Below are 288,358 nucleotides of genomic sequence, written 5' to 3'. Positions count from 1 at the left end.
ATGTTAGTATCATCATCATAATCAGTTGAAAAACGGAAAAACAGATTTCACTTATTGCTGTGTCTATTTAATGTCAAATAAGTAATTGCAATTCAGCAAGTTCCTAGGATGCATTCGTTATGAGTGAAGCTGTCTGCTAAATGCTGGGAAGAATGCAAAGAGAAGTAAAACACCATCTATGCAAGAAACCTATACTATTATTAGGAAGACAGATATCTCTACAAAAAATTGTTTTTGGTATTAGGTAGAATATTTTTAGTTTACACAAGAAAGAAAAACCATGCTGTGGGAGGTAAGGGGAAAAGAGTGAGCAGAAGCACAGATGGTGGAAAGTGAGACTGTGTTTGGGGGATGAGGTAGGTATCCAGGATGCTTGCAGCAGAAGGCAGGTGTCTGAGGAGGAGAAGGCTGTGGTGGTTGTGCCTGGGAAGGCTCGTGGTTTGGGACCAGATGTGGGAAGATCTACCTGCTAACCAATGTGGAATTTATTATGCAGGTAATGGGTAAGCCATGTCAGGTTTTTTGTTTTTTTTTTTAATTAGTGGTTGACATAGGGAGAATTGTGCTTAAGGAGGTTGGTTTTTTTTTGTTTGTTTGTTTTTGTTTTTTTAATGTTGGTTTGTTTTTTGTCATCTTTCTCCTTCTCCTTTTTCTTTTTTCTCCTTCTCCTCCTCCTCCTCCTCCTCCTCCTCCTCCTTCTTCCTCTCTCTTGCAAAAGAAAAGACATTTTTACTCATGTACTTAGGTGGTTGTTCACACGAAAGATGTCACCCAAGGAGGCAGTTAGAATTTGGGTTTTTTATACTATCTTAATAGAGGGGAGGGGAGGAAGGGCACTTAAGGGAAAACAAATGACTTTTAGGAAAGATAAATGGGCCCTTCGGAGAAGAGATGGGAGATAGGATAGTTCTGTGACAATGTCTGTTAAGGTAATTCCTTATCCCGGTGCCAGCTTCTTGTCTGCAGTGATAGAAGTTCCTGATTTTGAAACTGCTGGGGAGGCGGTTTGTGACAGATGAGTTCTTTTGATGGCTCTGCTTTTAGGCAGATAAGGAGAATTCAGAAAACCCGAAATATCCAGTGGTATATTCTGGATCCTTTCATTTCCAAAGAACACTGCTCTCTAGAAGGGAAGTTAATGTGGATAAGCCTTCTGATGAAGTTTGATTGTGGATTAGAATGGAAAGAGCTTGTTCTTGAGGGGAACATCATATTTACGGGACATCTGTATTGCTTCAAATATTCTCGCATGATAGATAATTAAATTAATCAAACAATTACATAAGTTATAATAACATTTATGATACATAATTAAATAATTAATAAAATTCTCACAGTATCCCAAGAGGTAAATCCTAATATCTCTGTTTTACAGGTGAGCAAACCAGGGATGATATTGGTTACTTGCATAATATGCCCAAGATAACACAGCCCGTAGGTATTAAAGGCTAGATTCAAGCCAAGATCTGTTTGCGATTTTTCTAAAATACCTTGTTGAGAGTATATCAAGTTAACAGGGAGGAAAAACCCAAATGTACATGCCTTAATCCTGTGGATGGAAAACAGAGGGCATGTGCAGAGAAAGATTTTAAAATATTTATTGGATTTATGTGAGAAAGTTAAGACATGAGTGACTTTTTTTCTCTTTATGTGATTTCAGTTAATTTAAACAATTATCTCAGTAAGTCATATTAAATACCTATTCATTTCAGACGAAAAGTGCTTTGGGGCTGAAGATTTAAACATTTTAAAATCTTCACTATGAACTCATAGACTGCCTCTAAACTTAAAGAAAGTCTACATGTGAGGCCATTGTAAAGGTTTTATTGTCCTAGTCAGAGAATGTTATTAAAAACTGAATGTTTTTTTTTTCTTTCAGATGAAATGAATGTGATAGATGCTCTCAAAAACTGTTATTTATTCACAGGTTTGGTTTAACAGTTATTTGCATCTTGCTAAGCTTCTGATTGTGTCACTTCTAGCACCTTATACTATTATTTAAGGGGGAAAAACAAGATGGGTAGTTAGGGTATGACTACAGAATCTCTTGAAATAAGATGCTATTGTCTTATTACAGTTGCTATTATTTAACAAGCATTGAGACAATTCTCAGCACAAGAAAAGAAGAGAGGAGGGAAATAATTTTTTTCTTTCTGAGTTCCAGGAGCCACTCAATAGAGAAGCCTGTATCTTATTTATCTTCGTAACCCCGATGTGAACCGTAGACCACAGCACATGCTAAGTGATCAAAATCACTGGCTACCGGCTACAGATGGAGAAATCAAGCCCTCACATAGCTGGAGAACTTCCCATGTCACAGCTAGCAAGTGACAGAGGCACAGTTCAAACCCTAGTCTTTGGTTTCCGGTCCCATTATGCTTTCCACCCCACTATACCACATGTTTAAATCCATCTGTCCATTTATCTACTCAGTAAATCCCAATTGGTTGTCTTCAGTGGACCAAACGCTGTACTGTTCACTAGGAAGAGAGAGATGAAAGTCATGGTTCCGTCTGCCTGGAATTTATAAAGCCAATGAGGAAAACAGATAATAACTGTGACACAATATGACTTGGGATGTAATTGAGTTATATATTAATAACAATAATTGGTAGCACTTAAAAAATATGGTTCAAAATGCCTTTTTTAAAAAAGATTTTATTTATTTATTTGACAGAGAGAGAGAGAGAGATCACAAGTAGACAGAGAAGGGGAAGCAGGCTCCCTGCTGAGCAGACAGCCCAATGTGGGGCTCGATCCCAGGACTCTGGGATCATGACCTAAGCCGAAGGCAGAGGCTTAACCCACTGAGCCACCCAGATGCCCCCAAAATGCTTTTTTTATTAAAAAAATATTTTATTTATTTATTTGACAGAGGGAGAGAGATCACAAGGCTGCAGAGAGGCAGGCAGAGAGAGAGGGTGAAGCAGGCTCCCCGCTGAGCAGAGATGCCCCCCAAGGCAGGGCTCGATCCCAGGACCCCGAGATCATGACCTGAGCTGAAGGCAGAGGCTTAACCCACTGAACCACCCAGAAGCCCCTCAAAATGCTTTTTAAGCCAGATTTTATTTAAGCTTCCAAACACTTTCAACAATAAAGGTACTGTTATTATCCCCATTTTACAGACCAGAAACCTTGCCAAGGTTTATAAGTCCAGCAAGTGCAGATTGACTATATGCATTTTTTCTGGCTTTTGCAAATGTAAGACAGAGTCACATCTGCTTGCATTCACAGCTCTCAGTCACTGAGGTGAACATAGTATAAGCCACTAGTTCCCAAATTGCTACATGTTAGAATAACCTGGAAAGCTTTTAAAAATCCCAATGCTTAGGTGACAAATCACAATTCTGGGGGTAGGAGCCAGACATCAGTACGTTTAAGATTTCCAGGTGATTCCAATACACAATAAAGTTGAGAGGCATGGTTATAAACTATAAAGTGTAATACTAATATAAGGTTTTTTTCCTTGTTCCAATCTTTTCAAAAAGCTCAATTTCTAAAAGATCAAAATCAGAAGACACATTAGACACTCAATTTCAGTTAACCCAACTGTCCCTTTTGCATCATCCATGGGCTTGGTACAGCATTCGTGGAGTAAGTCTCTGATCAAGCGGACGGTTATTATCACACAGGGTGGGCATTCAAGTTTAGCTTAGGGGTTGGTTATAGAAAAAATGGTCAGTTTTTGTCAGAATGCCAAAGGCATAAGGGAAAGGGAAACTCATTCCAGGATGTGGACCCTGGGAGTCGGTTCAGGAGAACCTGCTGGAGGGAATGAATTGAGTGTTTATGGCGACCTCTGCCACCAGCAGCTGGTGTCAACAAGGCTTGAAGAGGTGGATTTGATTGTTTTTAAGAGAGGAGGTAAGACAAAAGAAATCAATTATGTGTAGGGCAAAAAAGCAAGGAATTTGGAATTAGATCTTGATTAGTATTTCAGGACTGCCATGTCCTAACTTTATGACTTTAAGCGTTCTTTTTTTTTTTTTTTTCAGCCTCTCTTATTTTAGAATAAGATTAGTATGGGGATAATACTTTCCTAATAAGATAGTTGTGAACACTAAATGACACGTGAAGTGGCTTATACATATTAACACTTAAAAATAGTTGTTCTTACTACTATTTGTTACAGTTCTTGCCTTAAAACAACGCCATGATTTTCTCTGATCTTTACTCACATATTCAGGTCATGAACTCCATACCCAGCACAAAGAGGCAGGAGACTAATGATCTTGCCAGATTCTAATTTTTTTCAAATGTAATCTCTATGCCCAACATAGGGCTTGCCTTCATGGCCCCAAGATCAAGAGTCATATGCTTTACCGGTTGAGCCAGCCAGGCACACCTCTCCTCCTGCCAATTCTAATTTTTAGACAGAGATAGCTGTGTTTCTTTTTGTACAACATCTGAATAGATACTTCCAGGTAAATTCTGAATGGGTGCTTAGTTCTTATGACCATCTCCTTTTATTTTTTAAAGTTTTCTTGAAAAGATTCAGTGCATGGAAAGAGTAGGTATGGGATTGATCCAGAAAGGCTAGATGTTTCGTGTTGGTTGAAGATAAATTATGAACATAAAAGCGAAGCCAGAGAATCTGTGTTTGATGGTAACCTCAGAAGAAAATGAGCCTGCAAGAATTCCAAAGAGAATAAAAGGGAGGAGACTTTTGGGAAGAAACAATGTGAGACCACCAGCTAACCATCCACACTGGGTTGAAGAACTGGGAACACTATCTAAGATCTGCCTGTTCTGGTTAGCCTGGTTTGATGTTATAAGTAGCATAAACCCCTCCCCTGACAAAGGCTGGTGGAGAAGATGGAACCATATCTAACTGCTTGCAAAGGATATTATCCAAACTCTCCCAGATTGTTGTAACCTAAAGAGTTTACATTATGAGGTACATAGTCATCAAAAGGCTCATTTAGGCACCTGGTTTTGAGTGCCATCAACCCTCCAAGAAAACTCAGCTAAGTGGGGTGACTGTTGGGATATATATGGAGTAAAAATAAAAATCTTGGAAGAGCCAAGAAGACAAGACTCAAAAGATTCTGTGTCATGAAGATGGACCCAGGGCATCATACTAGATGTCTAAGGATGTCAGAGGCATGGAACAATAGCTAGCACTTTGTCACTAACATGATACAATCACCTTTTGTCTCCTTGTTTCTTATCATGTGTACCTGATGCTTCCTTTTAAAATCATGATTTCAGGGGACCTGGGTGGCTCAGTCATTGAGCATCTGCTTTCGGCTCGGGTCATGATCCCCAGGTCCTGGGAAGGACTCCCTGCTCAGCGGGAAGCCTGCTTCCCCCTCTCCCACTCCCTCTGCTTGTGTTCTCTCTCTCACTCCCTGTCAAATAAATAAAATCTTAAAAAAAAAAATCAAGATTTCATATATTTTAGGTCATCACATCTTTTTCAGCTCTAGTTATACATTGTGACTTCTAGTAATGTCACCCAGAACTGACGGGCAGATTATGAAGAGGACGAGGAAGAGAGAAAGAGAAAGTCTTACTAGCTCATCTCATTGCATTGAGTCGAGCTCACAGTTACTGGATTTCCCAGACATTGGTTGCCATGGGATCAGGTATGCACTTCTGGTCCAATCAGCTGCATTCAGGAAGACAGTATTTTATAAAGTCCAATATTGCTGCTTAACCACCAGAGTCTTTGGTTAGGGGAAGCTTCCCTTTGAGAAAAATGTGAGTAGGCAAGGAAATACGACAACACATTCAGCACTTTCCCAAGGCCTCATAATTAGATAGAAATGGAATTTGAATCCTGATGCCTGAGATTTAAGCATAGGACACTTCATTATGCCACAGCTTCCTCTGAGGTAAAAAACTAATGAGCAACCCTTTGGTCATGTAAGTCATTTCCCTCCCCTTCCACCCATATACATGTGTATACACTCATACACATTCGCACAAACCTCTTCTCTCTCTCTCTCTTTCTCTCTCTCTCTCTCTGTCTCACACACACACACACACACACACTCAAGGCCACGTGTTAAACCATTCATGCCTGGACTCCCACTATCTCTGGCATGGTATAACCATGTAGATTTGTGACTTGGAGATTCTATAACTGTCCTGTTAGTGCCAAGGGACAAGCAGTAGGTCCGAAAAACTCATCTGCCCTGTTAACCAGTGGATAAGATGAGGGCCCATTAAAATTGTCATAGGAGTAATTTCTCTATAGAATATCTCAGGGCATAAGTGGTTGTCCTCATACAAGTTTCAAACCCTATAGAAAGAGATCAAAAGCTTAACTGTGACCATTATGGAGATTTCTGACAATAGGCAGCATTTAGGTCTGTCGCTAACCCATGATCAACTAAATTATAAGAATGGTCATCCAATTTTTCTACATGTAGCCCTAATACTCACCCCAAAATTCCTAGGGTCATCAATGTTTTCTTCTTCAACAATGAAAAGATAGAAAAGTGAAATGTCTTTACTTCTTTCCCCAAAGCCATAATTATGAATATTTAATTTTTGACCCCAAATAAACTTGCAGGTGTGAAAAAAAGATAGTAATGGTCCAAAACAATGGAAGATAGGATTTTGAGTTAGTAATGAGCAGTTACTCCCTGACATTCCTCAAAAGAAAGACATCTTTTAGGGGTTATGAGAAATCCAATGGCTTTTGGAAAATCCTTGGCAAATGTCTAAAAATATGTTTCAAATGTTTTCGACTCAAACAAATTAAAAACATATTTTTTTCCTGGCACTTTCTTCCTTCATTTTAAAGGATATGTGTATTTTTTCAGGGAAATTTTAGGCATGTGGTTCTAATTTTCACTTAACTCATCATGATATTGTTTCATAAGAGCTATTCAATGACTTAAAAATCCTTATGAGTCTTTTTTTTTTTTTTTTAAATAAGCCCTTAAAAACCTTCATTCCTTAGAAATAGGAAGTCAGAGAAATCAGAGCTGGAAAAGGACAAGTAAGTCCTGCAAGGGTTTTTCCTGACAGGACAGGATCAAGTCTACTTCATTTTGTTTAAGTGAGATGTAATTCCCTGAAGTCAAGTACTTTTCTGGAAAGACTGTCCCAGCTGGTAGGGGACTTCTTTCATTATGTATCTTGGATTGGCCCTCTTTTCACACCTGAAGCTATTAGGACCCTCACTGGCCTTTTAGATGATCTCCCATCAAGTCCTTGCCAATGGTGCCCCATTATTAAAGCACACTCTTGGCCTGTTCTACAGTTTCCACGTTGCTTGCTCTTGACTCCTATACAAAGAGTCTGTTATGTATATGAGAGGTGGGATGTGCTGTCAGTACCCATCTCCCATGACACTGATTTCTGTAAGAGATTCATACCCCTTGGCACTCACATTCGATGACATTTACTTGGTTCTAGTTCTCTGTTTTTCTTATTGTTGCTTCTGAGTTTTAGATTTTGATATGAATTCTGTTTCTAATAATATTTAGAATAAAATAACACTAGTTTGTACCAGTATTGACATACTTATATTATGGTTACATCTCCTAAAACCATGATCATTATTTTCACCCTTCTCCTTTATAAAGAATTTGTTTTTGGCAATCCAGGACAACTCCAGCATCCTCCAGTGCATTGTCTCCAAATGCTTCCACCCAGAGCGCTGCCTTATATACACAAAATGCAAAATGCTTACTGTCTCCATCACTTTTTTGGCAATGAACTTAATCCTGCCATATGAAATGCATCGCACATTATTTCATTGTTGTCTTACACATGGGTGTACCTCCCATGGTGGGGGGTATAAAAATACCTGCTTTGATCACCCAAAGTACCCAGTTTGTTAATAGACGTAAAGCTAAGGACTCAGTCATTATTAATCAAATGAATGGATAAATATTATTCTCTGCAGGATTTTGGAAGCTGCAGTAATATGGATATTTGAGTCAGGTAGATCTGGATTCAAATTCCCTCTCAACTGTTGAGCTCATCTATGTTATTTCCCAAAGCTTCAGTTTCTCCACCTAGAAGTGGAGCTATTATAAATGGGAACAGTAATAGACAAGAATGACACACTTAATGTGCCCTTGTCTAGAAACTCAAGATGTACTAATTCATCTAATCTTCAGGAAAATCTTATAAGTTAGATACTGTTCTTATCCTCATTTTTCAGATAAATAAATTAAGTCACAGAGCAAGTAAGTGACTTGAGCAAAGTTCCTTCACAGACTTTATACAAGGATTTAATAAGGCAACATATCACCAAAGCACCTGACACACTGTAGTTGTCAGTGGATGTCAGTTCTTTTTCTTCATCTTGCCCATCCAATCCATTTACGAAGGTCAGGGGGCTTGTTGTAGAGATCAAATAAAACAAATAAAACAGGATTTTGAAAAGAAAGGAAATTTGTGTTTAAATTAACTAAAATTATTAACACTACTACTCATCAATCTAACATCAGACCTATGATCGAGAAACTCTAGTTTCATAATAGGATGAAGACTGCAAAATGCATTTTTTGGTAAAGATTTTATTTATTTTTTTGACAGAGAGAGATCACAAGTAGGCAGAGAGGCAGGCAGAGAAGGGTGGGGAGAGCAGGTTAAGATGCAGGGCTCAGTCCCAGGACCCTGAGATCATGACCTGAGCCAAAGGCAGAGGCTTAACCCACTGAGTCACCCAGGTGCCCCTGCAAAATGCATTCTTAAAATGAGATTCAAATTTATGACCTTACAGTTTCTACTCATAATGCTTAGGAGCCACTTTTTTTTTTTTTTAAATAAAAAAATCACTTATCTAGTGCCTTCTGAATGGACTTGGCATTGTGGGATCTAGAATGGATTAATTTTTCTTGTCCTAGTGGCATTGAAAATTTGAAGGGAAAAGTCAAACAAAGTTCTTAGGTTCACCATGAAATCAACATGCGCAATCATTCTTTTCCAAGTGTTTGTACTTGAGGTTTGAAGGAGACAGATCCAAGAGATGGGGAGATAAAGGCCTTTACTTGACACAAGGCTAATCTTAGCACTGTTTTAGCATATTTTTGTCTTATAAGCAAATTCATAATTACTTTTTGTTTCAGCTCTTTTTAAGTCAAGTCATCTGTATGTCGTAAAGTAACTTTGAACTAAATTCACATTTTATCTCTCCCTGTCTTTCCATGTGTATTTCATTTCCTTTAACCACTGGTTTTGAAATCCCTTTGCCTAAAGCTTTCACGTTTGTTTGGGGAGAGCTTCCCACACACACCCTCTAACTTGTCTTCTAGGCAGGGCTCTGTCCCCAGTGACTTGAACAGTGACTGGTGATTAGTACAAGCTAAAAGATTCATCTCCAAAATATTCTATTCTTTGCAACAGTGCATCCATTGTCCTTCTGGTGGTACAGGCTTCATGAGCCCTGCGTCTTACTCTGTGTGCCTTTACTACTCCTTTTTTCCCCTCTCTTTGCAGAAGACAGGAGGTAAGTTTAATGGCCCCAGGAGAGGACAGAAGGAAAAGCATTAAGACAGAAAGGAAGCAGAAAGAAAGGAACACAGAAACATGCAGAGAGGGCCTTGTCTCCTTCCCAGGATGCTGAAAGCTTCTGGTGTGTTACCAGCATATCTGTGGAGATAGCAATAAACAAACAACAACAGCCAGAAAAATTGCCCCTCCAAACCAAAACCAAACAAAACAAATCCCAAAGTTTGACCAACACAAATATCAAACAAGTTGGGAGATTTTTAGAAAACTCAAAAGTTTTGCACCGTTCAGTGGCCCCTGGGATTTGATTACTGGTTAGTTGACATTTTTTATTTTCGTTTAAAACAATCTTTTCTTAAGAGACGAAATCATGGCTTGCATTTCTTTCTTTGTAATGTTGGGGCCTGGTACACAGTTGGCTTTCATTAAATGCTTATTTGCTAAATGATCAAGTAAACTTTCTGCACAAGAAAAGTTATTGACAATTATGGGAAGAACTGAAACCAATATCTAGAAAAAAAACTCTTTTTCCATTGGTTCTAAGCACAGAATCCTTATACTATCTCCATGGTACTAAAGAACATGTATAAATAATCAAATATTGACTTTTATTTTATTTATATCAAAAGCAAAAATACATATTTGATCCCTGAAATAAAATTGGAAATAAAGAAACTTCTCAAAATCAAGAGGAAGAGAAAGAGAAATGAAACAGTGGAAGGCCCAAGAGAAAAAGCTGTTGTTTATAGAGAAATATTAACTTTACACTATACATCTTTCATACCAATTATTTGGCAAATAGGTATAAATCACCTTGTGGTCCTTTTCATATCAGTATCTTGTTATCTAGCTTTTCATATATTTGTTATTTTCTTTCCAACTTTATTGTAAGCTCCTGAGAGCAGAGTCTATTAAATGTTTTACCACACACATAGCACTTTTTGTATACATTGTGTGTGTCATGCTGTATGTGTCTGTGTATATGTGTACAGAGATATTTTTTTAAAGTCACATTTTAGGAAAGGTGGACACCAGAAGGAAAAACCAAGCACCAATGATGCAGGTGGTATAATCTTCAGGTGGCATAATCATGTATACAAATTGAGGGTATTTACTTGCATGTTCATACATATTCATGGTGCTTTACATCTTAACCGCCCCTATATAACTGGCCTTCTGTGGAAACTTGTCCATTTGCTGATGGGTACATCATTCTACAAATGATTGGTCCTGTGTCCAACTTTAGAGATAGATTTAGTGCATTCAAAATCAACTATAGTGCTAGTATACTTTTTTTTAAATAAAGATTTTCATTTATTAGAGAGGGAGCTCAAGTCGGGGAGCAGCAGGCAGAGGGAGAGGGAGAGAAGCAGACGCCTCCATGAGCAGAGAGCCCGATGTGAAGCTTGATCCCAGGACCCTGGCATCATGACCTGAGCCAAAGGAAGACGCTTAACCCACTGAGCCACTCAGGAGCCCTGTGTCAGTATACTTTGAAAGACAATTTCAATGTCTTTGGAGGCACTTATTATCTGAGTCTTTCCTACTGGCAACGGTATGTAGATGATCTTTTGTATCGGGGCACTAGCTTTTGACTCAGAGTTGAGGCTATTGAAATCAAAATTTGCTTAACATCCAGTGTTTACTCTCAATTGATCATTATTGTGTTTCACATCACCCAAGATAACCATTTATCTTTGAATGTTTTTTAGTTATGTTAGTTTTTAGTTCTTGTCCCCTTTTCTTGTGCATTTAATGTTGGAAGGACGGGAAGGCATGGTCCATCTCAGGAAAAAAAAAAAATCTTACTAATAGAAGATGAATAGAAGATGAAGCACATACCAAGAACACGGAGAATGAATTTGAAACACGTTACTTTTCTCCTGAGTCACCTATAAGTTCAAACAGGCCTCCTGGGATTGGCACAGAGAGTATCTGCTAAGTGGTGCCCCCCCACGATTTGCCTTTTCCTTTTACCCAGGCCCGAAGGGTTCCATTTCTTTTCTGCTCAGCCTCAAGCCAGAACATCACTTCTTTGGTTTCAGTTAGTTTTCCTCAAGCAGAGAAGAGTGTCCTCCTGCCTCTGAGAGTGGAGGGTAAAGAACAGCAGGCTTTCAAGACCCAGTCTCAAACTGAAGCCTCTAAAAGACCTTTTTATTGATGAAATGACCTCTGAGCACAGCTGCGGGTGGTCATTTTGCTTTAAAGCATCCCAGGGTCTTTTATGTTCTACAAAACTCTCCCTTCTATTAGCCTAGCTGTTTCAGCCCAGGAAGGAGGTGGTGGTGGAAGGAACCTACATCTGTTTATAGAACATCGGATGATATCGTCACTTTTTCTGCCTCTTAGGCTCTATTGGCCATCTTTCCTTTCATTTTCTGTCTGTTAGGTTGTTTTATCTCAATGTAACTTTTCCGTGATCATTCAATGCAGTAACTCATTGGTTGGACTTTGCAATTCACTTCCCACCTTACATTATATCAACTCACATTCTTGAACGGAAAGCAAAAATTAGTGATTGCTTCGACAACTGATTATAGAAAAGCTAAGAGCCTTCATAGGCAAAAGAGTGATAATGATGATAACTGAAATGATAACAACCACGAGGAGAAATCCTTTAGGCACTGTGGTAAGTAAGGGCTTTACACATTGTAAGTCATTTAATCCTCACAGCAACCTTGAGTTGTGAGCGTTCTTATCCTCCTTTTATAGATGAGAAAATTGAGGCAGGACAAGATCCAATAAATTGCCCAGTGTCACATAGGTGGCAAGTGGTGGAGTTGAGACTCAAACAGTCTGGCTGTAGAGTCTAAATTTATAACCATCACTTTTATAATAAAGATATTGTGGGCCCCGCATCTATCATGCTTATCAACATATAATCAATTGGTTTATGAAAGGCATGCTTTAATAGGGCAATGGATTATGGCATGCTTGGTGGAGAATCAGTTTGCTGATTCCACAGATGTAAGCTCTAGTCTCATCTCAGCTGCTCACCAGTATAAGGTCTATACTTAGGAATGCCCTTGGACCTCCTTTGGTTTCTGGAATAACCCAGTGAGGGAAAAGACCAGTCAGTCTTGCAAAATCTTAAGCTTTGTTGGTTCGATCATGGCCACTGGCTTCAAGAAATCAGGCACTATGGACGTGGAAAAGTGTAATTTCTATTTCTACAGTGCTCTGTCATGCCCTACTTCAAATACTTCTTAGCTCAATGCACGGAAAGCCAGTTGCCATCCAAAATTTTAATTATTAATGTAAAAGTGTTTAAGATATGTCCATTAAGGCTGATAAAGTGGCGTCTGATTAACGGGCTTTTCATAAATGCACTGACACAAACTTTTTTTTAAAAAATTAATTCAGCCTGCAAATGAACATCATCCATTTTGCTATCATATTTTATCAGTCTGTAAAGTGCATTCTCACTTCAGTTTTCAGCTCTGAATGCAGAACACTGTGAAAAATGACAGAATTTTAATGAGAAAGTGAACAACATGCCATCAACACCCTTTTGCCAGTAAAAATGGCACAACATCAAAGCTTTAAATCATGTTCCCTCCACACCTTTGGACATCTGTGATTCTGTCTGAGTCCTCAAAATCTGCTACATCCATCACCAGGTGCAGCCTTTAAACACGGAGGCGCTGTCTACTTCACTGGTTGGCATGGCAACAGTTGTCAAATCATCCCTTGATAATGCTCTTTAATTGATTGTATAAATTATTCTGAGATATGTGATTGCAAAATGATGTACTGAGGCTCTTAAGTGCGTAGATCAGCCTGGCTGCATTTAAAGATGCATCACATTCCCTGCCTTTACCCAGGAAACTGACCCCCGCAGACTGCTGGAACACTCGAGATGAAGCATAAATATTAAACATTAAGGAAAAGTTTAAAGCAATGGCACAGTTAATTGCTACTCCAAGTGCATGTTAACTCACTAAAAACCAACAGGCTGCATGTTGCATGCAGATGTAAAGATATTTTTTAAAATCACATCTAGAAGTCAGTCTATTTGAAGACGGCATTATTAGGAGAATTGAGTTTATGATTGCATGGATAGAGAAGTTATAGGCTCTTTGGAGACACATGGCATCGTCTTTCTTCATTAGGATGCCTTGGGCCTTTTCTTCTCATGATTCTTTATATACAATTAGTGCAGTGTATGTTGCCAACGTATTGGCTGTCCTGGTGCCTCCATTCCTCAGCTGAATGGCATTCTGTGACTTCTGGCATCTCTACTCAATTGTGAACAACATTGAAGTGATGAGTGTGGAAACTATGCCGAAAACATCCTGTTATTTTCATTTCAAGCCTTTTTGTTTCCCTAGGAGTTAAGCCCAATGCAATCTACCTGAAAGTTTAAACTCGTGGTTCCCAGACCCGCAGCATCAGCATCACCTGAGAATCCATTAGAAATGCACACTCATTAGAAACCCTGGGAGTGTGTGTGGGGGAAACTCTATGTTTTATTTATTTACTTAAATTTTATTTTGTTTTATTTATTTATTTATTATTTTTTATGCTATTTTTTTATATTTTAACAAGCTCTCCAGGATTCCAATGCAGTTCATGTTTGAGAACTACTGGAATAAGCTAGAGTAAGTTGCACATTAGAATTACCTACAGAACTTTTAAAACTACCAAAACATGGTATGCATCTCCCAGAGATTCAGATTTAATTGCTTTGAGATGAAGCCTATGCACCTGGTACTTAAAAAAAAAAAAAAAAAAAAAAAAAAAAAAAAAAATTCCCCATGTGATTCTAATAAGCTGAGAAGCTTGAGGAACTCTGGTAGGGGACAATGAATTTAAATATAAGATCTTCAAATACTTAGGAAATGGTTATTATCAGACATATTGTTTTGTCGTTCTCTCTGTTTTCCCCTTTTTAGTTCCTATTTCACATTTGTCTATTCAGTTGTACCTTAAACATTCCTTTACCAAGTGTCTATTACATGCCGTTTGCCATACGTGGAGGTAGAATGAGAAATAGGCATAGCCTTTTAAGCTAAGGGGAGGGGCAGATAATAAGTAAACAAAGGAAATATATGTTTTTTTGTTTAACTTTGTTTAAGTGCCTATATAATTATAAATTATGAGAAACATTGTAAGGAAAACTAGTTAAATGCTGTGATAATGAATTCAGGGGACCTACTTTTATAGGGTGGCTAGGGAAAGTCCAGGGGGTGATCCCTTAGCTTAAAATTAAAGAACAATTATAAAAAAGTCTACAAATAGGTGGGGTCTGGGGGTGGCGTGCAGGTGTATGTATGGGAATGGGCAGGGAAATATTCCATGTAGAGGCAAGAGCATGTACAAGAGCTGCCCTGAAGGAAAGCACTCCACGTATTCAGGGAACTAAAAGAAGGCCACCATTAAAGAGCTGGAAGAGAAAGACCCAGAGGAGTTTGAAGAGGGAAGTATGAGGACTAGGCTTGCTATTCAGTGGCACAAAGAACCATGTGGGAACCACTGGGTGGTCTGAGAAAGAGCCAGGCACTAAGGTGAGTCGATGGGATTTCAACTCAGTCATGTCGAAGAATCTTTGCACCTCAGTAGTTTTCAGCAAGGTTTCTAGTTGCTAAAATAGATTGCAGTGGCTTCCCCCCAGTGTTTTGACTCCTACCTTCTCAGGAATTGTTGGCCTTGTTGACTGGAGCAGTTGTGGATGGAAACATTACCTCACTGGCAGAATTTAGTATAGACGTTAAGGTCTAGAGTGAAAATCTCAAGGTACTGGTAGGTTTTCCTGGAGTGGCCTGGGGTCTTGGCTTTATCTTCAATTATTAGCAGTGGTAGAAAAGAGTTTTTGTTTTGTTTATTTTTTGTTTGTTTGTTTGTTTGTTTTTTACAATCTATGTAGTGGAAAAAGCTATTTATGTAAGGTATAAGTTATGTAAGGTAGGGAGGAGCTGTAGATTTTTAAGAACATGTGTGAATTTGTTTTGCCAGACTTTTTTGTATCTCCTGCGTTCTTCAAATTCACGCGCTAATGTGACTGTTTAACGTCTTTTACAAAGTCCTTCTGCAAACTGATTTCCAAAGTATATGTATTCTGGTTTATTATTGTCACAAATTATTTCTGTCTTTGAACTTAAGTGTCGGACAAACATCAAAACTTCCTTTGGAACTAGTCCCAGTAGAGAAGAGAGTCTTCTAGCTAAGTTGCCCACCAAAAGACACAATAAACAACCTAGTAACTAAGTGTCCATCTGCCCTACAAGAGGTCCAAAAGTTCAAAATAATTAAATGAGATCATGACAAGATTAAGGTTTATATTGACTTTGTAAAGAGAGAGAGCATGACAGAAATAATGCCATTTTAAAGAAGAACCTTGCCAATACTACCTGTAAAAACTTTTTTTCAAGAGCAATACTTAGTTGACTAGTAGGAAGAAGGCTTCTTAAAAAAACATTTTCACCACAAAGTTTAGGATTCTTATAGGTAGAAATGGTAAGGACAACGATCCAGTTGAAATGGAGACTGAAAGCTTTATTGGTTTCTGCAGGGGAAGTCATTGCAGGGAATGATCTGGACTCTTATGAAACACCTTGCTCTCCAGTGCTTGTCTGAGATCCAGAAAGAGGTCAAGTCCATTGACACAGCAGCAGAATTTAGGCGGATTACTCATCTCGTTCCTCCCCCAGAGGAAATGGACAGGTGAGTAACCGAACCATGGAAAGGACATTGAGTCGACGGAGAGAAACAGGAAATGATGAGGACCAGAAAAAGGGAGTCTCTCTTAGAGCTTGTCCCACTTTAGAGACTGGGTTTAAAAGTAACATTAAGTTGGTGAATTTAATTGTTCTCAACTTTTACAAAAAGCTCTAGACCTAGTATCTCACATAATTTCCCCTAGGGCAATATCACTCCTCTTTGAAAACATTTAAATATATACACAGAAAAAAATAGCATTTTCCCCTAAAATTACATTTATTGACAAGCAGATCATAAAAAAAAAAAAAAAAATAAAGAACTTCACTTTGTGTAGACATCTGGAATGGAATGCAGGAATTATCTTTTATATTCTACAAAATAATATAGCCAATTATCTCCATTCACTCTCCATTTTCAGACTGCACTCAACAGGCACATGGTACAGGAAACCCACGCGGCTAGAGAGAAACTGTGGAGAAAGCAAGCCTGGAGTTCACGTACGTGCAGGCGCAGAGTGTGCTATGTGATTAGTGATGGTGTGATGCGTCCTGGGGACAGCTGTTGTGTCATGTTTCTAAGGGTGTAATTAAGAGCGCTGTTGTGGGCTCAGAGGGTGCTGAGCATTTTCTGAATGTTTCATGTGTGCCAAACATGAGGGCTACGAGGCTCTTACTGTATATTGGGGGATAGGTATAAGTAAAGATTTAATCGCAAAGGAATGTGATAGCAATGATAAAAAAATGCTAAGTTTATTGAGTACCTATTACCACTTGAATGCTTTTCTGTCTTATTTAATTTATACTTTACAAAAACCTATGATGTTTTGGCATTTGACTATTTCTATTACTATTATCTTTTATAGTTATTATTGTTGCCCCATTTTACAGCTGAGGAACACTGAGGCCCAGACAGTCTAAATATATCCTTAAGCTTACTCAGCTGATAGGTGGGATAGTGGAGATGCAAACCCAGCTTTGTGTGGCTTCTGAGGCCAGGATTTGAGTTCTCTGTTACACTGTCTTGTGGGAGAAGAGGGTACTCAAGGGACATAGGGATGGGGCCCAGATCTGGCCTTGCTGAGGAAAGAGGGGCTGGGGAAAAATTCCTTAAGAAAGCACCTTGCTGGTGGCTCCCTATTCTTTTCACTCCTGCTAGGACTCATCTGTAATTTTCCCACCAAGGGATGTCCACAGGAGAGTTGCTGCCCGGCTACCCGTGAGAGGCTACCCGGCCTCAAAGCAAACAGCACTGACACAGAGCCCGACGGCCTGGGCTGAAGCCTCCCCTCACCGCTTCAGAGCTATCGACCCTAGGCAAGATCCTGTTAAATGGAGATAAAGGTTCCTACATCATAGGTTTATTATGGGAATTGAATTAAATGAGCTTATCTCTGTAAAACATTTCCACCAAGCACACACTACATAAGTATTTAAATAAATAGATTTGCAAAGGCTGCATTACCAAAAATATCTGTAGATTCTTCTTTGGGAGAGTTGATCACAAACTCTTTGCTCAAGAACGCCTCCTGGTTCATAAACTTTTCTCATCTCAACAGGAATAGCAAGGCTCTTTGCAGTTAGGAGGGAGGAGGGCCCTGGGATGAGGCCGGCTGGTGCCTTGTTCTGGGCTTTATGAAGAGTCTGAAGTTTGAGTTCACGCATTCCTGGAATCAAATCTCGCCTTTGCCTCTTGGACGTTGGACAAATCATTTAATAACTTTATTTGCAATTCCTTTATTAATGAAATGAGAAAAATAACAACTCCTGTAATCAAATAAAATATTTTTTATGACAAAACTTGACAGAGAGGAGGGACTAAAATGTTGCGTGTTATATATATATTACCACTTACCAGTGGAGCAATTTAGGAAAAACCTATTTGTTTCTGAGTTTCACTTTCCTACCTTATATATCAAGACCTATAGAAGTTATAGTTTGTTTCTTTTTTTAAAGATTTTATTTATTTATTTGTCAGTGGGGAGGGAGGGAGCACACAAGCAAAGGGAGCAGCAGGCAGAGGGAGAAGCAGGCTTCCCGTGGAGCACGGAGTCCGATGTAGAACTCGATCCCAGGACCCTGGGATCATGACCTGAGCTGAACGCAGATGCTTAACCAACGGAGCCATGCAGGCATCCTGGAAATTATAGTTTTTATATACATAGTAATTAGAGTAGCTAAGGGAGTAATTTTGATTCAGGGAAAGACAAACAAATGAATGGGACAAAAAGGAAAGTCCATCAAATTGCCTTTTCTTGGATTGTTTATCAGATATAGTAGCTGACTTTTATTTAGAGGTTATGTATACTGCTGAGAGACAAACCTGAATGCCTCTAGAGACTAATTTTATCCTTGCTTCTGGTAGCTTCACCGAAAGCTGGTGTTTGTGAAGATACAGCAAGGCTGTTAGCCGGTGTCAGCCTGACGTACAGGCGGGCAAGGATCTTCCTCAGGCTCTCATGTATAGACTTTGGCCTTAAATAGATGTAACTATTACCACCGTTTCTGAGCCTGCGCATCCCTTGAAATACTTTTTGGCCTCCCCCCTCCCCCACCTCTCCCTTTTCTTGGTGCTAAGTAATTTCAGTCGATTCATGATTCACATAAGTTAGACGCAAACATGACCCAATTTATTGTCTAAGGGGCTTTATGATTTCAGGGAAAGGACCCATCCCACACTTGGGAAGAAATGGGTAGGAGGGAATAGTGTCTTCTGTTCAGAGACTGGGAGGATGGTGGTGGTGGTGGTAGTGGGCACTGATGAAGACCAGGGAAGACCACAATGGACACCGTAGCAATGGCTTCATATGTCTCCAAGTCAAAGACACTTTTCCGAGAAGCCCTGCACTGGACAGAAATGGGCCTCTGTTTGTACTCCTCCTAGGTTCGGGCATTGAATGGGGGGGAGGGGCAACCTAGAGGTCATGTGACCTTGGCACAAATGTGGGAGTGACTACGGTGGGGCGGCAGGCAGCTGGATTTGTCAGGCAACCAGGCTCCAGACAGCAGATCCAAGGAGAGTATTTTATGACTGCTGCAGATATAGGATGACCTTATAGGTTCTAGTCTCGGATTCCTTCTGGGTTCTGTCACCAGCCACTTTCCTGCTGACTTACCTGCTCCTGTCCTGCTGGCCTTCTTGTCACTTCCTGAATGCACTGAATATTCTCCTGCCTTTGCATTGACTATGTCATCTTCATGGAAAATTCTCATCAGATATATCTGCCTGATTTGCTCCCTCAATTTAATCTTCCATTCAAGAGAGGACTTCTCAGAGTCGTCCCTGGCCATCTGTCCAAAATTGCACATATCCCCTTACTCCTTCTTACTCTCATTTATTTTTCTGCATCGTGTTTGTTTGTTTTCTGGTTAACCCCATTAGAATGTAAGCTGTACGAGAGCAGAACTTACTTTTGTTCACTAATAAATTACATACACCTAGGTAAGGATTTATCACATGGGAAATGCTTAGTAAATATTTGCTGAACGAATGAATATTAACTTACTTGTCAGTCAACCCACACAATCTTTCTTATCGTACTTTATTATATATCCGGAAGGAGATCTATTATTTTAACATGTATGGCAGTGAGAATTACTTTTATAATCTGCTGAGGAATCTCTACCAGGGAGATGAGAAAGGTCCTCACTGATATTTCATTTCATGACACAAATTACTGGGGAAAACTACTTCCTTATTTTTTAGTTGACTTCATTTATTCACAGTCTCAGACCCAAGTGAGCTTTTTTATCCATGCAGCCCATGCCAGTTTCTAAATCAATGTGAAGTCTTTTGTTTAGGCTTTAACACTGTTGTGTTATGTTTTACTCTTATTGTGTAGTCAGTCTCTGGATGCTATAATTCAGCATCACCAACCCTACCCTCTAGGCCTTCATCATTCTCTCTCTTTCTCTCTCTTTCTAAGGCAAACTTCATTTTACACCTGGCCTCCATTTTCGGGCTGTGTTAACCCCATTGGACAACTAGTCTCCATGGGGTTCAAGGACTCTATTAGTCAGTATCCTGTACTATTTTAATGACCACATGGGATGGTCTATTTTAATGACCACATGGGACTTTTCTAGATTATTACAGTTGATGTTAAATGGAACTCCGCCTAAGCCTGATTCTTTTGCCTCACCACTGGATGCCTCTTTCATACACTCAGTCTGTTGCTGTTTATCATTATTCCTTGTTTTATTATTCCTCTCACCCGTTTCCATTTGTGTGAATGTGTTTGTGTGTAGGCCAATTTTACTTCAATTTTAAAGCAGGATTTCATGAGATCCAATTAAGTATTTTTCTAATGCTCAAATATACAGTGTCTACTACAGGATTCCCTTTGTGCTCTAATTTTGTAATGAAACTGAAAGGAAATCAATCAAGTTCCTCTGGCATGGGTTGGTTGTTACAAACTCATGCTGTTTATTGCTTATTCTGAGTTCCTCTGGATCTTACAGAAATATTTTTCAGTATGTTTCCACTACTTTGGTAGATTATTACTAAACCTAAATCACACCATTTGTTTGTTTGTTTGTTTTCAGGAAATCAATATGAGGTTTATATTTTCATATTTCTTTCTTGTATCTCAGTTCTTACTGATTTGAAAATGGCATTTAACACAACCTGATTAAACAGTTCTCCTGATGCATGTATAGCCACACTACTAGTTATTTATAATACATGAAGTTCTCCAAATAGTTTTACTCATAAAAATACTATATTCGATAGCATTCCTTTTTAAAAAAAAAAAAAGATTTTATTTATTTATTTGACAGACAGAAATCACAAGTAGGCAGAGAGGCAGGCAGAGAGAGAGGAAGGGAAGCAGTCTCCCTGCTGAGCAGAGAGCCCAATGCGGGCCTTGATCCCAGGACCCTGTGATCATGACCTGAGCTGAAGGCAGAGGCTTTAGCACAGTGAGCCACCCAGGCACCCCTAAGCATTCCTTTAGAACATAATGTTCTGTTGTATAGAATATAGGGAGGGCATAGTTATAAACCATGGTTTAAGATTTGGTAATCTATTAGTTTCCTCATGAAGAAGAGATATAGGGATGTCAATGTATGAGCTTCCTACTTTGCTATAGTAATGTACCACAGATTTGATAGCTTTAAACAACAGAAATTTATTCTTTCATGGTTATGGAAGCCTGAAGTCCAAAATCAAGGTGTAAGAGGGCCAGGCTCCCTCTGATGTCCCTAAGAAAAAGTCTTATCTTGCCTTTTCCTAATTTCCAGTAGCTGCCCGGCAACACTGGGCTGATAGCTGCCTCCATACACTCTCTGTCCTCTACATCACATGGCCTGCCTCTATGTGTCTCCTTTGTATCTCTCTATTTAAGTATCCCTCTCCTTTCTTTTCTTTTCTTTTTTTTTTTTTTTAAAAGATTTTATTTATTTATTTGCCAGAGAGAGAGAGAGAGGAAGAGAGAGAGAGTGCGCAAGTGAGCACAGGCAGGCAGAGTGGCCGCAGAGGCAGAGGGAGAAGCAGGCTCCCTGCCGAGCAAGGAGCCCGATGTGGGTCTCGATCCCAGGACGCTGGGATCATGACCTGAGCCGAAGGCAGCTGCTTAACCAACTGAGCCACCCAGGGGTCCCATCCCTCTCCTTTCTTTTATAAAGAAACCAGTCATTGGATTTAGGGTCCTCCCTAACTCAGTATGACCTCATCTAAACTTGGATTATGTCTGCAAGTCCCTACTGCTCCAACAAAAATTATATTCACAGGTACTAGAGGGTGGAACTTATTTTTCCGGTGGACACAATTCCACTCTCTACAGCCAAGTTCCCCAAGCTCTGAATCACTGGCCAGTCGCCACACTGAAAATACACCAAAGAGAATTATCTGAGTCCATTTGGGGTGCTATGATAACAAAATCCCACGGACTGGATGGCTTAAAGATCCAATATTTATTTCTCACAGTTTTAGAGGCCAAAAAGTCCAAGATCAAGGTCGTCAAGATTGAATGTCTGGTGAGGGTCCACTTCTTGGTTCATGGGTGGCCACCTTTACACTGTGTCCTCACATGGCAGAAGGGGCTAGGAGCCATGTAGAAACCTTTCCATAAAGACACTAATTCCATTCATGAAGGCTCCAACCTCACGACCTAATCACCTCCCAAAGCCTCACATCCTAATACCATCACATTGGTTAGGATTTCAACACATGAACGTGGGGAAATACAAACATTCTGTCCATAGCAAGGAAAATGTGGGCAGTGGTCCTCAGTCTTTGTTTGCTCTATTACTCAGAACCACTCCGTTGCACCTAGATCAAAGGCAGGCCCACTGTCTTGCTCACTTTCCCTTCCTACCTTCCTACCTTTTCCTTTCTTTCTTTCTTTCTTTCTTTCTTTCTTTCTTTCTTTCTTTCTTTCTTTCTTTCTTTCTTTTTCTTTCCCTCTCTCTTTCTCTCTTTCTTTCTTTCTTTCTCTCCTTCTTTCTTTCCTTCTTCTGCTTAGAACCAGGTTCTAAGAGATACCGAGAGACAAAATCCAAAAGGCAACATTATCTCCCAAATGGCAATGGCAGAAAGAGAGAGAAAGAGAGAGAGAGAAAATTTCTCAAAACACAGCTACATACTGAACCAGGTTCTTTTAACCTCTTTACCTCTTTGCTTCCCCTGTGGAAAATCCTACTTCTACCATGGCTAATTATGGGCTGGATCCCTTTCAGGGGATTAGAGGGAAGCATTGAGGTCTTGGTAGAGGTTTGGATGTCTCAAATAATTCCCAGAGGCAATAATTTTGTTTTAATTATTTTGTAACTTAAGAGATTGCTTAAACCAGTGTTGTGCTGGTAAGCTGGTTCTACTAAAAAAAAAAAAAAAAAAAAAAAAAAGGCCTTGATTTGTAGCACTTGTCAATTTACATGGTGTGAATACTTCCACCATGGTCAATTTCATGCTACCACTTGTTTAACAATTGGCTTGCAAAACTCCTGAAAATTTCACAATTGGTTCTTGTGAGTCAGGATGACTTGGACCGAGCACATTACTGAATCGGTTCATCAGTTCACTGTCTGACAGTGCCAGAGAGCAAGGCTTCAGGAAGAATAGACACGAATATGGCCCCATTATGGTTTGGGATCTGGGAAATATGCAAAAGAGAGCATTGAATATCACAAAAATTTAACTATTTTTAGTCTCAAAGTGCAAATTACAACAATGAAGGTAGCACATGGGAAATGATCAGCTATTTCAAAAGTTATAATCCTTCATGCTGGTGAGAATGCACTTCATAGGAATACTTACACATTGCAGGTGCACATTCAAATTGCTATCGATGTCATAGAAAACAATCTGACAGCTTTTACTAGGACCCTTGACAAATTTCATGTCCTTTTGTAATGTAATATTTTTTGTTATACTTTTTCTAAATATACTTTTTGGTTAAAAATGATGTCAAACCCTATAAATTCAATTTAAATCTTTGACTTCTTCCTCTACTTTTCTCCTCTCTTACCTGCCTTGAGCATACTGTCCTGTCTGCTATTTCTCAATAGCAGGTACCACCCCTGCTTCTGGTCTTTGAACCTACTGTTCTCCTTCCTGCACTGTTTTCCCATAAATATTTACATGCCCTACCTCCTTATTTCTCTCCAGCCCCTTATATTTTCAGAGAGGACTTGCGATCCAAATGATGCAATCCAAAATCGTACTGTCTCCACCACTCTCTATTCCCTTGTTTGGTATTGTTTTTTTTCCTTCTAACCCAATTACTGTATAGCATTATATTATTTATTAGTTTGTTTATTTTCTGTTTCTCGCTGCTGTAAACTCCATGGGGCAGGGATCACATTTATCTATCTTATTCCTTGTGGAATTGCCATACCTAGAATAGTGTCTATCATTCAAGTAGGTACTTGGTAAGTATTTGCTGAAATAACAAAAGGATGAATAAATGAAGTGTGAATGAATCTTATAAATCTTATCTGATTTGCACATTGCTGGAACCTGTTCTTCTTAAGGTCTGTTTAATATTCTCTCATAGGTATGTACCATAGTTTGCTTAATCTCCTATTGAAGGACAATTAGATTATTTGAGTGTTTCTTCTTATATTGAATATCCTTAAGTGTACACTTTTATGCACTTGCATATCTGTAAGATATGCCAGCATCAGGATTCATGAAGAAACACTAGAAGAATTTCCATTCCTATTAAGAATATGACAAAGATGTTCACTGAAGACAAAAGGGTTGGATGGAGCAGGATTTTGGAGAAGCTGAGAGGCATGAAATTATGGTTGGGTGACGAGGTCAGTGGGGCATGGCACGGACAGATGTGCACATGCACACTGCATAAGGGGCTCGTATAAGACATTGCCATTCACATGATAGACAGCACAGATTTGTGTATTCGATATGACAATTTTCTGGAGATAGCAGAAGACCATCTTGTTCCAACAAAATCAGGATATTATGACAATTTTCTGACAGATGAAAAGAAACTGTCTTGAGGAAGAGAGCCTTATTCTAATTTGTTCAGAGGTACAAAATGGCCTAGTGTTGGCTCTGAAAGAGAGTATCAGAGGATGGTCCAGCTCAGCCCATCCACTGCATCAAGAGCTGAGGGGAGCCAAGTTGCCAACGGAACATTGATGCCATTAGAGTGAACTCTGTATGTGGTCTGGACTGATGAGCCATGACCTCAGTTTTTTCACTGCAGTCTAGAGAGGACCATCCAATGTCACCTGCCTGTCCATTGACAGGTAAAGATCATCTGGAAGAAGAGAGACCTGTCCAAGCTCTGGGATTTGTTGAAAACTATTGCTTTATCTGCCCAGAGCATACACAAGTCTCTTTAAACAGAGGGTGGTTTCTTTGACACCAGAGAGATGGTGGTGTGGGAAGGAAGCCTTCCTGTACCTGTTATCAAGTGAGAGAGGACGGACATATGTGTATATATGGATGGCACTGTATTGTTTGATAAATTCAAGCAATTGTAAATCTATGGTATCTTTATACATGTATTACTCTAGATGAGTGTGTGGAAATAAAATCCAAGTATAGAATTCTCCAGAAAAAAATCAGTCTTTTTAAAAGAAAAAGACTTCATAGGTGTACCCAGGTGTCTCAGTCAGTTAATCATCTGTCTTTAGCTCAGGTCATGATCCTGGGGTCCTGGGATGGAGCCCTACATTGGGGTCCTTGCTCCATGGGGTGCTTACTTCTCTGTCTCCCTCTGCCTCTTCTCCCCACTCATGCTTTCTTTCCCACTCTCAAATAAATACATAGAATTTTTAAAAACAGAAAAAGACTGCTGGGATAGGAGAAGCAGAATAATTATGTAATAAGTAGGGGTGGGGAGTTGAGTCAGATTGGAATAAAGATTACCAGAAAACACATATTCCCATTTTTTAGATCAAAATGGGCTTTATTGTCCAGATCTTCAAGCCCCCATAGCTTGTACTTTCTATACAAACAAATTCCTGATTGATGCTATAGTAGGGTGAGGAGACTCTTCTCATTATTATAGGGGAGGGAAAGTGTTCTGGTAACTCTGAACTTCCAAATACTTGGAGCCAATCCTACAGGAACAAACTTTCTCAACTTTTGGTTATTTCCAGAACAGACTGATTCCCTCATTAATATAAATTTTGGGGTTTCTTTGCCTAAAAATGTTGTTAATGATACTACTATAATCTATAAGAATCTTTCAAAACCATACCACAGTTTTATCCTTTATTTGTTATTCTTATTTAATGCTCTTATCTGACATTATAAAACACAATTGTGTTGTTAAGTAATACTTAGGAAAATATGCAAGAGGATTATAAAATGATTTAAAGACATAGTCTGAATTTAAGACTCAAGAGAATATGGATCAAATACAGGAAAAGTTCTTAGATCTTTGTACTCATTCATTCAAGAGCGATTTATTAAGCACCACCTATGTGAAACATTTTGCAAGCTACTGTAAAAAGTTGAAAAGAAACAGGAAATATGGCCCCAAGTTGACTGGAAACTTACAGTGTGAAATAAGTCAATCAGAGAAAGACAATTATCATATGGTTTCACTCATATGTGGAATATAAGAAACAGGGCAGAGGACCATGGAGGAAGGGAGGGAAAACTGAAGAGCAAATTTTCAGAGAGGGAGAAAACCCATGAGAGACTCTTAACTATAGGAAACAAACTGAGGGTTGCTGGAGGGGAGGTGTGGGGGGAAATGGGGTGATTGGACAATGGGCATGTGACGTGATGAGCACTGGGTGTTATACGCAACTGAAAATTATTGAACATTGCATCTGAAACTAATGATGAATGACATGTTGCCTAATTGAATTTAAATTAAAAAAAAAAAAACTTACAGTGCCATAGGAAAGATGTGGCATGTTTATGTGGAAGCAGCAAGAAAGTGAAAGTGAGGAGTCAAATAAGAAAGCACCAGGGCATTGCTTGGGCCACAGTGAGGAGGACTGTCTACAAGCAGTATAGAAGAAACAAATGTATAATTGAAGTGTAGAGAAGATCTCTCGGAAGAAGTAGAATTTGAGCTATGCTTGAGACTAGGTTGGATTTCTCAGTTTCTTAAACAATATAAGCAATGATTTTTAGGCTGAAAGAAGCATGGAGTGCATTTCTATAACAAGCAACTCAAATGGAGCAGAGGATTCATGTGTTGTGAAGTCGAGATAGCTGGGAGGGAGGGTGGCGAGGGAGCATTGGAGGTGCCAGACTAAGGAATCCCTTAAAATCTGGCCATGGACATTGATTTTAACTTTGCAGATGAGAAACTTTTGTCAGTTGTTGTCTTAGTTAGTGTTCTCCAAAGAAATGGAACCAGTTTTTATATATGTATAACTATCTCTATTATATAAATAATATTATATTTATATATAAATAAAATATATAAATATAAATAATAATATATATAATAAATACTACTATATATAATATATATATATATATATAAAATAAATACTATGTATCTATAGCTAATGAATTTCTTTTAAGAAATTGGCTCACATGACTATGGAAGCTGAGGGGTCCCATGATTTGCTCTTGGAAAGCTGGAGAACCGGGAAGCTGGTGGGGTAAGTCCCAGTCATCGGAGGGCAGACGACTGATGTCTCAACTCAAGGTCAGACAGAGAAAGCCTATTCTCTTTCCCTTCCTCCATCTTTTTGTTCTGATCATCAGATTGAGTGATACCTACCCACATTCAGGAGGACCATTTGTTTTACTCAGTTTACTACTCAGATGGTAATCTATTATAAAAACATCTTCACAGACACACTCAGAAATAATGTTTAACCAGATATCTGGGCCTCCTAGGGTCCAGTCAAGTTAACATATAAAACTAACTATCACAGTTTTTGAAGAGGGGAGTAACATAATTCAAAACAAAAACAAAAAAAAACTTCCCTTCAGGAAAGTTGACTTGTGGTAATGGGTTAGGTGGTGAGAGACAAGACAGATGAGAAGCCATCAGACATAAACAGGCTCTTGCAGGAATATAGAAATGAAGTTTAAAAAGGCTCGGTAGGATTAAGGGCAGAGGGAAGAAAAGACCAAGGTTTATTTTATAGACAGAATTTTATAGTATTTGGTGATTGACCTGAAGGTGAATACGTGAGTCAAACATTTTATGTCTGGATGTAGCTTTAGCAAAAGTAGAAATTTTGAGGGAAGAATTTGGCTTCAAGAAGGATGATTAGGGCTAATTTAGCATACAGATTTCCATATATACAGGTGCAAATTTAGGAAACTGGAGGTACAGATCTAGAACCTGGGTATGAGACCATGATTGAGTGTTATGCTTTGGTGAGGGTAAAAGACAAGGGACCTTTGCTTTTCCAGATAACCAAAGATTATTATAGAGGCTGATCAGTGGATAGAGAGATGTTATGTATGTAATAGTCACATAGCATAGTTTTAATAAACCTTAGAACTTACGGGGCTCAGAGTTCCTAATGGCACTGAAGAGAGGGGGTTGTAATAGAGTTGAAGAAGTGGAGAAACAGAAGAAGATATTTAGAGTCAAAGGAAGATGAGTCCCTGAGACAAGTCCTGTGAGAGGCAGTGCTGGCGGCAGGTGAGGGAGCCTTTGGCATGTGCTTTGGTGTAGAGGAAGCCAGAGCAACAGGGAAGGTGGGAAGCAGCACAAACAGACCGCAGGTGGAAGATGGGGCTACACGTGTTTTCTCAAGGTTGCTGTCACTTGTATAATAAAAGAAACTATGGAAAGAACCAAGATGCTCTTCAACGGACGAATGAATAAGGAAGATGTGGTCCATATACACTATGGAGTATTATGCCTCCATCAGAAAGGATGAATACCCAACTTTTGTAGCAACATGGACGGGACTGGAAGAGATTATGCTGAGTGAAATAAGTCAAGCAGAGAGAGTCAATTATCATATGGTTTCACTTATTTGTGGAGCATAACAAATAGCATGAAGGACATGGGGAGATAGAGAGGAGAAGGGAGTTGGGGGAAATTGGAAGGGGAGGTGAATCATGAGAGACTATGGACTCTGAAAATCAATCTGAGGGGTTTGAAGTGGCAGGGGGTGGGTGGGAGGTCGGGGTACCAGGTGGTGGGTATTATAGAGGGCACAGATTGTATGGAGCACTGGGTGTGGTGCAAAAACAATGAATACTGTTATGCTGAAAATAAATACATTTAATTAAAAAAATAAATAAAAGAAACTGAGTAGCATCAAGCAGTGTCCGACATTAAATGTTTACAATTCTTTGCTATTATTATTAGTAGTAGATTAAAAAAAAAAGTAATTGTTTCCTTCTTTTCTTCTTATACGGCGCAGTTACATTTTATATTCTGGATTCTTCCCTGAAGTAGGTTTCTTGAGGGCTAGGAAGGCTCTTTCTCCCTAGTCCTTAGATACGAAAAAATTAATAAGTGCCTGGTTATACTAGGTCCTCAATGACATTTACAGAATAAATCCATGAGTGAAAAAATAAAATGTGAATGAATGGAAGAAGGGAGGAAGGAAAAGAATATAGATTTATATAACTTAGGCCAGGATACTCCATCTATTCAACCAGATGATATAATCTAACTAGAAATGTAACATAAAGTACTTTTAGTCAGTAAACCTACTAGATTTGAATTGGGAAAATTCTGCATGTGTGTCTTACCTTCCAGGACTTGACATGGTATAATGAGGTAAAACCCCAACATGAATTTTCTATATCACAGAGTCAGTCATACTTTGGGTAAGATCATGTTTCCCAATCGTAATACACAAAATATCTATCTTAAAAAAATAGAAAAGCAAATTTGGAATGTGGGCTCCCCTGGCATCAAGTTATCATATAGCATCTTTTAGAATGAGGGATTGATTATACAAAAAACATTAAGTTTAAACTCTAAGTATACTCTCCTTTCTTAATCACTGGAATGAATACAAATAGTTCCTGTAGTAGACATGAGTGCTCACCACGATACCTGGATCTCCTTCTTGGAACATGCTCCCCCTGGAATTAGGTGTGATCATGTGACTTTTTGGGTCCATGAAATTGAATGGAAGTGACGAAGATCACTTCCAGGTCAAAGTTTGCTAGGGATGGTGGGTATTCGCGTTCCTCAAGCTCTCCTTCCTGTTGGTAGATTCTGAAGCATCATCGTACTGAAAAGCTGGCACCATAAGATGATGGACCCTTTGTCATTCTGTGTCCTGGAACATCTTTGATGACAGCGCACCCTGCTGATCCCCCTTGGATACAGTGGGAATGAAAAATAAATGTTTCAAACCACTGAGATTTTTGTGGTTGGTTGTGACCACAACATAATCTAGCATATCCTGACTAACAAAGTCCTTCTATAACAGAGGAAAGAAAAAGATATTTCTCCCCATAAATCTGAGATTGTTAGAGGAAGGATACTGTATGACTATGTTATTGCCTTTATGTAGATAAAGTTAACATGTACTAAAAACTAAAAGGTCTATAGATCTTTTTCTTCAAAACTAAAGGATTAAAGTTGCATTTTCTAATTTGTTTTGGTTTTCCTACTCCATCAACACCAAGTGTCTCTATATTTTTAGTATGCCTGAGGGAAATTATTGACAGTTCTGCTTTTACTATTTTATGTCTTCGTGAGAAAGGTGATTGGTTTTTATTTTATATTTATTTGCTCTAGGTTCAATATTAAGAAAAGGATATAAAGATCTATGGTATGAAAATAAAAGGTTTGCTTTATTCCAACGCAAAAGTGAAAAGCCAATTTGAAAGATTTGTTTCTAAAGGTTGAAGTCAAGGAAAAATGATAGAAAGACCAACCTGTTTAGCAGCCCATATTATTCTTTATTTCCATAAACTCTTCTTTTTAAATGTTCATCGTATATGCAAATGAATAATTTTTTTTTCTTTTTTTTTCTTTTTCCACTCTGTCTCACACACATCCTGGAATCCCATGTGAGCTATCAGCCTGGGAGAACAGCCCTTTAAGATTTTGCTGTCTCTATTCATTGCATATACTGTAGCTTTGTACGTGTTTATTTTGCTAGTTATATGTGTTCAGGCAGGAATTCAAATATGTGATTCTCATTCTTGCTTTCCAAGAGAATTCTCCTGAGGGGAGAAAAACAATGTACATGTTTCTCTTCTTATTTGACAAAACCAAAAACAATCCTGGATTTAGACCCTTACAAGGAAATACGTTCCACACAAAGTAATAGCAAAGGACTATCTTTGTTTCTCTTCCAGCTTTTGATCCGACCCACTTTTATTAAGAGACAACGTAGACAGCCCAGCATTAGCTCTAAAACCAGAAGGTCTTTCCTGCTCTATTCCAGGCAGGAGGGACTGAGTATTTACAGAGAAGTACAATTTTTTCAGCGGAGGAATGATGGGGCTATGGTCACACTCTGTGTCTGAGAATCACTGAAAGACTCTTTTCATGTTGGGGCTCAGTGAAGAAGTATGCATGTCACTGAGGGCAGGAAATGCTTAAAATGTTTAAAGGGAAAAAAAAATAAACAGTTTAAAAACTAGTTTAGGGGAAAATGGTGTGACTCATGGAAAAATATCCAAGTTCAAGTCAGAGCTCTCACAAGGTTTCATGGGTCCATGAGTGCATGAAGTTCATAAAAATGTCCCCACTAACCAATTATGATTACTCTCTGCCTTTAATTACTTTTCAACTGATGTGGAACTCAAGATATTATTAGCCTCTGCTTTGCTGAGGTAGACCATTGAACAATACAGTATAGGGCCAAAAAGGAACAAAAAAAATCAGAGTGATGAATAGAGAATGCTGCTTGAAAAAAAACCTACAAAAATTTTTTTTGATATGGTCTTTGTTGGACATTTCCTCCCCTTATCTGCTTGTATTTTCACTTTCGCGTCGATAACGCCCAGACTAAGTTGAAACACGGTGATGGTTCTGCCATTCTCTTCGGAGTTCATTGTGACTTTTTTTTCCTTTTTTTCTTTTTCTTTTTTTTTTTCTTTTTTATCATCAGCAGAAATAGAGGGAGACGGAATTAAACGGGAGCCGCAGAACTTGCGAGTGTGATAACAATACAAATGGATTTTCTCTAACAGAGAAAAACAGCTGTCTCCATTATTTGAATGCTTCACCTTTCTCCATTCCATTAATTGGGTCTTTGATCACAAGCTGAGGTGGAGAGGCCCTGATAAGGAATAGGTTATTAGTAAAGTAGCCTAAAGGAATGAATCGGGCCTGGCACTTGCTGCAGAAGATGAGATAAACTCATAATGCCTGTGTATGTGAGTGGTGGAGACTGATAGGGCCCTCCGACCGCCCTGAGCTGCTTGCAAAGGGAGAAGACTAATACTCCAGTGCTATGATAGCTAAGGCAGGATATAAATTGAGCTCCCGGGAATGGCATAGGATACAAATTCCATAAAGAGTTTTCTGTAAATGGCTTACTCTTTTATATCAAACTGGGACAGAGTAGCCGCTAAAAATAAAATAAAATAAAATAAAATAAAACAGTTTCTTGATCTCACTATATGTTGAACACAACTGGAGGCTTTCATCTAAGAAGGAGGAAAAATGACTGTTAAATTTGTTCACCAAGACATTAATAAGAGCACCCTTTGAAGTGCGGTAAAGCTAAATTGGAGGAATTAAATTTGATTGAATCTAAGCCTGTTTATTTTTCATTTCTGCAGAGCGGGTGTTGAGTGATTTGTAATACTTCATTGGAAATCTTCAGAAACTTGCTATCATGTAATCCATTTTTTTGCTGAAGAATACGACCGCAGGGGACAAGGCCATATTGGTTTGTTGTTAATGTACTGGAAAGAGGTACTATGGAGAAAACAGTTAATATTAAATTACGAACACAAGGTTATCTTTCTGGCGCACATGCTCCACTGCCCTAGGCAGGGGTAATCTGTTAATAGCATTCAGCCAAAATGACACCATTAAGGAACTGAAGCTACACATCTTTTGCAAGCTGAATGATGTATAAAGCTGGTTTTCTATCATCCTAGATGCAATAAATTATCCATGCTGCTAAAAATTGATACAAGACAGAAGTTTGATAGAACCAGCACCCAGACATAAATGGAAGGCCAGGCTGGCAGGAAACGACACGACGATGGGAATGCTGCCACCAGGGTCTTTCTCTCCCCCAGCTCTGCTTTCTCAGGCACTGGGGGCCTCGGTGGCAAATGTGTTTTCGTGGCATTTTCCCGGTGGAGAGTGAGGAGTGACTGAGCAAGGCAGAAAATGAATAACACATACAATTATGCAGATGAGCACCTCGGAAAGGTTTGGATGTCAGGTCTACTTTGAATGAATCATTGCATTTCGGCGTCGGTTTCTGATTGTCGGTTCCTGAGTACCAAGCGAAGGACGTTACAGATGGCTTGCGCGGAGCCGTCGGATTGGTGTGTGGCGCATTAGGAAACCATAACCTACTCCTACTCGTTGCCCTTCGTGTTATTGGTTCCATCATCATGCAGAATAAATAGCTGGGAAAAGAGCTTAGGATTATTTCCCATGATAGTTTCTCTCATTTTCAATTAATACAAATGCTTGAAAGACTTAAGAGATGCAGAGCCCTTATTCGTTCTAGCCAGGTCCTTGAGGCTGTCGGGGCGGGGGGGCGGGTTGTGTGGGGAAAGATTTGCTGACCTACAATGGCAGTTTCGGTAAACGAAGTAATATGCTGAATCCACACGTACTGAATTCGCACCATGCTCTCCAGCGTTCTTCTGGGCACTGGAGTTGCAGAGAGAACGAGACACCGTTCTTTAAATCCTTGCAGTCCAGTGGGAACTGGTACAGTGACGATGAAATGTCATGACGGAGGGAAGCCTGGGACCTTCAGAGCTGCGGGAGGTGCGTCCTACATCTTCGGGGACGCTCAGGGCTGCTTGCACAGAGGAAGCGCCCAGCGCAAAGAGAACTTCTGAAACATCCCAGCACAGAGGAAATAACCATAACCGGCAAGCCCAACCACAGTCCTCGTCATATTCATAGGATATCAAGGATGGAACTAGCCGTGTGCACACAGGCGGGTCACTGTAGTTATGGCGCACAATTCAGGGCACACACCAAGTGAGAACAGCGTTCCAGTGTTTATAGAAGCCCAGAAGCGAGAAGACTCCTGTTGGACTAGGTTCACCAGGCAGGAGGGACTTTACTGGGGCGCAGGGCATCATCTCCAGCCTCTGTCTTTTTACTGCAAATTATTTCCCAATTCCAGTGTGTTCCGTGTGTTCAATATCTGCCGTTTGATCTTCAGCCCATCTTTATGAAGATAACTGCAGAAAACCAAAAATTTTTTTAAAGATTTTATTTATTTATTTGACAGAGAGAGATCACAAGTAGGCAGAAAGGCAGGCAGAGAGAGAGGAGTAAGCAGGCTCCCCGCCAAGCAGAGAGCCCGAGGAGGACTCGACTCAAGGACCAGGAGATCATGACCCCAGCCAAAGGCAGAGGCCCAACCCACTGAGCCAACCAAAACCCAAAAATTTTTGACTGGTATCACCACCCCAGCCTCTTCATTACTGTCTCTGCCTCAGCTTTGTCCTTCTCCAATCTTTTATCTGGAAGGAGACAAGAGTGATCTTTCTAAATAAAAACTGACCTGTCACTCCAGTTTAAATCCTGTCTATGGTGGCCCTAGGGCAAAAACCAGTCCCCTCAGGCTGATGTATAAGCCTCAGCGTGTTCTGGTCACTCTGACCACATTCTCTGCGTCTGGGCTCTAATTACTCAAACTACCCTCAGTTTCTTAGTTTCTCTAGCCACCTTGGGAACTTAAGTATGTGTTGTCTGTACTTAAAAGTTTTCTCCAAAACCCATCATCTCATCCTTACCCTTTTTCCTAGCTAAACCAAATTTATTATTTGGATGCCAGAACTTCCCCTGATAACCAAATACGGGGTGAAGTGCCTTTATCTCTGACCTTGTAGCCCCTGTATTTCTCCTGTCTTATATTTTTTTCTTCCCTTGGGGAGTGTACATTCTGTACGGGTCAGGCCTGTGGCTCTCTTGTCCACTTCGCATCTTCAGCGGGGCGACGCTTCTCACTGATGAGCTAAGGAGAACTGTGTGGCAGACTCAGTTGGAGGCTGAGTGAAGAAGGGAGAGTGGTGGTGTTTTGCAACTGCAATGTGTTGACAGGAAGTACGCCTTTATTGGAGAAGAAGGAAGGAAACATTGGGCAGGAAACCTTAGATGGCTAGGCCATTTTCCTTTGTGCTAGATTGTTGAAACTGAATATGGTTGTTCCATGCATTTGTTTGCCATATAGTTGCTTACCTTTACAAATGTGTAGACATTTGGATACCACAAGTAGTGGTCTTGAGGTAGCTATAATGTGGGGGAAGTTATTTTCAATGTCTTATACCACAACTGTATAGAAATGCCATAGGGAAGCAATTGCAAATTAGCAAGTAAATGAACAGTTGGTCAATATCCAGATTAACAATCTGTGGCTTGAACAGCATTTACTTCTTATCATGTTTCTAAAACTGGTCAACAAGAGAAGGAAGGGGAGACTGGCTGCAAAGTGTCCACAGCCTGGGAAAAAGGACTAAAAAAAGCAGGTGATTACAACAAAATGTTGTGTTATGACAGTGTTGTGTAAGACAGGTACTGGGGAAGAGGAGTGAGAAAATTTTGTAAAAGAAATGATATTTAAGCTGCATTTCAAAGACCTAGGACTAATGAGTAAAGAAAAGTAGGAAGAGAAGGGAAGCAAAAAAGAAAAAAAAAATAGCAAAGCAGGAAGTAAAGGAAGGATTTTAAAGAGTTTCATGGACAGCTATGTGGACATAGCCAGAATTTTTCAGAACATCCCAAGCCATATAAAGCTCTGTGTGATAGGATCCTTGTTTAGTTCTTTAGCCGCAACCTTCTCCTCATCCTCTTCAACACCACCAAATTCCTCGTCACTTTTCCCCTACCATGGTGTGGTGTCTTTGCTCCATGCTTTTATTTATGGCTCTCCCATTTGACTGACATAGTCTTTCTTTTGGGTAGCATCCTCAGTCTTTCTCCTCCCACACCTGGATCCCATGCCCTTCCCCTTTGTAATCAATGTACTGCATTCATTTATTCAATAAGCATCTGTCAAACGTCTCCAAGTACTTAAGGGTATGAGTTCAGGGCTTGAGTTTCAATATGTTTTGCCTGATCTATGAACTTGGTTGTATGAAATTGGGTGATGTGCTTAACTTCTATATATGTTTCAGCTTCCTCATCAATATCCTCATCAGAAATCAAGATAATATCTATCTTACAGGGCTTGAGGGCAGAGTACATGAAATGATACTTTTAAAAGTATCTGTAAATATTAATAATTCAAAATATTTGGCCATGGGATAATAATAATAAATAATACTATTAGTGTGAATCAACCTTTAAGTTTAGATTGTGAAGACATAAAAATGCATAAAACACAGCTCCTGCTATCAAAGATTTTATAATCTGCTGCAGACACATAACTAGATAGTATGAAAAGAGTATGAATTGTTTATGATAATGAGATGCTAGACTTTTTGAAAAAAATAGTCATCTCCTACATTTTGTAGAACCATTGAGATAGATGTTTTAATCTGAAATCACCTGAAAGGACTACCATTTCCCACACAGTCTGAATAAATTTGGCATTAAGTGTTGACATAAGTCAGAGGAACTTAGTAAAAAAATTATATAGCTGAGCATTCAATTTAGCTGAGAACAAGCCCCCTTAGAAGTGAGAAGGAACCCCTCAAATCCATTTAGCTCTATGCCTTTATGTGACTGAGGAGGAAACTTTGACCCTTGCCCCCACTACGGGGCTTAAGTCCTTGGGCTGGGGTCGCAGAGTGAATTAGTGACTGCATGAAGGGTAGGACCCACATTTCTCAATCTTGGTTCTGCACCCTCTCCATAACTGCACATAACATCCCTTTGCTTTTGTCCCCTTGTTACCGTGAATTGTTTCAAAACCTGTACAAACCTGTTTCCCCAAGAAAAGCTAAACATGGCTTTCCAGTATCATGCTCTTTATCTGATATTCTGGTGTTCTCTACTTCTGGGCTTGGACCAGCCCCGATACATCCCCCAGAGCCAGGAAGACACCTCCTATCCTCTTCATAGCCAGCCCTGACGGTACCAGTATGAAATGACTCCTTCCTTTTCCTTTCTCTCCCCCCTTCCCTCCCTCCCTTCATTCCTTATTTCCTTTCTTTATTTATTCATTAAATCCTTAATTTTTCTTTCTTTTTTTTTTTTTTTTATTTTTTAAAAATTTATTTGAGAGAGAGAGAGGAGAGGAGAGGGCAGAGGGAGTGGGAGAAACAGTCTTAAATGGACTCTGCGCTCACTGAGGAGCCCAAAGTGGGATTCTCATGACCCCGAGATCACAACCCCGAGATCAGGACCAAGGGCCAAAACTAAGAGTCTGACGCTTAACTGACTGCACCATTCAGATGCCCAAACTCCTTCCTTTTCTAATGTCACTGCACAGAGTTTTCTAAACCTCTAACTTCGGCACTTCATTGTAGTTCGTATTGTTCCATGTTTCAGGTATCTCTCTTGGAATGTTTCACATACAGGGTTGTTGTTGTTGTTTTTTTTAATTTAAATTCAATTAGCCAACATAGAGTGCATCATTTGTTTCTGATGTAGTGTAGAGCTCACTAATTCATCAGTTGTGTATAACATCCAGGGCTCGTTACATCACATGCCTTCCTTAATGCCCATCACCCAGTTACTGCATCCCTCTACCGTCCTCCTCTCGAGCAACCCTCAGATTGTTTTCTGTAGTTAAGGGTCTCTCACAATTTGTTTCCTTCTCTGATTTCTTCCCATTGAGTTTTCCTTCCCTTCCCCTATGATCTTCTGCTCTATTTCTTATTATCCCACACATGAGTGAAACCATATGATAATTGTCTTCCTCTGAATGATTCATTTCACTTCATAATACCCTCCAGTTTCATCCACGTCAATGTAAATGGTAAGATTTCATCCTTTCTGAGGGCTGAGTAATATTCCTTGCATATGTCTGTGTTTATGATGTGATACATATATATATATAGACATGTGTATAAATATCACATCTCCTTTAGTGGAAAGCACTGATCACAAGGCATTTCCGAGTTGCCTACCACTATGCTGCTTCATATATGGAGATACTCAAATATTTTTGAATGGAATGAACTGAAATTTAAGTACTCCTCCTCCAAACTCCATGTCGTTTGGGAGAAAAGTGCATCCTTGGTATTGTCCTATGTTTGGGGGGATATATTTGAATGTCTTAATTTGCTGGCTTCATTAGAAGTCTACACTCCATACATTCATTAGAAGTCTACACTCCATACATTCTACTACATTCTACTTTTTCCTCAGGTCTGCACAAGCTATTTGTTGTCCCCAAAACACTCTGCCTCCTAACTCATATGGATAACATCTCTTCATCTTTAAAGTCTCTACTAAGAATGTTACTTTTAGGGGCCTCTCCTACAAACTCTGAGCATCAACTACACTTTTCTTCACAGCACCAGTGATATGGAACTAGAACGTACGCTCGGGGAACTAGTAGAAGCTAGTCTGTAAGTTCTTCAAAGGCAGGTGCTGCTTCTTACTCACTCTTATGTCCCTTGTATCCCATATGGAGCTGGACACATTCTATCTGTTCAGTAAATGTTTGATAAGAGTGTGAATCAAATTGCTAATTTATGGCATGTAGATAGAGACTGTGGAAGAGTGTGACCAGCCTACACACAATCTTGCTGTAGGAAATTGGAATTCCTCTCACCATATTTCTGCTTCCTAGAATGTCACATTAGAAGACAGGTGGCTATAAAGTTGTGGTTTGTTAAAAGGTAGCTTTGACTATCAATCAAATAGCAGTCAATTTGATTGCTTTATTAGTAGGCTGCAAATATTGCTGTTCTTTGAAACACTAGAATATGTATTTTAATAAAAATATTTGGAAACATAAAGTTCTTGGGGTCTAAATCAACGTTCAAATAAGGAGTAGCTTGGCAAAGCTGTGATTGGTAGAAGTGTGAATATCATATAAATGCTGTGTGCACCTTGGATACTCTTCTAAGATTTATGAAAGACAGATCATAGGTTGAAGGCAGGTCATAGAGAGCAGGTAGTATACAGAGTAAATTGTAGACCTACTGCAGTCATCATTCTATGCATCCTTAGAGGCTCCTGCTAATCCAAACTGGCATCTAGCTTTCAGTGTTTTATCAAGCAATAAGGTCTAAATGTATATGACAAACAAGACGCTTATATATTCATTTGCTATGTTTAATTAAAAAATATTTTCTTCAAATTATTTTCTTCAAAGTTGGCACTAGGATAAACTGATGAATAAAGAAGGACTTCTGGAAATCTCCAACTTATTTTTTCTTCACTTCTGCTACCCGACCGTATACTCTATTTCCTAATCCACTTCACTTGCCCCTCTATCAAAACTATCTACAGCCCTTCACATTCTTAATTAAAATCAAAACTCAGGAGAGGGTTTTATTGAATCATTCATAATAAAAATACAAAGTGTAAGATCAATGTTTTGTTATTCTCAAGAACACTTATCTTATAATCAAGCACAGGAAATCTTATGGCAATTTGTAATGATTCTGATTATGGCTTTCTAAGAATCAAGGAATGGATATATTGGTATTTGGAGAGTCGGAATAATCTTTTCAATCCTTCTTATATTACACCTCAATGAAATCAACTAATGACGTTAAATATAATAACTTCTGATGTATTTTCCAAGCTTAGCATTGTCTTCAGGGAATTTTTAGACTCTCATGATAGTCACCTATTTAACAGCTGGACCAACAATGACTGGGTAGGGCAGGTTCGGATACAGACTCTGAAGGTGCACTTGCTGCATTTGATTTCCAGCTCTGCTACTTAATAGCTGTGCTAATTTGGCCTATAACTCTAAGCCATTTAACTTCTTGGAAAAACTGATAATAACACACATGTCCCTATAAATTTCAATTAGGTCTAGTAGTTGTTAGTGCTGTTCAAGTTTTCTATGTATTTTTTAAAATTTTGTTTAATTGTTTCAATTCTGGAGATGAGTGTTAAAATCTCCTACTATCATGTTGGTATTGTCTATTGTCCCCTTTAATTCTGTCAATGTATGCTTTATCTATTTTGAGGCACCACTTTTAATTGCATGTACATTGATTTTTATTCTGATGAATTGTCCTTTTTTGCGTTAAAATTTATCTTTCTTTATATGTGATAATATTTTCTGTTTCAAAGTCTCTTTTTACTGATATCAAAATAGCCACCCCAGCTTTGTTATGCTTACTGATCGCATGGTATTTTACTCTGTCCATTTACTCTCAACCTCTCTGTGTCTTTACAGTTCATGTGTTTTACCCATAGGTAGCATTTAATAGTATCTTGCTTCTGAAAAATCTACTGTCCATCTCTGCATTTTAATTAGAGTTTTTAGATTATTTAATGTCTCTATTGTCACATGGCAATCTTTTCTTCTTGTTTCTGTGTCTGCACATGGCATTCTCCCCTCTGCATGTGTCTTTCTTGATGTCCCTTCTTCTCTTCTTGTAAGGACACGATTACTACAGATTAAGCACTCCCTCAACTCCAGCATGACCCTATATTAACATATCTGCAAAGACTTGATTTCCAACACTCATAGGTACCAGGGATTAGGACTTTACGTATTTTTTTGAGGGAACGTAAATCAACCCACAACACCTCACCATTTACCACTTCTATTGTTCTTCATTCCTAAAGATCCAGGTTTTTTCTGGTATTATTTTCCTTCAGCTCGAAGAACTTCTTTTGTAGAACAAGTCATAGGCAAGAAGTACCTTTAATTTTACTTTATCTGAAAACGTCTTTATTTTACTTTCCTTCTTGAAAAGTAATTTCATTGGATATGCAAATGTAAATTGGTAGTTTCTTTATCTCTTCACTTTAAAGATATTCTATCTTATGACCTCTATTTTTAATGAGAAATCCAGGGTCATTTGAATTGTTTTTCCCCTGTGGGCACCTCACAATTTTTCTCTAGCTACTTTTAAGATTTGTTTCATTTTCTTTGTTTTCTAACAGTTTATTTATGACATGTTGAGGTGTGATTTTCTTTGAACTTATCCCATTTAGGGTTTGTTGAATGTCTTGAATCTATACATTTATGTCTTTTAATAAATTTTAGATGACTTCAGTCATTATCTTTTCAAATGCTTTTTCTGTCTCTTTCTCTTCTTCATATGAACCTCTAATTACATTCATATTAGAACTTGCAATATTGTCCCACAGATGATTTAAGTTCTGTCCAGTTTTTTATCTTTTTTTTTCACCTCTGTTTTTCAAATGGGATCATTTCTATTTGAGAATCTTTCACATCAAAAAAAAAATGTTGGTATGTTAATGATAGCATATATAGCATTGTGACTCTTAGATTTTGTAGTCTCTGGGACTCGTTATCTTCTGGAGAATGTTGTTGTTGTTGTTGTTAATCAGGTACTCTATGTGGGAGGGCAGACAGATGTCCTGTAAAGGACTGAGAACATAATGGTACATGGTGATGGACCATGGTGCAATGCTCTTCCACAAAGAACTTTGGTGCTATCCAGACTCTAAATGCCTCCAGTGAGACAATAACTCCAAAGAGAATCAACCTAGAGATAGCTGTTGGGATGCCTGTTGAAATAGGAACAATGCCTAGAAGGAAACACTTCTTGATGAAAGGACATATATGATACTCTGGGAACTCATATTGGGGTGGTGGGGACTTCCCAGGAAACCTAAGGTCCTATAAAGTGTACTTAGTGACAGACCTATGATATATGGTTTGTTACTGTTACCATGGCTCATTAGAATATATAAGCTGATAACACTTGCTAAATTAGGTTTATAGTAAGGTGATATCAAATAGTTCCACTATTTTAGTGTGTGTTAATCCCCCCCCTTTTAAATAATTCCTGATCTCACACTGGGATTCTAATTTCAAATTCTTTTTTTTTTTTTTTAAGATTTATCTTTTTTTTTATTTTAGAAAGAGAGAAAGAAAGACATAAAGAGCATGAGCCGGGGGAGGGACAGAGAGAGAGGGAGAGAGAATCCTCAAGCAAACTCCACTGAGTGCAGAGCCCCACAAAGAGCCCCATCCTAGAACCCCAAGATCATGACTTGAGCTGAAACCAAGAGTTGGATGCCCAACTCTCCGAGCAATCCAGATGCCACTTCAAATTCTCCTAACAAATTCTTACTACAAGTGGCTGATACAGAGAATACTTATTTGACAAAGACAGACTCATGTCCTTTGTTTATTATTTCTTGATCTGCACCATATTTGTCCTAGAGCCAAATAATTGTATAATTCTGGAAAGTAATGAATCTAAAAATCAGAGAGGTCCATTGAAATCACCCTGTTTAACTTCTGACCTATCTAGGGAGAGAATTCTATTGGATGGAGCATTTTTGGCATGTAGATTATGATTGCTGTTTCTTCTAAAAGAGCTTCTGGGAAGAGCAAGTGAAGTCAGTGAACTACTTCACTAAACAAGAGTTGGGTTTATTCTAGAACGTACTGTGTCTTTCCATTTAGGACTGAGTTTATGCTCTCCTGGCTCCTTTGATTCTAGTTCTTGAATAATCTAAAAGGGGCTTCTTCCTAACAGACTCTTAACTAGAGAACACACTGATGTTTACCAGAGGGGAGGTGGATGGGAGATGGGTGAAATAGGTGATAGGAATTAAGAAGTCACTTATGATAAGCACAGAATGATATATGAAACTGTTGAATCATTTAATTGTACACCTGAAACTAATATCACACTGTATGTTGAACAACTGGAATTTAAATAAAAACTTAAAAAGGGCTTCTTCTGTAGGGAATGGGAGTACATTGATTCTTATTTGTATATTTGCCACACACAAGCTTACTCTCTGCCCTTTAGTCCTTTATCTTTAGTTTTCTTCACCCTGCTCAACTAGATCATCACATTATTCGAGTTCTTACTACTGCCTGACTTAATGAGATACATTGCATTGTACTCATAGTGTTAAAAAAATGTGATTAAAACATACTGTAGCAGATGTGTCAGGGAGAATACTATTTCTAAGGCTGTGGGAAGCCATTGGAAGTTTCCCAAAGAATTATTTAATAAATTCTGCTGCTCATAAAACTAAGAATGAGATTATTATTGATATATTCATTCAAGACAAAAACTAACAGAGAAAAGAGAAGATTGTTTTAGAGAAAGAAAATGAAAGCAAAAGAGAAAAAGATTTTAAGGCATAATTCTAAAATGAGCTTATAGATAGTCTAAAGAACATCTGGGTAGCCTTTAGTGAACAGTTAAACTCTTAAAAAATTGCAAAATGAAAAAGGAAAAAAGAAAATAAATGACTTTTCAAATAGCTTCCATGCTGTTGGTGACTGGATCAGTGTAACTGCTGGAGGAAACTGCAAAGATGTTTTTGTGTAAATAATACAGGTACTTGAAGTTTTTAAGGCATTTTGTTCTAAAGTTCCCAAGGGAAAATCTTACCCGATAAATAATAATAAAATAAACAGAACCTCTAGGTTTTTAATAGCAATTCTACTTTTGACCAATTTGTCTCAGGGTTCTTCTAGCCCAGTGACATGAGAGCATTTGACACTCAGGTTTTATTCTATAGAGTTCTGCATGTTTCCATACCTGGCCTCTCCATTGATTCATTTACTCCTACATGGGAAAGGGAAAGAATACAGTTCTTTGGTTCTTTGTGATAACAAATGTTTGAATGGGCAGCTTTTGGCTCAAATGCTATTTCAGCATGTATTTGTGATTTCCAAAAGTGGGAAGCAATGCTACTGTCTCTATCACACTGATTTTCCTGAATTTAACATTCAAGAGTAATTTTTCTGAGTCACAAAAATAGCTTACGTGAGATCTACAATTTTTAAAAAATTTTTTTTAAAGATTTTATTTATTTATTTGACAGAGATAGAGAGAGATCACAAGTAGGCAGAGAGGCAGGCAGAGAGAGGGGGAAGCAGACTCCTTGCTGAGCAGAGAGCCCAATGCGGGGCTTGATTCCAGGACCCTGAGATTATTACCTGAACCAAAGGCAGAGGCTTAATGCACTGAGCTACCAAGGTGCCCTGTCCTCTCTGGTTTTGTCTTGTTTCATTTTTTCCTCTCTTCCCCTATGATCCTCTCTTTTGTTTCTTAAATTCCACATATCAGTGAGATCATTTGATAATTCTTTTTCTCTGATTGTCTTATTTTGCTTAACATAATACTCTCTAGTTCCATCCACATCATTGCAAATGGCAAGATTTCATTTTTTTGGCTGCATAATATTCCATTGTGTGTATATACCACATCTTCTTTATCCATTCATCTGTCAATGGACATTGGGGATCTTTCTGTAGTTTGGCTATTGTGGATATTGCTGCTGTAAACATTGGGATACAGGTGGCCCTTTGGATCACTACATTTTTATCTTTGGTATAAATACCTAGTAGTGCAATTTCTGGGTTGTCTATTTTCAACTTTTTAAGGAACCTCTATACTGTTATCTAGAGTGGGTGCACCAGTTTGCATTCCCATCAAGAGTGTAAGAGGGTTTCCCTTTCTCTGCACCCTTGTCAACATCTGTCATTTCATGACTTGTTAATTTAAGCCATTCTGAATGGTGTGAGGTGGTATCATGTTGTGGTTTTGATTTGTATTTCTCTGATGCCAAGTGATATTAAGCATTTTTTCATGTGTCTGTTGACCATTTGGATGTCTTCTTTGCAGAAATGTCTGTTTTTGTCTTCTGCCCACTTCTTGATTGGATTATTTGTTCTTTGGGTGTTGAGTTTGATTAGTTCTTTATAGATTTTAGATATTAGCCCTTTATCTGATGTGTTATTTGTAAATATTTTCTTCTGTTGGTGGTCTTTTGGTTTTGTCGACTATTTCCTTTGCTGTGAAAAAGTTTTTAACTTGATAAAATCCCAACATTTCATTTTTTATTTCGTTCCCCTTGCCTTTGAAGATGTTTCTAGCAAGAAGTTGCTGTGGCTGAGGTCAAAGAGGTTGATGCCTGTGTTCTTCTCAAGGATTTTGATGTATTCCTGTCTCACATTGAGGTCTTTCATCCATTTTTAGCCTATTTTTGTGTATGGTGTAAGGAAATGGTCCAGTTTCATTCTTCTGCCTGTGGCTGTCCAATTTTCTTAACAATGTTTGTTGAAGAGACTGTCTTTTTTCCATTGGATATTCTTTTCCGCTTTGTCAAAGATTGGTTGACCATAGAGTTGAGGGTCCATTTCTGGGCTCTCTATTCTGTTCCATTGACCTATGTGTCTGTTTTTGTGCCAGTACCATACTGTCTTGATGATTATAGCTTTGTAATAGAACTTGAAATCTGGAATTGTGATGCCATCAGCTCTGGTTTTCTTTTTCAATATTCCTTTGGCTATTCAGGGTCTTTTCTGGTTCCATACAAATTTTAGGATTATTTGTTCCAGTTCTGTGAAAAAAGTTGATGATATTTTTATAGGGATTGATTTGAATGTGTATGTTACTCTAGGTAGCATAAACATTTTAACAATATTTGTTCTTCTAATCCGTGAGCATGGAATGTCTTTCTATTTCTTTGTGTCTTCTTCAATTTCTTTCATGAGTGTTCTGGAGTTTTCTGAGTATAGATCTTTTGCCTCTTTGGTTAGGATCATTCCTAGATATATTACGGATTTGGTTACAATTGTAAATGGAATTGACTCTTTAATTTCTCTTTCTTCTATCTCATTGTTAGTGTATAGGAATCCAACTGAATTCTGTGTATTGATTTTATATCCTGCCACTTTGCTGAATTCCTTATGACTTCTAGCAATTGTAGGGTGGAGTCTTTTGAGTTCTCCACAGAATATCATGTCATCTGCAAAAAATGAGAGTTTGACTTTTTCTTTGCCAATTTGGATGCCTTTTATTTCTTTTTGTTGTCTGATTGCTAAGGCTAGGACTTCTAGTACTATGTTGAACAGCAGTGGTGAAAATGGACAATCCCTGCCACGTTCCTGATTGTAGGGGAAAAGTTCTCAGTTTCTTCCCACTGAGAATGATATTCATTGTGGGCTTTTCATGCATGGATTTTATGATATTGAGGTATGTTCCCTCCATCCCTACATTGTGAAGGTTTTAATCCAGAAAGGGTGCTGTACTTTGTGAAATGTTTTCTCTGCATCTATTGAGAGGATCATATGGTTCTTATCCTATCTTTTATTTATGTTCAAGTGACACTGAATGCAACATAATCATGAGAAAAATAACTCAATAAAATCCCAGGATCCAGATATTAGAATGTGGAATATTGGGGATGATTTTTAGAATCCTTGCTACCATGAAAATATCACCATAAGAAATTCCTCCAAAATAAAGGAAGAATTAAATCTGTAGTTGCAGAGGGCATGCTGTCCTTAAAAATAAATGCGGATACCATATGATAGATCCATATCATTATACATTTGTCCAAACCCACAGAAGGCACAATACCAAGAGTAAACAGTAATTGAATTGTGGACTTGAGATGATAATGTGTCAGTGTGGGTTTATCAGGTCTAACAAATGTACCACTCCATGGAGAATGTGGATAATGGGGAAGATTATACATGTATGGGGACAGGAGTATGTATGAAATCTCTATACCTTGTCCTCAATTTTGCTGTGAACCTAAAACTGTTCTAAAAAAGAAAGTGTTAATAAAATGTGAGTGAATAAATAAATAAATGCAGAATGATAAAAACTGACAAAATGGACCTTAAATAAAGCAGCACTATTCACAATACCTAAGATATGGAAACAACTTAAGTGTTCATTGGTGGGCAAATGGATAAAGAAAATGTGATATATATGGATATATATTATATATGTGATACATATAGATATATAAGATAGGTAAAGTATTCAGCCTTATGAAAGAAGTAATTTCTGCCATTTACAGCAACATAAATGAACTTTGAGGAAATTGTGCTAACTGAAGCAAATCAGACAGAGAAATACAAATGCCGTATAATCTCACTTATATGTGGACTCTAAAACAGTCAAACTCATGGAAGTAAGGAATAGAATGATGATTGCTATGGGCCTGGGGAAGGGAGAAATGGGGATGATATTGGTCAAATGATACAAGGTGTCATTATTCCAAATGAAATAAGTTCTTGGGATCTAATGCACAGCATAATGACTGTAGTTAATAATACCATATTGTATATTTGAAACTTGCTTAGATGATAGTTTTAAATAAGTCTTCTCAGAAAATGAAAAAATGATAACCATTTGGAAGTAGTTAGCACATTTATTAGTTTGATGTGGTGGTCATTTCACAATGTATACATATTAAAACATCATGTTGTATACATTAAACATATACAATGTTTCTATGTCAATCATATTATAATTAAGCTGTTAAAAAAAATTCTCAGGTACCTGGGTGGCTCATTTGGTTAAGCATCTGCCTTCAGCTTAGGTCATAATGTCAGGGTCCTGGGATAGAGCCCCATGTCAGGCTTCTTGCTCAGTGGGGAGCCTGTTTTCCCTCTGCCACTCTCTCTGCTTGTGCTCTTTTGCTCTCTCTCTCTCAAATAAATAAATAAAATACTCAAAAAAGAATTTTCTTTGCCTATAGTATTAAAGAAAGATCAATTCATGAAAAAAAATATAAAAATTCAAACTGGTCTCAGATTTCTCCTTGGTGATTAAATGTCAGAACAGAATTTAATATTGCCTATGAAGTTCTCAAGGTAAGGAAATATAAACAAAGACTTTTATACCAAATAAAACTATGATTTAAGCATGAAATCCACAGATAAATATTTTTAAGTAGGACAGAGAACAAGTAATATAGTTTCAGTTAAACTTCTTTGAATAAAGTAGTAGACAGAGGACTTCAACCAGCCAGATAATGAATAGAAAGACTCAAAAAAAGGGTTTGTGTTCACATAACACAAACCCTTTTTTATTATTTTTTACAATAAATATCCTCCCCAAAATTTTTTACAATAAATATCCTCCCCAAAATTTCAATGGCTTAACACAGTAAAAGTTTATTTCCTGCTTATATCACTTTTCACATTGTCGCGACAGGGACTCCAGCTCCTTCCACATTGCAGCACTGGAACCGCCAAAAACCTCCTCAGAGAACTTCCTGGATAGTCTGCGTTCTGCTGGTTAACAAGCACAGTGAGAGAGGGGAGGGTCATGTGATACAGTTAGTGCCTAGGCCTGACAGTGTATATTTTATCAGTGTACATTTTACCTGATCTGGTGGCCCTAAGCCCACTCCAAAGGTTTGCTGAGGGTGTACTCTTGTTTGTGTTCAGGAAGACCAAATGGAATTGAATACCATCTAGTACTTGGACTAGATTCCATGATCTTTCCTACTTGTCACAATGTATCTATTTCATTTTTCCTCCCCTATAAAGAACATATCCATTTTCCAAGGGACACATTCCCAAATGCCCTCAAACCACTGTGTCTAGTTCAAAGTCAAGGTGATGTACAGTCTTCTCATTAGGTTCAGATATGTCTCTGTAGCCGGCTTTCCCGTTCCAGTACCCGCAAGCTCTATCCCTGTTGTATAAATAAAAGCACGTGAAATTGGGCACCAGGGTGTCTCAGTCGTCATGCGTCTGCCTTCGGCTCGGGTCATGATCCCAGGGTCTTGGGATTAAGCCCCACATCGGGATGCCTGCTTCTCCCACTCTTATTTCCTCTGCTTGTATTGCCTCTCTCGCTGTGTTTCTCTCTGTCAAATAAATAAAATCTTTTTTTTTAAGTCACATAAAATAAATAGTAAAGAAATTAAAATAAAAAGCAATTAAAACTGTCAAAATGTCTAAATAAATAAAAATAAATTTAAAATAATACTCCCTTCCCCCACTCATTGAATATATAGCAGTAAATTGTTTCCATCATGGCTCCTTGTTAAGATGTGACATGTTGAAATCTTGGCCCAAGTATACTTTACAGTTGGCCCGATGATCATTTTCGCAGTTCCTTATAAGCATAATTGGGAGGGATACACTTGGCAGTAAGCAGTTCTCTCACATTGGTTCTCAGGCTAGTAGAATAAGAACTGTAATATCAGGGGGAAAAAAAGTGGAAGAACCTGAAACTTCCCCTTCCACAATGACCAATAAATATGTTAAATGACTCAGGAGAAGTCCATGCCATATTCAGTGGCCTCATAAACGCTCATCTAATGCACTAACTTGGAGAGAATATCCTACATTTTGGGGTAACTCCTTTAAGAATGTGGTGTATGAATTGAAAAAATAGCCATTACATGTTGTTTTTCTGCATACAGAATACTGAATGCCTGACATTGGAACATTAAACGATGTGCTCAGAAATGCGTATCTTGTTCTGAGTATTGTCAGACTGACAGTTGGTCATAAGGTAAAGTGGGTACAGCAATAGTCTACTGCACAAAAAGAAATGGTACACTGTGGACCAAGCCCAAACAGGCCTGGAGTACAAAGAAGTCACAGACATGGGTGTCCCAGAGCTCCAACTTATCTACGTTAGCTGCACCTGGGCAACTCACATTTATGGTCTTCCCTTGAAGTATTATCCCATTAGGACATTAAATCCAGTGATGACAGTTGATTATATAAGACCCTCTTTGCTGTGAAGTTGTGATATAATCCCTCAAGAAAATCAGCCAGCCCCTTGGCAGATTCATGCCATTGTCCTCTGGACCGTCCTGGAGGTGGAGTGATCCAACTTCATGGTTTGCTTTGCTAACCACAGTGCTTTGGCCAGCACCGCTATTCAAGTGTGCACAGAGTGTCTGATTTATTGTCATGAGGTCCTGTTGTCTCAGACCAATGAAGCCACTTTATGGTGAAGAAGACACAACCATGGGCACATGATCACAGAATCCACTATGTCTATGATATAGACATATACCATTTGTGTCAGACTGTCAGCCTGAAAGAACATTGAACTGGCCTTGTGAAGGCTCAGCTAAGGCACCAACTTGGCAAGGAAGACAGAAGTCCATCCAGTTTCATTTTTTGCATGTGGTTATCCAGTCTTCCTGACACCATTTATCCTGGGCACTATTCTTCCTGGCTCAGTAATCTTGATTTTCTTGTCAAATACTAGTTGATCATGTACACTTAGGTTTATTTCTGGGCCCTCAATTCTGTTCCTTTGGTCTGTGTGTTTATTTTTGATGCCTGTACCATCCTGTATTGATTACCATATCCTTGAAGTACAGTTTAAAATCAGGAATTGTGATGCCTCAAGTCTTGTTGTTCTTTTTCAAAATTACTTTGGCTATTAGATGTCTTTTATGGTTCCATACAGATTTTAAAATAGTTTTTTTTTTCTATTTCTGTGAGAAGTGCCTTCAACGTTTTGATAGGGATTGAATTGAATATATAGATGGCTTTTGGTAGTATGGACCTTTTAATAATATTATATCTCCTGATCCATGAATATTTGTTTGTGTCTTCTTCAATTTCTTTCATCAGTGTTTTTTAGTTTTCAGTGTACAGGTCTTTTACCCCCTTGATTAAACATATTCCTATTTTATTGTTTCTGATGTTATTTTGAATGAGATTGCTTTCCTTATTTCTTTTTCATGTGTTTTGTTGTTAATGAATATAAACCCAAGTGATTTCTATAGGTTGATCTTGTATCCTGAAATTTTATTGAATTTGTTGATCAGTTTTAATCATTTTTTGGTAGAGTCTGTAGGATTTTCTATATGTAAGATCACATCATCTATAAACAAAGAAAGCGAAGATTTTTAGTAAACCTAAACTTATAGCTTCTGTGTAGTCTTTTGGGACCTTCATACCAGTAGATCTGCAAACAGAGAAAGGACCCTGATTCTAAGAGATAGCGTTTTCTCTAATAATGGTGTCGGGGGGAAGTATGTCTGAAACTCAGGGGATTTAGTGGGGCATCTCTCACTGCTTCCATATTCAGTAAAAACTACAAGTGGGTGACTGAAGCAGCTATGACCTGACAAGTGCCTGGTAACTAGGCGTACAGATATGGTAGTCTGGGCTTCCTCACCAGGCAAGCAACCAAGACTAGCAGAAGTACAGGGTGAGAGAGAAAGATGAGAGGAGAGATACTGGGAGGAGACCCACTGCAACAGCATGGCCTGGAATTTAACCACTAAACTTTCTGGATATATCTTACGTTTTGTTGTTGTTGTTGTTTTAGAACTTGTGATGAGCTCTAAGTTTGAGGTAGCAGGTACAAGGGTGGATGGAACAAGTGGGTCCATGCTTCTTGTATATCCTTTGGATCCCATCACTTGGGTGTGCTCCAGCCCGCTTCCAGTCATCGGTGTCATCATTTCTGTGCCTGAAGATTTTTCAGGCTCTTTCCAGAGCTATAGTGTACGCGTGAAAGTTGTCAAGAGAGTAGAGTCGTAATGTTCTCATCATAACAACAACAATAACTATACAGTAATTATGTGAGGTAAAGGAAGTGTTAATTAATCTTATTGTAGTAACTTTTATAATAATATATGTGTATCAAATCATCACAAGGTACACTTTAGACTTATACAATGTTATATGTCAGTTATATTTCAATAAAGCTAAAAGAAGTGTATATGTACAGAAGAAAAAGGATGTTCTGCTATGTATGTAACAGGCCAGAAGTACCAGGGCTTTACCATCTCTGGGTATAGCTCTCAATCACTAATTGGAGAGATAAGGTGTATCATTAACTCATCATTTTTAACCTTTGTATGACACATGTTGAGAATGAGAGAGAGAGGGAGATTGAGATATTTTTAAAAAGAATTGGCTCATGTAGGGGCTAGTGGGTATGTAATTTACAAGACAGGCTATACATTTGGGTGAGTTGATGTTTCAGTCTTGAGTCCAAAATTGGCAGGGCAGGCCGGCAGGCTAGGAAACACAGGCAGGTTTCTATCTTGAGGCAGAACACTATGATCATCAGGAAACCTCAGTTCTTGCTTTTAAAGCTTTCAACTGATTGGATGAAGTCCTGCACATAACCAAGGGTAACCTGTTTACTGAAAGTCTAGTGATTCCAAATGATAATCACATCTAACATATGCTTACACAGCAACATCTAGACTAGCTCTTGCCCAAACAACTGGATGCCATAGCCTAGGCAAGGTGACGCATAAAATACAAACCATCATATATAGCTTATATTTTATACTGTTTCACAATATTCCCCTCCCCGTTAGGATTTAGACTTCGTTATGCACTGCGGGGACTTAGCATGCTGTTTATTGGCTTCCTTCTCTTCCCTTTGTTGCTATATCACTTCTGTATGCTGTTCTCTTTCACTCCCAAACAAATTGTGTGCATTTGAATCCTCGGAGCAGTATTTATTATTAAATGTTGAAATATTTATGGGAGTCAAATTCTGCATAATAGATCGAATAAACACATTAGATAATCCATTGGATGTTTCTTAAAACCTATCACAGCTTTCAAATATGATTACGAATGTCATTGTAAGGCACCTGAAACATCCTGTGGGCACAGAGAGTAAAAGGGGCTCATCAAGGTTTGCAGTTGGGGAGGTGGAGACGAGAAAGTGGAGAACCACATACCTGATTCCATGCAGAGGTCCTGGAAGCTCTCTTTCAGGAGACTGGGGAAGAAGTTTAGAAACTGGCAAATACTTTGATGTGGCTTTTGAAGGAGCCCAGGCAGCAAATTGGCACGAGCACAGTGGCACTCCCAGCGATTCCCTGGCATCGCAGGGCTGGTGCTGACAGTGCTGCTGCAGGCTGTGTTGATGCTATCTTGAGACAAACAACACAACCTTTATTTGTCTTGTTAGCCGCTACCCGGGGAGGGAAGGCAGGCTGCCAAGGCACCGACTCATTCCAACTTCTCTTTTGTCCTGGAACTAGGGAGTGGGATGCAGAAAAGGGAGGCAATGCAATATGGGGTATAAACCAGTTGACTTATATTAAAACCATTTTTAAGACTTCATATGCCTAAATGTATGGATAAGCATAAGAGAACTCAGACCTTACAAAAATCAAGATAAACAAATAAAAGTGTTAGTGAGGTTAAAATCTTCCTTTTGTCATATTTCAATTTGGTAACCCTAGTTCAGAGACTCTAAATTATATAGATTATATATATAGATATCCCTTACATGCCTGTGTGTTGAAAATTAACCAACATTTATTTAACAATAATTAAATACTGCACATGATGCTAAGGATATTATAACTTGATTCCATTAAGCTTCTTCTCAATAGTCCCATTAGGCATGTGCTATTTTTATACCCATTTTCTTTTTTATACCCATTTTATAGATGAGAAAACTGAGAAAGAGAGATCAAGTAAGCCTGCACACAGTTTACACAGCCTGTAATTAGAACAAAGAGTTCTGGAACATAGATTGTTCTCCTCCAAATTTCTTAATTCATGAAGATACTATGCACATATGAATGAGAATATTATATAGCTACTAATACTCCACTGGCCAAAAGAAATAATAAATCATCCTCTAGGGATGGTTTCTTAGGAGGGTATAACTCAGGCATTGGAAACAGTTCAGCTCTCATAGTCAAGGGTTTTTCTCTGAGGGTAAACTTAATTTTAACTTTATGAAAGACTATATTGTCCTCTGACAGTTACCGGCAGTAAATCTACTCTTACGTTGAACATTTTAGACTAAACTGCTTCACATGCACAACAGCACAAATTTATGGTGACATTATTTTAGTTGATATTTTGCCTCTGTCTCTAGGGTTTCCTTATCTTAAATAGTTACCCTGGTGCAAGAACAATGCAGATAGGGAAGTTGAACAAATTTATCCAGACAATCTGTAGTGAGCCCTTTATAATCAGACACTACTATTTGGTGTCAACCACAATGAGACCACGTTAAATATTTTTAATTTTGCATTATCTGTGATTCATACTCTCCTGTTATCTGTGTAGCTATAAATTATCATAAGCATGAGCCATCTGATTGTTACTGAAATGTATACTTCTACTTTTAGACACGGTTCACCTCTACCCAGCAACTAAGAGATTCTCAATTTTTTCCACTTTTTTACTACAGAGATATAATTAACATTCAATGTTGTATTAGCTTGAGATTCTTGGTTTTCCAAAAAGGAACCCAAAAGAATGAACATGAGATTAAGCAAAAAATACTGACATGCAAAAATACCTATTCTACTCCTTCTCTGAAACGGTTTGTATGTCTATGACTGAGATTCGTCTTGAGCTCGCTGGAGAGAACCTGGAGTCTCATGGCCCCTAGCTCTGTCCCTTGCTTCCCAACATTCCAGAAAGGGCAGGCCAGTTGTTTGGCTTCATTGCTCTGCGTGTCCCATATTTGTTTTGGTATCTCCAAGACAGTAACTACAGTGGATGCGGGAGTGAATGTCAAGTTGTTAATGCTTTTGTTTGAGCCTATATCAAAAGATATCTTCCAAGTGTTAATAGCTGCCAACCATTTACTTGGGCTATAATTAGAATAAGAGCATTTTTTCCCTATGAAAATAATTAAGACAAACACCATTTCATTGTGGTGTATGCTTACTAGACACAGTGTCATTGTGTTGACCAACAGCAAACAGACAAGAAACTATCAAACCTCCAACAAAATAATCACTGGCTGCGGCAAAACATTGTTTTCCTCTGATCCCATCCTACATCCGTACAATATGTATCATAAGAAATGCAAATGAGCTAGCAAAACTTTCAAGAATTAATAACATCTCTACACTTTACATATATAATGTTTTTAAAACTTCCCTATGACCCTGTCATTGCACTCTTGGGTATTTACCCCAAAGATACAGATGTAGTGAAAAGAAGGGCCATCTGTACCCCGATGTTTATAGCAGCAATGACCACGGTCGCCAAACTATGGAAAGAACCAAGATGCCCTTCAACGGACGAATGGATAAGGAAGATGTGGTCCATATACACTATGGAGTACTATGCCTCCATCAGAAAGGATGAATACCCAACTTTTGTAGCAACATGGACGGGACTGGAAGAGATTATGCTGAGTGAAATAAGTCAATAAGAGAGAGTCAATTATCATATGGTTTCACTTATTTGTGGAGCATAACAAATAGCATGGAGGACATGGGGAGATAGAGAGGAGAAGGGAGTTGGGGGAAATTGGAAGGGGAGGTGAACCATGAGAGACTATGGACTCTGGAAAACAATCTGAGGGTTTTGAAGGGGCGGGGGGGAGGTCAGGGTACCAGGTGGTGGGTATTATAGAGGGCATGGATTGCATGGAGCACTGGGTGTGGTACAAAAACAATGAATAGTTATGCTGAAAAGAAATTAAAAAAACTTCTTATTTTGACATAATTTGAAATGTATAGAAAAGTTGGAAGAGGAGAATGAAGAACTCATATATACTTTTTTTGCAGATTCACCAGTTAACATTTGGGCACATGTGCTCTATCTCATCTTTGCCTTCCCTCTTCCCGTGTGTGTGCACATGTGCTTGCGTGTGTTTCTTTTCTAAGTCATTTGAGAATAAGTTGCAGGTCATGTTCTTTTTTACTCCTAAATATTTCACAGTATATTCCTTAAGATCACAAATACTCACTTACATAACCCCAATACATAGATCAAAACCAGGAAACGGCATTGATATAATTATCTAAAGAACTTATTTGAAATTTTCCTGTTGTTATAAATTCTTTGGTGTTTTCTTTTCATTTTGTTTTGTTTTGGTTCAGCATCCAATCCTGGGATGTACCCTGCATTTAGTTTTTGTGTCTCTGTCTTTAACGACATTGGATTATGAATATTATATGCTACTGATTTTGCAGACTGTCCTTCAATTTGTATTTGTCTGATGTTTCTCCACGAGTGGATTCAGGTTGTGCATTTTGGGCAGGAATGCCACAAGTTATGTGTGTCTTCCCTAGAGTATCACACCAGGAGGTGCATGATGGCACTTTGTCCATCGACAGATCTCTCCACTGCAATGTGACTACTTTTCCTCTTTGAAAACAACAAATATGACGCTTTAATCACTACTGCATTTCCTTTCAGAGGGTGCTTCTATAATAGGCCAGATGTACAAATATGAAATAAGGCTCTTTGAGCTGAGGACTGAGGAGAGCAACTGGGCTTCTCATTTTGGGTTTGAGGCTGCATAACATGGAATACTGTTGTTGTTGTTGTTATTTTCCACTAGTAGGTGATGAAGTATCTCAACATGAGTTTTCTTCACTAGGAAGAAGAACCTCATGGACCTTAAGTTGCCCCAGGAGAGTTTGCTTTGCTTCCCATTTAGCTAAATCAGGGCATGCATTAACTTTACTACAGTTGGGGTGTTAGCCAGGACCAATTGATGTGGTAATCAAGGAACAGCATAGGAAAACTTCCAACTTGTCATTTATTTTGGTTCATTGGAATGGATATACTAAAATCTCATGAGGTTTTTACATTTATCTATCATTTTATCTTCTGAAACCATGATGAGAACATCTTCAACATAGGATTACCCCTAGAATCCTTGGAGAACCCATCCCTAGGAAACAGAAGACTCAAGTATTGGAGATTGGGACTTAGGTTCCAAAATTCAAAGAATTAGCAATCAGAACATTTTGGAGTCTTCAAAAACATCATAATTATAAACATTTCCTTATAAACTTGAATAACATCAAATATTGCATATTGTTCATCCCAGAAAAACAACAATAACAACAAAGTCTTTCATACAAGTACCTCAGCCATCAGAATTTCTAGACTTTGTGAAGCCTCTTTGTCATTAGACTTTGGTACTGACTTATTGCTGGACCCCACTGGTTGGATTACATGTGCTAAGGTTATATTTTAAGATTAAAATTCCTCTTCTGTTTTGTCTTCCATCTTTGATTAAAAACCCACTATTTGAAGTAAGTTTGGGCATATTTATCTCCAAAAGGAATGAGATTTGTACTTTCCTATTTTCTCAGAGAGTAATTAATAGTCTTCCTATAATTATGGTGTTCTAATGGTGGCACTACATAAAAGGCTGTTTTAGTGGTATAAAGTGTTCTTATCCAAAAGGTTTTTACCTTATGTTGCTTAATTTTAAAGAAAAAGTTTTATAAATATGTAAGGAAAGGTAACATAAATATCCCCCCTGAAAGAGAAATAGTGTTTTTTGTTTGTTTTTAGTTATAAGAGAGGAACAAGAATGCTTTGTGCCAATTCAAGCCTAAAGTAAAATAATTTTCAGTAGGTGTTTTACTCTGTGTGTGTGTGTGTGTGTGTGTGTGTGTGTGTGTGTGTGAAAGAGAGGGGGAAGGAGGGAGAAAAGAGGAGAGAGAGAGAGAGAGAGAGAGAAATAGATTTTGGACAATGTTTTACTTTTATGCTTTGAAGTTTTCCAGCTAAAAGTTTCATATTGGGTTTTTCCTCCTGCACTAGGACATGAGCATGCTTAAGATTAATAAATTTTAATGAGTGCTTTAATGGTCTTAAAGAAAATTGTTTCAGGTATAAGGCATTATTACATACTAAACTAAAGTAAATAAGGTCATGATCTACTCCTAGTCATGTGGCATTTTTATGGGGACGATGGAAACATACAAAGCAAGGAGAATATCGTCTTGGGAACATGCAACTGTTCACTGAACTCCATTCAAACTTTAAGCACAAATCGACATTATCAGAGTTCAGTGCCTGGATTGATGCAGTATAACATCCCAGTGACAGCAATAATTGCTAAGCACTTGCTGCTGATGTGAAAGGAATGCAGAATCCATTTTATTTAGCATAAGCAATTTTAGAATATTCACATTTAAGCTTAGTTGCTTTGTAAAATGAACAAAAATTGAAGAGCAGAAATACTATTTGGTTTGCATAAAACATCAAAATTCCATACTGTATTCTAAATAATTTGTGAATTTCATTTATTTTACCCTAATGCTATTTTCAAATTGTATTACCTTCCTATTACTGATAACATGCTCTTGATGGATTGATTAAAAAAAATTGCTATCACTTCCAAATAGAATCTCTTAATGCTTTGTAGGCATTTCAGTGAATCTTTGGTCTTGATAAAAATCTATTTCAAATGAAATTACATTATATCCTATGTTTACTCAAATCTTAAGAAAGGTTTTATCATAAAACTCTAAATTAAAGAGAAATAATCTCTCTCTTGAGGGGCAGATTAGTATCATGACCAGTGATAGGTATCCAGAGACACTCTATTTCCTCTTATTCTTTTGGCCTTGCTCAGTGAGTCAACTTCTTTTTGGCTTAAAAAACATTGGTGGCTCGGTGGGTTGAGCCGCTGCCTTCGGCTCGGGTCATGATCTCAGGGTCCTGGGATCGAGTCCCACATCAGGTTCTCTGCTCCGCGGGGAGCCTGCTTCCTCCTCTCTCTCTCTCTGCCTGCCTCTCTGCCTACTTGTGATCTCTCTGTGTCAAATGAATAAATAAAATCTTTAAAAAAATATTCGTATGTGAAATATACTCTATACGTAGCATCTTTCAGGAAAAGTAATAATTCTTTAGTGCTTTTGAAATAATTACTTTTCCTACCCTCACCTCAAAGGAGAACATATAAATTTCCAGGGACATTGGTGTGAAAATGAAATCCTAGAAAGTCTAGTATAAAAATCTCATTAGTTGTCTCTGAAGAGTTAAATCATTCAGTGATTAGCTTTGTTGTTTGTACATTATTGGAGGAATACCTGTAGAAATGAGGACTAGCCCATCTTAACCTCCAGTCACAGTTGAGCTGTCAACATTGTTATCAGTTCTGACTTTTGTGCTTTGTCAGTTCTCTCTTTCCATTCCTTTGAAGGAGTTAAATTGGCAGCCATTTGTAATTGATTGATTGGATATGGTTGATGCCCTGGTTCATATCTTAGGTGACTGAATGACACCTAAAAATAGAAAGAAATACAGGAAAGTATATTTAAGATAAATGATGATATGCTTCCTTCGGACTTTGTTGAGTTTGAAGTTCCTACAGGACATTCAGGAGGATATGTCCACAGGCAGTAGTACATGTTCACTCTTGTTGATTTAGTTTAGGTTCTCTATTACTGTTTTTATCACATAGTATTCCCTTTTCTGCTTACGTTTCTTCCTCTTGCTGCTATCTGCAAGATAGACAGAGTTCCTTAAAGACAGAGATTGTGTCCTATTCATTTTTGAAATCTATAAACCAAACATAGTGTCTGACATGCAGTAAGCATAGAATACATTTGACAAATGAATCAATAGAGGAAAGTTTCTCTTTAACTTTGAAGGTTTGCTTTTATATTCTGTAGATACAAAGGCTAGCGCCATGACTACTCCAGGGTCAATTGAGAGATTCAAAGCAACTGACAGAGATAAGAATTGTTGAAAATTTCTGTACCATAAATCATGTTTTTCACCTAAAACACATTAGTCTCAAGTGACAAAGCCACATTCATATTAGCACTCTTCGCATATAGCACTACTTGTGTTATCAAGGCCACTTGCAACTAGCAAAAGTCATTTATGCCATTTGCAGTTTATGTTCACAGAGAATTTTGAGTCTTTGTAATTCCTTTGGCTGTATCAGCCTTTTATATTCAGAAAACTCAACCTCGATTACAGCAAGAGCAGGAATAATATGATTCAATGCTAACATTAAGCAATGGATAAAAAGAGAGGTGACAATAGCCTTTTGGAAAGTGGAAAAATGTTAAAGACAGAAAGGTAAAGGTTAGTAGGTTTAACCTGAGAATTAAACAAATAAACAATAAACAAACAGAAGCTCTTCTAAAAAAAGGATGGTGGAGAAGGCAGACATGGAATAAATCTAGGGGTGTTATATGTCTGGTGGGGGGGGTTAAGGTTCTTTCAGTCAGTGTTCTAAGAGAAAACAAATGGTGCATTCAAGAGCGGTAATTCAGTGAGGGTTTCTTTACAGTGGGTTGTTTTCAAGTGTCTGAATGTAGGTTACCACAGGGGAAAATGTTGGAGCTTGGAGGTGACTGTTACCATTCCTGGGCCTGAAGGAATGAGTGAGAAGAGTCAGTTGCCTAACCTGGAAGGAAAAATATCTTCAGTCAAGGGACATAGGCAGCCCAAGACAATCTTTCATGGAGAGAACCAAATACATATATACCCCACCCTCCTACTTCTCCCTCCTCTGGTCCCCTAATGGTGGTCCCCATTGGCCTTCTTCAGAAGCTGGAAGTCACAGGAACTCTGGTGATATGAGAAATAATCTCTTTCATTTCTGATAAATTGTCATCTTCATAAAAACTCATAGTTGGCTTTCTATTCCAACACATCTACAAAATATATCTTTCTTGGCAGAAGTTCAGCTCTCCAAATTGTGAAAAGAAATCCAGTTCACCAAATCATGAGAGAGTAATTTTATTAAGTTTTGTCATAGATACCCCAGCTTTCCAGATCTGAGAATTGAGGGGTCTTCATTTTTTCAGCCCTGATGTTAATGGATAGTTTAAGATCTTTTATGATGTATGCTAATCCTCTTGACAGGATGTTCCAACAGTCTGCCTGAACTTATCCTAGGTGAGCCTCAATTTAAAGCATTATGGGAGACATAAGCTAAACAATTTATAGTCACTCTCCTCCAGGAGTCACAATTGTGCAGAACTGGCAGTTATTCCTCAATTCTGTGGACTTGTGAGGACTGTCTCAGTGTAGCAGTTGGCTCCGATAAAGACATCATCAAGGAAATGTGTAAACCATTCCCCTGTGAACACACATTAGGTTGGTTGACATGGAAAAGATTTACTAATTTGCTGATTTGCTCTTGGACATTAGCCAGTTGCCAAACATAACTCATCTGTTAAGTTTTTCTTTCAATTCTAACCTGAAGGTTTTTCCAAAATCTCTGCTTGTCTCATCTACCTATCCAACCACCCTATCTCAAATATAGAACCACCTATAAATTTGGGATAGCATATCTCCTCATAAGATTGTCCCAAGATGAAATACTGTGTTTACCATTAAACACAGTGCCTAAGAGGTAGGAATTCTTTATCTTATTAATTTTATTATCACTATTATTATGCTGTTATTAGTTAAATGCTAGTCTCCTTGTTTTATTGTTTGTACCTCTGTATCTTTACCTTTCTGACTTTTTTTTTTTGTAAAAGGAGCCCTTCATCTGAGAACTTTCAGTCCACATGTACAGTGTACAGTTTTTAACTGAGAAATGAAAGTCAGGCAGCTCGTACACTGGTGCTTGGTACTTGTGGTTGAGGAGCAGGGTAGTCAGAGGCCTGAATCAAATTCTCAGGTATTCAAAGTCTCAACACTGATTATTTCAAATTCAGAGAGGGAGCCCAAGTAGTTAAGGAAAACTAATGCTACATCAACAAGACATGGCTAAACCTTAAATGCAAAGGAAGCCAGGCACTTCATGAGTAACTGTGCTATCTAGTGTGTACCTGGCTGAAGTTCACAGGTACAGGGGGATAGGTTGAGGGAAGGTATAGAATCTTTCAGCTACTTTTGCACAAGAGCTGGAAATAAGACTGGAGTAATTTGGTTCCCCTGAGAAATGTGAGATGCTGAAACTTGCTAGTAAGTGGCAAGCACCAGGCAAAATCAAGGACCAGAAGAAGGCTCTGAAGTTCAGTGTAAAAGTTATCCATGGTTATCCCTAAATGATCTCAATCATAGTGGATACCACTGATAGAATCCTATTCTAGAGGTTGTCAGAAGGACACTACTTTGCTCAAGAATACAGTATTGTCTTTTTTTTTTTAAGTGTGCAAGAGAAACAGCAGGAGCAAGGAGGCAGAAGAAGAGGGAAAAACTGAAGCAGATTCCCCATTGAGCACAGAGCCCGATGCTGGACTCGATCCCAAGACCCTGGGATCATGACATGAGCTGAAGGCAGATGCTTAACCAACTGAGCCATCTAGGAACACATACATACAGTCATGTTGTTCTTATAGGAGACCTGCATATGAGAAACTGCTGCACATTACGGACACTCTCTCCCATGTGCTACTCACTGGGGCTGGACCTACATGCATGACCCACTGGTGGCTTGGAGACCTTATGCAATGCTTTGGGGTTGTTTTGGTCATTGTTGTCTACTGTTTCCAAAAACTTAGAGAATTCATATAAAAAGCTTCTCAGCAAAAAAATCAATTGTTCCTCTTCACACCCTCTCCGTATCTTAGGATTAATGGATTCTTGGTGGAACTTGAGTTCCTGAAAGAATATTAAAAGGAATAGTTTCTATCTTATAGTTATTTCCTCATTTCTTAGAATTTATTTTTATTTAGATCTAGAGGTAGACAAGGTAGTGAAAATTGATTTAAAATGTAGAATTAAATTAATCTAATACAGTGGAAGATGAAATTTTTACTACTCGGTGATCCAAATAATCAACTTGATCCAAATAATCAAGTTGTTCATGGAGAAAAATTTTACTAACTCTTCATCAAGACCTTTAAAGATTGCCTATATTTATATTCCCCAGGACAATAGCTTATAATATTTATAGGGGCTCTTTCTCTACACTAAATGTATAGAAAGCTTTTAAGCATGACGCATTTATGTTTTCACTTAAGCATATTTATCATATATTTATGTTTTTTTTTAATTTCCCAAACATAGAAAGTGTCTAATGATAAAGATAGGAAATGTGCAAGTCTATTGAATCATTCTACCTACTATCTGCTTAAGTTTTAAAAATAACTCATGATTTTCACAACTTAGACAAGAAATTTCCAAGTGAAATTATGATTGTGATTATCCTTCTAAGGATATTTTTAAGACATGTGTTATTGAGGAATCAAGAGCATTGGGACCACATTAATATAGTGGAGATAAATTTCTAAAAACACAATTCCATCCTGGGCAGCAAAGCTGCTGTAGTCTGTTATAGCTGTCAGAGAGCTCTGTGATGTTTTTTGGCTTCCTGGTTTTAAAAATAGGAACTGAGGTTCAGAAAAGTGAAATATGTTACTCATAATCACAGAACTGGGTAATGATTCTGGCAAAAATTAATTCAAGATATGCCATGTTTCAGCCCACTATTTCCTCCATGATCAGGAACTAAGAAGTTCTAGAGCTTGAGTGCTGTTTAGTAGGGGGAAATACTTCATGGTTTTTGAAATCAGAATTACTGGATGAAAGTTTTCAGGATTTGGGAGCTTTGATTAAATTATTTGGTGACGATTGACCATAATGTCATTATTATAATTGAGGACTTCAGAGAAAGAAAGCAATTGGTTTATAAATAATTACTTTTTCTTGAGTGATGTGGTAGCTCTGTGGCTAGGCTGTAACTTCTTGAAAGAAATGAACTATTTTATACCACTTTGCATCTTTCTAAGCACTCAAAAGAGTTCTGTACACATTGTAGGGAGTCAACAAATATTTGATTGATGAGTCAGGAAGAACTGAAAAGTAAAGATCTAATGTCAGTGTGCTTTGCCCAGTAAACAATTCACAGCCTTCTAAAATCCCTTTGGGAAAGCCTTGTCTATCTGAAGCCAAATAGCATTACCATATTTCTCTCTCTCTCTCTGTGTGTGTGTGTGTTTGTGTGTGTGTATTAAACTAGCATTTATTGAGAGTTTGCATTCTGTCAGGAATTTTGCTAAGCATTAGATATGGATCATTTTACTTAATTTTTATTATGGTCCTTTGAAGTAAGTTCTAGAAACAAAAACACAAACACAGACTGTGTGTGGCTGATATCGTCTGCACTGGGGAAGACACAGATACCAACTGAGCCAACACAGAGTCTGGTAGTACTAGAAAATCCAAGAGAAATTCTCCACTAATAAGTTTGAAATGAATTGTCCAATTTACAATGATCTAAAATGTTATAAATGATCGGAATGCCTCTAAACTTTCCTTAAACATAAAGCCAAGGAAGCTGTACTTTTTAGTTAAGAAGTAACAAGCTTCAGAAATAAGTGAATATACTAGTTCATGCAAATTTGGAAGTGATGGTCGTCGAGAAGAAATAGAAAGCACGATTTCTTAAGATGCTGGCAAGAGTCAACATGAGAAGAAATTTGTGGCCCATAATTGGTGCCAGTAAAACTGTTACCCTATGCATTTCAGCAATTATAACAATAACGAAAGCCATGGGTAAATAAAAAGGTGAGCTAGTTGGTTTTTAAAAATATGAGCACCACAAATGAAAAATTCAATTACACTGAAAATATTTATGCTGAAACGCTTCCACAGAAAATGTTTATTTAGTAAATGTGCTTTTCCCTAAACGATCTCTCATATTGTACTGAGCAAAATACATGCAATTTTCCTTTAATGATATAAAAAATGGGATCTAACCATCTGTCTTATGGTATCTCCTATCACTCATTTTTGTAATGAAAGAAAAAATTTAAATGTCCTGTATGATACTATAGGATTTAAAATATGGCAAGTAGAACTTTATATACCACACATTTTTTATAGGATGGCTCCATGTCCATAATATCCACATTCACAAAGGTCTTTGGTCTAATGAGTGTGAGGGGCAGGGGGGAAATGCTGTTGGTGGTCTTTTCCTCTGCTGCGTCCATGTCCATGTCCTGTTTTGGTAAGCATGACCACAAAAGTTTTTACTGAGTACTGAGAGAACAGCTCTTTCTTTCACAAAAGAATCCCAGCACTCTTTCTATTTTGCCTGAAACTCATTCATTGCCGTATGGACTAGAGCCCTAGGGACTTAGCAGGCCTACTGTTAAACAGCCTTTATGCAGACAGTGTTACACAGCGAGCTGGCATCTGCTCTGGGAACACGTAAGAGGAGCCAGGAGTTGGAGGCAGATTGGCTTCTCAGTTACTTGAACAGTAGAACAAGTGCCTACAAGAAGAAATTATCTGCCTAGATACAGTGTCAAACAGCCAGCACCATACTGGCCATAGCACACAGTAGGTCCTCAGCAAATGCATGGAGCTTAAGTATTTGCTGCCTGAACTAAGAGAAGTGTTGGGAAATGCAAAGGCTAATTAAGCAAGCTCGCTTGTGAAACCTAACCTCTAATAATCTTTATACCATTTCATAATGCACTTAGCAGAAACCAAAATGACTATTTAAAAAAATAAAATTGTGTTCATTTCTTTATATAAATAGCTTTTCAAACATAGGCATGTGTCCATCAGCAGCAATATTAATGTGGATTTTTTAACTTAATGTCATGATTTCATTGTAACTCTAACTGCACAACCAGTAATTAAGTACTTGGTGCTTTTCTCTGTCTCTCTAGGCACTTGGATTTCCTTCAGTGCTGTAATGCCCCTGTGAACTCTATAATGACTCATCGCCAATAGGGTCCATACAGCGACTTCTTTAATTGCCTCCACATCTCCCTCTCTCTCCAAAAATGGAATTCATAAATGCAGGTGTGGGAACATAATTAAGGACATAATGTTTTCCATCTCTTCTTAACAACTGCTTTACTTCATTCACATTTCAGCTTGTAAAACCTTACTCTCAATGGAGTAACCCACAGGAGAACTTCACAGATGCTAAAAACACATACACACTATAAATTAATTGTTGCCAATTGAAGGTACTGGAGGGGAAAAAAAAGAACTTGCACAATGCAATGTAATGTGTTAGGTATCTAGTGACATAGCTGTACATTTAATTTCATCTTAATTTCAAACTTAGACACCAATTACCTGTGAACCCACAACTGGTCCTTTTTGACAAATAGAGTCAAGTGGTTAGTAGGCTACTGTGTTTTCTTGGAAAATGGCCACCGTGTGTTAAATAAATAGGATTGTCTAACCAGCCTATCTGAGAAAGGATACATTGTGAACTTCTATCTACTGTGATTGAAATATCATCCTCTAATTTGGGTATGAAAACAAACGTTCATACAAGATACCATATTTATATGGTTCAATCAATTGCACTACACTTGTCCCATTTGAGTGGGAAAACACAGCAATGAAAGAAAATGTGGTAGGAAAACCGTGAGGCAAATTTGATCAGTGCAGGTTTACTCACATTTTCATAAAGCAAAAGTTGTATTTTCACTAGGGCACCTCCTTTGTTCAACAGGTGGCACAAAACCCAACAGTAAAGGGCCACCATGAAAGCTATCTGCATGTATTTCATCTTATGGACACCAAGCCAAAAAGGCTAAAGGTGCCCCTAAGAGAAGTACACTATTTTTTTTTCCCTTCCAACAATGTAACCACCATTGTGCCACATGTGAGCAATCCCATGAGACGTCTGTGCATGCCTGAAATAACTCTTTTCAGTGCTGGTTCCTTTTTTTCCCCCCAGGAAATAGAGTTTCATTTATTATTTTTTCTATATAGATAAAACTACTTAGAATCTTGCAACTCTGTATTATTTTGTTTTATTTGTTTATTTTTGCATTCATTACATTGATTGCACTGTAATGGGATCCAGGGATTCTAATAATGAAAGCGAAATTTGGATGGGTGCATGTGAGAGAAAACTCATAGGCCATTTGTCCTGCGTTCTAAACTGTCATTGTGATTTTTTTGTGTGTGCTTTGTAACTCATTTAATTTAGGACCATGATAAGCAACATAGATCATGCTTTTCCAGATGTAATTTGGAAGAAAATTTTTTCTTTTGACACATTTTTGCTAATAAGATAAAATATGCTAAAAAATTCACTTACTTTCATACGGAAAACTTTAGTTCACTGATCAAGGAAACTGTTCATCATGAATCACACATAATTGAGTCATCCAATAGCCTAGGCACTCAAAAAACTGGTTCCCAGCTTCAACTTTTATATTTTCATAATGTGTCTGTGCCTTGATTTCTTCTTCTGAAAACAAATCCACATCTTGTTTATTTTATGGACAGATGGAAGCTTCGATGAGGTCGGATATAGAAGTCACTTTGTAGGTTGGGATTCCTGTGCCAGTGTAAAATCATAGTGTTTTTCTTACTTTTCTTATTGCTTAATGGGATTATTCAATGTTTTATCAGCTTTATACCTTCTCTGAATATTGATGGTTTTGGATAACATTCACCTTCTGTGGTTGTTTTTAGCTAATGCATTATTTCCTGGAGTACAAGGTGAGTCACTGCTGGGCTTGAACTGCAGCACTGACAACTGCTCCACATCCCAACATTTATTTCGATTATGTTTTCCTTTTTATCTTCATTTTTCTCTTGTTACTAAAATAATTAATGTTGCTATTTATATTTTTTCTATGTTTTGTGATGATAAACAAGGCAATAATACATATTTCACTGCACACGACTTTAAATATTTGTGTGATTTAATCCCATATCTTCTGGTTGAAATATGAAGTCTTTTGCCCACAAGTTGTCTGAGTTAAAATGGAAGACTGTTTCTTTGGCTTCTGCCAAATTCTTCCAAAATTGTAATAATTTCAAATCTATAAAACAATATCTGAACTTCACTTTCTACAATATGTGCAAATATACATGATTGATTTATATATCAAAAAAGGAAAAGAAGAAAAAAGGAAGAAGAAAAAATAGCTTTCTGTTATTGACTTATACATTAATTCTTTTTTTTTAAAGATTTTATTTATTTATTTGACAGACAGAGATCACAAGTAGGCAGAGAGGCAGGCAGAGAGAGAGGAGGAAGCAGGCTCCCTGCTGAGCAGAGAGCCCGATGCGGGGCCCGATCCCAGGACCCTGGGATCATGACCTGAGCTGAAGGCAGAGGCTTTAACCCACTGAGCCACCCAGGCGCCCCACTTCTACTTTAATTCTATAGTGGTCAAAGAACAGACTTTGTATGACTTGTGTCCTTGGTTTTGTGGCCCAGAATATGGTTTATCCTAGTCTTTTGATTGCAATAAAAAAGTATGTATTCTGTTATTTTTGGGTAAAATGTTCTATAAATGTCAATTAGATGAAGTTGGTTGATAGTGTTGTTTATGTTTATATATCTGCATTTGTTTGCTGGAGCTTCAGTAACACAGAACTATAAATGGCCTTTTTTTTTTTTTTAATAATGTGCTTTTTAAAAATTGTGTTAAGAACACTTAACCTGAGATTTACCCTCCTAATAAATTTTTAAGTGTACGACACCAACACCGTATTGTTGATTATAGGCACAATGTTGTACAGCAGATTTCTAGAATTACTCATCTTGCATAAATGAAACTTTATACCTGTTGAGTAGCAATTCTGTTCCCCCTCTCTCCAGCCCTTGGCAACCCCTATTCTACTTTATGTTTCTTGGAAATCAACTATATTATATACTTCATGTAAATAGAATCAGGCAGTATTTATCCTTCTGTGGTTGCATTATGTAACTCAATGTAACATAAAGTCCTTCAGGTTCATGTATATTGCAACACATGGCAGGATTTCCTTTTTTAAGACTGAATAATATTACACTGTATATATATATACCACATTTTTATCCATTCATCTGTCAATGAACAGTTAAGATGTATCCATATCTATCTCTTCAAAATCCCAATTTCCTTATTTTTCTATATACCCAGAAGTGGGATTGCTGAATCATAGGATAGTTCTATTTTTAATTTTTTGGAGAACTGCTGTACTGTTTTCCGTAGTAGCTATATCATTTTACATGCCCACCAACAATGGGCAATAGTTCAAATCTCTCCAATTTCTTGCCAACATTTGTTATCTTTTCTATTTTTAGTAATAGTAACCCTAACAGCTATCAGGTGATATCTCGATGTAATTCTGATTTACTTTTCCCTGATGGTTAGTAACATTGATATTTTTATATAATTTTTGGCCATTTATATGTCTTATTTGAAAAAATATATATTCAAGTCCTTTGCCCATTTTTAAAAAATTAGTTTTTTTTCTATTGAGTTGTATGTATTCTTTATCTATATTGGATATTAATCTCTTATTAGATATACAGGGTTTTTAAAAAATTTAATTTTATTTTATTTTTCTTTCAGTGTTCCAAAATTCATTGTTTATGCACAACACCCAGTGCTCCATGCAATACGTGTCCTCCATAATACCCACCACCAGGCTCACTACACCTCCCACACCCCCATCCAAAACCCTCAGTTTGTTTCTCAGAGTCCACAGTCTCTCAAGGTTGGTCTCCCCCTCTAATTTCCCCCAACTCACTTCTCTTCTCCATCTCCCAATGTCTTCCATGTTATTTCTTTTGCTCCACAAGTAAGTGAACCCATATGATAATTGGTTATCTTTGCTTGACTTATTTCACTCAGCACAATCTCTTCCAGTCCCTTCCATGTTGATACAAGAGTTGGGTATTCATCCTTTCTGATGGAGGCATAATATTACATTGTATATATGGACCATATCTTCTTTGTCCATTTGTCAGTTGAAGGGCATCTTGGTTCTTTCCACAGTTTGGCGACTGTGGCCATTGCTGCTATGAACGTTGGGGTAACAGGTGGCCCTTCTTTAATTACATCAGTATCTTTGGGGTAAACACCTAGTAATGCAATTGCAGGGTCATAGGGTAGCTCTATTTTTAATTTCTTAAGGAATCTCCACACTGTTTTCCAAAGTGGCTGCACGAAGTTGCATTCCCACCAACAGTGTAAGAGGGTTCTCCTTTCTCCACATCCTCTCCAACACTTGTTGTTTTTGCAAATAATTTCTTCCAGTCTGTAGGTTTCCTTTTCATTCTATTGTTTCTTTAGCTGTATAAAAGTGGATTTTTTTAGCTTGATATAGTCCTCTTTGTTGAGTTTTTTGTTGTTGTTGTTGTTGTTTTTTGTTTTTTTGTTTTTTGTTTTTGCTTTTGTTGCCTGTTTGAGTCTTTTTGGTGCTTTTATGAACGGGATTGTTTTCTTAATTTCCCTTTTGGTCAGTTCACTGTTAGTCTATAGATATGAGACAAATTTTTATATGATGATTTTGTATCCTGTAACTGTACTGACCCTATTAATTCTAACAATTTATGAAATCTTTAGGATTTCTACTGATAAGATTCTGTCATCTTGGGATAGTCAATTTCACATCTTCCTTTTCAATTTGTAGGCCTTTTATTTTCTTGCCTTGCTGTTTTATCTAGGACTTCCAGTTCTAAAGTAAGCATATATTTATAGTATATTTATGTATTAATATAAGTCCAGTACTATAGTTGAATAGAAGGGGTGAGGGTAAGAATCTGTACCTTATCATTGATTTTAGAGGAAATTTTTCAATTTTTCCACCATTAACTATAATGTTAGCTGTGATATTTTTCATATATAGATTTTATCCTGTTGAGGTAAATTTCTTCTATACCTAGATTTTCACAACTTTTATCATGAAAAGGTGTTGAATTTTTCAAATGCTTTTTCTGGAACTACTGAGATGATTATGTGATTTTATTCTTCCTTCTGTTGATCTGGTGAATCACATTCATTGATATTTATTTATTATTTATTTATAGATTTTATTTATTGATTAGACAGAGAGAGAAAGCACAAGCAGGGCAAGTGGCAGGGAGAGGGAGAAGCAGGATCCCTGCTCAGCAGGGAGTCCCACATGGAGCTCAATCCCAGGTTCCTGAGATAATGACCAAAACTGAAGATAGACATTTAACTGGCTGAGCCACCGAGGCACTCCCTAATTTTTATATGTTGGATCATTCTTGCATCTCAGGAATAAATCCCACTTGGTCATAGTATATAATCCTTTTAACATGTGGTTGAAATCAATTTGGTAATACTTTGTTGAGGACTTCTGTACATAGATTCATCAGGGATATTGGTCTGAAGTTTTCTTTTCTTGCAGTGTCTTTATCTGGGTTGATATTAGACTAATGCTGGTTCATAAAGTAAGTTTGACCTAATATACCAAAATACCATAGACTAGTGATTTATAAACAATAGAAATTTATTTCTCACAGTTCTAGAGACTGGGAATTGTAAGGTCAAAGTGTCTGCAGATTTGTTGTCTGGTGAGAACCCACTTCCTCATTCACAGATAGCCTTCTTGTCACTGTGTCCTCCCATGGTGGAAGGACTTAGGGAGCTCCCTGAAGTGTTTTTTACAAAGGTACGAATCCTATTGAGACAGATCTGTCCTCATTATCTAATCACTTCCCATAGGCCCCCAGTTCCTAATACCATCACATAGGGGATTAGGATCACAACATATGAATGAGGGGGTGCCAGATTCAAATGCTTAGTCTATAGTACCAACTCCTAGGAGAGGGTACTGACAGGCTGGGGACATTGAAACCATGCTCCACTTCTCCCATCATCCTGCAGGAGAGGCCTCAGTTCTGTACTTTCTGTAAGACTTGTAGAGCCTGGCTGGCTTCAGAAAGGTGCTCATTTCCCCAACTGTTGTCCTGGCCATGGCAGCTCTTTGCACTCTATGTGAGTTGAGATAGAAACCAGCTCCTCAGAGAGTACACTGAAAGGCCAGGAGCTGTCTGATCCCCACCCTTCCCCTCCCCTGAGAGAAGTAATAATTCCTCTTGGCACTGAACCATGTCAACTCAGGGGAGGGGCTGACATGGGTAAAGAGAAATTGTGCTTCTTACCATTTCAGTATGATCTCAGATCTGTGTCAACTGATGTATTGCAAATTCTTAAGTGGAATTTGGACTTCTCTAAAGATATTGTGCTACTTATATCGTTGTTAAATCTGTGTTTCTGTGGGGGAATGAGGGCTGGGACTTTTTATCCACCATCTTGCTGCCCTCATTCCTTCTTCACCCCCCTGACAATCTCAGTAATATTTCTAAGCTAAGGATAAATAAATAGATTCAATCGTTAGAACTGTCAATCCAGCATATACATGCTCCAATTAACCAGGCAACCAAGAAGATATTTAAAAATAGTCTTGAAGAGTTCAGTGTTTATTCTCTGAGCAGGTTTTTCAAATTAGAAATTAACATTTAAGAGAAAACAAACAGAGGGTTGTGGCAAACCAGGGCTAAAAAAACTCACATTAGCACATGGTCATGTGGGTTCTTTTTTCAGGAAAAACATTCCAGATTCCACAGATTGTCAGTGGAAAAACAAAAACAGAATTCCCATCCATTTTCAAGTATGGCAAAGTCTGCATAAAACTTGTGTGTTTCTGCCTTGTTCTCTCAGAAGCACAAGTTGTTACCCTAGTAAAGCACTCCTAGTGAGCAGGGGTTAAGGCTATGGTAACACGGGAAAGATATCGGACAAAGCCACAGAAACACTTGATCTTAGCCTCAACACTGCCATTACCAATATCCGGCACCTCAGGTTATCTATAAAATAAGTTAATAACTAATATCTTCTCCACTGCTTCCATAGGTTTTTTTGTAAAGATTAAATGATAATATTTGAGGACCTCTAAGATATAAAATATGTAAGGAACATTTATTATTCTTAATTTCATTGTTTTTGTTTAATCGCTCTTGCCACATCACTTATAAAAAATCATCTCTAGTAATAAATGTGGTTAACATCTACTGGTATGCTCGTAAACATGCTCTGAGATGAAAAAGTACTGGCTTGAGGTGTTTGCCTTTAGTTGTGGTGGAAATACCCTCATCATGGACCATTTTTAAGCTAGCAATTCACAAAAGTTGTGAATATTTAACAACTGGCTTTTGTGAGCTGGTGCTGACTGGCTCCAACAGAGCCCTGAAACATCAAAGAATATTTAACTAGAATAGAGGGAGTTCCCAGGAAGGAAAAACAAGTGTGTGTGTGTGTGTGTGTGTGTACCTTTGCTTACCGTTCTTTGCAGTTGTTCTAGATTCTTGCTCTCCTCTCTAAACTTCTTTATCTTCCTTATCTGCTAACTCAGCTATCACTGCCTCTGGCTGTTATGAAACTTGAAAACTGGCTGAGTATTTATTTGTTTTGTGACAAATACTCAAATACTATAATATGAATATCAAATACTGTGACAGTTACCCTAACAATATGAAAAATCTCATGTCATAAACTGCACTAGAGATTAAATAATAAAACAACTTTTAAAAATCTGCTGAAAATATGCACTGGAGAAGAAAGAAAAATTACACATAATGTTCTTTCTCCAATGGGTTGAAGGTAGTAGCGTGCAAAGATAATGGAATTTGTTCAGAAACTCCATGTCCAAGTCTTAGGCAGCCACTGCTCAACTTTTGGCCATAGGCAAGTCTCCTCCTCGGTTTGAAGCTCAGCTTTATCTTCTATTCAGTGGAAGGGATAGCATTCATTCATATATCACAAGGGTTGGTTTTGAGGTTCATATGAGATAAAAATATGTGATAATCCTTTGTAAACAGTAAAATACTAAATAAAAGTTAGTCACTACTATGAAGTAACTGCTACATATTACAAGGAGAAAAGGAAATTTGCAAAACTGTAATTAAGGGAGATCAAGAATATTGGTTGGTGGGAATCTGATCTAGCTTGGCGGTTATAGATAGCTTCTCTACTGTAGTGATAACTGAGATAAAATCTGCAGGAGAAATGTGAGTTGGCTGGGGAAAAACATGGGGGAGAACATCCAGGGTAGTAGGAGAGGTACGTACAAGGATACTGTAAAGAAAAGACACAGGGCGAGTATAAAGAACTGAAAAGTTTTGCATGAAGAAAACTGGCACCTGTCTTGCCACCATTTTCAGGAAGCATGTACATTTCCTACACAGAGGGGAAAACAAAAGCAACTTTGCATCCTGAGATAACCACAAAACCCAGAAACATCCTGTCTACTTCAAGTCCCCAAGACAAATAAAGCCTTGAATCCCTTCCAGAAATTTAATAACTTTATCCTTGACTTTGTATAACCTTGATATCTAAAGATACAGAATGATCCTTGAAGTTATGATAATCAAGTGGGGAACTTCTGTTTTTTAAGCAATGAAAATAATAAACAGATTATTAAAAAAAGAATAAGGGCTAGGACATGTAGAAGTTATAAATTAGTTCTTTAATAGGGCTCCTTCATTCTGGTTAAATAGCTCTTAATATATTTATGTGGTAAGTAAAAAAAAAATACTTCAAGAACTTTTGGAACTTGGTAAATTATATATAAACAATATATATTTGAAAAAGTTATATGGGGCCAATGAAGAATCACACTCCAAAATATCCGGAGGAGTTTTTGAGACTCCCAACAGGGATAGAGAATATCACGCCCAACACCTCTTTTGAAATAAAGGAAGATTTGGGATACTGGGAAGCAGATGGTTGTTCCCACTCATCTTTGAAACATTTGGGTATCCAGTGTTTAAGTATAACCGAGGTTCTGCAGATAGGCATGAAGGCAAAGAGCTCTATTCCCCGCATTTATACCCCACTTTGAAACATGGAAGATTTCATTTTGTCTTTTTCTCTTGAGGTATGGAGTCATGAGGATGGGGAAAAAATAGAGAAGAGGGGAGGAGTCTTGTATTTCTCCCAGAGTGGATGACCAGCAATCATGGCTCATTACCAGTTTATTTGACATAAAGATGAAAAGAAATACAAGTTGGCCATAATCCTCTTTTCCTGGACAGTGAACAATATAGAACGAATACGTGCAGTATTTTTATGTTAACAAAAGTCATGACATATATTTGAACTTGAATTTAATGCTAGAAGAAGTTTCCTGAGAAACTAAAACTTAAGACTTGGTTTTATGTCTTTTGAAAAATTATTGATTATTATATTGATTATATTGATTATAAATTATTCAAGAGGAGACCCATGAAATCAGCAGACACTTCGTCATTCAAGTAAAGATAGATAGGGGGCGCCTGCGTGGCTCAGTCAGTTAAGCATCGGCCTTTAGCTCAGGTCATGATCCTAGAATCCTGGAATAGAGCCCTTCATCTGATTCCCTACTCAGGAAGAGTCTGCTTCTTCCTCTCCCTCAGCCCCTCCCCCACTTGTGCTCTCTCTCACTGGCTTGCTCACTCTGTCTCAAATAAATAAATAAAATCTTAAAAAAATACGACAAAGATAGATATGTACCAGGGGATGAATATTCAGATGTTAATATTGCATGGTTTATAAGACTGTCGTGAGAAAGAACTAGTTAAGCAAAAAAGAAAAAAAGAGATCAAGCATTTGAATGAAAGACTTCTATATTTCTATATTATAGAAATATATGCCATAGACATGTACACAAAATAGAGATGATTTTTTCACTCCAATAAACATGTACATTCAGCAAAGAATTTAACAATACCTTATGAATTACAGAGATATTGAGATATAGAGATGATACGCTGTAGTAACTAGTGGAGTAACAGAAGAATCACGAAACTTCGACAATGCCCAGTTGTGCCCAAAGAGAAAGAAAATGCCTTGCTCTGGAAGCCCTATCCACCTTAGTAAGGCGATGGGAGAGAATATTAAACTTCATAAACTCAACAGTCTCTTCTTTCAGGTTAACTCACTTTCCTGGGTTAATATTCAACTAATTCAAACTTCAAGCTCAATATGAGAAGTTTTGTGGCTCTCTGTAAAGTTTTTCTGTTCTTCTCTTTCTTTTTTTTTAATTTTTTTTAAATTTTTTATTTTTTATAAACATATATTTTTATCCCCAGGGGTACAGGTCTGTGAATCGCCAGGTTTACACACTTCACAGCACTCATCATAGCACATACCCTCCCCAATGTCCATAACCCCACCCTCCTTCTCCCAATCCTCCTCCCCCCAGCAACCCTCAGTTTGTTTTGTGAGTCACTTATGGTTTGTCTCCCTCCCAATCCCATCTTGTTTCATTGATTCTTCTCCTATCCACCTAAGCCCCCATGTTGCATCACCACTTCCTCATATCAGGGAGATCATATGATAGTTGTCTTTCTCTGCTTGACTTATTTCGCTAAGCATGATACGCTCTAGTTCCATCCATGTTGTCGCAAATGGCAAGATTTCATTTCTTTTGATGGCTGCATAGTATTCCATTGTGTATATATACCACTTCTTCTTTATCCATTCATCTGTTGATGGACATCTAGGTTCTTTCCATAGTTTGGCTATTGTGGACATTGCTGCTATAAATATTCGGGTGCACGTGCCCCTTTGGATCACTACGTTTGTATCTTTAGGGTAAATAGCCAGTAGTGCAATTGCTGGGTCATAGGGCAGTTCTTTTTTCAACATTTTGAGGAACCTCCATGCTGTTTTCCAGAGTGGTTGCCCCAGCTTGCATTCCCACCAACAGTGTAGGAGGGTTCCCCTTTCTCCACATCCTCGCCAGCATCTGTCATTTCCCGACTTGTTCATTTTAGCCATTCTGACTGGTGTGAGGTGATATCTCATTGTGGTTTTTATTTGTATTTCCCTGATGCCGAGTGATATGGAGCACTTTTTCATGTGTCTGTTGGCCATCTGGATGTCTTCTTTGCAGAAATGTCTGTTCATGTCCTCTGCCCATTTCTTGAATGACTTTCATATGCGAATGACTGTAGGAGAGGTCCCTGGTGCAAGGGTTCTCCTTCGCGTCTGGACAGTTTCCCATGCGATGCGGTGTGCTTGCTTGGGTTTGGCCTCTGAGCGAGCCCGGTGCTCCTTAAGCAGAGCTGGTCCTTCCTATTCATGCCAAGGGCTGTGTGGGAGTGCCTGTGTCCCTGCCAATGCCTGATAGGCATTTTCTTGAAAGGCATTTGCTTCCCATGGCCATCATTTCCAATCCCAGGCCTCTTCTTGTCCACTCATGCTCTTAGCATCCACAGAGCATGGCCATTACAACTTATGCAAAGAATATTGTTAGCAGAATATTGTGGAGGCTAAACGGACGGCCTGTGGGTTCTTATGTGAATCTGGGTTCCGTCACTTGCCAGCTGCATGAACTTGAGCGTGTTACTTAAACTCCCCCAGTTCCACGGTCTTTTCTCTAAGAAGGGCTAATTGGTTTATTCAGCAAGTGCTCATATAGTCCTGCTACACGCCGGGTGCCTTGTCAAGGGTTGGGGATACTGAGGTGAACAAGAGACATACGTATCTGTCCTCACAGAGCTGACAGTGTGGTAAAGACAGCCAGTGTTATCTGTGCTGAGAAAACATAGAAACGTCAATGGTAAGAGAGCTGTTCGTGGGGTGAAGATTCTGCTACTTTGGGGCACCTGAGTGGCTCGGTGGGTTAAAGCCTCTGCCTTCAGCTCAGGTCATGATCCCAGGGTCCTGGGGTCGAGCCCCACGTAGGGCTCTCTGTTCGGCAGGGAGCCTGCTTCCTCCTCTCTCTCTCTGCCTGCCTCTCTGCCTACTTGTGATCTTTCTCTCTGTTGAATAAATAAATAAAATCTTTTAAAAAAAAAAAGATTCTGCTACTTTGTTACTCGAGAGGTGAGTAGTGACCAGTAAGTGGAATCACAATGAAGCTGTTTTGAGTTTAGTAAGAGGCAGCACTAAATATAAGTGATTTCTAATTACAGGGGGGGAACTTCTGAAATCATAAGGTCATCACTGGATGCAACAGGTTTAATGCCTGCACCGATGGGAAGATGGGCTAGGTGGCCTGTGGCGTCAAGCGTCCTCACCCTGTGACGGTTGGATGCCTCAGCAGGACTGCAGCATCATTAACAGCTGAGAACGGAAGGGTTAATGTCACAATTGACCCACTGGCTTGTCACGTCTGTCTTTGCCTCTACGTGGAGCCAGTTCTGGAAGATGTGTACATTTCTCCTCTTCTCTGTTGTCAAGCAAGAGTTAATGTGGATTTTCCCTACTGCCTTTGCCAATTTACTGTGCAGAGCCAAGGCTTGGGATGGAAGGGATGTTAGAAAAAGAAGAAGAAGGAAAAAAAAAAAAAAAAAGAGCAGCTGCCTTTGTGCTCCTAGGCACAGAGAAAAAGCAGGCCAGACCAGTCAAAGGCAGGGGAAGAGGTGAACCCGGGGACAAAGAACAGATGGAATGTGATGAGGGCACAGAGAAACAGATTTGTGAGAAATACAAACGGGTTGAAGGAAATGCGAAGTCATACGAGACTGGAAGGGAAGACAAGGGAAAAAACAATCGAACCCAAGGAAGCGAGATAAAATCAGAGGGAGAACATGGGAAACAAAAAACAAAAATATAAAGCAAGGAGGAACAAACAGAGCTTATGAGGTAACAGTTTGGTGTCCATTGAGGGTCTTCGTTCCGGAGTAGGGGACAGAGACTGGGGAGCATGTGTGTTGCTGCGGGGGCCTCCCCTCCAAAATGTCACAGCACAGGCTGTTCCAGGCAGGCTCGACCTCTGGCGGACCCACCAGTTCACCATGGGGCCTGTCTCCCTCTCAACGCTTCCTCAGCGAGAGGCTGAGGGAGAACGTCCTACAAGTCAGGCAAAAATCTTCTTCATAAAAGCATAACTCTTTATGAGTCACTATTTCTTAGCCTCTAGTCATCCTTCCAGCCCAAAGTACAGATTGTCTCCTCACGAATGGTCACCGGGTTGCACACACTTTCTGGTCAGTCAAAAGCAAAATTAGAGTATAGTACTGAGGGTTAGTAGTTCTACTTCGCGGGGATGAATTAATTGTAAAGAAGCCCATAACTGCGATGTCCTGTCCTGCATCCGTTCTCACTCACCCTTCTTCTGAGCACCGGGTCCCAGCGCAGGCCTCCTGCCTGGGTGTCGCTGGGCTCCAGACCCGGGAGGCCCTCGCTGAGAAAAATCAGAAAGAGCAGCTGTGGCCGTCAGCAGGAAGGGAAAAGCAAATCTGATGGGATATTACCCTACCCCGAGCGGTAACTTTTTTAAACACGCAGATTACCCTGTTGTCTTTCTTGTCTTCGAAACTCACTAATGCTGGGTCATAGGGCAGTTCTATTTTCAACATTTTGAGGAACCTCCATGCTGTTGGGGGGAGGGGGTTTGGGAGAAGGGGGTGGGATTATGGACATTGGGGAGGGTATGTGCTTTGGTGAGTGCTGTGAAGTGTGTAAACCTGGTGATTCACAGACCTGTACCCCTGGGGATAAAAATATTTGTTTATAAAAAATAAAAAATTAATTAAAAAAAAAAAAAAGAAACTCACTAATGGCAATTTGTTCAGCATCTTGTCTTGAGCCCTTTTGTTCTTCTCTAATCCTCATTTTTCATCTACGTCAGACTCTCTGACACACAGACCTGTGATAAAAACTCATCGAAGTCCTTGCTGCGCTGTGTCTGGATCACGGAGCTGTTGTCATCTGTTACTCTGTGAGCGATTTCTCTCCGTATCTCACTTCAACAGCCCCCTTCAATTATCATTTATTTCTGGCTCGGTATCTACTACTTTTTGTGTTTTTATTTTGAGGAAACGATCTTATCAGCTTATTAGCAAAATCCGTTAGCAGTTGTTTAGGAATTTTAGGATGCGTTTAGAATAGTTGTTTGAAAGTTATATTCGATCACAAATATCCCTGACAATTTTCATATGTTCAGATGAGATGGATAAAAGCATCTCTAGGTTTTCTGAGTCTGGGGCTTAAAAAAAAATCAAACAGCTTTATGCTAGGAGGCAAGAGAACTCATTTTTGCAAGGAACTCACAAAGCGTCCTGGCCGTCAGTTTTGGACCAAATGTGAACCTTTGGGGGTTGAAATTCATTTATTCCTGGCAAAATGTGACTTCCTGCTTCTAAGAATAAAGGCTTGAAAAGACTTATTAAAGGAAGGCTCCAGAAAGACTTCTTAAACTTCAAACAGGTCTTACAAAACAACATTCTGATGAGTTAAGTGCACATGAATTAGAAGCATATGTATTAAATTTCCCTTAAAATACACATGGGTTTAAAAATTAAGGGAGGGAAAGACTCTTGGCAAAAATCTATTTTAGGTTTGGCTAAATCCAAACCATTTGAAAGTAATTCTAAGGAATGGGACAAAAGGCAGATTAAAATTCTTAAACACATTTGGGTATTGAATATGTTTAATTTTTTAAAAAAATGATTTAAGCTTCCTTGAATAAGAAATGTTGTATTTGTTTAAATTTCTCCTAAAATGAAGGAAAACTGCCTGGGAGCAATATCTATCTTTTGGAAATGCCAAATGCCTGGGGAAGGGTTGGAAGATCTTGACGATCTTAAATCAAGGCCAGAATTGCTTGGAAGAAAAATAAAACTTTACTCAAGGGAGTTGTGACTTTTGTCCCGTTTTGCCACTCATGCCCTCCTTTCAGACCCTGTTCCTTCATCTCTCAGGTTAGTGATGTCATGGATTCTTTCTCTTCCAAATATACACACATACATACATACACAAAGGACACAGTGAAAATTAACTAAAGCTTGTCTGCAGTGTGAGTGGAGAGAAAAAAAAAAAACAAAACAGAAATGAGTCTTAAATATCCTATAATTAAGTCAGGCATAGTGCCATTGTCCTCCATTAAATGGAATGACAACAAAACATGAATGGTTCTAAGTGATTGATTTGGTTGTTATGAACCTAGGAAGACTGGACCAGGATTAGTAACTTAATAAATCCTATGTAAGGGAGAGACTGTATTTATAGTTTCTACCTGTATCTTGTTCTTAAAATATTCTTTTAAAATAAATATCAAGGTCTTATATCTAAGTGAGTCATAGAAATATCTCGTCATTCAAAATGCATTACAGTGTGAGTATTATAGGAAGGGTGCAAAACCAACATAAAAGATCTAAAAGTGGAATGGACCAGTGGAAGCTATTTGAGAGGATACTAGGGACTATAAAAATGTCATTTTCTGGGGCGCCTGGGTGGCTCAGTGGGTTAAGCCGCTGCCTTCGGCTCGGGTCATGATCTCAGAGTCCTGGGATCGAGTCCCACATCTGGCTCTCTGATCAGCAGGGGGCCTGCTTCCCTTCCTCTCTCTGTGATCTCTTCCCTTCCTCTCTCCTACTGTGATCTCTCTCTGTCAAATAAATAAATAAAATCTTTGAAAAAAAAATGTCATTTTCAAAATTCTTTTTTGTTTATTTGTTTAGTTGGTTGATTAGGTTTTTGTTATTTGTTCATTTGTTTTGATGAGGAGGTAAGTAAAAATTGAACAAAGACAAACCAGGGCTTAGGAAGGTAGGCATAATATTAAAGGTCAGTTCATCTAAACAAGTACTTTTTAAGCAGCTATATTATTCCTGGAATTATGCCCACTTTTTGGTTGGAAAGACAAATGGAAATTCTCCTGAATCTCAAGGTATCCAGAATCTACAGTGGATTCAAATGCTGCATCTACCATGAGTACTACCTGTGTGACCTTGAGCAATTCATATAACCTCTTTAAGGCTCAGTATTCATGTATATAAAATAGGATACTGTTATATTTTCCACAGATATGTTGAGTATTAGTGCTGTTCTGGACTTAGTACACAGCTCAAATAATGATATCTCTTGTTAGTACTGTGAGTGTACTAATCTGGAAGAATCAAGAGAGGATGGGTATGCTCTGGTGTGGAAATAAGTGAAGAAATAATTTTTGAGCTAACCTTTTGGATTAGTTTGGTTTTACTTTGAAACAAACCACCTCAAAACACAGTGGCTTAAAATTATGAATATCTATTATACTTTACAAACCTGTGGTTTGGCTTTATGGCTCTTCTAGACTGGGTATACTCCTCTGGGAATGGATGATCTAAAATGGGGTCACTACTGTGTCTGGGGCCATAGTTTCCTTGGTTGGGGTCTGCAATGTCTAGGGGTTTGGGACAGCTGGAGAATGACTAGAATCTCACTAAGGCAGTCTCTCATCATCCAATGGCTAGCTTGGGCTGATTCATTTGGGGAAAGGGCTTCCAGAAGCAAGAGAGGATGAGTTCCAATATACAAGGCCTCCATTTGCACCATTTATTGTTATCTATTGGTCAAAACAGGTCACATGGCTCACACCAAAGTCAAGAAGTGGAGAAATAGATCCCATTCTTGATGGGAGAAACAGCAAAGTCACAGAGCAAAGGGACATGCTTACAGGGAGGTATGAATACATGGGTGCCCATTTTTGCAACAACCTACAGACACCTAAAAAATTCTTGACCTTTTGTGTGCATAAGGATCACCAGAGGTGCTGATATGACAGACTTATCTGGTTCAAGTATTGCCAAAAATGATAACCAGATCCTGGATAAAGTCATTTTCATTCTGTTTGAATATAGAACCAGTACTGAAGAATGCAAGGATAAACTCTAAATTAAGAACCCACCTGAGTGGAGAGCTCCCTGGTGCTTCTTCTCAGTGCTTTTAAAGGCCCATGGAGGTAGCGGCAACATTCAGCTATCTATGTGGAGCAAGGAGCCACCAGGTCTGGGGAAACCCAAACAATTCAAAGGCATGTGTGTCCCCCACCTTTGTTTTGAGATAATTAACTACAAAAGCACAAAATCTGTCTTCGCATACCTAACGGTATGTATGTAGCAATTATTGAACATCCCATGTGTGTGGTTAAACTACAGGTATGTATGTATCTGAGACCAGCCAAGCCAATGGCATGAGTAATTGCTTATCTGTTGCAACATAGTGATGGGGGGAACTGGTCATCCCATGTCCAGAAAGATTTTGTATAAGTGTTTGTTAAAAATAAAAATTCTTGGGTAAAAACTGACATTTTTCCAAATTATTTAATTCAAATATTTTAGTTAATTCTGACCACACTTGAAGAAACTCTGCTTCCAAGTATGGGTAAGTGTTCTCTGGGTGAAAAGGAAGGAGGAGCTGCCACATGGAGAGACTAGGATATGCATGAATGAATGAAATGATAAAGATAGTGAAGAGAAATGGACCTGGGGACATGGAGGGAAGGGGCAAGGTAGATGAAAAAAAAGAAAAAAAGAAAAAAAGGTAAGGAAGAAAAGGGCAGAGCAAGGAAGTGGAGGAAAGAAGCCAGATGGTAGACTGGAAACCAGACGAACTGTAATCCTGGAGATTTGTGGATGGAATAAGACTTGAGGTTATAAAATTGGCACTGCAAATAGCGACAGTTGTAAATATACAGTCTACTATAGAAAAGCCTTTCCATATTAATTCGATAAAAAGAGCTAGTTGTGATCTTTAGGCAGTCAGGAGTTCAGTTGCCTGGTCTCTACTGGAAGTCATACACTGAAGACCTTCTACTTATTCATGTGTATAAACCCCAGGGTCTAATCAATGCTCTCAATCACTAAGAAACCATTTGTTTTTGTTGTGACTTGGACTGGAATAGATCGATAGCTCCCTAACATGTTCATTATGTTTAATATTTTATGCATACATAAGATGATTGATCATCTAAACTGTTTGGATGTGATTACTCATCTTAAGTTCTGCTCACGGCCTGCTTGTTTGCAAAAGGGCTTTGTTATTAAGAAGCAATAATGAAGTACTCTAAGTTTATTTTCAGCCATAAAGATAAGATCCATTCAATTCTCAAGAGTTTTGAAGATGCTGAAGGTAGTAAATATCCTTGCTGGTCTATAATACATGAATTTCTATGCTTGAAATATTCTAACATATTAGTTTCAGTAATGTTCTAATACTAAGTGTTCACTTGTGGGTCTCTAAAAGACATATATCAGAGAAATAAATTGGACGTGGATTAAAACTATTTGGTTTACCAATTCCTTTTTTGTTCCACAAAGAGTTAGAAAATTTATCTCATTGGCATAAACCTGTGATATTCCTGTTTAATTTACACATTTCCTCCACAACACTCCTCTGCTTTAACTTCAGTGTTTTATCCTTAGGACTACAGTGTTCTCGGACTGATTGGTTTACCCAGGTGATTTTGGAAGACGTTCAAATGCCTTGTCCCAAATCTCTTCCTAAATAGATTCTGGACATCCCTAACTCATTTGCTTCACAATTTCTTCCATACTCATGGTTTTGAAGATGAATATTTCATTTGTATCTTCTTCATCATGTGGTTGGTTCCTCCATGGGTACCTATCCCCATGGTTTCTACTTCTTATTAATTCACGCATGTACCATTTTCTTACAATTCCTATTGTCACTAGTCTATCTGAAGTTTTCTTTTCTTTCCTTGAGCTGATTGCAGTTTAATAGATTCTGTGAGCTGTCCTCATTGTGTCCTGTTTACCCATCTAATACATTCTGCCTCCAGATTCATGTGTTTATTCAGTAAGCATCTACTACATGCTGCACTGCAGGTAAAGATAATCCCAGCAGAAAAAGCCATGAACTAGTGGGGGCATAAATCTTTGCCTTCTTGGAGCTTACATTCTACTAAGGGAGACAGAAAATTAAGATGATAAGCATGTCAAATATATGGACTGCTATAGTAGTAAACGCTAAGGGGATAATAAAACAGTAAAGGGGGATATAAAATGTTAGGTGGGGGTTCTGAAATTATATGTAGGGTGAATGGAGAAACACTTACTAGGAGAGAAATTTTGAGAGGAAAAACCTGACGGAAAGAGGGAGCTAAGTATAATGGAGTTGAGACAGCTATAGACACCGTAACATATAAATCCCCCAAACTCATTGGCTTAATTTTTAAAAAAATGTGTGTCTCTTATTCTATGTAACAGTTCAATGTGGGGAGGTACCTAGGCTTCCATGGGGTGATTTAGGACATAGGTTTGATGTCTACTACCTGGAGTCAAGCTGAATTTCATAGATTAAGGGGATAATCCTTCACATGACTACTTTGATTTCAGATACCACCTATAAGTGTGGGGGTCCCTAGGTCACACTTACTTCTGACTAGCTGGTTACAAATTCAGGGGTTCTCCCTAGAACAACTCAAAGTACACAGGAAGGTGTTGTACTTAAACAATTACAGTTTTATTTTTGCCAAAGGATATATAAATTTGAACCAGCCAAAGGAAGAGGTCCATAGGACAAGATTTGGAAGGGTCCTGGCTGAACGATGAGTGACATTCCACAGAGTACTGCCAAGCAGGGATGCTCCCCCAATTGTTGTGGCCCGTAGTTTTGATGATTGGGGTTTCATGTGTCGACATGATATATTGCACCATTGGCCATGTTATTCAACCTCCAACACTCTTTCCCTCCATGGAGATTAGACTGATATCACATGGCTCAAAGGCCAGACACTTTATTCCTATGGTTGGTATTTCTGGCATGACCAGCCCCCATCCTGAGTCGTCTCATTAGTATAAACAGGGGCTCTATCATGAATCACAAAGATACTCCTATCACTCTGGAAATTCCAAGGATTTGAATCCTACCTCCTAGGAATGAAGAACAAAAGCAAATCAAAATTCTTCTTACAAGTTCCTTCCATAGTGTGCCTGCCATCATCAACATGTGGCCAAGGTGGCCACAGAAGAAAGAGAAGGAGGAAGTTGGACCATTAATAGACCTAATGTGACCCACATCATGGCTAGCCAGCAGTCACAGCTAGATGCAAAAGGGGTGGGAAAATGCAGTCCTTGGCTAAGGGCAGTTTCCCAGCAATTATCCTCACTACAGAAGGGGAGGAAGAATGTTTGGTGCCAGTTAATCATCTCTATCATGCTTGTCATGTGTTACTGCAGGAAAGAGCACAGAGTTCCATGCCCTGTGCTCTTCACCACTTTTATAGAACAGCTTTCCAGGTGCTATTTTTCTGCCTGCCTTTTTTCTCTTTTTTTCAAAATATTTTTTGTAGTGCAGGTCTACTGGTGATGAATTCATTCAGCTCTTGTGTGTTCTTTATTTCAGATTCACTTTGAGGTATAGAATTCCAACTTGACAGGTTTTTTTTTTCCTTTAAGTATTTAAAGATAATGTGTATTATCTTTTCACTTGGGTTATTTCCAGTGATAAATCTGTCTTAATCCTTATCTTGTTCCTCTGTTCATAATGTGCTTCTTTTTGTCTAACTGTATTTAAGACTTTCCCTTTTTACTGTTTCATATTTGGTGAAGATGATATACCTTAATATAATTTTCTTCATGTTTTTCATGCTTGCAACTGCAGGTTTATGGTTTTTACCCAGTTTTGAAAAAAAAAACACCCATTTTTATTTTATTCAAATTATTTTTTTCCTGTTCCCCCTCCCCCAAATCAGGAACTCCTATTACACATATTTTAAGCTCTGTGATCCCACAGCTCACTGACGCTATGATTTTAGTTATTATTTGTTTTTGACATTTTTTTTCTCTCTGTTTAATACTGCCATGTTTTTAAGTTTACTATTTTTTTTTCTAAAATATCTAATCTGCTTTTAATCCCATCTAGCATATTTTATTTTACCTTATATATGATAGTTTTTATTTTTAGAAGTTCAATTTGGATCTTTAAAAATACCTTCTACACTCTTACTTGGCTTACTCAACCTTTGCTCTAGCTTATTGAACATATGCAATATAGTTTTGAAAAAACTTTTTAAGTCCTACTTTTCCAATCTACCATCTGTGTCAGTTCTAGATCAGTTTGAGTTAGTTGTTTTTTTTTTTTCATCATCATGGGTCATATTCTCTTGCTTCTTTGCCTGTCTGGTAATCTTCGACTGGATGCCAAGCATGGTCCATTTTACTTTGTTATGTTCTGGATATTATGTTCTCTTACAAACATTCCTGATCTTTGTTGTAAGATGTAGTAAACTTCTTGGAATCAAATTGATCTTTATAAGTCTTTCTTTTAAGATTCATGCCATGTTCGATCCAGGGCTAATTATTACCCTCCTTCTGAATTCTCTACTTAATACACCATGAATTTTCCACCCTGATTTTTGGGCAGAGGCACTATTCCCAGCCATATGAATTCAAGGAACTGCTCTATTTAATTCTTTCAGGTGGTCCTTTTGAACACCTTGCATATTTTTCCAATGCACATGCTGATCAATATTCTGCTGAATACCCAAAGGAGACTTCTACAGATCTACAGGGTTCTCTGTGCACAGATCTCTACTCTTTAGTACTGTGCTCTGTGGATATGAGACTCCACGGTTTGCCTGAATTCTTCACTCTGTCCCGTCAACTCAAGGTATGTGCCAGGCTCCATACAGGTTCTCATTCTCTTTCCCATGTCCTGGAACTTCTCTCAAGATGCAGTGTGTTTTTGTTATCATCTGGGATAAATATAAGATTCAACCCTTTGTCTCCTGTCTCTCATGAATTATTCTCCTTTGTTGCCTGATGTTCCATAGCTTAAAAATGGTTACATCACATTTTCGTCTGTTTTTTTTTTCTCTTTGTTTCAAGTGGGAGGATAAATCCATTACCTATTGCTCCATCTTGACCAGAAGTGGAAGTGCTGTGTGATTTTGATTTGTGTTTTGCTCTGCATTTGTGTTTATTTTTTAAAAATATTATATTAAGGCCATAATTATAATGAATATTTTCTTTAAAAAAAGATTTTTATTTATTTATTTGACAGACAGAGGTTACAAGTTGGCAGAGAGGCAGGCATGGGGGCCATGAACAGGATCCTGTTGAGCAAAGAGCCTGATGCGGGGCTCGATTCCAGGACATTGAGTTCATGACCTGAGCTGAAGGCAGAAGCTTTAACCCACTGAGCCACCCAGGCACCCCTATAATGAATATTTTCTAGAGGGAAAGGAGTCTTACATTTAAGAGGAACAGACAATTCTGAAGTTTACAAGGATGGTTAAGAGTTGTCTGTCCTTCAAAGGAATTAATTATTTGGAGACCTCTAATCTCATTTCAATCTATTTTCTGAGTCTGTTTCAAATTTTACATGTTTGATACATAAAATTGATTTTTTATTCACCATAATCACAGCTACTCCATTATGTATAAGCTACCCAATATTTTCTTTCTTCTGTACACTTTTTTGGGTAGATTTTGGCACTTCCTTAGTTTAAAAAACTATAAAATGTGGCTTTAATATTTTTTCTTTGTAAAATGCTTTCAGATGTTCATAAATAACACTCTTTTACTGGGCAAGAATCAAACAAACAACCAAACAAAAGCCATCAAATTTTTGTCTTGAAGAAACTATCCCTCCTACCCCTCTCTGAAGAGACAGAACTTGTGGAAGCACTTTGGAAGAGGCTGACCTACAAGAGTGTTTGTGTAAGCATCTTGTTGCTTTGACAAAGGCCATGGGAAACTGACTGCCCAGCACTTCTGCATTCAGAGACTAAGAGGGTTAGGAATGAGACAACATAGAAATTCTGGGTCTCACCAAACTTCAAGGTGCTTTTTAGCCATAGTCTGGGAGTTGTCACTTCCACAACTTTATTAAAAGAAAGGCATTGTTTTTTGCTTCATTCGCCATCTGGAGTAAAGCTCTATAGGCATTCTGACCAAATAGGTCATCATCAGGAAGAAATAGGAATAGAAATAGAAATTACGGTAAAAGCTAATTAACATACAAAAAAGCAAAGCAGCAATAAGATAGGCTGGGACAAACTTTACTGAGAATAGAAAGAAAGAGGGGGGAAGGAGGGAAAGGGAGAAAGAGAGGGAGAGGGGAAGGAAGGAAGACAGACAGAAGGAGAGGAGAAAAGGCGGGAGGGAGGAAGGGAGGAAGAGAAGAAGAACAAGCGTAGCCCAGGGCTGTGGAGACTGGATAAGAAGAAAAAAAAAAGTTGGCATGCTGCCCAGAGAAACAGTTTAGAAATTGAAGTGGAGCTTCATCTCTAATCCCCAATCTTCAGGCTCCCTCAAGCCCACTCTAAGAGAAAAAGAGGGGGAACACAGATGACTGGAGAGCATCCTCTTTCCAGTGGGGAGAAGAAAAAACCCACAATTTCTTTTTTCAAGGCACCATGGCCTTTTAGATTCTATTAAGCCATGGACCTTAGGGTTGGTAAAGAGGTTTTCTTCACCTCACCAAGGGGTTCATTTCTCACATTTTTGTTTTTGAGTATTTACTACCACACCACAGAAGTGTTTGAGATCTTTTCCTTCTCAATCTCTGCCTCATTTCCATTCGAGACTCTACAGTTTGCCTTCCCCCAGCGCATACAATTATCACCTCTCCATTCTAATTAGCTTCCAAGCTGCCTATATTGTCGCCCCCACTTTTATGATATTGGCTCCATATATTTTGATCTCTTAATTGGCTTTTGATTCATCCCATTTTGCAAACAGTTGCCAAGTGCTTTTTTTTTTTTTTTTGCTTGCTTGCTTTTTTTTTTTTTTTTTTTTTTTTGCTTTTATATACTTTCAGGGCTGCTTTACAGTATACTTTTTTTTAGTATGTCCTTTTTCAAATCTGGTTTCCTACACAACATAGCTCAAATCTGCTGTTGCTGGCAACATGTTAAATCTATGGGGGAAAAAAAAAACTTTATTGAGTTCTTTATTTATTTATTTATTTTTGTAATGGTGCATGACTCAATGACAGATCAGCTTTTTAAAGGACTTATTATTTTCCACTTGATATTCCTGGACTTTGTCAGTGATGACAATCACTTTTTATTGAGGCTAGGAAACTTCTCCCTTGCAAATCACATTTGTGATAGTTTGTAATGTCTTGAAGACTGTAGGAGGCAGACATCTGAAAAGTGTGATTTCTTGACAGACTGTTTATGTACTAATGTGTAAAATTTCCCAAAAATCTGCTCTGCCATTTCTGTTGCCCGTGGGGTTGAGAAATCCAACAGCTCCGTATGTCTAATCACGTTGCATTGCTTGTCTGCTCCCATTGACTGTCACTCAGTAAAATCGTCCATCAAAGTTTCTAAAAATGTAAAAATAGTTCTTTTCCTTATGATTTTTATAATGTTTTAAAGTTAGATTACTCCTGCCAGTGCATTGCACATAGCAAGGATTTATATTGACACATTTCAGTGTTTAAATAAAAAGTAAATATAGTAGTTAACAGTGAGAGGAATAAATATGAAAATATAAAACACTTAAAGCTTTACCGTTGTGATAATAGCCATTTCAGTCTTTAGTTTGTTATAGTTTTCATGTTACTTCTAACTACCCAAATTCTGAGTTTAAGGGCCCTGATGAAAATGAAATGGGTGATTCTGTGGTAAGGTGTCATTAGAAAAAAAGTTGCTTTTAATTTGCAAGTGCATGGACAGCCTTAGGAGCCAAAGAAATCTATGGAAGTCATTTGAAATTGGAAAGTTTGGGTAAACAATAAGTAGGTGGCTTTTCTGTATAAATCACTAACTTAGTCAAACAGCTTAAATATTTTATCCCTCAGTTGTTTCACAGGAAATATTAGTTTTAATTATTATTTGACTGAATGGATTGAGTCAGATTATACTTAAATCTTAAGCAAGTACATGTTGTCTAGTACCCTATAGAAAGTGTTCTATTCAGCTTGCACTGTGCATTATAAGCTTGAGGTCTTGAATACATGTGCTTTTCTAAGTATAGGGTGGTCATCTTGGGTGAGAGAAATAAGGTGTGATCTAAGTACCTCCCTGAGTTTCCTTCATCCGACAGCTGTAATCACATTAACATCATGGCCAGGTAAATTGATCACAAGAAGGGAGGAAGCCCAAGAAGAATCTTAGGAGGGGACATGAGTTGGTCCCACGAGACTTAGGGCTTCTTAATTTTATCTGGCCAAGGATGGAAGAAAAAGGAGACAGATGATTGCCAAGGGTGATAGAGGATTAGGAAAAATTACAGGACCCTGATGGCAAATCTAACCTACCTCTTCTGCCATATATGACAAATAATCCACATTAGTGAGAATTTTTCTCATGAATAGTTTTATAGTTTAGGAAAAACTGACCGATAACACTCATTCTAGGAGCATCAAGGACTTATTTTTTGAATGCTGAACATTTGCCAGCCATAGTGATGAATATGTTATAACTATGACAGAGATCTTCTCATCTTTGTTTTACAGGTAAGAAAACTGAGCTGCTGAGAATTTCAAAGTTTCCCAGAGTTACACAGCTGGTAAATGGCAGAAATATGTTTGAAGATAGTCATACCTGACCTTTGTGTGCCCATGACTAATTGTCTGTGCTCTTCCCATTAGGTTGTACTAGCTCTCTTTGGTAATATTTCAATCCTCGAGCTACTAGCAATTGACTTAAGGCCTGAGTTGGTAAGCATCTCATGATGCTTTGGTTTCATGGGTAACCGAACAGTTACCAGTGTATAATTTGCATACCTACCCCACGGAAATGTAGCCATCTCAGACATTCTGGGGTCAGACTTGCACCTCTGGTCCCAGTGTCCTATGGATACACATTTTGGAGTTATTTGTGGCATTGCCATGATTTTTAGGTACCTAAATGGTGAGTCTTGCCCCTGACTTTAGAAACTTCCCATAGACATTAGAGCTCTAACCTTAAGCCAACAGAGAATCAGCACGTCCTTGTTCACTTCACAAAAAAATAGGATAAGACAGAAGGAGACAGTGGGAGAAGCTGCTATGTGGAGTTCTGTGTAGGGCTTTACAGTGTTGCTTCCTCATATAACAGAAGATTAAACACAACATGAACTTCGTGGGCTGTTGACACCAAAGGCCATTCTGTGTGAGCCACCTTCCGGGAAGAAGTATTCCTGATCTACTGGGTCACTAGACTGTGACTGCTGTTCAAGAACTTTGGGAGAACAAGGAGCCTAAAGGAGTCACTAAGAGGAGCTGCATTAGGAACCATAAAGACTGGAAGCCTCTGGCCCTGTGAGGCTACAGGAAATAGCAGAGAGAATATCTGATAGTATTAGCCACAGCAGTTGCTGCTAGCCCCCAAAGTTGCAAGTACCCCAACCTGGCCTAAAGGAAGTGCCCAGCAGGGACAGTTGCTGGAAGCCTACAAGCAGCATGCTTTATTATTACGATTAGCCATGGCACGAGAAGACAGAGCATATAGCAGAGGAGGCCATGTCCAGCCCTTTTAACCATCTCAAAATAACACCCCTAGTAAGATAATGTGTACAACTATCCAGGTATATACTTCCATTCAAGAGAGATAAAGATTACTGGTTGTTATCTTATTTTGTGACTGCTATTACAAATTACCACAAGCTTGGTGGTACCACAAACAACACACATTTTTTTTTTTTTTTTTAAGATTTTGTTTATTTGACAGAGAGAAAGAAATTACAAGTAGGCAGAGAGGCAGGCAGAGAGAGAGAAAGGGGGGAGGAAGCAGGCTCCCTGCAGAGCAGAGAGCCTGATGCAGGGCTCGATCCCAGGACCCTGGGATCATGACCTGAACCGAAGGCAGAGGCTTTAACCCACCGAGCCACCCAGGCACCCCGCAACACACATTTTTTTATCTTACAGTTCTGTGGGTTAGGAGCCTGACTTGGATCTCATTGGCTAAAATCAAGAGGTTGGCAGAGCTATCTTTCCTGCAGGCTCTAGGGGAGAATCCATGTCCTTGCTTTTCCCAGCGTCTAGTGGTAGCTTGCATTCCTTAGTCTTTGGCCCCCTTCATCCATATTCAAAGCCAGAAGTGTCAGGTCAGTTTTTTCTCAGAGCACGTCACCCTGACCTTCTTCATTAGCGACACCTTGCTCTCACTCTGACATTCTGGATCCCCTTTTTCACTTATAAGGATCCTTGTGATTATATCAAGCCACTCGGATTATTCAGGATAATCTCATTTTAAGGTCTGATGATTAGCAACCTTAATTCTATCTGAAACCTTAATTCCCCTTTGTCATGTAACCTAAGATGTTACAGATTCTGGGAAGCAGGATGTGGGTATCTTTGGGGGAGCCATTATTCTGCACATCACAACACTTTCCAATACACATCTCATTGAAGAGACAGAAGAAATTTCCACCCAGAAAACTGATGAAAGGACCAGAAATTCTGTACGCTCCAGCTAATTGAAGAGCCTTCCAAACAAGAGCATATACTAGACATGTTTTGGGTAGTATAAAGAAGAATGAATCTGCCCTCAACAAGTCTGAAGGAAGTGGGTAGGAATAGATTCTAATCACAGAATCCCACAAAAGATGTAAAATTTCAATTTGATAAATGTTGCAGTGATGAGGTATAGGGTGTCTGAAAAAGGAGACAGGGACTCAGAAAGGCTTTTTTGAAGAAGTGTTCATCAAGCTTAGATATCACAAGAGTTAAACTAGGGGAAAAAAAAAAAAAAGGAGGGGGCTAGAGGATGATAATCGCTTTAGCCAAGGCAGGGAGAGCATTGAACAGAAGGGAGGATGAAGAGTGTGAGGGGTGTTGTACATGATAAAGTTGGAGAAGAAGGCAGGGCCAGACCATGTGGGACCTGGCAACCACATTCACTACTTTAACTTCTATTCTAAAGTCAGGGGAGTGTCACAGAAGCGTATTAAACAGAAGTCTGAAATGGACTGTGTACACATGATAATATTTGTCTTTTGAAAGGTCACTCTGGCTACACTTTGATGAATGGATTGCGAAGGGTGTGCCAGCAGGAAAGAGCTGCGTGCCTGCAGAGACACCCATTGGGAGCCCGTGACATGTTCCTGTGAGAGACGGTGGTTGACTGAAACCTTGGTTGTGGCTGTGTAAGTTTGGGGAAGAGACACAGTAAGGGTTACATCAGAGGTAAAATCATCAGCACCAAAGGAAAGATTTGATGTGGGGAAATGATGGAGAGGAACATGCTATGATTTCCAGTGGCCTGCTTGTGGGATTTCACCAGGTATTTCCTCATTTGGGATTTTCCATTGTTGCTTTTATCTCCAGAACCTTGGTTCATCCCAGCCTGCCTCTGCCCACCTTCCCAGCCAGTCACCTGCATCTGTCTCTACTGCCTGGGAAACTATTTCTTGTTTGTCCTAAGATTGGGCTACCTCTTGACCTTCAAAGTTGTCCTCTGCCTGCATTGGTATAAATGACCACATCTTATCTTTCTTTGACAGGCTCTTGGGACTCCTGCTAATATTTGTTCTTTCTGCTGACTCAACCCAGTGGATCTTTAATGAAGAAAGCACTTGTGTGGTAGTGACAGGAGATAGTATTTTGAGGTCTTGCTATTACAGATCTTGCTTTGTTTCCAATTTGACTTTTTGAACACTGCCCTTGAAACTTTAAAGACTGATGCTCATCACTGTTTCTGCTGTCCAGATAGGAGTCTTGGAGTTGAGGTCCATCACACCCAAATGGCCTTGATTTTCACTGTGTTCCATGTTACACTCTCTTTCCTTCTTCTTCTCCAAGGACATGCTGGCCCAGGTGACTCAGTTTTCCAATTGCCATGTAACTGTTACATCACTGCTCATGGTGCCACTGTGATGTTATCTAGTCTGATGATGACAATCCCTGGAGTAAGTTTGTGCACATGTGGGTTCTAAGAATTAAAATATTAACCCATAATATTCTCAAAATAACCAATCAAGGACTTCCAATTGCCCTTGTGACTTCAAAGATTCAGAGAATAGCAAACAATGAAATTCACAGTGAAATCATTCATACTGATTATGCTAATCACTTTCTAACATTATTTTTTATCCTCTAACAACTCTGAAAGACAGGTATTATTATGCCTAAATTATAAGCGAAAAAAAAAATGGAGGGACAAAGCAGTTAAATATATTATAGAGCTAAACAACTTAGAGCAGAGTAAATTATTTTTCCAAGCTTGTACACTCATAACTGATGCAGCTGACACCCGAGGTCTGTGTTTCTTACCATTATGCTGGTCTTCTGTCCCCTGTGCTATATTTTTACCTTTGAGTAAGATCAAAACTATCTTACAACCCCAACCCACCTTCTGAAATCCTCAGTTCCTTTGAGATCAGAAGAAGTGGGTCTGGATCATGCACCTGAATGGGCCTGTTCTGTGGGTAGCATTTTTGTCGCCCCTCCCTTAACACTGTAGCATGTTGACGGACCAATGGCTGTTCAATCCAGAATTTGGAAATGGTTGTTGGTAATGCCATGGAACCAGGAAACTGTTCTTACACCTTAACTTCCAAATTAATAGTCTTGGTCTTTGGAGCCTCTTCCCTCAGATCTACTCAGCTCGTGGGCAGTTCCACAAAAGAAAGCTCGCAGGTGGCATTGCTGAGCGATCTTGGAGCAATACTGCTTCTTGGATCCCAGCAGTCATATTATTGTGCTTTGCATTTTGTTTAAATTGATTACTTCCCAGGTTTGTCTTCAGACCTGCTGAGTGAACATGTTTCTGATTACCTCCCCCCAGATTGATTAGTTACACTTTTCTAAATGGAATCTAATTGTCCTCTTTTCTCTGTGTATTTGTAATCTCATTAGATCCATTTGTATTAATTCTTAGTCTCCTGGTGTGTGCAACAGCTTCCAAATTTGTAACATCTGCAAATTTTATTAACATGCTGTGTGCTCTGTCTTTCACATCATTAATGCTTCCCATCAATAATCCAGATGTTGGTGAGGACGAGAGCTTCACGCTGACCCCTGTGACCCTCACAAGAGATCTCTCCCTGCCCTGAACGTTGCTGCTTGTCATCACCTTTTATTTATGACCATTCTGTCAAACTGACACCTATGTGGTCACATTGTCTTCAAATTTAATGGTCATTTAAAAGTAAATCTGCAAAGTTTTATCCACCAGTGAAAGGTCAACAATGTTGTTTTGGGCATACCCTTGCCTTTTTGTAGAACTTATAATTAAGAACGTTCTAACCTTGTGAAAGGCTTCAAAAAAAAAAAAAAAATCCATGATAAGAAAATGTATATAAGGGCACCTGGGTGGCTTAGTCATTAAACATCTGCCTTCAGCTCAGGTCATGATCCTGAGGTCCTGGGATCGAGCCCCGCATCGGGCTCTTTGCTCAGTGGAAAGCCTGCTTCTCCCTCTCCCACTCCCCCTGCTTGTATTCCTTCTCTCGCTGACAAATAAACAAATAAAGTATTTTAAAAACCCATTTATATAGCATTTTCTTATTCTTAATTTTTCTTCTTGCCACTGAAAGTCATTTTATAATTACCCACTGATTTGGATCAAGTGTATTATTCTTTAATTAAGAAAAGAAAATGAATATTTATTGAGCATCAGTGTGCAAAATATGTGGCTCCCTAAATTCAGATGAATAAGAGCTGGGATTTGATTTCTAGTTGAATTCATTGGCAAGTTACACCTTTGTTTTCATACTCACTGTCTTGTTTCAATTTCTTTTTGTGAAAGATATTTAATGGCTTTTAAAAACTTTATTAGAACAATTATTCAATTGTTGGCATCATAGTTATGATAACACTATTCTTTTCACTTTAATGAGATCCACTTTTAAAGATCAGTTCAGTGATTCTCCCAAGGAAACTCTCTTCTTTTCCAAAAATCTAATGTTTCCCTGTGTTTTTTTTCCGTTCCTCTTTCCTTTTCATATGGTCTTTGTGTTTTATCTCACTTCTAGAATTGATCCTTTTGGGGGCCTAATTCTGCTTAATTCTAGAGCCCACAGAAACCTACTGATTGCATTCATATTCATAAAAAAAGCAATACTGTGTTCTGAGGGAGTTTTACTCATAATTCATTAAAATTTTTCATAACATATTTGAAGAACGTTTAACAAATTTAAAATAGCAGGCACTAATCAGAGCAAACTATTAATATATTACTAATGATTATATTTTATATGCAAAGGGTTCAATTCTTCCAGTATAACCATACATATTTTAGCTTTTTTCACATGAGGACTTGAGGTAGATTACTTGTAAGAATGACTAATTCCAGGGCACCCAGCTGGCTTAGCTGGTTAAGGGTCCAACTCTTGGTTTTGGCTCAGGTCATGATCTCAGGGTCATGTGACCTGTCCCACATCGGGCTGTGCACTCAACTTGGAGTCTGTTTGAGATTCTCTCTCTCCCTCTTCCTCTGCCCCCCTCCCCACTCTCTCTCATGTACAATCTCTCTCAAATAAATAAATAAAACCTTTTTAAAAAGAATGACTAAGTCCATTTTAATTGGTAAGAGAATTAAATAAAATAGAATTCTGCTTATTTATCCACAGTTTGGCTATGTGATATGGAAGAGAAAACTAAAGATACATTTTCTGTGTGCTCACGAGTAAAAGCTATAGCTAAGATTTATACTATTAGAAGTTATTTTAACTGATTTTTTTCTCTACCTGAGGAATGACAATAAAGATATTAGTAGACAATAAAGGCAATAAAGATAAGAGTAGGATCAAGGTCTCTATAATATGGAGATGCATGTAATACAAATTAAACATTACATCCTGCCTAATTAAATAAAGGTTCACTCTTCTGCTGTGGAAACAGGCAATTCAGGGCTGGTGCATCTGCTCAAGTAGTTAAATAAGAACCCAAGTTTCTTCTAACTTCCTACTCTGTCATCTTTCCTGTGAGGTTTGGTGCTCAGAGTCATAAGATGGCTACTTTTCCTCTAGAAGGTGTATATTCCAGACAGAAAGAAAAAAAAGCAAAAGGGTAAAAGAAGCTGGAGCAGTCATCTTTCATCAGAAAAACAACAGCTTTTCCCAAACCTCCACGCAGTAAACTTCTGTTTGCACCTCTGTAGCCGTCCATGACATGAATGGCTTAAAACCCTGAACAAAACCCAGCTTTAGTTAAGGAAGTAAACACAGAGAGAGGACTTGGTATACAACAAGCAAGGTCCACCACCAGGCCTATGGGGTGGCAGTCATGTGTATCCTGTGTGACTTCTGCCCCTGACGCACGTAAAAACCATGCCACATTGCTACTTCCTCCATGAGTGCTCCAAGCACTCACCTGTCCTAGTGAGGCATTATTATGTCCTATACCACACCCTGAGTATGCACATAAGCAGGTCATCACTCTGAACTAACATTCTAAGATACAAAGGGCTCTGTCCTAGGCAGTGCAAACCTCTTACTGCAGAGAATTTGAACCAGTTTTCTTGACCTTCTTAAGTAAACCCTCGAGGGAAGGAACTTTACAGCTACCTGTGCCAAAGTGAGGGGGGCTTGAGTTGTCTAGAAAAAAGTACAAAAGTTTATTTATCCAGAAAGCATCTAGAAATGGAATGAGCTTCATCCTAACCTCTCACAGGTTTAGGAAGCAGCATTACCCAAGCTTTAGTAGCATGTAGAACTTGGGATAAAAGAACATGGAGAGCTCTGTCATTTACTAACTCTGAGTGTAGTAAGTTAAGTAACCTCTCTGGGCCTCTATTTCATGATCTCTAAAGTGAAATAAAGATAACAACTCTCTTGCCTTAAAGGGCACTTTGGGGGTGAACCGAAATAATGTATGTCAAGAGTTTGAGGCAAAGGAACTGCTCAATTAATGGCAGCAACTGGTAGTGGTGGGCTAGTGCGTCTGCCATCCCAGAGGTTGGGGGAAGAGGTATCCCGTGGCCCTTCCTCGCATCTGCACTTCTAGTGAAGCAGAGAAGTAAATTCTGAGTGAGACTTTCAGGACTTAATAACGTCGAACTTAAACTGAAGTTTGGCCTTGGGCCAGGTGTTTTACATTCATTATCTCCAATTTATAGTAAACTTAGTCAAAGAGAAAACAGAGGAAACAGATCTTTATGTCTATTTTCTTTAGACTTTAAGGAAGTTTAAGAGCATGGAAAAGCAGCAGTGTAACGCTTAAATGCTCTTGAAAAGTTAGAGTCTTCTGTGATCATCGTAATTTAACAGCCTTGCCTCATCAAAGCTCTTTGATCTGAGTGAGATGAGAGGTTGAGAACTTCACGCTGACCCCTGTTGATCTGGGGGTGTCTGGAGTGCCAAACAGTGGAAGATGATGGAGAGTTTGTTAAAAGAGACGAGTCTAGGGATGATGACCTTTGATACCCATTTTTCTGTGTCTCGAATATACTAGTCTACAGAATTAATAGCACAGTATAGATGCAAATCCAGAAAAGAAGAAAAATGTAAAATTTTATTAACTGCGTAAAATCTTCTCTTTAATGAAATAAGGTGCACATCAGCTCACAGAGAAGTAGATCTCATAAAGGAAATAAGAGCTCCTTGGACTTTATGGGGAGTGAAAACAGGTGCCCTCGAAGCATTTTGAAAGTGTTTATAACACTGTGTAATGTTCTCTTCTCTTGTCAGTCATCCCCACAAGACTGTGAACCCTTAAGGGACAGGGACAGGGTTTAATATGAATCTCTGGCATTAACACAGAGGATCCTATATTGTAGGTGTTTAAGGAATGTTTCATCGAATGAATTCATAAACAAAGTGTAATGAGAAATAACAGTAATCAGAATTTCGATGAGAACAAAGTGAGCATTCTTAAATTAAGGCTTCTTATAGAATTTTTGCCATGACAGTAGTTGAGTTTTATCAGACTTTTATGAAACTCACTAAATCCAGTAAGCATAAGTGCAGTGTGTTCCCTGGAGCCACTCGCCTCAAACGCCTCCCACTTCGTTCTGCTTCATCAGTCCTGCTAGCCAATCATAGTCCATTGCAGATCATGCTGACTTCAGGAAGTCTTTCCTTTTAACTCCAGCCAATGCTGACATTCTCTCTCCTGTATATGTGTGTATATATATGTGTGTGCATTAACTCTTAGACTATATTTAGTCCAGAAATATTTTAAACTGATTCTTCTTAATTCCTCATTGTTTTAGAAGTTTTGTCTCATTCATTCATTAACTCATTCATTCACTCATTCCCTCTCTCAGTAATCAGTTATTGAACAATTTTATGTTCCAGGCGGTATTGCAGGTGCCTGAAATATATTGATGAAGAAAGCAACCAAGAAGATGGCAAATGCAAAATCAATGCCTCTTGAATACACTATGGCACAACCCCCAAGTATGTTGCAATCACTTTTGTGGGGCTGAATCTCATAATTAATTGAGAGACCATACACCAAAGAACAAGCACAAGGACTCTCAAGAGGACTGTTCCTTGTCACACTCATTGCCCATTTATAGGCCTATAGTTGGCAACAAACTCTGAAAGTCAAAGCCTTGGGACTCATTCTCTGTCTGAGAATCATTAGCATGCATGCCTCAGATGATTGTGATTGGTTCCAGGTCTTTCAAAAGGGTGGGATTTATCCTAATTGGACTTTTGAGAAAGAGGCCAAACCTAATGATAGTTATGCAGCCAGTGCTGGGAATGGAAAACCCAGATTACTATCCTTTATCCCCCCTCTTCTGACCAATATACATAGCTGGCATTTATTTGTAGAGTGGTTTCAAGGGACTCTGCAATTTAAATTTTTATGCAACTTCCAGCAAATCAGGAAAACTGGAATTGACATAGTTGAAAACACATGCTTCATCACAGAGTTTAAGTATATATACCAGACGAATCCCCTCAAAATTAGAGTTTTCTTTTTTTTTGTATGTGCCCGGTATGAAATATATAAATTGCTATTTGGGGCCTTCCTAACAAACTGACATATAGTAAAAGATAGTAAACCATGGTGATTTAATTGCTTGAGTTGTTTAAGCTCTAAATTCCAACGCAGGAGGTAATGGAAAATAACACATCAAGAAAACCATAAAGTACACAAGGATGCTGGTACTATTTGAATATAATCCTCTTGAGGGTAAATCATGTCTTTGAGTTTGGCCCTGAGTATAATGCATAACCAGAGGTGTGAGAGAGTGTATCAAGACTCTTACGCAAAGGTAAAACAATTTGCAAGTCCAAGTTCAAGTATGGAGAAAAGCTTCATTTGGAGCTCACAATAAACAGCCCAGGAGAAGGCTGAAAAATAGTTATTTTTATAAAGTCTTTAGAGATCTACAACAATGCAACTCCTAAGGATACTTTCATTAGATTAAAAAGTGAAACTTCCTATTTACTGTCTGTGGATTCCTCTTGAAAGGTCAATCAGATCCTTTAAAAATTAATTTCATTGTGATTTAAACATTGACATTAGGTTATCTCTGGAGCTTATCAGGCTTAGATTATTGAGTTCATTTTTACAGGAATCTATATGAAATGTACTGATAAAGATGGCTATGAGTAATCAATGTACTAATTGATAATTCTGAATAAACTGAATTTGGTAAGTTGAATCACAGCTTAACATGTTTTAGGGAAGTTTGTTATACAAAGAAGTTCTTAATGAACATAATCACCACACCATTCACGTTCTTTGTAATGTTCTAATCTGTGTAGTAAGAAGTACATATGTAAATGGATATTGCCTGACCATATGAATACAATTGCCCCAAATTTTGGATTTGAGCTCCTTTTAGCAACTGTGTCAGGGCTAATTTTGTTTCAGTAACTGAAAATTGCCAGACATTGTTATGGTTGCTGTATCCTAAACAACCTTCCCAAATTACTGTTACATGCTATATGCTTCAAGCCTTATTCCTAGATTCTCCAAACTAAAATCAGGCAATTCTGTGTGTCTTTGAGGCTGGATTATATAGAAATTAGTTATGTGACTCTGAGTAATGTTCGTTTGTGCTAACTTGGTCTTATTTAAAACCAAAATAGAAAAACATTTCTAACAGATTTGACACTCTGCAGCTAATAGTTAATCAATTTCTCATCTCTCCCTCATAAATAAAACTAGAATCAAACCTGTCTGACTAAAAATTTCACTATGTAACTAATGTTAATAATAAAGAAGTTTAATATTCTCAGTAGGTATATTATTCATTTCTCATGATAATTTATTATACCATTTCAAAGTTGTTAATGACCACAAGTACCTAAATTTTGATAGATTCTGCTTTATAAAATAAGGATCCAGTCTTAGTCTATGTATTTATATACATATAACTTAAAATCAACACATAAATCCTTATCTAAACTAAACTGTGATTATTATGTGAAATGTTCAAGATTTTTTTCTGGTTTTGAAAGTTGAGAAGAACTTTCATTTATAAGCAAAATGTGATGTATATTTGCTACTCATGAAGTTGATTTGATTTCTAAACAAACTGCTTAGCAACAGTTTTGCATTTTTAAGAAAACGATGGCTGAGAATTTTAGGGAAAATGGATATTTTGCATGAACAGAACATCATTTAATATTTCACACTGATAGCAGTTATTGCTCCGTTGTTAGGAAAAATGTGTGGTTAAAATGCACATGGGTTTTGTTTTTTAAAGAAATCATGCATGTAATATAGTGATAGTGGTGTCAGAAAAATTATTCAAAACTCGGAAATAGGCAAATGAGATTATTGGGTGTTCTTTCATTGCAGTGCTTAGTTTACTTTCTATACTGGCTAAGCAATTACAACACTGTAAAGACAGAGATTAACTTCTAGATTTTTTTTTTTCAAAAGACATGCAAAAAATATCTCTCCTGTGATATAAGTAAACTCAAATGTTTTTGTTTGGGCTTCTGTTGGACACTATCCAGTTTTATATCTAATGTAGCAACCTTATCAAACATTTCTTTGTTAAGTGGCCTATATATATTAGCTTCTCAAAGTATTATTATTATTATTATTAGACAAGCTTTAACATCTTACTCGTACCTTCATTATTTACTAACTTAAATAAAATCTTTGACACGTGTTCATTTTATATTTGTCTGTGTCATGGTTTCACCTTTTTAAAAATGATACTTGAACAACTAGCAAACAAAATGAACAAAAGCAGATAAGGGAAACCTCTTATTTCCTTTTCGGAGAGGTTTCCCTTTTTTGTACAAGGTCCTATTATGCCCATAACTCTTCACTGTTCTTCTGTCCTTTCTAACTTGCATGTGATGCATGAAAGGATTTACTATTCCAAAAGCATTTATAAATATTTCTTTCTTCTGTAAAGAATGAAGCTTGACCAAATAACTTACGACCACTGAGAACTAGCAGGGGCACCTGAGCATGTAGGAGCACAGTATTGGTGGTTCAGGACTCCCAAGTGAGCAGTGCCTCTGCTTCTGGGAAAATGCTTGAATTCCTGACTCTTTCTCCTCCTTCTCCTCCTCTTCTTCTTTTTATTAAGACTTTATTTCTTTAGAGCAGTTTAAAGTTCACAGCAAGACTGAAGGGAAGGTACAATGATTTCTCACATACCCCTATCCCTCTCACATACACCCTCCCTCATTATCAACAACCCCCACCAGAGTGGTACAGTTATTACAACTGATGAACCTATATTGATGTATCATTATCACCCAAAATCCATAGTTTGCAATAGGGTTCCGTCTTGATGTTGCACATGCTGTGGATTCAGACAAGTGTACAATAACATAGATTCATTATTATGGTATCATACAGAGAAATTTCCCCCTGTCTCCTCCAACCCCTGGCAACCTCTAGTCTTTTTAGTGTCTCCATAGTTTTGCCTTTTTCAGAAGTAATATACCTGGACTCATACAATATGTAGACTTTCCAAATTGTTCAAATAATTTTAGTAATTTAGTAATATGCATTTAAGTTTCCTCCATGTCTTTTCATGGCTTGACAGCTCATTTCCTTTTAGTGCTGAATACTATTATTCTATGTCTGGATGGCCCACAATTTATTTATCCATTCACCTACAGAAGGATATCTTGGTTGCTTCCAAGTATTGGTAAGTATGAATAAACTTATAAATATCCATGGGCAGGTTTTTGCTTAGATATAGATTTTCAGCTCCTTTGAGAATTAGCAAAGAGTGTGATTGCTGGGTCATATGGTAAGTGTAAGTTTAGTCTTACAAGAAAACTCCAAGATGCATCCAAAGTGGGTATACCATTTTGCATTCCCACTGGTAATGAATGAGTGTTTCTATTGTCCTACATCTTCGCCAGCATTTGGTGTTATCAGTGTTCTGGATGTTGGCATTCTAATAGGGGTATGGTGGTATCTTATTGTTGTTTTAATTTTCATTTTCCTGATGACATATGACTTCCTTTTCATTTTAAACATTCCTTCAGCTCTAGATATAGGGTAATTACATATTGAGTAGATCTGATTTCATGTGATCCACAGCATTTACATGAAAAACATATATTAAGCTCGAAAAGAACCATCGTTCCACGTCAAGAACCAAAAAGTCAAAGAAATAAAGAAAGCAGCTAAAGTAAGTCTGCTGGATTACCTGGGGAATGGAGACCTCTGTTGGCCCTCTATCCTTGATGTTAACAATTGGGATCATGTAATTATCTAAGAGATTCTTTCTTATCTAAGATTCTGAAACCAGTTTTATTTCCAATCTAGAGCACAGAGAGAAGGACCTCTGGATAGGTAGGCCAGTGACTCACGACTGAAACCAGTTTTATTTCCAATCTAGAGCACAGAGAGAAGGACCTCTGGATAGGTAGGCCAGTGACTCACGACTGAGTAGGATTTGCTGCTGCTCCTAATATGACGTTGATTCCTTGTTCTCCAGAAATCAAGTTGTTGATTCATCTTCCAATTCCTCTGTGGCTGCCTTATATCTTAAATCCCACTGTCTCATGTTCCAGTTCTGTGGCCGCAGGTTCCTACTCTATCCTTGGATTCTCCAATGATCTGGGTCTTCCATTATTTTTCTCTGTCATTTTAGTTGGTGGATTATTTGAAGAGTATCTGAAATCTCTCACTTTTAGTGACTGCCTCCCTCAATTTCAGGCTTCATATCATTCTTTGACACCTGACACTGGCCAGGACAAATGACAAATGACAATGGATGTCTACAGACTGGGAGTGCACTGTCCAGCACTCCCAGTTTGTAGACATCCGTTGTTATTTGTGTCGGTCTAGCCCTCTATACTCCTTACCCAGTTGGATTTCCCACTAGGTTTGAAACACGTTTATGGTGATGTGCTTTCTTTGTTTCTTTTTGTGGCCTATCCTTGAACTCATATCCATGCATACCTCTCCTATCCTAAAAGCTGAACTTATTTGTACTTTCAGTGTTCTCATTTTGGAAGAATGGCCTCTTCTCCACCATTCTTTAGTATTGATTATGGCACTTTCTCAAGAAATAGGAGCAAGCAAAGGGTTTTTTTCCCTCTATTTATTCCTTCTACTTTTGTGATGGATGAGTATATGCTTGGTGAAAGATTCTTCACTTTTAAGTCAAAATTTGTTGCCCAGAGAATGTCATGGTTTATTGGTAAACTATTTAAGCATTTAAGTTTATACTACAGCAATTTTTTTTTAAATTCTGGTACCATCATAATTTACTTGTAACATCCTTTATCAGAGATTTATTAGACGTATTCCTTTCTTCCATTTTGAGAATGCATCAAACAACCAGAAAGTCAGGGTGGGTAGTTCATATGGTCCATGGCTTTAATTAACTCATCCATCTATATTAAAACATCATAAACCATGGATATAAGGAAAGTCCTTCTTTATTTCTTTATCAAATAAACAATTGGAATTACTTCTACGTATATTGTAGCTAAGTGAGAGTTGGTCAAGGTGTTCCTGAATTTTATTTCTGAATCTTGCCTCTGGGCTCTTTGCTTAATCTATTGTTAGTATCTATGAAGAAAATGAACTAATACCTAACATTTAAAGAATCAGACATTGAACTAGGAAATTGAAGACTTCTCTGTATGTATTAATCGCTTTTTCCTGAAAAGGTCTTTATCATATTGCACTTGAGAAATTCTAAGACTTGAAACTTTAATGACAACAACAATACATGTATAATGCTTACCATATACCAGGTCTTCTTTTAAGCACTTTACAAAAATGGAATCACGTAACCCTCATAACAACTCAGAGAGGTTGACACTATTATCTTTGTTTCTATTATCTATTATCTTTGTTTTATACATGAAAAAACTGAAGCAGAGATTAAGTAAGGTGTCTGAAATCACACTAATGAATAAAATTTGGCTTTTTCTCTTTCCTAGGTTTCATTTAAAATAAGAATGAGCAACATCTCTATTTTGTGCTTTAGAAATGCACTACCTCTGGTCTGGAGTAATATGACAGCTCCTTGCCATTTTACTGTGAACATAGTTACTATGTGAAATCCTTTTTATCTTGTTCGTTTTTAAACTCATGACTCTATGAACCTGAGGATCCTCGCCTATCTAACTGAATGAAAAGTGGTGTAATGCATGATTTAGTTTGAAAAACAGAAGATACAAACCAAACACTCTGCATCTCTCTGTCTGCATCTCTCTCCATGGCACTGACCCCATCCCCTCTCCCCATCCTGTTCATTTGCCTTTTATTCCCATTTCCTGACTGTGTCCCCCCACCCCCCACCCTAAGGACCATCCCTGGTGTCCAAAAGGCCTTATGAATTATCTTCAACTGGACAGATTTAGTTCTAAGGTCCATTAATACTCAGAGTATTGGCTAATATGTTTGTCTGATCTTGCATTTGAATGCATTTTCCTAATATTGAATTCCCAAATTGTTTTAAATTCTCCATTAGAATCATTGGGGTATTTAAAAATGTATGAAGGTTTGATGTCTCTTGATGTGAGCCTGTCAGTCACTGCCGATGACTGCGGTCAGAGACTGGTGAGGAGGATGTGAGCTACCACTGGCCTTAAGTAGGGCTCTGTAGAGCCTTCAGTGGCCTGAGTGATATCTTAACATGTCTCTAATTTAATGCTTTTATCAGCTAATTCAGTTTCCTATCCAGACTCTATTGTTTTCTTCAGTGAATTGCTAGGATAAAATAGAGAAGTATGATAAGAAAAAAAATTTTTTTTCTACACCTATCTCCACCCACTAGCTTCTGAAATGTGCACTTAGAAAAGAGCTTAAACCCTGGCAAAAGGCATCTGAAAAAAATATATTAAAGACGAATTATTTAGACAAAATTTTTTAAAAAGTTATTTTTCTTCACGATAAATCCGAAATACAGTTTGTTTTTAGAAAACATCCAGAACAACTCAACAAGAAGAGAGGTGGCAGTGGTTCAGAAGAGTTCAGAAGTCTATTTTGAAACTCAAATGATGAGCCATGCTGGGCTGCCAGCTACTTCACTTTTATTCTGAATTATAACCATGGAGAACCAGACCGGACCAATTCAACAAACTGCGACATTTGTAAAAATTTTCTTTAAAGGGAAAAGAAAAAAAAAAAATCTAGGTCTTTCTTTCCACTGCAGTATGAGACCCAAATCTTTCAAGGCCATTTGCTACTCCCAAAATAAAGCAATCCTGTTGGTAGCAATTCCGTGCTCATGCTTGCTGAGATAAGTTTACTGATGTAGGGTGTTTGGATTATACTGAAGTTTGAGGTATTTGTTGGGGAAAAATGGTTTCAATTCATGGCCTGAGTCAAGGACTTCAACATACGTGGAACAAGTGAATATGGTTTGTAATCGTTATATTCGGGTACATGTACACTTCTGTGTGTCTAAATTAAACGTATCGCATGCTAAAATATGTCAGTTATCATTTAGCCTTCATCTCCCTCATTAGAATTGTTGGTATCACCTCAGGATGGTTTCAGGGGTTGCTATCCTTATGGCACTTTTAGATCTCTTTCTGTGAGTCAATATTATTTGGAAGCTTTGAAATTATTAGGCTATTGTACATTTCTCATGTGAACACAGTGATTTTGAATTACTTTTAAATCAGATGTAAAGCTGGAATAATGAAACAAAGGCATTAAAATGTGCATGAAAAATGCCTTTTTTTTGCATTATTAATTTCTTTATCCTCCAGAAATAATTTGTGAGATTGTCTTTTTCTGATGGGAAAACCGAGGTTAGGTTGGTTGAGAGCTCAGAGGAATTTCGGGAGGTTAGGCAGGAGGGGGTTTTCAGGATTCCTGATGCTATACTGACACTGACCAGGGAAGGACACCCCCTCCCTATTTCTCTCATTTTGAAGAGAGACACTTCAGTGGGCACAATACAGCTCTCAGCCATGGGTTCAGGGTATTATACTCCACAGCAGGACTCCTTTTCATCCTACAGGGAAATAGGCTTCCATTATAACCCTCAACTCTCGGCAAGAACACAGTTAAGGACTGAATTAAGCTATTGCCCACAATTGCAAAAAATTGGATACAACGTCTTTTCGCTCCTTTTGAAGATATAATGACAATACATAAGGCTTACTTGAAGTGGAACAAATGTACTCAGCAGGCTGATGGGAGCATAAATCTGTTTGTGACAACTGTAATAGAGTTACGCAGGCTACTGCTTGTTAATCAAGAGTTTAAGTCTTAAGCTGAATAACCAAATTCTGTTGATTTCTTGTTTTTTGAAGATCAAATCAAACTTTAGTTTTCTCCCACAGATTTGACACTGCTCATCTCCTGTTTCTTTTTTATCTCTCCTCATGTTTGCTCATCTTTAATGTAAATGTACCTTATGGATTGTTGAACTTTCTAGAGACTCCTGCTGCGTTGATTAATTGCTAATGAATGCTAATGAAGGAGTGAGGTGAATCTACACTATGATGTATTTAAGGGATGATTGATTAGATTTAGCACTGGCTGTCAGGAGAGTACTTACTACAAGAACAACAAGTCCATAAATATGCACGGAGTGGTTGGTAGTCTCCCTCTGTGACTCTGGCCTTTCAAATCAAGTTCCTGGGTTCATTGAATCAGAGAAAGGACTAACCTTTTAGCTTTTGTAACTGAAATAAATTTTCTTGTTGAAAAAATATGGTAATTTTGCTAATGGGTTCTAATGAAAAATTGATAATCAGTGGATATTTAACTGCTTAAATAATATTGGACAGATTTTCTTAAAGGATAAAATCAATTTCTAGTAAAAATAGGCTCTACCAAATATGTTTGGAATCCATCTAGTTAAATGGCAAATTAACTGACTTTGCAAACAAGATCGTGCGCAGTTGTTGTTTGACAAATATTTGTATGTTGATTCATTTAGGAATGGTGCTGAAGTCCTAAAATCAGATTCTGTGACCCTAATGATTTTGACATATGAAGTGAGTTTTTATTCTTTTCCCACTTTTAATGACACTTGCAGTTCCAAAGCTTTCTTTATTTCACTGGTGAGAAAAAAAATGCTTTAAGTCCTTCTCTCCTGCTGAAGCAACTGTGACAAACAAAAATGTTTGGGGGGATTAGAAATGCTGGAATTTTGAGGAAGTTAGATAAATTATAATGCCTTTCTTTCCTGCCAACTGTCTGAATCCGTTGAGAGATAAAACAAAAGCATATCAGATAGAGAGCCACTGTTGTTCAGGAAGATGACGTCAGAGAATGTGATTTACATTTGTGGCTACTGTAAGCTTCGTAGTATAAATGATCAGATATAGTCTCCCAAGTGCAAGAGGCCCTGAGGACTCTGATTTCCTCTGAAGGAGACCTACCCTGTGTTCCTTACCTGATAGAGAAGTAAAGGAGAAAACGGACATCCTGTAGGCAGCTATTACCTGAGTAAGAGGGCAAGGACTGAGTCACACATGCCTAATTTATCTCCTAAACTTACTAAATAAGTCAGATCTCTGATCCAAGGGAAATAAAAGGAAGGCATCAAAAGAAACAAGAGAGTGAAACACCCTCTATATGGAAGGGTATTTTAGGAGATTATTTGGGCGGATGATCATTACCCTCAATTAAGAAAAAAAATCAATTTGATCTACCTAAGGTCAACTAAAACCCATTAAAAAAATTAATACCGCAGAGCATAGCTTATCATGAGTAATGATACTGGGGATCATACAAATATGAGAAGTACAATCTTAGGCATATACAAGAGTTCAGAAATATATAAAGTTAAGAATTATTCTTTGGGATGTATGCCAAGTTAAAAATGAAAAAAAAAAAAAAAAAAGGAAAGAGGAGGTGATACCGAAACATTCAGATAGGTGTTATCTACATGAGATTAAGATATATACATTCCTTTTCTTTCTTTCTTTCTTTTTTTTTTTTTTGGTGGGGAGCGAGTAAATAGTTTCAATGTGCAGCAGTAGACCAACTAGGGAAGATAAAATCTGTTCCTTCCACCCACCGCTGAGACCCAGCCCTTCTCATGATGCCCTGGGACCACTGTGCCTGAACCAGTCCCATGCCTGCCCTGGCCCTGAGGTCCCCAACTCCCAGGGAAGGGTAAGAAAAGAAGGTTGATGGCCTAAGTTACATACATTTCTAACAGACTAGATATTAACATGTGGACTCATACATATAGAGGATTCCTTGTTTTTTCTTTTTTCTTTAAGATTTTATTTGTTTGAGAGAGAGAGAGAGAGCATGAGAGGGGAGAAGGTCAGGGAGAGAAACAGACTCCCCATGGAGCTGGGAGCCTGATGTGGGATTCAATGCTGGGACTCCAGGATCATGACCTGAGCTGAAGGGAGTCACCCAACCAACTAAGCCACCCAGAAACCCTTGTTTTTTCTTTTTATCTAGCTATTTTGTCCTTGTGTTATAATATGAAATATTATATAAGATATTAATATTTCTTATTAATATCTAAATGGATATTAATATTTCTTATTAATAACTAAATAGAGATAGGTAGATTAAGGCTCTGTTCTATTCTGATGATCAGAATGAGCGACTTATACAACAAATGTTGTTCCTAAAAGTTTTACCTAAGGAGCATTTGTAAATTTTGTGTCCTATAGGGAATAATTACATATTCTGCACTTAGTTGCTTGATTGAATTTACAACATCACTGCATTTGTTTATAAAGTGGATAGAGTTGGGTAATAGAACTGAGCCATCATTTGACATAAGGAAGATTTGCAAAATACTGATCATTTTACATTAAAGCCTACTTAAAAATCCATATTCAATGAAATATCTATTTCTGTTATTTTCTTTCTCGGGAAGGTCTTGCTTATGGCATGTTTTATTTTTTCATCTGCTATCTAATATTTTTAGTCACAGAATCACAGTGCTGCTACTCCTCTTCAGCACCACAGAGACGTAGAAATGTAGTTGCCCTAATATCAGCATTATGTTGTCAACAATCACTTGGATGATGACTAGGTCTTTTTTTTTTTTTTTTAACTATTGACTGAACTTTTTTTCTTAATATTTTAAAAACCAGATAGGCTCTGCCTTAAGCTAAGGCTTTATATTCTAAAAGTTTTCATATTTTATAAAACCAATCAACTTTTTATTGTGTGTGTATATTCATGTGTATATGATAGATTTTGCCACCTAAGCACGTGTCTATTTTTTAGAGTGGTAATATACCATTTTACTCTTTTTCTAGAGTACTTCCAGAGTAGTGCAACCCTGGACCATAGCTATCTGGATCTTTATCCAGTTCTTATAGTACAGAGTCCTGGTTCTGGAATAATGTATTCAAAAGGATCACAGAAAGTCAGTGTCTCTGCTTTCATTCTTCCTTTTTAGACACACATTTTGAAAAAGATTACATGCTCTATAACACCACAAATTTAGGACAGCCATACTTAAAAGAAAAGTGAATAAGAATAACTTTGATTTTCTTTTACTGAGTGAACTACTTTTCTTAACTAGAGGAAATGTATTAGTACATCATGTAAGCTTTTTTTTTTTTTTTTTCTGTCTTCTTGATAGAATGGTTCTGCCAATATTCTCCTAGTGCAACCCAGTGAACAACTTTCTTTGCCTTCAATCTCTTCCTAGACATTAAAAAAAAAACTATTAAATCTGATGTTACTGCCATAGAAACTAGTGAAAACTGTTTTTGTCCCTTTGTCTCAAATAGCTTTAAATATTTTCTTTTGTCTTGACCTTAGAATCCTACTTGTCATTGCACTGTTCCCCCTTTGTGATATTCCTAAATCCATGAAGCATGAGCATGGACAGTACTCCAAAGAGACAAATAAAACTTTGTTCTTAAGTTAGGTTCTTCTGATGTGTGACAATCTAAATTTAATTATTGGCCTAAGCCTGTGCTATATCCCTAATAACATCGGAGTTAAATACATTTGCCAAGTTAAATATTAAAAAATTGCATGGGGAGAGAGAGAACAATGAACAAGTGTAGGCAATACAGAGCTTCTCGAAGGTGAGAGCTGAAGCACAGAGAGTCTGTGGGGCAAACAGACTCTTGATCAGAGGAATTACTTTGAAAGTTCTAGGAAGAACAGAAAGATGATACTTAGTTTTGTATTCCAGAGCATGACCAGAAGGAATTCAGGGGAGTGTTTTATGCAAGGATTTACTCTGGTTAGAGAAGGTGAGAGAGAAAGAAGAAAGCAAACTGCTACTTGATAACTGTTTTCTCAAACAGGCACCTCCTATGCACTTGAATCCTTACCATGGCTTCATTGTACAAATATGGAACTGAAGTTTAAAGATGTGATTTGGCCTGGTTTGCAAGACCAGTGTTATAAGCAGGTAGAATATACACAACTGAAAACCCGTTTTAGGAGATAGTTAATGGATCTTCTTCTCAAAGGTCTTGTAATTGACGGGAAAAGATGATGGGAAAAAATTGATGGGAAAAAATTTAAAAGAAGCAAAGATAACAGAAGAAGGACTAGGTGTGTCTAATAAAAGTTTATCCACCCCCCCCACCCTAATTCCAAATAAGTACTTGAATAACTACTGGAAAGGATCAGGAGTTCTGCTAATCCTATGTGCCAACTCCCTCAATAAACAAGGACAAACATAGTTCTCTTAAAAAATTCAGAATGAATTCAGCTCATGTGTTATTTCCAAAAACAACTTTCCTCAAAGTTGTTGTTACTGTTTTTTTTATCTTGTCAAAGATATAACCAAATGTAGTTGATCAAGCATCCTCCTAAATTTATTTTCTATGCAAACTGGAACCAGAGTAACTCAGTAAGAATTCCAATTCTGTTAAGATTTTTATGACCAATTTGAGAAAGTTCTTTTAAATATTTATTTGATCTCCCCATTAAAAAAAAAAGATTTAATTTATTTATTTGACAGAGAGAGAGATCACAAGTAGGCAGAGAGGCAGGCTAGAAGAAGGACGAGATGTGTCTAATAAAAATTTATAGAAAAGTATATAAAAGAGGGAGAGGAGGAAACAGACTCCTCGCTGAGCAGAGAGCCCTTTGTGAGACTTGATCTTAGGACCCTGAGATCATGACCTGAGCCCAAGGCAGAGGCTTAACTCATTGAGCCACCCAGGTGCCCTGATCTCCCCATTTTTATTGTGGCAAAATATCCATAGCATGAAATTTGACATTTTGACATTTTTTTAAGTGTGTAGTTCTGTGGTATTAGATATATCCACATTGTCATGCCACCATCACCACTGTTAGTTTCCAAAACTTTTTTTATCATCCCAAACCAGAACTCTGTTCCCATGAAATGCTAACCTTCCTCCACCCCCAGTCCGTGGTAACCACTATTCTTCTCTCTGTCTCTATACATTTGACATATAATTTTTTTTTTAAGATTTATTTATTTAGTTAGTTGAGAGACAGAGATGACAAGTAGGCAGAGAGGCAGGCAGAGAGAGAGGGGGAAGCAGGCTCCCTGCTGAGCAGAGAGCCCGATGTGGGGCTCGATCCCAGGACCTGGGATCATGACCTGAGCCGAAGACAGAGGCTTTAACCCACTGAGCCACCCAGGCGTCCCTGTTTGACATATAATTTAAAGTACCTCATATAAATGGTAACATATAATATATGCCTTTTTTTTTTTTTTTTTTGGTCTTTCTTCTTTCACTTGACAGAATAGTTTCAAGGTTCATCCCTCTGGTAGTATGCATTAGAATTTTATTCCTTTTTAAGGCTGAATAATATTCCACTATATGCCTTTACAAAATTGTGTTTAGCAATTCATCTGTTGATGGACATTTGGGTTGTTTCCACCTTTTGGCTGTTGTGAATAACACTGCAGTGAGTGGGGGTATACAGATCTGATCCCCTTTAAAATGATTTTTTGTTCTACTGAATGCTCACCTTTCCAGCTAAGACATTTCTCACTGTATGTTTGTTTTCAATTTTTGTCCCAGCAACCACTGAATAAATATTTCCCTTTAGGTCCATCTCTACACTCTTCTCCTATCTCCCCTATTTTCATTTCCCCCACCAAACAAACAAACAAACAAACAAACAAAAAACCTCCTAGTATCTGCTGAATTGAAAAGCATTCAAGGGTATATCACAGAGAGACAGGACACGAAAATTTGTTAGTAGTGAAACTTGGTGAACAAGTTTATTTGCTCATTATGCCACATGTCACATTCTAGCTATTGTCCCAGACTTCTCATTAGCACCTCATTATTATGCTCCTCCATATATCGTATTTGTTTTAAAATTTCTCTGAAAAGCCCTGCTAACAAAATGTCACCATGTGAATTCCCAAGAACCTCTAGTGCCATAGCATTGGAAATGTGTCTAAGATCTCTTAGAAAATGAATTGTTTAGCAATTAAGGGCCAAAACTGCCAGGTGGAACAAATAAACTGTAGTCAAGGAAAAATGACCAATGAATCCACATTAAATTTATTTTCTTCCTTAGCCTCTTGTTAATCCCTAATTGCTAGCAGACAGGTAGGAGGATAAATTCCACAGCTATTGTCCTGGCAGAATGCAGTTTGAATGCCCAATTAATTATTAGTCTGTCATGATGTTTAATTTAGATTAAATGGCTCTTTAGTAAATTGTTGCTTTCCTGACATAGTCAAAAATTACCTGCCCAAAAAAGAGACACAATTCTGTGGACCCATCAATACCCTTGATCTTTACTGTTCCTATACTCACCCCCTCTCCCCCCACCAAAAGGTAGGGCTAAAGATACATCTGAGGGTCTCTGAATGGCTGTAATAAGAACATCCCAGAGACTAGAAAGGAGGGTATGAATAGTGAACCAGACTTCCCAGCATTTTCTTGCTGAGTATCTATGACTCTCTCCTCTTTTTTACTTGTGACATAACCTGGAAAAGGCAATATTGAATCCGACCCTGATCGATTTTTCTAGAGGTGGCAATGGCGGATTTAAAAAGAAGGGCCATCCACAATTTCTGGACATCTGTATTTTCTGGGAAGTGGCTGCAATGTTCTTCTATTAATACTGTCAAAGGCCTGCATTCGATCAGAAAGAGCCATGTGCCACAGATGGCATTTTTCACATGCCTTTTCCTGGAGCTTATGGAGAGTAAAGATCAAGTTCGCAGCAACACTTCCTCCTCTGCAGCCATGCGGGCTCTCTGGTAGAAGTGCATTTTAGCACTTGAGGAAGCAGCCAGTTGAGAAAGATTCTTGCCAGAGCATTATCAAGAGTAGATTGACAGGAGATCTCCTAAGCAATTCTCACACTCCAATCTGCCACCTTTGTCTCATGTAGAGGCATGATAATTGCAGCTTGGAAGCCATTTGGCAGGATTTTATCCCCCACGAGACACGAATCATTGTTAAAGACCCTCAGGATTTAAAAGAAATATACCATATAGGTGGTAATCTGGTCTAACCCCTCCAAATCAGGTAGGTCAGTCTACTATAGTTACGACTGCTCTCCTGTATTCTACTTTTTAGGTTATCTCTGTCCCATTCTCACTAGAGATTGGGTAACCTATGAAACTAATTCTGCCCTTTAAAAATAAGAAAATAGGGGCGCCTGGGTGGCTCAGTGGGGTAGAGTCTCTGCCTTTAACTCAGGTCATGGTCCCAGGATCTTGGGATGGAGCCCCGCATCGGACTCTCTGCTCAGCGGGGAGCCTGCTTCCCCTTCTCTCTCTGCCTGCCTCTCTGCCTACTTGCGCTCTCTGTCTGTCAAATAAATAAATAAATCTTAAAAAAAAAAAAAGAAAAGAAAGTTATTCTTTATGCCATTATTTAATATAGCTTATAAACCTATAGTTTAGATTGTTTACTAGAAGAGAAAACCTGGTATCCTTTTCATTTACCTTTCCTAGAGGAATTGTGAGAAGAATGATTCTGATTCTTTTCAATTTCTTCTATCCCTTTGCCAATTTAGAAATTGCCCATTATTCCTTATAATCAAGATAGCAATTAATAATAATATATCTAGCACTAATGATAGCTTATAATTATCAAACTCTTACTATTTCAAGTTTTATGGTAATTTTTTTACATGTATTTTCTCATTTTTAAGCTGTAGAGAACCCTAGGAAGTTTCTGAAGATCAGAGAGTTAAAATCTACCCAAGGTCATAAGCATTAAGTAGCCAAGCAGGATTTAGATGTACGTGGTTTGAATTGAACCCTCTTAACCACTATGATATACTGCTGATTAATAGCATAATATTTTCCATAAACTGAACACCTTACAGCTATTACAACAGTTTATGACTCTTTTCTTTATTAAAAGTGCTCCATGTTCTTGTGGTGTATTTCTATCCACATGTCTTTCCTTCCATTGAACCTATGTGCTCTGTATTTTTAAAAATTTTTCTTCTCTATGCTATATTTGTCACCTAGGCCACTCTCCAGAGAAATAAAAGATTTTGTATTTTACCACTTTATAACCATAATGACTTCTATACAATGTGTAGAATGCATAGAGTTTCTCTTTATAGAATGGAAAGCGTGATAGAAGGATAAACTCAGGAATTTATAAGTACTACTTTAATTATTCTACTCAAAATCAAACCATGTTGTGAAATCTTTTTCTGTTTTGTTAAGTAAGCTTGAATTAGTGTACTGTTTCCACAAAAAAAAAAAAAAAAAATTGGCAGGGTCTTAATTCCTTTATTATGTTACTGCGAGAGAATTTAAATAATTCTTATTCTAGGGTGTTAGAAGATATATTTCCAGTCAATATGGACACAGACCTCTAGACATTTAAATATACTTACAGCAATATAATCATGCATTTTTTTCCTCTACACTTCTCCATCACAAATAGAAACATGAACAAATCTATCATATGAGGAGCTTATTTGTGTCTGATTTGGAATTCTCTTAAATACCTATGTTTATTATTCATTGGTACAAGTCTAAGGCCCTAAAATTATTTTGGGGGACGCCTGGGTGGCTCATTCGGTTAAGCTACTGCCTTCAGCTCAGGTCATGATCCCAGCGTCCCGGAACTGGCTCCTGCACTGGGCTTCCTGCTCCACAGAGAGTCCACTTCTTTCTCTGACCTTTACCCTTTCGTGCTCTCCCTTACTGACGTCTCACTCTCTCAAATAAATAAATAGAATCTTTAAAATATATATTTTTTTGTATCGATCTCCCTTAAAAAAACCTTATTCTACCCTATACGTACATGTGTTTATGGGAATCCTTGGTCAGAACTTAACTTGATTTTAAGAGCAAAGAGCAGAAATGGGAGAGAACCCAGGAATGTGAGAATCCAGAGCACGGAGGCTAGGAATATCCCAGTCAAAGCCAAAATCTGTCAGTGGCGTCGATATATTAAGTTCTTTCTAAAAGAGGAGAACTTTATAGGGGCACCTGGGTGGCTCAGTGGGTTAAAAGAGGAGAACTATAATAGTATTTTGCAAGGTTTGGGATAAACCTTTGTCCTCTGTCAATTTTCACAGAGAATGACTGGTTCATTTGTGAAAGAAAGCTTTGGATCCTCAGATATTACATCAACAACACTTTCCAGGCACGTTAAAAAATTCTTGCTGATTCTAATACAGGAATTTTGCCCCACTAAGTATAAAATGAAACATCTCCTGGCCTTCTAGGTATTGCAACACATGTTCGAACTGGGATTTCATCCTCCCACTTCCTAACCTATTTTTTTTGAAATAAAAATATTAAGATTAAGAGTCACTTATGGGAGGGGGTTTGGGAGAAGGGGGTGGGATTATGGACATTGGGAGGGTATGTGCTTTGGTGAGTGCTGTGAAGTGTGTAAACCTGGTGATTCACAGACCTGTACCCCTGGGGATAAAAATATATGTTTATAAAAAATAAAAAATTAAAAAAAAAGTGTTAAGAAAAACTAACGTGAAAAAACAGGATACCAGAAAGTTCAGACCATATGATAATTTTTACAATATATGATTACATTATTATGATTATGCTTCTTCTAATTCTTGGGCATTACATTAGCCACTTGAAGATTTTCCTTTTTCTTTAAAATTTTATTTTAATAAATAATTATTTCTATATAATTGGCATTCAATCAAATGTGCCCATCTTAAACGTATATAATTCAATGAGATTTGACAATTGCATGTACTTGTGTAATCTCTAGCATGAAGTATGGCAACATCACTCAACGATATTTCTTTATGGCTTTTTGCAGTTAGTCCCCTCCCCCCACCTTGGTCTCTGGAAACCACTGATATGCTTTCTGTCATCATGGATTAGATTTCCCTTTTACAGAATTTTATATGAATGGGATAAACAGAAGGCACTTTTTTTTTTGATCTCTGGCTCTTGTTCTTCATAATGTTTTGATTTTTATTTTTATTACATGTTATAGGTAGCTCATTTCTTTGAATAGTTAGCTGAGTAGTACTATGTTTTATGGATATACCACAGTTTGCTTACCCATCCATCTCTTGATGGATGTTTATTTCCAATTTTGGGCCAATACAAATGATGCACCTGTGAATATTTAAATACAGCTTATAAATATGCACATTAGATGCTGTACTACTTTCCTTTTTTTTTTTTCATTAATATATAATGTATTATTTGCCCCAGGGGTACAGGTCTGTGTATCGTCAGACTTACACATTTCACAATACTTACCATTGCACATACCCTCTCCAGTGTCCATAACCCAGCTACCCTATCCCTACCCCTTGCTAGCAACCCTCAGTTTGTTTGTGAGATTAAGAGCTCTTATGGTCTGTCTCCCTCTTGATCCCATCTTGTTTCATTTTTTCCTTCCCTACCCCCCACAACCCTCTGGCGTGCTTCTCAAATTCCACATATCAGGGAGATCATATGATTATTGTCTTTCTCTGATTGACTTATTTTGCTCAGCATAGTAACCTCTAGTTCCACCCATGTCATTGCAAATGGCAAGATTTCATTTCTTTTGATGGCTGCATAGTATTCATATATATATATGGGTTCTATATAGATTCTATCTATAAAATAGATAGGTATATATAAATATATAAATATATATGGATATATATATCTCATATATAAGATATATATTATATACATATATCTTCTTTATACATTCATCTGTTGATGGACATTTAGGTTCTTTCCATAGTTTGGCTATTGTGGACATTGCTGCTATAAACGTTTGGGTGCATGTGTCCCTTTGGATCACTACATTTGTATCTTTAGGATAAATACCCAGTAGTCCTGTGCTACTTTCTTACAATCCTGATCTGGTTTGATCCAGATTCCTGGAAGAAAATCTGAATCCTTTGTATGAACATATATTTTTCATTTACTTTGGGTAAAGACCTAGAAGTGAGTTGCTGAGTTACTTATAAGTATATGCCTAATTTGATAAGACAGAGACAAATTGCTTCCCAAATTTGTTTTAATATCTTGTATTCTTATCAGCAATGCATGAAAGTTCCAGTTGCTCTATATCCTCTACAAAACTTTGTACTGCCAATCTTTTTGAATTTAGTTATTCCAATGGAGGGTGGTATCTCAATTTTAATTTGCTTTTCCATGATGAATAATGATATTGAGTATCTTTTGATGTGCTTATTGGTCATTTATATATCTTTTTCATGAAATGTCTATTCAAATATTTTGCCTTTTTTTATTATTTTGTCTTGTTTTAAGTTGTAAGTGTTCCTTATTTTAAAAATCTTTGACATTCTAGAGACTTTGCATTTTTACATAAATTTTAAAATCAGTTTCTTAAATTTATACCAAAAAAATCTGATAAAATTTGTGATTAAATTCTATCTCTATATCTATATAACAAAAATTAAAATCTTAAGAATATTTGAGTCATTATACCCATGAACAAACTTTCTCTATTTTACTTGTGTTTCCTCTAATTTTTCTCTTCTAATTTGTAGTTATCGGTATACAATGCTTACATATATTTGTTAGATTTATCCTTAAATATTGCACATATTTGACACTATTGCAAATAGTATTTTCAAAAAATTCAACATCTGATTGCTTATTATTAATATAGAGACATGTGTTTGATTTTTGTATGATGTCTGTGTATTCTGCAACCTTGATAAGTCATTTAATAATGCTAGTAGAAATTTTGGATATTTTTTAGGTTTTCTAACACAGTCATGTCATCTGTGAAAATAAAAGGACAGTTTCACCATTTCCTTTTCAATTTGTGTGCCTTTAACTTCTTTTTCTTCCTCCTCATGAGAAGGTTTAGACCTCCAGTACAATACTGAATAGAAATGCTGAAGGCAAACATCTTTGCTTCATTCTCTAACTTAAGAGGAAAATATTCAGTGTTCTTCATTAACTGTAATGTTAACAATAGTGTTTGGCCATCCTTATTTAGGTGGGAAGTTTGTTTGTCTTACTATTCCTAGTTGGATGATAATTGTTATCAGAAATAGTTATTCAATTTTGTCAACTGTTTTATCTCTACCTATGGGATATACATTTTTATTTTTCAGTCTGTTGATACGGTGAATTACATTGTATGGTTTTTCAATATCGAGCTAAATTTGGAATTTAATTGGAATTGGAATTTCATTGGAATGAAATTTCTGGAATAACCCTTAGTTGGTCATGGTGCATTGCTGGATTTAACTTTCATTATATTTTGTGAAATATCTTTGCATTAACATTTTTGGGGAGTATTGGTATGCAGTTTCATTTTCTTGTATTGTCTACAATTTTTGTATTGAGGTAATCCTGATCTTACAAAACTCAGAAATATAAACAGAACCAAAATGACAGGTGGGATAATATCAAGCAGTGTATTATATGTATTACCAAAGTTCCAGGAGGGAGGCAGGCAGGAAACAATTCAAACAAATAAGTGAACAAAATTCTTCCAAATTTGATGTTAAGTTTAAACTCACAAATCCAAGAAGCTCAGCAAATTCCAACAGGAGAAACATGAAGAAAATCATACCCAAATCATATCATATGAAATTTGGTGAAAAGGTAAAAGATTTAAAAAGTAAAAGGTAAAAGATTTAAAGCAGTTTCATGACAAACATGAAAACAGAGATTAAAAAACAGCCCTGTCAACATAAATTTATTATACAAAAATCTTTGACAAAGCAGGAAAAAATATCCAGTGGTAAAAAGACAGTCTCTTCAATAAATGGTGCTGGGAAAATTGTACAGTATGTGTAGGAGAATGAAACTTGACCATTCTCTCACACCAAACACAAAGAGAAACTCAAAATGGATAAAACACCTCAATGTGAGTCAGGAATCTATCAAAATCCTAGAGGATAACATAGGCAATAACCTCTTTGACATCGGCCACAGCAACTTCTTTCAAGACATGTCTCTAAAGGCAAAGGAAACAAAAGAGAAAATGAACTTTTGGTACTTCACCAAGATCAAAAGCTTCTGCACAGCAAAGGAAACAGTCAACAAAACAAAGAAACAACCCACGGAATGGGAGAAGATATTTGCAAAGGACACTACAGACTGATAAGGCTGATATCCAAGATCTATAATGAACTCCTCAAACTGAACACTCAAAAAACAGATAATCATGCCAAAAAATGGGCAGAAGATATGAACAGACACTTCTCCAAAGAAGACATTCAAATGGCTAACAGATACATGAAAAAATGTTCATCATCATTAGTCATCAGGGAGATTCAAATCAAAACCACACTGAGATACCACCTTACTCTGGTTAGAATGGCCAAAATTAACAAAAGAGTAAACAACAAATGGAGTGGGTGTGGAGAAAGGGGAACACTTACACTGTTGGTGGGAATGCTAGTTGGTACAGCCACTTTGGCAAAGAATGGCCATCTGTATCTCAATGTTCACAGCAGCAATAGTTACAATTGCCAAACTGTGGAAAGAGCCAAGATGTCCTTCAACAGATGAATGGGTAAAGAAGGTATGGTCCATATATGCAATGGAATATTATGCCTCCATAATATCCAACTGAATACCTAACTTTTGTATCAAACATAGATAGGGCTGGAGGAAATTATGCTGAGTGAAATAAGTCAAGCAGAGAGAGCCAATTTTCATTTGTGGAGCATAAGGAATAACACAGAGGACATTAAGAGAAGGAAAGGAAAAGTGAATTGGGGGAAAATCGGAGGGGGAGATAAACCATGAAAGGCTGTGGACTCTGAGGAACAAACTGAGGGTTTTGGAGGGTAGGAGCATGTGGGATTAGGGCATGCAATACATGCCCTCCTTAATACCCAGTGGTGGGTATTAAGGAGGGCATGTATTGCATGGAGCACTGGGTATGGAGCACTGGGTATGGTGCATAAACAATGAATCTTGGAACACTGAAAAAATACAATAAAATTTTGTAAAAAGTTTTATTCATTGAAAGTATTTTTCAAAATTAAAATACGTCATCAGATAAACAAATTATGAGAGAATTCACTGCCAATACATCTGCATTAAAAGAATGGAGTTTTACTGGTAGAAGAAAAATGACAGCAGGTAGAAAATTAGAGTTAAACAAAGGAATAAAGAGAACGAGTAAGTGGCAAATATATAAATAAATATAAAAGATCTTTTCTTATTTTTTAAATGAATTTCAAAATATGCCCATATGAGAAACTCCTTTAAGCACACAACAGACAAATTGAAGAAAAAGGTAAAAAAATATTACCACCATGTGAATATCAAACAAAACAAAACCAGAGGGCAGTATTAATTTTTAACAAAAAAATTACCAAAAAGTCTACAGAGAAAGCTACAACAGCAACAGAAATGACAGAGATAATAGAATTAGCAAAAAGTTGAGGACAATACGCTAAAAGAGTTAAAGTAAAACATGAACATAATGAGGGAAGTGGAAGATACAAAAAGGACCCAAATGGAAATTATAGAAATAACTATCAATTTACAATTGATGGAATTTACAGCAAATAAATATTGTAGAATAAAAAACTTTCTTCTTAGGGTGCCTATGTGGCTCAGCCTTTAAGAGGCTGCCTTTGGCTCAGGTCATGATCCCAGGGTCCTGGGATCGAGGCCCACATTGGGCTCCCTGCCCAGCAGGAAGCCTGCTTCTTTCTCTCCCGCTCCCCCTGCTTGTGTTCCCTCTCTCTCTGTGTCTCGGTCAAATAAATAAATAAAACCTTTAAAAAATAAAAAAACACTTTCTTCTTACCTAGTAGAAGCATTAGTTATAAATTTCTCTCTAAGCACTGACTTAGTTGCATCCTTCAAATTTGCTCTATAGTATTGCCACTCATTCAATTCAAAATATTTTCTACTTTCATTGGCATTTATTCTTTAGCCTATTGATTATTTTAAAATGAGTTTTTAATTTCAAACTACATGACATTTGCTAAACATTTTCTTTTAATTGATTTCTAATTTACTTCAATTTTGATTAGAGGACAAATTATGGATTATTTCAATATTTTCAAATGTATTGAGATCTGTTTTATAGCTCAACATATCTTCTGTCTTGATGAATGTGTTGTGTTTATTCAAAAAGAATCTTAGTTTTATGGTTGTTGGAGGTACTTTTCTAAACATATCATTTAACTCAATATGGTTGATAGTGCTGCAAACACTTTTTGTGTCTATCATTTTGTGTATGTGTATGGTTGTTCCATCAATTGTTGAAAGAAGTTTATTAAATCTCCAATTATGTTTATAAAATTTTCTATCTTCGCCTTAAATTCTGTTAATAGCATGTGTTTTGAGACTTTATTATAAAGTACATATACATTTATGATTATTATCTCTTCTAGGTACGTTATCCTTTTATCTTTATAAATATTCTTTGTTTTCTTAGGTATACTATTATATTTTCTTAGGTTTACTATTATTACTATTATAGTTTACTATTCTACTATTCTATATTTTTGTCCATTTACTTATTTTCAACTTGTTTGCTTTTTTGTATTTGACGGGGTGTCTTTTACGAAGCAATCAGTTGGGTTTTGTTTTTTAATCCATTCTTACATCTACTTTTTAATTGGTGTGTTTAGTCCACTAATATTTAAATAACTTAGGTTGTGCTTAAATTTTGACCTACCATTCTACTGGCTGTTTTGTGTCTTATGTCTCCTTTGTTTTTTATTTCTTTGGTTTAGTCCTTCAATCTTGTATTTCTTTTTTTACTTTTTAAAATTATATTCAATTAATTAGCATATTGTATATTATTAGTTTCACAGGTAGAGTTCAATAACTCCTCAGTCTTATATAATACCCAGTGCTCATTATGTCATGTGCCCTCATTAATGTCCATCACCCAGTTACTGTATCCCTTTACCCCCTCTCCTCTAGCAACCCTCAGTTTGTTTCCTATGATTTAGAGTCTTTTATGGTTTGTCTCCCTCTCTGATTTTGTCTTATTTTTCCCTCCCTTCCCCTATGATCCTCTGTTTTGTTTCCTAAATCCCATATATCTGTGATATCATATGAGAATTTTCTTTCTCTATTTGATTTATTTCACTTAGTATAATACCATCTAGTTCCATCCATGTTGTTGCAAATGGCAAGATTTCATTCTTGTTGATGGCTGAGTAGTATTCCATTGTATATATACACCACATCTTCTTTATCCATTCATCTGTCAATGGACATCTGGACTCTTTCTATAGTTTGGCTATTGTGGACATTGTTGCTATAAACATTGGGGTACAGATACCCCTTAGGATCACTACTTTTGTATCTTTGGGGTAAATACCTAGTGGTACAATTGCTGGGTTGTATTTTCAACTTTTTGAGGAGCCTCCATACCATTTTCCAGAGTGGCTATACCAATTTGGATTGCCACCAATAGTGTAAGAGAGTTTCTAGTTAAACTCTCTTTGCCTTATCTTTTACTGGTTTCTTTAAGGATTAAAATATGTATTCTTACCTTTCCTCAGTTTAATTAGAGTTTAGATTTTAACTCTTCAGTTAAAAGATTTAAAATGTATAACCACTTATGCCTATTCTTTATGTCCCATCTTTTAGCTAGTTTTCATATGTGGTACAACTACCTGCATTATAGTCTTCATCTAATGATATAATTTTTGCTGTAGATGGGTATATTTATAAAGCAAACAAATTTTATATTACTGTTCTATTATTTAATTTTTCCTCTCTTCAGTCCTAGCCAAAGTACCTCAGTTTATCAATAATATCAACTAGCTCAGACCTTTGGTATTTGTTTTTCTAAGACTTTTATTGGAGTAATTTTGAGCTAATTTTGCCACAAGATATAATCTTGTGTGATTCAAGCTTATTACATTTCCTCCAATACTATTTAAGTATTCAGTGGTAAGAAGATACACTGGCCAAAAGTTGTTTTTTCATTGTTATGTTCTTCTCTGCTTTTCTCCAACAAGGCACTTCTGTAAATGGATCAACAAACATTTTTCTGCCGTAGGAAGGTTTTCTGAAGAGTGAGAAATTAAGCTGGGATTAACACTACCATGTGTATGGGGGAAAAAAAAAACTAATGGAAATAAAACCCCGTATGGCATGTATCATTGAGAGATTACTGTAACAGATTTTGAGAAAGCTAAAAAACAAACAAACAAACAAAACCATTTTTTTTTCCTTTTCATGCTGTGGAAGCTCAGTAAGAACAAATCCTGCTCCATTGATTTAATGGACTAGTTGCAGCTGCTGCATTTCACAAAACTATGAGTCCCTGAGTACAAATCTTAAGGCAACCTAAACAGAGAACTTGAGATAGGTAATGGGTGAAAGAAGTTCACAAATTCCCCAGCTACTATTCTTATAATTCAAAGATACCTGAACTTTCAGATATCTGGCATAAAACATAACCCTCATATCTGTGAATGGCCCAAAGTAAATTTCATCATTCAATAAGTGTTAGGTCTAATAAACCCATTTTAGAGCTAAGTAAATACTATATTATCTTTACTACAACCTCATTATCATATCTGTCTAAATTTTTCCACAGGTACAAAATTTATTAGTAGGTAGGTAGGTATACGTGTGTGTGAGCATTCATGCATACACACAAGCATGTACACACACACACACACACACACACACACACACACACACACACACACACTTGATCTTGTAGGTTTGGTTAAGCCTCCACTTGTTCCCTCTCTTCAAGCACTTGGACAAAGTACTTTGAAAAGATTTCCTCCAAGGCTGATGATGTGCTGATGTCTGGTCACCCAGTCTTCTGTTTAGTTAGGCTTTGGAGACCTCCTTTGTTGTGTATGTGTGTATGGACCAGTGAAGTTGTAGATCTGATGCTCTGCCTTGAAGATCCATTCAAGGAGAATGGTTTTTGTAAATCTGGTCAGTCCTATATCTTTAAAAAGGAACACTTATTTCATCAATGAAAAATGATGTCTAACATCCCCTATGCTAATTAACAAAACTACAGATTTAGATAAAAGCATCTCCTGTCGTCACCTCTGGATTTCTGATGATTTATAACTAACGACCCTTAGGGTACATATTACAGTTAAATCAAGTGCATATATATGCTTTGCAGGTTTTTTTGTTTTGTTTTGTTTTTGTTTTTGTTTTTTTTAAGATTTTATTTATTTGACAGAGAGAAAGATCGCAAGTAGGCAGAGAGGCAGGCAGTGAGAGGGGGGAAGCAGGCTCCCTGCTGAGCAGAGAGCCTGATGTGGGGCTCAATCCCAGGACTCTGAGATCATGACCTGACCCGAAAGCAGAGGCTGAACCCACTGAGCCACCCAGGTGCCCCAATATATGCTTTGCGGTTTTAAGTATTTTAAAGTAAGTAAATGTGTTCACAAAGTAGCACATATTCTACTATTTTCCTTTTTTGAGAGAAGAAATACAAATATCCAGATGAATATTAGATTCCTAAATAGTGGGAAGAAAACACAAAATCTAGCCAGCTTAGACTTTGTAAAAACAACAACGACAACAACAACCCCCAACCCACACACAAAAAAAACCCCAAACCAAAAACAAACAACAACAAAAACACCATTTCTCAACACCAAACCCAGTTCAGGAGTCATCAGTTAGGGGTTTATATCAGCTGAGGATTTTTTTTTAAAGTAATTAAATAACATCTATTTACTTTTATGCAAAGAAATCCCGAACATATAGATAGATCCAGTAACTTTTTCCTGAGTATGATAGAGGGAGAAGGAATAGGAAAAAGTAGGGGAAGTCTTCAGAGCATGATGTGATGTCTGCAAAAGAAGTGAGAGCGGGAGGGAAGATTGGAGAAGAAAGTGTTTTGGACAGCAGCACAGTTTTAAGAAGGGGTCAGCCAGGAGAACAGTGAGTTCTCAAGCCATTGACGCCCATTAAAAGAATATCCCATCTTGCAAGGATCTTAGATTCTCTGCCACATGCCATCTTTGGCTAAGAGCAACCCCTGAGAAGCAGAGGCTTGGTATATTCACAGTGGTGGAGTTAGCATCCAGCAGCTGGGGCTATCAGGAAAGTACACCCCTGCAGCAGAAAGAGTGGTGCATTCTCTTGACTGGTTCACCTTCTTTGAATGCTTGGAAATTATGTTCCTAAAACCAAGCTTGTTGCCTGAGTCAAGTACTTTTTATTAGGAAATCCATAATACCTCTTTTATTTAATGTAATAATGTTAGTTATCTATGTCATCTGAGAAAAATAATCTCATGTGTAGCAAAAATCCTTAATTTTGGCTTAGAAATTTTCATTACAAGAAAATTGTAATGAAGGACTGGAGGGTTTTGAAGGGAAGCAGAATGGGTACTGAACTGGATGTCACGTGACCTGACCCTGCCTCTTGCTAGTAGTATGACTTCAGGCAGATGTCTTGATACTTCTGGTTCTCAATATTTCATAGGGAAAAAGAGTTGTTTCTCCTAACTGTAAAATTTCATGACTTTCTAAATGAAAAATGTTAGATTATCAAAGAGGTCCATATAAAAAGTAACGGGCTACAATGTAAGATACATTTTTATGCTCTATGTATATATGTCTCTGTGTGTGTTTAGTAAATATATCCAGACCCTCCTGCTGGTTAAAAGTGTATTATTTAAAAGCTTCCCGAAGATTCTAACAGAGATTCATCTACAAGGAAGCTTCAACACAGTACTATTTCAAATAATGCAGAATTAAAAATAACTTGAGTGTCTACCCTAGTAGAATTGTTTTTAAAAAGCCTTAATATGTCCATTACATAGACTACTTCAGAGCCATATTGAAGTATGTTTTTGAAGAAATCAATAATATATAGTAATGTTATATGAGAAAAGAAAGATGAAAAGCTATATTAATTATTATCCATGATTTGTTAGAAAAAATATGTGTAGACAGACATTGGGGGAAAACTTCAAATGCCTGTTAATCATCCCTGCTAGGGATTATGCTGCATTTTATTTTCTTCTTTTATCTGCTTTTATTTCCCAAATTCTTGCAATAAGCAATGATTATTGCTTGACTATTTTCAATAGGCAGTTATTTGAATGAATAATAAATATGACCAATAAATATACTTTGAAATGACATAATTTGTAGAAAAAAAAGGAGCTGAAACAAAAAGAGAAGATGATTCAGGAAAGAGATGACACATTTGAATTCTATCTTAAAGGATAATTCAAATACTTCAGAAATAATGAAATAAATGTTATGGACCATTTATGCACTATGAATCTCACATTGTTTTTGCTAGGCACAGTAACAAAAATCTGTTTTCTTTGCCTGGAGTTTGCATTGGAGATTGTTCAAGAGCAGCACATCAAAGTCAAGACTATTTAACTTGACATTTTAAAAATTTTGTCTCCCCAAGCCAATCTTCCCTTCTGATCAATCCAGTTACTATGTGTAAGGGATATAATTTCATCCGCACAGCACCATCCTCTGAATTCTTTGAATTTTACTTTCATTATTATTTTATTGCAAAATAATTAACATATAATATTGTATTAGTTTAGGTGTACAACATAGTGATTCAATATGTATGTACCTTATGAAAAGGTCACCACAATGAGTCTAATGACCATCTATAACCAATGAAAGTTGTTACAATATTATTGACTATATTCCCTATAGTGTACATTACACCCCTGTGTCTTATTTATTTTACAACTGGAAGATTGACCTCTTAATCCCCTCCACCTATTTTGTCCATTCCTCAACTCCTCTCCCCTCTGGCAACCATCAGTTTGTTCTCTGTATCTATGTGTCTCTTTCTGTTTTATTTTGTTGTTCCTTTGTTTTTGTTTGGATTTCACATAAAAGTGAAACCATAGAGTGTTTGTTTTTCTGTCTGACTTATTTCACCAAACGTAATACCCTCTAGGTCTATGTAGGTGCAAATGGCAAGATTTCATTTTTTATGGCTGAGTAATATTCCATCATGTATATATGTGTGTTTCACAACATACGATTATATATTTATAATATATAATATATTATATATCACTATAACACAAACACACACACATATATATACACACATATATATGTGTGTATATATATATATATATATATCTCACCTTCTTTATCTATCCATCAATGAATATGCAGGATATTTTTAAAACCATAATGCCTTATTCTGCATTAATCTGTTAGCATCTGATTTCAGATAGAACATTTTCTAATTTCTACTATTCTGGACATGTCCACTGAGAAAAAGGTTGAGGAGTGTCATATTCGCACACAATAATTTATTTTAAAAATGTAATGTCTCAGCTTATTGAAATTTTTAAGATCCTTTTCTCTGCCATCAAAAATCCAACTTGGAAAACAAATATTTCTTTAAATAATAAAGGTCAGGATTTTGTTATGATGGGTAGTAGAAGTTTAGAGAATGAAGCACAGGATTCTCAGGTTTATGACATCAAAATCCATTGTGGCTGGTGTCACAAATGGTGTTTTGGTTCCAGAAGTAGGTTGATGATCGCTTTCCTGGTATTAGGTCTTTCTTAAGGCTGTACTGTGGGACAGCACCATGGGACTATTATTGTCAATGATTTTTCCACAGCACAAGGAACGAGGAATAATCAATGTGATCAACATCTTGACCTTCAGCCTGCTTCCTTCATTTGTTCCAAATTGGGTAGAGGAACATATGTTCTCAGCCAAATAACAACCAAATGCTAAATGTCTCAAAATTAAAAAGTGAAAGAGTTTTTCTAGCTTCACCCTGTCTCACCTAACCACTAAGGATGTAAAGCTAAAGTGGCCCAGGATTCTCCCTGTGTCAACCATAAGACTTTAATGGTCAATGATGACTTGTGTATATATAAAGATGAATCATTATTTCCTAAGCATGTGCTCAAAAAAATCTAAGAATTTTTATCTCCATGGTATTCAGCTGATCTAAGACAAGAAGTATGAGGAAACTAATATGTACTAAATATTCACCTTCTGCAAAGCCTCTGCTATGAGTTTTATATATACTTTCTCATTTACATCTCCAAACAGCCCTATGTGATAATTATTAATGTTTTGACTTTTAACAGTAAGGAAACTGTGACTCAGGTAGGTTATTTGTTTATAACCATACATAATTAACAGCAAAGATGAGATTTGAACCCATGTTTTTCTTTCTGCAAACCCACATCACTTTTAATGATGATTTTTTAAAAAATTTTATTTATTTAAGAGAGAGAGAGTGCATGTGAGAGAGAGAGAGAAGAGAGAGTAGAGCAGGGGGAGGGCCAGAGAGAGAAGCAGACTTCCATTGAGCAAGGAGCCCAATGCAGGACTCAATCCCAGGACCCCGTGATTATGACACTTAAGGCAGACACTTAACCAACCCACCCAGGCACCCTCAGTGCTGACTTTTGTTGTTCATAGCTTTATATCAAAACTAGATAATTTGAAATTTCTATTTTATGAAGTCATTTGCACCACAAAAGCAAGTGTTTCCCCTTCTGTTTGAAAAATAATTGCAAATGTAAAAGGCAGTGAAGGATAAGGAGCACAGCTTTCTGCATCTTGTTCCTGTCACTTAACTATTTTTCATGATGTACATCAACTAATTCAACTTCTCTGAGCCCCAGTTCTCCATCTGTAAAATATACATATTACCAAAGATTTCCTCATTACCTACTCATATTAACTATGATAATATGAGTACATTGTAAACTGTAAATTAATACTTATTTATATTTATTTGAAATATTTAATATACATTTAATATATATTAATATGATTCAATATTTAATATTTGAATTTAATAACTTTAATTTTATTAAATAAAATTAAATAGTTTTTTAAAACTTAGTAATAGTTTTTTAAAATTTAGTAATATAAGTGACAGTATTTAATATATTTAAATACTAAATAGTTATATCTTCACTGATTTAGCTTATAATAAGTGTATTAGTTTCCTGAGGCTGCCATTCCCAGAGAACCAAAAACTGGGTGCATTAAAATAACAGAAATGTATTGTCTTAAGGCTCTGTAGGTTGAAAGTATGAAATAAAAGTGTCCACAGAGCCATATTCTCTCTGATATCTCTAGGGCAGAATCCCTCCTTGACTCTTCCACTCTGGTATTTGTTGGCTATCCTTTACAGTCCTTGGCTTGTATGTATGTCACTCCAGTCACATGGCTGTCTTCTTGTGTTTCTTCTCATCATCCTCTCTCACTGTATATCCATCTATGTGTCCATTTTCTCCCTTTTTATATAGATTAGTCATTATAGTGAAATCACTTTACCCTGTTTCTGTCAAGAGGCTATGTCCAAATATAGCCACATTCTACCTTACTGGGAGTTAAGACTGCAACATTATTTTTTGGAGGGACACAAGTCAATCCATAGCAATGTAGTCATTCTAAAAGAAGTGGTTAGCAAACAGAATGGAGAAGAAGTAAAAAGGCAGTGAAGACTAGGTGAGATTCTACCCATATCTTTTTATCGGGATAATAAAGGAAAATACCCGTATGACAAACTTCACTGATTATCAGGATTCCCACTGCAAGAATATCTGTCCTGGAAACTGGCACAATCATCAGGCTGAGTGATCCAATGGTAAAGGTGTGAGACCCCTGGAGAACCTAGGGTTCTTCCAAATACATCACAAAGTTACTCAAACAATATGATTTCACTTTTTGGACCCTTAACAAAGATGTCCTTAGTAAATAAGGCATATTATTTAGTTGGAGGTGGGGTTGCAGTAACTTATCATAATTTAAGTCAGTGATTTTCAATGTGCTTCTCCAACCAGTAGCATCAGAATCACCTGGGAACTTATTAAAAATGCATCTACTCAGGTCACCCTAGATTCTCTGAATCAAAACTCTGGCATAGAACCCAGAAATTTAAGTTTAACAAGTTATCCAGGTGATTCTGATAAATCACAGACATAAGTGCTTCGGATACATCTGTAAAGATTTAGATAACGTGCATTTGTCCTATATCTGCCCCAGAGCTTCTGAATTATAGCATCTGAAGTAGGACATGTGAATTGATTTTAGAAGCTCCACCCATAATAAAAACTTCTGGATTAGAACCATCCAAAGCCTGTGGAATTGTATGGAAGTCAAGCCTGAATCAAGTATGTTTGGTCTTGTTTGTTTACTTGGTTGCTTTTGAATCAGTAATTTTTAAAAAAAAATTTTTAACAATGTTTTATTTAACCCCACTATCACCATTTAAACATAGTCAATTTTAAAAATATAAATGAGATATTTTGCCTGTTTTGTACTACGTCTTTGAAATCTGGTTGTACATTAGAACACATTTCAAGTTCTCAAAAACCAGGTATGGCTAATGACTACTGTTGACAGTGTATCCTTAAAGGATGCCTGTCCTTTTGACCGGAAGAAGATGGAAAGGGAGAAGAAGATTCCTGATGACCTTTTTTCCCCCTCAGGTAATGTAAATAAAGCTAAAAGGTAGCTTTGGTTAAAGAGGACCTGAAACAAATCCATCAGCCCTTATGTGCTTTCTAAACTGACTTAGACTAATGCCTTGCTTAGGGTCAGATTTGTTGTGGTCCAAAGGTGGGGAAAACGTGCATCCATCTAAATGGATCATCTACTCCATGTGGAAATCCTGGGGAATACAGAGGAAGTTTTCTCTTTGCAAAGTGCATCTCTTAGAATGTGAGGCTTATAAGCAAACTTTTGACTAATAGTTTTGAATCAGTAATTTTGAATGGATTAGGATGAAAAATCAAAGCAGGCCTTTGGAAGCCAAGGTTCACTGGTTCCTGTGATGCTGTCCTTGGTGCTGATTTATCTCTACCTGATGTATCCTACATAGTCTCCCTGCTTAAGGATTCTGTTAAGTTCTGTGCCCTGACATTGAGCCTTCGGTTGGCATTTATTATGACAGATTTTCTTGACCCTGAGCTTTCATTTCAAACATCTTTGCTGGCTCATCCTTGTTTGGGTTAAGTCTATATGGCATTTACCACAGAAGAGAATTCAAAATAATTTAAGTGTAATGGCAAGACATTAAGATGAATATATTGCTAAAAATTACAACCCCTATACACAGAACTTTAGTTTTAACAAATGAAGAGTGAAGCACATAACAATAATATGTGGGTATGTAAAGAACAATTAGACACCAGGGCCACAACTTCAGGGGGGCTAAAGGAGATAAGGTTCTAAAAATCCAATGAACAATTTTGATGTACACCACCTGTTAAGAAGTACTGCCTTAATATTACTAACTGATGAGTATAGATCAACCTTTACTGCAATGTGATATTTGTCTCTTCAGTGGCAGATTCCAACTCCTAGGTAGATGTGAGGTTTACTTGGGAGTTTTTGTTTTGTTTTGTTTTTAACAGAGATGGATAAACAATGTTCATTTTCTTCTTTTTTCTGGTCATGTATGTCTGTTTGTTTTTCTGGTAAACAATTTGACAGATAGATTTGATTCATGTCATTGGGTTGTTAGAAATAAGGAAGACAGAAAATGGCTGAAAGATATCTGCTAATTCAAAGCAGGACAATTATCACTACACAGCTCTCAGCTCCCTTAGGTCTCAAGCAAGGACCCACCTGTCATGTTATTTTTGGAAGCAAAATGTCAAAAGTATGATATCATTGTATATCGATTAAGTATGATATCATTGTATATTAAATCACATAGCTTTGTTATTAATAGTATAACAAACATCAGTGCATTGTAAACCCAGGCCTTAAATTTCAAATCCCAAATCTCTCTCTCTCTCTCTTTTTTTTTTTTTTTTTTTTTTTTTTTTTGGTTACTGAGTGATGGAACTGGGATGTGTCCTTGGCTGCCATGGAGAAAGGAAATGGCTTGGATATTTTAAAATGTATTCACTGGAACTCCTATTAAACTGATTAAACAGTTGCAGACATAGTAGGAAGCTAAACTTTTTTCAAAGTATCTCAGATTATCACCATACAACCTTAGCAGACCTATCTGCAGTTTTACGAAGAGTTACAGCTGCAGCTACACTGAATTTAACAAGGCGTCTCTTTCTAGGAACATCAGTCCCAGTAACTCGTGCTAATTTAAACCAGAATAGAGGGAGTGCTATTAACAATATGACTGAATGCTTCAGAAGTCAGACTGAAAAAGATACCAGAGCTTTGTACAGTGTCCAGATTCTGAAATTCCATTACCTCTCAGTTTCAGGAATACAAGAATATGGTATTACCCCTGCTCTGAAAAACCATCTAAAAATAATCTCCTTACATTCCAAACACAATGAGCTCTAACTATGGTATTGCCTCAAGACATCTGAAGGTGTAGAGGGATTGAATCTTGTCGGTTGTTATAAATTCTTCCAGGCTGTTAGAGCAGATGTTTTTACCTTACCACCTTTCACCTTCTCCACTCTTGCCTGGGTTTTAAACTTATGCAAACATAGTTTAAACTACTAGCTGTGTTTGCAGGATGGTAGTTCCGGTCATTTGCTGCATAAAGGGTGCCAAAGTGGGACTTAGGAAAAGCCTGTTATTTTGTGCAACACTTTCCCAGATGGATTCAATATGTAATAAATAAATGAGGACTACCTAGGCACAAAATTGGTATTTTGGCATAATCTTATCAAATTACTTGTTTTGTATGCCTTTTCTATACAGATCACGATTTCAGAATGGTTGGAGAAGAGAATGTGCAGCTTTATCACTCAGTAGGGTCTTGTAAATCTGTCACATATTATTGGACTAAAAACCTGTAATTCAATAGCTAAAGCAACCTAAGTAATATTTTTCCTATCCCCTTTCCTCCAGAAAAGTAAAAGGGGAAGAAATAAAGGGACACAGTGAAATGCATTTCTTTTTCCTCTCTTTTACCTGAATCTGGTAAGGTGCTCAAAACATTTCTATTTAGTAATATTTGAAATCTGTTTCTTTTAATCCAAACCAGCTGTTTTCTCTAAAGAGCAGCCTGGAAAAGAAATATTGTTTGGATAATCCTTTCCCAAGCCTGTACATTCTTGAGGTTAGAGCTGACTAAACCCATGAATGATTTACACTCCTGTTTATTCCAAGAGCTTTATAGTTTCCCACTAGTCTCCTCACCAGACCCCAAAGGGTTTCCTGAGCAGCAGCACACTCACTGAGCACACAGCTAATTTAATCACATTTGGAATAATGGACATTTTTTAGGACAGGAAAGTTTTTGATAGAACCTTCTTGGTTTTAGATAAAATTGGGGAGAGAAGCCCACAGTAGAACTTCCTATGCATTGCTTATTTCTCTATTACATTTAAATGCTCTGTACTTCAGAGGGGATCAAATCCCATAATTATAAATAATTAATGTTTCTTTAGAGCTAGAGCAATAGTAAATTGAGCCATAATTTGGGGATACAAACATACAGTAGCACCTAATAAAACATATGCATTAATATTATCACTAAATCAAAGCCAAAGTGAAATCTCCAGAGAATTCAGGCCTCAGCAAAATACATGATGTGAGTAGATGGATTAGAAGGGAGGGGAGATGGAATTTTTCTTGTATGGATGTCTCCATGAGACTCACTAATGCGAATCCCTCCAATTGCACAGCAAAATCAACATCTGTATGAGACTCCAAAATTTATTTAAATAAGTAGCATATTCCATATGAATTCTGTAGCTTATGATAATTTTGTAAATGGAAAGTTGCAATATACTTCATATTCAACATGGATATGTTTCCCAGGGCAAGCTATTAAAATTAATCAAGCAGTCCATATTCTTGCTTGACAGAGGCCTTTTCTCAATATCTTGTGCCTGACCTGCACTTTTCATTCTGAGGTACTGATTCATGTAAGGAAAGAAGAACAACAAAGCCATGACCATAACTTCTAGATCTCAAAAATATGTATGTACTGAAGAGCAAATGACTAGCATCTTTTCTGGTTAAATCAAACGCTGGACAGCTAGAGTTATAAAAAAGGTAATAAAGTTTTTATAACAAGCAATAAATACAGATCTCTGTTAGGACTGATTGAAGAAGACAGTTCTTCCTCGTCTATATTTAGTTTATTTCTGGCTCCCCTGTCTCCTCCCTGCAATTACATGCAGGAGATGGTTTGTGTTATATTCAGTATTGTTGAGGGCAATTCTGTCAGAGGCTCACTGCTATGGGAGAAATCATTGGGTGAAGCTTTATATTGTAGAGTGGGTTGGAGGGAGATTTTAAAGCTTTTATGAGTAGTTGTTAAACCTTCCACTTATTTAATAAACTGCAGTATGTATATAACTGTAGGTAAAGTGTCTAACAGATGCTTTTCCAGAGCCTAAGGGTTCATTCAGTCATCTATCTATCCTTTTATCCATCAACTATCCATCCACCCATCTATCCATCCATCCATTCATCCATCTTTCCATCCATGCATACAAAATTCTTAGTTTGTATGATGCATACTTAGGCCTAGGAAATTCCATTAAAGGCAATAGGAATTGAGGAAGATAGGATTTTTTTTCTGGTTATCCCTGCACTTTAAGTGTATATTAACTTTATTTCTCACTATTGGCAGCAGCAAAATGGTCCATCTGCATGTCCACTTTCCATCTTTGTTCCCATCCTAAAAGATATTATCTCCTGAAAGTCTGGGCACAGATCTGCATAGATTCCATCCTGAAGCAAGGGAATCAGGGTAAACTACAGTCAGATGTCCTTTCTGCTCTAGAAAAGCAAGCCCTGTTTAGATCCACACACTCAATGATTTTTCTCACTCAGAGTAGAGCATGTTTTGACACTAGGCTGAGGCTCTAGGAGATGCTTGCAGAAAACTCCTCTAGAGTTCTATTAAATAACATAAAAACATAAAATATCCTTTTGAAAAAATTGAGATGCTATTTCATGTAATAAATAAATTGAGAAATTACCTTAAAATTCATAAATTTTAGTATAACACTAGAAGGATGAGGTCACGTATTTTTAATATGCTGATATATTTAATCTTAAAAATAGTTTCTTGCCCAAAGAGACCCAATTTCTTTTCCAATTTTGTTGTTTTGATACAGGAATCATGTATGTCTTATTTGGGGATTCCTTGATTTCAAAGATAAATACACTGAAACAATGTTGAAAAAAAAATTGAAAGTATACTGTAAATGATACGATGGAATTATATAGACTCCAAAAGATGGATTTTTTTTCTAAGATTTTATTTACTTTTATTGGACAGAGAGAGAGAGACCACAAGTAGGCAGAGAGGTAGGCAGAGAGAGAGGGGGAAGCAGGCTCCCCGCTGAACAGAGAGCCAGATGCGGGGCTCGATCCCAGGACCCTGAGATTATGACCTGGGCTGAAGGCAGAGGCTTAACCCACTGAGCCACCCAGGAGCCCCCAGAAGATGGATTTTGACTCAGTCTGTAGAAAGTAATCAGCAACTAGGCTAGTCCTCTTACTCCATTTTTTCCCTTCTAGTGTCCACAGTGTCTTATATCTTTTTGAATGTGTGCTTTTACTTTCTCTTTCTACCTAGACTGAATGTCTCTCCTTTGCCATGTGCTTAGAACACAAAGGACAATACTGTCCTGTTTCTTGTCCTCTTAGCTCTAACACATCTCATCAACTGACTAGTGTCTCCCTATGCCAGTTTCAAATTCCTAGTCAAGACATTCTGATTGACCTAGTTTAGCCTGTTGATACTCCTGAATCAGATACTACCCCCATCTCTCATATTTACAGACAGTATTTTTCCATTATTACACACAGATTCATTTCTCACTAAAACACTCTCCAAAAAATAACTTTACAATACTACTTCTTTCTTTGAACTTATTTTCTTTATAGACAATAATTTTATTTGTATGCAAATATTTCTCCTATCTGAGTTTATGCAAAGTAGTATGTTCTGAATGAAAAAGAAAGATTAAGTTTTTAAAATAACTAAAGTCTGCTGGATCAATGATAATACATTACTTTGAGCAAGTTTTTTTTTCATTGCTGAAATGTAGCATTTTGTTATTATCTACCACCTCATCATTTATCCCGTGAATATCTTTGGTGATGAATTATAACTTAACACATTCAAGTAAATGTGTTTTTATGTGAAGATTTTCTCTTCTGTTTTTATTAGCTTTAATAATTGACTAATTAATTAATTTTAAACTTTAGATCAAATAATTTTAAGCTTTCATATCATATCTGGTTCATTGAAACCACTCAAGCGGTCAAGGAGTTTGAAGAAATAATTATTCCACTGCATACAGATTAGGTTCATAAATTATCTGATATCTCTCCTTTTATCCTATTACTGGGTTTAATAATTTTCTCTTTCCTTTTTTTCTCTTTTTTAACTCCAATTCTGTCTCCACACTCCAGCCAGAGTCATTTTAAAAAAATATTTGCTTATGGCGTTCTCTCTCTCTCTCAAAAAAAAAAAAAAATCAGCTTTTTTGCTTATATGAGGAAACCCAATATCATTTTTAGCCCAGCACTAAGACTCATAAAGACTATTCCCAAACTAATCTTCTAAACTTCTCTTTCATTGTTTTTATTTCTCAGCTTTATAATACAGCCAGATTATTTTTTCTTGACATTTTGTGTTGACTTTATATTTTGTCTGATTATTTTTTCTTCTAACCTGACCCACCCAGTGAACACTCTGCCTGCCCACTTCCTTTCTCTCTTGCCACCCCTTTATCTGTCAGAGCCTAGCTAAGACGTCAATTCTTTGAGAAGCTTTCCTGATTGCCTCAGGTAGAATTATTCATCTCCCAATTAAAGCAATAGTAAAATTGTGTATCATAATTACTTGGTTATATGCCATAATTATTTGGTAATAGACCCCCCAAAAATTGCAATCTACCTTGAGGGCAGTGACTTGGTTGGAAGCATTTCATCTTACCACCTAGTACAGGGTGCACATGTGCTCAGTAAGTGTTAATACAAATGTGTGCATAAATGGATAAATGAAGAATGAATGAATGAATGACTCTATTACAAATCACTTAGTGTGTTTCATTGAATTACCTGGATTTTTTGAAGCATTATGCTTTCTAATGGGTAAAACAGTTACTATTTTATTCTTACTGCTATTCCTATAATATGGCCCTTGATGTATTGATATTTTACTCATAAAATTATTAGACTAAGCTTTAGGATAAGCTTTCCAATTCCTTTGTCAGCTTCCCATTTAATTGTTTGGTTTGTTGTTCTACTTTCTTTGCCATAATTGAAAGGAAATTGAGTTCCTTTAGTCTAGCCATGTTCTAAAAGTAGTATTTGTATTAATAGTAGAGCCTTATTTTATAATTTCTTAAACATTTCTGATTCTAAACAATTCAGAAGTAGTTTCCTTTTTTAAATGGGTATATGATTTCAAAAACTAAGAACCCTCAGATTTATTTTAATGTTTAATCCTTAGGTGATTTCTTAGTTATTTAAATGATAGAATCCAATGTACCACATTATCAAAATTATCATAAAAAATTTGTCCACGAAAATTTGTTTCACGTGTCTTTATTTTAGTCCATTCTTAAATAACTTTGGGTGATGCAAACTGGTGGCCTTTGCAAAGCTTTGAGTCACAACATAGCTCAGTAATAGTGTCAGTCATGAAGTCAATTAGATAGCTATGTGATGCGTACAGGTCATCATGATGACCCAGTGACCTAATTAGTTCGTTTGTTTCAGCAAGTGACTATTGTTTCAGATGGTGTTATTTCAAAATATCATTGTTAACAGATCCACAATATTTCTGCTTAGAGTCAAAAATAATTATGGAACATTTCTAATTCTATATATATTTCACCAATTTTCAGCTCCTTTTTATTCAGCTTTAGTTTTCATAGGAATCTGCTAATCCTGACTAATTGAACTTTTAAAATATTCAAGGAATTGTTCACATCACCTCTTCCTGCCATTACTGAATTTCTGTGCCAGAATTTTAATGACAAAAATTATGCACCATTTCCCATTCTGGAGAGTGTAAGCAAAGATGGCTGGTTATAGGAGGTCAATCCTGATATCAGATACTTCACAAGTTACTTGAGAAAATGGAACAGCACCAAGTAACCATGATATCCTTATAAGGGAGAATTTTAAAATGGCCCATGAAGCCACAGAGAAAGAAAAAAGTTTTAGTTCTGAGAAATAAGGTAGTCTTCATGGTACCAAAAAGAGCTATTTTTATTAAATATCTACCAAGTGGCTGTCATGAAGAGAACATTCTAAATAAATCAGTGTATTTATTCCTCAAATCCTATGAAGTAAGAGTTAATCAGAAAAGTTATGCAATCCATTCCAGATCACAAAATGTATAAGACAGAACTGGATTTGAATTCATACCCATAGGATTTGCAAACCTCCAGTGTCACGGAGGACAGACCTCAGAGAAGGGGCACTATTTCATTTGGCAGAGGTAGCAGTTGGGGAAGTGTAATTCTGACACATTCATATGTATTCCTAATTATCTGGAGGCTTTACTCTTTGACTTCTTGGAGGCAGAATGGCATAGAAACTGGGAGCATGAAGTTTGGGGTTATATCGTGTGAGCTCAAACTGTGGTTTTAATATAATAAATATTCAAATATATTTGAATTCAAGGCACCTTACATGTTTGGAGTCTCAGGTTCTACTTAGATAAAATAGCAATAGAGTTGTGTTGAGGATGAAATGAAATGTTTGTAAAATGGTATTTGCTCAACAAGTAGTTATTATTAGTAGTATTGTTATTAATTTCAGGGAACAGGCTACATTTTAAATATAGTGATCAGAGCTGCAAGGCCATGAAAACATGGTTAAACCTTGATTTCCTGGGACCTATTTTTCATCAATGACCTATGTATTCAAAATACACATAATTTATTGTAGTCTAGTGTAATTTATATTTATAATTCACTTACAAGAAACTGTTGTCTCATTGATTTCTCTTCTCTCCTAAATATACAAAACAGAAAAATAAAATGAGGGAAGCCTAGAAAACCGGCTTAGTTCCATGTCATTTGAAATGTCTGACTGCATGTCAGCTGATCACAAGTTTACATGAAACCCTGGAGATGGCCACAGAGTATGGGTTTTTTTCCCCCCCTCCAACTTTATCGACAAGAACTGACAAATATAATTGTATGTATTTAAAGTGTACAACTTGATGGTTTAATATACATATACGTATACATTGTGCAATGATTAGCAAAATCAAGTGAACACATTTATTACCTCACATTAATTAACTCTTTTTGCATGTGTGTGGGAAGAACTCTTAAGAGCTACTCTCACAGTTTTCAAGTATTATTAACTATGGTTCTGTATATTAAAATCCCGAGAACTTATTTTTCTTATAATTGAAAGTTTGTACCCTTTGACCTACATTTCCCATTCTCCCCTCCTCCGAGCTCCTGGCAACCACCATTTTATTCTCTATGTCTAGAAACTGGCTTTCTTAAAAGAGATTACACATATAAGTGATACGATGCAGTAAGTATTTGTCTTTCTTGTTATGGCTTTTTTCACTTAGCATAATGCCTTGCAGTTTCATCCACACTGTTGCAAATGGCAGAATTTTCTTATTTTTTTTTTAAAGGCTGAATAGTATTCCAGTGTGTGTGTGTGTGGTGTATTTTATTTATTTAGGTTGTTTCCACATCTGGCTACTGAGAATAATGCTGCCCTGAACACAGATCATATTTTCAAAGGGCTTAAGCAGATAAGCTCTCAGTCATAAAACAAGAAAAAAAGACAAAAATCTACATGTGACAGATTTGCATCTATATGCCTACATTTTTTAAGTTTTTAAAAGATTTTATTTATTTTTTTGACAGAGAGAGAGAGTGATTACAAGTAGGCAGAGACGCAAGCAGAGGGAGAAGGAGAAACAGGTGCCCTGCTGAGCAGAAAGCTTGATGTGGCGTTCGATCCTAGGACCCTGAGATCATGACCTGAGCTGAAGGCAGAGGCTTAACCCTGAGCCACCCAGGCACCCCTATATGCCTGTATTTATATGCTGAGATGCATATGATTCAAAAGATCAAAATGTGGTAAAAGAGTTTTCCACAGAAGAGACACTTGAATTAAATCAAATGTATATATGTTTTGGTGCACTTTATTATTATTATTTTTGGTGCAGTTAAATTACCAAATTATTTTGTTACATCAACTGCAACTTTTCCTCTCCCCCCTTTTTTTGCCTGTGAAATTTCCATACAAAGCATTTGACCCAATGTCATAGTTTATATACTCATAATATTCTAAGGTAATGCCAAGGAACCTGAATAGTTCAATCCACTCAAGCATATACCTCTCTGTGGATGCATGGTACATGTGTGTGTGTGTGTGTGTGTGTGTGTGTGTGTGTGTGCATGTGTGTGTGTGTGTGTGTGTGTGTGTGTGTGTGTACATATATACATGCTCAGAACATTATCAAATGGACTCTTTGGACATTGGGGGCTTCTAATCATGTTTCTGAGACAATTCGAACTGAGGCTGCCCTTCCAGGCATTTGCCTTAATTACCCACTCCCTGTATAAATCACAGCTTTCTGCCTGTCATTGTTCAAGGCCCTGCTGTGAATCCAAACCAGGTGACTATGTGGATATGTTGGAAGGCAAAGTGACAGAACACACCTGAGCTTCCATTTTGCCCGGGGCAGTGATTATTAATGTGAGAAATCCGGAGTGATGTGAAGTGGCCAGAGTTTCAGCAGAATTTATTGCTTACAGCTTTGGAGTCCCCTGGCCTTTACCAGCTGTTCCACACCTGGACGTGGAGAACAGAAACATCCCTCTTCAATTTATCTTTCCTGGACTTGTTGCTTATGGGACTCAGATGCCAGGTGACAGGGCTGGGAAGCAGCAGTGAAAGTCTCCACCTGCACAGCCCTGAATTCCCCAAAGAGCCCTTGTTCTGACTCTGGTACAGACACCAGCTTTTAACAGTGTGTAAGCTCTAAGTCTGGGGGAGAGTGAACGTATATAAAAATTCTTCTTCTTCTTCTTTTTTTTTCCTTAGTGTATGATCTTTAGTCTAATCTGGGACAAATTGATTAAGTGAGCTAGAGACTGAAGTCTCCTGAAGGGTTCAAGGACTCTGATTCCATGGGCATGAGTACAGCAAGCAGTTCTTTTCTGAAGGCCTTTTGTTGGATTTCTTCAATTCTGGAGGAGTTTCCTAAGCCCTGAAATGCTGTGAGCTGCATGAAGGTAACGACTATTGTATTCTCTGAATTATTCTACTGGCTGGCACACATTAGGCACTAAGAAACAGTTGTCCACTGAATGAATGCATTAATGAATGAATGAACAGAATAACACGTTTTTGAGATCTAAGTGACACTATAGTTCAGGGGCTTTGTTCAAAGGCTTTGGAGGGAACACTCTTGGAGTCTTAGTTTCTTCATCCATAAATGAGGATGATAATAGTAACTGCACCATATGACTATTTTGAGGATTAGATAACAATGCAGGTATAGTAGGGCAGATTTCTCCCTCTCCATACCTGAGGCCTGACATTTACCTAGGCTAAAACAAATCAGGTAAGTGAGTGACTCCTTTTCCATAATAGGATGCAGGAGATACGCCGGTTGGAGGCTAACCTTGGCAACATTAAAGATCACATTTTCTTTTCTGTAATAAACCAGTGACCAGCCTATATTGAAAGGTGTTCCCTCTCTTCTCTTCCACTCACAAGATCTGGAGTCCTATTCAGAGGGAAGTTCACAGAAATGAAGGACCACAGTGTTTTGAGTTCCCAAGACAATCCCTTTTAAAAGCACTTCAGGAAGTGAATACGTGGTTAAGATTCTTCCTTCATTCGGTTTTAAGACTGTGACCTAACTTTTTCTTTTGAAGAATTAAAATTTAAGGGACAATCATCCAGTTTCTTTATAATGTAAAACTAATGCAATGTTAGAAATAAAGAAGATTTGGCTTTTTGAGATGTAATTTTAAAGAATTGGAAGACTGCCCTGATGGCCGGCTGCTCTTGCAAAAATTTGGACTTTGCCCAGGTAGTCCTACAAAGGAAAGAGCCCGTGACAGCCAAGATAGGACACACACTCCAGTCACTGTTCTTGCTCTTATACTTGCTGGTACCTGCTGGAAGAATTTTGTTTCTCCTTCCCCAGAGGAAATGGATGCAGCACTTCTCAGACTGGGATAATGTTCACTCACCTCCTTCTGTTATCACTGGTCTTTCTGAAAACCTGTACTCTTCCTTCAATCCTCTTCTTTCCTACCTACTGAGATGAGAGAAAGTGGTAAATAGCATTTGGGCTACCATTTGTTTTATTCCTTGTTTATGGGTTGTGTTCTCTGAGGAAAGAACCGTGTGCTTAGAATACAACGATTTCCCAATTCTACTACCAAGAACTAGGAAGGGAGTCTTCCACCAGAGTATTATAAAGAATGGTAACTTGTACAGGAGGCTGAATCTAAGAAAATTTGATGCCCATTGGCATGCAGAGAGAGGAAGGAGAGGGAAATGTAGTCAAGTAGCCCAAGAAACCCTGAATAAGAAGAAAGAGATGGTCCAAGGCACAGATTCTGTATGGAGATAGAAAAAGTATAAGGACCCTTCTGGAATTTTTTTTTTTTTTTTAAGATTTTATTTGCCAGAGAGAGAAAGCGAGTATACACAAGTAGGCAGAGAGGCAGGCAAAGGCAGCGAGAGAAGCAGGTTCCCTGCCAAGCAAGGAGCCCGATGCGGGACTCGATCCCATGACCCCGGGACCATGACCCGAGCTGAAGGCAGCGGCTTAACCCACTGAGCCACCCAGGCGTCCCCCCTTCTGGAATTTTTATGCCACTATCTCGTCCATACCATTGAAATAGGCCACACAAATTCTTGCAAAATGTAACATTTCTTCCTTCCTTCTTCTCTGTCCATTCTCTTTGTTCTCTCTCTTTCAAAATTTGCACACACTAAGACACACACACTCAAAACACAACCATACATAAAATGTATATAATCAATAGTGATTTTTTCAACAGGTTTTGACTTTGAAGCCTCAGGCAATGCACTTTGCTAGTGCTAACAGCCTCAACTTGCTTCCTGGCTGAACAAGGGGATGTTTGATACAAGCCAAGTTCACTATGGAACAACTTTCTGGACATCCCAGCCAGCTGGAAAGCTTTTTGTCCTCATAATTGATTTTAAGCACCATTGCTTCTTACTGGCAACACAATTACTCCCTGCTGAAACATGTGAAAAGAAAATCATACACCTAATCAGTTGTATTCGGGGCACTGCTTCTCCTCACCTCAACTGTGACTTTGTAGCCTGGAGAGGGATCATGGAAGAGGTTGGGGGAGGTGACCTGGAGTCTTCCCCATATACTCAATTGTCCACATTGTTTTTTTTAATCTAGCAAAATGATGACTTAGACATAGCATCAATAATATATTTCTAAAGATTTAGTTTCTGTGGCATTAAAATGGCACATTTTGTTGCTACTTTACCATGGAGATGTAGAGACTTGATTAAAATTAGCTTCTCTTATAGATAAGGTATAAAGTTATCTGTCTCCCTTCCACTACTGAAATCAGTATTTAAAACTCAGTATGTCTTTTCATTTTTATCATTACCATTTTGCATTTAACAACTCCTGGTGATACAGTGATTTTTCCTGAAGCAAGATGGAAATCTGGAAGAATACAGACAGGTCCTTTGAATACCTCAAATTCCACAGGAAAAGCTGTAAGTTCTCCCACAGTGAATAGGTTTACCTTTATCATTCTGTTCTTTTCCTTCCCTTTACATAATGGTGAGATTAGAGACAGATAATTAATTAATCAACCACATCTGAAAACATTTTCTGATTCAAATTAAAACAAGGGTAAAATTATTCCTATATTTTATGAATTCACTGAATTAGTAATGAAATAGGCTTAATTTAGACTTATGCAAACTGCTTTCCCACAGAATGTCTATTTCAGCACTCCGCAAGCTTCTTGGTGATGAAAAGCTTGATTTAAGAAAAGAACCATCTTCTGGGGGCAATGCGCATGGTCTTTGAACTGAAGTGGACCTTAATTATGTCAAAACTTAATCTCAGTGTGCTTTAATAAGATCAATCAAAATGATAGAACTCACTATCCAAACAAAATTGATCTCCGATTAAAAGACATTTTCTCTTGTTCTCATATTAAAAATAACTGAAATTTTACAGTCACTCAAAGTAAAACCAAATGTGCTATGTTTTCCTTTCTGGAATCAAAAGGTCAAGATAGATCCATGGCAATGGACATCATCTCAAATGGCTTATGAGCAAAAAAGCTACCGAATTTATTGAGAAAATATTAGACTATGAGCAAGAAGACCGGATTCTGCACTTCATGATTAGATTCCTATCTGGTGTGATGATAGAAACCCCTCCTCCACCAACTGTATGGGGTAGGAAGTCCAACGAAGACTGCGCCCATGTCTGTGTTTCCTCACCTTGGTATTCTATCCTTTAGTACTGTACAGAGTAGATGCTCAATGAATGTTTACTAAGAGATGAAATAAATCAAAGTAGAGAGTCACACAAAGATCAAGTTTCCTTTCCCCCACCTTTACTTCTAAGATTTCAGGCTGAAATAATTTCTTCTTGTCTGAAGTCATACTCAGTTTCAGTTCCCTGTTGCTTTGCTCCAGCTCACTTTCTTGTAAAGATAACATTTCTCCTTTCTTCACTGTGAAGCAAAATGCTAGTTACCCCCCATGATTTGACTCAAGTTTCAATACTTCCATGAAGTCTCACCTCTCAACTCTATTAGTAAACTCTGCTTTCTTTCATTATAAATTTTGTTGCACTTTCAGTTAGGGGAACATGTGATTTAACTGTATTTTAATTTTTTTTTGCCCAACTAAATTGGAAGGTGCTACTTATCCTTATCACCATATACAGCACAGAGAAGATGTTAGGACATATTTTAAGTGCTTGAATAACAAACACTTATAAAACTGCTGATTAGTCTTTGGTATATCTTACAAAACATTGTTCATTCATTAATTCTTGCAATATACTTATTTAGTCTTTTAGAATACAAATATACTAAAGGCTTTGACTTGGTTCTTGTTGTATCTTCAGGATCTAGAAAAATCTTTGTCACAGTAATAGGTGTCAGTAATTAAATATTGATCAAATTAACTATTAAGAGTTCCAATCTGGGTCCAGTTCCTATAGAGTTTGCTGCTCAGTGGGGAATACAGACAAGTAAGTATGTACTTAAAGTATGATATGTAGAGTATGACCATGAAGGAAGTAGAAGATCTATGGAAGATTCAGAATGACCTCTGTAGAAAGGGAGACAGGCATCAGGGAAGGCCGAAAGTAGGACCACTGTCCTGACATCTGAACTAACACAAAGAATTACACAAAGGGGAAAGATGATAGGAAAAATATTCTTATTTTTCTTATTTAAAAATATTTTCTTATATAAAATTTTCTTGTATAAAAATAGAGGGTAGCTCTAATTTTAATGTTGGGTAATCAAATTTTAATAAAAAAATATTCTGGACAGAAAAGACAGAATGTGAACATGCAACAGATCGTGGTGCATTTGAGGAACTAAAAGTAGTTCACCATGGCTGAAATACAGAATGAGTTGAAGGGGAGTTATAAAAACAATGAGAAACGAGGGGACCTAGTTATGAAGGGGCTCATGACATTTATTAGTAAGTTCAGACTTTATCTTAAGGGCAATAGGAAAGATTGAATGATTTTAAACACCGGAAATAGTGGCTGTCATTCCCCTTTCCAGAAATAGAGATACAGTAATTCTCTTTAGTTTTCTATGGAAATGTATTATGATTCTGACATTTTGTATAACTGAATTTCCATATTGAAATTTAAATTTTTTCTATATACTGTGCTGATTTTTAAAAAAAATTACTTCTTTATATCAAATGCTACAACTTGTTTATTAAGGACTATTTTATTATTGAAGAGGTTTTTAAAAAATATCTTAGTTTTTCTGTACAACATATCCTACTCTATTTTGGTCTCAGTTGGGACTAACTAAGGCGTTCTACAAAAGGTATCCAACTTCCTTGTACCTATCTTACTTCTAGCCTTTCTTTCCAGTGGATCCTTCCCACTAAGATCTAAGTTTTCCATAAATTTTATTTTTGCTTTTAAATCTTTCCCATCTCTTTCTCTCATTACTTAGCTCTTGAATGTCACCTTCTTATGAATTTTTACATATTCTCAACAAGTTCCTCTCTGTGATAACAAAAATAAGGATGGCATCCACCATGACCACCATGAGTGATTCTTTTATGGTCTTTACTAAATTAAAAAAAAAAAAAGAGTTGGGTCAAACACATTTCTAAAATAACTCAAGAAGCTGAAAACAGAAGAAATATTCATCACAACTAACCTGGGGGGCAGGGTGGCTCCGTTGGTTAAGCATATGACTCTTGATTTTGGCTCAAGTTGTGATCTCTGGGTCATGAGATCAAGTGGCTCTCCCACCCTCAGCCCCATCAGGCTCTACACTGATCATGGAGCCTGCTTAAGATTCTCTCTCTCCCTTTGCCCCTCCCTTCATCTCCCTCTCTTAAAAAAAAAAAAAAAAAAAGACTAACTTCTTACCAGGTTTATTTTACCTTTTAAAATATGTCTAGCTGCTTTGCAATAGAATGTGCAGTAATGAGGTTCTCTATTCTCATATGCCAACCTACCTGAATCTTCATACTTCTTTTCAGTACCATTGGTCAGTTTAGATAGCTCCATCTTTCTAACTATAAGTCAACATTGACTCCAACTTCAAAGAGCCAACCCAATAGTGTTTCAGAATCATCTTTAGGAATTCTTGGCCACACCATAGGACTTTGGACTCCCAGCTAATGGGTGAGTGCTCACATGTCAATAAATTCTTCCCTATCCAGCTTTATATTATACAACTCAGGCTAATAATCTCCAGATGCACTCCTGTGTGTGTATTCCCCAGGTTCCTACTAACACATATTAATAGGTCCTATAATTCCTTCAGTATATAAGCTATTTACTCCCATAATCTGAATTGTTTTTGTTTGCTTTTGTTTTGCTTTTGCCATTTGGTGGAAATTCTGATTATAAGTCTGGAGGTAATGATGGGTAGTGGAAGTGATTTGTAAGAAGGATAAACATCCTGATGTGAGGCATCTGTATATGGAAAGGTTGATCTGGCAGGATCTCCTCAAGGCAAGGGGGAAAAGACTTCCTTTTTTTTCTAGGGAAATCTGGGGTTTTATGATTTTAAGGTTCATTGATTCAAATGTCTTTACTTAGGTCTCAGGATTCCATTCTTTTCCCATCATGGCACTGGTTAGCAGACCTTTTGTGATTGTGCACTCATTCTCCTTTGTAGCTCATAATTAGATTCTGGGATGGCTTTTCAGCAAAATTATTTCTGCAGCTGCAGAAAGTAAGTGTCTTCTTAAATAATGGTGTAGAGTCCCCTCTGGCTTCAGAGAGTTTTGAATTAATAGTTTGTTGACCTGAGTATGTCACGTTCTTTTTATTTGTTTTTTAGATTTGTTTATTTATTTTAGAAATTGGGAGGGGCAGAGGGAGAGAGAGAGTCTCAAGTAGGCTCTGCACTGTGCACAAAGCCCCATGCTGGTCTCCATCTCATGACCCTGAGATCATGACCTGAGCCAAAACCAAGAGTCAGACACTTAACTGACTGTGCCATGCAGGCACCCTGTGAGCATGTCATTTTCTTATTCAAGTTTTCAAAACCAAGTAATAAAAATCAGCCACTCCAAAATCTTTTTAGTTACCACAGTTCCCATATGATCAAGTGACCTAGCTATTGAATAACCTGACACTGACCTGCAACTGATCTCAATCCACCTTGGTGCGGGTCTTGGTACTTGAGACACTAAGTGTTCCATCCCATCATGCCACTCGCCACAGGGAAGATGTTCTTCATTTTTGCCTGATAGTGCATGACCCAGGCCCTAAATCTCATGCTGAGACTGCTTTTAAGGACCATTCCTGGTACCGATAATCTTAGTCTAAGTTCCCACTGAAAATACTTAAGTGAAGGGTTTTTATGCTATGAAACTTTGAGTATCTTATGAAGAGATACATGTGTAACTGTTGAGTTGGGGAAAGGAATAGGTAATAGCAGTACACATTTGTGCATGAAGTGTAGGCTAATAAAAGCAAAGCAACTGTCTACATATTGCCACTTAATCTGTCTCTGATAAAGAATCATGTGATGTGGCTCTGCCAAATAGATTTACAGAGCAAGAGTCAAACTGGCGAGTTTTCAGCCAGAATATGGTCAAGTGACCCAGATCTTACAAGGTGCTGTATGTATCCAAATGGTAGGGTATAAATTTAACTGTTAGAATTGGGACTGGGTACTGAGCATTTATGATGTGGACATAGAAATGAAATGGCAGAATTCTTTCATTTTCATAACCTTACAGAAAAATGCTTAAGTTTTTGGACCTTTCATTATTTTCTGATTTAATATTGGTGATGGTTTCTAATATGGTATGACCAAATTACAACAACAAATTAATAAAGCATGAAGTGAAGACTCTGTTACTAGAGGTGTTTAATATTTGTCTTTATGCTGCCTGTAAGTATGTGTGTGTGTGTGTGTATATATGTATGAATTAAATATATATAAAAGAATATATATTTATATATGGATGAATTAAAGGAAGCTTTATATATATAAAGCTATATATATTATATTTAGGGTAATTATGTATATTTATACATTTATATATATACATAAATTTAAGCTCACAGGTATTCACATATATGAATACATATATTCATATATATATATTTCAGAGACACATATAGGCATATAAAGCTTCCTTTATTTTTTTAAAAGATTATTTATTTATTTATTTATTTGACAGAGAGTGATCACAAGTACACAGAGAGGCAGGCAGAGAGGAGGGGAAGCAGGCTCCCTGCTGAGCAAAGAGCCTGAAGCGAGGCTCAATCCCAGGACTCTGGGATTATGAGGTGAGCTGAGGGCAGAGGGTTAACCCACTGAACCACCCAGGTGCCCCTATAAAACCTCTCTTTTAATTCGTTCAATGGATATGATACTAGTTACATGAGATGATACACATGTCTTTCTCATAGTTCATCCCATCAATTTCCTTTTCAAAAAAGAGCAATACTCTTCCTCTTACAAAACATTAGAATCATTCATTTCATTTTCTGGACATTCCATTTATTGCTGTATTCTTTCTTGAAAAACTTAAAGTTGGTTTTAATAGTTCAATATTCTACATGGGGAACACTGGCAATTCCACTGCTGTCTTTAAAAAAATAAGTTATCATTTTATCAAGAAATTAATGAGAATTAAAATTTAATTTGTTCAGATTTCTATTAAAAAGGAATAGTTTTGAGTTCAGTTGTGTGAACTCAGTATAGATGGCCCAGTTCTTAGTTCTTAGGACTTGCATTATAGACCTTTGAAAGAAAGTAAGGTTGATAAAGACGGTTTCATGTATCACCTAACAAAATGAAATAAGTAAAAAGTGAATTGTATTTACTGGGTGTTTCCTGTGTTTTCACATGTATCTTAATGATTTGATACTACTTTTGGATAAACTAAATATAATTCTCCTAATAAGTCCCTCCCCCCCCCCGCCTTGGGCTAATAACATAATTTACTTGTCATGAACCAGAAGTAGCCTCAACACAGTCCTACTATTAAATTACTATCAGAATGAATGACTTAAGCTAAAGTATTCCAAGACTCAAATCATCATTTTGGGCAGATGTCCTACATTTAACTGGCTATGTCAAACAATTCTAAACTGCAGGTCAGCCCATGTTGTTATTTATGGGTTCATTTTACAACTGATTTATCCCAGAGGGTTTACCGTGAAGTTACTTTGCTGAATATATCTCCTGGGCACATAATTGGGATTTCCTTTTGGCTGGAGTATGCAAGTGGTGATAATTAGTTTGCACATTTCCAAGTAATTATCATAGATATACTCCAAATATTAAAATGTGAGACCTCTGTGGCCCATTCTCTATTTAGGTTTTGAAAGAAACCCAGAACTCTTTTTAGAAAGAAAACTTGCCATTTTCTGTAGATACTACTCTGGTGCATCTTGATCTGGTATTTAGTTAGATGCAAATTCTGGTTCAAATCCCGAATTAAAATTACCTATTACTAAAATACACAAAACTAGTATTATGTGGAAAGTGAACAATTTTTATTTTCAGTTTATCGTTAGAGAATATAATCTCAAATTTTGTGGTACTCTTCTCTCATGAGGAAAAAAAAAATGTAAAATTCATGTAATAACCTTGAATGTTATCATGTTCAGAGTTGGCCATCTCTCGATGTTAGAATTACAAGTTACGGTGTTTATTTATGAGTTCTTTTGGGCTATGCTGTTTTCCTACTTGAGGTGTATCCCTTACTTAATCCCCCCATACTCACAAATAAAGAGGCCTTGATTTTTCTTTTTTCTTGCTCCCTGGTAACCATAATGTTGATATGACTTGGAACCTCCCCAGTTGAAGTGGGGATTTAAATCTTGAAGAGATCCAGTGCCTCAGGGACTGTTGGGTTTCATTCCGTAACTTATGGTACAGGAGGTTGTGCTATCTGCTCTCTTGCGATTCAAAGTCTGTGTGGGCCAACAGTATCAGCATCACTTGGAAACTTCTTAGCACTGAAGACTCTGACCTCTCACCAGCCCTTGAATTAGAACATAGCGTGAGAAACCCTACCTCACTGGTGTCCTGCAGTGGGGTAGCACCATCTAGCCAGGCTATTTTAGCCACAAATAGTACTGTTTCCCTTTTACAAGCTCTCTGGATCAACCCTTGCTCCTGCCCATTTTTAGCTTGGTCATGTTGATTCTGTGAGTTCTTGATATTCTTCCAGTATTTTTTTTTTTTTTAAGCTTAAGATAGAGTCGGTTTTTATTACTTAAAATTGAAAAAGTCCTAGCTGATGCAAAGATTATTTTAATTTTCTTTTAAAAGTATCTCCAAAATTTCTAAGTTTTCCTCAATAGCCATGTACTACTTTTATAATGAGGAAAACAAACAAGTTATTTAAAAATGTACTCCTGCTTGAAGCCAGACAGCTGTGAATTTAGACCACATTGCTTTGGTCTTTCGTATTTAGAGACTTTTTTTTTTTTTTTAAGATAACTGTATTGTGTTTTATTGCTGTGCCCTCTGCCTACAGTGAGAGATAAATCAGAAGCATCCATGTCACATACCATTGTTTTTGAAAGGATGTTTTTGAGGATATTGTTCATGAATCTTATAGTATCTCCTTTCTGGGGACCCACTGAAACATTTCTGTTATGCCTCAGTGCATAATTTAAACAACTCCTGAGAACTAATGTCGAACACTCAAATCCTGTAAATTAATTCATAGTCTGTGAATAAAATTGTAAATTCTGAAAACCAAAGATTCTTTCAAATATCTGAGTCACTAGAATTACCTGGATTGTTTGGTTAAATAGATATACAAAGCACTAAGTCAATATCCAAGAGAAGAACCAGGTTTGAAATTCTGGCTGTACTTTAGCCTTACCTGGGAAGCTCCTCCGAGGCCCCTACCACTTCAATTATATCACAATCACTGAGAATGGAATTTTGTAAAAGTGAAGCAAAATAAAATAAATAAAAAGTACTATGCAATCTTAACATATGGTCAAGCTTTAAAAGCATTCTTTTGGCTGAATTTGTAGCCCACTCAATTTTCTTGGCCTTACAATATGCATTTCAAAATTAAGTTTATCCCTGGGCTTCATTTTACTATCCTGCCACTTTTTCATTTTGTTCTGATTTTTATATCTTGTTCCTATTTCATCATAGAAAGTGGATGAATGAATGAATGTACTGAACAGCCAAAACCAATTATCAAGTTCTATCACATACACCAGAACATAAGGGGACGAAAACAACCACTTTTCCCAAGAAATTTCTCTCCCTGACAACTCTCTAGCCGTCCCGTATTAATTGCAAAGGACTGAAGCAAACTGGCAAGAAACAGAGACAGAAGCCTAAACAAAGCTTTGCCTGTTATCTGATTTAGGCACCCAGGGTACGGTCTGGGGGCTGTGGAATGTGAAAGGGGAAAGCAAGGGTAGACTTGGGGGATGGAGAGCATCCTTTCATGGATGTGACCAGCTGTTCCTCCCTGTGGGGAAGATTGACACTCAGTGCTGCCACCTGATGTCCCCCAGGATGCTCTATAATATATTAACACTTGTGACACATGTTCAGGCCAAGAGCATACTCAAGAAGCTTGAAGTACTTCTATGTCCATTCCCAACCTACAAATGCTCTTGGACTTTTTCATGATGGCTCGTTGCCAACTTCTGCTATGTCCATTATGGTGATAATGGCTACTCTCCCAGAGCACAATTTATTCCTTGACTGAATTCTATCAACAAATCCCTACCCTACACTGTTTAAGGTGTTTTCAGAATTCACATTATTCAGCTATAGCATCTCTGAACATGTCTCTGGGTCACGACCCAATTCTAGAAGGCAATAGTTAAACCATTGACCTCTGGTTCCACCTATCAGCATTTTAGCTTTCAAACCAGTAGCCACATGTAATAAATCAATAATAATAATAGCTAACATTTACTGAGTACTTATCCTTGGCAAGCATTTTCCATGTATTAACTCATTTGATAATTACAAAACTACAAGGAGGGGTGGGGTAGGTGCTATTACCTTTTCTTTTCTTTTTTTAAAAATTTTTATTTAGATTTTAGTTCGTTAACATATGGTGCACTACTGGTTTCAGGAATAGAATTCAGTGACATCACTTGCATACAATACCCAGTGCTCATCACAAGTGCCCTCTTTAATACATTTACTTTTCAGAAGAGAAATGGAGACATAGAGAGGCTAAGTAAATTGCTCAAGGTTGCATCACAGTGCTAAAATTTCTGGGAGTGGAGCCCCAGAGTCACTTAAACACTTTGCCGTGATCATGTCACTGCTACATATTGTACAGATGACAGCATGGGTTTATTTAACTCATCACCTGGGGATTTTCTTATTGCTTACTCTACTCCTTCCACTGGAATTCACCCTCGCATTATAACTATGGCTTTCACTCATACCCTTATTCAAACCACCTCATCCCTCGCTAGCAGAAGGCCAGCAAGATCCTGGGAGAGCTACTGGCTATTCAAGGAGTTCTTAAAAGCTCCCTTTAGCATGCCAAAGAGCAGTATAAAGCATACAACGACAGGCACCAGGTCTCAGGAGAGAAAATCTGACAGTGAGATACCATCTGTTTCTACTCCTATCTATACAGACCATCTGCTCTTGCTCAAAATACTGCACGGATGCTACTTAGGGTCATTTAAGGTCAGAAGAATCATCAACCTTTCAACCGTGTCTATCCATGCACCCACCTTGTCTTCTACCACTGCTCGCCATGCCTGGCTCACCAAAGTCCCACACTTCACTGCTCAGGCCTGCATCCAGCCTTGACAACTAGATGGAGACTGAGAATATGTGGTGGGGGAAATAGTGGATTGCCATTAGTATAAAGGCTGACTCCAGAGCAGGTAATACTGAAAATACGATGCTGAAATTTTAGTCAAGGAATCCTTAATCCCAGAACACAACATGGGATTAAAACTTTGAATCCCTGGTCCTATCTTGCCTAGGAAGAAGACCTTAGGGGGACCAGGAGAAGTTATGTCTCTCCTACCCCTGGCCATATAAACCTGACCCCCACACATCATACTTTTGCTAACCCACAAATATGACTCAGAATTTAGCTAAAAGTCATAGCAATTACCAGGAGCTCTCCTTCCCACATGTCCCTTCCTTTTCATCTGTTCCCAGCCTGTTTTCATTCATTACCTCCCAGCTGCATGCTGATGGATCTACACCCCAATTCCAGGCACTGCTTCTGGCTGTACCAGGATGTGGGGCTGAACCCAGGTGGTTCTTCAGAAGCATGTGCTGAGACAGAGTCTACTAGAGATTAGTACCTATGAAAGGAAGGGGGAGGCGCCTGGGTGGCTCAGTCGTTAAGTGTCTGCCTTCAGCTCAGGTCATGATCCCGGGGTCCTGGGATCGAGCCCCACATCAGGCTCCCTGCTCAGTGGGAAGCCTGCTTCTCCCTCTCCCACTCCTCTGCTGTGTTCCCTCTCTTGCTGTATCCCTCTCTGTCAAATAAATAAAATCTTTAAAAAAAAAAGAAAGGAAGGGGGAGAAGTAGGAGTAAGCTGAAAGGAGAAACCGAACCTCATGCAGGTCAGCAAAGCTTCCACCAACTCAGAATTTGGTGGGACTATTGCCCATCGGGACTGTCTCTTGTTGGGCCCAAATGGCGGGAATTACCCTTGACTTGTCCAGTTTGCAAATGTGTACTTCCCCTAAGAAGGCTGTGACATTTCAATGAGGCAGCTCTCAGTTGTTGAGGCAGCCCTTAAAGGAGCTGACGACTGGAGGAAGTGCGCTGACTGCCTTGTCCGTGGGCATTTCAGTGTATGCCACAATTGCCCTTCCTGATGCTCCTCCTCATAGAGGGGTCATCAAGTTCTTGGTGTGGGAGTCTCACTCAGCCTGTGTCTCCAGTCCCATCTCACACAGTGGCCAGGGAAACTCCATGTTTCCATGTTCCAGTGCCTGGCCTGGAAAATCCTACAACTGGGCAGGAGAGCGATTGAAAACCTGATGAGAATAATGCTTTCATATGAAGGTCTATTCTGCTTTTAGAGATTCATCTCTCTGAGCTATTAGAAAAGACTTCTGGGATTGGTTGTAGTTTCCTAGGCTTTCTCATTTCTCTTATCTTCGCTTAAGGTTTTCTTCATACCTACTTCCTTGAAAAAATGCTGGGCTTTTCCCCTTTCTAAAGCTTTCCTTTAGTTCTCTTTCTTTAGATGGACCCTCTTTTTAGTTCTGAGATGACTCATTTTTCAAAACTGGTTCAATACATCTCAAAACTTTTCCACCAAAGAATTCCTGACTTCAGAGAAGGAGAATGTGCACTCCTGGTGGTCCCAGAAGCATAGCTCAGAACTGCTTTCTCTAGGCATGGAGTTTCTTTGAAGTCTCTGTATTTTACCTTAAAAATTCATGTGAATTTTGCATTCACCTCTATAAACTATATGTGCTAGTTTTAAACTATATGTGCTAGTTTTAATATTAAAATAATATTTTAAATTACTTATAGTAATAAATTTATTCAGGAATAGGTACCAATTTATGCATGGTTTCATACTTTCTGAAATATCCTTGCATATATCAACTTTAAATTCATCAAGCTAGGAGGTCCTACTTCTGTAGCATAGTATAAATCTCTCATAGAATCTTAGAATAAGAATTTAGAATACATTTTTAAGATAAACTTATATGCACTGAATTGCATTTTTACAATACTCTCTATTTTGGTGTGTATTCAGACTGAAATTATAAATGAAAAAGATCAACATACTTCTCAGGGAAGAGAGAAATTTTCCCATGAAATCAGAAATTAGGTGTTCAATTTTATTAAATATGAATAAATTATCTTGCTAATCTGGTAACAATTTCAACACAATTCATTGAAAGCATTTATGTAAGGAAATGCACACAATATATTTTAGGTTTACAGCACTTTGATGATCTGACTTAAGAAAATAATTTATAGATCCAATCTCTGTAGAAATATCTAAAATATCAAGACTTCGGAGTCTGGAAAAACAAATAAAAAGCATATCATTAGTCCATTTTCCATTATATTTTTACAATAAGTACATTCTTATAAGAATCAAGCAGGGGACACTTGGGTAGCTCAGTGGGTTAAGCCTCTGCCTTCAACTTAGTTCATCATCTCAGAGTCCTGGGATTGAGCCCCACATCAGGCTCTCTGCTCAGCTGGAAGCTGGCTTCCCGCCCCCCCCAACCCCCGCCGTCTCTCTCTGCCTGCCTCTCTGCCTACTGTGCTCTCTGTCTGTCAAATAAATAAATTTTTAAAAATCTTTTAAAAAAGGAATCAAGCAGCATTCATTCAACAACTGCTTAGTACTGTTGAGTATCCGCTGTATGTCAGGTTCTTTGGGAAGTGCTGGGAAAGAGTGAGGAACAAGGCATTCTTCCAGGTTATTTTGCAGAAGGGGGATGGGTGGGAATATAGCTGAGAGTTTAAAGTGGTAACCCTTGGAAAGAATCTAGAGTTCAGATATTCTGAGATTGACAGAAGGCAGATCTACGTACTTTTTTTTTTTTTAAGATTTTATTTATTTATTTGAGAGAAAGCAGAGAGGGAGAGGGAGAGGGAGAAGCAGACTCACTGCTGAGCAGAAAGCCCAACACAAGACTCAATCCCAAAACCCTGATATCATGACCCAAGCCAAAGGCAGACACAACTATCTGAGCCACCTAGGCGCCCCAGATCCATATACTTTTAGCATTGCCCTTTTAGATAGCATGTTTAGGGAAGGTCTTTCCAAGATGGGATATTTAATCTAAGATCAAAGAGAGGAAAAGGAGCTAATTCCTATGAAGAACAAGGGGGGAAAGCATCCAAGTATCAGAAACAGCATGTGTAAGTGTCCCCAGTGGGAAATTCCTCAGAATGAAGAACAGAAGACCAGAGTGACTGGGCCACAATGAATGGGAAAAGAGTGGTACATGATGGGGTAGAAATGAAATTAAGAAGATCTGACTTCATTTTAAGTGTAACAGGATACCACTTAAGGGTTTTAAGCAAAGGAAGTTATGTAAGTCATATATTTTTAAACTATCAATACTGTATCTTAATAGAGAATAGATTTGGGAGAGCAAAATGAAACCTGGGAGGGGACGCCTGGGTGGCTCAGTGGGTAAAAGCCTCTGCCTTCGGCTCAGGTCATAATCCCAGGGTCCTGGGATCAAGCCCCGCGTCGGGCTCTCTGCCCAGTAGGGAACCTTCTTCCTCCTCTCCCTGCCTGCCTCTCTGCCTACTTGTGATCTCTATCTATCAAATAAACAAACAAACAAAAAATCTTAAAAAAAAAAAAAAATCTTTAAAAAATCTTTTAAAAAATCTTAAAAAAAAAAAAAAAAAAAAACCTGGGAAACCCCATTTCAGAAACAGTTCCAAGAGAGGTTTGGTTATGACTTCAGGGTATATTTGGGAGTATAACTGTCACAATTTGAGATGAATGTGGGAAAGGAAGACTGGGTCTAGTATCTTTTAGCTGGGAATCCTTTTAGATGGCACCAAATATTATGCTGGGAAAAACTTGGGGAAAATTGGATTGAGAGGAATCTTTCAAATTTTTTTTAATCTGTTAAGTTTCTGATGGATGGGAAACTACCAAATAGAAGTACTAGGTAGAAAAGTGTATGCAGAGGATCAAAGAAAACCTGGCTTCAAGTTTTTTTTACCTTTGGGAATCAGAAGCATAAGCTGGTGTCTAAAGCAGTGGGAATGAATGGGATCACCAGAGGGGTGGAGAAAGAGCAAGGAAGGGCCCTGAGAGACTGCAATATTTAACAGTTGAATAGAAAGGGAAGAAACAGTAAACAACACTTCCAAAGAGAACTGAAAGATAGCAGTAAATAAATAGACGTTAATGTTAACACACACACACACACACACACACACGCGCGCGCGCGCGCGCGCGCGCGCGCGCCAAAACAAAACAAAACAAAACAAAAACAGAGGGTCAACTATTTGAGCTGGAAGGGAGCGACCAACACAACTGAGGCTGTCTGGGCGAGCTAATAAAGAGTGGCTAGAATGTGTTTATTGAGTTTATCAACATGGAGTTCATTTGTACCTTGATAAGAGCAAATTCAGTGGAGGACACAGGCTGCAGCATATCAGGACTGCCTGATGAGTGCATGGGAAGGGAGGAAGCACGAGAAAACAAAGGCTGGAATGCGCAAGAGATACTGTGAAGGATGAAGGGCTCACCTGCCCGTTCAATGTCCATGTACATGTTGTTTAGCAGCAGGTGACAGAACTGGGCAAGGCAGAGTGACACCAGATTAGGGGGAGAATGTTTCTGCACATCTGAAGGATTACTAAAAGTAATCGAAATTCTCAGCATATAGTCCCCACTTAGTTACATAACTATTCTCCTCCTCCTGAGGTTCGTGACTGTGGGCAAATTGTGAAGCTTTCCCAATCCTGTCTTCTCATCTATAAAAGAGAAATTATAAAGAAATCTACCTTAATGTCTCATTGTGAAGACTTATGAGGCAGTATATGCAAAGTATTTGGGGAATGTCCAGAATTATGTTATCCCTATTAGTACTAGTCGTGGTATATACAATTAAAAATGAAATATTTACGAGTATTTCACTGTTTAAATTAGAGCCAGCCACTGGCTGGAAATTTAGCCCTGGCAAGGAAAGAATATCTGGGAGTGGTTCAAAGATGTTAGTTTTCCCATTCTCCTTTCCCGTCAGCTCCCAGTAACTTCAAACCTACTTCTGGTTTCTATGAATTTGCCTATTACACTAGGTACAATTTTTAATTAGGTAAAAATAATTTTTGGAAACTTCTCCTCCTATTCTCCACCACTCATAAAATCCAAAATTCTGGAAGTGGATAGTGGTGGTAGTTGCACACCACTGTAAATGTACTTGTCACTGAATCTTGCACTTAAAAATGATTAAAATACAAAATTTATGTTATATATATTTTGCCACAATAAGATAATATTATCTAAAAAGAAAGATGTTAGCTTTAATCTCACTTCTGGCCAGGTGACCATAGGGAAGTCATTTCAGATTTATTTGAAATCACTTTACTCAACTACAAAATGGAATGAGACCAGCTATTTCTTTAAATGAGTCTCATTCAACCTCCAAATTCTGTGACTATAACATTCATAAAACTTAGAAAAGTATGAATGAAATAATAGTACAGAAAAGACTAGATATGATAGGAACATACTTTATTGTAAGTAAAAAACCAAGCATCTCCAATAATATTTTCATATAAAATATAAATACATGTATTTATATATTTGGCTTATTTACAAATCACACAAATAAAATTATGATTCATAATTTTTCCTGGGATTTGAAGTTTATTCCATAGAGCTGATAATAATAGTTGCCACTAAGCATGTGTGGCTTTCTAAATTTAAATTAATTAAAATTGAATTGAGTAAAAATTTGGTTCTTCAGTTATACTAGTCATATTTCAGGTACTCATAGCCACATATGGCTAGTGGCAAATATAGAACATTTACATTATTTCAGAAATTTCTGTTGGACAGTCCTCACAGAGTATTCCCTATTGCTTATGTATTTCTGCACATTTTCCAAGGGATATTTCTTTCCCTAGCTTCGCTTTTCAAATAGCATTAGCAAATGACCAAACCTGGAACAGATGCTGGAGTGTCCTCTGAGAAAACATGCCACCACTAAACTGTCATCTCCTAATATTTGTTTAATTTTTCTAAGGACACACACCTAGATAGTATTTTTTTAAGCTGAAGTATTCTATGACTATTCTTCCAGAAATGTTATTCTTTAATTTGAAGCAGTTTTTTCTATGACTTCCACTATTTATTTTCATTTAATTATACCTTTAAAGGATACCATAAAATCATGAAGTCTTACAAGAGGAAATTAGAAGTGGAAGAAGAACCATTGCTATGATTCTATAGGCATTCGGAAATAGACTTCATAAGCCAAGGATAAGACATAATCTCATTTGTTTTACGATGTGACAGAAGCCAGTCATGGCTTAATTAATTCAGGGTTGTTTTCATTTTGGTTGCATGGGACAGATCTGTTAATAGAAACAATGTATAAATAAAGAAGATCCACAAAAGGATGTTGAATATTGGTGGTGCTAAGGGGGAAGGCTGTCAAGAATAAGGTCTGCAAAAAATCATCTTTCCATGAGAGACAAAAACTGGCTGCAGACAGATGCTTATAAGACCCCAGCTCTTGTTGAAGAGGACAGCTTTATAAATAGATGCACAATAACAGCAGCCAGCTGTTCAAAATAATTGCCAGGCGATATTTGGTGATGACAACCTGAAGAAAGTCATCAATGCAATTATTTCACACCAGATCAGTCCAGCAGATCTGTTGAACCTTCCTGCCTGTACTGAGTGAGTGAAATACTCATTATTGTTGAAATGCCAATGTTGCTTGCTCATTTTTTTCTATAATAAACAATGATTTCAACAATTATATTGTTGTAGCATTATTAATAATTTAATCAGGGACAGTTAACTCAGTGGGTTAAAGTTTCAAACATGTGAGGCTGAGGTTCAATGCACTTATGCCTGTGGAGAGATGCTCTGTTCCATCATAAAAGCTTATGTTCTTAATGTTAGTTAGGTATTTCAGAAAACATACCAGCTGGCTGTAAACCAGGACATGTTCCATTGTTAATGTCTTGATCATTTTATCATGCCATACATAGAAGAATCTCCCAAGTGTTCTATAAACTTGTTTGTTCCCCAAATACATTTATTTTATAACTACTAATACTCATTATCATTCATTGATTTCCTTTCATTACCTCTTGAATGCCTTGAATTTTTCTCTTCTCCCTTCCCCAATCCATTCTCTTCAAAGACCCGGTTAAGTTATATAGCTATCTGTTTTCTACAGCCCAACCATAGTTTCAAGAACTTTTCAGATCTTCACAGTCAGGGCTTCTGTGGTAAGATGTTGTATTATTTGATTAGCATATGGATAGCACTCTTCCTGAAATATTTGCAGTATAGTGTTTCATGTGATATTTAAACAACTATTTAAAGTGGATCTGCTTTCTCCTGGAAAGCGATCAGATTTTCATGGCACAACATCATGGGTAAAGTATAAAGGTCATCTATTCAACAAATAATTCAGTGATAATTATATGTGTAGTAGAGATAAGTATGGGATTCCAGTAGGGAGTTTTGCTGGGTGAATAAAATATAATGGTCTTTCAAATTTTCTTTAAAAAAATGGGGTTTTAAAATTTATATTGATGTTGGGGCACCTGGATGGTTCAGTCAGTTAAGCGGTTTTGGATCTGAGTCATGAGATAGAGCCCTGTATTGGGTTCTAGGCTCTATGTGGAGACTGACTGAAGATTCTCTCCCTCTGCTCCTCTCCCCTCATGTGCTCTGTCTCTTTCTCTCACTCTCTTTCGAATAAACAAATAAGTCTTGGGGCACCTGAGTGGCTTGGTTAAGCTCTGCCTCCAGCTCAGGTCATGATCCCAGTGTCCTAGGATCAAGCCCTGCATTCCCTGTTCAGTAGGGAGTCTGCTTCCCCCTCTCTGTCTGCCCCTTCCCCTGCTTGTGCTTTCGCTCTCTCTTTCTCTCAAATAAATAAAATGTTTAAAGATAAATAAATACGTAAATAAATAAATAAATAAATCTTTAAAAATTTAAATTGATGTTAGAACAATTTATCTGTAGGCTTGACATATCTTGTTCTTAACCTCCTCTCTACCTCTAGATACTTTTTCCTGAATAAATGTTTTGATTTTGGGACATTGATTACATAAATAAATATCCCCTGAGCACCCATAGTGTGCAAGAAATTGCTGGTGAAGGTAGAGTACAAAGAAGTGAAAATTTGTCTCTTCTGATATTAAATAAGGCCTGAAACACTGGAAAGATATACCATACTGATGGCTTAGAAGACAATATATTTAAGACGTCAATTATTCTCAATTTACCTATAGATTTAAACCAGTCCTAATCAAAACCCAGCAAGTTTTTTATAGAAATTGACAAGTTGATTCTAAAATTTATATGGAAATGCAAATTACCTAGGGTATACCTATTCTAGATCCTTTGTATATATCTATCTACATATATATATTTCATACATACATAATTATTAAGAGTTATCTCTAGCATCAAAAGTATTAAGGTGAGACATAATTCCATTTTCAACTGTCAATAATATTTACTTATTCCTGCTATAGTTCATGAAACAATTGGGTATGTATTTTTCTTATCATCTCTACTCCTCAACCTCCACATTTTGTTATAAACTTATTACTTTTACATGGTCACGATTTATAACATTTTCATTCTGCTCCATAACCATAAAGCCATAGTTGCTTAGTTTTAGTCCTGAATTTGGTATGTTTTAGTGTTCATCAATGATATTGTCACCACGGAGTCTCTTTAACTCAGCTTTTTATTTATTTTGATACATCACTTGGTTGACTGGATTTCATCCTGGAGTAATTCTTTTAGTAATGTTCATAAGTACAGGGGTGGCTGGGTGGCTCAGTGGGTTAAGTCTCTGCCTTTGGCTCAGGTAATGATCTCCGGGTCCTGGGATCCAGCCCTGCATTGGGCTTTCTGCTCAGTGGGGTGCCTGCTTCCTCCTTTCTCTCTCTCTCTCTGCCTACCTCTCTGCCCACTTGTGATCTCTGCCTGCCAAATAAAGAAATAAAATTCTTTTTAAAAATGGTCATAAGTACAGTACTCTCTGAGTTTTTGTGTACTTGAGAACATTAATCTATTGACTTTATATTTGAAGCAGCATGTTGGTCCTAAAATTCTTGATCACAATTTTGCTTACCTCTTTGTGCACATTGTTCACTATCTTCTGGCAATGAATTTGTAGGAATTTATGATTTCTTGTCCTGCTTGTATGTGATTTGCTTTTTCTTAATGTTTCTATTAACATATTTATGCATTTATTCTTGAAATTTAGAAATTTCTGTTTAATGCATTACCAGTATGCCTTTCAAGTTATAGATTCAAATGTTTATTTTAGAAAAGTTTTTTCTATTATATTTATTTATAACATCTATTTTTTGCTTTTCCAGAAATGTGATTTCCTTTGTCACCTATACCTATCATATCTGTATCATATTTATCATGTCATATATCTATACCTACAATCTCTATCATATTCACTTAAATTCTTTTTATTGTTTTAAAATTTCAATTCCATATTCTTATTTCCTTCTGCCTCTCCTTTAGGTGTTTGTTTTTAAATCAGTACTGCTGGGTGCCTGGGTGGTTCAGTCATTAAGTGTCTGCCTTCAGCTCAGGTCATGATCCCAGAGTCCTGGGATCAAGCCCTGCATCAGGCTCCCTGCTGGGTAGGAAGCCTGCTTCACCCACTCCTACTCCCCCTGTTTGTGTTCCTTCTCTTGCTCTGTTTCTCTCTGTCAAATAAATAAAGAAAATATTTTTAAAAAATAAATCAGTGCTGCTGTTTTTTTAAATTATTATTCTTTTTCTGATGTCTACCAGCTCTTCTTAATTCCTACTACTGATAGTCTTTTCCTTTCTTTCTCCTTCTTTCCCTCTATCCTTTCTTCTTTCATTCCTTTTCTCTTTTTACTTTTGAAGTTTTTGTTAGAAAAATTGTAACTGAAATTTCAAAAAACTGGTTTTATTTATACTGTAATTTCTCCTTATTGTTTCTTTTCTACTTAATACTTTTCTTTGAATTAATGTTCAACTCTGAATAGTTTCTTGCCAATGAAAGACAGAGATGGGTTAAATTGATTCAGCTTAGCTGGTTCCCAGAACTTAAATCAAGTTTGTGTACTTCAACACACTGTCTTTAATTTTGTTATTACTTTATCCTGGATGCCTATTTTCATTAGTTTTTGCCAACCAGGAATTCAGAGTGACTTATAGTTCACTTTAGACCTACAGCGAAGCTCCTTAAGTAGTGTGTTCTCTGAGTTTGTAACTTGTTTTTCACTATTCTCTCTCCTTTATTTTACTTCTAAGAGATACTTTTGACTGAGATGTTATAAAATCTATCATAAAATAGACGTATTGTTATGATTTGTTCTTTAGTCCCATCTCTTCTAATACTCTGTCCTATCGATTTGATCATTGCATGGATGTACTCCTCTTTCTCTGTGATCTTCCTACAACTCTTCATTTCATTGCTTTAATCAAAGGTTTAATACATGACCTTCTAAGAATTTGGACTCTTATTTTTAAGAAATCTCTTCCTGTCTAAAATCTGGGAGAGTATATATCAACTTTCAATATTTTCTTTGGTCCAAGTTTTATAGTAGGTGGCAAATATTCCTTATACTTTGTAATGTCAGATTATGGATATGTTTTTATTTCATTGATGATGAAATTTTCTTCTTTCTCTCCCTTTTTTGTCTCCTTGCTTTCCTCCCATTGTTTTAAATGAAAAATTTTAAGAATGGAGAAAACATGTCATTCTTTAAAAATGGGAGGCTATATTTGGAATAGTGCTTGTTGATATTCTTCTTTGCATTTACTCCTCCTTGAAGGTATTATACTAAAAAGATAAAAAGGAATCTATGAAAGTACTACTTCATGTCTCATCCTTCTACTGATATGGACATATTTTTAAATATTTAGCTCCTCAACTTTAACTTTTGGTTCCCATCCTATCTTACAGACTCAAGAAGTTCTCTTGCTACAGGTAACAACTGATAATCTATTTCTTGACTTATGTCTTATTTATTGATTTCCTCTCATCCCTTTGGTCATTGGTGACTGTTACTTAACCGTGGTATAAAACCAAATTGAGTGGTAAGAGCACGTTTCAAAATTTAGATGAAACATCTTCTCTTCCATGAAGTTTTCCTAGCCCTTCTCTTTAACTCTTCAGGATGAATCAACCATTCCTTGCATTGTGGACCTTCTGTACCTCCTACATGCTTCTGTCATACCACACACAACCCTTGATACACAGAAATTTTTATACATCTTTCTCCCTCAACTGAAAGGACCTCTCAAAGACAAGAAAATACTGTACTCCAAAACCTGCCTAGGCTTACAAATAAGACAATACATTCTCACTAAAAATTTTTCATAAAGCTTTCACTCACATATAAAACTAAATGCTACAAATATTTGATAGAAGAACCAGCCTATTATATCTGTAAAATCATAGCCCTAGCAATTCTTCTAAGAAATTAAAACAGCTGTCTTCTGACTGTTTTTAATAAATATTACATTTATTATTTCAACCACCACCTCTGTCATCTCTTCTAGCTAACCTTGTATTAACTCTTTACATACTAGTAAAGCCTGTTCCATTATTTGTCCCTAATAAAACTTATAAATCCTGCTCTATTATTACTCCTTAAGGCACAGAGTGTTTTAGTAAAGTATCTAGATCAATTTTTAGATATCTGGGTCTACAGCCTGAACTCCAAACCACTATATAATGTTGCCTTCTGAAAATTAAAATAATAGCAGGATACTTCACATTTTCCAAAGAATGTTCACATTTATTTCCACTATTTATTTGGTTGTTAAAATATGAATTTTGTTTTAAAGAGGCCAAACAAAGCAAAGTCTTCTTTCTTCCTTTTCTTTTCTTCTTTCTTCTCAATAATTTGTGAAACACCAGCCATATACCAAGACCTGTGCGTACTTTACGCACAATTATGACATTTATTCATGTGCTACTCACAATCACTTGAAGGAGTTGAGGTGAGGTAGACATCTCTGGAACAATGAACAGGGAGAGGCAGGAAGAGAAATTGGACATTTGAAATTGCCTACCATGTAATAGGATTGTTGAACATATCAATCTATTTAAACCTCATTGTAAGCCTATGAAATAAGTGTGATGACTTCCACTTAACAAGTATGAATACTGATGCTCAGAGAAGTTAAATGAATTCTCATTGTCATATAACTATTAAGCAGTAAATAATATTAAAATCTAGATTGGTTGAGTCCAAAATTTGTGCTCTCTTCATTACATATTCAAGTTTCCTAGGGGATAGAAACATTTCTAAGATACACAGCATTTACTTGTCCTCCCATCTTTCCTTCCAAAAAGAACTAAGGCAATAAATGACAGAGGAGACTGTATTTGCTTATAGATTTAGTGAAAGGCTTCTCCATGGAGTTAAAATGAGCTTTGAAGAACAAGTAGCTTTTGATTAGATAGAAGATCAGAACATAATATCCCAGGGAATTGGCACAGTATAATAATAGGCATGGATTCAGGGCCCTGTGGGAAATGGTAAAGAGTCTGAGAAGAAGAACCATAAGCAATAAGGTTAGTAATAATTTAGGTCAGTAATAACTTAGGTCAGAGTATCCTGAAGGTTCATGGTAAAGAACATTATGAACAACTCTTTGTTATCCAGGAGCCTTGGGAAAGAAGACTTGCTGAAAAATGTTCTTTACTGATTGCTCATAAGTGTCCAAGCGCAACAAAACCTAATAATCAAAATCACCTGAGATTTTTTTAAAAATGCCCAAACAAGAAACCAAACAAGTTGTCAATTATTTTAACACTAGAGGAGAAAGAACTTTAAAGCACAGATGGAAATCATAGAATTCATAAATGTCCAATAAAATTTTGTTAATTTAAAGCTGTAGAATCAGCAGTTGCACAACAAACATGTTTTCATGAACTGGCAGTAAAATTAAAAACCTCTAGGAAAGCAACTTAGATCTACACTATCATCAATAGTTGCTTCCAGCAAGATGGTGGAGAAGTAGCAGGCTGAGACTACATCAGGTAGCAGGAGATCAGCTAGACAGCTTATTAAGCCATTGTGAACACCTACAAATCCAACAGGAGATCGAAGAGAAGAAGAGCAACAATTACAGAAACAGAAAATCAACCACTTTCTGTAAGGTAGGACCAGCGGAGAAGTGAATCCAAAGCGATGGGAAGATATCCTGCGGGGAAAGGGGCTGGCTCCTGGCAAGTGGTGGAACAACGGAGCACAATATCAGGACTTTTAAAAGTCTGCTCCACTGAGGGACATCACTCCAGAGGCTAAACCAGGGTGAAGCCCACACGGGGTCAGCGTGGCCCTAGGTCCCACAGGGTCACAGAAGGCTCAGGGGTGTCTGAGTGTAGCAGAGCTTGCAGGTATTAGAGCAGGAAAGTTGGCTACAGAGATAGAGCTGAAGAGTGAGCTCTCAGCTTGGGGTTACCGTGAGCCAGTCACAGGCTGGGTGAGTTCAGAGTGCATCTCCCAGGGAGATGGGAGTAATTGAGCGCTTTTCTCTAACAGGGCACTGAGGACTGGGGCCCCAAGCTCTCGGCTCCACACAGCCAGAGATTGGGAGGCTGCCATTTTTATTCTCGTCCTCCGGAACTCTATGGAAAGCGTTCAGGGAACAAAAGCTCTTGAAATTGAACCCGAGCAGATTACTTATCTCGGCCCCTGGTAAGGGCGGTGCAATTCTGCCTTGGGCAAAGACACTTGAGAATCAACAGGCCCCTCCCCCAGAAGATCAACAAGAAATCCAGCCAAGACCAAGTTCACTTACCAAGAAGAGCAGTGGAATTCCAGAGGAGGAGAAAGCAAAGCACAGAACTCATGGCTTTCTCCCCATGGTTCCTTAGTCTTGCAGTTAATTTAATTTTTTTTAATTTAATTTTTTTTCTTCTGCTAAATTTTTTTAACTTTCACCCTTTAATTTTTAAACGTTTTTTAACTAGTTTATCTTAACAATACCTTTCATTAAAAAAATAATAATCTTTTTTGAACCATTATTATAGTCATATTTTATCTTTCATTGTATTTAACTTTATTTTTTGTATAAACATAGAGTTTTTTCTTCTGAAAAATTCAGGGTATAACTTCTTCTAATAGATCAAAATATACCTTAAATCTAGCTCCGGGCTTGTTCTAGTCTCCAGCCTGAGCAAATTATCTCCACTTTCTTTTTCTTTATTCTGCCAACCAACTTACTTTATCAACTCCTTTTTTAGAAAATAAAAAAAATTTTTTTCATCTTTATAGGCATATTCCATCCCTTCATTGGGTTTAGACTTATATACGTTTTTCATTCTTTAAAAATTTGGGAGATAGTTTCTTCTAAGAGACCAAAATACTCCCAAAATTAAGTGGGTGACCCTGTTCTAGTCACCAGTCTAATATATATATATTTTTTTCTTTTATGTATTTTTTATTTAATTGTTTTCTTTTTTAAATTTTTTTTTCTGAACTTTTTTTAAATCCCCTTTCTTCCTCCCACAATTTGGGGTCTCTTCTGATTTGGTTAAAGCACATTTTTCTGGTGTCTCTGCCACTCTTTTAGTATTTTATTTGCTCCTTCTTATACTCTTATCTGGACAAAATGACAAGGTGGAAAGACTCATCGCAAAAAAAAAGAACAAGAGGCAGTACCGAAGGCTAAGGACCTAATCAATTCAGACATTGGTAATATGTCAGATGTAGAGTTCAGAATGACAATTTTCAAGGTTCTAGCCAGGCTCAAAAAAGGCATATAAGATATTAGAGAAATGCTCTCTGGAGATATAAAAGCCCTTTCTGGAGAAATAAAAGAACTAAAATCTAACCAAGTTGAAATAAAAAAAGCTATTAATGAGGTGCAATAAAAAATGGAAGCTCTTACTGCTAGGATAAATAAGGCAGAAGAAAGAATTAGTGATATGGAAGACCAAATGACAGGGAATGAAGCTGAGCAAAAGAAGGACAAACAGCTATAGGACCATGAGGGGAGAATTTGAGAGATAAGTGACACCATAAGACAAAACAACATTAGAATAATTGGAATTCCAGAAGAAGAAGAAAGAGAGAGGGGAGCACAAGGTATATTGGAGACAATTATTGGAAAGAATTTCCCTATTATGGCAAAGGGAACAAGCATCAAAATCCAGGAGGTTCAGAGAACGCCCCCCCCTCAAAATCAACAAGAATAGGTCCACACCCCGTCACCTAATAGTAAAATTTATAAGTCTTAGTGACAAAGAGAAAATCCCGAAAGCAGCCCGGGAAAAGCAGTCTGTAACATACAATGGTAAAAATATTAGATTGGCAGCAGACTTATCCACAAAGTCCTGGCAGGCCAGAAAGAACTGGCATGATATATTCAGAGCACTAAATGAGAGAAACATGCAGCCAAGAATACTATATCCAGCTAGACTATCCCTGAAAATAGAAGGGGAGATAAAAAGCTTCCAGGACAAACAAAAACTGAAAGAATTTGCAAACACCAAACCAGCTCTACAGGAAATATTGAAAGGGGTCCTCTGAGCAAAGAGAGACCCTAAAAGTAGTAGATCAGAAAGGAACAGAGACAATATACAGTAACAGTCACCTTATAGGCAATACAATGGCACTAAATTCATATCTCTCAATAGTTACCTTGAATGTTAATGCGCTAAATGCCGCAATCAAAAGACACAAGGTATCAGAATGGATAAAAAAACAAAACCCATCAATATATTGCCTATAAGAAACTCATTTTAGACCCAAAGACACCTCCAGATTTAAAGTGAGGGGGTGGAAAACATTTTACCATGCTAATGGACATCAGAAGAAAACAGGGGTGGCAATCCATATATAAGATCAATTAGATTTTAAGCTAAAGACTATAATAAGAGATGAGGAAGGACACTATATCATACTCAAAAAGTCTGTCCAACAAGAAGACCTAACAATTTTAAATATCTATGCCCCTAACATGGGAGCAGCCAACTATATAAACCAATTAATAACAAAATCAAAGAAACACATCAACAATAATACAATAATAGCAGGGGACTTTAACACTCCCCTCACTGAAATGGACAGATCATCCAAGCAAAAGATCAACAAGGAAATAAAGGCCTTGAATGACACACTGGACCAGATGGACATCACAGATATATTCAGAACATTTCATCCCAAAGCAACAGAATACACATTCTTCTCTAGTGCACATGGAACATTCTTCAGAATAGATCACATCCTCGGTCCTAAATCAGGTCTCAGCCAGTATCAAAAGATTGGGATCATTCCCTGCATATTTTCAGACCACAATGCTCTGAAGTTAGAACTCAATCACAAGAGGAAATTTGGAAAGAACACAAATACATGGAGAATAAACAGCATCATTCTAAAGAATGAATGGGTCAACCAGGAAATTAAAGAAGAATTGAAAAAAATTCAAGGAAATAAATGGTAATGCAACCACAATGGTTCAAAATCTGTGGGACACAGCAAAGGCAGTCCTGAGAGGAGTATATATATCGGTACAAGCCTTTCTTAAGAAACAAGAAAGGTTTCAAATACATAACTTAACCCTACACCTAAAGGAGCTAGAGAAAGAACAACAAAGAAAGCCTAAACCCAGCAGGAGAGGAGAAATCATAAAGATCAGAGCAGAAATCAAAGAAATAGAAACCAAAAAAATGATAGAACAAATCAACAAAATTAGGAGATGGTTCTTTGAAAGAATTAATAAGATTGATAAACCCTGGCCAGACTTATCAAAAAGAAAAGAGAAAGGATCCAAATAAATAAAATCATGAATGAAAAAGGAGAGATCACAACCAACACCAAAAAAATACAAACAATTATAAGAACATACTATGAGCAACTCTACACCAACAAATTTGACAATCTGGAAGAAATTAATGCATTCCTAGAAACATATAAACTACCACAACTGAACCAGGAAGAAATAGAAAACCTGAACAGACCCATAACCAGTAAGGAGATTGAAACAGTCATCAAAAATCTCCAAACAAACAAAAGCCCAGGGCCAGATGGCTTCCTAGGGGAATTCTACCAAACATTTAAAGAATAATTAATTCCTTTTCTCCTGAAACTGTTCCAAAAAATAGAAATGGAAGGAAAACTTCCAAACTCATTTTATGAGGCCAGCATCACTTTTATCCCAAAACCAGACAAGGATCCCACCAAAAAAGAGAATTACAAACCAATATCCTTGATGAACACAGCTGTGAAAATTCTCACTAAAATACTAGCCAATAGGATTCAACAGTACATTAAAAGAATTATTCACCACGACCAAGTGGGATTTATTCCAGGGCTGCAAGGTTGGTTCAACATCCGCAAATCAATCAATGTGATACAACACATTAATAAAAGAAAGAACAAGAACCATACGATAGTCTCAAGAGATGCTGAAAAAGCATTTGACAAAGTACAGCATCCCTTCCTGAGCTAAACCCTTCAAAATGTAGGGATAGAGGACACATACCTCCATATTATCAAAGCCATCTATGAAAAACACACCGCAAATATTATTCTCAATGGAGAAAAACCGAAAGCTTTTCTGCTAAGGTCAGGAACATGGCAGGGATGTCCATTATCACCACTGCTATTCAATATAGTACTGGAAGTCCTAGCCTCAGCAATCAGACAACAGAAAGAAATTAAAGGCATCCAAATTGGCAACGAAGAAGTCAAACTATCACTCTCTGCAGAAGATATGATACTATATGTGGAAAACCCAAAGGACTGCTCTCCATAACTGCTAGAACTTGTAGAGGAATTTATTAAAGTGTCAGGATATAAAATCAATGCACAGAAGTCAGTTGCATTTCTCTACACCAACAAGAAGATAGAAGAAATTAAGAAATTAAGAAGTCAATCCAATTTACAATTGTGCCCCAAACTATAAGATACCTAGGAATAAACCTAACCAAAGAGGCTAAGAATCTATACTCAGAAGACAATAAAGTACTCATGAAAGAAATTGAGGAAGACACAAAGAAATGGAAAAATGTTCCATGCTCCTGGATTGGAAGAACAAATATTGTGAAAATGTCTATGCTACCTAAAGCAATCTACACATTTAATGCAATCCCTATCAAAATCCCATCCATTTTTTACAAAGAAATGGAACAAATAATCCTAAAATTTATATGGAACCAGAAAAGACCTCGAATAGCCAAAGGAATATTGAAAAAGAAAGCCAAAGTTGGTGGCATCACAATTCCGGACTTCAAGCCCTATTACAAAGCTGTCATCATCAAGACAGCATGGTACTGGCACAAAAACAGACACATAGATCATTGGAACAGAATAGAGAGCCCAGAAATAGACCCTCAATTCTATGGTCAACTAATCTTTGACAAAGCAGGAAAGAATGTCCAATGGAAAAAAGACAGCCTCTTCAACAAATGGTGTTGGGAAAATTGGACAGCCACATGCAGAAAAATGAAATTGGACCATTTCCTTATACCACAGATGAAAATAGACTCAGAATGGATGAAGGACCTCAATGTGAGAAAGGAATCCATCAAAATCCTTGAGAAGAACACAGGCAGCAACCTCTTCGACCTCAGCCGCAGCAACATCTTCCTAGGAACATCACCAAAGGCAAGGGAAGCAAGGGCAAAAATGAACTATTGGGACTTTATCAAGATGAAAAGCTTTTGCACAGCAGAGGAAACAGTTAACAAAACCAAAAGACAACTGACAGAATGGGAGAAGATATTTGCAAACGACATATTAGATAAAGGGCTAGTGTCCAAAATCTAGAAAGCACTTAGCAAACTCAACACCCAAACAACAAATAATCCAATCAAGAAATGGGCAGAGGACATGAACAGACATTTCTGCAAAGAAGACATCCAGATGGCCAACAGACACATGAAAAAGTGCTCCACATCCCTCAGCATCAGGGAAATAGAAATCAAAACCAACAATGAGATATCACCTCACACCAGTCAGAATGGCTAAAATTAACAAGTCAGGAAATGACAGATGCTGGTGAGGATGTGGAGAAAGGGGAACCCTCCTACACTATTGGTGGGAATGCAAGCTGGGGCAACCACTCTGGAAAACAGCATGGAGGTTCCTCAAAAAGTTGAAAATAGAGCTATCCTATGACCCAGCAGTTGCACTACTGGGTATTTACCCTAAAGATACAAATGTAGTAATCCAAAGGGGCACATTCACCCGAATGTTTATAGCAGCAATGTCTAGCCAAACTATGGAAAAAACCTAGATGTCCATCAACAGATGAATGGATAAAGAAGATGTGGAATATTTACACAATGAAATACTATGTAGCCATCAAAAGAAATGAAATCTTGCCATTTGCGATGATGTGGTTGGAACTATAGAGTATCATGCTTAGTGAAATAAGTCAAGCGGAGAAAGACAACTATCATATGATCTCCTTGATATGAGGAAGTGGTGATGCAACATGGGGTTTAAGGGAGCAGGAGAAGAACAAATGAAACAAGATGGGATTGGGAGGGAGACAAACCATAAGTGACTCTTAATCTCACAAAACAAACTGAGGGTTGCTGGGGGGAGGGGGGTCAAGAGAGGGGGGTGGGGTTATGGACATTGGGAAGGGTATGTGCTATGGTGAGTGCTGTGAAGTGTGTAAACCTGGCGATTCACAGACCTGTATCCCTGGGGATAAAAATACATTATATGTTTATTAAAAAATAAAAAATTAAAAAAAAAGTTGCTTCCAACCCATTACTAATTAGCATGGTGTGAGAAATGTGTGGCCTTTAAGAAATCTGGTTTATGCCACTGTCTTTTCCAGGTTGAAATTCTTGTCATCAGTTGTTTTTCCTAACCCATTCATAATCACACTGCTTTGGAAGCTGTATGGAAATGTCTGGAATTGCCACAGTTTTCATTATTGACTTGTCATTGTTCTCTATGTGAATTTTCGAAGAGCTGAGGTAAGAATTTTATTTATTATATATGACAGTCATACATATATACATCTCTTTTGGTAGAATGTAGTACTGGGCTCCTTTGTTATTTATAGCAGTCTTGGCTGAGTGGGTACAAACTTTCTACTTCATGTTCATGGACTCCATAACTGTTCAAGGATGGGATTCAGGAGATAAATAAATGGCCTGAAATTGCATTGTACATTTTCTCAAGGAGTCCATAGTTTTCACTGGGTATTCAAGGGGGTCTTCACACCTTCCTTCCTCAATTTAAGAACCATTAGCATAGAGAAAAGACCGCCTGGGATTTATTTTTTCCCGTCTCAAACACAGCGGAAGGAGGACAGTAGCTAGCTGTACATCCTGAATGCCTTACATGAAAAATAATCTTTAACTTAATGATAAAACCTAGATGCTGTGAAAGGAACATAAGCTCAACTTAATATCTCTAAACCTCTTTCCCACTAAGTGTGGAATGGATATTCTTAAAACTCCCAAGAAACTACCTCTGGCAGAAGTGGTTACTGTTTCAGAGAAGATGACAAGTGACAAATGTGTTTTCCTGATATTCATTTAAAAATTGATGTGGGACAACATATATATGTGTAAGAGAAGAAAGAGAGAAAGAAAGAAAGAAAGAAAGAAAGAAAGAAAGAAAGAAAGGGGAAGGAAGAGAGGGAGGAAGGAAGGAAGGAATATATATATATATATATACAGAAATGTAGTAGATACTATCTTATTTTAGAGGCAAGAAGAAAAAGTAGCACAGTTTTAATCTATTAATGTATTTCACAACAAACCATGGTGTTAGCTGACCAAAATATCACTATCCCTGAAAAACAAGCTGGCACACTTCCTATTTTGCATTGTCCTTATTAACATCTGTTTAGAGTTGTCTTGAGCTCTACTCTGAATTCCATCTACATGAGCGATCCATTAACTTTATTTTGTTCCGGGAATGTCTAAATGTTTTTATTATAAATTCCTGCAGTTCACTTAACCTTTGTAGGATGCCAGTCCTCTTTGAAAGGCCTTTTTATGTGGAAGCCCCATTATGATAAACAGACTCAAATGTTATCAAGATTCTCTTGATACTATCCTATCTTTTGAATGACTGTGCATATATACAAGCTCTAAACTTATGAAGTTGTCTAGAGTTATTTAAGTTTCTGACATTTATGACAAATTCTGGAAAGCTAACTGTTGTGTTTGGTTTCAGAGAATGGGATGTTCAATGCACTGGTTAGATATTTTAGAATTCTATCTCACCTTGGTTCAGCATGTTAGATTTTTACAGTATTACTACTTACTGATGATGTCAGCGACTAACAAATCAACATTAAGCAAGCACTACTACTTCCTTTAAATATTAAATTTCAGTATTTTGGTAAATTAAAAACTTTCTTCTATTTTATGAATTTTGTAGCCTATTTTATACATACATCAGTATGATGTTTAATACGTTTTTGTAATTTGAGCTTTTTTATTTTTGGTGTTGCTAATGTTTTTCGACTTTTACTCTAAGCATTTGTACATATCATGGAGTATGGCCTGGGAGTTGTGTCAATTTTCTCTTTCTGTCTCTTTTGTGGGTTTTTTTTCTCACAGGAAGAATGAAACACAAAGCTTGGCTATGGCTTTGAGTATCGTTTTTTCAGATAGTTAGACCAAATTTCTGAAATTAATGACTTTGCATTACCTTAAGCATGTTTCTAGATGCCTTACTGCAAATCATGGGCACAGTATTCTTTTTCTTCTGAACATAAAAACTTTGTAAATTTCCTTGCTAAAATGGTCCTGGGAAGAAAAGTAAGAGGGGATCCTTGGGGTGCCAGAAAACAAAGAAATGTTTCATTCCAGTACAGGTGTGTGAAAAGGAAACAGAAACAGAAACAAAAGGGGATATGAAGGGATTTATTTTCTCCTGTCTCAAACACAGTGGAAGGAGGACAATAGCTAAATTTGGGATAATTTGTGCATGAATAAGAATTTTGACTTTCATAATTATAAATAATAGAGCAAATAAAAATCCATGAGTCTAAAATAAAAGAAAGAGGGAGGGAGCTCATTTGCTTCCATTGGAGATGATGATTGCAACAATCTCTAACTTTGAAAATTGGTAATAAAAAGGAAAGAATAAGTATTTATTTTGCCTTTTTCAGAGGAAATAGAGTTCATTCTGGTTGATGAGATGAAGTTTTCCTTTGTAGAATAATTCCAGGAAATAATTCTAGCTAAAAGAAAGAAAAATCAACATTTTGTAACTCCCAATACATTAATTAATTCAAGCAGGGATCATCAATGGATGCTAAAATCATTATGAGAAATGCAATCAAGGGAATAGATAATTCATATTCTGCCAAAGAGTCAGCTCACAGACTACTTGCCAATTGCAATAGGAAAAAAAAAATGTACCTTTACATTGGAGACATCTGGCTTTCTCCACCTTAACCACGTTTTCAAATGTGGGACAAACCAGCTCAATATAAACCAGCTGATATTATGTGCCCCTGATGTGAGGTGACTTGAGATACACATCACCATCTATGAATCATTGTCTTAAACATATTTAAGGGGAATCTAATCAATACTGTAAACATAGTTTATAATTTATAAGAAAGAGAGAGAGACACAGGGAAGAAAGGAGGGAAGGAGGGAGGGAGGAAAGGAGAAAGGGAGGAAGGAAGAGAAAATAAATGAGAGCACAAGAAAATATTCAGACAAATCCAGAGTGTAACAAACCCTATAAGAGAATAAGCCTGATTTGGTTGTGCATGGGCATAAAAAATAGGCAGCAGAACTATTGTAAATGAAAAAAAAAAAAAACCCAAATGCAGTATTTAAAACTTCATTGAGCCTGGATTTTTTCTTAAAGCCATAAAAAACATTTTAGGAACAACTGGGAAAAATTTAACTATGGACAACTATTTAGATGACACTATGTAATTGTTACTTTCTTAGATATAATAATGGCATATTATGGCTATACATGAAAATGTACTCATTCTTAGGAGGTACATGCTGGAGCATCTTGATGTCTTTCACATAGTTCATTTTTTAAAAAAAGAAATACTCACACATTTATAGCTACATTAAGCAAATGTGGCAAAAGTTAACAATTATTGAATTTAGATGTTGGGCATATGGATGTTCATTATTCATTTAAACATTTCAGAGTGTTTAAATGTATACTGAAATTTGGAAACAAAAAATAATATCATATGTGTTTTGTATGTGTGATTTTATTTATGTGTGTGTGTGTGTATATATGTATGTAATTTAATATCTATAAATTCAATAAAAATTTTTTGTCTCTAAATTCTTTGTATGTTCATATGATGCTATATTTAGGGGGGTAGGTGGGCCCCCACATCAACTTGTGAAGTAATGTCAGCTCAGTTTGGATGTAAGTGTCCTCCCTTCCTCTAAAATCTGTAACGTATGCACAAAATTTATGTGGTGTCAGCAGAGTGATGGATGTTCCCAATACTATGAAGGAATTATAGACATATGTTGCAATCATAACTATATAGACTGCCATGAAATGAGAAAGAACAGGGCATGGCAGTGAAACCTGGGATGAAAGTAGAGATCAGAAATCTAAGAGCAGGGAAAACTTGTCAAAGTGTATATAAAGGGGATTAAGAGAATGGTGAGCATAAGGAGACAGGATGTATGGAAGCCATGTGGCATAAGAATGTGCCATATGGTGTTGGAAGGTGGCAAAGAAAGGGCAAGTGCCCTGAAGAGATGATGAAGGTAAAATCACATTGACGAGGACCAGACGGAGGTCAGCACAGCCTAAGTGGGTGGCATTCCTATCACAGTGATGGGAAGCCGAGAAACAATTCAAAGCTAGCAGCATAGTGAAAATAAAGGAATCAACTTGAGCTGGTGAGTGGGGGATTTTGAGGTCAGAAAAAGTCAAGTGATTTGAAGCCAAGTCAGCTTGGAAGAGTGAAAACAGTATGAGCTTTGGAATTGGGTAAATCTAATTTTATAATCGGACTCTGCTGTTTTCTACCTGTGTAACCTTCGGCAAATCACTTGGGGTCTCAATTTCCTCTCTTAAAACTCACATCAGAATTTTGAATAAAGACTGTAGGTGAGCCATGAGCTTTTAATTTTATCCATAGAATTAGTCAATCAGATATGATACGTTATGATACATACATTAATTTGTGTACATCATGATCACATAAATATAATAGTGATTTAGGAAGGATTTTATCTACTAGGAGTTTTAATATTATTATTAGCACTTTGTGACCAGGGTGAGGATGTAAAACAAAGGACTCTCACTGGCCGAAAATGCTTGAACTGACCTCATTCATCCTTCATATTGATTCAACAAATATTTACTGAGGACATGCTGCATTCATCAGGCATTATGCCAAGCTTGAACAGAATATCTGTCCTACAAGGACTTAGGAATTGGGTAAATCTAATTTTATAATCGGACTGAAGAAAACATGTTATTCTTCATTTATTCATATATTCTTTCAACAAACCCGTCTCAAGAATTTTCTATATAATTCTATTGGGTACCTCCTGTGTATCACATTCCTAAAACTGTTCACACATATGCTTTTGTTCTTAGGTTTCTTTTTGATGGAACCTAGGCTAAGAAAGTGCTAAAAACTGTGCTGCATAGAAAATATGAAGATGAATAAATTCTGTTAATATTATTCAAAAAGCTCACAACCTAAAAAATAGGGAAGGACACACAAAAATGACAAATTGACAAATGCATGATAAAATATGGTATTCCAGAATAGTTACAAATAAGGCTCAAAGAAAAGAGAAATCAAATAAACCATCTATTTTGCTAGTTGGGAAGAACAGTAGGGAAAAAATATATATATATATTTTTGAGAGGAAGTAGAATACTTTCCTTTTCAAAATAACTCTTCACAAATACTTGATATTTATAAAGTGAAAATATTTACAGAGGACAAGCTTGCCAGATATTATCCACTTTAATCAAGTGACAAAGTGAACATCACCTGGAAAAGGACAAATGGAAATCATATACCATCTTTGCTGTAAAAGACGTAATCTGAATGTTATAGTGAAAAAATATAAGACAAATGAAAATGAAGAACATTTTACAAAATCACTGGCCTAGAAACTGCATAAACATTAGTGTCATGGAAGTCAAGGGCAAACTGAGGAACCACTCTGGACTTAGAAGATAACTACTGAATGCAAGACATGGTTCTCAATTGGATTCTTCCTTCCTTCCTTCCTTTCATTCATTCATTCTTTCTTTCTTTTTCTTTTTTTAAGATTTTATTTATTTACTTGAGAGGAAGAGAGAGAGATAGCAAGAGAGAGCTTGTACAGGGAGGAGAAGGAGAAGCAGACTCTCCACTGAACAGGGAGCCCCACACAGGACTCAGGATCACAACCTGAGCAGACACTTAACCAATGGTGCCACCCAGGTGCCTCTCAACTGGACATTACTGGGATGACCCATAAACCTTGAATTAGACCTAAGGAGTAGATGGTAGTAGTCTATCAGTATTAATTTTCTGTTTTCAATGGTTGTATTATTGGTTATGTAGAAAAATATTGTCATTGTTTGTAGGAAACATCCACTAAAGTATTATATTTGTTTGGTATGCCTGCCACAACAGCGTTATACAGACTAGATGGCTTAAACAACAGAAATGTATTATCTCACACCTTTGGAGGCTGAAAGTCCAAAATCAATGTGCCAGCAGGGAAGGTTCCTTCTGAGGGATGTGAGGAAAGGGTCTGTTCCAGGACTTAGCTTGATGGCCAATCTCCCTGGGTCTTCCCACAGTTTCATGTCTGTGTCCAAATTCACCCTGTGGTAGGAAACATTTTCATGGGGAAAATGGCATTTAAAGAGATCTTAATGATTTGACAGACTCTCAAAGGATTGAGATAGTATATTAATTTCTCAAGGATGCTAAAGCAAATTACCCCAAAGTGGGTCATTTAAAACAACAGAAATTTGTTCTGTCATAGTTCAGGAGACAGAAGGCTGAAATCAAGATGCCAGCAGGTTTGCTTCTTTCTGGAGGTTTTGAAGGAAAATCTGTGCATGTCTCCCAGCTTATGGTGATTGTTGGCAATCTTTGGTATTCCTTTGCTCACAGCCATGTCACTCCAATCTCTGTCTCCATCTTCATGGGGAATTCTTCTCAGTGTAACTCTGGATTCCCTCATACCTTCTTGTAGGAATGCCAATCATTAGTTGTTGTTTGGTTTTTTTTTTTTTAAGATTTTATTTATTTATTTGACAGAGTGAGATCACAAGTAGGCAGAGAGGCAGGCAGAGAGAGAGGAAGGGAAGCAGGCCCCCTGCTGAGCAGAGAGCCCGATGTGGGACTCGATCCCAGGACCCTGAGATCATGACCTGAGTTGAAGGCAGCGGCTTAACCCACTGAGCCACCCAGGCGCCCACCAATCATTAGTTTTAAGGCCCACACTAAGTGCAGAATGATTTCATCTTGATATTTCCCAATAAATTACATCTGCAGAAACCCTATTTTCACATAGGTCACATTCTGAGGTTTTTGAATGAACTTGAATTTTTTAGAGGATACTATTCAACTGGTACAAATGGGTACGGAGGTCTTCTAGGTAGAGAAAAAGCATGATCAAAGGTACTTTAGGGATGTGTTTACAGAGAAAAAAGTCATCTGGTCTATCTGGAAAGTGTACAAAATGTGAGAAAAGAGTGAGCGATATGGCCTAAGGCAACACTTTTCTATCCTTCAATACTCAAAGCCAATGACGTTTTATGTGAACTCATCTGAATAATCCTTTTCTCATCCTCCGAGTAAGATAATTATTTCTTTGATGTAGTCCCAACATATTTTATCCTTAGCTCTGTTATAGCACTCCCCACATTGTATTGTATTTCTATGTACACATATCTAATTTTACTAGATTGACTGAGGGTGCAAGTATGTTATTTGGCTTAGTATTCCCAAGGCCTACCATAGTGTCAAACACATAATAATCAATCTGTGAGTACTTGTAGAAAGGTAAAAGAAGAACCAAAGAGGGGCAGCTGGGTGGCTCAGTGGGTTAAGCCGCTGCCTTCGGCTCAGATCATGATATCCGGGTCCTGGGATCAAGTCCCACATCAGGCTCTCTGCTCAGCAGGGAGCCTGCTTCCCTCTGTCTCTCTCTCTGCCTGCCTCTCCATCTACTTGTGATCTCTCTCTGTCAAATAAATAAATAAAATCTTTAAAAAAAAGAAGAAGAAGAAGAAGAAGAAGAACCAAAGAAACAAAGGATGGATGGATGGATGGATGGATGGATGGATGGATGGATGGATGGGTAGATGGATAGTTAGGTTTGCCTTAGCTGACAGAGGATCCCAAATCCCAGATTAAGGGTTCTGGGCTTTCTTCTATAGATAATGGGAAATCTATGCAGGTTTCTGAGGAGAATAATAAATTATAACTATGCTTTAAATGAAATATCAGGTTATGATGTTTAATATAAATTTTAAAAAAAGGAAAAGCTCAAAAGAAAAATGAAGTTCAGAGATAATTGTAACAGAACAAAGATACGAATTGAAAACCTGACACAACCCCTGTGCGTTAGCGATAGAAAGAAGAAAAGAATTGGAGGTAAAATGAACAAGCTTAGTGATTGGGCTATTTTAGTTTCATTAACATAAACTTTTGCATGTAAATGATTAATTCACTTAGGGATGTTTTAGAAGTTTAGATAGATCATTCCAAGATCCAGATTCTATCATTCAACTGACATTCAAGTGTAACTTTGAAAGGACCATGAGTTTGGTATTGCAAGTCATTTAAAGAGGGGAAAGATTTTCAGCATGGCTGAGACTCCTTATGAAGAGGAAGAAGAGAAACAGGTTAAGAAAAGAAGTTTAAATGGTGTTGGTGTTTAGAAAAATTGAGAAGGAAGGAGAACATGTAAAAAAAATTATAGAAGCAGGGAATAAGTTCTATCTATCTAAGTATAATATACTCATTCTGGATTTCAGTTGTTTTCTAAAATATGGCCACCTTAAATTATGAACAACAAACTCTCTGTAGATTGGTGCCCTACATAATTTTTTTTTTTTTCTTGTGACTGATAGACTCTGGGAAGGAAGTGCTGTTATGTCTCCTTTGACACTTTTTTTTTTTTTTAAGATTTTATTTATTTATTTGAGAGACAGAGATCCAAGTAGGCAGAGAGGCAGAGCAGAGAGAAAGGGGGAAGCAGGCTCCCTGTTGAGCAGAGAGCCCAATGTCGAGCTCAATCCCAGGACCCTGAGATCACGACTTGAGCTTAAGGCAGAAACTTTAACCCACTGAGCCACCCAGGCACCCTTTGACACTTTTTAATTTTGATTTTGGGAAGAAAACATTTCATTTGAATAAATGCTTTATGGCAGCCATTCAGGGCTAAATCACAGCAAAAAATGCAAAATTGTGGTACATTAAAGCTTCGTATCTAGAGTCTTTTCTACATTGGAATTTTCCTTCCTTATAAACTTCTCTACCTTACGTAGTTAAGGATCTCTCTTGATACTTAGCAAGTAAAGGAGACTGACCAGTACATTTATACAAGGGGACCACCAGATGTAGTTGGGAAATATGCAACATGTTTACCAGCACTCTCGCATCTTGTGCTCATGGCGGACATCATTAATCAATCTCGGTCAACATTCTTGGAATCCAGCCCAATGTAGCTTTCCAAGTCATCAATACCAATTAACAAGGGGGTTGGTAGAAGTGATAATGGGCATCTGTAATCTTATTAAACAATCAAGGATTATACATAAAATAAAGAGAAAATATGAGCAGAGACATTAATCCAAAAGAAGAATGTGTTAATATTAGAATTTCAGGAATTATTAAAACATTTTCCTGACTGTTATCCCTCAAATCAAATGACACGGGTAAGTAATTATCTTTTGGTATAAGCTTTAAGGTGAGGGTAAAAGGGGAAATTATAAAAAAAACAAACAAACAAGGTCTTAGAGGGGAGAGGGATAGGGGGATGGATTAACCCTGTGAGAGGTTTTTAAGGAGGGCACGTATTACATGAAACACTGGGTGTTATATGCAAACAATGAATCATGGAGCACTACCTCAAAATCTAATGATGTCCTGTTTGGTGATTAACATAACATAATAAAAAATAATATCAGTTTGGTCAGCAGTCATGTTTAAACATGAACCAAGAAAAACTGTCTTGGAGTAAAAGAATTTAAGAATACTAGGTCAGAAAGACAAAAATCTTAAGGGAAAGATAGAGAAATCAGAGTGTAACTGAAAGATGTGAGGCAGGTAGAGAAGCAGAATCTTTGGCTCTAGAGGGAAGCAGACATCAATATTTCTGAGGTGCATGAAAAATATTTGGCCATGTACTGATACTCAGCCCTTTGAAAATTCTTGGGTGATTCTAAGTTAAAAGAGCTTTATTTTTTATAATATTTTTATTTATTTATTAGAGAGAGAGAGCACAAGTAGGGGTAGGGGCAGAGGGAGAGGGAAAGAGAGAATTTTGAGCAGACTCCATGCAAAGTGTAGAGCCCAATGTAGGGCTTGATCCAGGACCCTGAGATCATGACCTGAGCTGAAATTGAGAGTCAGATGTGTAAACAACTGAGTCATCCAGGCAACCTAAAGCAGCCTTAATTCTAAAGTGCACACAAAAAATATATTAATCCATCTGGCCACACATAGGAATGGAAATTGTTTTTTGTGTTTAAAAAAAATAAAAAAGTAAAACTCTTTCTTAATTGATTTTATTAAAGCTTTACTTTTAAGTGAATTATCTAAAGCTGATACTTTTTTTTTTTTGGTGGGGGTGAATTCTACAAATTATAGTATTCCCATTAATTATAATCTGTTTTATCACATGTTGTTTTATCATACGCTGGTTCTTCTTAAATACTGAGCTCCCACAACTTGTCAGGCATGTGCTAGTATCCTCTCCCCTTCGCTAAAGCAAAAAATGGCCATTTGGTTTTTGATATGGGATCCATTTATATTGGGGAAGGGCAGGTAGGAAGGTTGAAAGTTCAACAACCTCCCAATATTTCTCAACATCCCTTTCATTTCCTATTGTAAAATGATCTAAAATTCAATTACTACTATCTTTTAACCCCTTTACCCAATGGGGAAAAAATATCTAAAAACTGTATCCTGATGTAATTCGAAAGAAAGATTCTTTCCCTTTTCTGACTGTGTTGTCAACCTACCACTACGATGTTCAAGCAAAACTCCAAAGGCACTCTGTGCTCCTAGACTTAATGGAAGAATTTAACAATTCAGTCTGCTGTCCTGGTGTTTTCTACTTGCTCAGGGCTGGTTGTCAGCAGCTCATTTGGCAACCCGGTAGGAGAGGTTAATTAGCAGGGAGAGTTGAAGAGTGCTACCCAGAGGGAGCAGGAGTTCTGTGCCCACTGGGAGCCTGGAAGACAAACAAAGAAGTTGGGAAGTATTTATTTTCTCTGTTGGGGAATCTTTTTCTCCACGGGACTTGAGTTCAAACAGGGGCCAGCACCTTGTTGCCTCCACATGAGAGACACAGAATCAAAGTGCCCTGAAAATGAATGATGGTTAGAATGGGGATCAGAGACTTGACTTGCAGTCAGGAAGCCAAAGAGGTTTTGTTGCTCTCCATAGTAAAAGGCTATTGATTGCTGCACGTGAGAGCTCGCTGTTCCCTGAAGTTTAAGTTTATTCAGTCTTTTGCCCTTTGAGAGTCCCTTGCTGTTAAGAACTACTATGGAATTTAGCACTTGTTTAATATAAAATGAATTATTTGTGATCAGCCATGACTGTTCTTGTAGGCTATAAGTCTGCTGTCAAGGTGACAGTGAAGGACACTGTACATAACATAGATTTTGCTGAGTGGCCATCTTTGATGGAATCTCAGCACAGACATCCTGGCGTGCTGAACACTGTGTCCTACCTTCAAAAACTGATGGAATAGGTGCCTGAATAGTAGAACCTTTTAAAAAATTTTCCCACTACTATGCAAGAAATTACCATGATTGTTTTAAGCTGGAAAAATAGAAACAGCAGTACCCGGAAACTAATGTCTTCTAAACAGATAGTAGCAATTAGGTTTGCAATCATTAACCAATGTATAAGTGTGATGTCAGAGAGAAGAGTTAATTATGCCTGTGTTTACCTAGTTCTTTTTTTTTAAGATTTTATGTATTTATTTGACTGACAGTGATCATAAGTAAGCAGAGAGACAGGCAGAGAGAGAGAGGGGGGTTAGCAGGGTCCTTGCTGAGCAGAGAACCCAATTCGGAGTGAATCCCAGGACCCTAAGATCATGACCTGAGCTGAAGGCAGAGGCTTTACCCAGTGAGCCACCCAGGCACCCTGTTTACCTAGTTCTTGTCTCTACGATCTCTTTAGTTAAGAGTCTGGACATTCATAGCATAACCAGTAAGGGACACAGAGGCTGTTTGTGGTTTATTCTCTGTTTTTACTTTATAGGACAGTAATTTTCTGAAATAATGTGGTTTTTTTTCACATTATAAATAAAAGTAATACCTAGTGATAAATACCATTAATATCTTTTCAAGACTTTATTTGTTTGAACAGTTTCAGATTTACAACCAAACTGGGAGGGAGGTACAGAGCTCTCCCAATACTCTCTACTGCCACACAGGTATGGCCACCCCCATTACCAACATCACTCACCAGAGTCATACTTTTTTTTTAATATCAAGGATGAACCTACATTGACCCATCATTATCACCCAAAGTCCATAATTTACCTTTAGGATTCATTCTTTTTGTGGTACATCCAATAGGTTTGGACAAATGTATAATGACATATATCCATCCTTATAATATTATACAGAATATTTTTACTTCTCTAAAGATCTTCTGGAAACCACCTGGAACCCCCCTGGAATCACCCCTGGAAACCACCAGGCTTTTTATGGTCTCCATGGTTTTGCCTTTTCCAGGATGTCATATAGTTGGAATTATACAGTATTTAGTCTTCTTAGATTATTTTTGTTCAATAGTAATACCTATGCATTTAAGGTCCCTCCATGTCTTTTCCTAACTTGATAGCTCATTTCTTAACAATGAATAATATTCCATTGTCTTGATCTACCACAATTCATTTTTGTATTCATCTACTGATGGACATCATGGTTGTTTCCAAGCTTTGTCAGGTGTGAATAAAGCTGTTATAAACATACATGTGCATGTTTTTGTGTGGACATGTTTTCAACTCCTTTGGGATGCACACACACACACACACACACACACACGTGTACATACATATTTGTATGTACACGTGTGTGTGTGTGTATATATATAAAAATACATTGTTGCTATTATTATTTTGAACAAACTGTTATTTGTTACATCAATTAGGAATATGAAAAATATTTCCTACTTTCACTTATTCCTTCTTTGATGCTCTTTCTGTTTTTATGTAGATCCCAGTCTCTGATATTAATCATTTTCTTTCTCTCTAGAGAACTTCATTCAACATTTCTTACAAGGCAGGTCTACGGGCAACAAATTCTTTCAATTTTCATTTGTCTGAGAGACTTTATTTCTCCTTAATTTTTGAAAGAAAATTCCATAGGGCACAGAATTCTAGGTTGGTGAAGTTTTTTCCCCACACCTTAAATATTTTATTCCACTCCTTTCCTGCTTGCTTGGTTTCTGAAGTGAAGTCAGATATAATTTTTATTTTTGTTTCTCTATAGGTGAAATGACTTTTTCATCTGGATTCTTTTAGGAATTTTTTTCTTTACCTTTGATTTTCTGTTTTTTGTCAGTGATATGCTGAAGTGTAGTTTGGCGGGTGTTATTCCTATCTGGTGTTTTCTGAAGTTCCTGGATGTATGTTTTAGGTCTGATATTAATTTGGGGGAAATTCTAAGTCATTATTGTCTCAAATATTTCTTCTGTTCCTTTCTTTCTGTTTTCTCCTTCCTGTATTCCTATCATGGGTATGTAACACATTTTATAGTTGTCTTGTGGCCTTTGGATATTTTGTTCTGTTTTATTTAGCCTTTGTTCTCTGCTTTTCTGTTTTCAGAGAGTCTATTGTTATATCTTCTATCTCAATTTCTTTCCTCAGACGTAACCAATCTATCAATAAACCCCTCAAGGGCATTCTTCATTTGTATTAGCTTTTATCTATAGCCTTTCTTTTTGTTTCTTCAAAAAACTTTCTTTCTCTGCTTACATTGTTTTGTGTACTACCTATTTATCCATTAGAGTCTTCAGCATATATACCATTGTTGATTAAAATTCCCATAATAATAATAATAATATCCAATATCTAATAATAATAATAATCCCAAGATTCCTGCCACGTTGGGTGCTGATGCTTGCTTTGTGCCTTCAGATTGTCTTCTTTACACTTCACTATGCCTTGTCATTGTTTTCTGATAGCCAGACATGATGTATTGGGTAAAAAGAACTACCAAAAACCATCCTTTAGTAATATAGTGGTGAGATGTGGAAGTGGGGGTGGGAGGACATTCTATAGTCCAATGATTAGGTCTCAGTCTTTGAGTGACCCTGTGCCTCTGGTTTGTGAACTTCATAAGGGATTCTCAGTTTTTTCTCCACCTTTAGATGGGACAGGTTTGGCTAGAACGGGTTGGAGTTGGGTGTTTCCCTTTCTAAGGTCAATTATAGGCTTCGACAATAATCCAGGCAGCTTAAGCTCTGGTTAACTGGTTTCCACTGAGGGCATACCTTATCCAGAAGAACAGGGTGCTCTGGTATATTCCAAATGGTTCCTCCCCACTCATTCCCCAACTGGTAGCCTAAAGGGATTTTTCTCTGATACAATATGATATGGAAACCTGTTCAAGTCCCTGGAGGTAACTGAACAATACTGTGGGCCCCAGCTCCACCCTATGACCCTCTTTCTCTGGAGTTTTAACTCTCAATGTGGTCCACACTAAGCTTCCAGTAATTCATCTATCATAGTCGGGTTTTCTAGCCCCACTCTGGTTCCCATGGCAGTTTCCATTCATGAGTCTCTGCTCTGCACAGCTGTTACTCCCCGAATTTGTCTGTTGGTCTCCAATCTTGGAACAACATTTTGCCCTCTATCCTCCCCTTTTAAGGATTGAAGAAGGGTTGCTGATTTTTCAGGCTTTTTCGCTTTTTCCTTGTTAGGACAATGCAGTGATGTCCATGCGCATTCATACACAGAGCAAGACTGAGCTACTTTTTGAAAACCTGGAAAGTTTGACATCATTAATATTTTGACAATATATTTCCTTTACGTATTTTTCTTAGTTTTTGTGTTCATTTTACCAGATTGAACTAAATACTTTTATTCTATCACTCTATTTATAATTTAAAAGTAGTTAAGCCTGTTCTATAATCAAAATGAATTAGGCTTCCATCCTGTGTGAGATGAGAAATTTTATTCCCATCACTCTCCTTACATCCACTAATTCTCTATTTTTTTATTTATAGAATACAGGATTTAGACAAGATCATGATTACAAAACTAATGATTTGGTGCAATCTATTATCTTTTCTAAAATAATATCTGATAGTCACATTAAGCTTTAATACCATTTTAGAAATAATTATTTAGACTTAACTGTTTATCCAGTTCCACTGTTCATTTTTAATCTCATATAATAACTTTCCCATTTTTAAAAATTTTTTATTTTTTTCTTCTGTTAGTCAGCTGGAAAATATCTTCAATTAACTGTTTCAGGAGATGTATGTGGGTGGTATACTTTCTGAGTCCTTGCGTGTCTGAGAATGTCTTTCTGCTGCCTTATTATAGAAACCACTGGGGACAGAATTCTTGTATCAAACCTGCTCTGCTCAGAGCTCTATGGATGACTATTACCCTGAGCAATGCTCCAGGGAAAACTAAGAACAGCCTGTTTTTGGTGTTTAACAGTAACTCTAATTTTTTTCTATGTCAGTACTTGTAGCATATTTTTTTATTCTTGAAAAATAAATCAGCATATGCCAAGGCTCTTTTTGGTTCCATGTAACCTTTTCTTAGGTTTAGATCTGTGACTGAATCTTTTTTTTTCATCTCAGCAAAGTTTTCTTCTACTTTTTCCTTGACTATTACTCAGTATCATATGATCTGTTATTTCTCTATGAGGTTATTAGTTTGCACAGATTGAATCTCCTGAATCTGTATTTTGGGTTTTATAGTTTTCATCACTTTCCCTGCCTGCAAATTTTGGAAAGACTTTTTTAAAAGATTGTATTTATTCATTTGACAGAGAGAGAGCACAAGCTGGGGGAGCAGCAGGCCGAGGGAGAGGGAGAAGCAGGCACTCCACCAAGCAAGAAGCCCCATGTAGAGCTCAATTCCAGGACCCCAGGATCATCACCTGAGCTGAAGGCAGACACTTAACCAACTGAGCCACCCAGGGACCCCTGGAAATACTTTTTAAGTTCATCTCTTCTGCCTCACTAATTTGATTTTCTTCAGTATTAATTCTGCTATTGACTGACCTCATCATGAAATTCAGTCGTAATTCAAAATGGACTTCAGTGTTTTAGTTTAGTTTTGTCTTGTTTATTTCCATTTTTATAGGAGGAGGTCCATGGTTACCCAGTATTGACTCATTGAAAAATAGAAGTTAGGAGACTGTTCCAACTACTAGTTCACACGACTGCTAGAAACCTTAATATCTAGGTGAAGGCAAATTATATTTACTGTGAAATCACAGTAACTGTTTGGAGAACCTGCAGTCTTGGCTAGAAAGGGAAGGAGTTGAGACAAGAAACAGCTTTAGCAGGGCAGACACATTGCTCCTTTGTTCTTTTCTGTTCTAACATGGCCACCAGCTCAGGAGCAAACAAACTGAAGTACTGTCCCATCCTCTGTCCTTCTTAAGTCTTATGAGGGTCCCATTGGTTGCCTGATTTTGCCAAATAAAAACATAGCATGACCAGGCAAGTTTGACTTTCAGTGAAACAATGGGGTTTTATTTATTTATTTATTTATTTATTTGCATATGTCATAAATATTGTGTAAAGTATACTTATACTAAATAAATAAATAAAATTAAAAATAATAATAATAAATAAATAAAATTTGTTCTTTACCTAACAGTCACATTTAACTGTGCATCTTGCATTTTATCTGGCAAACCTATCCATCAGCCACAGTTCACTTTTGCCCTTTTTGAGAAAGGAGGTGTTAGAAGAGGGCCCTTCCAGGACTCCTTCTAAATACTAAAATCTTTCAGAAGATTGCATGATACTTCCCTCCAGGTCTTCTCACTCAGGCCCTATGTGAATTCTACCTGGTAGAAACCCCTCGATATTTCATATCAATGTCAGATGTATATAACATATTATAGGTTCCAGAACTGAACTGTTGCAAGTTTTCCACTGCTTTTACACTGCAGTGGTAACTTCTGTAGGATTCTGGAGCAAGAGGCTTGTGTACTTGAGGGGAGCAGAAGATCTGATGAATAAAGGGGAAGTTAAATGCCTGTGCTTACACTGTCACTGTACTAAAAATTTTGTCATGTCTAATTCAACTTTCCAGAGCTCCCGTGCCTAGTCGTGAAGTGCCGTATTAAAAAATGGTTGTTAAATCGAATTGGACAGAATGAGTTATGTGGTTGGGTAAACGGAGCCATCTTAGGCTGTAACCAATTTAATAGACTGAGAATAGCTTTTCCCAAACTATCCCCTTAGAGATTTATTTTCCCATCCCCTCACTCTATTCTGTTTACTACCTTACCACTTGAGCTCATCTACCCCTCTGGGAAGTTAATAAACCAAAAGAAGATAAATGCCCTATGTGAAACTGCTTATCAATAGAAAGTAATCATACTAACATTTATTGAATATTTAATATAGACCAGGCACCAGGCTAGATGTTATATATACATTAGTCCATTTAGTCCTCTCTACAGTCAATGGAATACATATTAACCCAAGTGAGGAAACACATACCTAGGGACATTAGCAGACTTGTCACACAGTGAGGCCACACACTGAGGTTTGAGGGTATTATCATTATTTTATTTATTTATTTATTTATTCATTTTTACTCTGCTGTATCATTTCAGGTCTTTATTCTCAAATGCCTCTTATAAAAGCAGTTGGGATTTTGTTTGGCCGGCTCATCAATTATTTTGTCCTTTAATTTATCCGAGAGAAATAACTGAGCTTGGGGATTAGTATATGCTGCTGATTTCCATTAGCCGAATCATTATGCATACCGCCCCTGCAACCATGTGCAGATAGCCATCAAAGCAACTTTCTCTTTCCTGTACTTGCTAACGTTTTGTTCCCATTTGCAGAGGTTCTTTTACCCAACCAGTAATTCACAAAGCATCAAATGGTAACTTTATGACCTCAAAAAAAGTAGTGAAATGTAGAATTCAGAAGGAAATATAGAGCTAGAGTATGGCAAGAAGCCAGTTCCCAAAGCATAGTAGATCAAAGGAAAATCCCTAGTACCTGCTCACGGCTGGAAAGATCATAATTGTGTCGCTTATTTACTTTATGCTCTGGTGGTTCATGTTAATTACAGAAGATCTCCTGCAATTTCCCACTAGGTGTATCAATGGCTCACAATGTCTCTAGTTATTTCTACTGGAGAGAAATGACTTTCCAATGCAGTCACTGTGTGCACCGTGCATTATTATTGTCACTTTAGTTTGTAATAAGACAGAGTATTTAATTCACACCTCCACTGTGAATTCCAGTGTAACCTGCTTGCTATAAAAATTTCTTTTTTTTTTTTTAAAGATTTTATTTTATTTATTTGACAGAGAGAAATCGCAAGTAGATGGAGAGGCAGGCAGAGAGAGAGAGAGGGAAGCGGGCTCCCTGCTGAGCAGAGAGCCCGATGCGGGACTCGATCCCAGGACCCTGAGATCATGACCTGAGCCGAAGGCAGTGGCTTAACCAACTGAGCCACCCAGGCGCCCCTAAAAATTTCTAACCATAACTTCCGCTCATTATTAAAATGAAAGGTCATGAGTAGTACTACCTAAAACCAATAAATGCTATGTAAACATCCTCATATAATTTCACCAAACCATTTCACTTTTGATACTTCTCCCTGGGCCATCTCCTATTTGGAATCTCAGCCTCATATGGACAAATTGTGATTGTTTTGTGAAGAAGACAAAGTTTCAAAGACAGTACGAAAATGAAAAACAAAAATTACTAATTGAGTGCTTACTACATACTTAATGCTTTCCATGTGTTATTTGATGACTGAACGGAACTATGAATCATGTTCCATTGCTCCCTTTTACCCAGTCCAGGAATGGAAGATCAGAGAACCTCTATTATTTGCTAAAGTTAATGTAGCATATAGATTATCTAACTCAAAGTTAATATACCTCTGAAGTTCTAAGCTTTTCTACTTTAACCACAACCTCAGTTTCATTTAAGTACAAAATTTTGTTTTCAAAAGTAAACTACTAGTTTCCTAATGTGACTATTTAGTGTCTTGCATTCATATTAATCATTCTTAATCTTAATTTAAAAATATTTATTGGATTAGCTGACTTGACATGGATACACTTGTAAACATAAAGGAACCACTTTCTGCAATTTACTGTTTGTATAGCAAGGCAAAAATCAGGCAGAAATTTATCTAACCAGTGCAATTTGTTACACTGAATCTTATAAATACTAAGTTAGTTAGACTCAAACTTGGGTTAATGGTAATTTTTGTTTCTCAATTTAGATCAACAATCAACCACATAGAAATGAAAATACCCAAGGAAAGAAAAACCATGAGGAGTGTAAATAAAGGACGATGGAAAAGCTCAAATTATTTTTCAGTTCTATATTTGTGGCCAGAATTATTTCCCAGGTGACCAAAATAAGAAAAGGATTCAAGGTTCATCATGTTTTCCTTGAAACAGGGAGACCACAAGAGACTGAGATGAGCAGATGTCCATTCCTAAAACTCAAATGATCCTTCTCAGAAATTAGACTCCTTTTCTTCAGTGGGAGGTGGAAAGCAGTTAGCCAAACCTTGAAGTTGATGTCACAGAAATGCTACATATAAATATAAATTTGGAGAGACATTCAAAGCAAAGCATGTGCAATTTTAGCAGAAATGACTAAATTGTAAACCAAGGTGAGACAAGTCCGTAAACTCAACAGTTTAGTTTTCTAATCCATGTTTCATGTTTTTCTTTGGTTTTATACATACAATATGTAGTTTTTATACAGAGAATGGGATTCTAAACCAACAGACATAAAATATTTATAATTTAAGTCGAAAGCAGTATCAATTAGTCAATAATAACACAACAGTCTCTTTCACCTACGGAAGACTTGAACACTCAAATAAAAATAGCAGCTCATATTTATTAAGCACTTAAAATGAATGGGGCCTGGCCCAGGCAAAATGCTTTGCGTGCCTTTCAGGGCACTCCTACTGTGGGCTAGCCACCATTTCAGGATTAATGGGGAGAGAATGTTCTCTTTTAAAGCAGCTAAGTGAGGAAGCCACCCAGCCCAGCCGGGCCGGAGAGCTCCTCCCTGTGTGTGGAGTGGCACGGTATCAACACGCACCGGGGCAACTCCACGCTTATACAACTGGGCTTAATAATAGTAAATTGTCCAGTTCCAAAAGTGGGTGTCTTAACGGGTCAGAGACAATGTATGAGACAGAGCAAAAGCAGAACTTAGATTCTGATTCACAATTAGAGATTCTGTTCATGTGTTGATGTGCCCATTCACTCATTCACATGTTCAGTAGGTATCTGGTGAGCATCTTCTACCTACCAAATGGAGGTGATGAGGATAGAGCGATAAAGATGCCACAATTTCTATTCCTAAGGAACTCCCAGGCAAGTTAGTGGAAAAGGCAAACACCTTACCAACGAGTCCCAGGAACACGCAGGTGCAAAAAGGTACAGGGTATGAGGTAAGAAGGAGTTCAAAATGGCAGAGTATGTCAAAGGAAGGCAGAGCTGGGTACGTAGACAAGGAAGCAAATATTATTTCATAAATGAATCAGCATCCAGAAAGCACTTGGACATGAACCAGCGTGACATAGCTTGATGTCTCTAAATAATTTGGGTGAAGAGGGCAGCATGGGCTGAATGTGACATGATTTCCTACAGGAACAATCTAAGCTCTCTAATCAAACAGTCTCATGTTTTATCCTACTGGATAGACTGATCTAGTCCAAACCATACTATCATATTAATATAATGCCTGACTCTTTAAAAGGCCTGAGACCAAAATATCTGTTTTGTTTTGTTTGTTTTGTAAAAATGATTCCACAAACATTAGGTGCAAAGGATACTGGTCTGAGGAACACAGCAGGTGCTAAGCCCCAAGATGGAAGTCTTTAAGACAGGCATGCTGCTGCCCGCCCCCACATTGTAGAGTCATAATAACTTTGCCCAGTATTTCTAGAACTATCATAGTCTTTACATCTGGCATTATGCATAGGAAAGTATAAATTAGAGGGGGGAAATGAAGCTCTAAGACAGGACATTTCAAAACGTAGTACATAAACCACTTATCTCAATATCATCAGCTTTCTCATCTATAACATGGAGACATTAAGAATACCTACTTTCTATACCTCATAGGTATGTTTTGAATATCAAATGAGATAATAGATATAAGAACACTCTCATTGTAAAGGGCTCTATTTAGCAAGGATAAGTGTTTTACAGTAGAAGAAAGTGGTTGTGGGCAAAAATTGTGTGTTTCCCTCTCCAAATAGAAAAAGTCCTTCTTAGATGGTTGGAATATGTGAAAGGATAGCTAGATACTAAAGGTTAAATGACATATAGCAGAGGATTCCCAATAGCATTGTCATTTTCATCTGAAGGTAAAATAAAAATAAGAAGCCCTTTGCCTCAAGGTCATCCCCTTATACTGGGAATATACCTGACTGGAGAATAAGAACATGTGGCCTTTGATTGACACAGTTTTGTGAGCACTGGAGAGATACCTGAGCCCGAGGGCACAGTGAGTTCTGGGAAAGCTTGAGTGTCCTGTCTTCTCAGCCCAGGCCCATCTTTCTATGAGAGAGAGTTGAAACAATTTTCTCCCAAATGCATGCATTAGAATTGTGAGAGTATTTTTATTAAACATGCAGAGTTCCAGGCACAATCTGCACATATTACAAACAGCTAGATGGCCTTGAGCAGTTACTGAACTTTTCTTCTTGACTATCCTCATCCAAAAAATGGAGATAACCATAGTATCTGTATAGAGATTGGTTTAAGAATTAAATGGATTTCTTCTTCTTTGTCTTCTTCAGGTTATGATTATTTGTATAGAGTTCCTTCTAAGCTATTGAAATTTTATAAATGGACTTTAAAAATCTTATTACCCTTTATTTTATTTACATTTTGAAGAGTAGAGACTTTCCTATTCCATCATTTGCTTCCAGGCAACATGGAGACTATTAGTTTGTCTTTGTCTGCATAGGATTTTAAATCTTAAATGCAAATCACGGGACCATCTTTAAAAGCTGTTTTAAGATAATTCATAGTCAAGTTGTGGTTCCCTTCTCCCTGCCACATCTCAGATGTGTGCTGTATCTCTCTGGATAATCACAGGTCAGGCTCTGCAATCTGACCTGTGCAGGGCTAGAATGTTTCCCTGAGAAGTAAGAGGTAATTTGACCTAATTTGGCTTGAGCCTCTCATGAGCTGAGATGAGATTACCAATTGAGTCCAATTATGGAGGGTGATGTGGTGCTTCTGACCTACAGTCAGCTGGAGATTCAAGTTAGATCATCTCACCTATGAAATTTCCCCGAAGTCGTCCAGATGATGACTTTAAATGCTAATTACTACATGTAGTCAAGGCTCTGATAAAATTGAGAGCATTTTGACTTATGATGAATATTAAGTAAAAGCAAGAACAAAACCCAGTAGGTTTAAAGGGTTTAAACATGCTCAGAAGGTTTCGGCACAAAAAGAAAACGGCAAAGTCCTTCCCTTTCAATTGTTTCTATTTCGACTCAGACACATTTTCTCCTTATTGTTGCCAATGATGCTATGGTATAAATTGACCCAATTCTGTCTCAATCTGCAGCCTTTTATTTTTTTATTTTGAAAAAAATCCATCTTCTTTGAGAGGCAGAGGCAGAGGCAGGGCTGGCTCCTATATAGGAACTTTGAGTATCTAGGGAAGTCCAATGTGAGCAATGTAGAATTTGAGAGGCAGGACCAGTCTCAGGATAGCGCTTCGTGGATCTATCTAGCTGAAAGCACGTGAAAGAGGATCCAGGGGTAGAAACCGAGAGTTTCCAGCCTTAGATTCACCCTACCCCCAAATCTGACCCTTTAGATCATGTATTCAAGTATAAGAGATGTGGCATGTCCCTGTGACGTGAACTTGGACACGGCTTTCTGGCCAAACTGAAATCAATGAAAGCTCTGAACTTTATTGTCCTGTAAATGTGGTCAATGACTTAACTGTTCTAAATTCCAGCTTTTCTAAAAGTGGTAGTTAAAGCATTAATTTCTCATACAATTTTTATAAGTACTGAGTTAAACATCTTGCACAAAGTGAGTGCATGATGTGTGCAAAGAAAACCATTCTTCTTTTAATATGATTCAGGAGACCAGGATTTGAGTTTGGTTTTGCCATTTTATACTCTTGAGCAATAACTTTTCAACCTCTAGGTCTCATTTTCCTGTCTTCAAAATGGGATGGGAAAGCTACATTAGTGTTTTCCTTTGTCTTTCTTTCTTTCTTTCTTTCTTTCTTTCTTTCTTTCTTTTTTTAGAGCGAGAGTGCAAGCAGGGGTGAATGGGGGGAGAAGGGTAGGGGTGTAGAGAGGCAGAGAAAGAAAAGATTCCCTAAGTAGACTCCACACTCAGAGCTCCACTCAGTCCCATGTGGGGACTCAATTTCATACCCAGATATCACGACGTTCATGAGCTGAGCCAAAATCAAGAGTTGCTTGACTGACTGAGTCACCCAGGAGCCCAGCATTAGGATATTTCTATTTTAAGGAACCGTCACACACTACAAAACTGTTCAGGGGGTGTGACTCTGGTTTTCTTTCAAAATATATTTTAAAAACTATAATAAAGAAATATACATATACACACACATATATGTATATATATATAAAATACTTCTGTGTTGTACCACATTGATAGAAACTAATAATATGTAGATGGTTCACTCTGAACTTATAAAACTGATTTATCTAGTGACCATATTAAATAGTGGGGGTCCCCATCAGGTTGCATTTGAAGTAGGGATCCATTGTCCTACTAAAACATTATGAATGTCTCAGAGTTCATGCACTCTGAGGATCCACGTGGTCTATGACTCTAAATGATTGGTTTTCTGAAATTCAATGGAATAAAAACAAATACAACTATTCTTTAGCATTCCTTTGATGTGCTAGGTGTCTTGGTGTACCGAGAGACTTTCAAAAGCTGGTATCTTCAGCATTTCTCCCAGTTGTAAAACAAATGCTCCACTAGATTGCTTTGGCTGGCTGTTTGGCTGTTTAGTCATACAGAATATATGAGATACGGTAATTAATGAAGCAACACCTTCACAATGAGAAACTGGAAAAAAATGTGGACTTTAGATGCTTTTTCCTGCCTTATTAAAAATGAATAATAGTAGGGGCACCTGGGTGACCCAGGTGGTTGAACACCCAACTCTTGGTTTCTGCTCAGGTCATGACCTCGAAGTAGTGGATCAAGTTCGGCTGAGCAAGGAGCCTGCTTTGGATTCTCTCCTCTCTTCCCCTCTCCCATTGCCCCTCCCCCCCCACTCACACATGTGTGTGCTCTCTCTCAAATAAAATAAGTAAAATCTTTTAAAAAAATGAATGATAATAGTATGAGGACCCAGTTTCAATCCCCAGCACCTCCACCAACAAAATAAATAAATCATCATCATCATCATCTGGTGATGACAGCCTCATCACTGTTCTATGGAAACTGCAGTCTGAGCTTCAGAGCAGGAATTACTTTTTAAAATACTCTGGCCCAGGCTTTCTGGGTGATAGTGATTATTGTCATGTTCCATGTGCACACGAGGGACAAAGGGTTTGCATGACTGCAAACTCTGTTTCAGAAACATTTACTTATATCCAGCCAGTTGCTTAACTAGCACAAAAGGAAAACAGGATTGCCATTCTTAGTTTTTGTTTTTGTTTTTATTTTTGTTTTTTTAGCGGAAATTCTTTAAGAATGAAGTTAGTCTTCCTCCTAGGGACTATTTTCATAAATCAATCTGTGGTTGAGTCCCTATGGAAAAAATATTACATTTATGAACTTTTTTCTACACTTTTTTGTTTGAAGACAAATGTGATTGATTTTATAAGACCAATTGTTTTATCAGATTAGTTTATTGGATTAGTCTTCTAAGATCACTGTGATTTATTTGTTTTCCATGAAGTGTTTATGCAAGTATTTTATTGTTGCTTATCCTTATCCTTGTACAATTTTGGAAGGATGAAGAAAGCATGGTAGCATACAAGTCAACATTTAATTATGACCTTAGGTGAAGGCATTATAATTTACATGAGAAAGACACCCTTGATTCTTACAGTTAATAGTCACATCATGGACTTTTTAAAGTAGTGGAGCCTAAATGAGAAACAAGGTGAATTGTATTATGTACTGGCCTGTTCAACAAACTGAAATGCATGAAGGGGTATTGAGTTCTCCAATTTAAAAGTAAGATACATTTTTTTTTCCCTTGCTTGCGTTTTACATTCAAGCCAGCAAAATCCTCCACTGACCTAAAAGGTAATAAATCCATTAAAACTTCTTGTTCAAAGGTCAAGGAAATCAAATTTAGTTTCAGTCAGACACTCATTAATAGTAAGCTAGTTGCAGTGTATATTGTGAAGGAATTGTCCATGTTGCATTTAGAAGGTAAAGACTAAGAATTTTAATTTTTTAATTTCTCTAGGAAGAAAGCTCCCTTCCAAGGTTCAGGGTTGAGGATCCATTGGGTACAAATACAGGGACTACTTGCTCTAAGCATTAGCTTCAAAGAGTAGGTCTGTCTTGTTCTCTGCTCTATCTTCTCTGCCTTATGCAGACCCAATCCTCATAACCATAACTGCTTGTGGGGTGATTGGAGAGAGGACCCTGAGCTGAGCGGCATGACAGCAGAGGGGTAAAGACTGTGCATTTGGGAAAAGAGCTGTGTGGACATTCTGACACTACCAGTACCAGCTCTTTGAATTTAAGTAAATGACTTGGCTTTTCTAAGTTCATGTTACTTATTTGTAAAATGAGGATGATGATACCTATTTCTGAAGACTGCTAAGGATGAAACAAGAAAGCCACAATAAAGAGCCACAATAAAGAGGATAGCCAGTGCCTGGCACATGGTGGATGCTCAACCATCATTTCCAGAATGTTCTCCAGGTAATGAAGCTGCCATAATTTATCATGTTTTCTGGTTTTCTAGTACCTTTTTGCATTTTAAAATTATACTGAACTAGTCACACTGTTCCAGGCCAAACAGAATTCTCTCCTCTCATTTTTAGGGTCTGCTGATGATGCCTGTCTAATACGATAATATGATAATAATGTGTAGTTAAATACAAGGTACTCCTCATTCCACAAGCTTTCAAGTTTCCCTAAAATGTGAGGATCCTTTGAACATCATGCATTCAATCAATAAATGTTTCCAAAGATAAAACAAATATACTATATATCAAAATACGTAAATAAACCTACAAATCTAGAACATTCTTATGAAGGCCCAGGGTTAACATAAGCATGTAACTTAAGACTGAACAGCTGTGTTGGGGTGCCTGGGTGGCTCAGTATTTAAGTGTCTGCCTTCAGCTCAGGTCATGATCCTGGGATCGAGTCCCACATCGGGCTCGCTGCTCCACAGGAAGCCTGCTTCTCCCTCTCCCACTCCCTCTGCTGTGTTCTCTCTCTCACTGTGTCTCTCTCTGTCAAATAAATAAACAAAATCTTAAAAAAAAAAAAAAAAGATTGAACGGTTGTGGAGACAATACTAGGTGTTCTCTGCTTCTGGGGATATGGTGAAATCTGGGATAGAAGAGGGAAAGAATGAAGGATTGGTACATTCCAGAGAAAAATAAAGTAGAATAATGGATTCAGCCAAAGATGCTACAGGATACTGCCATTCTCTCTCCAGGTTCTTCTACATGAGACCTTGTCAGGAAGTTTCTTCTAGGAGATACATGAGATTCTAAGAGCCCCAGCTGTTGAGATGTCCAACTGTGAACAGAGCAACTCTATCAGTATCTCCAACTTGTGCTCCATAGGCCAGGCATGACCAAATGATGAAAACAACATTATTCTAAAGATAAATAACTTCCTTGAGGTAACCCTTCTGTGTCATTTTGCCTAGGACCATCTTGGTGTTAGGCCTGCAAGTCCCATGTCCCTGGACAGCCATAACTTTTAAGTCACGGCCCTCCACACATTTCTGCCTTGATCTGTCTTTCAACATGACCACAGAATATGAGCCTACCCCTTTCCAACCATGCTTGCCCTTGTACTGATACCTTCACATGCACACAGAGGGATTGGGGCAAATAAATACAGACAGGACTGCACATTTGTGGTGAAAATTTTGATTGCTTAACAGAAGGAAGAGATTTACTTGGAACTTTAGAAATACAGACACTCGCAGATAGGGGAATGGTTTGACCTGGACCTCGTTCTCTACTCATAGGAAGTACACTTTAGGAACATTGGGGAACCAAAGCTGGATATTTTTGTATATGTGCATGTGCATACGACACTTGATCTGAAATGTATTTTTACATCATCGGTAAACAATAAAGACATCATATTACAAATGTGGTATTTAAAGTACATTACTGCAAAAGCTTTATAATGTAATGTTCTTTTTTTTATTAAATTAAATTTATTTATTTTCAGCATAACAGTATTCATTATTTTTTCACCACACCCAGTGCTCCATGCAATCCGTGCCCTCTATAATACCCACCACCTGGTACCCCAACCTCCCACCCCCCCCGCCACTTCAAACCCCTCAGATTGTCTTTCAGAGTCCATAGTCTCTCATCATTCACCTCCCCTTCCAATTTACCCCAACTCCCTTCTCCTCTCTAACTCCCCATGTCCTCCATGCTATTTGTTATGCTCCACAAATAAGTGAAACCATATGATAATTGACTCTCTCTGCTTGACTTATTTCACTCAACATAATCTCTTCCAGTCCCGTCCGTGTTGCTACAAAAGTTGAATATTCATCCTTTCTGATGGAGGCATAATACTCCATATGTACTACATCTTCCTTATCCATTTGTCCATTGAAGGGCATCTTGGTTCTTTCCATAGTTTGGAGACCATGGCCATTGCTGCTATAAACATTGGGGTACAGATGGCCCTTCTTTTCACTACATCTGTATCTTTGGGGTAAATACCCAGTAGTGCAATTGCAGGGTCATAGGGAAGCTCTATTTTTAATTTCTTGAGGAATCTCCACACTGTTCTCCACAGAGGCTGCACCAACCTGCATTCCCACCAACAGTGTAAGAGGGTTCCCCTTTCTCCACATCCCCTCCAACACATGTTGTTTCCTGTCTTGTTAATTTTGGCCATTCTAAGTGGTGTAAGGCGATATCTCAATGTGGTTTTAATTTGAATCTCCCTGAGGGCTAGTGATGATGAACATTTTTTCATGTGTCTGATAACCATTTGTATGTCTTCATTGGAGAAGTCTCTGTTCATATCTTCTGCCCATTTTTTTATATGATTACCTGTTTTGTGTGTGTTGAGTTTGAGGAGTTCATTATAGATCCTGGATATCAACCTTTTGTCTGTACTGTCATTTGCAAATATCTTCTCCCATCCGTGGGTTGCCTCTTTGTTTTTTTGACTGTTTCCTGGAACCCTAGCCACATTTTCTGACTAAACATGTTGCTTATTGCCACTTAAATGATTTAGTGGCAACGCCTTTGTCCTCTTGGATGAAATCTGTATACAATTTCCTGGAAAAGAGGATAGAATTAGCATGGAGATGGATCTTTGATCAAAAAAACATCTGGAGAAACTGGTGAGTAAACAAGCAAGGCTATTCTCAGATGTGGTGTCAAGGAACTAATGACTTGGATTTTTTAGTTGCCGCAATGATCAGACCCCATCCTGTGAACGGGTTTAGGTGACTTTAACAAAGTGGACCTAGTTTTAGTTTCACACCATTCTTGTCCGAAGATTGTCTTTATTCTCATATGTTTACAATTTTATTATTTGTAAAACCACTCAAGAATGTTAACAGACTCTCATTACCAGAACCACATTTTGGAGATGTGATTTAACATGTAGCACTGGGTTGAATAAATTTGATGATAAGGTAGCCAAGAATTATTCACTCAATCAATTATGCCTAAATTGTGTGCAGTATGAAGCTCCAAATTACACACAATGCGTACCAATCACTTCTAGTAAGCTTACTACAAAATATAAATATTAATGATTTTGGTGGAAGGTTACCCACTTTCATATCGTGGGACCCTCTTGAAGAATATACAAATTTATATATGTCATGCTCTTTAGTGGTGTTGTCTTTCTCAAAGAGGAGGATTTATACAGGATGACAGGGCTCTGGGACTTTTCTGACTCAAATGCCAGTGGTGTAAAACTCCCCTTTGGAAAGAAAATGTTAGCTACCATGCAATATTCATTTTGCACTTTCCAAAATGCTGGAAAATCTGTGCAACATACGAGCAGCACAGGAAGTAGCGGGAGGCAAATTTCGCGAAGCAACAAGACCACACATGAAATAGACTATGACATAATCATTCATTTGTTTATTCATTTCACAAGTGTATATAAAGCATCTATTACATGCTTGGCACCATACAACACACTGGAATGATCAGAAAATATTTTTTCCCTAAACAGCTTGTGTTTTAACAGAAGAGATGGAGTTTTTTAATGATAAATGATTTTAAAAAGACATAGATTAGTGTCTATGAGATTTCAGATATTAAAGAGGAATTTTTCCTTCCTCTCTCCCAACCTCCCACCTGAATTTCCTTCCTTCCTGCCTCCCTCCCGCCCTCTCTCCTTCCCTCCCTTCTTTCTCTCCTTCCTTTCTTTTTCATGTTCAGTGTTTGGGGAAGGTTTATTAGAAAGAGTTTCAGCTCTGTGATGGTAAGACAATGTTATATATATATATGTTAAAACATTCTGAATAAAACAGATATACAATGAAAATAAGTCTCAAATTTCCTTCCCTAAAGCTCCTCTCTTTGCCAGATTTTTGTGTAGCCCATCAGATATTGAATGCATGGACAAACATTTAAATGCATTCCTTCTTTTTCTTTTTATATACATAAAACTACCTTATATATGTGGTTTTGTCTTTGCTTTTTAAAAAGTTAATATATTTTACAACTTTAAGTATATTTAATTAATACAATTTTAGTACAGGGAAATTAGTCTTTTCACCATATGTGCTACAAATATTTTCCCATTTGTCATCTGTCTTTTGACTTTGTTTAGATATTTTTACCATGCAAAATTTAAAATATTTTACTCGGTTGAACTTATCAATTTTTAAAATGATTTTTTTATCTTTTTGGTCCTCTTTGTAAAGCTTTCTCAAATCAGGGGTGAAAAAAATAGATCCTCCCATGTGCTCTTCAAATGCTTTAATAGTTTCACTTTTTTTTTTCCAAATTAAACTCTCCTCCAACTAGAATTAATTTTGATGTAAGACTTCAATTTAATCCAGTGGTTTAGCCACTGGACTCAATATCAGTTATATAATAACTGATCTCTCTTTTTTCTACTGATATGAAGTGCCAATAATGGTAGTTTGGGATTTTCAGAGAAGGACAGGACAAAACATTAAGCAAAGGGAATAATATGACACAAGGAAATCTGCATCAGTCTTCTGAACCCTAAGTCTACATCCACTGCTCTATCTCATCATTTTCAAGAGAAAACATCTCTGAAAATAAAGACCACTACTACCACTCTGGCCACTATCACAATGAGTCTGTCCTCCTTATCTTCCAGACATAGGTAAACATTTTTCAGGCATGATCACACTCAATTCTCCCTTCAGCTAGGTAAGGTAACTGTCTCCAATATCAGGGTAAGGAACCCAAGGGAGTGAAAGGTTAAGTAACATTCCCAGGAGACTCCTGGGTGGCTCAGTCAGTTAGGTGGTTGCCTCCGGATCAGATCATGATCCTGGGGTCCTGGGATCGAGTCCCCCATTGAACTCCTTGCTCAGCGGGGAGCGTGATCTCCTTTTGCCTGCCACTCCCTCAGCTTGTGTGTTCTCTCTCTCTGACAAATAAAATAAATAAAATCTTAAAAAAAAAAAAGTAACTTTCTCAAGACCAAACATCCAGTAGATACTGTAACATTCACCTGAACTGACCAGACAGTTTCTGTGCTCTTTAGCCCTAGGATGTAGCACACTTCCATGGTCTCACCTGAACAGAAACTCAGACTTCCCCTGAGAACATTTGTTTCCATTATGCCCTTTTGTGGGATGATTGCTCATTTTCCAATATGGCAGGTGGAGGAAGATGGAACTCAAGACTGGAAGCTGAGAGGTGATTTGAAGGCTGCTTCAGGAGTTCAGAACATAATGTTCAAAGTCTGAACTAGACTAAAGGACATGTTTCTGAAATACAGAAAGGGTGAAAGAGGCCACATTATTTGTTGAGTAGATGTAAAAAGGGGAAAGAGGAGTCAAGGATGACAACTTAGTTAAAAGGACCAGAGAGACAATGCTGACATTAATTTAACGAAAACTCAGAAGGATAATCTGGATTTCAAAGAAGAAAAGTGAAGGTAAGTTTAGTTTTGTTTTTTTTTTTTTAAGATTTTATTTATTTATTTGACAGAGAGAGAGAGAGGGAGAGCAAGCACAGGCAGACAGAGTGGCAGGCAGAGTCAGAGGGAGAAGCAGGCTCCCTGCCGAGCAAGGAGCCCGATGTGGGACTCGATCCCAGGACGCTGGGATCATGACCTGAGCCGAAGGCAGCTGCTTAACCAACTGAGCCACCCAGGCGTCCCTAAGTTTAGTTTTTGATTGGAAATAACAAGCAGTTTCATAGGCAGCTTTACAGAACCGTGAGACCTAAAGTAGATATTCACCCTGGGGAATGAAGCTTGGGAAATCATTAGTAAGTAGGTATAAGTTGAAATTTGGAAAGTGAATGAGAGAGAATGAAATGCAAGAAAAGCTGAAGGACAAAGACAGAACTTTGGAGAACATCAGCATTCAAAATGTGGCTGGATCCTTTCAAAATTCATAGAGAGAAAAATAGAACTTGGAGAATGTAGTGTCAAGAAGAGTAGAGACCCATAGAATCAAATGCAAACAAATTCAATTGTTTCAATGGAAAACACCCTTTGGTTGCAATTATGAGGTCATTGATGACCTTGTTACAAATAATTTCAATAGAGTGAAATGGAGTTGAACTATTTATGAGAAGTAATGTTGAGGTGACAGTATGGATTACTCTTTTAAGAATTTTGAGAGACAGGGGTGCCTGGGTGGCTCAGTTGGTTAAACGTCTGCCTTGGGCTCAGGTCATGATCAGGGTCCTGGGATCAAGCCCTGCATCAGGCTTTCTGCTCAGCGGGGATCCTGCTTCTTCCTCTCCCTATACTACTCCCCTCCACTTGTGCTCTCTCTCATTCAGTCCCTCTCTAATAAATAAATATAATTTTCAAAATAAAATAAGTCTGAGAGACAAATGATTGAATGGTAACTCAAGAGCAATGTGAGATCTGGAGGTTTTTTTAGAATAGAAGATACTGGAGCACTTGTATTGGCTGAAAGAAAGGAGCTAGCATAGCAATACATGAAAGGTAGACTCCAATCATAGAAGACAGAAGAGAGAAGGCCCAAAGATGCAGGTGGTGTGGGGAGACTTTAAGATTGAACGAAATGATACCCTGATGGGTGTAAGGTAGATAAATTTATATACAGGGAAATTGATGACTTGAGGGAAATTGGAAAAATTCACCCCTAATGTCCTTGGTGTTCTGTTGCTCACTGCCAGATTGTTAGTAAATTTTTTGTTATATTGTGATTTTGTTTTTTAAGTATTTCTTCTTCAATGTGGTGGCTTTAAGACATGGCTAAGTCAAATACCTCTCCCTTGTAGTTGGCTTGATGTAACTGACTTGCTCCTAATGAATAGAAAATGGTAAAATTGTGCTGTATAACTTCTAAGACCAAGTTGTATACACAGCTTCCAACCAATTCATTGTTTCTTAAAAAGACTGCTCTTGGAACCCAGCTACCATCCCCTAAGTAATTTCAGGCCACAGATAGAGGCTACTTCAAGTGTTCCAGCAGACAGCCTCAGCTGTGGCCCCAGTTGTTAGCCAGCATCAACTCCCCAAGTGTGAGTAAGGAAGCCATTTCAATGATGCTACCTCCAGCCACCACCTGACCACAACCACATTAGAGACCCTAAAAGAGAAGCGTCTAGCTGAGCCAAGTCTACTCCATCACTATTACAGAAAATAATAGTAAGTGATGGTTGTTTTACACCACTGCAGTTTGGGGCAGTTTGTCCTGTAGCTATAGTCAGAACACTCAGCAACTGAATTAAGCTTCAGAGCTGTATGGCCAATAGTTATTTAGATGTAACATATTTTATTGATTTATTTAATTAATCATGTCCCCCATGTTACCCTTTCCCTCATGATCTTTTTTCACTCTGATGGTATACATACTGAAGTTTCTTTCTTCCCAGAATGAAATGTGCATCCCTGGATACCTGATAAACACTTAAGAGGAAGGATTGGACTTTTATAGAATTCTAGACTCAAACTTATTTTCTCTCTTCATTTTCTAGTATACAGTTTTGCAAATGAGAGTTCTGATTCCAGCATTATTCTTACTCCAGAGTAGTTGATGTGTTTCCTCTACCTTCTCATAAGCCTTGATATTTAAAAACTTCTTCAGGACACGCATAGATATTCCTTCTGCGTGGTATGCTCTCCTCCGGATCTTTTCATGGCTAATGCTTTCTTGCTGTTCAGACTTTATAGAGAATGTCACCTCTTTTGGAACACCCCTGCTAACATCCTAGTATAAAATGGTTTCACTCAGTCATTGTTTATCTCATTATCCATATGACTTTGTTCAGAGATTTTATTGCTGTTAAATTTTTGTTTGTCAATTTATTAATTTTATCTCTTCTTTTTAGAATAGAATATCCATGAAGGGAGAAGTTGGTCTATCTTGATTATGGTGGTATCTCTAATGTATCTGGCATATAGTAAACATTGAATAAAATTTTTGATAAAAAATGAGTGAGTGGGTATATTTGCTTTATTTCATTTTACTGCCAAATAACCCATAGGCTTTTCAATCTGAAGACTTGAATCTTTTCCAGCCCAGCCTTTTAAAAAAGCTATCTTTTGATTGTTTATTTTTCTCATTGCTCTTCTCTCCTGGAATATGAACACTGGACACAGTGGAATTCTCCTCCATATCTCCTAAAAGTTTTTCCTTATAGTTTTCATTTCTTTTACCCTAATTTAGGTACTAAAATATTTTCTTGACTTTACATTCTTTAGAAATGTCCACTAACATATTCAGTCCTTTTATTCATTTAAAAAACTTTAGTGCTAATTTCCAAAAATCCTTTATTTTTTCTGAGTGCTTTTATTGAATCTTACTTTTGAGTTATGAATTTGGCATCTTTTGAATGTTTGAAATTACTAAAAAAAATTTAAGTTCTCTTTTCTGTATATCTCTCTTTCCCCAAATTGTCTTCAGCTTTCTGTTATGTATTATCTGTCTTTCTTGGATGTTTGGTGGTCTTTGTTTTTTGTGTGTGAATTAGAAATCGAAGGAGGAAGTTGATTAGTTCATTGACTGGGTTGTGTTTCCTCCAAAGTTGTGTAGTTCCGCGCCACAAGCAGATCTTTCCCTGGGATGAATCCTTGCCACTGCCCTGCTCTTTGTACATGTGCTTCTGAGATCTGAGTTGCTGAGAAGCTTCACTGGGACAAATGGGTTCCATACAGATAGGAGTATTCCACGACCGATTTGTGCCATGGTTTTATTCTGCTTAGTACACCTAATTCCATCTACTTTCCCTTATACACCTCAAATGCCTTTTGTCTTCAAATGGCAATGACCTACATCAGTAGATACAGATACATAAGTAAAGATATGTAGGGAGATGTCCATTAAAATTAAAAAATATATTTAAACATATTTTCTGTCAGTATCAGTAATACATTAAACCCTGTAATTTTCTTTCCAAATAACTTTGAGTCTGTTTTAGTATTTTTCAGCACTGTGGTAATTTTTTTCTCTTATATATCTTTTCTGTCATTTCAGTGGCACTCTGGGAAGGAGGGTGGGGAAAACATTTGTCAAGTCAACCATCTCTATCTGAACACTACACCTTCCAGATTTGCACTCTTATTCTCAACTTCGTCAGCCTTCATGTGTCCTAAACTTATTTCAATCTGGTTTCTACCCCCAACAGTCTACTAAGGCTTCTCCCTATCATCCCCAGGACTGATCAATCATCAAAATCTGTGTCAATGTGCTATTCTGCAAGTCATGCTTTTCCTATTTTTGAAACTCTTTCCTCTTTAGGATTTTGTGGCATTATTTTCTTTTGTTATTTTCATAACCTTTCTTTCTCTGTCTTACTGACTCTTCTCATCCACTACTAAACTCTTGGATGAAGTCATGGAACATGTCCAAGTTCCTCTGCTGATGAGTCATTCAACCCACTCACCCTCAACTCTCCTCACTGATCTGCATACAAACCCTGCCTATTCTGGGTGGTCTCCTTATGGTCCCCTAAGTCTGCCATGTGTATTCCAGACTCTGAATTGGCTTGTGTCATGCATCCTGCATGAAATACCTGCCACCTTGACTACCATTCCTACCTAAGCTTACCCGCCCTTCAAAAAGGAGCCCAATTCTCCACCCTCCAGGAAACAATTTCTTGCCAAACCCAACACAGTGTCTTTGAATTCTTTTGGCTTTTTTAGTTGCATAGTCTAACTATTATTTTTATTTTTATTTACCATAAACACCCATTTATCATTATTACCTCTAAATTTATATTTCCCTTTCTTGGTTAATTTCTTGAAGAGCAGACTTTGTGATGTACAGTATTTAAAATTCTCTTCCCCCATATATAATCTAGTAATTTGAACAGGGAAAGAACATTGCCATTGAAAGAATAAGTAAGAAATCAATTAATCTAGTAACTAGGGCTAATTACTTCTTGGCTAGGACAAAAGAGGTGAAAATTTTAGAGTTAAGTATCAGGTCCAACTTAAATTGCTGCAGGTGAAAAGTGTTAATAGCATTTTAATAACGACTTAATAAGGAAAGCACATTAGCCTACTTAACAGGGTTTTAAACAGTTAGCATCTGGGTGGTTTTCTGTTTTCTGGTTTTTGGCTTTTTTTAGGTTCTTACTTTCCTAGGGAGCATTGGAGTATCAGAAAAACCATTCTGCGTATTTGACACAGCTGGGTTCCAAGAGCGATGCTTATGACCCAAACTTAATGAGGATTTCATAGCTTCATAAAATCGTACTGAAAAGGAAAACACCTGTTAGGTCAGCTACCCCAGATAAGAATGTTTCCATGCACACTTTCTGGGAGATAAGTTGCTATGAGTACTCATTGATTCTGGCCATAATGTTTAAAACGATCAAGATTTTTGAAACTCCTTTAAAAATTTTTTTGGTTTCTCAGCTTATAAAACAATAAATCCTTTGCAAAATTGATTGAGAAGTTAGAAATCCTTTTCTAACTTTTAACTCTGATTTATCTATTTTCTAATATATATTTCTATAATTTAGAGATATGAACATTGTATTTATATATTATCAGGTGAGATATTAAATGAGGGGAAATTCAGATAATTTCTAGAAAATATCTTTGTAAAAAATGATATTATGCTGTCATCGAACTGAACTCCATTTTCAGGCTTTCTAAGAAGCTATGGCCCAAGCATTAGACCAGTTTTGTTGGATATCTTGTTTGGAAGCTGGCCACATGTGGCTAACGGTGCCTATTGGACTTTATACAATAAAATAAGGGGTTCAGCTGAAACTGCCACACAGATAGGCATTTTCAAAACAGTTTCTTCTACTTAATAAGTTCTCCTTATTCATTCTGTAGAATTGCTAAAAAACATCAATTGTTTTCAGTGGAAGAATATTTGTATCAGGGTCTTCTTGAAATTTGCGTAATGGCATTTGCTCTTGTTTATGATCCTGAAATCTACTCAAAGCCAAGAGTAAAAGCTTTTAAAGAGATTATCACAAATTCTTGGAAAGAATTTATTTTTCTTTCTACAATTACAACTCAGAAATGTTATTAACTAGTGAAATGCTATTATAGTGAGATACAGTGAAATATCATGATGCAAATATTTGTTGCTGCTTCTGATCTTTGGAGTGAGATGAGTGTAACATAGGCCACCTTCATGCTGAAGTTCAGTTAACAATATTAATATGGAAACCTCAGTTTCATCCTGTGTTATCAGTGTACATGGGTTCCATATTAGCTTTAGTTGTCTGAAAAATCAGGTAAGGTCTTAAGCACCAAAACTGCCTTCAGTAATTTTCTCTAACTCATTGCTTTTGTTCAACAGAAAACACTGAACAAATTTTAAATATATTTCTCATAATCCATCGATGTAAGCAAAAGTTTGTGTAGTCAGAACTATATGAGAACTCATTGCGTCTGGGTATAATGTTTAAAAGGATCAAGATTTTTGAAACTCCTTTAAAAATTTTTTTGTTTTCTCAGTTTATAAAACCACTAATCCTTTGCAAAATGGATTGAGAAGTTAGAAATCCTTTTGTAACTTTTATCTCTGATTTATCTCTTTTCTAATACTTTCTAGAATTTAGAGATATGAATATTGTGTTTATATATTAACATGTTAGATATTAGATGGGTTCATCATGTAAAATGGGTTGGCAAACCATACTCCAGGGCCAAATCTGGCCTCTTGTCTGTTTTTGTAAATAAAGTTTTATTGGGACAGAGCTAAGCCCATTCATTTACATGTTGCCTATAATTATCTGCACTCCAGCCCAGCAAAGTTGAATAGTTGTGACAGAGATGTATGTCCCCTAAGTCCTAAAATATTTACTATCTGGTATTTATAGAAAAGCTTGCAAGCCCTGACCTAAAACATGATTCTCTTTTACTGTTCCCTGGGATATTTGACTGTCCCTGGAAGTCATTTTTGGTAATTTCCTTTCCCATACCCCCATATACAGTTCCAAGAGCAAAATGTTTCTAAATGTCTCTTGTTTACTTTCTAAACAAGCATTACCTTCTAAATACTTTTTGAATTTTTCCACTTCTGTCCACATTCATTGTCAGCTTTCTAGTACAACCAACCTTATCTTCAACTACCCCACTGTAGTAGCCTTCTCATTGATTTTTCTACAGCCAATCTTGACCTGACTAAATCCATTCTTTATACCATAGCCAGAGTGATGTGTTTTTAAACATATCATTTTCTCACTGCTGTACTGAAAACACTTCTCTAGATTCCTGTGTTTGTTAAGATAAAAACAGTATTCATAACACCCTGCATCTATTAGTCACATATCCTTCTGCACAATCTACCACAAGCCTTTTTAGCTCATCTCATTTTATTACTCTCTTCAGAGTGGTCTTTCATTTTCTCAGCTTCTCCCTACCTCAGGGCCTTTGCACAAGTTTTATCCTCTGTCTGGAACATTTTTATGCCCCTCATCTACACATTTGTCTTCCAAAACATTAGTTATCTTCTATATATCCTTCAGTCTCAGATAAGTTTCTCTTTTCTTGGAGAGGTTTCTCAAAAAATATTTTTCAAATTTTCACAAACTCTGTAATTTTCTTTCCTACTATTTATCAAAATAAAAAAAAAATTCTTTTGCATAGCACTTACATTAGGATATGTCTCCTACCTTAGCCTATAAACTTCAAAAAGGCTTATAACCCGGGCCTGGTGCTTGGTAGGGCCTGATAAATATCTGATGACCGAATTCAGGTTTAAGTAGTGCCCTCTGCACTGGCTTTGGAGCCTTTGCCCCTCACAGCAGGCTTTTTAAATTTGCCTGACTCCTTTCCATATATTGTGTCTTTCTTGCTGAGGTCTGGGGAAACTGGCATTGAGATTGGATAAACCTGAATCTAAAGGAAGAATAAATAGGGAAGGTTAATGATTATCTGGGAGGCATTTCTGTGAGCAAATGTGTGAACATTAGCAGGTTTATTTGTGTCTTCTTGAGGAGTCATTCACAGAACACTTTAACCTACAGGTTCGTCAGTGATTTCTATACTGCAGAGTATTTTGGATAAGAAACATCCAGGTAAACCATGTGCTACTTTAATATTATGCCATATATCACCCTTCGCCTTCTTTTTTTTTTTAATTTTTTATTTTTTATAAACATATACTTTTATCCCAGGGGTACAGGTCTGTGAATCATCAGGTTTACACACTTCACAGCACTCACCAAAGCACATACCCTCCCCAATGTCCATAATCCCACCCCCTTCTCCCAAACCCCCTCCCTCCAGCAACCCTCAGTTTGTTTTGTGAGATTAAGAGTCACTTATGGTTTGTCTCCCTCCCAATCCCATCTTGTTTCATTTATTCTTCTCCTACCCACTTAAGCCCCCATGTTGCATCACCACTTCCTCTTATCAGGGGGATCATATGATAGTTGTCTTTCTCTGCTTGACTTATTTCGCTGAGCATGATACGCTCTAGTTCCATCCATGTTGTTGCAAATGGCAAGATTTCATTTCTTTTGATGGCTGCATAGTATTCCATTGTGTATATATACCACATCTTCTTTATCCATTCATCTGTTGATGGACATCTAGGTTCTTTCCATAGTGTGGCTATTGTGGACATTGCTGCTATAAACATTCGGGTGCACGTGCCCCTTTGGATCACTACGTTTGTATCTTTAGGGTAAATACCCAATAGTGCAATTGCTGGGTCATAGGGCAGTTCTATTTTCAACATTTTGAGGAACCTCCATGCTGTTTTCCAGAGTGGCTGCACCAGCTTGCATTCCCACCAACAGTGTAGGAGGGTTCCCCTTTCTCCGCATGCTCGCCAGCATCTGTCATTTCCTGACTTGTTGATTTTAGCCATTCTGACTGGTGTGAGGTGATATCTCATTGTGGTTTTGATTTGTATTTCCCTGATGCCGAGTGATATGGAGCCCTTTTTCATGTGTCTGTTGGCCATCTGGATGTCTTCTTTGCAGAAATGTCTGTTCATGTCCTCTGCCCATTTCTTGATTGGATTATTTGTTCTTTGGGTGTTGAGTTTGCTAAGTTCTTTATAGATTCTGGACACTAGTCCTTTATCTGATATGTCGTTTGCAAATATCTTCTCCCATTCTGTCAGTTGTCTTTTGATTTTGTTAACTGTTTCCTTTGCTGTGCAAAAGCTTTTAATCTTGATGAAATCCCAATAGTTCATTTTTGCCCTTGCTTCCCTTGCCTTTGGCATTGTTCCTAGGAAGATGTTGCTGCGGATGAGGTCGAAGAGGTTGCTGCCTGTGTTCTCCTCAAGGATTTTGATGGATTCCTTTCGCACATTGAGGTCCTTCATCCATTTTGAGTCTATTTTTGTGTGTGGTGTAGGAAATGGTCCAATTTAATTTTTCTGCATGTGGCTGCCCAATTTTCCCAGCACCATTTATTGAAGAGGCTGTCTTTTTTCCATTGGACATTCTTTCCTGCTTTGTCGAAGATTAGTTGACTGTAGAGTTGAGGGTCTATTTCTGGGCTCTCTATTCTGTTCCATTGATCTATGTGTCTGTTTTTGTGCCAGTACCATGCTGTCTTGATGACGACAGCTTTGTAATAGAGCTTGAAGTCCGGAATTGTGATGCCACCAACGTTGGCTTTCTTTTTCAATATCCCTTTGGCTATTCGAGGTATTTTCTGGTTCCATATAAATTTTAGGATTATTTGTTCCATTTCTTTGAAAAAGATGGATGGTACTTTGATAGGAATTGCATTAAATGTGTAGATTGCTTTAGGTAGCATAGACATTTTCACAATATTTATTCTTCCAATCCAGGAGCATGGAACATTTTTCCATTTCTTTGTGTCTTCCTCAATTTCTTTCATGAGTACTTTATAGTTTTCTGAGTATAGATTCTGTGTCTCTTTGGTTAGGTTTATTCCTAGGTATCTTATGGTTTTGGGTGCAATTGTAAATGGGATTGACTCCTTAATTTCTCTTTCTTCTGTCTTGCTGTTGGTGTAGAGAAATGCAACTGATTTCTGTGCATTGATTTTATATCCTGACACTTTACTGAATTCCTGTATAAGTTCTAGCAGTTTTGGAGTGGAGTCTTTTGGGTTTTCCACATATAGTATCATATCATCTGCGAAGAGTGATAATTTGACTTCTTCTTTGCCGATTTGGATGCCTTTAATTTCCTTTTGTTGTCTGATTGCTGAGGCTAGGACCTCTAGTACTATGTTGAATAGCAGTGGTGATAATGGACATCCCTGCCGTGTTCCTGAACTTAGCGGAAAAGCTTTCAGTTTTTCTCCATTGAGAATGATATTTGCGGTGGGTTTTTCATAGATGGCTTTGATGATATTGAGGTATGTGCCCTCTATCCCTACACTTTGAAGAGTTTTGATCAGGAAGGGATGCTGTACTTTGTCAAATGCTTTTTCAGCGTCTATTGAGAGTATTATATGGTTCTTGTTCTTTCTTTTATTGATGTGTTGTATCACATTGACTGATTTGCGGATGTTGAACCAACCTTGCAGCCCTGGAATAAATCCCACTTGGTCGTGGTGAATAATCCTTTTAATGTACTGTTGAATCCTATTGGCTAGTATTTTGCTGAGTATTTTTGCATCTGTGTTCATCAAGGATATTGGTTTGTAATTCTCTTTTTTGGTGGGATCCTTGTCTGGTTTTGGGATCAAGGTGATGCTGGCCTCATAAAATGAGTTTGGAAGTTTTCCTTCCATTTCTATTTTTTGGAAGAGTTTCAGGAGAATAGGAATTAGTTCTTCTTTAAATGTTTGGTAGAATTCCCCCGGGAAGCCGTCTGGCCCTGGGCTTTTGTTTGTTTGGAGATTTTTAATGACTGTTTCAATCTCCTTACTGGTTATGGGTCTGTTCAGGCTTTCTATTTCTTCCTGGTTCAGTTGTGGTAGTTTATATGTTTCTAGGAATGCATCCATTTCTTCCAGATTGTCAAATTTATTGGCGTAGAGTTGCTCATAGTATGTCCTTATAATAGTTTGTATTTCTTTGGTGTTAGTTGTGATCTCTCCTCTTTCATTCATGATTTTATTTATTTGGGTCCTTTCTCTTTTCTTTTTGATAAGTCGGGCCAGGGGTTTATCAATTTTATTAATTCTTTCAAAGAACCAGCTCCTAGTTTCATTGATTTGCTCTATTGTTTTTTTGGTTTCTATTTCATTGATTTCTGCTCTGATCTTTATGATTTCTCTTCTCCTGCTGGGCTTAGGGTTTCTTTCTTGTTCTTTCTCCAGCTCCTTTAGGTGTAGGGTTAGGTTGTGTACCTGAGACCTTTTTTGTTTCTTGAGAAAGTCTTGTACCGCTATATATTTTCCTCTCAGGACTGCCTTTGTTGTGTCCCACAGATTTTAAACCGTTGTATTTTCATTATCATTTGTTTCCATGATTTTTTTCAATTCTTCTTTAATTTCCCGGTTGACCCATTCATTCTTTAGAAGGATGCTGTTTAGTATCCATGTATTTGGGTTCTTTCCAAACTTCCTTTTGTGGTTGAGTTCTAGCTTTAGAGCATTGTGGTCTGAAAATATGCAGGGAATGATCCCAATCTTTTGATACCGGTTGAGTCCTGATTTAGGACCGAGGATGTGATCTATTCTGGAGAATGTTCCATGTGCACTAGAGAAGAATGTGTATTCTGTTGCTTTGGGATGAAATGTTCTGAATATATCTGTGATGTCCATCTGGTCCAGTGTGTCGTTTAAGGCCTTTATTTCCTTGCTGATCTTTTGCTTGGATGATCTGTCCATTTCAGTGAGGGGAGTGTTAAAGTCCCCTACTATTATTGTATTATTGTTGATGTGTTTCTTTGATTTTGTTATTAATTGGTTTATATAGTTGGCTGCTCCCACGTTGGTGGCATAGATATTTAAAATTGTTAAATCTTCTTGTTGGACAGACCCTTTGAGTATGATATAGTGTCCTTCCTCATCTCTTATTATAGTCTTTGGCTTAAAATCTAATTGATCTGATATAAGGATTGCCACTCCTGCTTTCTTCTGATGTCCATTAGCATGGTAAATTCTTTTCCACCCCCTCACTTTAAATCTGGAGGTGTCTTCGGGCTTAAAATGAGTTTCTTGGAGGCAACATATAGATGGGTTTTGTTTTTTTATCCATTCCGATAGCCTGTGTCTTTTGACAGGGGCATTTAGCCCATTAACATTCAGGGTAACTATTGAGAGATATGAATTTAGTGCCATTGTATTGCCTGTAAGGTGTCTGTTAGAGTATATGGTCTCTGCTCCTTTCTGATCTACCACTTGTAGGCTCTCTCTTTGCTTAGAGGACCCCTTTCAATATTTCCTGTAGAGCTGGTTTGGTGTTTGCAAATTCTTTCAGTTTTTGTTTGTCCTGGAAGCTTTTAATCTCTCCTTCTATTTTCAATGATAGCCTAGCTGGATATAGTATTCTTGGCTGCATGTTTTTCTCGTTTAGTGCTCTGAAAATATCATGCCAGCTCTTTCTGACCTGCCAGGTCTCTGTGGATAAGTCAGCTGCCAATCTAATATTTTTACCATTGTATGTTACAGACTTCTTTTCCCGGGCTGCTTTCAGGATTTTCTCTTTGTCACTGAGACTTGTAAATTTTACTATTAGGTGACGGGGTGTGGGCCTATTCTTATTGATTTTGAGGGGCGTTCTCTGAACCTCCTGAATTTTGATGCTCGTTCCCTTTGCCATATTGGGGAAATTCTCCCCAATAATTCTCTCCAGTATACCTTCTGCTCCCCTCTCTCTTTCTTCTTCTTCTGGAATCCCCATTATTCTAATGTTGTTTCGTCTTATGGTGTCACTTATCTCTCGAATTCTCCCCTCGTGGTCCAGTAGCTGTTTGTCCTTCTTTTGCTCAGCTTCTTTATTCTCTATCATTTGGTCTTCTATATCACTAATTCTTTCTTCCGCCTCATTTATCCTAGCAGTGAGAGCCTCCATTTTTTATTGCACCTCATTAATAGCTTTTTTGATTTCAACTTGGTTAGATTTTAGTTCTTTTATTTCTCCAGAAAGGGCTTTTTTATCTCTCAAGAGGGTTTCTCTAATATCTTCCATGCCTTTTTCGAGCCCGGCTAGAACCTTGAGAATTGTCATTCTGAACTCTAGATCTGAGATATTACCGATGTCTGTATTGATTAGGTCCCTAGCCTTTGGTACTGCCTCTTGTTCTTTTTTTTGTGTTGAATTTTTCCGTCTTGTCATTTTGTCCAGATAAGAGTATATGAAGGAGCAAGTAAAATACTAAAAGGGTGGCAACAACCCCAGGAAAATATGCTTTAACCAAATTAGAAGAGATCCCAAATCGTGAGGGGGGAGAAAGGGGATAAAAAGAGGTTCAAAAAGGATGAAAGAAAAAAAAAAGAAAAAAGAAAAAAAAGAAAAGAAAAGATTTTTAAAAAAAGAAAACAAATAAGAAAAATATAAAAAAGAAAAAATATATATATTAGATAAACTAGTTAAAAAACGTTAAAAAAGAAAAAGGTAAAAGTTAAGAAAAAAATTTAGCCAGAAGGCGAGAAAAAAAACAAAAAATGAAAAAGAAAAAAATTAAATTAACTGCAAGACTAAAAAAAATCACAGGGAGAAAGCCATGAGTTCCGTGCTTTGCTTTCTCTTCCTCTGGAATTCTGCTGCTCTCCTTGGTATTGAAACCGCACTCCTTGGTAGGTGAACTTGGTCTCGGCTGGATTTCTTGTTGTACTTCTGGGGGAGGGGCCTGTTGTAGTGATTCTCAAGTGTCTTTGCCCCAGGCGGAATTGCACCGCCCTTATCAGGGGCCGGGGTCAGTAATCCGCTCGGGTTTGCTTTCAGGAGCTTTTGTTCCCTGAGCGCTTTCCGTAGAGTTCCGGAGGACGGGAATACAAATGGCGGCCTCCTGGTCTCCGGCCCGGAGGAGCCGAGAGCCCAGGGCCCCACTCCTCAGTGCGCCCTCAGAGAACAGCGCCCAATTACTCCCGTCTGCCTGACCTCCGGCCGCGCTCCGAGCTCACCGAGCCTGTGACCGGCTCAAGGTAACACCGAGCTGTGAGCTTACTGTCGGCTCTGTCTCTGTAGCCGGCTTTCCCGTTCCAATACCCGCAAGCTCTGCGACACTCAGACACCCCTGATCCTTCTGTGACCCTGCGGGACCTGAGACCACGCTGACCCCGCGTGGGCTTTGCCCCGGTTTAGCCTCTGGAGCAATGTCCCTCAGCGGAACAGACTTTTAAAGTCCTGATTTTGTGCGCCGTTGCTCCGCTGCTTGCCTGGAGCCAGCCCCTCCCCCCGGGGTCTATCTTCCCGTCGCTTTGGATTCACTTCTCCGCTGGTCCTACCTTTCAGAAAGTGGTTGTTTTTCTGTTTCCAGAATTGCTGTTCTTCTTCTCTTCGATCTGCCGATGGATTTTCAGGTGTTTGCAATCTTTAGATAAGCTATCTAGCTGATCTCCGGCTAGCTGAAGTAGTCTCAGCCTGCTACTTCTCCGCCATCTTGACTCCTCCCCACCCTTTGCCTTCTGATCAGAAAGCAAATGTAGAGATTTCTCATGGTTTTTCATACTGTCTCTGAAAGAAAGGAGCCCACTCATAGACTGACTTAAAAAGGCATGTATTTCTGAGCTAATAATACATTACCCTTCACAGTCAAGCCAGTGTTTTCCCAGCAGATGATGGAGTCAAAGGCCTGTCTTTGTAGAACCTTGAAAATTAGGACAATGAGCTTAGATTTTTCTGTTAAGTCCTCATCTTACTGTGGTAACTGAGAAATTAGAATAATAAAGCTTAGAATTAGAAAAGGTGATTTAATCAATCTTTCTACTTTGAGGCATTTGTACCTAAAATGACAGGAAGAAAAAACAAAGGAAGGAAGGAAGAGGGGAAGAGGGGGGCATGGAGAAAGGAAAGAAGAAAGAAAAGAAAAAAAAAAGAACCATAGAGTACTACCAAGCTGAGGTAAGAGAGAGTTAAAGAAAACGAAACTGTGCTCTGGGCAAAGAAAATATTTGTCCAAAATGAAAATGCTATCTTTTCATTTTACCCACATATACTGTATCTCCAGATATATTTTGTAAGCAGAATATTATCTAATAACAATTTTTAAACAAATATTCCTTGTGTCTACAAAAAAGAGGCCTATACTATCTGAGACAGAGAACAGCTTCTCCCATTTCCAACTTTTTATAAATCAACAGTGAGGATTTTACAACGCCCCTTGATAATCCACTTTACAGAAAATCACCCTCCAAACCTACAGCTCTCTTCCTTATGCTAAACATAATCTCTTTGGTTATAATTTAATCCCATGCCTAAGACATTGACATTCTATATGAACATCAAAGAATAACTGAGAAACAGAATAGTAGTATACAGTCAGAGAAATACAGAAAAACTTTGTTCATTAAGAAGAAGTCTAGGGGAGCCTGGGTGGCTCAGTCAGTTAAGCCTCTGCCTTCAGCTCAGGTCCTGATTCCAGAGGGGAGAACAATTGGCAACACCTTCCTGTCTAGTAACCATCCACAGAATTACAGACCACCAGTCAACAATCCTTTGCTTTTCCTGTGCTCAGAATGTGTTTTTTAAAACTTTCCCCACAGAGCCTATATTTTTTATAGGCCACACTTGTCTATGGTATCTATTTTTAGTATAATTTTATTTTTCTTAATGTTTTTCTTTGTTCAATAAGCAATGCTATGGGAAACAAGTCTCTTGTACATTGAAAAAAAAAAAAAACAGACTGAAATTTTCAAGTGGAAGATTCTAGGTATAAAGATCCCATTTAGGTTACTGGGTCTAAAAGGCAACCTAATTGCATTGGTAACTAAGGCAGAACCAAAGAGAAGTTAGCCTCTTTTTGACAAGCGACTGCTAGTTTGTTTAAACATTTAACTCCCTGGGATTGTTTCCCAGCACTAACGTGAAATTACGTGGAGAAGGTGGAGAGGATGATTGTCGTCCATCCTTCTGGGAGACCTGGTAAAATGAAAAAGAACCTTGAGAGAGAGAAAGGCCAAAGGGCGAGGGTATCACTGTGAATGTGAAGCTTGAGCAGAGTTTGTGGGGGAAGAACAGGTAAGAAATAAGAAAGGAGAAGAAAAAGGAGAAACGCAGGAGAGAAAGAAAGAAAGAAAGGGTAACAGGAAATGAACTACTAAAAGAGACAGGAGAGAGGGGAAGTGAGGAGAAAAAGTGGAATGTGATGGGTCTAGACATCTTTTTTTTTTTTTTTAATTTTTATTTATTTATTTATTTGACAGAGCACAGGCAGGTAGAGTGGCAGGCAGAGGGAGAGGGAGAAACAGATGCCCCACTGAGCAGGGAGCCCAACTCTGGGCTGGATCCCAGGACTCTCGGATCAGGACCTGAGCTGAAGGCAGAGGCTTAACTGACTGAGCCACCCAGGCTCCCCTAGACTTCTTCTTAATAAACAAAATTTTTCTGTATTTCTCTGACTGTATAATACTATTCTGTTTCTCAGTTATTCTTTGATGTTCATATAGAATGTCAATGTCTTAGCAATCTTTTGGGGGAAAAAAAACAACCCTTTATATTTTCTTCTTGAAGTAACCATTCACTACACTCTTCTAACAATCTCTTTTAGGTAATAGCCAGACCAGACATAGACTCTTTTCTCAAATCTTTTGGTTAGCTTAGGCTTTAACCACTTCCTATTTTATTTGAATCTTGGGTATTTTATTTTTTTCCCCCAGTTTTTTTTTGAGAAATAACTTATACACATTGCTATATAAGATTAGGATATTCAGTATGATGGCTTGATTGTGAAGTTATTACAGTAGTTTCAGCTACCATCAATCTTCTCAGACAGATACAATAAAAAGAAAAGAAAGGAAAAAATCTTTTCTCTTATATGAGAATTCGTAGGATTTGCTTTTTTAACTACTTCCCTATACATCATAGAGCAGTATTAACACTAGTCATCATGTTGGACGTTGTATCCCTAGTACGTATTTATCTTATAACGGGAAGTTTGCGCTTCTTGACCACCTTGCTCCAGTTTCCCCATCCTCTGCCCCCACCCCTACTAACCACACGTCTGATCTCTTTTTCTATGAGTTCATTTGGTTGTTTTCGGATTCTACACATAAGTAAGATCACATAGCATTTGTCTTAATCTTATTTATTTTAACCTAGCATAATACCTTCAAGGTCTATCCATGTTGTCACAAACTAAACCACTTTTTATTTTATTTTATTTTATTCTATTCAATTTTTTCCTCTATCTTATCTTTAATGTCTATTAAGGAAGAAGTAGAATTTATGTACTTATTATTAAAGGTTTTATTTATTTATTTGACAGAGAGAGATCATAAGTAGGCAGAAAGGCAGGCAGAGAGAGAAAGAGGGAAGCAGGCTCCCTGCTGAGCAGAGAGCCCGACACAGGGCTCGATCCCAGGACCCTGAGATCATGACCCGAGCCGAAGGCAAAGACTCAACCTACTGAGCCACCCAGGCACCCCAAATTTATTTAAATGTAAGACGTGACAAAAAGAAATTAAATGAGGCCAAAAAGGACTATTCCTTTCTGGATATATTAATTTTGCAAGGAAATAGAATATAATCCATTTCATTAAAAATGAAGAGCCATCCTTCTCTGTCCTATACATTCACCTTGACCTCCCATCCTCTGATACTTTAGCCAAGGATGTTGGTTTTTGTAATTTTTTTTTAATTAAAGAACATTTGACATGCAATGTATATTTGACATGCAATCTATTCATTTCAGTGTACAACATAGTAATCTGAAATGTATTTACATACATTTGAAATGGTCATCACAACAAATCTAGTTACCATCTGTCACCATACAGAGTTCTTACAATATTATCGACTATATTCCCTGTGCTGTATATTATACTCCCATGTCTTTTCTTATAACTGGAAGATTATACCTCTTAATCCTCTTCATCTATTTTGTCTATCCCCCAAAGCCCCTTCACTCTGGCAACCATCAGATTGTTCTCTGTATCTATGAGTCTCTTTCTGTTTTGTTTGCTTGTTTGTTTTTTAGGTTCACGTGTAAGTGAAACCACATAGTATCTGTCTTTCTCTGTCTGACTTACTTCATTTAGCATAATACTATGTCTTTCCACATTGTTCTAAATGGCAAGACTTTGTTCTTTCTTGTGAATGAGAAAATATATATATATATATATATTTCTCACATCTTCTTTTCCATTCCATCTTTATCCATTCATGCTTTGATGGGCATTTTGCTTCCATATCTTGGCTATTGTAAAATAATGTGATCAACATAGGAGTACCTGTGTCTTTTTGAATTAGTGTCTTTGTTTTCTTTGGACAAATACATATAACTAGAATATACAACTAGAATTGCTGAATTATACAGTCATTTTATTTTTAATTTGTTGAGGAAAAACCATACTGTTTTCTGTAGTGGCTTCACCAACTTACATTCCCAACAGCGCACAAGGGTCCCCTTTTCTCCTCATTCTCACCAACACGTGTTATAACTTCTCTTTTTGATACTAGTCTTTCAGACAGGTATAAGGTGGTATCTCATTGTGGTTTTGATTTGCATTTCCTTGATACTTAGTGATGTTGAACATCTTTTCATGTGCCTCTCAGCCATTTGTATGAGTTGTATGGGTTCTTTACATATTTCGGATGCTAATCCTTGATTGAACATATCATTTGTAAATATCTTCTCTCATTCAGTAGGTTGGTTGCCTTTTTGTTTTGTTGATAGTTTTATTTGCTGTGCAGAAGCTTTTTAGTTTTATGTAGTCCCACACTTATTTTTGCTTTTGCTTCCCTTGCCTGAGGAGATGGAACCAAAAAAATATCATGAAGACTGTTGTCAAAGAGCTTACTGCCTATGTTTTTTTCTAGAAGTTTTATGGTTTCAGGTCTCACATAGAAGTCTTTAAGTCATTTACAGTTTATTTTTGTATATGGTGTAAGATAGAGATCAGTTTCATTCTTTGGCCTATATCTGTCTAATTCCCTCAATACCATTTATTAAAGACACTGTCTTTTCTCCATTATGTATTCTTGGCTCTTTTGTTGCATAAGCACACTATTTATTTTATTTCTGATTTTTAACTGCTCCATATTTAAATCATTATATTATCATAATTGTATTATCACAGAGTTTTAAGGTGTAGATGATTCTAACTAGCTTATAATTTCCCCTTTCTGAGCGTTTATAGTTTTTGTCATGATTTTTCTCTTTTTTTAAGAAAGATTTTATTTATTTATTATTTTAGAGAGAGTGAACAGGGCAAGGGGCAAAGGGAGAGAGGGAATCCCAAGTGGACCCCATACTGAGTGCAGAGCATGACTCAGGGCTCAACTTCTTGTCTCTGAGTTCCTGACCTGAGCTGAAATCAAGAATTGGACACTTAACTGACTGAGCCACCCAGGAACCCTATGATTTGTCTTTTTAAATCTTCCATATCTTTTTGATCCCAGATCTTCTTTATTAAGACAATCAGGTGTCCCACAAACCCACCAAAATACTGGTGTTAACTCTCAGATTCCCCTAATTTTTAGTTCTCCCAAACTATAACCCGCTATGTGAACAATGGTTTTTGGTGGCCTAGTCCCTCAGGGAGTCTATTTTATGGATGATACCAAAGCAGAGGATGCTCTTTGGAGTAGACTGAAAAGGAATCCATTTTCCTAAGCTGGATTTTAATTAGTCAAATGAGACATGTTAATGTTATTCATTTGAGATTTGAGGTGAAGGGAACCAAAACAGAAAGGAATGTAGCAAGCCTAAAATCCAACTGAGATTCTCTGACTTCTCCAGAAAGTTGGGATGGCATACCCCTAAATTTAAGATTTTTTTTCACAATAGGATTATAAAAGGAAGAAAAAAAAATGGGAGAGGCTAAATGTTACCCAGGAATATAGTAGCATATGTGCCACAAAGTTGCTGAAGGCTCAAGTACCAGGCTTATAGCGTTTCTTTGCAGTACAGTTGCTTATCAATGAAGCGTGTATGCAGTCTAATTAACATAATTGGAACTACTATAATTATGCTATCATTTTGTTTACTTTAGCACATTCTGTTGAGGTATATGGGTAGCAATATTTGCTATTGAAATATTGCCCCCTTGCTGCATGCAGGTTGTTTAATCATCCTGTTTATTCTACCTTCCTCGTGGTGCCACCCTAACTCAAAGGAGAGGAAAGTGTTAAGTCCTTGTAGCCTGGAAAGGCGTGGAAGAAAAAAAACAATGAGACAATCAAGAACCCAGAGCCACAGAGCTCCAAAAGTGGGCAGTTTTGCAAAAGCATGATAGGAAAATAACACTCCCTAGTTCAGGGCATTCAATCCAATAAAATGATGAAGGAAATTGATTTCAAACAGAATGCATTCATCATGCGTGGTTTGCCCCTCTGTTTTAAGCAGTTGAAACAAGTTAGATCTCATTCTGGAAAACTGAGAATAAAGTCATAAAGGCTCAGTGGGATTTGCTCTAAATATCCATTACCACAATGGTACCAAAAGATTTTATTTGCTTTGACCTTTTAAGTGAAGCAGCAGTGAGAATGGGGAAATGCTTCTTGCTACTCAACATTCCTGCTCTTACTTCTTGCTTTTTAGAGGCACTATGGATTTTTTTCCCCTGAGTTTTCAGCAGAACCGTGCAGGAGATAAGAACTTTACAATCTTTTACAGGTCAACAGGACCTTGTATGATAGCTTCTGTCCAGCATCTTCAAAGGAAGACAGGGACCAGGGGTCTTGATTTTCAGAATAAGTTTGTGTGGCTGTTCTATGGCACAGAAGAGGTTACACAGGTGTTTCAGGGCTTTGAAGTTTTCTTTTTGCTCATGTTGTTTCTAAAGAGAAGGTGTGGGCTAAAGCATTCCGGATGGTTCCTACTGGAGGCGTCAAGCCAAGGCAAGCAGATGTTGGTGTCACATTCACAGCCAATGAGTGTAATATCTGGTTTTTCATAACTACTCTTCCAAAGAGCATAAACAGAACACAGTATAAAGATCAATAAAACAGGGGGAGACATGCTTCGTGCCCTCTTGTCCCACTGAGCTCTCTGAATGACTCCACATCTTCCTGCCTCCATTTCCTGAGCTCCCTGTTAGACATCACAAGTCACTGGAAAATCTGCTAATGTGTACACTCCTTCTTAAAGGTACATCACATAGTCTTTGCCAATGTTTAAGATGTGGGTCTTAGTCATCTACCAGATGTTTTTATTTACTAGCTGTTATTTAAAATAGCTTGTAGGGTTTTCTTATTTCATTCTGATCTCATTCCATTTGGAAATCTTTAAATGCATGCAACACATGTATTCCTGAAGTACAGACACAGCAGCAGTAAATACGACCGTGAAAGCATTTTGTAAAATCCACACAAAATCAGTCAACTGCGTGAACCTGCTGAACAGTATTTCATACTCATATTAAGTAATGAATTAAACAGGAACATTTTAATGGAGGCTGAGCTCAGTGAATGCCGTCAGTGCCCTCTGGTCAAGATCCCCCTTTCTTGGTCAGCATACTTAACCCTCCAGCTTCTGCGAATGTGGGTGGTTAATGGCCTATTGGTGCTTTTTTTCTCCAGAGAATTTCCCCAAGTTGATCTAAACATGAGTGTTCCTCCTAAAGGTTCTTCAGATGGACAGGCGCACACATGCATACAGGGCAGCCCACTGCCAATAACTGAATAACATGCAGCTCTATAGGGCCCATTCCCTTGACCACCGTACAGTTCATGCCCCAGAGCTCCCTGAGGGATTAGCCTGAAGATGGACCTACATTCTTACATAGATCTTTCCCCTGCCCTATCTTGCCTCCCTCCTTTTCTCTCTCAAAAAGGCACTCCTTGGTCCACTAAAATTCCTGTTCTGTTTCTAGAACCTAGAAAGAGGAACTATCTGAATAATTTGCATCATAGAGTGTTACATGGTATATATTCTGAAGAGAGAATGGAAGTGCAAAGGGCAATAAATACAAAGAGCTGGAGGCACAATTTGATACTGAGCAGTGACTCTATTTTTCATAATGGATGCACACACACACACACACACACACACACACATACAAGTTGAGGACTATTATAGGTTATCTTGAGAAGCCCTAATACCGGAATAATAATACTGGTCATTAGGAGGCCAGGCTCTTCAGCAGAGGTTTGTATTAAATCTAGTTGCTTGTATAATCTGATGGTGTGACCTTGGACAAGTCACTGAACTTCTTTGCTTCTTAGTTTTCTCATCCATAAAATGGGGATAATAATAGTAACTACTCCTAGAGTTGTGAAAAGCACCACATGAGTTAGTGAATATAAATTTTTAGAACAGTATACAATACAAAGTAACTTCTCAAAGAAAGTTAATATTTTTCAATATCACACATGTTGCAGGAACAACACTGTCTTTATCAACAACCATTACAAGTTCAGAATGTGGGACATTAATAAGATTTCAAAATGACAAAGCTTCTTTCTCTGCTCTGAATCTTGGAAAGGCTCACTAAGATTGAATACAATGGATTCAGAAAGCAGTTCAGGTCTCCATAGGACACAGCAGAATTTTACTCATTTATTTAATAAACATTATGTACAAGGAACTATTCTAGGAACTGTACATGTCACAGTAATCTGACCAGAGTCCCTCATTCTTAGAGTTTATATTCCAACAATAGACAAATACAGCAAGCAAATGAAGGTAAGACTTCCTTGGACAGTGACAAAAGCTATAAACATTGACAGTAATGATCTAGAACAATGTTGTCCAAAAAAACTCTCTGGATGATGGAGATGTTCTGTATCTGCACTGCCCTCATCACCACTAGCTACCTGTAACTACTGAGCACTTGAAATGTGTCTAGTGAGACAAGATAACTAAATTTCTAATTTTAAAATTTAAAATGAAAATCAAATAGCCACAGGTAAATTTGAATTTATAGGAGGAGAAGTGAGAATCCAGAAATAGACCCACACATACATGAACACAGGAATTATTAAAAAAATAACTAATTGGACACACTGAAGACTGAAGAAGGAAGAGATTTTTTTCAATAAATGATACTTTTGAGGGGCTATAAAAATTAAAATACAAAATTAAACTTGGATCCTACATAACTGTATAAAGGAATTAATTCTAGGGATTGCATATCTAAATATTAAGGGCAGCACAATAAAACTTCTGGGAAACAATATAGGAGGATACCTTGCTGGCACAAAAATTTCATAAACAGGACTTACAAATCACTGGACATAAAGGAAAAGATTGATAAACTGGAGTCGATTAAAATTAAAAAATTTTATTCATCAAGATATTTTATGAGATTTTTTTTTAAAAAAACAAGCTACAGAGTGAGAGAAGATATTTGCAATGTATATATCTCACAAAGCACTTGTATCCATGATAGAGAGAGAGAATACCTATGAATCATAACAAAAAGGCAGAGGATGTAATAGAAAAAATGGAAAAGACTTAAATCTTCACAGGACTTCACAAAAAGTCATATCCAATTAGCCAATAAATATTTGAAAAGATGCTTAATCTCACTCAGAGTCAAGGAACTAGAAATAAAAAATCAACATGAAATACCATCACACACCCACCAAGATGTCTAAAATTAAGAAAGTGGATGTTATCAAGCATACGTGGAGATGTGGAGCAATTGGGACCTTATATAAAGTTGTAGAGAATGTTGGGCCACCTTGGTGGCTGAGTTGGCTGAGTGCCAGACTCTCGGTTTTGGCTCAGGTCATGATCTCTGAGTTATGAGATCAAGCCCCAAGTCGAGCCCCATGTGGGGCTCTGCACTCAGCACAGAGTCGGCTTGAGATTCTCTCCCTCTCCCGCCTCCTCTGTCCCTTCCACTGCTTGCACAGGCATGTGCTCTCTCTCAAATAAATACATAAATAAATAAAATCTTCCTTAAAAAATTTGCAGGGAACTTCAACTAGAATAATCCGTTTTGAGAACCATTTGCATACTCTTTTATTCCAGCAATTTCATTCCTGAATATATACTTAATAGAAGTGTATACAAATGCGCTCCAAAATATGTATACAGTAACCTTCACAGCAACACTGTTCGTAATAGTCCAAAACAGAAAATAATGCAAATGTTCATGAACAGAAGAATGGGTAAATAGTAGTGGCTTCACATAGTAAATTATTACACAGCAATGAAAAGTCAGTAAGCCACTTCTATATACAATGAACAGCATGGATGAATTCCACAAACAGAATGTGGAATAGGAGAAGTTGAAAGCAGTATACACCATATGAACAGTAGATACCTTCTTTAGAGTTCAAAATCAGGCAAAACAAATCTACAGAGTAAGAAGTCAGGAGAGTCATGGCCTTGGGGAAGAGGGAATCTCAAGGGAAGATGAGCATAGTTTATATTTTTATGGGTCTTGGTAACATTTGGTTGTATAGCTTTCTATATTATTCTTCAGTAAAAAGCTTATTTTAAAGAAATACATAATCAAACAGAAAATATAGTATGATCCCATCCTGTTTTGTGAAAATCTATGTGTGTGTATCTATTCAGAACACTGAATTATCTTTGGGAATTTGGAGGGAGTTATTGGCAATCAGTATTCGCTTTCCTTATCATATTTTCTAATTCATCTGCAGAAAACATGTATAATGTGGTAATAAGAAGCACATTTTTTTTCTGTATCACAATAACAATAGGAACAACAAAAATTAAAGTTAAGACATAGGCCAAGAGAAGATGGAAGATCAAAGGAGAGATTTTCTTTTAGGAGCTAGGATAGACCTTAGCATTTTTATGTGCTATAGTGGGAAGGATTTGGGAGAGGTAGGAGCTGAGAGATTTTCATTTTGTTTTGTCATTGCGAAAACATAAACGCCAATTCTGTCCATTAATACTCTGTTTAGTTAGATCTAGTCCTCTTACATGCAGTTTGCCAGCATCTGCCTTGGACAGGAGCTATTCTTTTTTTTTTTTTTTTAAGATTTTATTTATTTATTTGACAGAGAGAGATCACAAGTAGGCAGAGAGGCAGGCAGAGAGAGAGGAGGAAGCAGGCTCCCCGCTGAGCAGAGAGCCCGATGCGGGACTCGATCCCAGGACCCTGAGATCATGACCTGAGCCTAAGGCAGCGGCTTAACCCACTGAGCCACCCAGGTGCCCCAGGAGCTATTCTTTTTTTATTAGCTTTCTTCTCATTTCCATTATAGTCAAGCAATCCCAAATATCACCCTTGAAAAGCAGTTAATTCTCTGTGAGAATAATAAAAATAAACAAGCAGCCAATAACAGCAACAACAAAAACAAGCAGAACTACACAAAAGCACCAGTGTTTTCTTTGGCATACAGCAAAGTCTTCAGAGGGTTTAGCATGATACTTCAGCCTTCATTACAGAGCACCAACCTTCTCCTCTTGCCTTATTTTCTGCCACTCACATCAGCCCCGCTCTGCCGTGGGCATATGGAGACCTGTGCATTCCTCTAGCTTTTTCATATTTATATTATGATCTAGCTCTTCTCCACCTGGCCAAATCTTCCTCGTGTTTTAAGACTCTGCTGTAATGATGACTGTTTGAAGAAGTTGTCTAAGTTCCCCTAGCTGTAAGAGTTCCCTCCTTCCGGGTTTTCTGAATAATTTGTAATAGCAAGGGATACTGTTTTGTACCAGGAACTGATACCATTATTGTTATTCCTCAAGACTAATCCACCAAGGTGATAGGATTATACCTTTCTATCAGATCAAAAAACTATCCATGCTCACTTAGCCAGTAAGAAGAGTCAGGATTTGACTGACATCTGCTGTCATTAAGCCAGTGTTCTTGTGTATGTGCCTGGGGCCCCAACTGGACATTATGTTTGAGGGCAGGAACCACACCATAGTAATTTTGGTTACCCCAACACCTGGCACAGAAACGAACTGTGTTAAGTAGTTCTAAATGCTTACAGAACTGAACTGTATTGACTTCAATTCAGTAAGCGTAACATCGTGTTGTGGGAGTGGTGTGGGCCAAATGATGTCCATTCCAAAACTCAAAAGTGGAAGTCCCAGTCCCCTACTTCCTCAGAATGTGACTGTATTTGAAGAGATAATTGGGGTAAAATGAGGACATATTGGTTAAGAGGAGATTAGGACACAGACCCACGGAGAGATGACCCTGGAGGACAATGGCCATCTACAAGCCCAGGAGAGGTGTCTCAGAAGAAATCACCCTGGCTGACATCTTGATCTCTAGCCACAGAACAGTGAGAGAGTGGTTTTCTGTTATTAATCCACTTTGTCTGTGGCACTTGCTGTGGGAGCTCAGCAACCCGCACAGTTGCTTTGGCCGTGGCACCTTAGCTTGTGCCCTATCAAAGCTCTGCTGAGTTTCGTTCTGTCTCCTGTTTGGCTCTGGCTTCCTTCTGCAGAATCTACAAATCTTCCAGGTCCTACTTCTTCTTCATCAGATCTTCTAATTTCTTGGAATTTGTGGTTTCCTGTTCTATCCATCTGTGTGATGATCTCTCTGTCCTTGCCCTTTTTACTGGCCCTGTTTTGGGCTGGCTTGTCTGATTTTGACTTGTAGCTTCCTGTTACTCAAATAACTGTCTGATTAGAATTTCCAGATATAGTAGATAAAAATATTGTTTATCCAAAACTTGAATTTAACTGGGTGTCCTGTATTTTATCTGACAATTCTCTATGTCCATTGCTTTAACCTCTACCATAGTCTTCAGTGTCCTTGCTGTGGCACAATTAATTAAGAATATACCTACAGTTTAAAAAAAAAATCAGATTTAGAGGAAGGCACTGAGTTCAAATTCTAACATCCCCACTAACTTTTCAAGTAGCATGGAACAATTCGTTCTATCATTTAGAATCTTTCATTCAAAATCCATTTGCCCATTTCTTGTCAAACCTAGCTGAGAAAGGGAAAACTTAATCCTATTCTATTTATTTCTGTCCAGCCAGCTCCTCTAAATTGCTGGGCTCTTAATTATTATTTCAAATACTTCATTCTTCATCAGACTTCCTCCAACCAGGAACCAAGGCAATGTTTTCAAGCACTACTTAGTTTCATTCCATTCCACCCATGGCCCTCCCACCCCCATCCAATTCTAAGCAGTCTTTTTCCATTCATTCCTTGTGTATGAACCATTGGAAACATATCCGCAAGCCACATATAAGCCCTTCTCCACAACTCTATCCACCACACTGGCCATGGTGTCTTCGACATATACTTCTTTTGGAAAAAGAGGCTGAGGTATTTACCAACTTCATAAAGCTCTTCTGTAAATAAAGCAGTGTAAGTTTTGCTTGGGATCTGTTTTTTTATTCAGAGAGCTGAATCAATAGTATGTTCTGTGATTCTGCTTAAAGGGAGACACGGTTAAGGAGCTTAACAGAGACAGCATGGGCCGTACAGCAGTTGCCCAGGCTCTGTAGATGTCGATTAACTCCCCAATGTTCCCTCTTAGACAGATGTTCCCTAGGAAACTTGCCAAAACACATGCATGTTCTGTTAGCAGCGAAGAAGTTAAATAGAAAGCCACTTCCTCCTTTTCCTGAATGCATGCTCGAAAATCAGAAACTATAATTAAATGCATATGTGGCATTTTTCACAATATGTTAGGTTGGTGGTTCTAATTATTATCATACGTACCATATTTGATCTGGTAGAACATGTGAAAATGTTTATATACTTTTACATTATGGTTTAGCAACACATATAAACATTTAGGTACAAAAGGATTATAAATTTTGTTAAAGGCATTGAATTACTGTCAAAAAGAGAGAAACTTTAGCAATTATCCTTGTATTTTTTGCAAACCTTTTGTCACAGAACAAACTGTTTCAGAAAGTAAAACTGCAAGGAAAACCCAAATTGAGGGAGTGAGACTGAAATGTGTCAAATAAACAGTATATTTTCCTGGAGCCATCTTTTAGGGCTCGGCGAGGATTGGGGAATACGGGGCCGGGGTAGTTCCTGGGCTCATCTATCTCCTCCTCCTCTCCTAAAAAGTGAAGACACAGGAGTGGAGGGCGTGTGAATCACCCAAAGTCGCAGAGCAGCCGTCTGCCTGGGAATCATGGAGAATTTACTATGTTCCAAGCACTTCTCATACAGGAATTCTAATCTTTACCACACACTGGCTCTCACATTACAAAGGCAAAAACCGGTTCGAAAGTTTTAGGTGGCTTTCCCATTGTTATTCACTGATTAAAGGCAGAACCTGGAACAAAAGAACCCAGATTCAAGGGTAAAAGCTTCCTCTGCCTCCAGGGTTGAGGGTAGGCTTTGTCTGAGCTTCCCCCTTTAAAATGTTAGGAGTGTTAAATTAATTCAACGAGGAGGCCATTAGACTGAGGTGGCTCTAATGCCTTGGCTACCAGCATAAGCAAACCGAAATCTAAGCCTGCAAATACCTCAAAATTTTCGAAATTGAAACTAAGGGCAATCAAGCCCCAACAGCCAACTAGCCTTTGAGCTCCAGCCAATCAATAATTTCCTTACTTTGCTTCCCCCTTCTCTACAAAAGTCCCTCCCCAGGCCTAGTAGGTGGAGCAGCTCCTCACCCAGACGGTGCTGCTTGATTGCTATTGATGAATGCTGGAATAAACTCTTAAAAAAAAAAAAAAGGTCAATATGCCTCAGTTTATCTTTTAGCAGGGTGAAGGAATTTTGTAATTTCTGTAGCTGTGACTTGTATTGCTCACTAGAAAAATGGCAAGGAGTATGCAATGTAACCTTCAAGCAAATTAAATGTCAAAGCTGAAAAGTCTTAGGAGGGCATCTGGTCCATTCTCTTCATGTTAAAGATGAGGAATCTGAGGTCCACCAGCTGTGTGACTTGAGATCAATAGCAACCTGCAGGGGTGTTTTTGAAAACCCCACCCCCCCGGCATCCTCATACCCTTAATTCTAAAGCAGGGTTGGGCAGAGGTAGCTCTGGCTCAATGGGCAATCTTGAAATGCAAGGCAATGTGTCTTCTTAGGGGGCCAAGGCAATGGGACTGGTCTGGTTAAAGGGCCTATAACTACTGCAGGGACGAAGTTTCCCCGGGGATGAATAAGCATATAGATAACCCAGCCAATTAGGACCGTTTCTCCTAATGTTTTTTGCTTAATGTAGAGAGTCAGTTAATCAAACTCAAACAGCTCCAGCTACTGTCGGCTATTTCCTACCTAATTGACAGGGCTGGAGTGCCCACCGGAGGGAGCTTCTGCAATCCCAGTTGTGGCTGGGGATGAGTTTTGCGGTTGGAAGGAAGTTAAGATGCCCTGAAGTCTAGACACAGAGACTCATCTTTAAAGGTGGAACAAGGAGCCCTGGAGAGGGACAGTTATAAAAGTGCAGCTCAGGAGTCTGCTTGACTAATAATGACTAGAAGCAACTGCCCTAGGGCTCCCTTCTGACTTAAACTATTAGAGGTAACCACTGTGATTTATAGAAAGATGGGAGTAGAGAACATCCTTCCTTCCTCCCTCCTGTTCCTCTAATGCATTTTGAAGTTTGGTGATATCATAGGAGCCACTTTCATTCATTTCTAGCTGTGAAGCGGATCACAATTACCCATTAGAACTGCAAAGCAACTAAAAAATCACATTTTAGAGAGTGTTTTTAACACCATATGGTTGGGTACTGACAGGATAGAGCACAAAGGCAACAGAAAAGTGTGGTGATAGAAGCATTTTCATTAAATCTACCTTTTCCTTCTCTTGCTTCCCATTTCCAAGGCTATTTGGAACAGAAATTGATGCCAGGGCTCACAGGAGGACAAAACCTCTGCTGATCTCACGGGAAATGGGGAACGAGTGCAGAAGAGAGGTTGGGTGACATCTAGAGCTGCCTGTTCTTTACAGTGTGCTCACGAAGAAACATATTCCTTCTCTTTGGTTTAGTCGCTTCTCAAGTTCTCACTCATAATGGTTTTATTTATTTTATCCTTTTCCTATTAAGTGCATCCATGAAAAAGAAGCTACTGAAAAACCAGATATGAGAAAGTACCTGAAAAGATGATTCACTAAATCCCCAGAGACACCCCAAATTAGGTCTGTCATACCACTTTTCAGGCATTGACTGAGAACACACTAAATATTGTAAGTTGACTAAGAATGGCACAAAATAAAGAAATGTAATTGACCAAGGAAATGGATGTTGTTTGGGAGGGCTAGAACTGTGGCATGCTTTGAAAAAGATTCTTGTAAAAACCTGACTCAGTAAAAAACCACACCACTATTGATTAGAGAGCTTTGCCATTGACCAATGGTGCCTCAATACCTCCCAGAAACCTCCAGCAGCCCTGCAGATGACAGAGTAGTTTCCCTCAATTTACAAACTGGGAAACTGATATTCAGAAAAGTTAAGTAATTTTCCAAAAGGCAATAGCCAATGAAGGGTTATCTGACTCCCAAGTCCTATTTCACAATTTAGTTTTTGAATATATATACCACAGTTTTGGACTTCTGGGCAAAATGATGACATGAGAACAGGGGTGTTGTTGTTGTTGTTTTTAAGATTTTACAGACAGAGATCACAAGCAGGCAGAGATGCAGGTGGAGAAAGCAGGGAGGGGAGGAAGCAGGCTCCCTGATGAGCAGAGAGCCCGATGTGGGGCTCCATCCCAGGACCCTGAGATCATGACCTGAGCTGAAGCCAGAGGCTTAACTCACTGAGCTACCCAGGTGCCCCATGAGAACAGTTTTTTAATCATCCAATAGTGAGAGAGTCCTAGAAAGCCAGATGGAGGAGAAACAGCAGACTGTGATGGACAACTTTCGTCTCAGAGAGGAGGTAGCCAAAGACTAGAACAGACCAAGTACCACACAATGGGAAAGTGTGAATCCCTCTGGACAGGGTACCACTGCGTTCACTTGCAGCAGCCAGAGGAAGTACACAGTGCTCTGGACCAAAGGCAAAGGCATCTGCAAAGATTGCCCAATGTTCTGACTCAAACTCCCTGTATACTCCTCAGCTACAGAACACCAAAGCTAGTCAAAGAAAACTATGATAAATCTAGTTTTTCACCTTCTTTATTTGAAAATGAAGGTTGGATAGAGGTCCACATCAATCTCAGTTACAAATTTATTTTAAGTCAATCCTGAGTAAACATAGGATGCCATATGAAAGGATAAGCAAAGAAATAACCATGCTTTTGAAATTATATTGCAGTTCAAAAGAAAATGATAATCCTGAGATCATCACAAGTGTCTTGCTTTTAAATAGATTCCTTTGAGGGGCGCCTGGGTGGCTCAGTGGGTTAAGCCACTGCCTTCAGCTCAGGTCATGATCTCAGGGTCCTGGGATCGAGTCCCACATCGGGCTCTCTGCTCGGCGGGGAGCCTGCTTCCCTCTCTCTCTGCCTGCCTCTCTGTCTACTTGTGATCGCTCTCTGTCAAATAAATAAATAAATAAATCTTTATAAATAAATAAATAAATAGATAGATTCCTTTGAGGAAAAAAGAATATAAAATTTTTTTAATTCTTACCTGGTTTTTCAAATATACACAAGAAGACACAAATCAAATACTGAATCTCAGTATTAAGTCATAAAGAGAAAAAAACCTTGGATAAGAAAGTGTATACGATGTGAAAGACATGAATTTGCAATTAAAAATTACAGCATAGTCTTTCCATAACATTCTGAGTATAATACAAAATAAATTTAAGGAAGGACAGATTTAATATTTTAATACAAAATTCAGCAGAACAAGGTACAGACCCCAATATTTTGATGACAGCTAAGGAGATCAGATCCAGTAAAATATATAGGATATATATTTAGGATTTTCATTTCTGTGTGCAGACACCCAACATTTCAGACACACACAGGGGTCAGAAAATATAATATTTAAGTACTTCCTGAAAACAACTATTTAAATAATTTGAACAATTTGGTGGAAATATAAACTGATACAGACACTATGAAAAACAGTATAAAGTTTTTTCAAGAAACTTTAAAAAGAACTACCATGTGACCCAGCATTCCTACTTTGGGGTACATATCCAAAGGAGACAAAAATCATCAACTGAGAGAAATATCTGTACTTCGATGTTCACAGAAAATATTATCACAAACACTACGTCATAGTAAATATTGCTCACAACAACCACCGTATAAGAACAACCTAAGTGTCTGTAAATAGGTAAGTGGATAAAGAAAATGTGGTATGTGGTACACACACAAACACAGAGGGACATGATTTTGCCTTTAAAAAGAGGGAAATCCTGGGGCACCTGGCTGGCTCAGTGGGTTAAAGTCTCTGCCTTTGGCTCAGGTCATGACCTCAGGGTCCTGGGATTGAGCCCCACATCAAGCTCACTGCTTGGCTAGGAGCCTGCTTCCTCCTATCTCTCTGCCTGCCTCTCTGCCTGCTTGTGGTCTCTGTCTGTCAAATAAATAAATAGAATCTTTTAAAAAATAAGGAAATCCTGTTATTTGCATCATCAGGAATGAAACTGGAGGGCGTTATACTAAGTAAAATAGACCAGACAGAGAAAGACAAGTATTGCATTGTATCACTCATCCATGAATCAGAAAAAAAAAAAAAAAAAAAAGGAACAGAGAGTAGAATGATAGTTACCATGGACTGGGAGATGAGACAAGTAGAGAGAGATTGATGAAGAGTACAAACTTTCAATCATGAAATGAATAAGGTCTGAGGATCTCATGTAGAAGATTGTGACAGTGGTTGATACCACTGTATTGTATAACCAAAATTCGCTGAAAGTAAGAATTAAATGTTCTCACAAAAAAAATAAAATAAAAAAGAAGAGGTAACTATGTGAGGTGATGGATGTGTTAACTTCATGGGGGAAATCCTTTCATAATGTATACATCCATTAAATCATCATATTGTACAGTTTAAATGTATTACAATCTTATTTGTCAATTATACCCTAACAAAGCTGGAAAAATAAGGAGGGTGAAAACTTTTGGACATGATGAATATGTTTGTGGCATAGACTGTGATGATGCTTTCACAGATGTATACTTATTTCCAAACTCATCAAGTTATGTACACGAAATATGCAGTTTTTTATGTGTCAATCATACCTTACTAAAGTGGATTTTTAAAAAAGAAATTCAAGAAAAAACAACAATGGGTTGAAAATAAGAGTGAACAGTGAGATCCATTAAAGAGTGTCTACGTAATTTCCAACATGATTATAAAACTTAATACAAATGTGAAAATGGTCATTGAAGACTAGATGCATGATGTAATTAATAACAATAAGGTTTAAGTAAAATTTAAATTTAATTTATGTGTTATACATACAGGTTGGTGTTTTTAGGATATGTACGTATCTATATACTCAGAAATCTGTTCCAGGAAGATCTGGGTTTGAATCCTGATTTTACCACTTAGTTTTCCATGATCTTCGGTAAATATCATTACAACACCCATGTATATAAACGCATCTATCCACACACATAACATATCTACAATAGGACAAGCCAACAAAATATTCAAAATAATTATCTCTAGCTGACAGGATTATGTGAAAATTTTTTTTATTTCCTGAATATATTTCTTGCCTTACTCAGATTAGTCAAGTAAGCATTTATCACTTCAGGGTCAGAGAATGGCATCAAATACAAGAAGAGAGATACTAAGATTGAAATTATAATTCTAGCTAAGGATCTTTTCTTGGGAAATTTCAATCTTCTGCACAACTAGGAACCTAGTTTGGGTTGAACCTGTATGAGAAGCTTATTAATCACACATATCATTTCACACATCTCGGAAATCACATCATCAGAATTATTAAGATTCTTGAATGTGCCACTGATCACTGAGAGGCAGTGGAGAATGGCTTCTGAAAATGTAGACACCGAGTATCAGACTGCCTCGGTCTATTTCCTGCTCAGTCCTTCCTCATTTACATCATGCTATACCTGGTAAACTATGTAACCTCTCTGGGATTTACTTTTCTACCTATAAACTAAGCATAATAAAAATGCATATTTCATAACTTGACAGTGAGAAAGGAGCCAGAAATAGCTGAGGAAGAATTTGAAGATTAGGGAAGCTGCAGGGTCAGTTTTAAAGGGAGAGTTGACTGTCTCCAGAGCTCTGCCTTACTGCTCTTGGGTCCTCCTTGGTCCTGAAACCTGGTCCTCAAACTTGGTCCTGAAGCCAGGGCTCCTGAAAAGCTGTTTATTATTTTGTTTTAAGTTATTATTTATTTGAGAGAGAGAGAGCACAAGCAGGGGAAGGAGCAAAGGCAGAGGGAGAAGCCTACTCCTGGCTGAGCAGAGCCAGCTATGGGACTCTATCCCAGAACCCTGGGAGAATGACCTGAACCAAAGGCAGATGCTTAATCAACTGAGCCACCCAGGTGTCCCTTATTATTATTATTTTTTAATCTCCATCTTTCTGCCTGACCTAAAACTGCATATGAATCTTCTGTTCTGACACCAGAATTATTCTACTATCAACAAAACATTTATTCGGGAGCTTTTGAAGCTCTACTCTATGGCAGGCATAGCCACTAGATTCTGACCCCTTGAAGTTGATAGTAAGCTCAATATTCATGTATTAGGAATCAAATAGGAAAAGCAAAGCCATGAGATTTCCATTCTGACTCTGAAAGATGTGTAGTAGATGGACATCATAGCCAAGGGTGTTGTAGAGCTAAAGCCTCGGAAGCTCCTAAAATTCTTACCACGGCACTACGTACTCTGTGTGAATAAACGGACCTGTAGAGAAATGGAAGGGGAGTCATAGTCGCTATGCCCAGAGGCTTTTGGCTTTGTTTTGCAGTCATTATATTGAGAATATTCACTCTTCTCTTTCTTCAGTTGGCTGCCCTGTTCTTTGGTTTCTGTCCTTCTTGTTTGAATAGAAGCAAGTCTGAATACAAATGGCTGGTCAATTGCAAACTATCATTTGGAGGTAATTAATTTGGACAGCAAGCATAAACCTAGCATTTGTGGGGCTGACCTGAGGCTCAGTTAACTCACCAGATGAATTATTTTATATTTAGGTAGCTATTCTTCCAAAGACCCATTAATAAGACAGGTGTTTAACCTCTGGTTCCACATCTGACTCAAGTCCCAGAGGAGCACCAAGTTTCCCCACATATAGCAATAGAATATTTTGATGTGGTTTTTCATTTAACTGTCCTCAAGCCAACAACTTAACTAATTTATCTTCCTCCTTCTTCTCCTTCTTCTTTCTCCTCCTCCTCTTGTTCCTCCTCCTTCTCCTCTTCCTCCTCCTCCTCCTCCTTCTTCTTCTTTGAGGCCAGCAAACTCCCAAGAGCACCCAAACCAGAACAAAATAGGGAAAGGCATGTTGATTATCCTCATATCAGACACTGGAAAATGCTATGATTGATCTTGCTTATTGAGTGATTATGAAACAGATACACCACATTTCAAAAGCATGCAGTTTCTATCAGGGGATTACCTGACCAGCTCCCCAAATGTTCTCCCTTTGAGAATCAGGACCCAGCCCTTGAAACATGACTCTCCAAATGTGTTTGCGGCACTCTATCAATACCTCTAAAAAAACCGGTGAATTTTGCAATCAACAACTAAAGAATCTTCAAGGACATCCTCACAAGGAGAACACCAGATTTTCAAATCTGAAACAGATGTGCAATGGCATGAGCTCTGTTCCTTAAGGCCCTTTCTGTGCTGGGAAGTATCACCCAGATGTTGCTACCTGGAAGGCCTTCGATGACTCTCAGACTTTGTCTAACATAATAGGGCAGTGACCCAGCTCCCCAGTTCAGAGATGTAGCACAAATGTAGCAGAAAATGCAATTGCACAGCATGGCGGCTGGTCATTGGTCTCTGCTTCCACCTCTGTAATAAACTGAATCTTGTCGTCCGACTAAGGATCGAACTCTTGTGCTCCATTTATTTCAGTCACGCTCCGCTGACATACAGTTAGTCAAACGGGCAGAAGTTAACCTCAACCTCTCCATCCTCCAGAAACACTTAAGTCTGTTTCATCTGATTTAACATCAGCACATATGTGCCGTACAAATCTTTGTTAAAGACCACTAACCTTAATGTTCAGAAAAGGGCACTGCTGAATCTGATGAATTTAAAACATGGAAAGATGAAAACCAAGAATTTCACAAGATTGCTTTCGTTAAAAATGCTTTATTAGTCAAGACTGCCAAATGGGGAATGTATCAAAGGTAAGGCTACTACAAAGAAGAAAAGTGCTTTTCTTCCCCAAACATATGTTCTGCAGCTGAGCCCCATTCCCAGTTTTGAGGCTTGTTTCATGTGGTGTTCTGATTCTTTTTTTGGCTGAAAGCCCAAACATCTCTGATGATACTTTCCCTCTCTTCCCAGACTTCAGCTTCAGACACTGAAATGTTCGACAGAACACAGAATAAAGTACGAACATGCAGTTGTGTCTCCATGCAGTCAAGAGCTCAAGTAACGTGTTTGTCCAAAGAAAAAAGTAAAACAAAAGTCATTATTTTGCTAGTTGGAAAAACATTTGGGGAAAGTTGCATGGTTGGGAGTTTTTTTTCCCATAAATATTCCTTCCTCTTCATTTTGAAAAGTGAGGTGAAAAAGGAAAGGCAAAGCATGGAGGAGAAGGAGAATTTTTGAAAATTGGCAGAATAGAATGTGAAGATTCCAACATGGTGTTGATGAGTAGAGAAAGGAATGTCCTCGTCAAAGGAAGAGTGGTTAGTTAGTGTTAAGATGTTTTTAAGGTGCAGATGTATTAATGCTAATTCCATTGAAAAAGATGTAACTGTTTCTGGAAGATGAAAAGGTTAAGGTTCGCTTCCATACATTCTGTTCCCCATATGTCAGTGGTTTACGACTAAGATAATTGCTACAGTGTTTCCTCTACTCAGAATGAGAGAAACTATAGAGAAAAAGGAGCACATTTGTGGGTGCTGCTCTTTCATGCGGTTTTATGATTCTTTAGCAAGCCTGACCCTATTCTGGATGACTTCAAATCCTATTTTTGTGAGTCTCTTCTCAATGTTCACAACTCTGCTCCATTACTGAGGAGACCAAACTTGTCCTTCCAAATGAGATTTTTTTGATGCCTTTTTATCCATTGAGTAACAAATGGGATCACACAAAACGTTTGTACCAGAAGTCCATTAATTCATAAGCCCTATGTACTTAAACAGAACTTTGGCTTTTTTAGCTTCTTGCCTATATTGAGACACTTTCAGTGCTTCCTGAGAGGTCCTGTGGGTTCACGAACAAGTCTGTTTGCATGGCAGCCATGATGATTGGTACTGCCTCAGGAGAAACAACAATTTCCAAACTCCCACGGATACAGGACAGTCCCTGCCTGTGAACACCACTGCTCTGCTGGTACCGACAGCCATAAACCTATACCTCGAGCCCTTGTGGCCACTTCTTCTCCTTCCTTCCCAAGCACAGAAAAACCGTTTTGCCCAAGTCACTCCTGAGTCCTTCTCAGTGGCAGAATGAGAGAGATGGTGTGTCCTTCTGTGGGTCACATACTGTTAGCAGCATTCCTAAAATAGAGTTATTTGGACCACATGGGGTATGACTTTTAGCAAAAGCTCTTTTAGTTTTATTTACTGCATTCTCTAGGATTCAGATGTCCCAGAAAACTGAAGCTAGAAATACATTCATGTGGGAGACAGTATAATCCAAATCCATACTCTTCTCCAAATACCTATTCTTTATATTCTTCAAGCTCATGATGATTGGTTTCTTCTTTCCTTCAGGCGCTCCCTCTATTGAAAAGTCCAATAGACTTTCCCTGGATCCTCCACCAGAGCTTCAGATTTGAACTCTATCAGAAAAGCAGTCTCCTCTCAGAAGTCTCCCACAACAAAGCGCTATATATATATATATATATATATATATATATATAGTGTGGGGGGGTGCACATGGTACGATTTTCTAAAAACTTAGGACAGTTTCACCTCAATTTTTATATTGGATATTTCAATGGGCCATAAAGATTTGATAGATTTGACATTCCTTTTTTTTTTTATATGAGTTTTTTTTTTTTTTTTTTTTTTAAAGATTTTATTTATTTATTTGACAGAGAGAGATCACAAGCAGGCAGAGAAGCAGGCAGAGAGAGAGGAGGAAGCAGGCTCCTCGCTGAGCAGAGAGCCTGATGCGGGGCTCCATCCCAGGACCCTGAGATCATGACCTGAGCCGAAGACAGCAGCTTAACCCACTGAGCCACCTAGGTGCCCCTAGATTTGACATTCCTAAAATAACTACTATACCAAGACATATGTCTTATGAAGGATAATATCTAAAAATTAGTTTCCTGTTATTTCTTTACCTTGTTTGCAGTTTGGGTCGGACTACATAGAGATCAGAAAGGAATTCTAGATAAAACTCTATGGAATGAATTTTGGTGGTTCTAGGAGTTCCACCATTCTGAAGCCTAGTGAGAGGGGCTTCCCAGGGCCTCTCAAAGAACATAATTTGTGTCTCCTGTATCTGGAACATTTACAGTGGATCCGTGTCAGATTTTGCCTATTAAGTATAAAGGTAGACAGTGTGGATGGTTACTCCAAGGTTGAGAAGTTTTGCAGGATCAGAAATTATGTGTATCCTTATGATTTATTAAGTTTCCAAGGCCACATGAGACAAAGGGGTTCTGGCCAAGAAGAATTCTAAAGGCCAAACTGGGAAGCCTCAAAACCCCTCTAAGATAAGACAGGAAAATAAAAATTTCCTGACACACCTTACCCACCCTGCTTCCATATCACCTTTGCCTCCCTTTCTGCCCTCAAAATCAGGGTACCTGTCGAGTGGGGAGAAGGTGATCCAAAAAGGGAGAAGAAGCTGACTATGCGCTCTTTTTACAGGGCAGATTGCTCACCCTAAGAGCCCCTCCTAGTTGAGGATGAGAAGAAAGGCAGGTCTTGAATTTAACATTCTCAGTTTCTAAATTAAAGACCAGAAAGTCCTTGACCAGAAAGTTACAGAAATGTCAAATTTTGTTCAGGGTCATGTAAAATTCATCCCAGTAATTAAAGACAAGAGGACAAAGAAAATACAAAATAAAGTTGCTTTATAAAAGCACTCAAAAAATCTAGCATGTTCAATACACCAGGTGTGGTAGCCATGAATTCCAGATGACAAGTGAAAAATCTCACACTTACAATTACATCTGGTTTAATCTCTTTTTCCTTCTTGACCCTTCCAATCCATGTGACACTTCATGTTTCTAATCAGAACAACTGCTGTATTGTTTCCAATCTTGCTGATTATACCAAAGTTTTATAATCATATAAATTTTAAAAGTGGAAGTAAACTTAGGAGCATCTAGTTCAGTGGTTCCCAAACTTTAAAGTGCAAATGAATCACCTAGGATCTTGTTAAGACTCAGATTCTGGTTCTGTATGTCTGAAATGAGGCTTGAGAGTCTGTGTTTCTAACAAGCTCCCAGATGATGTCAGTGCTGCTGGTCTGTGGACCATATTTTGCATAACAGGGCTCTGATCCACAACTGTCCTCCCCATACAGTATAATCAAGAAAAGGAAAACTTTTAAAGTATTGAAAGACTTGTTTTGAGGTAATGAAAGAAAAATTGGTGATCCTGGGGCGCCTGGGTGGCTCAGTGGTTAAGTGTCTGCTTTCAGCTCAGGTCATGATTCCAAAGTCCTGGGATGGAGCCCTGCATTGGGCTCCCTGCTCAGCAGGCAGCCTGCTTATTCCTCTCCCACTCCCCCTGCTTGTGTTCCTTCTCTCGCTGGGTCTCTCTCTGTCAAATAAATAAATAAAATCTTAAAAAAAAAAATTGGTGATCCTAAAATAGAGACCTCTGTCATTTATTTTCTTAGGCAATGTTTTTTCTTCACTGCCATTACTCCAGCCATGTGTTATATGACCAATTCAGGTGCTAAGTGACCTATGAAGCTTTTCATCCACATCCAAACACAGGGTGGGGTGAACTAGCCATACTTCCCTACTCATTCTATGATGCCAGTATTATGTAATAACAAAGCCAACAACAATATTGTTATTGTAATAACAATAGCCAAAGCCTATTTCATAAAAAAATAAAACTGGAGTGCAACATAGATGCAAAAAATCCTTAATAGAATATTGGGAAATACAATCCAAGAATATATATATAAAATTATAGAAAATAACCAGCCAATTTATTTCCTAGTAATACAAAGTTAGCTTAACATTTAAAAATCAGGGACACCTTGGTGGCTCAGCCTCTACCTTCTGCTCAGGTCATGATCTTGGGGTCTGGGATTCAGCCCCACATCAGGCTCTCTGCTTCTTCCTCCTACTCTCCCTTTGTGCTCACTCTCTCTCTCAAATAAACAAAGATAAAATAAAAGAAATAAAAATGAAAAGATATAATAAAAATTTTCAAAAATCAGTTGATATAATACACCATATTCATAAAGAACAAAAACCACATAATCAATCATCTCAATAGTGGAGACAAATCTCTTGACAAATATCTAACATCCAGTGATATTTTTTTTAAAAAAAATCAACAAACCAAGAGTAAAGGAAAACTTCCTCCGTCCAAAAAAGAATACCTACAAGAGATTTTTAAAAAGCAGCTAATATCACACTAATGGTGAAAGACTGAATGTGAATGCTTTCCACGTAAGATTGAGAATAAAGCAAAAATGTCTGGTCTTGCCACTTCTATTCAACATTGTATGGAGGGTTCTAACCAGAGAAATAAGAAAAAGGAAAGAAAAAAGAGAGAAAAAAAATTTAAAATGCAACCAGGTAGGAAAGGAAGAAATAAAATTCTATTAGTAAAGACATGTTTCTATTTGTAGAAAATCCCAAAGAATCACAAAAATAACTACAACTGAGGTTAGCAAGGCCATAGGATAGAGAATCAAGATATAAAAATCAATTGCATTTCTATACATTAACAATAAACAATCCAAAATGAAATTAAGAAGACAATCTCATTTATATTCAGATGAAAAAAGAGAGAATATTTAGGGAAAAATTAAGAAAAATTATAAGACCTGTACACTGAAACTATCAAATATTCTTGTGAGAAATATTAAAAAATATACACAAATGAAGTGATATCTCATATTCATGGATTGGAAAACTCGATGTTATCAAAATGGTAATTCTCCCCAAATTAATCTATAAATTCAATGCAATTGCTATCAAAAGTCTAGCTGATTTTTTAATAGAAATTGACAAGATAATCCTAAACTATATATAGAAATACAAAAGACCTAGAATTTTCAAAGCAATTTTGGAGAACTTATACTACTAATTTCCGAATTTACTATACAGTCATAGTAACCAACACAAGGTGGTATTCATGCAAGGAAAAGCACATAGATCAATGGAACAGAACTGAGAGTCCATAAAAAAACTCTTACATTTATGGTCAATTGATTGTCAGCAAAGATGCTGAGGCAATTCAAAGGTAGAAGTGATAGACTTTTCAACAAATGGTGTTGAGACAATTGGCTATCCACATAAAAAACAAACAAACAAATAGATCTTTATGTCAAACATAAAAATTAACTCAAAATTGATCATAGATAGACCTAAATGAAAGAGTTAAAAATATAAATCTTCTGGAATTAATCATAGGAGAAGAACATTTTAACTTTGGGTTAGGCAAAGAATTTTAGATAGAACATCTAAAGTATAACCCATAAAAGAAAAATTGATAAATTGGACCTTACTGAAATCAGACTTCCGTACTACCAACAACATAATTAAGAAAATACAAAGACAGGGCACCTGGGTGGCTCAGTGGGTTAAGCCGCTGCCTTCGGCTCAGGTCATGATCTCAGGGTCCTGGGATCAAGGCCCGCATCGGGCTCTCTGCTCAGCAGGGAGCTTGCTTCCCTCTCTCTCTTTCTCTGCCTGCCTCTCCATCTACTTGTGATTTCTCTCTGTCAAATAAATAAATAAAATCTTAAAAAAAAAAAAGAAAATACAAAGACAAACCACAGACTAGGAGAAAATATTTGCAAATCTTGTGAAGGACTTGTAAACTATTTAAAGAACTTTTACAGCTCAATGAAAAAAGCAACTCAATTAAAAATGGGCAAAAGACTACACATCTATTAGAATGGCTATAATATAAAAACAAGTCAACAGCAAGTATCAGAGACAATTGTTTCAAAATGGTATAGCCAAGGGGCACTGGGTGGCTCAGTTGGCTAAGTGTCTTCTTTCCGCTCAGGTCATGATCTCAGGATCCAAAGTTCCAGCCCCTCATCAAACCCTGCATCGAGCCCCGCATTAGAATCCCAGAGTATGATTCTCTCTCCCACTCTCCGTGCTTGTGCTTGCTCTCTCTCTCTTTGTGTGTGTGTGTGTGTGTGTGTGTGTGTGTGTGTGTGAAATAAATAAATAAAATCTTTAAATAAATAAAATTAAAATTAAATACAATAAAATAAGATAAGATAAAATGGTATAACCAATGTGGAAATCAGTTTGGCAGTGTCTTCAAAAGTTAAACATAAACCTGCCATACAATCCAGAAATTCTACTCTTCGGAGTCTACCTGAGATCAGTGAAAACATACATTCACACAAAAGTACCTGAATGTTCTCGGTGGCATTATTTATAACAGCTTCAAACTGGAAACAGTAATAATATCCAACAACTGTTTAAAGGATAAACAAAATTCATACAAAGGGAATACTATTTCGGAACATAAAGGAATAAGCTACTGAGTCATGCTACTACATAGGTGAACCTTGTAAACATTATTTTTAAATTAATTCACTCAACAAATATTTTGTTTTGTTTTTATTGAGATATAATTGACATACAAGGTGATACTAGCTTGAGGTATATAATATAATGACTTGATAAACGTACATGTTGCAAAACGATCACTACAATAAGTTTAGCCAATATCCATCGCCACAGATAGTTACAAATTTTTTTCTTGAGATAAGGACTTTTACAACCTAGTTTCTTAGCCACTTTTGAATATACAATGCAGTATTGCTAACTATAGTTACAAGAAAAACGTTATTTTAAGTGAAAGAAACTAAACACAAAAAAGTCCCCTACATAATGTATGCTTCCATTTATATGACATGTCTAGAAAAGGCAAATTCATAGAGATAGAAATCATACTGGGGTTACCTAAGGGCTGGGAGTGAGAGTGTAGATAAATTGCAAATGGGTGCAATGAAACGTTCTGGAGCTGGATTATGTTGATGTTTGCAGAACTGTATTTGCCAAAAATCTTTAATTTGAAAAAAAATGTAGGGGAAAAGTGAGGCTAAAGTTTAGAAATAATTTTTTTTCTTTTACTATTTCAGCATCTTACCCTACTTTTGGTTAATATACTAATTAATATTGACATTAGCTGTCTAATCAGTTTAAGATATTAGTCATAACATATCTTCTTCATAAAAATGTATTGTTGCAACAGGGAAATAGTTTGAACACTATGCTTACTCCAAGGGGACCAACTGAGCACCTGTTCCAATGGGATTCATTTCACATAATATTTTTTCTGCTTTAGACAATGGCTGAAGCCGCGGTGCTTCTTGTCCTGCATCTTTATCATGGTTAAGTGATTTCTGGCTCTGTCCTTTCTTTAAAAAACAAATTAAAATGAAACACAAAATGTTGAAGTACCAAGGCGTCTTCTGAGTAGTGAGTTATACTAGGCTCCAGGAGTTTCAATATGTCATGGGGCACGTTGTGCCAAGTGTTTTAATCATCTGCTCTTCATCTTGTGGGTAAGGGAGATATTCCCACTCTAGGGCTATGGGGGTGGGGGAACACATGACACCCAATGCTGGACAGATGAGATTAAACAGTTTATTGGTCACATATAATCCCTACCTGGGCAAGGAAGGCAACCATGCCACACAAGACCGCAGGGGCTTTCCAATGGGAACAGAGTGAGCAACCAATAACTTGGGCTGTTGAGAGTGCAGAGTGTCCTCTGGATCCACGGGAGAACATAACTGCCTTGTTTGAATAATTCTGTGGGCCAGCAGAGAACTAAAATCTTCTACTCATGGATAAGCAGGAAGTATACCTGACCCATTTGATTGGGAGAGTTGCTTGGCTGTGGGACCTTATTCTCAGGAACAGAGTAGGGAAGTAACTTGAAGGGAGGTCACTAGGGGCCTTTCTGATTTTATCAAATGTCTAAGAAGTATATAATATTGAGTCAATGTTATGTCTCACACTATACCATGTTTAATACATAAAACACCTTTCTTGCTGTATTTGATTGAAAAGTGAATCAACGGTTCTCTTCAAATTCTCTATTTAGTCTCCCCCCTGCACCATTTACAATCACAGTGTCTGTCAGTTGGCAAATTTAACCATAGTTGGGAGAGAAGAAACATTACAAAACTAATTACCAAGAAGTCATCTGTATGATGTCTTATATGCTTAGGAAGAAAAACACTATGTATAGTTTCACATGTCATAGATGTAGAGACCACTTTTGGGCAATAGGCTTGAGCAACAGAAACTTGAGCAAGGCAAAAGGACCCACAGTGACCACCGAGCTGAATGGAAAGGGGTTCATTCAGGGACCCACGTCGCAATAGCCATAGGCCCTAACTGATCAGTTACAACCAAAACAGTTCCTAAGATTACCAAAAAAGGGAAAATTCCATTTGTTCCATACTTCCTCACTCCACCTTGTAGCCATAAGCCCTCACCACACTACCTCATGGCAGATAGTCTCTCCTTTGTTCGGCCCACTGCTCCCTCGCAATGTATTCAATAAACTTTTAACTCTTTTGTTCTGCCTTGGGTGAATTCTTTTATCACCTATGCCATTGGCCCCCATCCAATCAGGATGTGCCACAATAGACCCCATAATAAATATAGGAAAGAGATACCATTGCATATGTCTCCCCTATGTACTCACTGAGCACCTTGCATGACTCTATCACCATATCACACTAGATCATTTGTTTAAGCTCCTTGAAGATGGGACTGTCAAGGCTGTCATGGTGCCTCCAGCACTGAGCCAAATGTCTGGCAAAATATAGGAAATGACACTGAACAGTTAATGAGAATTCATTATCTGCCAGGCAATGTCCTAAGCAATGTGTACACATTATTTTATCCAATTGTCACAATCACCTTATCAGGTTGATACTACCATTTCTGTTTACTAGATCACAGGTTGGCAAACTTCTCCTGTGTGAAGGTCCAGACAATAAATATTTTAGGCTTTGTAGGCCATAAACTGCCTGTTGAGAGACTGCTACTATGGCATAAAAGCAGCCAGAGACAGGGCACCTGGGTGGCTCAGATTGTTAACCTGCCTTCAGCTCAGTTCATGATCCCAGAGCCCCCGGGATCAAGCCCCATGTCGGGATCCCTGCTCAGCGGCGAGTCTGCTTCTCCCTCTGCCCTTCACCCTGCTTGTGCTCTCTCACACACTCTCACTCTCTCTCAAATAAATAAATAAAATCTTAAAAATAAAAAAAAAGAAAAGAAAAAGAAAAAACAGAGACAAAATGTGAATGAGTGAGCACAGCCACATTCCAACAGAACTTTATTTACAAGAGTAAGCAGTGGGCTGATTATGGTCTGTAGGGTATATTTTGCCCATCCTTGTTTTAGATGACATGCTACTGCATGATGTGATATTTTGCTCAAAATCACACAGTTCACAAGAGCAGAGCAGGATTTTAAATCCAGATTTGTCTAATTCCGAAACTTCTTTTCCTAACCATTCTTTTGTGCTACATCTAACTACTGCATTAATCAATGGGACTACTATATATGTGTTGGAGAAATGAGTACTTCTTTTATTATATTCATTATACAAAAGGAAAAAAATTGAGTTGTTACATTAAGTTAGCACATAGTCAGAGTTCCTGATTCCTATTCTAAACTGAATTTAAAATACAATAGAGGGGTGCCTGGGTGGCTCAGTGGGTTAAAGCCTCTGCCTCATGCTCAGGTCATGATCCCAGGATCCTGGGATCAAACCCCATGTTGGGCTCTCTGCTCCGCAGGGAGCCTGCTTCTCCACTCTCTCTCTCTGCCTACTTGTGATTTCTCTCTCTCTGTCAAATAAATAAAATCTTAAAAAAAAAAAAATAATAAATAAATAAATCTTTAAAAAAAAATACAATAGAAAATCAATCAGTCTAGAATCAGGAGCTGTCTGTCGACCTGTTCAGTGGTATCTCAAGTCTATGTCCAATAGGAAAGACCAGTTATTAACAGACGAGAAATAGACACTGGGCTATTGGCTCTATTTTCCGTGACATGGGTTCTCATCTGCAGTTCCCGCACATTAAATCAGTTTCATTTCCTTCTAGCTTTAACTCTGGACTAATGCATTTGACTTTCCAGGACTGTTCAATCCTAAACCTATTCACGTTCCCATATGCTAAAAGAAATTCAGATATCCCAGCAACTAGCTCTTTTCCTCTCAAATTAGTTACAAAAGACTAACAATGTTTTTTCACACTTTGTTGAAAAAATTGCTTCCCAGCTGGGATACTGTCTTCTAATTTTTTACTAAAAATACATAAGATGAAGAATAAAAAATTGCTGACACATCTTTAACTTGACGGTGCTTGGAATAATGGCATTTCTAAGATGGTTCAAATATTATTTTCCATAAACTGGAGGAGTGATCAGCTACAGTGTTATTACTTATAATTCAGAGCCAGCAGGTATTAAAAAAAAAAAAAAAGACATGTGACATCCGGAAAATGTAATTAATTTGATGGTATAAGCCTTCATAAATTATCAAGTATTCCCAGTAGCAGCCATGAAAAACTTAGAGAGAACATGAGCTGCCTTTAAATTGCTTAGTTTGCTCACAACCAGAATTATTTTAAGGTGGTTGAGTTGCTGTTGGTATTAAAAGATGCTTGGATTATTATTACCGTTAATGGTGACTCCACCTTTAAATAAGGTAATAGAGATTTGGAGTCACACACAAGCCAACATCAGTGTCTTGAGGCTGTCATTCTTTTCGCTAATGAACTGCAGCTTACAGAAATTAATTATGGGGGAAAGGTTGTTGTTACCCCACCAGGAATGAAGTCTCCAGATTCCAAATCAAGTGTTGCTGAGGAGGAAGTGCAGAGACTCCGCCTCCCAAAGCTCAGCTCATGTTGTGCTCATTCTGCCAGGAACAAGCAACATGCTTGACTGCACAGTGGGAGAAGTATGACTTAGGGAAGGGGTTTTTAATATTCGCAATAAGTATAAAAGGCAGAACAATCTGGTGGGTAGAACAATTCCCAGGGCCAGAGTTGTGGGTTCTGGGCCAAAGGCTCTGGGTGACCTTGAATTCACCTTTGAATATCTACGTGGTATTTGCAAAATAACCCACCTTTCCAATATACACACACAGATGTATATGTCTATGTGATATGCATATTCTGTATAAAATATGTATGTATGTGAAAACTATACATGTTTTTAAATGAATACAACGCAAAGCATGATTGTATTTTCTGAAATAATAGTGAGAAGACATTTGCGGTCTGCAAATTGTGGGTGGGATCTGAAGACCATCTATATTACCATTTGCTACTTGATTGTGGAAGAAAAACAAACAAGCAAGCAAACAAAATGCCAATTTCTCTGCCTTGAGAGGAAGTTAATTGAATTGTCATCTGGAGGTATTAAGGCCTAAAGTGTCTATTTTTTGTTGTGGGAGGTTCAAATTCCTCCATGAAGTTCTGGTGCTGGATAGTTTGAGGTCCACTTTATTGCTGTGATACTTTCACTGTGTAATAAGATATTTGTGAAAAATTTGGGCTGTTAGAAAATTAAGAACATGAATCTTGTGACATAGGTCAAAAAAATTAAAATCTTAAGCAGTCTTTCCCGGTATCAACCGAAGAATTTTCTGAGTGAGGATAGAAGAAAAAAACCTAGGAATAAAGCAGTCTGCATTAGAATAGGAATTTGGAGTTTTCAGAGTTAAATTGGCCATTTTCCCAACTGCACAACAGCCTACAGCTGATTTGCTGGCAATTTTACAGAAACGTCATCCTCTCACTTGCTGGAAATCGGAGGGAAAAGATACATGGAGTCTGTGGATCCCTTGTTTGAGATGGGGCACTAGAATAAGGAGCACGAATTTTCAGACATCAATTATTAACATGCTCCCTATTTGCTGGTGACTCAGAGCTGTGAAAGTGTTGTAAAACCCTCAGGAAATACTAAATGGTTTTATAAAAATGTCATAACCCCTGGCTCTCGAATATTTGGTGTGAGAATTTTGGTTCTTCTTTTTATGATTTATTTATGATAATTACAGGATATATTAAATTAGATGGTGATGATGATTTCCTTCTCTTTTTTCCAGATTTATTGAGAAATAACTGACATGCATCACAGTGTAAGTTTAAGCTCTTTAGCACTGAGAAATGATCACCACAGTAGGTTCAGCTAACATCTGTTTTCTCAGATAGATACATTAAAAAGAAAAGAAAAGAGGAAAATACATTCTCCTTGAGATGAGAATTCTTAGCATTTTCTCTTATCAACTTCCCTATACATCATAGAGCAGTAGCTCTAGTCATCATGTTGTACATTGTATCCCTAGTTCATATTTATATTTGGAACTTTGTACCTTTTGACCACCTTCCTCCAATTTCCATTCCTCTCCACCACCCTCCACCTCTGGTATTTATAATCTACAAGTCTGATCTCTTTTTCTATCAGTTTGGTTTCTTTTCTTCCTTTCTTCCTTTCTTTTCTTCTTTCTTTACTTCCTTCCTTCCTTTCTTTCTTTTTCCACATGTAAGATATTAGCATAATGTCTTCAAGGTCTTTCCACATCGTCACACATGAAAATTTCCTCATTTTTAATGGTGGAATAATATTCCACTGTATATATGTACCACATGTATATATGTACCACAACTTCTTTATCTATTCTTATATATATTATATTATATTATTATTATATATTATAAGAATACATATTCCTCTTTATATATTCTTATCTATTCATCTACTGATGGATTTCCATTTCTTGGCTATTACAAATAAGGCTGCTCTGAACATGGAGGTGCATATAGCTTTTTGAGTTATTGTTTTCATTTCCTTTGGATATATGCTGAGAAGTAGAATTACTGGATCAAAGGTAGTTCTACTTTTAATTTTTTGAGGATCCTCCATACTGTTTTCCATGTCTGTTGTACCAACTTACAATCCCACCAACAGTGTACAAGGGCTCCCTTTTCTCCACATCCATGCCACCATTTGTCATTTTTGGCAATGGCCATTCTAACAGGCATGAGGTGATATGTCACTGTAGTTTTAATTTGCATTCCCCAAATAACTAGTGATGTTGAGCATCTTTTCATGTACCTGCTGGCCTCTCATATAACTTCTTTGAGAAGTCTATTCAGGAGTGAGAATGATTTCCTTTTAATTACACAGTCAAACACTCAAAGAATAAAAGTGCCAAATTGTAGAAATATGTATCTTCTGTAAAAAGAAGACAAAATGAGGTCAGAGTAACTGCACCCTCTACTGTTCAGTAATCCAGGTTTATTGCCATCAAAGTGTAATAACTATAAGCAGACTCCTCCTTATGTTTCAGGGTCTACAAAGCTAATGGCTTCAGCTCCTGAAGATACCTGCAGAAAACATAACAATCCATCCATCCATCCATCCATCCATCCATCCATCTCCAGCTAGCCAGTGATATGTAATTTTGTTTAAATAAAAAACACACCACAAGTTATTATAATTTTCTTCTCTCCTTTTTTTTTTTTAATTGTCCATTTAGAAGCCAACATATTGATCAAGGAAAAGTAACAAAATAACATTTAAAAAATAGAAAGCAAAGTGATCCTTCTCAGGTATAGTAAAGAATGTAAAGGTAAAAAAGCCATTCGTATTTTCTGTTGAAGAAAGGGGTACCTGCCAAATTATCTTAAATAATGCCATATAGGCCTTGACAGATACATATTTAGCTAAAATTATACTCCCAGTAAAAAGTGTGAAAAAAGGATTAATCAACCTACTGAAAAAAACAAATTCATACAAGTGGAAACCAGTTAAAGAGGTTACCTGAACCACTCAATTTAGTAAAATATGAAGATTTTGCAATTGTCTTCTATGCCTCCATAATAAATAGCTTCATTTTCTTTTTAACTCTTCAAAATAGGTATTTGAGGATTGATGCAGATGGAAGAGAAGGAATGAATTCATCTCTCAGAGACCATAAGTCACATCAGGAGTGAGAACCACACAGAACCCCTGGAACGAACGGATTGAAGAAACCCAAGACCAAGCTTCTCATTCTACAGATGAGGACACTGATGTTCAAAAAGCAAAAGCAGGGACACCTGGGTGTCTCAGTCAGCTGGGCATCAGACTTCTGATTTCAGCTCAGGTGATATCTCCACGTTGTGAGACCAAGCCCTGAGTCAAGCTCTGTGCTGAGCCCCACGGCAGGCTCTATGCTCAGCAGGGAGTCTGCTTGGGATTCTCTCTTCCTCTGCTCCTCCCCCTAAAATAAATAAATCTTTAAAAAAAAAAAAAAGAAGAAGCAAAATTGATGCTTCCCAAACTTTGATGATCATAGAAATCATCTTGTTAAAATGATCTTTCTGATCCAGTTGGTCCAGAGAGGGACCAGGATTTTGCATTTCTAACAAGCATCCAGGTGCTATGCTGCCCTGTGGACTACATGGAGTAGTGATGTAGTGACTTGACCAGCTTAGGTGATGGAAGTAATAGGACCTGGCTTTCCCCAGGTGTCCCATTTTATACTAAATAGAATAATTAATTATCTTGTCAAATTAAATTGGGTCGCAGTTTGGTTTTTCTTATTATTAATCAGAGGTACCCTTCATTCTCTTCATGGAAAAATAATAACATATACCTTTTTTGGTGATAAAAAGCTGGATTCTGTGACCAGTGTTCTGAGTTCAATTCCAGTTTTGCCACTTATTATGTATGTGATCTTGAGCAAGTGTCTCAATTTCTTCAACTGTGAAGTGGTGATGATAATATCATCTACCTTGTAGAAGTTAGTTAGTTAGTTTCACCACAAGGATATAAAAGAGCCTGGTATAAGCTAACACTCAAAAAATGTCAGGTTTATTGTCAAAGAAGAATGGAGTCTGACTGATTTTATAGGCATGGAACCTGAGACTTAAAAGAAGAGCAGAGCAGAATCAGAATTAGTGTGATTTATTGCTGCTTGAGACACTAGGAGAGAGAAAAGTTCAAAAGGCATTTTATCAACTTGTTTCAGAGTGGAACAGAAAATTGCATGTACGAAACACTGATAGTGCCTCAGGTGCCACTGATTATCACCTTTAATTTTCTTAACATCCCTGTGGGATTGCATTGTCACCCCCATGGTACAGGTGAAGAAACCAAGGCACATACTTTCAGTGACTGGTGTGTGGCCTCATGGCTACAAACATACCAGGTCCAAGTTTCAGCCTCTGCTTGGTCAATTTTAAAACTTGCATGAGGCCACTGAGTGCGAGCCCTCTGGTGTGGAGAAGCAGTCATCTGGGCTAAGCTGAGCAAGTTTAGGCTAACAGCACCTTACAGGATCACCCTTCTTATTTCCCAAGTGATCAGACATTGGTGAGCAGTTAGCCAATGGGGGTGGGGGGGCCCCTGAGTGACTCAGATGGTTAAGTGTTGGCTCAGGTCATGATCTCCAAGTCCTGGGATCAAGCCCATGTTAAGGCTCCCAGCTCAGTGGGCAGTCTACTTTCCCCTCTCCCCCTGCCTCTCCCCCTTGCTTCTGCTCTCTCTGTCTCTCTCTCAAATGAATAAATATTTTAAAAAATTATTTTTGAAAGAATAAATAAATAAACCATGTAGAAGAATGGGATGGCAGTCCTCTTACACACCAAAAACAAGTCCTATCCCTCTGAATGGCTGAATCTTTTTTTCTGTTTTAGGTGTCTAGAGGAGATGGAAAATGATTGGAAAGGTGGTATCACTTTCTTCCCATAGGTCCTAAGGGGTTTTCCTGGTCTTTCTCTCAAACCTCTCCATTCTCCAACTTCCTCTCAAGGAGTATCACTGTCCTGTCCCCACATCCCCATATTAACCTTCATTCTTGCTTGAGCCGCTAGGGTTACAGAATTTCTCCCTCTCTGGGTCACCTAAAATAATAGAGCCTCTCAAAGGGATTAGCAGGCAATTTACAATTTACTGATGATTTCACAGGAGAGATGGAAGAGAAGATTTACATTGGAAATGCCTCAGCAAACTGCTTGAAATTATCTTTCCACAATTTTTCTTTTTTTTCCCCATGCTACAAACAGGGATCCCGGGTCCCCCATTTCTTCACTTAGCACTCATATTTGGGGGTTCTTCTCCTTCTCCCTCTAGTGGCCTCCCCCCAGCTTTCCCACTTTTCTTAAGCAAAGTCAGGTAGCTAGCTCTTTTCTCAAATTGACCTGTTTATACCCACCTCAAGCCCTTTGAGTACCAGGACGTGCCTTTCTTAGGAAGCAGTGAAATCCTGTATCAGGAAGTTTGCTGGCCTGTTATCAAATGTACAAGTAGTACCCCTGTGTACCAGGCAAAAGGAGTGCCCAATAAGCCCGAAGCTCTCCCTTTTACAGTCTGGTGAAAAAAACAGCCGTTGACTCAACGACCACAGGACCTGCAGGAGTTGTGACAGAAGAACAACCGTGGTCTAAAGGGAGAGTCCTTGTCAGCAGGCGCTTTCAGAGGGAGGAATATATCAACCAAAAACTGAAGAATAGAACAAATATAACCCAGACATAGAGCTGCAGGAAGGATAATTCCAGGCACGGGGAAGAGCAGCAGAAAGCCCAGCAGGTTGTAATTTCTTGCTTCTCCATGGGGAAGGTAGTCTTCCTTCTCATACTCCTTGCACATGACTTTGCAGATGACCAAATGTCACAAGCCGCTTCAAAGCTTATTATAAGCCCTCAAGGAACACTTCAGGGAGATATTAATAACCCATCCCCATCCAGAGAGTGGTGCTATGGTATCTCTCTGAACACATCATCTTTAATCTATGAAAGTGTCCATATGGACTAGTGTGTATATCTGATAGTTTATTCTTAGAGATTATAGGGAGAAAAAACTATAAAAGCCACCTGCTGAAAAGCTATATGAATACATATATTTTTGGTGATGCATGTATACGTATACATGTACATACACATACATACATGCAGTTTGTATAAATCAATAAAAAGGGGATTTTGTTTTTATTCCAACAATTTCCAAGCCATAATTGTAATTCTAAGTAATCAATGGAAGATCAAACCCATCGGATGTTGTATTTTGGGCTCCCTCTCCATGACCTCCATCAAAATTTACAGAAGCTTGAAAATCTGGGATTGCTCAAAATAATTTTCCAGGATCGCATAATTTTTGAATTCCCGTCCCTGTCATTCAAGTGTCTGCATTGGCCTCTTTATCATAGAAAGACAGGAAACACCAATGAGTTCTGTGTCACTAGAGGACAAAGCTAAACTTCTTACAAGGATTGCCAGGCTGTGCTGGGTGTTCTTGGCTGACTGCCCCCAGATCCATTCACCACTCTTCTTTCTCACATATAAGCTTCATGAGGACATGGACTGTTGCGACTTTTGCTCACCATAATAGTCCCACCTCCTCCAGCAGTGCTTGTAGATTATAACTTGAAAAAAGAAGTACTTTTTAATAACTGAGAATTATAATTGCTCTGTCTTAAGCTATTAGTGAATCTTAATTCATTGGCCCTTCTTTTCACTTCTCATAGTAGCCTGAGACATTATTAAATAAAAATAACCCAGACTGGTGTTCATTTTCACAAGTATCTATAAATATGCAAATAATCACCTCTGTCTTGTCTTGTCTTGTAATGAGTCTCCTCACCTTCTGCTGGATCGTAGACTCCTTGAGAGTAGCTAGCTATTTCTGATTCAGTTCTGATTCCCTCTGCTACCCTAGAACAGTGCTGGAACATCACAGATGATGTTTGTTGAATATGTGTGAACAAACAAAAGTAAGAGATAGAGTTAACATAACAGATAAACTAGGTCCACATTTTCTAACTAGACAGGTAGCACCATCAGTCATCTCTTCTAAACCTGTATTGTTGCAGCTCATTCTAGATGGAACACTGCAGGGCTGCTAAAGATTTTCTCTCTGATGGCTCAATAGTCGTTGCTTATATTCCCAGGTGCAAGGAGGGCAAGATAGGAAAAGTGACCGAGCTTCCTCTCCATTGATTAGGCTCTCTCCAGCAGCATGACTGTTTTCCCCAGGATGGCAGGTGGCACAAACGTTTTGCAGCTCAGCAGGAGGTGTTGGCTTGATGCTCCAGACCTCCGTGATGCTGGCGGGTGCAGCAGAAGGGGAGCTGACTTCCTCTACACAGGTTCAGCTGATTACAGGGCGAGTCCCCACAGCGCCAGTGCCAGAGGGCCCCTGGGACTGACTGCAGCCAACCTTCTCATTTACAGAGTTCCCTGTCTGTGATGCCTGACATTTTTAAGGCTGAGCTGGCAAACAATCTATGATGATAGCCTCCAGAGAAGAGCCTCATATTAAGTAACCATAATAGCTTGAGTTTATAGGGAATCTTTCTTAGCACTCAAGTTATCTCATTTTTATCCCTTGTTACTTTCCTGAGAAAAGCATAGAGTGTTTCCCACTCCTGTTTTCCAGCTGAAGAAACAGAAGCACATGGAGACCAAATGTGCTTCTGACTAAGATTAACACCTAGGTGCTCTGATTCTTGGTAGAAGAATGTTTCACTCTAAGACTCAGAGATAAAATGAAATTTTTTGAAAGCACAGAGATAGCATTTTTTGGAAGGAGTCAATGTAAATCAAAATGCAAGAAGGCAGTGGCCATTCCCATCTTTCCTCAAATTTAAAGCCTAAACTTCTATATCTGATGTGGTTCATTCCTGAATGAACCTTTTCTTGCCTATTACACATTTTTGTTTAAAAGCCATGTTAAATCCCAGGGTTTAGAAAGTTTGGGGGTCGTTCTAAAGCTATTTGTATTTACCCTCAAAGAAGGAGCTTAACTAGGGGCCCACGGGAGAATTTGTTGTTGTTAAGTCTAAGAGTCAGAAAAATCAGAATGACTAAAACCATTCATTCACAGTGTTTCTTTTTAAAGTTAATTACAGTATTTTTTGGTTTTCAAAAGTATCTTCATAGTACAAAGACATGAAAGAGGAAAAATATTCTTAGGTATTAAAGAAACCTGAACAATGTAGTACATGTTAAAACAAAACAGTGAGTATGGGGGCACCTCTTTGCATTTTTGTGTTTCTTTGTTTTACATAGTTAATGGCTTTATCCATATTATATAAAGAAAGTAGGTAAAACTGTCATCTGATTACAAATTTTCTCTCACTTTCAAGACAGGTTGAGAGGTCAATTTCCAATTTCTACTCGCTGCAGAGTATAGAAATAAGTAGAACTCAAAACAGGTTGAAATCAATGCACATAAAATCCAATGCACATAAAGAATCAGTTACCCTTCAAAATCATTTTCCTTTAGTACCAGTTTGGCCACCTTCCAAACCAGTTATGTCTTTCTAGCAGAAGAGTTTGTTCATGACATAGACATTAAGCATAACCCCAGAATATTCATTAGAAATTTTCAGCTAAAAGAAGATTCATATTCCAAATTATGTAAGCATCAGTCAATCTCATTATCTCGTCATCTGAAAGACCTTCCCCTTCATTACGAGAGAAGAAATGTCTCTTGAGCACTCTGGACTTTTTACTGTTTAGAAACTTAAAAGTAATCTATTCTAACTTTCCGGAGAGCCAATACACCCTTGCATATTGTAGGCTTCTCTCCATGGTCCTGGGGATGCAGGCTAATAGTGACTATTTCCAACCTATTCAACTGCCACTGATTTTTCCATTACAATCCTCCAAAGGAATGCATCACCCCAGCAGCGCCAACAAGAGACTGTGCGCTAGCAGCTACCTGTGTTTATGGAACTGTTTTGCTTTTTGTTTGTCTTTTCTTAAGTAACATTGCTTTGAATCATCATCAATTTTGCATATATCATAACAAGTGCGAACCAATATCAATACTCATTGCTAAAGAAACTAAAGCAGGAAAAGATGGAGGAGAGCGTGCAGTCTTACTTTGCTTCGGAGACCAACCTGAAGTTACTAATTCAAAATTTTCCGTATGGGCATCCTCTGTCCCTGTGAGCTGACTTACCTTCTGGGCACATACTTCTGAAGGGAACTTCTTATATTAAGCTTTCTTGAATCTCACAGAACTTTTAAAAAACAATGATGCAAGATATTTACTTAAAAGTTTTTCATTAACGTGAGCCTTTGTAAATATGTTCTGGAAAGTGAATCGTAGTAATGAATGTGTACTGGGCATCCAGAAAAGGCTGGCTTACACAGGACTTCTGTCAAGCATTTAGAGATAGCAATGAACCCTGGGGTGCTCTTAAAGCAGTAGTGACATCCTCTGCAGCAGTAAATTAAGCCCCACGAAGAGTGTTAGTGTTGTTTTTAAAATAATAATAAAAAATAACAGAAGTCCTTATTCCTGATGACTCATACAAAATAACAAGAAGAAAAGCCACAATGCCAATTGAGTCAGGCTTCCTAGGAGGCCTCAGGCAATCCTTCAGAAATTTTGAAAGATCAATATTTAAGCAGCAGCAAGAAAACAAATATAGAGGTTTTTCTTTTCTTTCCTATTTGTGAAACCAGTACAGGCTTTCACAGAACAAGGTAGGAAATAAAATGAAAAATCATTTCCCAACATGAAGAGAAAATAAGGCAATGGGTGGGGGGTGCGGGGGGAGAGAGATTTTTATAGATCAAACCAGTAAGCTTTACTGAGATCCAAGAGCCAATTACTTTCAGTGCTATTTTCTAAGGGATTTAAAAATACATCTCCTCCTAATATGTTCTAACGCCAGCTCTTGAGATGAGAGATTTGAGCCGCACACAGGTGTTGTGAGCAAGGGGCCCACATTGAACAGAAGGGCTCCCTGGCTGTGTTGAAGAGGTGAGTCTGCACAGGGAACATTCTGTACGGAACCCCACCCACCCCAAAAACTTACCAAGGCAATGTAGAATAAGAATCCATAAATTGTGAGAAACTCTTCACTTCCGATGAAAGAAATGAAAGGAGTGGGGGCTTCTTCTACCCGCTGATTTTTTCTTCTCGGCATCTTTTATTTATTCCTTCTGACCACTAATTGCTATGCTGATCTTCACCCTGCTCAGGAACAGGCTAGACTGCCCCAGTGGGTTGTAGCATGTATTTGTGAAAAAACAAAATCCCCCAAGTTGATTTTCATTCTAATTCCCTCATGCTACCTTTTTGAGGACCATCCACTCAAATACTGCCTTAAGCCCCAATATTCCTGTCTATTCCTAACCTTCTTTCCTGCCATGTATCACATTGAAACTGGATGATTCCATCAATTTCTGTGACTAGACATGTCAATGATTCTCTTTTGAGTTTCTCTGACTGAGATGTGAATATTTAACTTCAAATTGGACACTACCTCTCTTTTTCAAGTTTTTATCTAAATTCCAGTTAGTTAACATACAGTGTAATGTTAGTTTCTGGTGTACAATATAGTGATTCAACACTTCCGTAATTCACCCAGTGCCCATCACAAGAGCCCTCCTTAATTCCCATTACCTATTTCACCCATGCCCAAACCCACCTTCTCTCTGGTAACCATCAGTTTATTCTCTATAGTTAAGAGTCTGTTTCTTGGTTTGCCTCTGTGTCCGTCTTTTTTTTTCCCCCCTTCACTCATTGTTTTGTTTCTTAAATTCCACATAGGAATGAAATCATATGGAGTATTACTCAGCCATAAAAAGGAATGAAATCTTGCCATTTGCAATGACATTGATAGAGCTGGAGAGTATTATGCTAAGCAAAGTAGGTCAGTCAGAGTTAGACATTACTTCTTTGAGAGATACACAGGTCCATCAAATTCACATTATGTTTAAAAGTGAAACTAAGACCCTCTACTGGAAGGAGTGTAAGTCTACCCAAATCAATTCAAGTAAAAGGGGACTTTGAACAGTATACAACAAAAAAGTATAGAGGCATCCAGGGACAAAAGGTGAGGTGAAGTTAGCAGATGGGATTGGACCAGAAGGTCAGGAATCAGGCTCATTTCTCTGAGTATCATTCTGCATTATTGTTCTTGTCTTTTAGTCTCATAAACTCCTTTTCTGCTCATATTTGCCTTCTCAATGACCTAATAAATTCATATTGCCATAGTATTGGTTTTATATATGTATTTCTAAAGATACTTTTATCTATAATTTAAAAAATTACCTACTCAATTTGCCTTATGCTCTATGGAAATTTTTGTTATTTTCTGTTAAAGAAGTTACAAGTAGGGTTGGCTGACTCATCAGCTCAATGACTTCATTAAAGCTCAAGTTGCTTTTCTTTCTACTCAGTCATCCTTCCAGATCTACTTTTATTCTTAGAGCAACTCCTCATTGTTGCAAGATAACAGCCACCGTTCCAGGCATCCAGCAAAAAAAGGGATTTATTTAGTTCTTTTCAAATGTAAGGGAAACTTCTGAAGATCTCAGTCAGACTTCACCATACATTTGGTGAAATCTGGTCCTGTACTCATCCCTAAACCAATTACTAGCCAGCAAGAGCAGATTTGTCAATACTTAGCAATTAGAAGACAATGAAAGAATTAGATGGAGTGTGTCTTGGGTAGCTAACCACCAAGGTGTGTCTGTTTAAAGCTTGGAGCCAATTTAGCTCCAGTCTCCTCAATGATCATCTTCCAGTTGTCATTTGAAGCCCAGCTTCCTCTCTGTTCTTATTTTCTAGCATTCTTCTCCTCTTTACCTTTGCTTCATCCTTCTTTTTAAACATAGCATGCAAACTTCCATCATGCCTGTGTCCTGCTTTACTCAGATGTTTGTTCAAATGTCACCTTAAATATTTCCCTATTCTTAGCTCTCCAATATAAAATTAGCACCTTACCACTTTGCATCCCCTTACTCTACTTTTTCTTAATGGAACTCACCACTATTTGACATTACATATGCATTTGTTTTTTAGCTGATTTTCTGCTAGACTATGACTCCAATAACGTAGGGTTTTTTTTTTTTTTTTTCCCTTTTGTTCATTGGAATATCAACAGTGCTTGGGACATTTTCTGGCTCATCATTAATGCTCGGTAAGTATATTTTTACAATGAAGAATTTCTCAAGTTCCTCATCCCAAGTTTTATGGAGAAAGGATCTTATTGGCTAAAAGGGATTAGGTGGTTGCTCATGATCCGGTCAACTGTAGACTGTGGGCAGGATCATGAGCTTCAAAGATACGGTGAGCATATACCCCACTTATTCTGTAGAGAACCAGTTAATACCTGCTGTCCTATAGTAATTATTCACTGCTTTCTATTTTCACTCTCTAAAGTGCTCCAATTTAGATGATAAATTAGATGATCCCCCTATGCATAGGAAATGCGCCTCCCAGATCCTGTGGAGGGGCTGTTTTCTAAATGAAGGATGTGGGTGGGAAATAACGATTAGCATATCTAGTACTCTTCCCCAACTCTACTTCTTCACTGGGATTCTCCATGCAGAAACCTTACCACCATTCACCCGTAAGGAGAAACCATAACACTGTTCTCTGCTGGGAGCACCTGGGTGGCTCAGTGGGTTAAAGCCTCTGCCTTCGGCTCAGGTCGTGATCCCAGGGTCCTGGGAATGAGCCCTGCATTGGTCTCTCTGCTCAGCAGGGAGCCTGCTTCCCCCCTCTCTCTCTGCCTGCCTCTCTGCCTACCTGTGATCTCTCTCTGTCAAATAAATAAATAAAATCTTCAAAAAAAAAAAAAAAGCTTTTCTCTGCTGAGATTTTCAATCCTCAGGATATGCCATCTTCCTTTAATTGGTAAGAATTTTTTCCAGATTTCCATCTTTATCATGTCTCATAACTACATCCCCCTTTCCATATTTATTGAATAAACATATATGATCTTTTTTCAAATCATAAAAAGAGAAGGCAGAAGTTAAAATTCTAGTCACGGAAGAGTGTCCAGAGTGGAGGCAAAGTGAAATATTCCCTACTGGGCTACAAAGAAATAGTTAATATGTTTACTTCTATTGTCTACAATAGGAGTTGGCAAATCATGACCCATGGGCCAAATCCAGCTCTACCACCTATTTTTGTTAACAAAGCGTTATTGGAACACAGACATACCCATTCATTTCTGTATTATCTATGCTGTTTCCATGCTACAACTATAGATTTAAGTAGTTGTCACAGACCATATGTCCTGCAAAGCTAAAAATATTTAATATCTGGTCATTTATGGGAAAAACATGTTGCAACCACTGCTCTACAATATAATGTTAAGAGAGCATCTTACAAAGGTTATTTGATGATGCTCCATTTGTCAGTCTAGACCCGCTGCCACAGGATAAGTCTAGAGATAAACATCATCACATAGAGAAAGAAGGATACCAATACAACTTGAAATCATCATATCCATTCTCATCGTGGCATGACAGAATTTATATTCTTCCCTCCTGAGTCATAGGACATGCCCCTTGGGGGGCTGGCCCAGATGAAACTAGGACACTCATGAAGAGTTAGAGATACTTAACTTCAGGTGCCTAAGTTATGGTTGGAGATGGCTTATCTCAAGAAGGAAAACATTTGTGTTGTAGGTGCTCCACTCTGATCCTGGACCAGGAAGGGCAACTCTTCCTCATTCTTTCCCTGCAGGTACATGATCTGAAATGATCTTACCCATCCGAACTTCACTAACGGAGAAACCTAATAGAAGCAAATAACTAAGAGCTCTCTTCAAAGCCCAAGAGAAACAGGTGGGAGAGTTAGAGAGGTTGGAAGTTTTAGGAAAGATGGTAGTCATAGAGAAGAGAGATGAAGACTAAGGAAAGACTTCCCTGTGCTCTGAAATTAATAAGGATCCATAGGTTTCCTAAGAGAAAAAGTAACTTCTTTTACTTTGTTTTCCGGGGTCTTGATGTGATCATCTGACCCCTAACCTAAATCCAGAGGTATGCTTTAACTTGTTACTCTCATCTTACTTTGGATAGTTACTAATGGATTGTCCCTTCCCTTCCTTCCCAAGGTGAAGAGCATAGCCAAAGGGCTTAACCTTCATATTTAACCTTAAAGTTGTGTCATTAAAATGGCCATCAATTTATATGGGGAATGGAATCAAAAGGAGACTAGATCTTTTGTTCTAATCCATGCTACTGTCCCTTTGCCATTTCCCTAGGACCTAGGAAAAAACAGAAACAACGTCTCTGGATTTGGCATCCCATGAGAATGTATTCACTTTCAGTCCTACAGATATTTGTGTGTGTGCGATGACATCTGGACATACGTAGGCAATGCTAGCAGGTCTTTACAAAAGCAGATGTTGTGTGAACCATTTTGCACAACTCACCAGTAAAAGGGGCAGGCAAGCAGAACGGTGCCATTCTTTGCCTGGTATTTGGCAAAAAAGAGAAAACAAATGCATTTTTGACATCTGTTCTTGTTCTTTTTTATAGCTTAGCTCTGCCAGCCAAGCAGACCTGATCAGGCATAATTGATAAATTATTAAAAGCAACTTGACAAGGAGGGCAATGAAAACTAATAAGAAAAAGGAGAAATGAATTGACTCATATTTGTCAGGTGCTTTGAAGAAAAAAACTAACAGGAGAAGACAAACTTAAAAAATCAGTATTGTTTTAGGAAAAGCCCTACAGTGCCATGGTGACAAAACAGAAATAACTGTGTTCTTCTTTTTTGCCTCCCACGAGTTATTGGGAGCAGATTGAAAAGCTAAATTCTTCTTTTCACAGAATAATAACAGCTACAATTCATGGAACACTCTGTAAGGTACTATGGCATCTCTAAATCCTCAACAGAAATGAATCCCATTTTAGAGACTGGAAAACGAAAGCCCAAGAGACTATCACACAGCTGACCAACAGGCAGGGGCAGGGTAGGCAAGATGCCTTCGATGCACCTTTTCAGCTGACAAACTGCTCCCATATACATGACTATTTAGGGAAGTATGGCTTGGTGGCAAGAGTATGAACCTTGACACTGGAGAGTTTTGAATCCTGCCTCAGCTACACTGTAGCTGGTGGATTTGGTTTCCTCATTTAACTTCAAAATTCAGTTTCTTTTGCTAGAAATGGGGAAAAAAAATCTATTGCACGGAGCTTTAGTGTGAATCAAGAAAGGTAATATTTATCCAAATACCTTAGAAGTCATAGACATCCAGTAACCTCTGCTCTTCTTCTTTTTCTCATTGAATCATGCCTTCTGTACCCAGCTCAAAATAGTAATCAGAGAAGACAAATAGTGGTATGTAATATGTCATGGTATGTTTTAAAAAATTGTCTCAAAAATTGTTGTACTTGACACAAGATGTTTCAAATAAAAACTTTTGTTTGCACTAGTTCTATTATTCAGTCTTACCACCAATTTTATATAACCAGTCTTAATGAACATCTCAATCCTGGTATCCTAAAATATCAGAATTCTGGTATTTTATCAGAATTCTAAATTTTAAAGTACAGAATTTCCAAACCATCTTTCTAAATGAGTGTTTGAAGGCAAGATCTGGAGCAATAGGAAGTCAGCCTCTCACTGTCCCAGCCCAGACACAGATAGCACCTGAAAGCCAGTCCATCCAGCATTTATAAATTTTTTTGGTAATTGAAAAGTTCCATCACACGCTTTTTGCCTCTGTCTTATGGATTATCCCATAAGAGCCTTTGATTATATTCGTGTGTTTACTACAATTGCATATATCAAATAGGTGTTTAATTATTAGTTGAAACATAAGAAAATTAAGAAGACTTGTCATAAATGACTTTTTAAGACGTCACTTTCTGAGTGTAAAGCCTATGAGAAACCTGGCAGAGGCCTGAGGGGAGGTGCAGGGAATGTTCTCACCTTTGTGAGTTCTCAAGTTCTCCGATGACATTTGCCCTTCAGTCTTTCTTTAAGTCCTATGGGAAACACTATGGTAGCTCTCCCTGTTCTCCTGTAATAATACCTATGATGATTAGACAAAGAACAAGGCACAGCTGTAAATGTTCAGCAAGGTTATATTTTTCAATTTGAATAGTATTAGAAAAGAAATCAAATATAAGTGGAATCAATGTGTATAAGGAGACTGCAAATGAGATGCTAAATAGTTCCTTTTCTATGTGGATTTCCACTGTTTCTAATAGCAGCAGAGTTAATTAATCAGGTGTTCAACATTTATTTTTTGAACTCAATGATGCCATAATTCAAGCAGACATCCTAGGGAATGAGAACAAAAGAAGATCTGGTTCATATGAACCTGTGAATGATTTGAACTTTCATTGAAAAGAGAGATTGCTTTATCACCATGGTGGCCTGGAAATATTTTTCTTATTCTAAAAGCCATGGAAACATTTTACCCATGAACTTGTAACTTCCCAATACATGCATAAGTGTAAAAATCTGTAGATGAACCCGAGAGAAAGCAATTACCATTAAAGGTCAACTTTCAATTCCATCAAATAATTATTCAGGAGATATAGATATAGATATAGATATAGATATAGATATAGATATAGATATAGATATACACACGCACACATACAGGAAATCTATATGATATATATGATCTATATGATGTATATGTGTATATATATGCATAAGATATATATATATACAGAAAGTGAACAGTACTTAGGGTCAAGCTCTCTGGTTTACTAGTTCTGTATCATTAGTCAAATTCCTTATTCACTATGAACTTCAGTGTTCATATGAAAAATGGAGATAATATTTGTGTTAGGAATCTCTGTCAAACAAATAATCCCGAACATTAATTTTGGTCAAAAATCAGCAATTTTGACAGGACCCACCCACAACCTGTCTCTGCCTCATGCAGCTTCAGCTAAGGTGAGAGGCTGCGAATAGTTTGCTTGATGGGGGCTGGAATCATCTGGAGGTTCACCACTCATATCTGGCAGTGGCTAGCTGATGACTGGTAACCTCAGCTAGAAATGTGGGGTGTGCACATGGGAGCTTCCCCACACAGGCCACTTCATATGGTGCTTGAGCTTCCTCATGGTATGGAGGTCACGTTCGACAAGTAATCCCCTTCACAAAACTATGCAGAAATAGGAAACTATATACCCATATTATGAGTAGCCTTGAAGTTGTAATATTGTAACTTCCATCACAGTCAAGAGCCTACTCAGATACAAGGGGAGAAAAAGCAGACCCACCTTTCATTGGTAGCTTTCCGTAAAGAAGAACATGTAGCAATAGAGACATGGTTGTGCTATTTTTGGAATATAAGGTCTATCACAATAATAAAATCTACCATATAACATATATTCTGTTCCACTTTTTTTCTTTCAACAAACTTTTACAAACCTTTGCATATATTTTCACAATTTTCATCAATTTTTCAAAAAGATGGAAACTTACCACTGAGCTTAATTCTAATCTCACATCTTTCTCCCCCTGACAATGGCTTCTTGAGTGAGGATGCATGGCAGCTTCAGTGGTGATAAAACAGAGTGGAGTGCCACATGTAGAACAGCCCATCTTTTATTATCTTGAATTGTAAGAACATGCTTTGAATAAACTTTGCTAGTGGAACAAATAGAACCACACTTTGTTCAAGACTATATTTGCTTTATGAAAATACCCTTCACATCTAATACCCATGTGTTAAACACCTCTTGTTCTGGTGCCCTTTTGTTTTTTATGAAGTAAGAGCATTAAGAAAGGGCTATGTTACTTACTCTCTTGCATAAGTGCTGTTGTGGGTATTACATGCTACAACATACATGAGGGCTTTAACCTTCCGACCACTAGCTGAAGAAACAGTTCTTTCAAAAGAGGTAAAAAACAAATCTTGTGCAATGATCAAAAGAATCAAGTTTACTGATGGGCAAATTAATAATACTTTATTAATTTTGACTCTCAACATCCTCAATTCTTACCAAAAGAATTACTTATGAGAAAGTTGAGAGAAATAAAAAGCAGAAATTTTCTGCAAATGTCCCCCAAATGTTTTCCAAATGTTGTAGAGAACCCACAAAGAGAACTACCTAAATATTTGTCTTCCCATCAGAAAGCTGTTATAATACTCAATGCCAAATATTCAAATGAAATAAGCCCCCCCAAATTATTTATAATTCTACATTTTCCAAATTCCTGGATCTTTAATATCACAAAATTCAATTAAAATCTGTTTACCTCCACGTTTTATTTTGGCATTGACTTATTAAACAAGAAACTGAGAAAGTCATTGAGAAGAGTAGCAAAATGAAGTGCATTACTGAACTGTCAGCAAAACTGCCAGTTTTCTAATTTGTGGGGAAAGGGAAAAAAATCATGTAGTAGACAGAGTTTTCATTACTTCCATTAAACTGTTGCTTTTGTTGTTGCCAAATCATACTATTTGGATGCAATGCACTGAAGGCAGAGTAGACACCGAAGATCCACATCAGCAGCCAATACTTCGCCCCAGGTGTTTCCACCCTCTTCTATTCATGGCTGTGTATACAATTGCCTTCTTCACGGTAGTAAGATCATTGCTGGATTTTCTGTTGCTGTCAACAGGAATAGCTCTGGAGGTTTATGCTGGACCCTGGAAATCAATGTTGGCTTTGAAAAAGATGCATTTTAGACAATGTAGGGGGAAAAAAAGTCAGTTATATCCTATGTGTATGTTGTCCATTATATAACAATTGGGTATCACTAGTGACGACAAGGTAATTACTTAATCCTTGTGAATATCTTAAGTCACTAGACTGAAGATGCCACTTTCATGACAGATACTTTACCTGGAAAGAAAATGATGTAACATAAAGTAGCCTTAAGAAGTGCGGTATCTACACTTCTATGCAATTTCTTTGTTCTGCCATACTCTAAGTCTGTGACTATACTCCTGGCGTAAGTTAAAGATGTAAGACTATTGCTTTCGTTAACTCTCAGTTATTCTTGAGAATGGGAGAGTATGGATAAATAAAACCCACAAGTAATACAAAATATCCCTCACAGTCCTGCCTCTGAGAAAGAAGTTGATGGATGGATTATTACAAGGGCCCATTTTGAGTCTGAACTGGGCTGTGTTAATTTGGTGAGTCAGGCTTCTGGGATTTCGTTGACAAACAGAACAGGGATTTTGAAAGTACTCCACTGGGAAGTATAATTGTAATCTATTGCTATGTAACAAACTATCACAAATTGAGTGGCTAAAAATAATTCATAGTTGCTGTGGGTCAGAAATTTGGGCACAACTTCTCTGGGTCCTCTGCTTCAGTTTTCATAGTCTGCAATTACCTTATCATCCAGGGCTGAGGTTTCATCTGAAGGCTCAACAGAGGAAAGATCTGCTTCTCAATTCAGTGGTCATTGGCAGGATTCAGTTCCTCAAGAGCTGATAGACCCTGAGGATTTTAGTTCTTTGCATACTGTTAGACTGAGGGTCTTGGTTCTTCACAGGCTATTGGCCAGAGGTCATCCTAATTTCTTGCCATATAGGCCTCTCCACATGGCAACTTATTTCATCAAACTTGCAAGCTAAGAAAACAATAAAGTCCAGTAGCAATATGGAGGTCACAACATTTTATAGCTCCATCATGGAAGTGACATCCCATTATGTTTATGGTGTTCTTTGGTTAGACACAGGCCATTATGTCTAACCCTCACTCAAAGGGAGGGTTGGACACTTAGGCAAGAATAACAAGAGGCAGGCTTTATTGGGGCCAATATTATCTGCCTACATCAGGTTTGATGAGGACAGAGGGATTGGGATAGGAAGGGAGCTAAATGTCTATCCTGCATAGTAGTTTCTGGACTTCTTCTCAAAGTCTGTGCTGAGATCCTCAGCAGGCTCAAGTTGGAGGATTTATTTTCACCTGGAAGGATTCAAAGCAACCTCAGAAGTGTGGCTTTCCTTATGACATGACATGTGACACCAGATGGGTATAAAAGATATGTTCCTTTTTTCTGTATGCACTACAGCTTTGTTTTGTCCTTATAGATTCTGTGTTCTTTACAGTAAGAACTCCATGGTGTAGCTTTGCTGTCTCAAGAGCTTGAACTATGAAAAAGTGCTGGGAGATTGTGTCCTTGGGTTTTGATACAATTATAAAAGGGAATGTTAAACATTACAGAAATGGATGACTCTTGTCTGAGCAACTTTGTGCATACTGGATCTGGATACATAGCTGAATGCTTAATTATTTTAAGGAATATATATGCTCTATTTTGCAGCTCTTCCATTTTTTGTTTTGTTTTGTTTTGTTTTGTTTTTAACCTTCCTTCCTTCCTTCAACTCAGTGACCAGATTTTCTGAAGGCCTTAAGCATCCTAATTCATAAGTAAAAATAATAAGGGAAGCCAAATATAAGTTAATTCTCTAAGTTTCACAGGAGAAGGCTGAGGCGGGGGGCGGGCAGGTGATGGCTGATAATCTGACCCCTAACCTAAATCCAGAGGTATGCTTTAACTTGTTACTCTCATCTTATTTGGGATAGGTAAGTGTGTATCTCAGCATACCAATTTCATACATTGTGAACAATATTCTGGCCACTAAAATGTACCTATTATTCTACCCACATGCTAGATATACAAAGAGGATAAAGTGTTGATACTGATCAAGTATCAATAGGCTAAAGAAGAATATGGAAAAGAAAAAGGAAGAGGTGGAAGCAGAGGGAGAGAAATGTGAAGACAATAATTTTGGTTTTATTGTTTTTTTTTTAAATATAACCTTTATCAGATCTCTCCTGAAAGATACACTCCAGGAGCCACAAGATGTTCATACATTTTGCTTTTCTCAAACAAAGCAATTCAGACTCTTCAGGGAATGAAGGGAAGGACAACAGGAGACTGAAATCTCAGATTTATCTATTAAATTGGCTCTATAATTTATTTTGTAAATAGTTTTATAATGAGCTCATGATGGACTATTTTCTCTGAAATCCTAGAGATTTCAGGATGGTGTTTCAGTACCACCTTATGTCTAATATTTATCAAAACAGGAGAGACTAAAGGATTAAAATGTCTAAACTTTATCACACATTTGTGTCTGCTGGCAAGACTATAGAACAGTTGTTAATATTGAAAATGAGATGAAAGATGTTCTAAATTTATCTTATCAGCACTGTCTTTCAACGTAATGATAGTTACTTGACACTATCACACTGCTTTTCAGCCAGTTGAAACCAAGTCTGCAGAGACACACATTCATTCAGAAGGCATAGCTCAGAAATATAGAGCGATGCCAAATTAAACAGATAAGTGTTCATTCACCTGGGAACCATATTTTGACTGCATTATGGTGCAAGTTGAAAAAAAAAAAGCAATGTTCACATCAATTTAAAAATCATACTTAAAAGACCTCAGATGGAAACCATATATTTTTCCAATATCCATATATAAATTAATATGTACCATCTGGGTTACATCTGGCAACATAAAAATGTTGTCTTAAGAACACTAAGGTGTGAGAACCATCAAGCAGATCCAAGTTGATTTGGCACATTTGTTCACAAAAGGAGGCAGCTCTTTATGTGGTAAAATTTAACCTAGAAAATAAGTAGAAGTTTAAGAACTCATCTCGACATACACAGTTTTATCAAAAATATAAGGAGATGAATTACATTAATATTCATAAGATAATCAGATGGCATTCTACATTAGAAGGGTATAAGAAAGAAGAGTGAATGCTAGAGAATAAATCTGCATTTGGATCTTTTTATCAAGGCTAGTTTGCACCCATTTTAGAAATATAATATCATATTCAGAAATTGTGATTCTCCTAAGAAGGAAAACTAAGGCTTAGCCCTCATTCTAACTATCTGCAGGTCTGTGCCCTGCTCTATATGAAAGTTCAAAGCTCACCAATATATCATGTATGCTGACTATCACACAAAAAGTCTCAACATCAACTCTTACCTTTATACTTTAATACCATCATTAAGAAAAGTGTCTAATAAGCTACCTGTGTCTTATTGTTGTTTGGAAAAGAGCATATGAATAGGTTACTAAAATGAAAACAAATTCTTTCCAAATTATCATATTGCTCCCATTTATTTGGAAATATCTAGGCAGAAAGGTAATATGTTCAATTAAGAGCCTTTATTCAATAAAACAACAGATAAGTAAAGTAAGGGTAAACAGGTCTATGATTGAATATACAAAGAATTATGTTAAATAATCCTGATTATTCCACAGGTGCTGAAATTATGAATGGGAATATACTAAATTGCAAATTGGATAATACTGGGCCCATACTTATTCCATAGAACTGGTCAAGTTGTAAGAAAAGCAATACAATCAAGGAATACAATATGCCCCGTATTTTTGATCCAAGGGTTGAAAGAAAACCTACCAGTTAATCTGTGCCTTCATATCTGTTCTGGGACATGGCTCTGGGGGACCAGCTGGAACTGTGTAGTTCTGGGGGGTCAAGGGTAAGGCAGAGAGAGCAAGAAGTGGGGAGGCATCTGAGAAGGGCTGAGAACAGTTCCTGGGCTTCCCTGAGCCTGTGGGTCTGGCTATATTTCTGGGATTCTTGGCAGAGCACTCAAGCCAAGCCAGACTAGTGGGAAGGGCCACAAATCACCTTCATAAACTTCCTTTTCCTTGGTCTGCATAATTTTATGCAGGTTAAGTAAGTTCAAGGTTAGAGTCGAGGGAAACAGTAAAGGAAAAAGAAGTAAAAAGCGGTATCATGGGAGTATCAAAAAGTTAACAGAGACCTTCCCTAGCAAGATGAAACCTTCCAGGTGCCTTACAGGCTGGCAGCACTATGCAAAAATCACTAGAATCAAAAGCCCGCATGCCAGAGCCTTGCAGACTCAGAAACCCAATTCTGGCCACACCTTGAAAACTGTCTTCTGAGGCAGATTGACATTAACTAAACTCATGAGCCCGATGAAGACAACAGGAAGGCTGTTTTAGGCCTTCAGTGAACAACCGGCTCTGCCTATCTGCATTCCCCCCTATTATCTTTCTGAGTGAACCTTCTACTTTACTTCTTGCACACTGTGTGTGGGCCACTCTGACCCCCATGATCTTCCTCAGACACGCCAATGTGCTTCCTTCTCCCAGGGTCCTTTTCTTTACTTATCTTCCCAACTTCTCCCTCAGTTCTTATGGACCATTTCACAGATGCCAGCTTCACTCATGTCCTTTAATATTCAGTATATCCCCATACCCTACCCCATTCTCACTGCTTTCCCCTCTCTACTTTTTTTTAATAGCATCATCTGATGCAATTTTATATTTGACTTATTCATTTTGTTTAGTTTTTTTATTTGCTAGAACACAAATTCTGCTTATTTATTAGAAAATAAACATGATGACTTGGACTTTTATCTCTTTTATTCTTTTATTTATTTATTATTGTTGTAACCTCAGATTCTAGAACATTGCCTGGAGCATAATAGATACTCTATTAAAAATACAATTAATAAGGGAAATCTTGCCATTTGCGACAACATGGATGGAACTAGAGTGTATCATGCTTAGCGAAATAAGTCAAGCAGAGAAAGACAACTATCATATGATCTCCCTGATATGAGGAAGTGGTGATGCAACATGGGGGCTTAAGTGGGTAGGAGAAGAATCAATGAAACAAGATGGGATTGGGAGGGAGACAAACCATAAGTGACTCTTAATCTCACAAAACAAACTGAGGGTTGCTGGGGGAAGGGGGTTTGGGAGAAGGGGGGTTGGGGTTATGGACATTGGGGAGGGTATGTGCTTTGGTGAGTGCTGTGAAGTGTGTAAACCTGGTGATTCACAGACCTGTACCCCTGGGGATAAAAATATATGTTTATAAAAAATAAAAAATTAAAAAAAAAACAACAACAACAAAAATAAATAAATTAATTAATTAATTAAAAAAATACAATTAATAAAACCTAAAATGGGGGACACTCCCCAACAAACACTCACCAAAGCAATTACCCTTGTTTGATCCTATTGTAAGGATGGTGCCAGGGAAGGGAGTTATTGGTGAGTTTCAAAGGACTCCTGATGGGACAGGGTTTAGACCTTTATTTTTAAAAATAGCTTGGCATGTGAACATGTTTGTGCGTAAATAAAAATACAAAAGGAAAAATTTTGTTTAATTAGTCAACTAACTTTCACAGAAAAATAGAACTAAAACTATGATTATTAGGGTTCTCCAGAGAAACAGAACCTAATAGTAGATATATGTGTATATGCATACGTATATATATGTATGAGTATATGTGTATGTATGTATACCAATGAAGAGAGAGAGGGATTTATTATAAGAATTGGCTCATGCAGTTATGTATGTAGAGAGTCCCACGATCTGCCCTGTGCAAACTGGAGAGCAGCAAAAGCTGGTGGTGTTATTAGGTCTGAGTCCAATAGCCCTAGAATGGGGGAATAGGCAATGGTATGAGTCCAGGTTTGAGTTCAAAGCCAGAGAATCAGGACCACTGATGTCCAAGGGCAAGAGAAGATGAATGTCCCAGCTAAAGCAAAGACATCAGTTTGCCCTTCTCCAACATTTTTGTCCTGCCCAGGCCCCCAAGGCTTAAATGATGCTCACCCACATTGGTGAAGGTGATTTTCTTTACTCAGTCTACAGATTCCAGTGTTAATCTCTTCTAGAGACGTCCTCACAGACACACCCAGAAATAGTGTCTTACTGGTTATCAGTGCATCTCCTAGTATTTATCCCTTAAAATTACACAGATAATTTTATCAGTCAGGTTGACACATAAAATTAACCACCAGACTATGTGAAAATACAAATATGAAAACTTATGTTACATGATATATTGCATGATAAATATCGTGTTTTGTTATATACAAAATATAAATATGATACTTATATACAGTTTGACTACTATATTTACTTACAGTAGGCAGTGAGGCATTGCAAGAAAGTTTAAAATTTAAAATTGTTTCCGGAGTGTGCAACAAGATTAAAATAATTGATTATACATATAGTAGTGATATGTCTCAAACCATAATCTTGCTTATGCTCCTCAAAGTAAGTAACTTAATTGGACTTAATTTTTAGCTTCAGTCCCATTCTGCCTGGTTGCAGAATCACCAAATTTCTAAAAATTCAGAGTAAACAGATTCGATTTAAGGTAGACTCACTCAATCAGAATTCTTCTTTCTCTTTTATTTCTAAGTCTTGGGAAGTTTACGTAGTGGCACTGCACTGAGGGGTGGGGCTATCTGGTCCCTGCTCATCTTTTGCTACCTTTCTGGCATCTGCTCAGATTGCATATTCCCACGCCCCACTCTCCCTTGCATGTGTCATGGTAGCATTCCCTGGCTTGCCTTTATCCTACCATCAGAACCTTTTCCCATCTGTCAACCTTCTTTCCATTAGCTTTGTGCTTTTCTGGACAAGGCTCTGGAGGTACACAAGAGAATTTCCTATGCTCTCCTATAGTACTCTGGAGGCATAATAGGGGACTTCCCAGGAGGGTGCTGATGAGGATGGTGATGGGTAGGAGATGACTTTGAACTTCTCCTACTACTCAAGCTGCACTTCTTCCTCACTGCTACCTCACCATTCTAGTGTAGGGAATCTTCTCAAATCTTACCACTTAGCAGAACTATAGATGGGAAGTGGGGTACATGTTGATTTTGTCTTAGAGCCCAAACCTACCTGGTAACTAGTAGCAGAGATGGCCAGGTTTCTACCAAAATGTCATGCTTCTCTTGCCATAGTCTGGAATTATTGTTGGGTCTAGGCTGTGTGGACAGGGGCTCTATGTCCACGTTCTCCTTGCCTCAGGTTGTGGGTATGTAATACGAACAGTTCTTGACAATTGAATAAGAATAGATATGATGTGTATCATGTCTATACCAGGGTTTATAAAAAGGAGGTGTGACTTTCTTGTCTTCTATTTCTCCCTTTTGCCTGCTGGATGACAAGGTTCTAGGGACTGAGGCACTCTAAGGTGGGAGGAGCCCGAGGACCTGAGTCATCACGTGGAGAACAGCTGCCCACCAATCTGACCAAACTGCTGGGACCTTCGCATAAAAAATAAAATACTATGTAAAACAATCTGACGGGTTTGAAGGGGCGGGGGGGTGGTGGGAGGTTGGGGTACCAGGTGGTGGGTATTATAGAGGGCACGGATTGCATGGAGCACTGGGTGTGGTGAAAAAATAATGAATACTGTTTTTCTGAAAATAAATAAATTAATTAAAAAAATAAAATACTATTGTGTTAAGTCTTCAAACTGTGGTTACAACAGCAAGCATTACTTCCACAAATAGAGAGTTCTGTGGTCCTCCAGAATGAGGTCTGGAGACGGAATGTAGACCCTTTCGTAGCACACTCAGGGGCATCTCTCTTGTGTCCTCTTTCATATATGCTAATGCTGACCCATGGGATTTCCATGTCATCTGAAGTCACAGGAAAAATTGTTCCTGGCTGATATTTATCCTTATATAAGTATTATTTAGCACAGGGCCGGCTATTCTATGAAGAAATCACAGTCTTTTCCTTGTCCTTCAAGAGTAAGCTTTGAAATATAAAGTTGAGTATTGCTTGAAACTTTGTCTTTGCATTTTACCACCATACTTCTGGATGTTTCTGGCTGGATGTGAGTTGGAGAGGATAGCTGGTCGTCAGGGTAGTCTGCATAGAGGAGGCCACCTTCAAATAAGAGCATCTCTTCTTACCTCCTGTAATTTATACCACAGCATGAACATCAGGAGAGACTTCCCATGCAACCATACAGAAAATGTATAAAGTCTAAGAATTAATATTCACTTTTCCCTAGAGAGTATTTAGATGAGTTTTGCCAAGACTTGCCTTGATGACCTTCCTTCATTTGCATTTTCTGGGCCAATCCACACTTCTGACCTACACAGGACTTTGTTAGACAGTTCATTCTTTCAATCAGATTTTCTTCAGTGCTGATGGCTGGGAGTCATTTGTATCTTTCTGGTGACTGCATTTATCTGTGTTCTTGCCAATTGCATATGTATTTTATATAGCATATATTAGATATATATTATATATTATATATTATAATTACTCTAATTATAATATATATCTTATAATTAGAGTAATTATAATATATATTACATACAGAGATAATATATATATATATATCGTATATTTTATGTATGATCAGTTATTCCTTAATTCTAAGACTTGGGGAACAGCAATTGTCTACTTACACTCCACATTCTTAAACACTAGGTTTTGGGGGAGGCATTTCTTCACTTGTCATTTGGCAACCAAATCACACTTTCTGGGAGGCTAATTAAATCTGCCCTCCTAACTTGAATACTAGGCACAATCTCTGGAATTATAGAAGAGGGTCCTCCAAATGGGAAAGGTTGGATATATAGAATGCATTTTTGGTAAGGAAAGAAAAAAGTCCCAGCAGTAGATACAGGAAACTGATATGATATGCTGAACACCCTGGTTGTTTCAAAGCTGTCGCCCAGTGCAAGGGTTCTGTTAGGACAGTGAGAATCCAACATTTCACGATGAAAGATACTTATGTTTGATTTTTGAGTTCAGATTGTGAAATTTTAGATAATGAGGGTTATCTTTATTTCCAGGTTCTTCTTTATAAGGGAAAATGTTCTACTTGATTCTCTAAAAGGGCATTCTACTAGATTCTTCTTGTTATGTCGACCAATGTCCTCCTATTCACTTTGGAGACAAGGCAATTAACTTAGTAACAGTATTAGGAATTGTTCAAGTATCTGTATGATTAGCAGGAACCATCATTGACCTTATGAAAATGGATGTGTCTCTTCTAGAAGTAGAAGGCATTGCCTCTTGTTTTCCCTGTACTTCTCAGATAAAAAACTGAGATTCAGAAAGCGAGCACACTTGCCTAAGGTTATCCTTCTTTGTACAGAATAAAAAAGAACTGTGAAGACATGCACATTCGCTAGGAAAGGATAGGAGGTATGGGAACATTGTCAATAACCAGGGATGGGTTTGTAATATACCAAATCAGATACACACACACACACACACACACACACACACACAGTGGATATAGCACTCTCCCTCTCTCTCTCTTTACACACACACTCACATACATTTGCTTCATTAGGCAAGAAGCATAGAATACCAGCATATTAAAATGCAAGAAACAGCACACAATTTTTCTCTATTTTTAGAATGGTGTTATAGGGACACACGTTCAGAGGCCTTGGCAGCTGAACCACCTTCTAAATTGAAAACAAGTAAATAAATGAGGTGCTCAAATATGCACACCAAAGCAGTTTGAATATTCAAGGGAAAAGTTGTAGTAACGATGAACTAAATTATAATAGCTGCTAATATGCTAATCTTGATGTTCATTGAATTCGTGTAACAACCTGATGACTAGTAGAAGGATTGCCATTTTAAAGATGCAGAGACTGAGAGGCTCACGGGCGTTCTTGGGCCCTCCTACACAACAACGAAGCAGCAGGACAAAATTTGAACACCATTTTGACTTGCTCCAGACTCTCCCTCCCACTATAACATGTTGCCTTCTTAACCATCCAAGGAAAAGCAAGTTTAGTTTCTTCCTAACTTGCTTTCCTCCCTTTTGTCTAACCTACCTCTTACTCTAATGGTAGCTTTACTGATGCACTTGTCCCAATGTTTGTTAGGACAAATGTTGTACCCCTGTACACAGTCAAGGAGTCACTGCCCTCTAGTGCACATCGGAGGCACTCAAATACATAGGATATCAGTTCCTCTTGTAAACTAGCAGTTCAATATCCAGACTGAGGGAATTTTCCATTAGAAAAAAACTTTTAAGATCCAGTAGTCCATAAAGACTAAAAAAAAAGAAAAGGGCCTCAACAATCTCCTTACCGATCCCCAAAGAGCCTTCGAGTAAAAGGCGTGGCCATTGATAAAATATAGTGGTAACTTGAAAATTATGTTTTGAAATATACATCTTTGGTGATGCCTCTGCTGCTACTCCTTTGTTCCATTCGTGTGCTGTGCATAGCTGTGTGAATGGTGCTAGAATGTGAGATCGGGCTCACAAGTGAAACCCCTGTCTGAGCAGAACGAAGGCTCAGATAACGCTCCTCAGGCTCAATCTGCATCTAGATGTTTTCACAAAAAGGAAGTAGTGATGGAAGAAGACACGGAGGGTTACATGCCCTTTTTTATTCAGACATGGAGCTCTTAGTTACAGCATACCTGCTAGGCTCCATGCCCCTTGTCCAGGCAAGGAGCACCAGGAAGAAGCAGACAAGGCTGTTGCGCTAGAGGAGTTTACAGTCCAGTGTCTTTTATTTTTCTCATTCACATTTCAGTGGTTGAATTGGCATCTCCAAGATGGGGTCAGCATTATAGGATAGCAGTTTGGAAATTCTAAGTCAGATCCCAAGGACCATGGTCTCATGCAAAATAAATTTCCTAGCTTGGGTACGTTGGCATCTCAAGAATCACACACTAGGGGCGCCTGGGTGGCTCAGTGGGTTAAGCCTCTGCCTTCTGCTCAGGTCATGATCCCAGGGTCCTAGGATCAAGCCCCACATCAGGCTCTCTGCTTGGCAGGGAGCCTTCTTCCCCCCTCTCTCTCTCTGGCTGCCTTTCTACATACTTGTGATCTCTGTTTGTCAAATAAATAAATAAAATCTTAAAAAAAAAAAAAAAAGAATCACACACTAATAGTTAATTGCATATCTCCTAACGAACATTAAACTGCCTTCTAGATGTCGGTGTATGCTGGAGGATAGAGTCCAAACGACTACTGTTATTATGAGGACACATTTTTGTACAGAGTCCTTTCCAGACAAGCAAACACTCCCAAGTTTGGTCCCTTTACTGACCATCCACTTTAACTATGCCTCTAGACCATTTGCATGGTGATTTTCATGCAAATACCTTTATTAGAAAAAGAGGTATCATTTCAAGAATCGATCCTGTTTCTCCTCTCTGCCTGGAGCCCATAGCTTCAGACTTCAGCCCACAAACTCTGTTCTCCACCCACATGTCACATCCCCCGTCACAGTGAAATAGAATCTCTGAGTGCATGAATGTCAAAACAACGTGCTAATGTGGAATCGAGCCACCCAAGTTTCCTCTGAGTGCTGCTATTGCGAAATCCAATCTATTTTATCACTCTGTCTTCGTGCTGGATTTAGCAGCTTCATAATTCCACACCTCTGTCAACGAGACCCTCATTATGCAGGCTTCTAAACATTTTACTTGGGGAAAGAATAAACAACATATTTAGTACTAATGAGGTGAGATATTGCTTTTTTATTTGCATTACTGTTTAATGATTGTGATATCTCCAGCACTTTGAGCTCTGGGAGCTTGTTTTGATTGATGCGATTTTTCAGCGAGCAGCTCTTGCAGACGACCAGCTACTTGCGCAGCGCAGTGTGTCACATGTTCTGGGTGTGTGGCCGCAGGCTTGCCGCAAAATGGAGCACCGCCTTCCGCTCACTAGGGTTGCTACACAGGTAATAAGGCTACTTACGTTGTTTATGTTTCAGCATAAACATTTAAAATGGGGTGTCCGCCAACCAGAGAAATTTTAATCATAACAGTTTTTTTCTGGTATTTTCCTCCTCCTTCTCTTTGCTGTGCCATGGCTGTGAAATGCCAACAATTTTGTATGTTTTCTCTGATCCTCATTAATCTTAATTCTTCCTGTTTCGGTGTGTCTTTCAAAGATCATTTACTTGGACAAACGCTATTTGGGCGATCTTGTAAAAGGAAGTGAAATATTCGGTACTCGCTGCAGACAAAGCGTGACCGATAGCAGCGACTTTGGGTCTCTCAATGGGGAGAGTTTGGGAGCAATTAGAATAATGACAAAATTAACTTCAGGACAGGTCAAATGCTCAGGCAAAATGAAAAGAATGGGGGCTTTGTGGCCAGGCAGTGCTGGATTTGAGTCCCAGCTGTGCCACTTAGCAGCTTGTACTAGTTCCTTAACATGACACTCGGGCTCTTTATCAGTAAGTGGGGATTTACAAATATCGCCCTCATTGAGTCCCATGGATCCATGAGATAATGTATGTAAAATTCCAGTGTGCAGAGGCCTGATGCATATGAGACACTCAAAATATTTTTTTTATTTTCTTTATTATTAAAACACTCACACTGGAGTGAGGCAGGTGCACGTGTCATCAATAGCCTGATACGGAAAAATGGCAACAGTGTTAGAGCTGAGTTCCCAGAGAGACCAAGAAAGAGTAGCTTTTCTTTCTCTCAGTGTTTAACCCCGAACTTTGAAAGCACAGGCTACTCTCCATTTATACCCACACTTTACTATGCTTAAGGGAGATTAAAGAGTTTCCCAATTACTTCCCTACCAAGAGGGCAAGGATCTGTTCTATTATGAGAGGCAGTCCTCAAATAAGCAAGATATTTGGTGCATTGCAACAGACCCTTAAACCCTAACAGAGACCTTCTGAGCCTAACAGAGAACTTTATCCAAAGGAAGAAGTAAGAAAGGCCTAGAATTAGGCTGGGAACCTTGTATTGAGAAACTCTTCATTCAACAGATAATTTTTCTGCCTCTACACATGGAGTCCAAAGACCTGGCTCAAATCCTGATTCTATCACTCCCCAGTCTACAGAAGAGAGCTCTGTCCTATTGACACCAGATAAGTGAGGTCATGTAATGGAGACTGCTGGGCAAATTCTCGGACACTTTCTGTATGCCGGGTACCATATTCACTAGCAGAGATGGATAAAATAAGATACTGTTCGATTAAAAATTCCACTTAAATGTATTTGTAGTTTTATTTAATTAGTAAATGTAAGTCTTAAGAGTACTCCATGTGTTTTTTCTTTCCAAAATGCCTTTGGTGAGATGTCAATGTTGACATCATGTTACCAAGTGCCTCCAGAGCGGACCACTCTCGTATATCTGTGGATCTCTTCAGTTACATCGTTTTTCCAGAACACCTCTGTGACCCATGAGGTGTTATAATAGAGAAAAGAGAATGCTAGGAATTGAGTTGAAGGAAGGTTTCACAATGGATGAGCAGAGTCTCGGAAATGTTTTAAATTCTACATGGGTAAGAATTTAGAGTTTGACCACAATAGGACATCAGAATTCCTTCAGGAAAAAAACAAAAAACAAAAACAAAAAAGCAAAAAAACAACAGCCAGTGAGTGCCTAAAGAAAATAATATACATTTTCATTCATTCTCTTTATCTGTGAAAAACATCTTTGCTATATAATGTCATGAAACAAAATACACTCTTTAACATAGCTGGCATAGAACTAAAACATGATCATCATTTTTTTCTACTTGTTCAAACCTTCTACATCTTATCTTTTCTTCAAATTTGTCTGTGTAAACACATGAATCACAGTCATGTCTCATGAAGCATATTCTAATTTCATTTTAAAATTATTATTGGAAACCATTATTCTGGAGTGCAACAAAAAGTTTTTATCAAAAAAAAAAAAAGTTTCTTGAGTTGGGGCTGGTTTGGAGAAATCCCCAAATATAGTTCAGATTTTTTCTCTGATTCAAATGGAATATTCATTTATTCCTGTGTGCTCAGGGAATTCCTTCTGTGCCCCAGGCACTATGTTTGACCCTGGGGTACTGAGGTGACATGGCTCAGGCTCAACACTGTTTTGCACACAGGTTGGCCCGCTGAGCCCATGGCCTCGGGAGAACAGTCAGACCTTAACCCGTGGTGTAAAGGAGAAGCAGGAAATGGAAGCATGAAGATCTAAGAACAGATTTGGGAAGGCATTTAATAGGAAGAGTGGCTGAGAGAAGAAATAGCAGAGGCTTGAGGCCTCCCAAAACTCTCACTGAAAAAGAATTTCAGATGTCACTGACTTTCCATAAATAACTGTTTATAGGTGAGTTTTAAATTTTTATAGCTCCATGGAAATGCCAAGTTTAATGTTTTGTATTATAGAATACACAGTGAATTGCTGCATTAAAATAAGGATTGGCTAGAGATTTGAAGTAGTGAGAGTCTGTTTTTATGTCTTTAGAATGTTTTGGTATACAGTAATCATGCTCTGCAGTGAACATAGGGTAAAACAAACCTTTCATAAAGGGAGAATTAAATAAAAATTTGGGGACTCAGAACTATAATTACAAAGGATTAGGTCGGTATTTGAACTTGGACACTATGGAGAATTATTTTCACATATGCTTGGTTAAATGCATGCACCACTGCTGCAATTTATTGTGATTATAACCAACCTGGATGGCATCCCGTAAGCTAGAAATATGGGTTGAAGCTCCACTTAACTTAAATCTTTTCCAAGTCCAATGAGTTGCCAATTCTTACTTAAAGAAAAGGCAGGGAATTAGTTGAAAGAGATGACTCACAATTCATCTGAATGTTATTGTGTTAAAAACACATCTTGGAAATTTACTCATTAGAGAGAATTCATTTCTTTCCCTATGCTATTAATAAATAGCAGATACAGTGTCTGGGTTCCTTTAATAAAATATGTGCATACCTATAAAGGCATGGAGAAGGCATGAAAATCAACTTTTCTGAGAATTAATTCCTTTCAACCCCTCCAGCTTCCATGCATTGTCCTTTTATGAGCCATCTTTCTGCCCCCGCCTGAGGCAGGGTCATAGGGAGATGGTGACACTCTCATGCCGAGAATAGCAGCACTGCTGTTAGGCAGAACATTTTTCATCTCACACATGAATCTTGACAAATATAGCTACTTACTGGTCTAGTGTCTCTTGATTCTCAACCTGCGGGCCCATTTCTTTTGATGCCTACACACATCCAACCTTTCTTCTTTTTACCAGCAGTGCCCACTGGGTCTTACTTAAATATGCCCACATTTGAACCCAAGCCGGAGATGCAAGTTTGCCTTCATCCCATTTACTCTGTGATTCTCTGCATACCTGGGAAGGAATGATTACATGTTGCTTTTTGGAGAAAATAAAAAAAAAACAGTAAAAGACTCATACAGAAATTACAGGCTCCCAGGGACATTAATATAAAGCCTGTGTTCTGTAGAAAAATGGAGCTGTGTACCATACATGGTGAGGAAAGGAACAGATCAGATGAGAGTCACTAGCAATCTCTGAAATACACTAAATGCGCCATGGATATATTTCCACACATCAACGTGATGTATTATAAATAAATGGGAAGAGCACTGCCCAGGGACAACAACTCATCATAAGTAAACTATGAGAGAAGAAGAAAGAGGAGTGAAACGGAGAGGAAGGCCCCCTTTGGGTCCTAACTCAGTAGAAGTAAATAGTTATAGTGGGATTTCATTTCCTGCTGACTTTTGGAGTTTAAGAAAGGTATCGACACAGCAAATGTGTCTAAAAGTTGAATGTGAATTTCTGTTTGGTTTTTATTTTATTAATGTGCATCAGTAGACTCAACTTGAGTTGAATTTCGAGACTTCACATCGAGCTTAGTAGGTAATAATTATCCATCATTCTATGCTGTTTCCTTCTTTCTACTGGCCCGGTCCATCTCCTAGGTATTCTCATTTTCTGCTGGTATATAAAGATAGTGTGGGCAGGAGGGTTACCAGCCATGACCAGCCAGCCATACCTGGCTGGAGGTGGGGCTGAAGTTGGAATAGAGTATTCCTCCCCTGGACAGCATCATTTGTTAACATTCATAGACAAGATCCACCGAGAAGTGTCAACATCTAAATATCAACATGACAGAGTGGAAATGCTAACAGATACAGGGATCAGAGTAAAAAATTATTACTGAAGCGAAAGTTCATACCAGGTAAAGAAGACTCCCACCATTATTAGGACAGAAGTAAACACAGAAGGTCCCTAAGTATATGACCCTAACATATGTGAGTATTCATAATTTTTTAAAAAATACTTAATTTATTTGTCAGAGAGAGAAAGAGAGAGTACAGGCAGGCAGAGGCAGAGGGAGAAGCAGGCTCCCCGTTGAGAAAGGAGTCCTATGTGGGACCCGATCCCAGGACACTGGGATCATGATCTGAGCTGAAGGCAGCCACTTAACTGACTGAGCCACCCAGGCATCCCGAGTATTCGTAATTTATCTTTAGGTCTCAGCAGGTGAGATCCAGAGTTTTTAAGACAGAGAGAATACACCTATAGAGCATATGCTAACACTATTGGTATCTCTTAATGGCCTAAACTGTAGCTGATATTCCCTTCAAGTTGGTAACTTGTTTTTCTTACCCATAACCAACAGAGTTAGAAGTCAGAATTAGAAAAATTCTTGGAATGGTCTAGTTTTGATTAGACTGGGATAAAGGCAGGCAACAAAAAAGTTGGTGAGTTTCCAGAAAATTTATGGAAGTCTGATCCCCTGGCTGAACATCAGGTTCACACAGAAAGTTCAGTTTTTGCTGTCATCATTGTTGTTTGCTTATTTGTTTGTTTGCTTTAGTTTGACTTGATTTGGCTTTTAAAGTCCCTAAGGTCTGGGCTCCTTGCAAACCAATTTAATAGAATATCTATGGGGTGATCTCAGGCACCGATATTCATTTTTTAAATGGTGATTCAAATTCCTGGTAATTCAAATTCACAGGCAAAGTTGAGATCCACTAACCTAACTATCAGTTCTGAAAGTCAAGTTCACCTTTTAGGGAAAACTGAGACAAGTCATTGACTGAATGTTCAAGCGTAAAATATGAAATGAGGAAAGAATAACTATTATTTATAGTTACTATACATGTCCTTCATTATGTTAATTAATTCACCCAATAAGCATTTATTGAACGGTGACTCTATACCAAGCACAGGTACTCGGGAGATGAGCAAAGAGCAAAATCACAAGACAGACTAGCCCTCTGTCTTTTAAGGAAACCCAAACAAAGCACATGACACCTCTCTGCCCAGGAGCCAGAAAGGAATTAGGGACAATTCAAGGTCATTTCAGGATTTTCCCCGGACCTTTTATCTGCTTTTATCTGCTTGCATCCTGGTCTTTCATGGGTTTTTTTCTGCTTGGCTTGAGATCTTCTGCTTGGTGACCCCAGTTCTGCCTGTGGAACTGTGACCCTGGTATTTAGATAAGATCCCTCCATTTCACTTTTAGATTCCTCTAGCACCTTTGGTTTTCACAGGGATCTATGATTCCTTCCTACTCCAGGTCTCATCAGAGAATAATGTTTTTTATAGTCCTAGTTCCCTAGTAAAATGAGAGAATTCCAATTCACACATATTTATTCCTATATCCCAGGAGATAAGAAATTAAGTTGAAACTAATTAAAAAAAATTTTTTGTCTATGTTACCAGTTTAAGAGATAACTCAATGGCAAGCATAACCAAATCCTAACTAATCAATTAAGGATACGTGAAATGCTACAAAGTTTCAGTCTCTTAAGTCATTACCAAATTTGGCTCTTTGTCAGGATCAACTATTATGGAGTATGTGTGTGTGTGTGGGGGGGGGATTATTGAAAATACCATTCCCTTGTACTGCTCAAAGCAACTGAATCAGAAACTTGTGGGGACAGTGATGGAGAATGGGGGACCCCTTGGTTTTTAAAAGTCTGACAGATAGCCCTGAGGCATGATGGGCTTGAAGAACCACATCCCTAAAGGAATATATGAAGGTGGAAAGAAACCCCATCTCCAGTAGCTTTTGTTAACTCACCAGGAACCCTTATAAACTATCTGATTTTTTCTCTTTGGGGCTACAGGAAGCTAATAAAATGAATTCCAATGACCTTTCATAGGAAGGAGGAAGAAAAGGAACTTCAGCTAAAGTACATTGATTTTACAAGGGGGCCATGGTTTAGGCTAGTACCTCAAACTTTCCATTTGGCATGTACTTTGCCCCAGAGGGTTTTTTTTTTTTTATCTTTTAATGACATATTTTTGACTAAATTATTTTAAAGATACTTTATTCTCCAAGACCATTACCATAGCTCTCCCTTCAAAAAACTCTCCCCAAAGTTATATGGCTTTTGAAAAGAAAAGGCAAGGTAGTATCAAAAACAGATAAAGCGACAGTCAATAATGGATCAACACTTTTAGTGTGAAAAGAAAAATAAGTGTCATCTACTTCTAAAGATTAACAGGTACCCTTTAATTTATTTTGAAAACCTGGTGACTGGTTGTATAACTCTATCACATCTCCCTAAAAGTATTTGTGTTCTCTGTGGACACAGTATGGGGCTTCTCAATCTTTCTAACATCTCTCTTTAATTACACAGCAGGCCATTGTGTACTTCGCTCTCATACGTGGGCTCCCCAACTAGTGGTACCATTGTGCTGAACACAGTATGGGGCCTCTCCATTTCTGCAAAATAGCTTTCTCATAGAAATTTCATCCGTAGA

At 37.7% G+C, this 288,358-nt stretch overlaps 1 long non-coding RNA gene across 1 annotated transcript; it reads right to left on the bottom strand.

The window, feature by feature from the left end:
* Positions 1-61,564: 61,564 nt before the first annotated feature.
* Positions 61,565-78,995, bottom strand: LOC116574795. Its single transcript, XR_004279488.1, has 3 exons — positions 78,912-78,995; positions 76,098-76,102; positions 61,565-61,577 (listed from the first exon to the last, which is right to left on the bottom strand). It is a non-coding gene; the product is annotated as an uncharacterized LOC116574795 (long non-coding RNA).
* Between the last annotated feature and the right edge of the window lie 209,363 nt (positions 78,996-288,358).

Source organism: Mustela erminea, chromosome 16 (assembly GCF_009829155.1).
Source record: "Mustela erminea isolate mMusErm1 chromosome 16, mMusErm1.Pri, whole genome shotgun sequence".
NCBI classification, from domain to species: Eukaryota; Metazoa; Chordata; class Mammalia; order Carnivora; family Mustelidae; genus Mustela; species Mustela erminea.
This window is presented reverse-complemented; position numbering and strand designations above follow the sequence as displayed.